This window comes from Mustelus asterias, chromosome 6, assembly GCF_964213995.1.
Source record: "Mustelus asterias chromosome 6, sMusAst1.hap1.1, whole genome shotgun sequence".
NCBI classification, from domain to species: Eukaryota; Metazoa; Chordata; class Chondrichthyes; order Carcharhiniformes; family Triakidae; genus Mustelus; species Mustelus asterias.
Genome location: NC_135806.1, coordinates 76,099,076 through 76,387,433, shown reverse-complemented (window position 1 = coordinate 76,387,433; position 288,358 = coordinate 76,099,076).

Genomic DNA, 288,358 nt, shown 5'->3' with positions numbered 1-288,358 from the left:
TATCAGAAGGACATATTTTACACAGAGGGTGGTGGGGGCCTGGAATGCGCTGCCAGGCAAGGTGGTGGAGGCGGACACACTGGGAACGTTTAAGACTTATCTAGATAGCCATATGAACGGAGTGGGAATGGAGGGATACAAAAGAATGGTCTAGTTTGGACCAGGGAGCGGCACGGGCTTGGAGGGCCGAAGGGCCTGTTCCTGTGCTGTATTGTTCTTTGTTCTTTAATATTTTCTCGAAAGAAGATAAGAACAGGGCTACCATAAGTTTGGTCAAAGAGGTGACGGAGGATTTTCCTAAATGTGGCGGTAGGCATGCAGAGGTTTAGGGAGAAACATCCATCAAGCAGCAATCAGCTGAAAACTGTTACCAATGATGGGACAGTTTTGGAAAATGGGGGATCAGGCCAATGCACAGAGAGCTAGCATCAAAGAAATAGTGTATTAAAGAAGGCATAAGGGATAGAGAGGAGTGCAGAGATAGGATGAGGTATGGCCATGGAGGTATTTTACTGTTGATCCATGGGAAATACGAAGCCAATTGCAAAAAGGAGGGTGGAGGACAAGTAAGACATAATGTACCGCAAGATAAATGCAACATATTTGACTATTGGAGTTTATGTACAGTGGTGGCCAGCAAAGACTACCACAGAGCATCCAATACTGGAGGTAAGAAAGGCAGACACAAAGCTTTTAGCCCTGTGGATCTGAGCATGACAGAGATGGGCAATGCTGTGAACATGGAGGAAAATATGTGAAGCTGGTATAGGATTTAAAGTTAAGCTCATAATCGAGCAGGATACTGAGGGATGAATAGAATCAGTGACAAGGGACCGATGTTTGTGAGAAGAGTTGAGGCCAATGGTACTGACCTTCCCAATGTTGAGCTTATGAAGTTATAAATCATCCCAGACTTGATGTAGAATGTGCACTCTGACAGCACCTAGGTAATTGAGGAGTCAAGAGGGGTAATGTTAGTTATCATCTGCATACCTGTAAAAGCTGCCAATCATGTTGCAACTGGCAGAATGTAGGTAAGGAAGAGGAGGAATGTTTTGAAGTACTGATTTTTATTTTTTCATCTTCAATGTAGAAACATCTTATTCCTGGCGTCAACACCTCTTGGGTTGAAAGGCCTGTACTGTGCATTTACTTTGAATCAAGTCTACTGTTAATTTTGCCAAACTGAGGAACCGACATAGTTGTAATTCTGTGAACAATTACTACATTGTAGAGAAATGCTTTTCGTGGAAGTGACTTATGCACAAATATGCCTGGCAGGTGTTTCTGTCAAATACCTTTGTTTCCAAAGCCCACAAAAATTACACCCACATTCCAAGGTATCACCACCATGAAACCAGATAGGTTTCTGAAACTAAGCCCCCTCAGTGATTTTGGCATTTTTAATTTTAAAATGAGTCGGAATCAGAGAAAATAGATGGTGGACGTTTAGGGAATACCCCTCCCCCACTCCAGGAAAATAACCAGGGGATATCTAATGTTTTTGAGTTGAAACTCCACTGTTACTGATAGGATGTTGTAAAGTAAAACTAGTAACTTCAAGAAGAGAAAACAGTGTCATTATTATTTATTGGCCTGTGTTGCTATGATTGTTTTGAAATTTTCATCTTGTCAGTTGACCTTTAAGGATGACCCGTCATAAAGTAAAGATTTTACAGTCCTGCTGAAACTCTTTCTCAAACTCCCTGTTTCTGAAAGCATATTACCCTGCTAAAAGCAATCACAAGACAAGGAACCTTAATTTAACCTCAGCCAGCCACAGCAGTTCCCTTGAGACACATGGATGACTGATAACATAGCAGCAAGCAGAACCAATCCAAAAATCATTGAGTCAAAGACAGAGGAATAGAACACATCATATTATATTTCTGACTGACTCTTCTTCATAAAAGGACTTGTGCACGTGCATTTGCGACAGCTGATCAAAATGTTTATGGGTTTAAAAGATCAGATGCATTTTTGACACTCCATTGCTGTAAAGCTTTAGAGACCAAGTCATTTGTTTCAAATGCACTGTGTGCGTGTGTTATAGTAGATAATTTTCACCTAATACATTTACTTGCTAATCAATCTAATATCTGCTTATAGAGAAAGTTATTGATTTGAATATCTCATTTTGAACTGCATGGTTTAATTCTAAGGACACTGCATTAGCAATTGCGAGAGCTACTGATTTATAAGCAAACATTCCAATAAATCATGCTATGTTAAACTCTCATTGTATTGCCTTATAATTCTCATACAATTAGCTTTCCTGTAATTTATTTTGGTAAACAAAGTTCTCCTGATCAATGGTGCAGTGTTAAGTGCAGCGGGGTTTCCATGCTAGACCAAATTTGCAAAATTATTCCATCTCTAATTTATCAAATAGATCCTCAGACACTGCCAGCATTCATAACAGCGCTACTCCAGCAAGGCTTTTGACAAGCTGGTGAAAGTTGGATACAATGTGCAAGGCTGCGGGTTATCTTAGAAGTGTTATCAGTAACCCACACAGATTAGAAGCAGAGATGGAAGCACATGCTCACAGTCAGGCCAGAAAGCTATAATTAAAGCCATTTGGGTTTCAGTCGGATTCCACTTCAATGTCCTGGTCTTGTGGTTAGCAATCTAAACTCTCAGTGGCTAAAACCTTTAAGTACCATCTAAGTAAATAATAACCCTTTTGAGAGTGTGTGTTAGAACTATCCAAGATGCAATCTACTAGTTCGCTTTACTACGGTTTCAGCTTTAAATCCATTAAGAAGGCTTCTTTGTGAGCACTGTACTATTCTGTGATTGTACGCCTACTCATATCCCACACAGGTTTCCATCCCAAGTCAGGAGTTCAAGATTGAGTAGCTGTAGCAAACAAATGGAATACAGAACCCATTTGCAGAAAATCGGCACCCAATTTTTCGTAGTCAAGTGTGCGAAACACCTGACTCGGGATAATTTGCATAAAATTTTAAACAGGGAAAATGAATCTGTTTCAAAAGTCAAGCTACCAACTGGAAAATAGTTTAAAAGCAAAATCCTGTGGATGCTGGAAATCTGAAATAAAAACAGAAAATGCTGGATAAACTCAGCAGCATCTGCGGGGGGACAGGGTTAACAGGAGGAATTTTCCCATTTCTTTGGCAGTGTGTCGTTGTGGGCTGGAGTGTAGCTTGCCAGCAGTGTTGGTGGGTCTCCTGTTATATGTTTAGGCACTTTGAAAAAACATAATTCACAGCTTTCTCGCTGCCTCTGTGGCGGGCGGTCTCTGGTTCGCCCACCCTGCCATCAGCTGAGTGCTTCAATTAGAGAGGTACTCCATTTAAACATTGCCCCAGAGCTCCCCAGCACTTGTTCCAAGTCCACCAAAGAGAATGGCTGCTAAGAAATTCACCCTAAGATTCTCGGAGGGTCCCCTCACCAAAATGCTGGATGCCGTAGAGGAGAGGCACCACATCTGCAGGTGGTGAGGAAACCTTCCAGCAAGGTCACCAACCTCACATGGCAAGCAGTGACAATGGCAGTGCTGGTAAACGCCAGCTCCCTTCAGAGGAGGACGGCCATCCAATGCTGGAAGAAGACGAATGACCTCCGTTCAGCCTGGGTAACACTTAACACTCTCTGCTCATACATTCACACATACATCCACTAGGAGCTCGCTAACTGCCCCCTCAAGGGGCACCACCACTCGCTCTCCCAGATGCATCTTCATCTCTCCTGTGGTTTGTCTCCTCATCGCCTCCTTCCTCCCACTCACCGACCACGCATGCCAGGTTTCCTTATCATTTGCCTTGGCAATGGCCTGCTTCCACTCTTTCCCCCCGCACCCCCTCTGGTTTCTTACAGGACTAGCTGGCTCACAATAGGTGGGAGAGATCCCAGACAGGTGAAAGGATGCCTGAGTTAAAAATCCTTTCGTCCTTTGAGGAGAGGGCCCTCCAGCTGGGCAGGGAGGAAGAGGACCGCTCCTGCATCGAGGGCATGGCAGTGCCCACAAACCAAGTGAGGACCCATGACACTATCATCCATTACACCAATCTAACATCAGCTTTGTCTCGTCTGTCCTTGTACCCCTGCCATGCACAATAATGTCTTCCTTCTCTTGCAAGTACATCAGGCGAGCAGCACAATGTGGACACCAGAGTCCATACCAGACACCAATAAAGATGAATTCTCCAACATTGGGATAGAAGAAGCATCACAGCTTTGACCCACACCCTCCACCACCACAGAGGCACAGTCTTGGTGAGACTTAGTAGTAGAGAGGTCTTCGGGGTCATAATCTTGTGAACACCTTACTCTGTCTGATCCAGACAGGCGGAGGCAAGGAACCAATAATCGGAGGACAGCTGGAGACCACGACTTGCTGAGCCCTGTCAAGTGACGTACCTCTGGACTCGGTCATGCCTTAGTTACAGGAGATCCAAAGGCAAAGTCAGGGACATCAGGAAGGAATGAGAGCTACACTCCTCAGATTGAAAGGCCAAATGGAGGACTCCCAGTGCCTTGTTTCTGAGGAGATTGGGACCTTCCGAGAATCTTGGGGTGAATTTCTTAGCTGCCATTCTCTTTGGTGGACTTGGAACAAGTGCTGGAGAGCCCTGGGATAATGTTTAAATGGAGCGCCCCTCTAATGAAGCACTCGGGTGCAGGGCTTTAACTCCATAGATCAGAAACTTGTAGCTATGAGTGCTTCTCGACCTCACTCCAGCTGCCCCTCTACCACAAGGAGGAAGCCAGGGGCACTCGGGCATCCATAGGGAGGAGAACCTGGTGTACCCAGGAGACACTGGGAGTGTCCAGCCCATCTGACTCCCCTCTTCCTGTGACTGAAAAAGCTCCAGCCCCACAGACCAAGGAAGGTGGCACCACCACAGCAGCACCCAGAAGCAGGCCGAGGCCCTCCAGGTCTCAGCTCTCCAGAGGACACCCGCCACTGTCCTCAAAGACAACAGGGCATGGCAGAGAATAGGCTGCCTCCTCCTCTGCTGTAAATCCTGGGGAAACATAAAAATGTAGCGCAGGATTAGAAAGGTTAAGAAACTCATGTTGCACAGCGTGGGAATGGGTGTTAGGTGCTTGTAGATAGCGAACAGCTATGTAAGTCATCAGCTACCTCAGTCAATGAATTAAATCTCACTTTTTCCAACCTCTCTGTGGCTCCCAGATCTCATAATATTTCTTCATGTTGTGTTGCTGAGACAACTGCATCCATGTTCCACTGTGAGGCTGAGTGCTCACTCCAGAGCCGCCTCCATCTGCTCTCTGCAAGGCTGCCAGTTCATTGGTTGGTGTTCCCTCACATAGACAAGCAAGTGTCTCCTTGGTAATGAGGAACTTTCCTACAATGGTCAGGGTCACCACTCAACCCAATCATTGTGAATGTCTGATCTCAGCACGTGGAACCCAGTGGCTCGATCTTTGTGAAACCTATGATGCTGGTCATTGTGAAGTCAGTAGCACATGAGCCATATCAGTGAGGGGGTCCAATGCCAGCAGACAAACCAGAAGGGACATCAGCACGATGGGACTTTATTAGTCGCCCTAATCCTGATCATGAAGTGGAAGGATATTAGGGCGTCCAGAGTTCTCCTGGCACTCTGGCCATCACCACTGCCAGCTGGCCTTTCTGTGCTTCCTACAGGACTTCTTCCTTGTCACCCACCTCAACGTCATCTTCATCAGAGGGGATGTGCCGCTCATTCAGCGCCTCACCCTGTTGAAGCGTCAGATTGTGGAGGGCGCAGCACACAACCACAGTGAATGACACCCTCTGCTGACTATATTGCAGAGCTCCACCTGATCGATCCAGCACTAGAGCTGCATTTTCAGCATTCCGATGGTCTACTCCACCAAAGCGGTGGATGTGGTCTATATGGACTTCAGCAAGGCGTTCGATAAGGTCCCCCATGCAAGACTTCTTGAGAAAGTGAGAGGGCATGGGATCCAAGGGGCTGTTGCCTTGTGGATCCAGAACTGGCTTGCCTGCAGAAGGCAGAGAGTGGCTGTGGAGGGGTCTTTCTCTGCATGGAGGTCAGTGACCAGTGGAGTGCCCCAGGGATCTGTTCTGGGACCCTTGCTGTTTGTCATTTTCATAAATGACCTGGATGAGGAAGTGGAGGGATGGGTTGGTAAGTTTGCTGACGACACCAAGGTAGGTGGTGTTGTGGATAGTTTGGAGGGATGTCAGAAGTTGCAGCGAGACATAGATAGAATGCAAGACTGGGCGGAGAAGTGGCAGATGGACTTCAACCCGGATAAGTGTGTAGTGATCCATTTTGGCAGATCCAATGGGATGAAGCAGCAGTATAATATGAAGGGTACCATTCTTAGCAGTGTAGAGGATCAGAAGGACCTTGGGGTCCGGGTCCATAGGACTCTTAAATCGGCCTCGCAGGTGGAGGATGCGGTCAAGAAGGCGTACGGCGTACTAGCCTTCATTAATCGAGGGATTGAGTTTAGGAGTCGGGAGATAATGCTGCAGCTTTATAGGACCCTGGTTAGACCCCACTTGGAGTACTGCGCGCAGTTCTGGTCACCTCATTACAGGAAAGTTGTTGAAGCCATTGAAAGGGTGCAGAGGAGATTTACAAGGATGCTGCCTGGATTGGGGGGGCATGCCTTATGAGGATAGGTTGAGGGAGCTTGGTCTCTTCTCCCTGGAGAGACGAAGGATGAGAGGTGACCTGATAGAGGTTTACAAGATGTTGAGAGGTCTGGATAGGGTAGACTCTCAGAGGCTATTTCCAAGGGCTGAAATGGTTGCTACGAGAGGACACAGGTTTAAGGTGCTGGGGGGTAGGTACAGAGGAGATGTCAGGGGTAAGTTTTTCACTCAGAGGGTGGTGGGTGAGTGGAATCGGCTGACGTCGGTGGTGGTGGAGGCAAACTCGTTGGGGTCTTTTAAGAGACTTCTGGATGAGTACATGGGATTTAATGGGATTGAGGGCTATAGATAGGCCTAGAGGTAGGGATATGATCGGCGCAACTTGTGGGCCGAAGGGCCTGTTTGTGCTGTGGCTTTCTATGTTCTATGTTCTAAAGCGTGAGTAGCACTATTAGCCTTGAAATACTGAGTCTCTGCTGCTCTCTGTGGCCTCTTCATGGGTGTCATCAGCCCCTTGTCCCTGAAGACCACCCCTGTAACCATTGTGCTCCCTCAAAGGCATCTGGTTTCTGAGAATGACAAAGGATGAAGTTGTTGTGGATGTTCCCTGGGAACCTAGCACACCCCTGGAGGATGAGATGTGTGGTTGCAGATGAGCTGAACGTTAAGGGAGTGGAAGCCCTTGCGGTTGATGAACTGCAATCTTCGATGCCATGGGGACCAGAGAGTCAATGGCTCCCTGCACTTGTGGGAAGCCTGCAATCTGGATGGCTCTGGTGTCCTGGCTAGCCTGGTCCCAGTTAAAATTGATGCAATTGTGAGCCCTTTTGAAGAGTGCATCTGTCATCTCCCTGATACACTTACGAATGGAGGCCTGCAAGATGCCAGAAAGGTCACCAGTGAAACCTTGAAAGGAGCCAGACTCCTAAAAGCTGAGGGCAGACGTAACCTTCAAAGCTCCAGGCAGTGGATGTCCCCCAAGTCCATGCAACAGCAACTCCTGGAGAAGGTGGCACAGATGAACAACCATATCCTTAGATGGCAAAGTCTTTTCTGACACTGGTTTTTGCTCATTTCGACAAAGGTCACGCACCATCTGTAGACTCTGGGCTGCAGAAGGCGCCTCCATGTGGCCACTCTCTGGGGTCTCTCCTGTGGCAGCAGAGCAGGTCCTACCATCCCTCCACATCAGGGTTCCGTTCTGACCTCTGGAGACCATACACCAATGCATATGTCTTCTCTCTTGTCGCAGTGCTGGAAGGATGACGGCCAGTTCTATCCATTCCATCTCTCGCTCTACTCAGTGAATGGGAAGAAAGAGAAAGAGTGAACATTGAGGAGCCGCTCTCATGGCCTGACCCTTTGCCCATTCATCCCTGGGAGCATCATCCCAATGGTCCCTGGCTGCTGTGCTAGCCATCACATTGAGGACCATTCCCTTACAATCTCCTTCCTTTAATCTCGCACTCGACACATACAAAGTTGACCTCTTGACATGCATTGCACTTTCTTATGTCATGGTCCTGTTTTCATATCACTCCATTACCAACATCTGCAGCGTCTCCAGTAAATGACTTTTTTCTGTTGAATGATGGTCAGTTTCTTGCTCCAGCAATATTGCATTAATCTGATCCTCTTTTGGCAGCAATGACATAATCAATGCCACTTTAACTGGCATGGAAGGTTTTGTATCTCACTGTGTTCCTTCCTTTCAGATCTAGTACAACACCTTGGTTTAATCTTGTCTTTTTTATAGTTTCTTGTAATAATTCTGCCTCTGCTTATATCAGACCCAGTACATTGATTCATAGGCATCCTGATCCATATGATCTCCTGGACTGGTACTAATATCCTGATAGGAACAGTGGGAAATTTTCCAGGGTATTTTCCCATATTAGCCCTTTGTTTTTTTTCTGATGTATTTTCCCCTCTCAGGACATCTATGAGGGGGAAGAAGCAGGCTTGATAGATTTTCCTCTAACACACTTCTAACAATGGGGAATAGAGAGGTTGCCCTTTATCTTATGTAGTATTTAACATCAGCTGTGCTTTTAACAGTCTGTTGCATTGTTATTGGTACTATGGCAGTATGTTCAGGGCTATGGCATTGTAATTAGGTATATGGCATTGTGGTGAGGACTATGGCATTGTGATTGGGTATATGATATTGTGATTGGGTATATGATATTGTGATTGGGTATATGGCATTGTGAATTGGTCTCTGAATGTCCATTGATACTAACAACATTACATCCTTGCACATTGCACATGTGAAAGCCAATTGTCCCAATTTGATAGTGTTTTGTTACCATTGGTTAAAAACATTGGGGGGGGAGGGGGGAGCGACTGCATTTGTTGGAGCATAAATAGCAATGCGGGCACAAAATCTCACAAGAGTCAGGAAACAAGATTCTCATTGGCGAGATCTCGTTTCCTGATTTTCTCTGCCTCTCGCTGGTGACAAGGATGGGAACCTCATTTAATAAATTTTAATATTAACAGGCCTCCCCCACCATATGACCCCCCCCCCCCCCCCCCCCGCCTCACCACCACCCCCACCCCCCCACCCCTCCCCGCAACTCACTGAATGTTCACACCTTGCTGACGAAGTTTCTAACAGCTTCAGAACAATGGGATTGAGTCAAGGGAAACCTGCTAGGGGCACCAAGGTAAGTAGAGCCCTCGGGGGAGGGGGTCATGCCCCCTGGCATTGTCCCCGGCACAGATTGGGACATCCGTGGCTAGAAGAGTTTGGGAAACCCTGTACTAATGAATTGGTTATTGCATTGCCAACAGTGATAACAGGATCCACGGAACTGAGTGTCATTCAGATTTATCACATACCTTCATCTCACATATGAAAAGCACAATATTTAAAAGATTTTTAAAATCAAGTTAAGCATAATGCATTTCATTTGGAGTAGATTTATCCTTTAAGCTGTTGACTTTGACTTTCCCAATTTTGCATGGGCGGCTGACCTGTGATTTTATGTTCCTTGATATGAATCAAGTAATGAAGGCCCTCATCCCAGTTCATGAACCGCAGACCAGAAACTGAATGTTATTGGGATCAAACTTGTACCAACTCTTGTGCTTGCCTCACCACGTTGCAACTGTTATGATGGATTGTTCTATCACATCGTATCTCCCTGAGGAATGCATACTGGACAAAACAGCATTTAACTCATTTATTTTCTAGTGGATAAAGAGAAAACATACACTTATATAGTGTCTATCACGACCTCTGGGCCTCCCAAAATGCTTCACTACAAAGTAAGCACTTTCAAAATTTGGTCATTATTGCGCTGTTAGCTGCAAGAAGCACAAGCTAACTTCACACGTAGCAAGATTCCATTAACAGCAGTGAGACAAATGAACAGATAATCTGTTCTGGTGATAATGGTTGAGAGATAAGTGTTGGCGAAGTGAACTCGCCTGAAAATAGCCCCAGGGGATCTTTTATCTCAAACTGAAAGCCAAATCAAACTAATGTCTAATTCAAAGATGGCTCCTCTCTCCTCTGGTAGTGCAGCATTGACAGATTTTTAATCAGTAAAGAAATCAAGGATTATGGGGATGAGGTGGGAAAGTGAAATTGAGGATTATCATATCAGATCAGTCATGATCTCATTGAATGACGGAGCAGACTCAATGGGCCAAATGGCCTACTCCTGCTCCTATGTCTTAGGGTCTTTTCACACAGTACAGAATATTATATACAAGTGTGCATATTACCATTAACACTTGAGTAACACAGTATCTCACATTTAAAAGGATTTTCTTTTACTAAATGGCCCCTTAATTGCACTCCATCCGATGTGATTGAATCTGCTTCCATTTCCAGCTTCAAATCATTAGTGTTCGTCTGACATTTCCCAGATGTAGACCTATCCTGGGCAGGGACCTGTATTGGGATGTAAAGGGCCAGGAATTCAATTGCTGAGAGGCTGGCAGATGTAATTATGGCAGTGCATGACTGAGAGTCTTTCTGGCTGCTGTTCAAACAACAGCCAGCCTCAAAGATCTGTTTAGGACCTGGGGGCGAAAAAAAAAAAAAGCATACTTTTCAGGCTTTCCCTGGTCTTGCTACCTTGTCCTCTCAGATGCTGAGATCTGAGGGTTGAGAGACAAGGGCTAAGACAAGTTTTTTGGGTGACCATGAGTTTTAGCACCAGCTGGAGAACCGGTGAAGTGATGAGATGCAAGTCCCTGTCAGGGCCATCTCGCTTCACGGACACAACTGTGCAACATCTGCACCTGCTGCAGGGCAAAGCACTCCACCCTGCCATCAAGAAATTCCCAGGAAAATGTGGGAATCGGCATCATGCATCTCTGCCTCTCATTCCACTCTTTTGTGCTCAGGAACTGAGCATCCTCCAAGCATACTGCACTGGGAGATGGACAGGTGGATTGCTAGATGTCCAATAAAACCCATTTGGCATATCACTAGAAATATAAAGTGCCACTCGCCAGCACATTGCCTTCTGATGTTCCCACCCCTGCAGTGAGTTACCACAGGCTGTGCCCATTGCTTCCTCATTTTGGGGGGCTCAGATTTGCCACTGAACCCAGTCAAATGTCAAACCGGTATGCATATGGTCTTAGTTTATCAATTAATAATCCAGAGGCATATGACTAATACCTTTGTTGTTCAATTGGTCTACAGTGGCAGCATTGTACTTTTACAGACTGCAGGCATGTAATCTTGACATTGCATAAAATTTCCTGCAGATTATAACAAACAAAGCAAAATAAGTACAGCTTCAGATATCATTTATCAAACAGAATACCAGTTTTCATTTCTGAGCCTCAAAGAAATGTGAGCTGCCCAGGAGCCAAAGTTCACAGTCACTAAAATCAAGCCTTTATTCCTTTGAAGATTCACATCCTCAGCCGCGTGAAGGGAATTTTTTTTTATCATCTTGCCAATATCTATCAGCAGCTGATGCTTTGTGCCAAAGAGAATAGACCAAGAAGAAGATGACAATCCATTTGACACAGAGATCTGAAGATAAGCAGTTAGGCTGAATGCATTAAAATTGGCTGAGGATTCAGAGTATCCCATCAGGAAATTAATGTTACACTTCAATGCAAGTCAGCTTGATCACTTGGGATTTTGAACAAATAGCACAAAGGTTTTCAAATGAAGAAAAATGCAGCTAGTCTCCCTGTGTTTATAGCACCTTAATTACCCGTATCTGCTAATTATCATATCAGATCTGTTATGTATGCAGGGTGTAGTGTGAATTGGAAAAGACTCTTCAAAATCACACAATGTCAACTGAACCCGTAATGCTAATGCTTTTGGACTGTGCTGATTCAAGGCAAGCTCATCTATTTTACTGACTGATTCATGTTTTTTCTATACAGCCGTAGCACTCTGCTCCATCAGCCAGCCATTCAATTTTCTAGCTGACAAATATTCAGGATGAATTTATTCCTGCTTACCAAGCAGTAGTGAATAAACATTTCATGCATACAGAAGTGTGCACGATGCTTCAGTGCTGAAAAGTGCTGCTTTATGTAGCCTTTTATGAGAATGACCTTTGGATGACAGATGTGCACAGTACGTTGATTGCTGAAAATCAATCCCCCCCCATCCCGCCCCCACCAGTTGCCAAACACAGCGATGAGCAGGGATGTGTTGCTTTCTCGTTACAGGCATTCTAGTTATACTGATTGGATACAGAGCCAGCCACTGTAACACTGAGTGTTTTTGGAGCTTAAAAAAATTAATGCAATTCACCACAGCTCCAACCTTTTTTTAGAGCACCTGGATGAGCTTAGTGCAATGAATCAAAGCATCACAATTTCCAAGGCATCACAATTTCCAAGGAATATCCCCCACCTAATAGCTCAGATGCATATAATGAAGCTTGCTCCATGAAACAGCAAAATGTCTTACTCCCTAGTGCAGTCCCAGTGAAAACCCCAGGACTAATGGACTGGTGCAAAGCCGATACACGGAAAAGGCTCTGGTTTCGATTTTCTCTTTCACTTTGCTTGGCTGTGCTTCTAACTTGTTCCCCCACCTCCCCCCACAAACACACACATACACACCCTCCACCCATGCCCCCTTATTGTTTCTTATTTCCTCTCTTTGTTAGAATTTCATACCCTGCATTCTCAATCGCACAATAATTGTTCAATGTGGGTTAGAGAGAAGACTTAAGCACACCCATTTATATTAACGACGTTGATTATGTCTGGTGACATTCTCATAGGATTGTAGCAGCTATTTTGAAAGCAATCGTGACAAAGGCCAAAGTCTGCAGAGTAGTTTGAGAATACATAAGACTGATTCTTTTTGCCACAAAATTTCCATGGCAGGTCCAATTTTACCCCACAAGTTTACCACAAATAATTTAATGGATTTTTTTCATTTTATTTTTACATGGGTTAGCATAAGTATGATGTGGAGATGCCGGCGTTGGACTGGGGTAAACACAGTAAGAAGTTTAACAACACCAGGTTAAAGTCCAACAGGTTTATTTGGTAGCAAAAGCCACACAAGCTTTCGAGGCTCTGAGCCCCTTCTTCAGGTGAGTGGGAATTCTGTTCACAAACAGAACTTATAAAGACACAGACTCAATTTACATGAATAATGGTTGGAATGCGAATACTTACAACTAATCACCCCATTGTTTTGTTTCTTAAAGACTGGATTAGTTGTAAGTATTCGCATTCCAACCATTATTCATGTAAATTGAGTCTGTGTCTTTATAAGTTCTGTTTGTGAACAGAATTCCCACTCACCTGAAGAAGGGGCTCAGAGCCTCGAAAGCTTGTGTGGCTTTTGCTACCAAATAAACCTGTTGGACTTTAACCTGGTGTTGTTAAACTTCTTACTTAGCATAAGTAAGCAGCGAATAAAATGAATAGCTTCATCATAGAAATCATAGAAACCCTACAGTGCAGAAGGAGGCCATTCGGCCCATCGAGTCTGCACCGACCACAATCCCACCCAGGCCCTACCCCCACATATTCATCCGCTAATCCCTCTAACCTACACATCCCAGGACTCTAAGGGGCAATTTTGTTTAACCTGGCCAATCAACCTAACCCGCACATCTTTGGCCTGTGGGAGGAAACCGGAGCACCCGGAGGAAACCCACGCAGACACGAGGAGAATGTGCAAACTCCACACAGACAGTGACCCAAGCCGGGAATCGAACCCGGGACCCTGGAGCTGTGAAGCAGCAGTGCTAACCACTGTGCTACCGTGCCGTACCTTATTTATGCAATGCTTCTCACGACCTCAGGTTGTCCCAAAGTGCTTCACAGCCAATTAAGTATTTGTGTAGTCACTGTTGTAATGTTGGATGGAGTATGCCATGAAAAATAATGATGTGGAGATGCCGGCATTGGACTGGGGTAAACACATTAAGAAGTCTCACAACACCAGGTTAAAGTTCAACAGGTTTATTTGGTAGCAAAATCCACTAGCTTTCGGAGCGCTGCCCCTTCGTCAGGTAAGTGGGAGTTCTGTTCACAAACAGGGCATATAAAGACACACACTCAATTTACAAAATAATGGTTGGAATGCAAATCTTTACAGGTAATCAAGTCTTAAAGGTACAGACAATGTGAGTGGAGAGAGGGTTAAGCACAGGTTAAAGAGATGTGTATTGTCTCCAGCCAGGCCAGTTAGTGAGATTTTGCAAGCCCAGGCAAGTTGTGGGGGTTACAGATAATGTGACATGAACCCAATATCCCGGTTGAGGCCGTCCTCATGTGTGCGGAACTTGACTATCAGTCTCTGTTCAGCGACTCTGCGTTGTCGTGTGTCGTGAAGGCCGCCTTGGAGAACGCTTACCTGAAGATCAGAGGCCAAATGCCCGTGACCGCTGAAGTGTTCCCCAACAGGAAGGGAACACTCTTGCCTAGTGATTGTCGAGTGGTGTTCATTCATCCGTTGTCATAGCGTCTGCAAGGTCTCCCCAATGTACCATGCCTCGGTACATCCTTTCCTGCAGCGTATCAGGTAGACAACGTTGGCCGAGTTGCAAGAGTATGTACCGTGTACCTGGTGGATGGTGTTCTCGCGTGAGATGATGGCATCTGTGTCGATGATCCGGCACGTCTTGCAGAGGTTGCTGTGGCAGGGTTGTGTGGTGTTGTGGTCACTGTTCTCCTGAAGGCTGGGTAGTTTGCTGCAGACAATGGTCTGTTTGAGGTTGTGCAGTTGTTTGAAGGCAAAAAGTGGGGGTGTGGGGATGGCCTTGGCGAGATGTTCGTCTTCATCAATGACATGTTGAAGGTTCCGGAGAAGATGTCGTAGCTTCTCCGCTCCGGGGAAGTACTGGACGACGAAGGGTACTCTGTCCACCGTGTCCCGTGTTTGTCTTCTGAGGAGGTCGGTGCGGTTTTTCGCTGTGGCGCGTTGGAACTGTCGATCGATGAGTCGAACGCCATATCCTGTTGTTATGAGGGCATCTTTCAGCGTCTGGAGGTGTCTGTTGCGATCCTCCTCATCTGAGCAGATCCTGTGTATACGGAGGGCTTGTCCGTAGGGGATGGCTTCTTTAACGTGTTTAGGGTGGAAGCTGGAGAAGTGGAGCATCGTGAGGTTATCTGTGGGTTTGGGGTACAGTGAAGCTGTATGCTATGAAATTACTGTATTACTATGAAAAATAATGTCAGGAGGTTTTCACCTCGGAAGTCAAAAATGTATGATTCTTTTACAGCCCTGGACATGATATATATTTATAGTGGAAGAGATCCAACATTTTGAAATTCTTCTTTAAAATGAATAGTATTACAAACTCCTAGTATTGTGGACACTGGTATTAAAACTAAAGGAAAATGAATAATCCTAATCCCCCTTCTGGTTCAAAATACAGAATGTGTATTGAACTGTGTTTTCAGAATATTGGAGCCACTAAATTACAAAACCTTAGTTTGACAATGAATTTTTTTAAAAAGGCACTAGTTTTGATTACGTTTTTTTTTAACTTAAATCCTTATTTCAGGGATTTTTAATACAGTGGCCAAATAGGTTGATGGGGTTGGGTAATGATGTTTCAGAATTAAAATATTTTATAGTTTGATGCATATGGCTTATTCTGTGAGATCTGCCACATACCCAAGAGGTATAGATTTAAATAATTTCAAGCTATTTAGAAACAAATATTTGGAGTGGAAATTGTGTTTGATGTGCCCTCGCTTAAAGTTTCAAAATGTCTAGTTAGAACAGAACGAGTGAATTCCTTCCTGTATGACCATAGAGCTGTAAAGAGGCCATTTCTAACAATAAGCTGCTAAGCTGTATCCTTGAAGCATTTTTCATTAGGAAAATAGGAAGGAAGCTGAACTTTGTTGTGAGGGGATGCTGAACAGTCTAAGTCTTGCAGAAATGTGCCTTGTCCTCCCAGTGGATTACTCTTTGCGTTGCTGTGTGAATAATAGCATTTGGCACTTAAACATGGGGCTTTGACAATCTTGCCTCCTCTTGTATATGATTGGCTGATCTCTGAAAAATGACACTTCAAGTTCCTTTCCTTTACAATCTCGATCATCGATTGGTACTCTTTTATTTTCCTGTCTAGACTTTGCAAAACTGATCATTGCAAATGGAAGTGATGAACCCTGAGAAGCAGTCTGTTTATATAACAGAATCAGTAGGTATAATAGAGAGTTGAACGCTGTGCACAAAAAAGCAATTGTGAGTCTGGAACCTAAGCAATTTATTCCAACTGGCGGTAAAACTGACTTATGCAAATCCACTCCTCTGAGTCTATCTGCCTGATCTGCGCAGCTGCACTCCCAGGTCCTTATCATCAGATCAAAACATTTCACAGATACGTAGAATATTTTGCCATAAAGTTTTCCACCATTCTTTGTCAATCTAAATGAACATTAGGTGCTATGAATTATTTTGTTGCTTCAGATTGTCCTTGAGTTTGTAGAATGTGACTGTGGGTTCATGTTTTCTGTCTTTGCGCACAGTTGTGTGTTAAAAGAACAGAGCTCTTCTTTGGAAGGTGCATTCCAGTTAATTTGTACCAGAGGTTGTTCAAGTTCAGTCAATCTGACTGAAGTCCAAGTAATTGTGGAATGTATTAGACGTTTGGAGGAAGAGCTACTTCAGTTGGCAGGAGAGATCATCTGGCCCCTGCCATGCTCATCCTTCCACACACACTCATAGACCAAGTTAGAGGCATTGAGCCTGCGATGACTCAATCGTCACACCCTTAGTTACAAGGTTCAAGCTCCACTCCAGAGACCTGAGCACAAAATCTATAAGTTGACTTTCTTTTGGTGGACATCTTAAAGCAAGGCCCTTTCTGCTCCCTCAAGAGGAGACGATGGCCTAGTGGTATTATCGCCGGGCTATTAATCCAGAAACTCAGCTAATGTTCTGGGACCCGGGTTCGAATCCCGTCACGGCAGTTGGTAGAATTTGAATTCAGTAAAAAATATCTGAAATTAAGAATCTACTGATGACCGCAAAACCATTGTCGATTGTCGTTAAAACCCATCTGGTTCACTAATGTCCTTTAAGGAAGGAAATCTGCCATCCTTACCTGTCTGGCCTACATGTGACTCCAGAGCCACAGCAATGCAGTTGACTCTCAACTGCCCCCCCCCAGGGCAACTAGGGATGGGCAATAAATGCTGGCCAACCAGCGATGCCCATGTCCCATGAATGAATAAAAAAACCTTCCATCTCACACTTTCAAAGAGCAATGGAATTCTTCCCAGTGTCCTGGCCAATGTTTGTCCCTGAAACAACGTTATTAAAACAAAATACCTGGTCGTTATCATGTAACTGTGGGAACTTGCTGTGACCATGTTCCCTACCCAATGGTGACTACATTTCAAAAGGCTGTAAAATGTTGTGGGACATCCTGAGACTGTGAAAGGCAATCTACAAATCCAAGTTTTTTTTTCTGTTTCTGTAGCATCAAATAATCATAGAACATGCAAAATTGTGGTCAGAAAACAGCATAAAATAAGTATGGTAAAACAAAGGAAAACTGAGTTCCAGTTGTCAATACCAGTACTCAGTGTATTGCGTAGATTTGACTTGTCGTAGCTGAATACAAAAATTTCTCTCTTATTCTCACAAAACACACTTGCAGCATTCATGAGGAAGAACAAAATGCATTACTGTGCAGTTGGGGTTCTTGAGAAGATAGGCCATCTGTATCAAAATGTTGCTGAAATTCAGATTTTCACAAGTAAATCTAAACGAACTCAGGTTTTGCTCACATCCTTTTGTTCACAGTTTGCAGAACGTATCCGGAACGGGGCCATTAAATCAAATCAGCAGCAGCCTCTAACTGCAGCACCATGTTGTAAAGCTGCAGTTTATCTTTCTAATGACCTACTAGTCAATTTTAGAGCAATTTTACTCAGCTCTTGGCTTGTTCCTGTTCCTATTGGCTGATTCCAGAGAACCAATCAGCCTGGCCATTGGAAACACTAAGTTCCAGTCTGTCCCAGTAGAGAGATTGTGTGAAGAAGAAAAATCCTTTTAACCTGTCAAGTAACAGGTGAATGAAGAAGACGGGGAAAGAATATTGAGGCAAAATTGTTTTGTTGCAAATTATATTATTAACTTGCAAGTGCTCAGTGTAACATGAGAATTTTATTAAACCGTGAAAATCTAAATTAGTTACAACTTTCCGGATTATGTATGCATTTATTATCTTTTCAGGCTGGCCTTTTTTGAAAGTGGAAAATAAAAACATCGGAGATTATTTGATACTTAGAGAATTATTGGATTTCATATAGATTGTATTTTAAGGTTTCATTACTAATGCTGAGTAATGTAGTGTGATCCAGGGGGAAATTAGAATTACATCTGAGATCACAGCACATATGGCTCCTTTGGTTTTATTTCAAAATTTTCAATCATGATAAAAGGAGATTTCAAAACAGATGCAGCAATGAACAACAATACTTAACATTTCTTAATCTGAAGACTTAACAGACACAGATAAAAGGCAGCAGTTTTGCATCATGTGTTAGATGCCAGACGGAACATTTTTACTTTCAAACAAGCCTGTCTTGAAGAGTGTGGAAGCTTCAAATGCATTCATGATTCCATTTTATCATGTACCAGCATCTTTGTGGGGTTCCTGCCAGCTAGTAAACAGGAAGCTGTGCTTTAATAGCCTGGCAGCCACTTTATCTGTTTTTACCCTCATTTGTTTTTTGAAAAATAATTGCAAAGTAAGTGACTGCCTGAAACTATAATAATATATTAGTAGTCATTTTCTACCAAATTAAAATCCTGCCATTCAAACACCTTTAGGCTCAGCATGAGCTACAGAACTGTGATTTGATTAGAATGGGTCAGTGAGAGCTGAATTAGTGCGCAATTTAACCAAATGAGTTTCATTTTCAGATCCTACAGGAACTGGCATAAAGCAGATGCAATGCTTTTTAGTTGCTTCCATTATTTGTTAATTAACACAAAGACTACACATCCGTTATTGTCTCACATCACTGATGAATTAAAGCTGCTGAGAACTTGTTATTGGATTCAATTCCATCTTCCAGGATGAAAGTGTTTGTTGTTCAGACGGGGCAGGGTTATAACTTGCCTCAATGCCACTCACCTGTGGCGCAGTGGGACATTTTGAGGTGTAGTAGGAGTTCTTAAGAAAATGTGGTGCCTATATCATTTCTAAATCTACATTGTTTTCTTATGTATTAATCATTTGAGGCCCCAAGCATCAGTAAAACTCTGGTTTTTAAGTGAAAAACATTAGTGCCAGTAGGCATTTTATTTTTAACCATGTGGTATTTTGAAACATTAGTCTTTAGCCAAGCTGGAATTTAATTCTGCAATCCATTTAATTATTTAATTAAATCATATTAAAAACATGAATTTCATACTTTACTTACTTCTGATAGGGGTCTGGTATATAGAAGGGGTCAGTGCCTTTTTTAATTTAAATTTTGTAACCTAAACCTGCCTGTATTGGGCACAATTTCGACATCAGATGATGCAAGACTTGGAAGTATTGTGAACTGTGAGGAGACTAGTGATAGACTAAAAAAAGGATGTAGATAGGTTGGTGGAATGGGCAGAGACATGAAAGAATTTAATGTAGACGAGTGTGTAGTCATACATTTTGGTCATAAGAATGAGGAGAGATGACAAAATAAAGCGTACAATCCTAAAGGAATTGCAGGAACAGAGGGATCTGGGTGTATATGTGCATAAATCATTGCAGGTGGCAGGACAAGTTGAGAAAGCATTTAATACATTACCTGGCACAGGGTAAAAAGCAAGTAAGTTATGAACTTTCATGAAGCACTGGTTCAGCCTCTACAGGACAGGATATGAAAGCTTTAGAGAGGGTGCAGAACAGATTCACAAGAATGGTCCCATTGATGAGAAATATCAGCGATGTGGATAGATTGGCAAAGATGGTGCTGTTCTCCTTGGAGAAGAGAAGATTGAGAGGAGATTTGTTGGACGTGTTCAAGCTCCTGAGTGATCTGGGGAGCATAAATGGGGTGAAAGTGTTCCCATCGGCAGAAGGTCGAGAACCCCAAGGTGACTAACAATAGAACCAGGGGTGACATGAGGATAAACCTCTTTGTGCAGCAAGTGGTTTGGATTTGGAATGCATTGCCTAAATGTGTGGTGAAGACAGACTCGATTGCGATTTTCAAAAGGGAACTGGATAATTAGCTGAAGAGAAAAGATTTAACTGGGCTACAGGGAAAAGGTTGAGGAGTGGGACTAGCTGAGTTGCTGTTGCAGAGAACTGACACAAGAACAATGTGCTGAATGGCCACCTTCTGTGCTGTACCCATTCTATGATTCAAGGAAGTTGATAATTCAGGAGGAAGAGGTTGAAAGTTACCCTGTTGTGTGATCAAGAAGGTTGGGAGGAAGATTGTGTGGAACACAAACAGCAACATGGAAGAGGTGGCCAAATGGCCTGTTTCTATGCTATAACTTCCATGTAAAGCTGCCAGAGGGGAATACAGACAATATAGTGACATGCACGCACACGCACTCTCTTCCCCTACACACACTTCCTCTCTTCCACCCCATGCACAATCTTCCCCCTCAAATTCTATTCCTCTCTATCTCTTCACTCCATCACCCATTCACTTTCTCTCTCTCTCTCTCTCTCCAACCCCTCACACTCTCTCTACGTCTCTCTACCCCCACAGAAAATCTCTCTCTCTCCACCCTCTTGCACACACACTCTTTCCATCCTCACCCTTTCTCTTTCTCTCTCTCTCTCTCTCTCTCCAGCTCATCACACTCTCCTGCTCTCTCCATCCCTCTCTCCCTCTCCACCCCTCTCTCCCTCTCCACCCCTCTCTCCCTCTCCACCCCTCTCTCCCTCTCCACCCCTCTCTCCCTCTCCACCCCTCTCTCCCTCTCCACCCCTCTCTCCCTCTCCACCCCTCTCTCCCTCTCCACCCCTCTCTCCCTCTCCACCCCTCTCTCCCTCTCCACCCCTCTCTCCCTCTCCACCCCTCTCTCCCTCTCCACACCTCTCTCCCTCTCCACACCTCTCTCCCTCTCCACACCTCTATTCTCTTTCTCCCTCTATCTCTCTACTCTTTCACAAACTCTCTTTCTATATCTTCTCTCTCGCTCTCTCTTGCTCACGCAGTCTCCGATCACTCAGTGAGACTCAGTGGGATTTGCCATTCTGGCAGCTTGATGCTCTGGGTCTCACATCATTGCTCCAGCTACCTCACACTCTGGCACTGAATCTTACCTGAAATACTTACCTTCGTTGTGCTGCTTGTCTTATCACTGGCTGGTTTCTCTCTGATTTACTGCTGATAGACTCATTAGATTACTAGATTTGTGATCCTATCAGCAGCAAACACAGGGAAGAACCAGGCCGTGATTGGATCTGAGCAGCTTAACAGCATTTTTCAAATCTCAGTCTCTTGAATATCCAGGTTTGGTAATGAGTCTGTGCGAAATCCAAGGTGCTGGAATCACGCTCATGATCACTCGGCACTAACTCCTTTTGGAAGTATATGTGCCTAGATGCTGATGAGGATAGAATCAGACTCCACCAAGACAACACATTCAGATGCTCTGCCTATGTATTGTACCTAGACTCTCAGATGAAGTATAAACCCCTTGAGTGATGTACGAGAGGTGATGGTGCTTGCACATCAATACTTCAACAAGGAATTTGTGTTTTTGTAAGAGAAAAATATAGAAATCATAAAACTTATCACCATAAGTTGCATGATTAGTCCTCATAAACTACTCTGTAAGAAATCCCCACTAAATGAACTGTGGGGAATAAGTCTGCAATTAACATAATAGCCCTTTAGAAAATTTGTTACTGGATATGGACAAAAACAAATAGACTGCACTGAGAGTCTGCTAAGGAACCTGATTAAATTTTCATTAAAATAATATTGTCAAACTGCCTGTATTGAATGAGAGCTGAGAGACGATGGTTGAGGGTTGATGAGAAATTGGAAATCCAGCAGTTCCTCCATGGAGCTGAACTGGAATCGGGACCTTAAGTGAGGCTCGGGAAAGGCAATTCCCGGGGTGAGGATTAGAGGGATGGAGAGCATATACCAGTGCTAAAGAAATTAATGCGGCCACATTTTTCATTTATTGCAAAGATCCCTTTTGAGGATCTATACCAAGTTGGCAGTCTCTGGGCTCATTACTTAACTGGAGGACGGAATAAGTTAAAGTTTATTTATTAGTCACAAGTAGGCTTACATTAACACTGCAATGAAGTTACTGTGAAAACCTTCTAGTCACCGCACTCTGGCACCTGTTCGGGTACATTGAGGGAGGATTTAGCATTGCCAAACCAGCACATATTATTTGGGGAATCACTTGCTGGTGAATACAGATGTATGATGTTTAGAGTGAGGGAAGGATTAGCTCAGCTTTGATACTACTGTATTATAGTCGTAGAGTCAGAGACGTTTACATCATGGAAACAGGCCCTTCGGCCCAATTTGTCCATGCTGCCCAGTTTGTACCACTAAGCTAGTCCCAGTTGCCCGCATTTGGCCCATATCCCTCTGTGCCCATTAAGAAGTCTCACAACACCAGGTTAAAGTCCAACAGGTTTATTTGGAATCCCGAGCTTTTGGAGCGCTGCTCCTTCCTCAGGTGAGTGTGCACTGTTGGACTTTAACCTGGTGTTGTGAGACTTCTTACTGTGCCCACCCCAGTCCAACACTGGCATTTCCACATCATCTTACCCATGTAACTGTCTAAATGCTTTTTAAAAGACAAAATTGTGCCCACCTCTACTAATACCTCTGGCAGCTTGTTCCAGACACTCACCACCCTCTGTATGAAAAAATTGCCCCAATGGACCTTTCTATATCTCTCACCTCTCACCTTAATTGAACCTATGCCCTCTAGCTTTAGACTCTCATACCTTGAGAAAATATGTTGACTATCTACCTGATCTATGCCCCTCATTATTTTATAGATCCCTATAAGATCACATCTAAGCCTCCTACGCTCCAAGGAAAAAAGTCCCAGTCTATCCAGCCTCTCCTTATAACTCAAGCCATCAAGTCCCGGTAGCATCCTGGTAAATCTATTCTGCACTTTTTCCAGTTTAATAATATCCTTTCTATAATAGGGTGACCAGAACTATAGACAGTATTCCAAGTGTGGCCTTACTAATGTCTTGTACAACTTCAACAAGATGTCTCAATGTTCTGACCAATGAAACCAGGCATGCCGAATGCCTTCTTCACCACTCTGTTCACCTGTGACTCCATTTTCAAGGAGCGATGAATCTGTACTCCAAGATCTCCTTGTTCTATAACTCTCCCCAATGCCCGACCATTAACTAAGTAGGTCCTGCCCTGATTTAATCTACCAAAATGCATCATCTCTCATTTATTCTAAATTAAACTCCATCTGCCATTCATCGGCCCACTGGTCTAATTGATCAAGATCCCGTTGCAATCCGAGATAACCTTCACTGTCCACTATGCCACCAATCTTGGTGTCGTCTGCAAAGTAGTATTAAGGAGAAAATAAGAAAAAAGGGACTGATCCTCTGCAGACATACAATCTCACCATTGCCAGAAGACACCATAACCTCAATGTATTGTTATATTCAGAACAAGCATGACGATATTGGAAATTACGAACTCATACTTTAGGTGGAATTTTCCAGCCCCACCTGCTCCCGAAATTGTCCTGTCCTGCCGAAAGTCAATGGACTCGTGGCTGAATCTCCCACAACGGGTCCTGCCATGATGGAGTTGGAAAATCCTGACCTTTGTGAAATTGGCCACAAACCCCATTAAGACGGCTGCAAATGAACATATAACTATGAGCATTTAAATTGTGGCAGCATTCAATTCTGTGACCAATCCTTAGTTAAATGTGTACCTGAATAAAGGTAATTTATAGCCACTTGTGAAATTTAAACATCATCTTATTTAAGGATAAACCAGGGTTTGAGAAATACAAGATCCTTGTCTCCAAGTGCCATATTGAACAAAGGAGAATATTTGAGCTCAAGTTGTGGCAGAGTTAAGAGTGAATGGCTGTTGTCAACTGCCATTGTATAGTGGTGTCTAGACCCCAAAAGTGTTAGCCTGAAGTCTTGTCGCTGAAACTAGTTCTTTGATCTTTGTCTCAGCTTTCTCTCTCAGACCAAAAGGTGTTCTGCTTTGACATTCTTGTCAACGGTTAATCTCATTTAGCAGTTGTGTAACTTCTCAAATCCTTGAAACACTGGTCCACACTCCTCCCTAAGCAGAGGATTCACACAATTCACTTTCAATCCAATGGATCCCCGAGCCTTGGGCAGTTTCTCTGCTTAGAAGAGGCTCACTATCCTCCTTAATCATCACAAATTCTGCCTCGCGTTCTGATCTCCATCTCTCACATCCACAGTGAAGCATCCAGCAGTTTGAAGTGGAGCTTTAGATTTTGCTTTTTGACACATTTTCAAGATGTGCATTTGATTCTTGTTGACTTCAGTTCCACTCTCAGTGCTCTGTTGATGTTATTGTCACTGCTTGAATCTCCAGTAATGCTCACTTTAACACCACCGACAAACACTGGAATCTTCTTGGGGTTGCTGCCATTGACAGGAAACATATATCCATGATTTCTATTAGTATTCTCAATGCCTGAATCCTCTTCAACCTGACTCACAGTTATGTTACTTTCATCTCTCTCCTTTATGTGGTTTTGCTGTTTAAATTTGTGAATACCTGGATTCCATTGTGTCACCTGTTACCCTCAACTTTTGTCATGCTAATGGAAGAGATGCGACCAAGTTTCATGCTGTGACATTGCCCATCCACTGCTTCCAAAGCAGCTGTTAATTCCAAAATGTCATCCAACATTAAGTCTGACTTGCAATATTGGACCACCTGATCCATTATCTGTCGCAACGTAATTGCAACCACCCCACACCTGTCTCAAACAGGTCACAAAGTGGGATAACCAATTCTCTTTCTTTCCATCTCATCTAACGGAAAACATGCCGTTGAAATGTGCCATTTGGCATCACCACATAATGACCCTTCAAAGCTTTCACTGCACGTTCGTAATCCGCCTTCTCTCCAAAGCGTGGCAACATCCCTCATTGAACACCCACATTGAACAACAGTAGACCCCAACTTGCAGCACACAGTCTGAACTCCTCCAGCCATGTTTTCCATTTCACACTGATAATACTGACATCACTCATTGGAACAAATGGCTCAATCTTCTGGATCACGGACATATCAGCACCAGCCAATGCCATGACGCAATCCCAAATATCTCTGCATTTAACCTTGTCACCAATGTCACATCTCAGGCTGAAGGAACCACACTTAAAGTCACAGATTTAGTTGTAAGAGCAACATCATTTAACCTGCCATGCTGGTTACCTCCCTAACGTGTGCTATGTTACCTTCACCCTCTCCAGGTCAGGTGACCCCATATGTAGTATAGAATGCATCTTACAGTATCTTGTCCAGGCGCCATATATTATCGAGTGCTATTCACACTCTCATCATGACAGCAGCAGGCACTGGGGATGGTAACAGTGACATGGCACCCAAATATACTGCCACCCCCATCTACCATCCTTTCCCTGGGGCTCCGTAGAAATCCAGCTCATGTTTTGGCAAAAAGCACCCCCTCTTTGAGTTACTACATACCAAACAGTGGGCAGACTGCCGAGTACATTTTATACGAGCGGTTTGTCACAACCGTCCAAGAATGTAACTAGGAACTGGGTACCCCGTCCACATGTGCAGATTGGGTTAGGGCAAAGTGAACCAATTTCTAGCCAATATTCTTGCTTAGTTCAATTATTTAACTTGCTCCTTGTTGTAGTTCACCTGATTATAAAGCAGAACGATGTGACTGCAAGTCATTTTCTGTAACTGGAAATTCAGGGCTTTGGGATAGAATGTGTCAGTTTTATAGCAGATGATCAATTCATAAAGTGTCACAGCTCCTGTGTAACTCTGTGTGCTGTGGCATCTTCAACATTGCATTATTGATATTGAGTGGTGTTATCAATTTTCTAAAATAGAAATGATTGTTTGCAAGAATTAATAACATTCCTGGCTTACAGAGATCAGTCAGAAATCTTCAATATGTTTTGCTGGTTCTCTGCAGAACTACGTCCTCCTCATTTTGCAGTGAGGCCTTTGGACAGTTGCCATCTGACATTGTTGTTGAAGTGTCTTTGATGTTGGGCTGTCTCATGGTCCGTGTGAAATGAATTAATCTGCTACAATAAGGAAATTTAACCATGGGAAAACAGATGGGTGGACCTGTAAATTAGTGTGCTGTGCCATCCACTCGCCTCCGCCCCCTCCACGGCTTCATGGGCAGTCAGGAAGGGGTTGGTGGGTCAATTGCCAATGGGCCATTGAGGCCTTTAGGTGGAAATTTAATGCTAAATTCAGGGCCTCATCCCACCGCCACTCCGATATAACAGGCGACGAGAGAGGCCTGCTTCCATAGCCTGGTGGGTTTAACTCTACAGATTGTTGGTCAGTGAGGAGGGGGGTACCTCCTCCCCTGTATCAATTGGAGTCCTCCATTCCCCACAGTTTTTCCCCTTCACATTCCCTCCCTTCCCCGCCCTGTCTAACATGTACCCCACCCTCCTTGCTGGGGTTCTCAGCCTGGACCCAGTGATATCCCTGACTTACCTGAATGTCTGGATCCATTGCTGGATGCCACTTCTTCAGCCCACCTGCAGTACCAACAGTGGCCACCCCACATGCTTGGCAGTGCTGTTTGGCAACTCCATGAGGCGAGTCACCCTCCTGGAGATGGACAGGTTTCCTGCCTCATCCTAATTAATGAGACGCTGTCCAAAAAAAATCAGAGCACTGCAAACTGTCTGAGCAGAGCTGGGCTCATTACTGAAATTTACACTGGGGAGCCCACACTCAGCTTAAATTCTGCAGCTATAGTCTAAATCTATGTAACCTGACCATCTGGTATCATTACTTTGAACCTGTTCCTCTGGTGGAAGTGCAGTGGAGTGCATACGGATAACCTCCACTTATCACCCTGCTCTGCAGAACAGTGGGCAACACTGGAGGAGGGCAGGGGGCAAAAGTGACATTGGTCAACTGTTCACCAGCCATATTGTCCCTTCTATTCTTACGCCCTGCCTTTAAAAAAACACAAAAAAGTTTATTTATTAGTCACAAGTAGGCTTACATTAACACTGCAATGAAGTTACTGTGAAATTCCCCTAGTCACCACAGTCCGGTGCCTGTTCGGGTCAATGCACCTAACCAGCACGTCTTTCAGAATGTGGAAGGAAACTGGAGCACCAGGGGGAAACCCATGCAGACACAGGGAGAATGTGCAAACTCCACACAGACAGTGACCCAAGCTGGGAATCGAACCCAGGTCTCTGGAGCTGAGAAGCAGCAGTGCTAACCACTGTGCTACCATGCCGCCCGTAATGTATTTTGGCTAGAAATTGGCCTGCGTGGTTTTTTTTGGGTGCCAAGATCACAATATGTGATTTGTTCATGTCAAGTAAAGTGGAGGTAGGCAGCAGACAAGTTTGCTGCTGTCTTCTCAGTTACCTGATTGAAGCAAAGAACAGAGTAACTTCCATGCTGCTGACAGAATGACTGCTGTCACAATGACAGAGAAAAAGCCCAAATTACATCTGGATATATTGAAATTTTAAATAAGATGTGTTTTTAAAAGTGGACATGCAAGCCAAAGATGGCTGAAGATGTAAATTCTGAGAATGTAACTTATAATTAACTAATTATTCAAAATTATTCCTGCATTGGTGATGCTAGGGGAGAGAGATAATGAAATGTTGCACCCTGTCTGAGACAGACCTTTGAAAAGAAGAAGTCATGCAAACGTGAGCTGCCATCTCCTGTGGAGATAATGGAAGCTGATTATCATCTCAGCAGGAATTATATCCTGTAAATTATGTCCTAAACTGGTTTGTGGGAATACACAAGAGACCGGGATAAAGAGCCAGCTGCAAAACTTAGTTAGTGTGGGCTAGTGCTGGGGGTATCAGAGTGTGTGACACAGTAACAAAGAAGTTCCCCTGCTCTGGCATGTAAAAATACAAGTCTCTCTATCTCTCTGTTTGCTGAAGCAAGCCAGATCAGCAAAACTACACCTGAAAAGGAAATGGGACAATTTCTCAGCTAAGCTGCAGGACTCTGAAATCTGGAAACCAGCTGCTCAACGGCTGAAGTCAGTGTGACTGGAATCTCAAATGTCAAATAGCTGTAACGTTTCAACTATCTGCTCCTCACAGGCAAGTCAAAGACTGATTCATATATACTTTTTATAAACATATTTTTGGATTCACTTCTCATTTCTAATCTGTGTGAATGTATGCGCATGTGCTTTATCATGTTCTTCCCGTTTAATAGCGAATGAACTCATTCTTTTTTCACTCAAGATAGCCTGGTTAAATTGGCTCTTTTTAAAACTTAAATATAATGGGACTGGGAAAAGGTTTTCTTTTGGAAGTAATCCTATTGCGACCAACCAAGGAGGTTGAATAAAGAAAGGGCACCAATTCATCTCCCTTCACGCGGGGCTATATCAGTTTGGGGTTATCCCATCCAAATTTAACAAACTGGGGCTTGTGCCAAGATAGTTCCTACAAAGATTACACTGGGTGAAAACAATTGGGGACCCCTGACGCAGCCACTCTTCTGTTTCTTAAGGCAGCCTTCCCTTCTTAAATGGAAGCTGCAGAAGTCTGTTGCTAAATACTATTGTCACAATTCTAAACAAGGAAAATTAATCACTGCAAGGGAGGATGAGGGCCTTGGAGGTGGAAGTAGACAGGTGGAGAGACAACATGATTCCATGGGAAGCCAGGAGACTGGCAAGGGCAATTCTCAGCAGGGACTAGGAGCAGGTGGCCAAGGAAATCAATTCCTGGTGTCTGTACAAGAAGTCTAATAATCTTAACCAAGGAGATGAAGGTAAATTTACCTCCGCATGACATTTCCTATCCACCACACCACTAATGCCTCACACTACTCAACACTCCATGCCCCTATCACTCATTCATCAGCTACCCCTGGACTCAAACATAACATCCCGGTACTGTGCCCACAAACACATCCCAATGCTGCTAATCTCACACACAGCAATTCCAACGATTCAGTTATGTTAGACACGTCACTCAAAAATAGTGCAACGCAATCACTGGTATTCTTCCCGCTCTCTTAAAGGACAAGGTAACACACCACAGGAGGGAGCAGAGGAGAACCTGAGGAAGACCAGGATGCCTGTCTCTCCCAAGCCTCACAATGGAAATGGTTTTTCACATCATAGGGTTGGTTGTAACATAGCCCATGGCAATCACCCTTGCTGAGACTGGCCTTGTGCTCCATCTCAATCCTAGCTCATCCTTATTTTGCTGTCTGGCAGGATGAGCTAACTGCTGATGGTGTGACCATGGACCTTTATGAGTTATACCCACCCGCTTTCTCTCATCCCAAACTTTCCCCACTGAGTTTCTATTTTCTGGCACCCTAAAACTGCCATCTGACCATCCACAGCAGCCCCTGGAGAAGAGAAAGTGACAGCACAGTACTGGTGAATTGACCTAATCACAGCCACCAGCTCAGATATTTGCACTGAATGTACCATAGATTCTGGTATTGATTTGGAACCTGCCCGTGGGGGCAAGCGGGCTACAACCACTCTAGGAGAAAAGGATGGTTTATGTGCCAGCTTTAGGAAGGTGAGGTTTCAGGTAAACTCTGCTGCAGAGGATTTAGATGTGGACCTTGGTGGGGAAGCTGATAGAAAAACACTGATGGCTTACCACTTGTTCTTATGCCCACTGTCAAGGAACATGGAGAAGTCCAACTCCTACTTGGCAGAGGGTATTGGGCAGAGCAACCTTTTTGGTGGCCTCTGCTCTATCTCCCTGTTGTCCAACAGACCTAAAGAGACTGCAACTGCTGCCCCATAAATGTTACAGCTTTTGCGACCACCAAATCCTCTGTCCTGCCTGGCAGGATGCAGTAACACTCTGGTAAATCCAGGAAATGGTCGTAACATCTCCCTAGCATGCCACAATACTTCCCGTCATTTTACAATAGCAGACGTTTTGGCCGGCACAGTCACGATGGGTTGAAGGGTCTCTTTCTGTCTGATGCGCATTATCACACATGAGGCTTGAGAAGCTCAGGAAATAAAGGCTTTTATTTGCTGTAACAATGCAGCTACTAATTATATACACGATCCCAGACTGAGGGGTCCCAGACAGAGCAGAGACCTTTATACCTCTCCCAGGAGGCGGAGCCCGACTGGGATGTACCACAATAACTATAATACAAGGTGTAACAGCCCAACCCTAACCCCAACAGCAACAAGTAGAACAACCCATCCCTAACCCCAACAGCAACATATATACATACTTGTAGTACTGGCCAGACCCTGGCTCAGTACTATCTAGTGGGAACCAACGATGGTTCACCACACTGTCCCATAAATCTCTATGGCCCTACATAAGTTACTCAAAATTACCTTCCCTACAATTTTAAAAACAACACCAGTACTGGGCCCCTCTTGCAGCTGAACACCTGCTCTTTGGTGAGTGACAAGTAGATTCATTGAATGGATCTACTTGGCCTAGGTTTGAAAGCTGTCCATCACATTAGCCAGGAGGCTGAGTGACATCATGGTAGCGCCACATCTGTTGTTCCTGGTCCATGCAAGGTATGCCCATCTGATTGCCAGCTTAATGTGTGGCACGAGCTCAACATGAGGCACCACATGGGCCACACCAGAAGCCGCTCCACCAGCAGGGCCTAAGCTTCTTTAACATCATCTGTAGTCACCCTACATTTCCGAACTTCTGTGCCTATTGTGTTGCAGGAAAGTACCTGTGGCGTGAAGTGTGGGAATGACAGCGCATGCTCAAAATCTGGAGAGTGTGACTCATGACAATTAGTTTCCGGTTCCGATCTTCCCAGCCCCTCGCCGGTGGAGTGGTGTGGGGCCACAGAAAGTCATATTAAGACAATAGCATGTCATTAGCGAGCACTGTCTCCAGGACTTCTCCACTCACTGGATATTCAGTGGGCGCCAGCGTGACATCACATCGGCGTGGTTTACAACAGGTTCACCTAGATGTGAACCTGTTGTGGGGTCTCCCCGGGGATGTAAAGGTGAGCATACCCCTTGGGGGAGAAGGACATGGCCAGGGAGTGGCCTGGAAATGCCGCTTGATACTGCCCCTTGGTGCAGATTAGCAGTGCCAACCTGTGCCAAGGGGTGGGTCCAAGTGGAGCTTTATGGGGAGGGGGGATTTATTTAGATGTGGCGATAGCTGGAAACGGACGGAAGAGCTGGGGATGCTGGCGATGGCTGGTTTGGGGGCGGGGGGTGGGGTGTGCCTGCTCAGAATGTGGGGTGGGTGTGGGGCGGATTATCAGAGGCTGGGCAGGTGGAGCCGATGATTGGTTGGGGTCTGGCGGTGGTGCCAATGAACGGGTGGGGTGGGGAGAAAGTGCTGATGATCGGGAAGGAGGGTATAGAAGTGCCAGGTGATTGGGAGCAGGGGGTAGAGAAGTGCCAACTCTGATCAGGAGTGTGGAGGGGGAGGGGGGGGGAGGTGGTGGAAGGTTTACTCAGTTTCTGATCAGGGAACCTTTTAATGATGGCGTTCCAATCTAGGTTTTGCTGGCATGTTGACACCTCCCCTCCCTCCTATATGACAGCGAGCAGCACACATCTTGATTTTGTTTGGAGAGAAAACTGTCCCGTTTCTCTGGAGAGAAACAGGTCGGTTTTCTTGCTGGAAACAACACCCTGCCATTTATTGGTCAGATTTTGCCCACTATATTTTTTGATCTTCATCCCAGAAGATGTTAGGTGCTCTCCATTAGTAGGTCAGGTGATGCTGGTGCCATCTTACAGACATGAACTGCCTACGTCACCCATGCAAATAACCTCATACCCACAATCTACCCTGCTTCACCAGGTTCCACAGGTTTATTTGGTAGCAAATGCCATTAGCTTTCGCTAATGGCATTTGCTACCAAATAAGCCTGTTGGACTTTAACCTGGTGTTGTTAAAACTCTTACTGTGTTTACCCCAGTCCAACACCGGCATCTCCACATCATCACCAGGTTCCGCCAGCAGAGTGGGCCAATCGGTGAGTATTTCTGGGCTGAGACAGTGGAACAAGTTGCTTGTTATGGCTATCTGATGCCTATTCATTACAAGAGCAATGACCTTATGTAAGCTTGCTAGAAATTGTGAGAATGTTGCAGGATGCCATGCAGATTTAAATAGAACCTGTTCTGTATAATGTTGAGGGGTTTCATTTACACTTTACATTGAAGATAACTGTGTCGATAACTGCGTGAAATCAGTCAGAGCAATGCGTCCTTATTATTTTGTTCAGGATAAATCAAGATTTTTTCCAAGGTTTTGTTGACAGCTTGTTAAAGCTGGATTAATGTGTTTTTTTGACATTTATATGAGCGATAAGCAGCTACTTTGAAAAGTGTTAAAGAAGTGTTACTATAGATGGGTTGTTATCGGCTGTTGTTTTGTTTCTGCCAACAAATCACATTCTCAGCAAATCAGATATATATTAGAAGCACTTGTTCAAGCATTTTCATTTAACACATCAAAAGGTGATGAGCAAGCATCTCTCTCTTATTTTCTGAATAGAGGCCTTAAGTGGCCACATGGCGTTTTACTTTCAAAATTTCTGTTGAATGTGAATATGTGAGCAATAACAAAATGGAATTGGCTCGTTAGCACCTGTGGGAATAGTGCTTCTGTACCAGGCATGTAATCAGCAGACAGACAGACAGCTGCTTTTTTTTATTCAGCTGTGAAATGCACACAATTTTGTCAAATGGCTCGCAAAGATTTCACAAAGTTCTATCTTTTATAGATCAGAACGTAGAAGTCATGTTGGATGGCATTATATGTGGTATTGGAAAACTTCATACCTAGATATATGTGGTGAACATTTTGGGCTTGGAAAGGCAGGAAAATCCAGTCATGACAGGAAATAACCTGGCTTCAAGAAACATGTGTTTGTATCTCTCACTGGCAACCTTACAATTCCTGCTGGCACCCCTGAGTCATCCCAGTCTCCCAGCAACTCTTATATCCAAAATGAATGAAAAACAGTTGACTAGTCTACCACTCTTTAAATGGAGGCAATTACGTTACAAGTGCTAGTCTGCAAAGATGTATTGAAAATGCATGAAATGTTTGCACACTTGGGGAGACAGTGGCATATTGGTAATGTCAGTGGACTAGCAATTCAGAGGCCCAGCTAATGCTCTGAGAATGTGGGTTCAAATCCCACCATGGTAGCTGGTGGAAATTCAATTCAATTAATGATTTTGGAACTAAAAGCTGGTCTCGGTAATAGTGACCTTGAAAGCATTGCTGATTGTCAGTAAAACCCACCTGGTTCACTAATGTCCTTTCGGGGAGGAAATCTGCTGTTCTAACCTGGCCTGGCCTACACACATCTCCAGATCCAGATAAATGTGGTTGACCTGATGCCATGAGACTTCATGGGATCCAGGGTCAATGTTGAGGACTCCCAGGGCAACTCCCTCCTAACTGGGTCACTGTCAGTGCCCTTTGAAATGCTCTAGCAAACCACTCAATCATATCAAACTGCTACAAAGTCCTAAAGGAATGAAACCAGATCGGCCACTTGATATCACCCTCGGCATCAGAAATGACAATGGCATACCCAGCCCAGTGTGCAACATCTGGGAGCTTGTGCCACAGACTAATCAAGCGACAGCCTGACATAGCCATACTTACAGGATCGTATCTTACAGTTCTGGACACCACTATCACCGTCTCTGAGCATGTCCTGTCCCACCGACAGGACAGACCCAGCAGAGGTGGCGGCACAGTGGATCACATTTGGGATGGAGTTACTCTTGGAGTCTTCAACATTGACTTTGCACCTCATGATGTCTCATGGCACCTGGTCAAGCCAGGAAACCTCCTGCTGATTACCACGTACTCCACAGCTGACGAATTAGTGCTCCTCCATGTTGAACACTGCTTGGAAGAAATACTGAGATGGAAAGGGCACAGAATGTACTCTTGGTAGGAGTTTTCAATGTTCATCACAAAATGGGGCTCAGTAGCGCTACTACTGACCAAGCTAGCCGAATCTTAGAGTATAGCTGCGAGACTGAGTCTGCAGAAGATGGTGAGGGAACCAACAAGAAGGAAAACCTCCTTGACATCTACCTGTCCATGACAGTATTGGTAGAACTGGTCACTAAGTAGTCCCTGCAGTTACAAAGTCCTGTCTTCACATTGAGAATACCAGCAATCATATTGTGCGGAATTACCACCACGTTCAATCGTACAGATTTGAACCGATCTAGCAATTCCAAACTAGGCATCCATGAGACACTGTGGGCCATCATCAGGATAAATCCAACCCAACCAATTACTGCCCAATTAGTCTACTTTTAATCATTAATAAAGTGATAGAAGGTGTCACTGACAGTGCTATTAAATGACCCTTACACTGCATTAACCTGCCCACTGACAGTTTGCGTTCTGCCCGGATCACTTAGCTCCTGACCTCATTGCAGCCAAAGAGCTGACTCCCAGAGATGAGGTGAGGGTGACTATCCTTGACAACGAGGCAGCATTTGATCGAGTGTGGCATCAAGGAGCCCTAGTCAAACTGGAGTCAATGGGAATCGGGGGGAAAACTCTCAATTTGTTGAAGTCATACCTAGCACCAAGGAAGATGGTTGTGGCTGTTGCAGATTAATCATCTTCATCCCAGGACATCATTGCGGGAGTCCCTCAGGGTAGTGTCCTCGGCCCAAGTATCTTCAGCTGCTTTATCAAATACCTTCCTTCGATCATGAGGTCAAAAATGGAGATGTTCGCTCCTGATGGTTGCACAATGTTCAGCACCATTCGCAATGTGTCAGGTCCTGAAGCATTCTGTGCCCAAATGCAGTAAGACCTGACATCATTCGGACTTGGGCTGATGTGTGGCGTGAATGTTGTTTGCTACACAAGTGCCAGGTAATGACCACTTTCACGAGTGAATCCAACCGTTTCCCTTTGACATTCTAATCTGGTGTTACAGCACTTCAGGTGCAGATCCAGGTACCTTTTAAATGAGTTGAGGGTTTCTGCCTCCAGCACCAAACCAGGCAGTGAATTCCAGACACCCACCACTGTTCCTATATTCCTGACACGAGAGTATTCATATTCCCAGTTCATATGTTTGCAGGTGGTGTGAAGATTCCTGTTAGTCTTAGGATTGTGGTTGAGAATAAATTACTACAGCAGATCTTAATGCGATGGGGGAATAGACCCACATTTGACAAATGGTATTTAACATAGATAAATGTGTTATGCACATGTGCAGAAACAACAAGTATGCTTACAATTTGCACGATACTGAATCAGAATCTGTTGGAAGAAAAATGTTATCAGTGTTGTTGTACATTATCTTTTTGAGGTTCAAAACAAATATAATAAAGGGATAGCCAAAACAAGTAAGATATTCAGTTGCATCTTTAAACTGATTCGATCTAAAACATAACATTCCATTTTGTCCCTGTAACAACTTGTTCAGGCCTCTCTTAGAATGTTGTGACCAGTTTGGATTCTCAGTTGGTGGGTGATATAGAGGCTTTGGAAAAGGTTTAGAGAAGGTTTACATCAGCCATGATTGAATGGTGGAGCAGATTCGATGGGCCGAATGGCCTAATTCTGCTCCTATGTTCTTTAGTCTTACAAGGGCCTGAAAAATGATGCTCTATTTAAATCAACCTTTGTTACCCAGTTAGACTTAAAAAGCTGGATCCATTTACATTTAGAGCGTTTAAAGTAAAAGTTAAAGTTTATCTATTAGTCACAAGTAAGGCTTACATTAACACTGCAATGAAGTTACTGTGCAATTCCCCTAGTCGTCACAGTCTGGCACCTGTTCGGGTCAATGCAGCTAACCAGCACGTCTTTCAGACTGTGGGAGGAAACCGGAGCACCCGGATGAAACCCACGCAGACACGGGCAGAATGTACATACTCCACACAGACATGACCCAAGCTAGGGATCGAACCTGGGTCACTGGCGCTGTGAAGCAGCAGTGCTTCACTGTGCTACCGTGCTGCTGTAAGAGAGAAATTTTCCCAAACTTGTCTTTGGATTTTTAAACTTCATTTTTTGACCTGGCTTCTGGTGGGTAGAGTTTTGAAGTGCAGAAATCCCAAGGTAAAGAAGTGTTTGTATTGGCAAACGATTTCACTTTGGGTGGGGAGAACTAGGGTTTAAGTGCAAAGGTTACACAGAATTTGCTTAGATGCAATGTGATTCTTTTAGAGGATATAATGATTCATCATAACAATGCAACCCTATTATTTTTGGCTGTCACTTCGTGGCACTGGCCTGCAGCCGAAGAAATATATTAACCAGCTTGTCTGACGGGGGGGTGTAGCGATCATGAACACTAAAGGTTGGCGACATACTAAGTAATATAGTGTTGTTCCCTGGATTAGATGTGGTCATCTAAATGGGTCATAGAATCCCTACCATGCAGAAGGTGGCCATTCAGCCTATCAAGTCTGCATCAACTTGCCAACAGAGCATCTTACCTAGGCCCAACACGCACCCCCCCCCCCCCACCCCCCAGCCTATTCCTGCAAACCCACACATTTACATCACTAATCCCCCTAACCTACACATCTAAGGGAGAATTTAGCTTGGCCACTCCACCTAACCAGCATACCTTTTCAGCCTGAGGGAGGAAACCGGAGCACCCGAAGGAAACCCATGTGGACAAGGAGGAATGTGGCAAATTCCGCACAATTGAACCCGGGTCCCTGGTACTGTGAGGCAGCAGTGCTAACCACTCTGCCACCGTGCCGCTGTGGGAGAGAAATTTTCCTAAACTTGCCTTTGGATTTTTAAAATTCATTTTTTGGCCTGGCTTCTGGTGGGTAGAGTTTTGTTAATCATGTCAGAACCTTCATTGTCTACAAACAATTGGTCACATGCATCAGGGAAGTGTATGGCTGGAGAAGGCCATCACCGGCCTAATTGAATAGCAGCTATCGTTTCGCCCAGTGAAAGGAAGTGGTGTCCACGTGATGGTCTTGAACTGTATGTCTACATCAGTCGCTTTTTCTCTGATTAACTTGCCCCCCTCTATAAAGGGTAATCTTGTTGAATGCTTTTGCCAGTTTTTCTACCCTTTACTATCGAGTAACAAAACAGAAATAGATGCTTAAAATTGGATTCAAAGCACTCTTCAATTTTACAGAAGTAGCGATCCTTTTGTAAAGAACGCGAACTGTCTTGCCACTATAAGATCCCTTGATTTGGATCATATGAACGTACGAATCTGAAGGAGGAGTAGACCTGGAGCAGGGGAAGGAGCTCTCCCTGCCAGGACGCAGCTATGAGAACATCAATTAAACACATCATTCCTATAAACAGTTCAATCAGCTAATTTCACATTTGGGCAAATTTGAGAGCTGTTCAACTGTGGGAAACCGATCTATACTGGGCTGAACGATTTCCTAGCCAGGATGATGGTTTCCCGAAGATTCGTAGAACATTTTTTGAAGCTAGTTTGACACGTTGCCGTGTGGAACATTGCCCTCAACAAGAGGGAGACTCGACCAGAGGATTGTCCTGATAAAAATGAAATTAGCAATGTTTTGCACATTCAAACAAATTTCTTCCATGAATGAATAAGGTGAATGCTTTGGACAAAGAAAAAAACACTCTGCTGGATTTCCCTTCCCTTTTAGCACTTAACAAGGGGATAAATGATATTGACATTAAAGAATGACTTCTTCAGCGGGAGCAGGTGTCCCTGGATGAAATACACATGTGACTATTGTTATCAGCCTAATGGACTGTTTTGACAGTTTATCATTTACAACCTGCCCTCTCATTACAGAGTAAAAGAGACTCCTGTGACTACACTACCCTGATATCTATACAGGCTGCTCAAAAGATGACTTGTTTTCATGCCATAATGCTGGTTATTCCAAGCGGGTTTGATTTATTTTATTGACTGACAAAGGGCCAGTTATGAATCTATTAAATAGCTGAGTGAATGCTTTAAGTTTAAGTCTGAGTAGATCGCCGTACTTGGCAACCTGCTGTTCGTCACCGATCGTTGTTGAAAACATTCTTTTCTACCCAAAATAATGGATTCGGATCCCTGTTTTGATAAGCTATTTCTCAGCTCCACCCATGGAGTAGCACCAGTGACAGAGCTTTGGAGATTCTGCCGAGTGGAACATAATAAAGCAGTTATACAAAACCATTCCCCATAGCGGGAGATCATGGATGTTCAGGATGCTGGCAATGGGTTCATTTAAAGTTTAGAAGGGTGGGATTGTGACAGCTAAGAATTCTTAACATAAGAAAATACGGGCACAATTTTCCAGTCTTGCCAGCAGCAGGTATCATGGGGGAGGGGAGGGGGGTGGGGGGGGGGGGAACTGGCGGGAGGCCAAAAATCAGATTCCTGAGATCGGGAAAGCAGGTAGGAATCTTCCTCATCTGACGTTCATGGTGTCGCTTTTCCAACTAGTGAACATCGGGAATGTATTTTGCATCTTGTGAATACTTATAAAGAGGGCAACAGAACAGAATTTTGTGCCACTGTGAAATCTTATGCCCCATCAACCGGAACTTACTTTGTTCAGTTACCCGACTTGAAAAATGTGGTGTGCACCTGGTGAAGGAGACCTCTCACACTTACGGGCCACAGGGTACTGCCTTCCCCACTCCCACTGCTCTTCGCCAGGGTGCTGGCAATCTCTGGCAAGGTGGGTGGCATTCACTTGAAAGAAGGTGGGGGAAGGGGGTGCAGTTGGAAGACACAAAGGAACTGGGGGTGGGGGGGTGAGGGGGGGGGTGTGGTTTGCTGGGCTGTTGGCAGACAAAGTCCAAGGTGGGAGGGGATGATGTGGAAGACAAAGTCAAAGGTGGGGGTGGGGAGTGGTTTCTGCGGAAGGGAAAATGTCCTGAGCGGCAAAAAGTAAATTTAGTGAAAAGCAAAATTAGCACTGGTATCAGGAAGTTATTTTTCACACAGATAGTAATTGCAATAACAACTTGCATTTATACGCATCTTCAAAATATCGCAAAATATTCCAAGACACTTCACAAGACTAACTGTCAAACAAATTTGGACATTGAACCACATAACGAGCACTGATGACCAAAATCTTACTGAAAGTGGTTATTTTTAAAGAACAACTCAAATGAGGAGAGAGGGATAAAGCGGTTTTGATCGGGAATCCCAGAGCTTGGGGCCTAAGCAGTTGAAAGCCCCCAGTGGTGGAGTGATGAAAATTGAGGACATGCGAGTGGTCAGATTTGGAGCCCAGAGGCTTGGAGGGCATGACAGAGCTGAGAAAGGGCAGGGCCATAGAGAGATTTCAAAACAAGGGTACCCATTTTACAACTGAAGCATTGCTAGACTGGGTCCAATTTAGGGTCAGTGAGCACAGAGATGATGCATGAACAGGACTTGCTATGAGTTAGGACACAGGCAGCAGACTTCTTGATGAGCTCAAGTTTACGGAAGGTGTGATGTGGAAGGCCGGTAGGAAGAGCAATTGGGACAAGTCAAGAGGCAACAAATGGTCAGATGAGGGTTTCAGCAACAAGTGACTGAGGCAGGGGCAGAGAAGATGATGATACAGAGGTTGAGGTCGGTGACCTTGGTGGTGAAGAAGGCCAGGGCTCCACCTCAGATTGTTGACAGGGAGAGGTTATGGAGTCAGTGGCCAGGGAGCAGATTTTGTGACAGACATAGAGATAATAGTCTGAATTTTGCTGTTGAAGCAGGGGTTCCACCAGCAAGCCTGAAAGCGGGTCAGGGAATCAGTGATGGGGTTTGTGACGAACCTGCTTCAGCAATCTGCAGGATTCAGGACTGCATCTTGTTAGCAGCAGTCAACTAATTGGTTGTTGTCAGGGTGACCATCCCAATTAATGACTGGGGCTGCCCCTGGAAGAAGAGAATGCTATGGAACAATGGCAGCCAGCACCGTTGCCATGGGGACAAATGGTGCGAGTTGGAGCCCTATCTACGGGTCAAGAGTACCTGAATAGGAAGGTACTCCAGCGAGTACCCACTGGGAGGACACCAGGGTTCACCATGCAGCAGAGGGCCCACCTGCTGCTAATCATGGCGGAAAGAGGCTCTAATTTGGAACTTCGGTGAATCTATTGGCCTCTAGGAAGGAGGGCCATTCCCGCCTCTGGGAACATGATTGACACTCCACCTCCTGCCTTCCCTCACCATTTTATAGCTCGACCTTCCTTCCAGCCCATCCCCAGAGGGCTGGTAATAGTCAATCCTTTTCCCATTGTTGAACGATTGAAAATTACTGCTTGTCCAATATGGAATGTCAAATTAGCAGCATGAGAAATCACAGCAGTGGAGCAAACGGGAGTTGGATGCTGGTTTGAGCTGGGTAATATCAGCGCTCGTGTGGTATCTGACGTAGTGTTTGAAAGGAGAAGCATGCACACAGTGATAGGAAGTACATGGACAGGATTGTCCATGGCAAAAGCTGAAATTAGTTTCAAAGCAGATTGTAAAATGGAAGCAACTGTGTGTTTGTTCCGCATGGTTCAATTGTTTCCTTCCTTTATTTTGGAGTTCTGATTTCAGTCTGTACAGCACCTACACCTTAGAAAATAAGAAGCTGAATCGGGTAGAAGAGCAAAAGAGTTTAGGAATGCAGGAAAGAAAATCATTAAAAGCTGGGAGTTAGTTTTAGGTGTGTGGAATTCAGAGGCTAGCTGTGCTGAGCGCAGTCCTAGTCTCCATTTTATGCTAGCCATGGCACAGTTGATAGCAATCTCGCCGCTGAATTAGAAGGTTTTAGGTTCGGGTCCCAATCCAGTACCTGACCATAAATATCTGGGCTGACAATCCAGTGCAGTGCTGAGGGAGTTCATACTGTCAGAGGTGCCTTCTTTTGAATGAGATGTCAGACTGAAGCCCAGTCTACTCTCTCATATAGACACAAAAGATCCCCTAGCAAAATGTCAAGGATGTGCAATCCCTGGTGTCCTTGCCAAGATTTATCCCTCGATCAACATGACAAAAAGAGATTATCTACCCATTATCACATTGCTATTTGTGGGAGCTTGTTGTGTGCAAATTGACTGTCAGGTTTCCTACATTACAACAGTGACTATATTTCAAATATACTTCATTGGCTGCAAAGTACTTCAGGATATCCTGTGGTCATGAAAGGTGTTATAGAAATGGAAGTTTATTTTTATCTCTAAAAAGAACATTGCATTTTCTATAGTGCTTTGAAAAAAGATTTGCAAGGATCAACCAGAACTGAGAAGATTACAACTGTTGCCATGCTACATTCCTCAATCTTCTACCCCTCTGTCTTGCTGCAACTGGATCTGTTCTGCCAGGCCTCATATCCTCATCCTTCCTCCTCCCCCATCACTGCCATTCCTCACCGAGACCAAGGGACACCCAAGATACCCATGGCCAAATATTCCCTTTCGCCTGATGACTTCTATGTAGACCATAATAAGACCATAAGACATAGAAGCAGAAGTAGGTCATTCAGCCCATTGAGTCTGCTTCGACAATCAATGACTGATCTAATATAATCCTCAACTCCACTTCCCTGCCTTATCCCCATAACCCTTGATTCTATTACTCATTAAAAACCTGTCTGTGAGAGAGTGAGTGATAATGTCCACTGCCAACTCAATGGACATGTGTACGTGGATTGAGACTTTCTGAACCACCTCGGCTCTCTTGACCCCAGTCTTGTCCATCTGGACATCAATTACCTTGCGGTGCGTTGTCAGACTGAAGGCCTATGAGGACACTTAGGATAAGGATCAGCGACTGCATCATGTAGGCTGCCATTGCAAATGTTTGAGGAGTCGGCACCTTTGAACCTTTGCTGGCAACACCCCATCCTCCAGACCACACCTCAGCTCAGTAATGAAGCATGCTCCCAATCCTTCAACATTGCTCAGAGGATTATGGCAAGGGGAACTACAGACTCTCATTTTGAACTGTAGAGTTGAAACAATAGGAATCACAATGCTTCATTTCACGTTGGCCACTCACGCAGGTCATTTTTGCAACAGAATGCTCAATTCTTCTCGTCATCCTCCTCGTAGAATCTTGAGACCCTCCCGTGAATGCCTCCCTCGTCTGGCCTGTGCTATGGTCTCTTCACTTGTAGTATCGGTTTCCTCAAGCTCATTGCTGCCAGGTATCGTAGCACAGCAAGCCACAATGATCCATGATACTCTCTAGTGAGTGTACGAGAGTGCTCCTTCAGATCTGTCCAAGAGTCGCATCTTCAGCATCCCTATGGTGTGCCCGATTAATGTCCACATAGCTGCATTAGCCTTGTTGTACCATCTCTCTGTAGGAGTCTGAGGACACCGCATGGATGTCATCAACCACACCCTTTGGAGGTACCTTTGTCCCTGGAGGAGCCAGCTCTGGATCCTGTGTGGTCCTTCAAACATCTCTGGGATTTGCGATCTACTCAAGATATATGAGTGATGGATGCTTCCTGGCTATCTACCACAAACCTGCAGGATTTGCTTGTTATGGTCACACACCAGCTGTACGTTGAGGGAGTGGAAGCCTTTGTGGTTTATGTACTAGTCCTGATGCCAGAGAGCTTTCTTAGCCACATGAGTATAGTTGATGGCAGCCAGCGCCTGGAGATCTCCGCGAAGGCCAGTACTCTGACATCCTGGTAAGCTTGAACTCAGTCAAAGTTGATGTAATTGTATGGGACATGGGAAAAAGGATGTCTGTGAATGCATCCGTATGTACATACTTGAACGATCTCTCAGAGGTCCCCATTTGAGCTCTGGAAGGAGCCAGTGAAGTAGAAGTTGAGTGCAGCTGTTACTTTCACAGCCGCATTCAAATATGCCCTGTGTCCACCTCAGCCCTCAACATCTTGAGGCCACCTGCACTGTTGAATACGGCTTCCCCCACACATCCTGTCTTTCGCTAAGCCTGTCCAGGACCGGAACCTCCAAATTTGCCTCGAGACAGTTCCCCCACTTTGCCAAGCCACGCCCCCACCCTGGAGACTCCCAACTTGCCTCAAGACTGTTCCCCACCCCCCCCCACTCCCTTTCCCTTCGCCAAGCCAACGCTTACCTTGGTGCATTGAGAAGACCCACCAACCTTAATGCTGGTTGATTGGGTCACACCTCACCACCAAAGACTGCAGCTGAATTGTGTGATCGCTGGTCAGTCACATAATTGTATGGGACATGAGAGAAAGGATGTCTGTGAATGCATTTGGTGGGCAAACTGTCCTTGAGTGGAGGATTGGAGTGCAGGTCACCAGGTACACGTCACTTATGTAGCATCCTGAAACACATCAATGTGATTGTACGCTGATGTGGCCTCATGATCCAGCCTGGGGGGGGGATGGTTTCGGTGAGTAGGTATCATAATTCGATGCAAATGAACGGAAATGATGAATCTGATATTCTAAAGCGGGAAACGGGGCACGCCATCGGCAGGAGGAGCAGACAATCACAACCTGGTTTTATGACGACATAATCCAGATTTTCACTCCCACCCACCATGACACCTGCCTCAACCAAGAATGGAAAATCCCGGCCATTGTCTTGTGCCAAAGGTGGGCTAATCTGGCACTTCAGTTAAAGACCTCACCTTGGCCACTTTGGAGGCCTTTTTGTACTTGAATTCACTTCCAAAAATCACCCCGCCAGTGTTTTGAGTTGGCTCTATTACCAGAACAAGTATTAGAACACCATGATTTATTTGTCCAGAGTGGTTGAATACACAGAATTTGAGCTGTATTATCTATAAGAAGGCAATTTGAACAAGCCTGATCAGTTTCTGCTGATGAGGCAGGCTGTTGCCATGGAGATGTCCTTAATTGTAAACACTGCAATCTGACAAAATTGATTGTGAGATGAAAGTGAATCACAAAATTATCAGAATCTTCACTATTCTTGAGATCTTGACAAAATTCTGTTAGAATTATGTCCCTCTATTCCAATTTTGTATAGATTTTAACTGTAAAAATGATTTAATAGATGCATGTGATATGATCTCAGTATACCAGTATTCGACCATGGGCAATGATTGAGTTAAGAGCAAGTGTAATCTAACTCATATTTTTATCAGAAGAACAGTTTTTTTCCAATATGACAATAAAGGGAGTTTGATTTTGAAAGTTATGCATTTGGGAAACAGAAATCCTGTCTGTTGATTTAGCAAGAAAAATGGAATCATATTTAATGTTGCTTTATGGATTCTTAACCGCACAAAAGTGGAATTAAAAACAACATAAGTTATAATCAATCCATCTTTTATCCATGAAAACCTTGTTAAAGGTCATTAATAAGAAACCCGTGCATTATTTTACAGCAACACAGACAAATCAAAAGGGAGTTTTACTTCAAGTCAGATCAATGGTTAATGCAGGGGAAAATGTCAAATTGTTATGGCAGATGAAAATAAATTAGATAGTTTGCCCAATTGGTTGGTATATCAAGTTAGAGGAGTAAGGCTGGACAAAGTGTCGAGTATTTTAAAGGCAGTCCTTTGTGGGTACCTTTATGGGAACTCTCCACCACAGTTGAAGTTGCCTCTCATTGTACCTTGAAGTCTGGACATCAAAGAATCCAGAGCAGCCGTGACAGAATTCATGAGAGACGCTTGTGCTTATAACTTGTATAAGTGTGGTGTCCACAGAAAGTGCCACTAATTGTCGAGTGTCCTTCAAAGTTCTATGCTTGGCCATCTCTTTTCCACTACATGCTGCCTCTCTGTGACAACTACAGACACGTGGTCAACTATATGTGTAAGTCTCGCAGCTCTAACCATACACCATTTCCTTCCACTGGTTCTGTACTTCCAGACTGCTGGTTCAACATCAAGCCTTTGATATGCCATAACTTCTCACAATGTACCATTAGGAAGAGTGATCAGAAGCTAATTTTTGACACTGACTCCACATCCATCCCCAGCCAAGTTCTCAAATTAAAGCAGACTATTCACAACTTGCCATTCTGTTTGATTTTGAGTTAATTTGATATACTCCATCCCTGTGATCACCTCTGCATTATTTCCATCTCTGCTCCTGCACAGGCCCTCTGCCATAAAAATTCTAGTATATCCCCTTGTTACCTCCACGCTGAACTCATATAACACTTTCTTTGTTTGGCTTCCATTTTCCATTAAATCCAACATATCCAAAATACTCCATGTTTCCTACCTTGTAATATGTTCTGCTTACCCATTCTTTCTGACACACCTTGGTTCTCCCTCCTCCAATAACTTAAATTTAGAAACCTCATCCTCTCTTTAAATTTGCACTGGGCTTTCTTTCACTTCTTCACCAGAAATTCCTTTTGCCCTACATCTCTGATGCCTGAACGCTGCAATCCTCTGTCTCTCGCCTCTTGCGCATCCTCCTCTCTACGCTTCACCATTAGTGGCAGGGCTTTTAGCCACTTTATTTAACTGTAGTTCCCTGAATAAAGATCTCCACCTCTCTTTCTTCCATTATCAACCTGCTTAAACCAATTTCTGGCCAAGCCGATTTGTCACATGAAGTAAAATAGGAACAGGACTAAGCAGTCAGTCTCTTGACTCTGTTTCACTATTTGACTAGATCTTTACATTAACTTCATCTACTTGCCTTGGATTCATAAATTTGGATACCTTTGCCAAACCTGCCTGTTGAAATTTCAATTGACCCATCCTCTTGAGGGAGGTAGTTCCATATTTCTACCACTCTCTGTGTGAAGAAGTATCCCTGACCTCACCCCAATTGCTGAGCTCAAATTTTTAGTCTATGCTCCACATTCTCAATTCCCCAACAGAAAGAAATGCGTTCTTTCTATCGACCTAATCAACACCTTAGATCATTTTAAACACCTCCATTCAATCGTCCCTTACTCTTCAACTACTGAAGTCTAATTTAAGCAACCTAGCCTTATAATTTAATCCTTGAAGCCCTACTGAATTTGTGCTATACCCACTGCAAGGCCAACATCCCGTCCTGAGCTGTGGTGTCCAGAACTGAACACAGTGTTCCAAATGAGATCTAACCAGAGCTTTGGAGTGATGTAGAATCATAAAATCCCTACAGTACAAGGAGGCCATTCAGCCCACTTTGGCTGCACCATCTCTCCGATGGAGCATCTTACCCAAGCCTATGCCTTATCCCCATAACCCCACACATTTACTTGACTAATCCCCCTAACCTACGCACCTTGGGACACTTAGAGGCAATTTAGCATGGTGAATCCACCTAACCTGCACATTTTTGGACTGCGGGAGGAAACCAGAGCACCCAGAGGAAACCCACGCAGACACAGGAAGAATGTGCAAACTCCAGACAAACAGTCGCCCAAGGCTGAAATTGAACCCAGCCCCTGGCACTGTGAGGCAGCAGTGCTAACCACGGTGCTGCCCTCTTACTCACCATTCTTATTATTTCCTGTCCTAGCTGCTGGCCCAATTTTCTATTTTTGAAAAGTCACATTTTATTTCATATTAAAGGCTCCATTAAATGGATGTTGTTGTTGTGACATACTGAGAATAGATAAAGGAAAGAAAGGAATGTGTCAATAATCCGAGACATATAAAAAGTGACTTAGTGCCATTTAATTGGTTGGGAAAAAAGCAGATCAAACAGTGGACCAGCAATAGAAATATTTAAATACAAAGCAGTTAAAGGTACAGGGTAAATACATTCAAAATTTAAGTGGAGAGGAACAAAAATGAATCTGAAGAAGAGATCAGTAAAATATCGGAGGGTCCATACAAAAGGAAACGAAAGTGGTAAATTTTCTTAGAGTCACTCTTGCTCTGTTGTCACAATTTTGCTGACAGTTTTTTCCCAGGTGGTGCTGTTGTCCACCCGATCCTACCCTCCACTGAGAGCCATAATCAACATCCTATGTGTGCCATTCTAACCCCTGTAGGTTTAAGAAAATGTATGTGGGAAGGACAATCATCAATGGAGGAAGCTTCCCAGGCTCTGCAGGGAGGAAAATGGGCCCTAATTTCTATGTGTGCTGCGTGCAGCATGGAGGAAGATTGTGGTGGAAGTAGTCAGATCACAGAGAGGTGGCTAGTTCAGATAGTGGTCGTGGTTAAGCCCTGATCATGGAGATCTTCAGGTGTTGGGTATTTACTGGTAAGCTTGTTGAGCTTGGAGAAAACCCACTTGCTCTTCCTGACCCACAAGCAGTTCTTTAGAGGCACTCACCTCATGATTTAATTCCACTTCGTCTTCTTTTACCTGCTGGGATTCCTGGGGCCTGGGAAAACCAGGCTTAAAAATAGAATTGTTGTTAACATAGAATCATAGAATCCCTACAGTGAAGAAGGAGGCCATTCAGCCCATCAGATCTGCACCAACTCTCCAAAAGAACATCTTACCCAGGCCCTATCTGATAACCCCACATATTTATCCCTCTAATCCCCCTAACCTACACACCTTCGGACACTAAGGAACAATTTAGCATAGCCAATCCACCTAACCTGCACATCTTTGGACTGTGGGAGGAAACCAGAGCACCCGGAGGAAACCCACGCTGACACGGGGAGAATGTCCAAACTCCACACAGACCGTGACCCGAAGCCGGAATTGAACCCAGGTCCCTGGCGCTGTGAGGTAGCAGTGCTAACCACTGTGCCGCCATGCTACCCATTACCTGCCTATTGCCTGACATTGGAGAGAAGGTGGATTATGAACGTGCTGTGGAAGCTTTGAAGGACAATTATACTCTCCTGCCCTTACATGACGTCACACAACCTCATTCGAATATTTAAGTAAGCAACCCGCCTCCTGCAAGCAGGTTAATCCCCTGCCTCTTCTCCCATCTTTATTAAAAAGGATCCTCGGTGGACCGGTTTTTGTTTCAAAATTTAACCTTTTAATCTCCACTGAACCAAACCCACATTATGTTATTTCATGGACAGCAGTTTGTTGATGAAATAATTCCAGACTGACTGATGATTAAATAATTGCAGCAGCTTTAAATTTAATGGCATTGTCATTCCTAACTCTATGACACATTAAATTAAACACTTTGACTTCCATTTTCATCGCACCTGATCCAGTTGTTATTGCTTCTTAAGCTGGACTACGAGAGCTGAAACCCTCTGTCGTAATACATAGGTCCTGATGCCATTGTCAATTTTTATTTCTAAATCCATTTGCAACATTTAAAAACTATACTATATACAAGAGGCCCTAGAAATCATCCTAGGTTAGCCCTAGTTAGACTTGTATATACATCATCCATGTGACATGTCATCTGTAGGCTGGAAGATCACGCTGGAGAAGACTCTGATGCTGCAGAGAATAACTGGGCCTTTAAATCTTCCATCTAATGTGCAAAAGTAATGATTGGCAGTGGACAATTTGAAGGTGAGTCCTTTAAATCAATTTTTTTTCACAATTGAACATTTTCAGATACTTATTGTTGCTGCTGTGTGTAAATGTTACATAGCATTTTCTTTTACATTAGAAACTCCTTGGTGAAATATTTAAACAGTTCAGCATTAGCATGTGAGTGAAGCAGCAAGCACAAGGATGGTATCACGTCTGGTTGGCTATATAGATTTTGTTAAGAAATGTCAACTTTCATTTGATATTTGTAACATATTCTGTACCACATGCATATAACATAAAAGCAAAGCTTATACATGGAATTTTATTTTATTTCCTGTTCTACAAGCTATCTCCGCATATAGTGGCCTGGAAATTGGGCTGTACCTGGGGAGTTCAGGATTCAGGAGTAAAGGGGAGATGATGCTTTAGGTTTGGGGTCCAACCAGGAGTGGAGAGGAGATCAATATTTGAAATCTGGCTCATGGAGCAGAGAGGAAATTAAGGCCAGGAATCAGGGACTAGAGGGGAGAATAAGCTCAGAGGTTGGGGTTTGGATGAGAGGAGAGGTGAGTTCAGGAATAGAGATTGGGGCTAAGAGCAAAGGGGAAATTGGGCCGGGGGGTGGGCAAGGAGTAGAGGGTGATTGGGGCTGAGAATTAAGAGGTGGGCCAGGAGCCGGGCAGTATTGAGCAGAGGGGAGATTGTGGCTGGGGATTACAGGCATTGGGAACATAAAAGGGACCAATGGTTGGGCCAGAACAGAGAGCTTTTGGGGCTGGAGATTGGGCTGTGAGTGGTGACGATTGGGGTGCTTGGTGCAGCGTTTATTGTCTTTAATGTAGGAGCAAGAGGAGGCTCACAGCTCTACACTTGGGTAAATTACGTATTGCAGGCACATCTTAGTGCTGGTGCCAGGTGTTTCCAGGAATACCATACTAAAAACTAAAAAAATGGACCTTGAAAAGGCAAAAGGGCCTTATTTGCATATGCCAAGAACCTACCTCCTGTTTCAGGTATGGGTGTAAGTTGCCTCTTTATTCTTATCCAGTATTCCAGGGGGTGCATTGCAGAATGAAAATGTGCATGTTTCCTGCAAACCATGTTGGGGCCTGAGTAACTTGAGCAGTACTTGAAAAACAGATGCTTTGTAACCCAATTTCTAGTGGCCAGTGTATCTATTCCTCACCATGCATGATAATGAACATAGATCTCAATAGATTCCCAGGAAAATTTGATACAGTAAAATATTTTTACAAGAGCTCAGGTCTATTCAAAACTGACATTTTCTGATTTTCTTCCAAGTAACCTTCCCACACAATCATACTCACGAAATTCAGAGCTGCAAAGTAGAGCAAGTTGCTAAGACCAATGCCAGTAATAATCTTACTATCAGGAAGGTTGGATCTGATTTTATTGATACTATTTTTCTGTAAAACTTAATTTCCTGAAATTTGAATCATTTTAATCCTCCAGTGTATGGTCGGGGGAGCAGTTCCAGCAATTGAAGCATCGTGTCTTTTCTCTGGTTGAGAGAGAAGGCGGGCAGCCGAGGAGTCAAGGGGAGTCAAAGGTTGCTTATCCTACCGTTTTCCTACTTCTCTGAACTGTGTGGAAACTTTGGGCAGGAAATTCCAGTCCGAGGTCAACGATCCTTTTGTTTGTCCATCAAATTCTCCGTCCCGCCCGCGGCAATTCTGATGATGGGCGGGATTGGAAAATTTAGGCCTTTGGTGTTTATGGAATCTGTGCTTCCCTTGGCACTCTGTGATGCAGTACCAACATGCTAAACCACAATCTAATCCTCCTATTTTTCAACTGTCAATGTGACAAAGACTAGTTGTGTAAGCTGCAAAAAGATTCAAGAAATACTAGTAGAATGCCATGATGAGTTTGATGTCTCCAGTAGTTCCCCTTATCCCTGTCATTTTTCACACCAATTTTTGTCACTCTTCCGGATCAGGTTAGTAGGTCTCTATCATGTGTGTTTGGGAGAGAGAGAGAGAGAAAGAGAATGAATGAATAAGAAGAAAGATCAGGAACCTGCTTGTGATCATCTTGTGCATTCACTGAATAGCAGTAAGATCTGCATTTTACCCCGTTACAACGAGCAGTCCAATCCGCTACGAGGTTTCCTCTCTCAGGGTCACAGATGTATCTGTGTTCAGATGCTGAATTTAATTACAGTTTATGATGTTACGCAAGGTGAATTTCATTATGTCGCTGCAGACAAAGTATCTGCCTGCAATCACTGCGCATCGAAAGCCTCTGTGCAGCATTTTTGCAGCATAAGCACAGGAACAAGAATGTTTCACAGACTTGTCAAGTGTCATTTCATTTGGACGGAATCACTCATTTTGATTTAAAAATGCCACCCACTTGAATAAAATTTACTCACGTATAAAAGGACTTTAAATTAATATCGCTCCTAATATTTCCAGAATATTTGAAGATTCGCCAGTGCCACATGTATAAAACATTTTCTTACAATAGTCCGAAGAAATTAAGTTTCTTTTTATATACAGGAGTACACTCTTTGTAAATAAAATGTATATCATCCGTTAATGATAAAAGCGGCACCCAGTTTACTTCAGAAGCAGAACGATGAGGAAGTTCCCAGGTTTGATCTCTGACCCATGCTGAGTTAGCTGATCTGGGGGATTAGAACGTTGTTAGAGTTACTGTGCATGTACGTGAATGCAAGGAGTGCAGTAAATAAGGTTGATGAGCTGCAGGCACAGATAGCCAAGTGGAAATATGATGTTGCGATGATAACAGAGGTCTGACACAAAGACGGGCAGGGCTGGCTATTAAATATTCCTGGATACAAGGTGTTCAGGAAAGATAGAGAAGGAAAGAAAGGAGGAGGAGTGGCAGTATTGATTAAGGAAAACATTGCGGTGCCTGAGAGAGAGGATGTTCCAGAGGGTCAAGGACAGAATCAATATGGCTAGAACTAAGGAACAAAAAAAGTGGTGCAATTGCATTGCTTGGTGTAGTCTATAGGCCATCAACTAGTGGGAACAATGTAGAGGAACTTTGCAAGGAAATTACAGGAAAGTGCAAGAAATATAGGGTAGTTATAATAGAGGAATTTAATTATCAAAATATAGTTTGGCATAGTAATAGGGTAAAGGGCAGAGAGGGGTAAGAATTCCTAGAATGTGTTCAGAACTTTCTCCATCAGTACATTTTCAGTCCAATGAGGAAGGAGGCATTTCTGGTGCTTGTTCTTAGGAATGCGGTGGGCCAACCGGATTAAGTGTTAGGAGAGAAACATTCAAACCACAGTGGTAATTGTATTATGAGGTTTAGACTGGCTGTAGAAAAGGAATAATCCAAAGTAAGAATAATTAATTAGAGGACAGCCACCTTCAATTGGGTAAGAATGGGTATGACATAGATAAATTGGAAGCAAAGATTATCAGGGGAACTGTAACTGAACTATAGGGTGCCTTTAAAGAAGAGAGTTTCAGTACAGTCAAGGTAAATTCACCCGAGGGAGAGAGGTAAGGCAAATAAATCCAGAGCTCTCTGGATGACAAAAGAGATGGAGAGTAAGATGAGGTAGAAAAAGGGCATATAAGAGTTGTCATGTGAATAATACAATTGAGAATCAGGCTCAACATCGAAGGTTTTGAGGGGAATTGAGAAAACAAGAGAAAGAGAGAGTGTGAGAAGAGCCTTGCTGCTAAAAGGGAATCCAAAAATCTGTTATCTTCCAAAAATGGTGCCATAGGATGAGAGATATCATATACCCTTGTGCAAAAAACCGATGTGAAGATAAACCCAGCAACTATTGGCTGATTAGTTTAACTCAATGGTGTAGAAGTTTTTAGAAACAATGATTCAGGAGAAAATTAACAGTCACTTGGGCAATTGTGGGTAAATTTAAAAAAGCAAACATGGATTTGTTAAGTTGGTTAACTAACATTTCTGAGTTTTTTGATAAGGAAACAGAGTTGATTGACGAGGGCGATGCCATTGATGTGGGTGTACGTGGACTTCCAAAAGGCACTTGATAAAGTGCCACACAACAGACTTGTTAGAAAAGTTAGAGCTGATAGAATGAAAGGTGGAGCAACAACATGAATAAACAAGCAACATGGAGCTCTGACAAAGGGTCATCCTGACTCTAAACGTCGGCTCTATTCTCTCTCCACAGATGCTGTCAGATCTTTTGAGAATTTCCAGCATTTTCGGTTTTTGTTTCAGATTCCAGCATCCGCAGTATTTTACTTTTATATTGGATAAAAAGTTATCTGATTGATAGGAAACAGAGTAGTGGCAAATGGTTGCTTTTCAGAAAATAGGATGGTTTATAGTGACGTTCCCTACGAAAGGGTGAAGGCATTAGAGAGGAAGAGCAAGGGGTCCTAACCAGTGGCGTGCCGCAGGGATCGGTGCTGGGGCCTCAATTGTTTACCGTTTACATAGATGATCTGGAGGAGGGGACTGAATCTAGGGTATTCAAGTTTGCTGATGACACGAAGGTGAGTGGGAAAGCGAATTGCGTGGAGGACGCAGAAAGTCTGCAGAGAGATTTGGATAGGCTGAGCGAGTGGGCGAGGATCTGGCAGATGGAATATAACGTTATCCACTTTGGAAGAAATAATAGTAAATTGGAATATTATTTAAATGGAGAAAAATTACATTGTGCGACTGTGCAGAGGGACCTGGGGGTCCTTGTGTACGAATCGCAAAAACTCAGTCTGCAGGTGCAGCAGGTGATCAAGAAGGCGAATGGACTGTTGGCCTTTATCGCGAGGGGGATAGAATATAAAAGCAGGGAGGTCTTGCTGCAACTGTATAAGGCACTGGTGAGGCCGCAACTGGAGTACTGTGTGCAGTTTTGGTCCCCTTATTTGCGAAAGGATATATTGGCCTTGGAGGGAGTGCAGAGAAGGTTCACCAGGTTGATACCGGAGATGAGGGGTGTAGCTTATGAAGAGAGATTAAACAGATTGGGTCTGTACTCGTTGGAGTTTAGAAGGATGAGGGGTGATCTTATAGAGACATATAAGATAATGAAGGGGCTGGATAGGGTAGAGGTGGAGAGATTCTTTCCACTTAGAAGGGAAACCAGAACTAGAGGGCACAGCCTCAAAATAAGGGGGGGGCGGTTCAGAACAGAGTCGAGGGGGAACTTCTTCTCTCAGAGGGTAGTGAATCTCTGGAATTCTCTGCCCATTGAAGTGGTGGAGGCTTCCTTGTTGAATATGTTTAAATCACGGGTAGATAGTTTTCTGATCGATAAGGGAATTAGGGGATATGGGGAGCAGGCGGGTAAGTGGAACTGATTCTCTTCAGATCAGCCATGATCTTATTGAATGGCGGGGCAGGCTCGAAGGGCCAGATGGCCTACTCCTGCTCCTATTTCTTATGTTCTTATGTTCTTAACGCTGACCCCTGGGGAACTCCACTATAAATCTTCTCTTGCTCTTCCATATATATAGTAACGACCTAGTCTTTGATGTACCGTGCACAATTTGAACATTTGCAGATGACACTGAAGAGAATAGTGTTAAATCTCCAAAGGACATAGACAGCTTAGTGGAATGGGCTGACAGTGGCTGATAAAATTTAATGCAGAGAAGTGTTAAATGATTGATTTGGTAGAAAGAATGTGGAGAGACAATATAAAAGTAACAGGAGCGTGCAGGAGCAGAGGGACTTGGAATATTTGGGTGCAAATTATTGAAGATGACAGCACAGGTTGAGAGAGCGGTTAATAAAATGTAAATGAGATCCTGGACTTTACAACTGGGGGCATAAAGTCCAAAAGCAACAAAGTTATGATAAACCTGTATAAAACACAAGTTCGGCCTCAACTGGAGTATTTCACCCAGTTCTATGCAGCACACTTTAGGAAGGATGTGGAGATAATGGAGGGGGTTCAGAAAAGATTCATGACAATAGTTCCAGAATTGAGGCACTTGAGTTATGTAGATAGATTGGAGAAGCAGGGACTGAAGGTTGAGAGGAGATTTGATGGAGGTATTCAAAATCATGAGGAGACTCAACAGAATAGATAGAGAGAAACTATTCCCAACGGTAGAAGTTTGGCAAACCAGAGGGCACAGATTTAAGGTCATTGGCAAAAGAAGCAATGGCAACATGAGGGAAAACCTCATGTTACACAGCAAATGGTTAGCACTACCTGAGAGAGTGGTGGAGGCAGATTCAACTGAGGCATTTGAGAGGAAATTGGATTGTTATCTAAAAAGGAAATGAATTGCAAGGCTACATGGAAAGGGCGATGGAGTGGCACTGGAATGAATTGCTCTTGCAGAAAAGCAGCAGAAACATGATGAGCTGAATGGCCTCATTCTGTGTTGTAACCATTGTGATTCTATAGACGCACTACAATGGACCTCAGCACCATTAAAATTGTCCACTGTGTGTCTGCTTGCACCCTAACTGAGTTGGTCTAGTGACACCTGCTGAGGATGTGAATGATCAGCTACATTAACTTACATGGGATGGAAAATAGTTTAGTGAACTGCACCAATATTGAAATCACAAAATTACAGATAGAAACTAGAAAATGTATGGATGACCAAACACAGAGTGATTAACACTGATGTCCTGATCCTAATCCTGCCTGAGCACAGATTTTGTGTATTCTGGTTTATAAAATATATTTACAGAAATGCCCTTTTGCATCTTTGAAAAAAGATGCAGCATAATTTGACTAGAAAGTATGAACCATTGGAGGTGGTGTAAAATTATAAACCAGCTTGCATCTATCCCATTTTATTGGATTTTGGCTCTCTTTCAGGATTTGTTTCCTCTGCTGTGGTGCGTTGATTCAAATATGTTAGCCAGTCTTTTCTGCACAGCTCCTGAATCCTAGGAAACTAAATAAAGTTCTGCACCAAACGGCAAGAAAAGGAGCAGCTGAACTAAGGAGTGAACAGCAGATTGTTGGGAGCTGGAGAGCAAGATACTTTCACTTTCATGAAAGTGTTATATTGAACGGCTGAAGTGGGACTCATGAGACACAACTGTGGAACTGCTCCAGGGAGAAACGCAACAAGTTTATGAAAAGAGTCGTCTCGGGGTACCATATTCACTGGCATGAGAAGACGTGGAACATGCAGCTTGTATGATTCAACTTCATGTTAGTTAACATCAGAGCTGAACCAGCCTGTGATTCCGAGAGATCAGGATAATTTAGACTTTGGATAATAGTGGAAACTGGGGACTTTTTGGATGAGATGTATAACGGGGCAGTTGAATTCCAATTGCTTGTATTTATATTATAAAAGTTTAAAGTACCCTTACTGTGCCTAAATGAATATAACAAGTAATGAACAATCTTTCAAAAAAGAACTGATACGAAAACGATTATAGAATCACTGGAGTATGGCACCGCTGAGGAAGTCAGATAGTTGGGGAGGATTCCTGTTTCACGGTGGGATACTGTGTTTCCAGCTACTCGGGGTGTACCCATCATGCCACAAAATCACAGAATTGTGACGTTGTGGAAGGAGGACATTTGGACAATCGTGTCTGCAGCAGCTCTCTAAATGAGCAGCATGACTTAGAATTCATAGAATCATAAAATCCCTACAGTGCAAATGGAGGCCATTCAGCCCATTGAGTCTGCACTGACTCTCCGACAGAGCATCCCACCCAGGCCCTTTTCCCATATCCCCACGTATTTACCCTGCAAACCCCTAACCTACACATCTTGGGACACTAAGGGACAATTTATCATGGCCAATCCACCTAACCTGCACATTTTTGGATTCCCCTACCATTTCCCCCGAACCCTGCACATTGTTTCTATTCAAGTAATCATCTTACGCCCTCTTAAATGCCTCAATTGAACTTGCCTCCACCACACTTCAGGCAGTGCATTCCAGACCTGAAACACTCACTGCGTGAAAAAGCTTTTTCGCATGTCACATTTGCTTCTTTTGCAAATCACTATAGTCTGTGCTCGCTCGGTCATGATCCTTTTACAGGGATGAACAGTTTCTCACAATCTACTATGTCCAGCCCTCTTATGATTTTAAACATCTCCATCCAATCTCCTCATAGCCTTCTCTCCAATCTCTAATCTATCCTCATAACTGAAGTTTCTCATTCCCTAGAAGCATTCTTATAAACTTCTTCTCCGCTCTCTCCAATGCATTCACATCCTTCCTAAGGTGTGGTGCCCTGAACTGTACACAATATTCCAGCTGAAGTCTAACTAGTGTCTTGTACAATTTCAGCATAATCTCCTTGCTCTTGTACTCTATGCCCCTGTGAATAAAGCTCAGAATACTATATGCTTTATTAACTGCTCTCTGCACTTGTCCTGCCACCTTCAATGATTTATGTACATATACACCCAGGTCCCTCTGCTCCAACACCTCTTTAAGAATCTTAATCCTTATTTTCTATTGTCCCTCCATGTTCTCCCAATCAAAATACATTATCTCACACTTCTCCACATTGAACTTCATCTGCCTGTTCCACCAACTTGTCTACGTCCTTTTGAAGTTCTACATTGTCCTCTTCACAGTTTATAATACTTGCAAGTTTTGTGTCATCCGCGAACTTTGAAATTGTGCCCTCCACGTCAAGATCTCGATCATCAATATATAGAAAGAAAAGCAAGGGCCAACTCTTGGGGAACACCGCTACAAATATTCCTCCAACCCGCAAAATATCTATTGACCGTCACTCTCTGCTTCTTATCATTCAGCCAATTTTGTATCCACATTACTACTCTCCTATTTATTCCATGAGCTATAACTTTTCTCACAAGTCTGTTATGTGGCACTGTATCAAGTGCCTTCTGAAAGTCCATGTACACTACATCAACAACATTACCCTCATCAACTCTTTCTGTTTCCTCCTCAAAAACTCCAGCAAATTAGTTAAAGATGATCTTTTCTAAAAAAAAATCCATGCTGGCTCTTCCTAATAAACCCACATTTTCCCATGTGACTACTAATTCTATCCAGAATAATTGTTTCTAGTGCCTGACATTCCTCTGCATTCTCTTTACACAGTGGCTAAAGTTAATTATTTGTGATTTTTCTTCAGGGGAAGAGAATCTCTGCCAGCCTGAACCTAAAGTTGTCCCTGTTTAGGGAGGTATGTTTGGTGAGATTTGGTGTGTACCGCTGCTAACCATTGGCCTGGTCCCAGTGAAGGCCCAGAATGTGGGAACTCTGGTGTTCCAAGGCCCTGCTTCAACCTCACCATGTTTTTGACAGTGGAGGCTCTCTCTGAAAGGCTATTTAACAAATTTTGTTAAAAAGTCAGAAACCAAGTATCTAACTCTTGGCTATGTGCTCCATGAAAAAGCAAGCAACGTGCCTTAATTACTATCAGCTGGTGGCTCTGACATCCATCATTATGAAGTGCTTCAAAAGGTTAATCATGGCACAAATCAATTCCAGCCTCCCGGACTACTTGGGTCCACTACAGTTTGCCTACTGCCGCAACAGGTCCACAGCAGACGCCATTTCCCTGGCCCTGCACTCAATCCTGGAACACCTAGATAACAAGGACATCTATGTCAGACTCCTATTTATTGACTACAGCTCAGCCTTCAACACTATTATTCCCATGAAACTCATCTCCAAAGTCCGTGGCTTGGGCCTCGGTACTTCCCTCTGCGACTGGATCCTGAACTTCCTAACTCACAGACCACAATCAGTAAGGATAGGCAACAACAACTCCTCCATGATCATCCTCAACTTCGGTGCCGCACAAGGCTGTGTTCTCAGCCGTCTACTATACTCTTCATACACCTATGACTGTGTGGCCAAGTTCCCCTCCAATTTGATTTTCAAGTTTGCTGATGACACCACCGTAGTGGGTCGGATCTCAAACAGTGACGAGACAGTGTACAGGAATGAGATAGAGAATCTGGTGAACTGGTGCGGCAACAATAATCTCTCCCTCAATGTCAACAAAATGAAGGAGATTGTCATCGACTTCAGGAAGCGTAAAGGAGAACATGCTCCTGTCTACATGAATGGGGATGAAGTAGAAAGGATCGAGAGCTTCAAGTTTTGAAGTGTCCAGATCACCAACAACCTGTCCTGGTCCCCCCATGCTAACACTATAGTTAAGAAAGCCCAGCAATGCCTCTACTTTCTCAGAAGACTAAGGAAATTTGGCATGTCAGCTACAACTCTCACCAACTTTTACAGATGCACCATAGAAAGCATTCTTTCTGGTTGTATCACAGCTTGGTATGGCTCCTGCTCTGCCCAAGATGGCAAGGAACTACAAAAGGTCATGAATGTAGCCCAGTCCATCACGCAAAACAGCCTCCCATCCATTGACTCTGTCTACACTTCCCGCTGCCTCGGAAAAGCAGCCAGCATAATTAAGGATGCCACGCACTTCGGACATTCTCTCTTCCACCTTCTTCCTTCAGGAAAAAGATACAAAAGACTGAGGTCATATACCAACCGACTCAAGAACAGCTTCTTCCCTGCTGCTGTCAGACTTTTGAATGGACTTACCTTGATTTAAGTTGATCTTTCTCTACACCCTAGCTATGACTGTAACACTACATTCTGCACTCTCTCATTTCCTTCTCTATGAACGGTATGCTTTGTCTGTATAGTGCGCAAGAAACAATACTTCTCACTATATGTTAATACATGTGACAATAATAAATCAAATCAAATCAAGAAAGAACTCCATCTAGATTACAGAATTACACTCCCATTTTTTTAGGACCAGTGCTAACATGGCATTGGCCTAAGGGTGGAAGGGTAACATGCCATCTTCCCTGCCAGTGGCAGTGGTAAGGTGAAGGGCACAGCATTCGTCCTCTCACTTTGCAGCTCGTTCAAGTGGGAGGGGGGTTGTTGTGGAGGTGGGAGCATAAAAGCCTGACTAAAAAGTACAGTAAATAATTTGGAGGTCAAATGAAATATTGGCTTAATACAAGGGGGATTAAATATACAAGTAGGGAAGTCTTGTTAAAACTGTTGCTGAGGCTAGACCTAGAGTATCATGTACAGTTTTGGTCTTTTATTTAAGGAGGGATTTACTTGTTTTGAAAGCAGTTCAGAGAAGGTTCACCAAGTTGATTGTCTCATGAAGAAAAGTTGACCAGGTTGCAACTATACTCATTGGAATATGGAAGAATGAAAGGTGATCAAATTGAAACATATAAGATTCGGAGGACGCTTGACAGGGTAGATGCTAAGAGATTATTTCCCCATGTGGTGGAATCTATAACTAGGGGCATCGTTTCAGAATAAGGTGCATCCCATTTAAAACAGAGTTGTGGAGGAATTTCTTCTCTCGGAGCGTTCAGGTGAACCTTTGAAATTCTCTACCCCAGAGAGCAATGGAGGTTGATTCATGAATATTTTCAAGCCTGTGAGTTGGGCAGATTTTTGAATGACAAGTTGGTCAATGCTTAGGGAACATGCAGGCAAATGGAGTTGAGGCCAAGATCACAGCAGCCATGATCTTGCAAATGGCGAGTGGGCTTGAGGAACTGGGTCTACACCTGCTCATATTTATTATGTTCTTATATTGGAACATTGCTGATAAAGAAAAGGGCAAGGCAATAATCTGAAATATGAGGTGGTGTGGGAACAGGACCCAATGTAGATCAGTGAGGATTGAGCTTAGGGTTAAGTGAGACTTGGACTTGGATTTTTGCAATGGCGGGGAGCCCCTCCATTTTTGTGAAAATGGTGGATGAGGGCAAAAAGCACAAGTTCTTGCAAAGGTAAGTGGGCCCAGGACAGGATTCATGCATATGCATTTTACCGAGACAGCTACCCATATGAAACAGTCCATGTTCAAATGCAACAAAATCTGGACAATATCCAGGTTTGGGCTGACAAGCAGCAAATAACATTCGTGCCACACAAATGCCAGGCAATGATCATCACCAATAAGAGACACTCTAACCACCACCCCTAAACATTCAGTGGTGTAACCATCACTGAATCCCCCACTGTCCCCCTCTAGGAGAAGTGGCTAGATGGGTGGAGAACTGGCTTGGCCATAGGAGACAGAGGGTAGTGGTCGAAGGGTCTTATTCCGGCTGGAGGTCTGTGACCAGTGGTGTTCCGCAGGGCTCTGTACTGGGGCCTCTGCTATTTGTGATATATATAAATGATTTGGAAGAAGGTGTAACTGGTGTAATCAGCAAGTTTGCGGATGACACGAAGATGGCTGGACTTGCGGATAGCGAAGAGCATTGTCGGGCAATACAGCAGGATATAGATAGGCTGGAAAATTGGGCGGAGAGGTGGCAGATGGAGTTTAATCCGGATAAATGTGAAGTGATGCATTTTGGAAGAAATAATGTAGGGAGGAGTTATACAATAAATGGCAGAGTCATCAGGAGTATAGAAACACAGAGGGACCTAGGTGTGCAAGTCCACAAATCCTTGAAGGTGGCAACACAGGTGGAGAAGGTGGTGAAGAAGGCATATGGTATGCTTGCCTTTATAGGACAGGGTATAGAGTATAAAAGCTGGAGTCTGATGATGCAGCTGTATAGAACGCTGGTTAGGCCACATTTGGAGTACTGCGTCCAGTTCTGGTCGCCGCACTACCAGAAGGACGTGGAGGCGTTAGAGAGAGTGCAGAGAAGGTTTACCAGGATGTTGCCTGGTATGGAGGGTCTTAGCTATGAGGAGAGATTGGGCAAACTGGGGTTGTTCTCCCTGGAAAGACGGAGAATGAGGGGAGATCTAATAGAGGTGTACAAAATTATGAAGGGGATAGATAGGGTGAACAGTGGGAAGCTTTTTCCCAGGTCGGAGGTGACGATCATGAGGGGTCACGGGCTCAAGGTGAGAGGGGCGAAGTATAACTCAGATATCAGAGGGATGTTTTTTACACAGAGGGTGGTGGGGGCCTGGAATGCGCTGCCAAGTAGGGTGGTGGAGGCAGGCACGCTGACATCGTTTAAGACTTACCTGGATAGTCACATGAGCAGCCTGGGAATGGAGGGATACAAACGATTGGTCTAGCTGGACCAAGAAGCGGCACAAGCTTGCAGGGCCGAAGGGCCTGTTTCCTGTGTTGTACTGTTCTTTGTTCTTTGTCAACATCCTTGGGGTTACCATTGACCAGAAACCCAACTGGACTCACTACATAAACACAGTGGCTACAAGAACAGGTAAGAAGCTAGGAATATTGCAGTGAGTAACTCATCTCCTGACTCCCCAGAGCCTATCCACAATCTACAAGGCACAAGTCAGGAGTGTGACAGAATATGCCCTACTTGCCTGGATGGGTGCAGCTCCAGCAACACTCAAGAAGCTTGACACCACTGACGCTCAGTAGCAGTGTGTACTATCTAAAAGATGCACTGCAGCAATTCCTCAAAGATCCTTAGACAGCACCTTCCAAACCCACGACTACTTCCATCGAGAAGGACAAGAGCAGCAGATATAAGGGAACACCACCACCTGCAAGTTCCCCTCCAAGCAACCCATCATCCTGACTTGGAAATATATTGCCGTTCCTTCGCAGTCGCTTGGTCAAAATCCTGGAATTCCCTCCCTAATGTCATTGTGGATCAACCCACAGCACATGGACTACAGCGATTCAAGAAGGCAGCTCACCAACATCTTCTCAAGGGCAACTAGGGATGGGCAATAAAGGATGGCCAGCCAGCGATGCCAGTGTCCCATGAATGAATTTTAAAAAATCAAAGGCTGTCTCGACTCATGTCTAATTTTGGTGATCCAGGCTGTCGAACATGATGTGTGGAGGCAGGACCTGGTAAGAGCAGGACTGAACTTCATGGAATCCTTTGAAGAGGTGGGTATCCCTTTGGATTTGGACCTGGGACACCTCTGGGGGAGGGTAGATGTCCTTTGGGATTGTTAAAATTAGGCATGAATATATGTTAAAAGTGCATTAATGTAACAACTGTAAAGCTCATTGGAACTGTCAAAGGCAACTGTCAAGATTTCAAAGCATTTAAAACTTCCATCCTTTAAATCTATGAAATAAATGTTTGAAGTGCGAAAAAAATTAATTGCTTGCTATTTCATTCTAGCTGTTGACATAAGCCTGAGGTCTACCATAACTGAATTAGAGCTGCATGACTGATTTCACAACCTTCCTTTAACAGAGTAAAATGCTTTCCGTTTCACAGTTTGCTTGATAGTTCCAAGTGATTACAGACTCTTGGAAGTGGGACGATGAATTCTAATGTTTGTTTCTATAAGGGCATTGGAATGGAATGTTTGTTTTTATAAGGATGTAATCGAAGGAATGTAAATATAGTGAATTGGTCTTTATGAATGAAAATGTTCTTTTAAAAATAAACTCTGCAATAGATATTTCGAAGATTATTCTATTTAATTTCAGACTGGGTCCTGAGGTGTGCCCCTGATGGATACTGGGTGAGTTGGCATGGTAGATGTAAGTACAAAGGTTGTTTGGTGGAGGCATATATTTGCATGAGTTGGCACTAAGTTGCCATCACATCTATAAAGGGACATGGATGAATAGAGAGGCATAGTTTATCATGGAGTGTATGAAGGACTATGGGAATGGGTAGAAGGACATTGGTTGGCATGGAGGGTATAAAAGGCCATGGGGCATTGTTAGAGGGGCATAGGTTAGCCTCACTCCTATTTCTCATCTCCATACTGCCCCTCAGTGACATCATCTAAACGCACAGCGATACTTTTCATATGTACACTAATGAAACCCAACTCTTCCTCACCACAAACCTGCTTGACTCCTTCGCTGTTGTGAACTTATCAGGCAACTTATCCAACAACTACTACTGAATGAGCAGAAATTTTCTCCAATTAAATATTGGAGTATTATTGTTTTTGGCCCCCACTCCAAACTCTGCTTCCAAACTACTGACCCTATCCCACTCCCTGGCAACGGCTTGAGGTTAAGCTAGCCTATTTTACAAACTTTGTATCATATTTGACCCCAAAGTCAGATTCCAACTTCATTCGTGACCGCGTTATGAGCATCTATTTCCAGCTCTGTAACGTCACTTGACTTCACACTTAGTTCATCTACAGCTAAAATCCTCATCCATCCTCTTGTTACCTCTGGAATTCACTGTTCCATTGCATTCCTAATGGGGTTCCCACATTCTACTTCCATAAATTTAAGGTCATCCAAAATTCTGCTCCCGTGGCTTAACTCACGAGTCCGGTTCCCCTATCACTCCTGTGCTCGCCGACCTACACTAGGTTCTGGTTAAGCAACGCCCTGATTCTAATATTCTCATCCTTGTTTTCAAATCTTTCCAAAGCCTCATCCCTCCTTATCTCTGTAATCCAGCCCCGCAACCCTGCAGGATATCTGAGCTCCTTTAATCTTGGCCTTTTGTGCACTCCAGACTTTAATCACTCTAACCTTGGCGCTGTTGCCTTCAGTTGCCAAGTCCCAAAGTTCTGAATACCCTCCTTACTGCCTCTTTTACCTCACTTGCCTCCTCCAAGACACTCCACAAAACCTAATTCTTTGACTCAGCTTTGGAGCATCTGACTTAATTTCTCCTTTCTTGTGGCTTTCGACCAATTTTTGGTCTTTTAGGGAATCAGTGGATATGGGATACAGATGGGAATGCGGAGTTGAGGCCGGGGATGAGCCATGATCATGTTGAGCGGTGGAGCAAGCTCAGTGATGTAGTTTTCTCCTGCTCTTAGTTATTTTGTTCCTATGATGCCATATTTTGTTTTCTAACAGTCCTGTGAAGCACGTTGGGATGTTTCATTTTATTATAGGTGCAGAAGCAAAAAATAAAATAGAACAAGTTCAACAAAGCAGTTTGAAGCCTCTGGTGAATTTCCTAGTTCTGCAGAGCATCTAAATTGCACAACACTTTCAAACAATATTTAACTGAGGGAATGGTAATTTTTAAAAAAAATCAATACTGGACATTTTATTGGAAAAAAAACATTGCACCAAAAACGTTGCAAAGTTACATCTGATTATGATGTTTTCAGCAGTTTCAAGTTGAAGCAGTTGATTTTATTCATAGATTTCTCTTAGGATATCATCAGTATTCGGCAATTATTGACCAAAGCTGGTCAATTATTAACAGGTCAGTGCTTTTCAGCAGTGAAATGCTTTCTAAAACTTTACAAAACTATATACACCAGGTAGTTAATGGAGCCTGGGGACTTCCCTCTCTTCATCACTTTAGTGCTTATCAATGGCCTTTGTTGTCAGGAGTCCCTAATTTCAGACGCTCCTTTTAAGCCTTGATGATCTTGTAATCTTCTGAAGGACCTCCCCTGTGTTTTTCTTTTCAGCCCAGTGAACAATTTGACTTGTAGTAAACAGCATAAAGTAGACATAGAAAATAAGAGCTGAAGTATGTCCTTCGGCCCTTTGAGCCTGCTCCACCATTCAATATGATCATGGCTGATCCTCTATCTCAACACCATACTCCCATGCTCTCCCCATACCCCTTGACACCTTTAGAGTCTAGAAATTCATCTAATTCCTCCTTAAGTATATTCAGTGAATTGGCCTCCACAGCCTTCTGTTTTAGAGAATTCCACAGATTCAAACCCTCTCCTCAGCTCAGTCCAAAATGGCCTACTCTGCATCCTGAGACAGTGACCCCTTGTTCTAGATACCCCAGCCAAATGGAAACAACATCTTTCCTTCCAGTCTGTGCAGCCCTGTCAGAATCGTATACATTTCAATGAGATCCTCTCTCATTATTCTAAATTCCAGTGAATACAGGCCCAGTCAACCCAATCTCTCCACATACAACAATCCTGGCATCCCTGGAATCAGTCCGGTAAACCTTTGCTGCACTCCCTCAATGGTAAGTATATCCTTTCTTAGGAGACCAAAACTGCGCACAATGCTCCAGGTGTGGTCTCACCAAGGCCCTGTACAGAGCAGATTTCCACTCCATCTGACGAAGGAGCAGCGCTCCGAAAGCTAATGGTATTTGCTACCAAATAAACCTGTTGGACTTTAACCTGGTGTTGTTAAAACTGTTACAGCTGCAGTAAGACAGCCACAACGTTTTTTGAGCATGGTGGAACAGATTAAGATTATTGTTCACGGAAATCCTGCCCAACATCTATAAAGAAAAGATAGTTCTCAAGTGTGTTCCTTCTAGCCTGTCTCACATTTGTTTGTCTCTATATATGCATTGCACGTACAATCTTTAAAGCATTCAGGTCCTCTAATGGTACGCATGTGGAATGTTGTTGACTGTTCATCTGGTGTCTGCTGGTTCCGGAAGTAGTATTGCCATTCCAGGGAATGTTTTTGCCGTGACGAGTGTTGCTACTGATCTGTGGCATTTGTTGGGGTGCACTTTACCTCTGGGACTGATTGTCAATCTGTTTTTTGTTCAGTTGGCAAAATTAACTTTCCATTATTGACTGCTTGCTGTGAAGGAACCACTTCAGGGGATATTTCAGAATACTCAGAAAAGTTGCATTCCAGTGAGAAAGAAAGACTCTAAGAAAAGGACGCATCATCCGTGGCTAACTAAGGAATTTAAATCTATCAAACTGAAAGATAAACCGTATTATTTTGAAAAGATGAGTGACTGGTCAGAAGATTGGACAGAACAAAAAGAACAGCAAAGAATGACTAGCAGATGAATAAAGGAGAAATTTGAGTGCGAACAAAACTAGCTAGGAATATAAAAACAGTTTCTACAGATATTTTAAAGGGGAAAGAATAAGTAAAATGGCTGGTGGTCCTCTACAAAGTGAGTCTGGGGAAATAACAAAAAATAAGAAAATGGCAGCTGAACTCCAACAAGTAATTGTTTGCATTCACTGTAGAGGATACAAATAACATCCCAGAAATAAATGAAAATCAGGAGGTGAAAGAGAAGGAGGAACTTAAAGCAATTACCGTGGTAGGGAAGTTGTTGGAGAGGATTCTTAGAGACAGGATGTATGTGCATTTAGAACGGAACAATCTCATTAGTGACAGACAGCATGGTTTTGTAAGAGGGAGGTCGTGCCTTACAAATTTGGTGGAGTTTTTTGAGGAAGTGACAAAAACGGTTGATGAAGGAAGGGCCGTGGATGTTGTCTATATGGATTTCAGTAAGGCATTTGACAAAGTCCCACATGGCAGGTTGGTTAAGAAGGTTAAGGCTCATGGGATACAAGGAGAAGTGGCTAGATGGGTGGAGAACTGGCTTGGCCATAGGAGACAGAGGGTAGTGGTTGAAGGGTCTTTTTCCGGCTGGAGGTCTGTGACCAGTGGTGTTCCGCAGGGCTCTGTACTGGGGCCTCTGCTATTTGTGATATATATAAATGATTTGGAAGAAGGTGTAACTGGTGTAATCAGCAAGTTTGCGGATGACACGAAGATGGCTGGACTTGCGGATAGCGAAGAGCATTGTCAGGCAATACAGCAGGATATAGATAGGCTGGAAAATTGGGTGGAGAGGTGGCAGATGGAGTTTAATCCGGATAAATGCGAAGTGATGCATTTTGGAAGAAATAATGTAGGGAGGAGTTATACAATAAATGGCAGAGTCATCAGGAGTATAGAAACACAGAGGGACCTAGGTGTGCAAGTCCACAAATCCTTGAAGGTGGCAACACAGGTGGAGAAGGTGGTGAAGAAGGCATATGGTATGCTTGCCTTTATAGGACGGGGTATAGAGTATAAAAGCTGGAGTCTGATGATGCAGCTGTATAGAACGCTGGTTAGGCCACATTTGGAGCACTGCGTCCAGTTCTGGTCGCCGCACTACCAGAAGGACGTGGAGGCGTTAGAGAGAGTGCAGAGAAGGTTTACCAGGATGTTGCCTGGTATGGAAGGTCTTAGCTATGAGGAGAGATTGGGTAAGCTGGGGTTGTTCTCCTTGGAAAGACAGAGAATGAGGGGAGATCTAATAGAGGTGTACAAGATTATGAAGGGTATAGATAGGGTAAACAGTGGGAAGCTTTTTCCCAGGTCGGAGGTGACGATCACGAGGGGTCACGGGCTCAAGGTGAGAGGGGCAAAGTATAACTCAGATATCAGAGGGACATTTTTTACACAGAAGGTGGTGGGGGCCTGGAATGCGCTGCCAAGTAGGGAGGTGGAGGCAGGCACGCTGACATCGTTTAAGACTTACCTGGATAGTCACATGAGCAGCCTGGGAATGGAGGGATACAACCGATTGGTCTAGTTGGACCAAGGAGCGGCACAGGCTTGGAGGGCCAGGTGCTGTACTGTTCTTTGTTCTTTGTTCTTTATTACAATCACCAGAGAAAGGGTATTGCGAAAAATTTTCGAACCAAAATCTTCCAAGTTCCCAGGTTCTGATAGACTTCATCCTCGAGTCTTAAAAGGAGTACCTGCTGAAATAATAGATGCATTGGTTTTAATTTTCCAAAATTCCTTAAACTCTGGAAAGGTCCCATCAAATAAGAAAATAGTGAAAGCGATTCTTCTATTCAAGAAAGGGAGGAGAGAGAAAGCAGGAAACTACAGGCCAGTTAGCTTAATAGGGTAAATGTTGGAATTTATTATCTGGAAGGTTATAGTGAGGCTGTTAGAAAGTCTCAATACAATCAGGCAGAGTGAACATGGTTTTGTGAAAGGGAAATCATGTTTGACTAATTTATTGGAGTTCTTTGAAAAAGTAACATGCATCGATTGACAGGTAATGTGGTATAGCTTAGAAAAACAAGTTGGTAACCTGCTCAATAATCTTATCACCAGAAATGGAGACGGAGAGGTCAAGGAAGGGAAGAGAAGTGTCAGAGATGGACCATGTGAAGGTGATAGAGGGGTGGAAATTGGTACATTTTTCCAGTTCCCGGTGAGAGCATGAAGCAGCACCAAAATAGTTGTCAATGTGCCGATAAAGGAGTTGTGGAATGGGGCTGCATTTGGCACTTCCCACATCCAAGGCCACTTCCAAATTGCCTCTTGTGTATGCAGAGGTCATTTCTATGGAGAAGGATCTGCTGTGGTGATTTGGGTGTATTACATGGGTTGTACAGTGTGGACTATACCCCTCGTGACCCAGGAAGACAACTATATTCAAAAACAACATAGCAACAACAGGTAAGCACCAGAATAAGTAAAACATCAGTATATCCAATGGGAAACTAGGGCAGGATTACTCTTCCAATAATAATAAAAAGTCTTGTGTTTATATTATACTCTCCATGACCACCTGCTGTTTCAAAGCACTTTACGGCCATTGAAATAGTTTTTGAAAAGTAGTCACTGTAGCAATGTAGGAAATGTGACAATTTGAATTCAGCAATTTCTACAAACAGCAATGTGATAATGATGAGATAATCTGTTTGTTGTGATGTTGATATCATAATCAAAGAGTTGTGAAAGAAGTGAAATATTAAAAGATTAAAATGTAGATGAAGGTAAGTAAGAAAAGTGGAAAGAATTTGAGAGATGAATAATGGGTGGCTTATTCAATATTTCCTATTTTACTTCAACAACCCACTTTCTATCCATAAATTGGTTTATACTTTATTCAGCTTTTTCTTTATTTGGTTCATGAATGTTAACTAAGTGAAATGATGGTCAAGATTTTCTGGCTTCACTCCACTTAGCGCAGATTGTGCCAATCCAGGAAAATTGTGTATGGACTTAAAGACGGATTTTGCACCTGGCGCCAAATGATTTGCAATCATTCCAGTCTTTTACCGCTGGCGCAAACCAGATTTTGCCCAGAAAGGGTGTGAGGATGATTAGGATATTTAGTGTAGCATTGAGTAAGGGTGGTGCTAGAGTGGTGGTCACGAAGGGGTGGGGTATGATGGTGGGGCATGATGAAGGCATGAAGGGGAGGCTATAACAGGATGCTATGAAGGCAGGCTATGGGAGGAGACTATGAGGCTAGGCGATGATGGAAGGCTATGACAGGAGGCCACGAAGGCGTGGTATTTCGGGGATCATGAAGGGACACCCATTGAGAGAGCCCGATGTTGATGATCGGTGTCGGGGAGGAGAAGGGGAAACATGTCACCAATGGGGGTGGGTGTTGAGTCCCGATGTCTGTGGAGAGAGGAAGAGGGTCTTTCAGTACATTGAGAGATTGGGGTATCCTTTCAGAATGGCACCCAATCACTTTGCAGCCAGACTAACCGTCATGTTTAAGCCCCGCCCCTCCCAGAACCAGCGTGAAACTCGCCAATCTCCCAAAACAATACTAAGTGTGGGACTATTGCAATCTCGCCCAAAATGACACTTACTGCAGGAGTTTCCAGCCGCACGCACCCCAAGACCGGTAATTCCCACCTGAGGTCAATGGACCTTTAAATGGTCTGCCAAATTTTCTATCCCTCCCACTGCGATTCCTTTGTGCGCAGGACAGAAAAATTCCACCTTTAGTCACCTTTTGGCAAAATTCCAGCTGATGCCACTGAAGTTACCTTCTAGAAACTATTGCTATTTTGGATATTCTTTGCTAAATCTTTTACATCATTTAAAAAAGTTAATAAACCTATACCCAAAGTTATAGAGCATATCTTAATTTCTCCTGAGGATATTCATAAATAAATCTTAATTATAAAACCAACTTATTAGATATATAGGATAGCACACTCAACTGATCTTGCTTCTCTCCATGAAATCTCTGGATTTGATTATAGTGATTGGAAGTATATTTTCCTTCATTTGTTAAATTTGGTGCAAACTGATCTGAATGTAAAATGGTATTTCCGAACTTATACATTTGGGTCCAGAAGTTAGGTGCAGGAACGCAATATACTGATGTATGCGCTGAGATGCATCAGCTAGAAATCTTTGCTGCTGATCTCGGTTGACTTTCCAAGGTCAGATGAACATTCTCTACTTTGCATCGCAGTGGTAGATGCTGTGCTACCAAGGGCGCATCTTGGTCGCAATGTAAGAAGTCTCACAACACCTGGTTAAAGTTCGAGGTTTATTTGGAATCACGAGTTTTACAGGATCCCAATGCGTTTAAATCCACTGACAGAACATTGTAAAATTCTGACCTTCGTGTCATCCTCATAACTTGCTTTCCAACCTACCTTTGTATTTTCAGTAAATTATGAATAGTTAAGGCCCCAGCACCGGTCCCTTTGCCATGCCAGTTACAATTGTCAACCTGAAAAAAATCCCATTTATCCCGACTCTCTGTTCTCTATTAGTCAATCCCCTATCCATGCTGGTAAACTACCCCAACCAGATCCCCTATCAGTACTCCCAACATCAATAAAAATGTCCCCAGTGTAACTAGACCATCCAATACTCACCTCCAAGATTATGGCTCTTGCATTAGTGCATTGATAACTCAGGATATGTTAAAGGAATGACCTCTTTCATTCATTTTAAAGGTTCATATTTTGCTTCTAAATAATGTTCGGGTGAATGACACTGCTATAATTTATTCACAAATGGTGCAGCCATTCCAGGTATGGGACAGACTAATATCTAATATCTGAAAGTTGCTTTCTGAGTTGAGTTGTTAACTTTGTGAAAATGACATCTCGATGTCTGCCTCACCACTAAATGCATTGATTGCCATGTTGCTGCTGTATTTGCATGACTAAAATTGTCATAGAAAGTTGCGCCTTATCATTTCAAGTCAAAGTACCCTTTTAATGATGTGGCAATTGGGAGACTATCATTCTTTCAACTATTAATTGTTGTTTGTGATTTTAAAAATATAAAAATTAAAAATGTAATTTTTGTGTTTCTCAATTATCTTTTGTTCCCTTTCTTAATTTCTCTTTTTGTATGTTATTTGACATTGAATACAGCCATTGTAATTTATAATTCCTTCTCAGTTCAAATCTCTTTATTGCAATCTGATCGATTAAGGAGATAGCCAGTTGTTTTCCCCTTTCAGTCATGTCTCAGATGCCTGGTTTCCTTCACTGTTATCAGCTTGCACCTTTCGTATCTAAGCACGCAAAAAATTTAAAAACCTAAATGTGCAGAGGCAAACCAAACTAATTGCAGTTACCATTCGATGACCTGCTACAGCAAATAATGGCTCATTATGCACTCAGTGACAAAACAGAATTACCTCTGAGAGTGGTAGCTGCTTTTATATGATGAAAAGGTTAGAAGATTTTACAAAAAGTTTATGTACTTTTTGTATTGATGACCTAGATGTTTCAATAGTAATGATGGCAAAACTATCAACATCCACCACTTCACCACCATTATTCCTCTGAAACTGACAACAATGTCTAGGTCGGTACAACAATTAAACACCAGAAGTTGCCTTCAATGATTCGGTGCTTCTCCGTAAGTGCATTGTTGAAGTCCTCACAGAGTGCATTCAGTTGTAAATAACTCAGATGATACAAACATGCTCTTTCACGTTACTTGTGTCACTGCAAATAACCTTGACAATGTTAAACCTTGTTAAATGAGGTGTAACTGAGTTTTTAATAGCATACAAAGTTTATAATTACAACTGAAAAGCCTCAGTGACTCTGAAAAACTAATTTTACATTTGTGGGATGTCAATTTTCTCTATTATAGTTAAAAAATAATTCAATTTTAAAAATAGTTTGTTTTTAAAAGTTTGCGATATTTTGGGTGAAATCTTACCAAAAAATGTTTCCAGCGAGAAAACTGACATGTTTGTCTCCAGAGAAACACGGCAGGTTTCTCTCCAGATCTTATGACACTCTGCCTAAAAAAATCAAGGGGGTGTGTTACACACTGTCATGTGAGGGACAGGGCCTCAACATGACAGCAAAACCTGACTGCACTGAGATTGGGACGCCGTGTTTAAAGGGTGCCCTGATCACAACAGGAATTAACCTCACCTGGACGACTCAGCGACTCTCCTCCCCATCCCCGATTAATGTGATGTGAGGAAAAAAATTTTAACGCAGTGAGTATTCCTGGACTGGAATGCACTTCCTGCAAGTATGGTGGAGGCAAGTTCCACTAAGGCACTCAAGAAGGCATTAGATGATTATCTGAATAGAAACAACATGCAGAGTTATGGGGAAAAGGCAGGGAAATGTCACATTCTCCCCATGCCTGCGTGGGTTTCCTCCGGTGCTCCGGTTTCCTCCCACAGTCCAAAGGTGTGCAGGTTAGGTGGATAGGCCATGTTAAATTGCCCCTTAGTGCCCCAAGATGTGTAGGTTAGGGGGGATTAGCCATGGTTAAGTGTGTGGAGTTACGGGAATAGGATGGGGGGGAGAGGACCTAGGTAAGATGCTCTGTCAGAGAGTTGGTGCAGACACGGTGGGCCAAATGGCCTCTTCTGCACTGTAGGGATTCTATGAAAATGATCACAGACTCCGAAATGCTGGAAAATGTTCTTGCCTCCAGAACAGCCTGCAAAATCTATCCCATGTCATCATCGCTTGGGTCACTTTTCAGAAGTTTCTGAATCCACTGCAGCTTTAAAATGCATTTTATATTTCCGCCTTTCCCTTCCAATACAAATGTTTGGTCAACGGTTTGTTCATATTATAACTTGCCTGTTTCATTTTTACCCACCATTTCAGTGCAGTAATTTGTTTTGATACATAATAGGCCAGTATTTTTGCAACTGCCCTTTGCTTGTTTACGAGATTGGCATTGAGGTGAACACGTGTGACGGAACTTTTGGAAATCTGGCAGACAGCTGCAGTGTGAGAACTGTGTTACTTTGGGTCAAGAGTTGACCCCAGGAGAAGTGATTTAATAATAGCAGCACAATAACCCAGATGTAAATTGGATCCACTTGAGCTACATTGAAAGGCATGCCTTTACAGCATAATCATTGGCTTTAAATGGTGGATTGGGGTAAAGGACTGGTTGAAGAGAAAATATGTTGCATAGCAAGACGGCGATCCTCAAATGGTTTTGCAGCTATTGGGAGAATTTTGTGGGATTAATTAACTGGAAATTTTTGTAGCATCTTCTAATGATGCAGACTTTCTGAACTCAGAATAGATATTAAATTAGTTGTGCAATGGGGTGACAGGTGCACTAAAAATTTCATAGCTTATTTAACTTCCTTTTCTGGTGAGCAAAGTTTGTAATTCCTGTATGTAGAGGGAAAGAATCCTCAAAGGGGAAAAAATATCTACATTCCACGACAATATTTTAAACAAGGCAATAGCTCTGTAGAGCACAGATGTCTAGTGCCTCATTTAATGTAAAATCAAGAGGAGCCTGAAGTTACTTATCTGAATTGAAACCGATTTTTAAAAATGTATTTTAACCATTACTCCCTGAATTCTGTTACATCTGGTTTGTTGCCTCCTGCTTTCGTTATGCAAAGCAATGGAAGGGAAACTGAGCAGGGAGTCAAGATAAGAGCCTGATTTTAAACATTTTCTTTTGCACATGCCGATTCGAAACAGGCATAAGCAATGGAGTATCTTCACGGTGCGTAACAGGATAAACAAATTTGCACGAAAGGAACCCTTCTTAAGTGACAGTGACTGTTGGAATCATTATTTGCAGGGCCCCCTTTTTCATGGTGCCTAACATAAGTCGAAGTCATATTTTATTAGAAGGAATTTTCAATTTTGCCAGTGTTTCGAACAACACATCGTAGATTTTGCTTCTTATAACCAGGCACACCAGCTTATGAGAATTGAATGGGGTGGCACGGTGGCACTACTGCTTCACAGCTCCAGGGACCTGGGTTCGATTCCCGGCTTGGGTCACTGTCTGTGTGGAGTTTGCACATTCTCCTCGTGTCTGCGTGGGTTTCCTCCGGGTGCTCCGGTTTCCTCCCACAGTCCAAAAATGTGCAGGTTAGGTTGATTGGCCATGCTAAAAAAATTGCCCCTTAGTGTCCTGAGATGCGTAGGTTAGAGGGATTAGTGGGTAAATATGTAGGGATATGGGGGTAGGGCCTGGGTGGGATTGTGGTCGGTGTAGACTCGATGGGCCGAGTGGCCTCTTTCTGCACTGTAGGGTTTCTATGATTCTATGAATGAATCAACTCATATATTTGCTAATTGGCATTACAGGAATTAGGAAGATAGCATTTTCCAACTCCATCCATTTTTCAGTAGAAGCACAAATCTGTTTTCTGCTGGTATTTTTCTTTCGGAAACATGAGAATGAGGCTTCCCCTGAGGCTGTAACAGACAAGATGATTTTGCTTCCTCTTGCAAACACTAATGGAGCCTTAATCATTGGAGGTCTGAACATTTTTGTCCTCTCGACTTCCCCTGGCCTTAGAAAAGCTAATGGGCGAAGGAGCGCCACGAGAAAACTGAGTTGAAAATGCAAGAGGGCTAGAATCTGCTTTGCAGTAACTGATTAGATCACATTTTGTTTTTATCACATGGGGTGACAGAAGTATTCACAATCGTGTGAGGCTTACATTTCACAATTCCATCTCTTTTTTTTTAACTGGTCGGTGCAACATCGTGGGCCGAAGGGCCTGTTCTGCGCTGTAATGTTCTATGTTCTATGTTCTATGTTCTATGTTTACAATTAAAGCCATTAGTTTTTGCTGAAGAAAGTCATGTGTAGTTTTTAATTACAAGTGATTGAAGGTTTGTTCACTGTTTAGTGGATCCCATTGTACAATATCCCCCATGTTCTGTGAGAAACGTTAGCCTGAGACCTTTGAATTGCCCTAACCCTGCTCCCTCACTCCCAGCATCACCAGCTGTTTCTGCACAAAGCTCCATTTTTCATGTGTGAGCTTTAGATATTGATTGCTAACAGAATGAGACCATAACAATCCAGTCCTCAACACACACATCCCTTCTTTTCCAGCTGGGTTCATTAAATTACCATCACACACAGGGATCAAGGTTGATATTTATTCTTCTCCAGGCAAACAATATTCCCATACCAGTCCAGTTTCCAAAGTTTAGACAGGGTTCGAATCATGGCTGGGCGTTCAGAGCCCACTTGCCATGGCAGCCTATTTGTCTGTTGAGATGAGGGCTTGCTTTAGACCTACTTGTGAATTAAATGTTGGCTCAATACACCACAAGAGAAATCTCTAAACTAAATGACAGAGGTGAATGGCAACTTCATCAGAATACCTTTTGGCATAATTTTCCTCAAATGAAGTGGAACTGAGGCAGAACTTATGGCAGGATAGACAAGATTTTGCAGCAAACTTGGCTGATTAACTTGGGAGAGTTGATGGAAAATCTATTTCACTAGTGCGCTGCATCAGTTTATCAAGTGTATGAACTATTGCGAAAAAAAAACTCCTGACTAGAACTACAGCAAGATCTCCTGATAAAAGCAGTGATTTCTCTGGCAAAGTGCAGTGTGCATGTAAGTTCAGTCATTTACAGCAATCTCTGTGTGTTTGATTGGACAGTTAGCCAATCATCTCTATTCTGGCCAGGAATAGTAGTGTCACTCTATGCGACCTTACTTCATGAGGTGTTTCCCTCCCCCCGCCAGTGCTATTATGTTAGTTTTGGAGAAGCGACTGGTCATGTGCTGGGTTTGCCAAGGAATCCAATGTTTGAACTTCCCAACTCCTTGAAGATTATTTTCTCCAACGACCACTCCCTTCACCTTTCACAAGTGATCGGCCAACTCAGTATCTGAACGCACCCCCACCCCACCCCACTTGACCCCCACACAGCCACCTGCCCCACCTTCTGAACAGCATTCCTACCACAAGGCCCAATTTAAATAACAGACACAATCCAAGCGCTTGGAGGTATGGTCCGAGGCAAGAGAAGAACTGAAAATCAGAGGGGATGGGGGTGGGGCGGTGGTGGATGGCCATCAGTAGTTGGGTAAAGAGGAGTCAGTAAGTGGGGGGTGGAGGGGGGCAACAGCAGGCGGTCAAAGAGAAAGAGAATCGGTAGCTGGTGCATTGGAATCCCACATTCTTTGTTTGTAGGGTTGGGAAGGCCGATCTTACTTCCCCTGGCTCCGCACTTAGGTATCTACATTTAAAAAACTTACCTTCTTTGCAGCATAATAGACTGTCCCTTTAAAGATCATCCTAAATGCAAATTGCACTGTCACCAGATGCCTCTTGGCAAATCAATCTTACTGCCCACCATATTGAAGATATTTAGCACCCCACAAAATTGGCACTGTAATTTCTAGGCCATTCGTTTTTGCTAGTTTTCAACATATCTTTTTCTTTATGTAAAATTTAATTTTACAATTTATATGAAATATTCAGCAGCATCTGTGGAGAAAGAAGAGTTCCCCCCATTGTCGCTCCTGGATCAGGTGCAGAGAGTCAGGACATTTCCTCGCTTCATGAGCCCGACTCAGGGGAAAAGAGGCCGGAAGTTGTGACTTTTCATTCCGTGGGGCACACTGGATTAGAAGTCAGGACCCCTCAACCCCATAATGAGTGTGGAGGCTCCGAATACAGACATGGGGCCTGATTTTACCAAAACTTCGTGCCCGTTTTCGGGCGTGAAATCGAGGTAAAGTTGGGCGTCGGGCCTATACCACGATCTGCACCCGATTCCGAGCAGATCGCGGCTTTACCGACACCCGATTTGGACGCGGGTCCGGCCTGCGCCCGAATCGGGCGGCCCGATGATTTAAATGCATTTGAATGCATTTAAATCGACTTAATGAACCGCACGCCCAACTCTACCGCCAAATCCCACTTTACCGTCTTCTGGCCCGATCCGGATCTGCGCTTTTAACGACCTGGTAAATAAAAGTCTGAAGTCGTCGCTGCAGCTTCCGAAGAGCGGGGTCAGAGCCTCCAACGGCTCCCTGACCCAGATCATCCTCTGGTTGGGGGTTGGGGGGGGAGGGAGGGGGGTCCGCTGCCAGTCTGCGGCCGATCAGTGGGGAGGGAGGGGGCAGGGGGGTCCGCCGCCACTCTGCGGGCAATCCCTCCTCCCCACCGGAGGAACGAATCCCTCCTGCTGGAGTGGACTTGCGGCCATGCCATCCCACAAAACCTTCAGGATGAAGCGATTCCTCGCTAAGAAGATGAAGCAGAACCGGCCGATTCCACAGTGGATCCGCATGAAAACCGGCAACAAGATCAGTACAAGTCCAAGAGGAGACACTGGAGAAGGACCAAGCTGGGCCTGTAAAGGGATACACCATCTCTGGTACACTACCAGCCACAGCCATCTCTCCCGCTCTCTTGCCCCGGCAGGGAAGAGTCATCTGTGGCTGGTAGTGTACCAGTGATGGTGTATCCCTTTACAGGCCCAGCTTGGTCCTTCTCCAGTGTCTCCTCTTGGACTTGTACTGATCTTGTAGCCGGTTTTCATGCGGATCCACTGTGGAATCGGCCGGTTCTGCTTCATCTTCTTAGCGAGGAATCGCTTCATCCTGAAGGTTTTGTGGGATGGTATGGCCGCACGTCCACTCCGGCAGGAGGGATCGCCCGCAGAGTGGCGGCGGACCCCCCTGCCCCCTCCCTCCCCACCGATCGGTCGCAGACTGACAGCGGAACCCCCCCCCGACCAGAGGATGATCTTGGTCCCCACCACCAACCTCCCCCCCACCCACCCACCCACCCCCCACCCCCCCCCCCCCCCACCCCCCTACCCCCTGACCAGTGGATGATCGTCAGAGAGCCGCTCTCTCTGCTTTCTGCTTTTTTTTCTTTCGTGCCCGGGCGCGCTCTGTCAGGTTTATTTTGAATTGCGCATGCGCAGTTCAGAGCTCCGATTGGTCCGCCAGCACTAAGCCCCGCCCACAGTGCGAATCGGACTGGAGCCGGCAAAACGTGTATGGGCGCGCTGGAAAGAGGATTCCAGGCTCGGATCTATTCGGGCAGTGCCAAGGGGGCAGGGCCTATTGTGGGCGGGCCTAGGGGCAATTGGGGGGGCGAGGTGACCTGCTGCCACTCTGCATGGCGATCGGTCTGGGATGGAGGGAGGGCAGCGATTGGGGCGGGCTGGAGGGGGTGGTCTGCCGGGTGGGTGCCTGCCTCCAGAGGGGGGGTCTGACCCTGGGGGGGGTGGGGGGGGGGGGTGGGGGGGGGGGCGGAGGGATCACCTCTGCTGGGGGGGTGGGCTGTACATTGGGGCACTCTGGAGCGGGGGGGAGGGGTCAGGGCTGGCCTGGGAATTGTTGTTGGGGCAACAATTGGGCCATGGGGGGTTGGGACTGGAGGGGCAGCATTGTGGGGGTCCCGGACTGGCCAGTGATCGAGCTGGCCAGCAAATGGGGAGACTGACAGATCGGAGCCATTGCACATGCGCAGAGCTCCAGAACTGTCAGACTCCGGCGCGAATAGGCCCCGCCTCCCTACGATTTTAATAAGATTCACGACTGGGACCTCTGCAGCGCACAGAGTGCGGAGATTCGGGTGAGAAGTTGAACTGACAAAACAGTCAGGATCTAGAACAGTTTTCCCACCAATTCAGCGCTTTTGGGAGAATCGCGGCCAAGGTCTCAGCATCTATCCTGTCAAGCCCCTTCCGAACCTGCCATGTTTCAATCAGACCACCTCTCAATGTTGTCAACTCAGCAGAATTTAGACCCAAGTTAACTCAGCCTCTCATCATTGGACAATTCTCTCATCCTAGGAACCAATCTAGTGACACATTGCTGTACAACCTCAAATGCAAGTATATCGTTCCTTAAAAATGGAGACCAAAACTGCACACACTACTCCAGATGAATGGTGTTCCACCATTACTGGCTGGGGAGTCGAGATCCAGGAGTCACAATCTCAAAATAAGGGGTTGTGAATTGGGGCGGGAGATGAGAATCGATTTCTTCACTCAAAGGCCTGTCAGTATTTAGAATTCTTGACCCAGGGAGCTGTGGTCTCTCAGTTGTTGAGAGATTTTTGGATACTGAGGGAACCAAGTGATGTAGGATAATGCAGGAAGTTGTAGCTAATGTAGAAGATTAACAAAGGCAGAGAAAGGTCACAGTGCCAAATGCCACATTCCTGCTCCTATTCCTTATCATCTTATGTTCTTTCCAAGACAAACCTCATTTGATGTGTCAAGGTAGGTGCTCCTTTATCTGTATACACATCCTTGGTTCAAGGTGGGTGCAGTATGACCATTTATAATGGAAGTTCACCTTCTCTCATGCCTATTCCAATCTGCCTCTTCTTTCGGAGCCAGCAGTATAGTGGCATGTCTAGCATCAGACCTATCATCAGGACTATGGCATTGCTGCATTATGTGGAGATGCCGGCATTGGACTGGGGTAAACACAGTAAGAAGTCTCACAACACCAGGTTAAAGTCCAACAGGTTTATTTGGTAGTACAAGCCACTAGCTTTCGGAGCACTGCTCCTTCATCAGGTAAGGAGCAGCGCTCCGAAAGCTAGTGGCTTGTGCTACCAAATAAACCTGTTGGACTTTAACCTGGTGTTGTGAGACTTCTTATTGCTGCATTAAACAGAATTATAGAATTTTACAGCACAGAAACACACTATTTGATCCAAAGGGTCTCTGCTGGTGGTTCAGTTCCGCATGACCCTCCTCCCATCCTCCTCCATCCTACTCTTACAATATATCCTCCTTTTCATTTCTCCCTTTATGCGTATACCTTGCTTTCCCTTAGACACATCAATGCCACTCACCTCAACTACTCCATTTAATACCAAGTTCCATAAATAATCCTGTGTTTTCAGATGGCAGATAGAGTCTCAGTAACAGATAGGAATTGTTAATACAGCAGCATAAAATGAAACAAATGCCAAGCCAAAGCAAAAGTACGTTAGTACTGCCAAGTTTCATTTGCTCCTTTTAAGGTTGAAAAAAAATGGCTGAATAAGCTTTTTTAAAATAGGTGCTGATATCCAGCTGTGCTTGCACTGCATTCAAACTGGATTGTGAGGAGAATGTGATTTAAATAAATTCAGCATGCGTAATGAAGGAAGTGCATCTGCTCTGCTCCCCTGACATTGGTTTACCATATTATTAGCATGCTGGTGAATATCATCTTTGAATCAGCTTCAATCTCCCTGTGTAGCTTCAAAGGTAAATTCAAGGCCCAGCCTGCACTTTCCACCCAACACTCTCACAGGGACTGCCACTGGTCACCACATCACCATCTGCTGCACGCATGGGTGGGGTTGGTTGTGGGCTGGCCTTGCTGTGGGCAAAGGTCCGGGTCCTTGGCAGATTTTCATGACAACCGCCTACTGTGATTGTTTTTTCAAGGCTGCCATGTGAAAATTTGCAGTAGCTCCAAAAAGCAGCCATCATATCCCTGAAGTGCCCACTTTCGATGTAAAATATTTTGTGAAGCCTCCTACCTTTCTATTTCACTCCCAGAACTTAGTTGCTGAAGAATCGGGCAAGACTTTCAGCGGGACACTTCTTCCCATCTTTGTTGTGATGCCAATCTTGTGCTTTAATGCTGTTCCCCCATGTTTCGGGGATTGCAGTGGAGATCCTATTGCAGCTCTAGCAGAATTCCTCCCTTCTACAGCTGTGGGCTGTCCCTCGGTTACCACAAAATCATCGCAGTGGACAGAAGCCCTGACATACTGAAGCACAGCTGCTTGGAGGAGAAGTCCATCACACTGTGCTTCCTTGCATTTATTGATGCAATACTGTCCATTTTTCATTGATTCTCACTTCAAAACATAGGGTTAAAGAATACTCTAGTTCTTGTGATATCTGACTTTTTAAACTTCTTGCTTAAGGGAAATGATTTAATACTATGCATTTGCTGGTAAAAAAACATACTGATATCTTTTGACGTCCATTCCAAATGAGTCAAAATGACTTTTAGTTAATACTTTTAAACACTGAAGTACATGCTTATTAATGTATATATAAAATGTTAAAGGATAACTTGTCAGAACCAGAACAACGGAATGAAAAAACTCTCATCTCATCTCCGCATAAAAGCCTGGACATCACTTTCTTCTTCAAAGAATAGCATATTTTCGGGAACTGCAACTCCTATCTTTGCTGTTATTTCACATAAGCCCATCTTCACTCTGGTGAGCTGGCAAAACGTGATCAATAATAATCAAGACTCCAATGTTAATGTGTGTTTCCCAGCTGGGAATGCAGCCCCAGCCACTGAGACATGTAGGGGGAAGAAAAACTGCTTTTACAGCTAATTCAAGGGCAAAAAAAACAACAGTGCATCTCAGACAAGGCTTCTTTTTATGCATGCATGGGTTCCTGTTATTCCAAAAGGATTAAACTGTGCAGTCAGTGTTCACTGACGACCAAACAAATTACTTTAGATTTTTAATTAACTAGTGGAATGTCGAGCCTGGTGCTCAACTAATATGTGAACTTCTAACGTAATTCCAAAAACCATCCAGCCTTTAGAGTCCTGATGATCCTTTGTTGATTTCACAATGGGCATGTCATTATTTCTTCATTAAATATTATAAAATAGAATTGAACAAATGTGTAAGTTCATAAACCATTGCTTTAGTTGCAGTATTGAGCTACTTCATAAATGGAGTTTAAAAAAATGTAATCTTACTTTGTATTCCTTTTATTTTGGTGCTTAAATTTAATTGCAGCCCTTAAAGGGCTAGATTAATACATTATGCAAACTTTTCTAATGATGCTTTCAATTCTTATTTAGGATAGTAATTCACTTCTGATCATGCACGCCCCTGCCACACACCCCCCTCCCCCCCACCCCCCAACACCATCTCCACAAAATGGCATGTAACAATTACAGCAATACTGTACTGCTGGGGAAGTAGAGTTGAACAGTAATGGTCCTTCAGCCTACTTTCATTATATTTCCTGAAATACATCATCCTTGCTGAAGTAGTACAGCAGTTGTCACTTCTGCTGTACAGTGTGGCCTCAAGAAGTATCATCTTAAATCTTTCAAAGAGCATACAGATAGGAATTACAGTAATAACATGCTATAGGAGTAATGTTCTCCTAATTTTATTATTTTCCTCTATTCACAATGCATCAGAAACTTCTAATTCAACCATCAATCGGAAATTGTCACTATCTCCTGCATCATTTGCATCTCCAGGCATGTTAGTGGCACAGGCTAGTGAGCAGCACCAGTATGGTAGGAGGAATTAAATAGACTTATTGGAAGGCCCAAAGATACAAAGAGAAGTAAACTGAATAGCTTCCTGAATACAAAAACATAGAATTAAATGCTGACATGAAAACCTTTGAGGCACATGGAATCAGAACCCTACAGTGCAGAAGGAGGCCATTTAGCCAATTGAGTCTGCACCGACCACAATCCTACCCAGGCCCTATCCCCATAACCCCATGCATTTACCCTAGCTAGTCCCCCTGACACTCAGGGTCAACGTAGCATAGCCAATCCACCTAAGCTGCAAATCTTTGGACTGTGGGAGGAAACCCATGCAGACACAGGGAGAATGTGCAAACTCCACACAGACAGTGACCCAAGCCAGGAATCGAACCTGGGTCCCTGGCGCTGTGAGGCAGCAGTTCTAACCACTGTGCCACCATGCCACCCTAATCACTGTGCCACCATGCTGTGTATGAATGTATCAACAATCTACAACAAGCAGTAATGCACTTGGACAAATCACTGCATCAAAGGGTGAAATGATTGTGTGGTAGAAGAAACACTGGGACAGCATCTTCACAGGGACCCAGCTTCTCCTGCAAGAAGTGTGTGCCCTAGTGAAAGATTGTGAAGATGTGTATGCTGGGAGAGAGCAGTTCATGTTGGCGCATGAAAAATGGGTACAACCCTTTGGCAGCTTTCTAATCTTAAATGTGCACCAGATTTTCACATCACCATAAGTCACACGTTTCAATCATGCTGGCCATTTCCCACCCATTTCTGTCATGAGTTTGATTTTGTACTATATGTCGCTCATACCTTGGACTGAAAGAATTGTGTAGCAACCACTCTGGTGTTGAATGATATATTATGCTACACTTCATTGTACCCATCCTAGATTCAAAACCACATGTTTATCACATAGAGAGCTGTATGGGTCGAATTTTGTAGTCAGTAGCAAATGAATGGCAGCGACCATTCATTACATTTGGCTTGGTCCATAGACTTTCTTTGCGATTTTGCACTGGAACTTGTTAGAAATCTGAGAGCCAAAATGGATGACATGCTCTACAGAGACATCTTGGACCTGTGTAAATACGGTAAAAAAAACTGCGTATCTCCTTAAATCATCAAATTGAAGAATCAATTAAAAGTCTAACTTCTGATCCAGGAATGGTCAATTAGAAAATTTAATTCAACATCAAATTGGGTGCATAAAATGAAATAAAGAGAGAGAAAGAAAGACTGGAGTAAAAGTGAGATATATGAGAGAAGACTTTTTAAAATCTTTATTCTTTTAAATTTTTCAACCTGCAGCAATAATTAAAATCTGATGGTTTGTATTTGTCATTACAAATTAATTTTCAGTCCCAATGAAGTTGTTAGGGGGTAATTAAGAATTATCATGCTATTAAAGAGGTACTTACAATGGAACAGGCAAACCTTAACTCTTATTCTTAGGTACATACAGCAACTTCGCATGCTCCTTTGATGAGTTAATCAGTGGGATACAATTATGACAAAGCATTTGGAGAAGTAGGGATCCAGTATTTTGATCGTTGTAGCATGGGATCAGTACCGGTGTAGATGGGTGAAGCAGAAGTGGGGCTTCTGTTAGTTTTGAAGTATGCAGTAATGTCAATAATCTGCATAAACACTCAAATCAATACCCATTAGACTTAAATCCACAAGGACACATTTGAAAAAAATACTACCAGTAGTAAATGTAAAATGTCACGTGTGCGATGGGAGTGCTAGTCTGAGATTGAGACTGAGACATGTAGTTGGAATGCCCGACTGCACTATACCTGACTTGGGAGTGCTTGATGTTGATGCTGGATGTCAAAAATGAAAGCAGTTATATTCCCCAGCACTGACATTGCTCATCTTAAAGGAGCACAAATTGTTTGAAAAACACTAATGGACCAAAACTGTGTATCAATTTCCCAATGTGCGGTTCTGATGTAGGAGCAGGATATATACACAAGAATGGACATCAGTGTTAATATTGTAAGCCCATCTCCATTTTGTCAGAAATTCCTACTTGTCAGGAATTCCTACCATTTGGAGCCAGTCTATCTGTTTTTTTGAACAAGTTGCTTCTCATCATAACTGTTCCTCTTGCTGTCGCTCACCTTTCAATAGTGACGGCATGAAGATTTTTAAAGGATTGTTTGGTTTCAGGGAAAGAAAGGCAAAGCGGGGGAAGTATGGACAATAAAAGACACTGGAATTAGTTACAGCCACACGCCTGGGCAATCAGAGAGAGAGTCTAATTACGAAAAGATCACAAGCAGCCCTCAGCCTTGGATCCTTGATAATTAGCTGAGAATTAAACTATTTAAAAAAATAATCAAAGGCAGTGGTTGACTCAGAATTCAGTCTTAACCCTAAAGATGTTTTCCATTATATTCCTCAGCAGTTTGCAGGTAAGCAAATAAATGATTTTCTAAAGTAACCTGGAGCATTTGATGAAGTGGAGATGCCGGTGTTGGACTGGGGTAAACACATTTGATGAAATCAGGACCGTGGAGAAACAAGTCTGTGAGTGAAAGTCTCATCTATTTCAATAGGAAAATGGTCAAAAATTACATCCGAATTAAAATCTGGCATCGTTTTTGGCAAAGAACCTGATTTTCTTCTGAGATGCTTAATTTAGCAAATTAAGCGCTCTATCGGCTCCACTCTCTGCAAGTCTCGGTTATGTCATAGATCCCTCGGAAGGAGGGTGGAGTTTAGGGTTAAACATCAGATCTGTGGAATTGTCAAGGTCAACCTCACTGAGCAGTGAGATACAATATGAAAAAGACAGCCGATGTCATGCAGTTAGGTTAAACATTGCACGAACACTTTCGTTTAAATAATTCATGCTGCTTCTTGTACGTGGCTGTATTAATTATTTCAGTCCTCCAATACCAGGGAGTATTGTTCTTGCTTGATTTGAATTGCGAGTAGTATCAACTGCATAATAACCGTTGAAAAAATAAAACAAATGTATTCATAGGATGCAGCATTCATTGCGCACAAGTACAGAACTGAATATGCCTGACAGATAAAGGAAAGGGGGGGGGAGAAAAGTCACCATGATGTTAAGAGACAGCCTAACATCTCTGCAGAATAAATTACATGATTGACTAAAAGCCTAGGCATTGCATCTCTCATACACAGAAATTGGAATGATAAAAGCTTGCATTGGCTGGAGATGATATTTACTGTGTGATAGATTTACTAGCACCCCTTGTACAGTCATACTGTATTGAATTATTGGCCTTTATTTAGCTGCATGTCCGCTGAAACTTGAGTGTCTATTTAAGCATAAGTGAGTTGGAGCGCTGCCAAAGCTTTCAAGCCTCTGGCAGATTTGTGGATAGAAGCAAATGGCATCAAGCTCAAATAACAAGGGGCTTAAGGACAGGTCAGTGCTGGAAAAACAATGCAGACAACAGTAGCCTATGAATATTGATGCATACATAAATATTAATGAAAAATGTTGCACACCATTTGTTTCATAACCCTTGTTCCCCACACTTCAAACGATACCTAAAATCCTTGTATTCTCTGGTAGAAACACTACAAAAATATTATTCAATCTTTTAGAAGGGAATAAAATTGTACAGTATTACAGGAAGAAAACAGACAATAAATCTCATCAAACATTTTTGTATCCTTTAAGTCCCGCCTAATGTATAGATTTGTATATCGGTTTTTATGCATTCACTATCATTGTTGCTTTCATTTTTAAAAAAACTAGTGTAATACAGCGCTTACAGTATTTGTTTAAAGAGCTACTCTACAATGATATGTAATGATTTAGCACCATCTAATGCAACGCACAGTTGAAATCTCATTGTGACGGACATAAAAAAGCATCAGTGCAACTGTATTTTTGCTGCTGCCTTTTCCTCACTGAGTATGTTTTGAATGCATTATTTTTCTTAATCTTTCATTGGATGTGGGGTTGTTGGCAAGGCCAACCTTTGTTGCCCATCCCCAATAGTCCTTGGACTGTGTGGCTTTTTAAAATTAATTTATGGGATGTGGGCGATGCTGGCTAGGCCAGCATTTATTGCCCATCCCAAGGCTCGTTAGGATACTTCAGAGGGCAGTTAAAAGTCAAACACATTGCTATGAGTCTGGAGTCACATGTAGGCCAGACCGGTTAAGAATTGCAGAATTCCTTCCCGAAAGCGCATTCGTGAGCCAGATGAGTTTTTATGATAATGGATGATAGTAGTCATGGTCACCATTATTGAGACTAGTTTATATTTCAGATTTATTAATTAATCGAATTCAAACTCCACCAGCTGCCATGATGGGATTTGAGCCAATGTCCTCAAAGCATTAGCCTAAGTCTCTTGTTTACTATTCCAGTGACAAAACTATTACACCACGATCTCCCCATAAACATGCCTTGATGTGTTTGTGTATGTGAGTGTTCATGTGTGTAAGTGTACATTTGTATATAGACAAGTCATCGTGATAATGCCCCTTTCATGGCTCAGTTGGTAAACCATTAACTGCTGTAGAACTTAGTCATTCATGTTCTCAACATCATGACTGGGGAGGAAGAAAAATTAATCAACCAGATTAATGACCTTTTCCTGCCCAGCCTCAATTTGTAGTCTGGATGATAGATTGGGGGGAATACCCAAAATTGAACAAAGTTCACTCTCGGGCAGGAAGCGGGGGGGCACCTCCATCAGAAGCCCTTTCTGACTGGGGATATAAAAATGCTTTTATACTTATATTATCAAATTGATAACCCACTCCCATCAAACTGGCCAAAATGTCAAGTTGACAATCTTTGTTCAAATGAAAGCAATGCTGCAAGATTAGCAGCCAACACCAAGGCCAATATTCAAGCTTGTGCCTACACTACTGAATGGATAAGGAGCTCAACACCATACCCACTAGACCACTGTGCCACTTAATTCACTGTCAAGACATGATTGACCTATGACTAGGAATAGAGTGGTGGGATGGGGAGGTGGTGGTTGAACACACATAGACATTTCCCATTGAATTCAAGTCCAGCACCTTAACTGCTCAACCATGCTGTTAAAGTGCCAAATTGGCAGACACTGCCCAGTAAAATACAATAGTGCCAGTTTAACAGCCCATTAGTTGCAGAGACTAGCACTGTAGAAACTTGCATTTTGCAGTCAGCTAAGGCTTAAGGGATTGTGCTTTACGTGAGAACTATTATTACGTTTCCAAGTAGGGTGTATTGAATAGGTTAAATTACCATATAAAGCAAAGGCTAATTAGCACTAATTTTAACATGTAAAACAGTTTCCATGTCCCTGTACAGCTGCAGAATCCAGTGCCACACTGCTTATCAGAGTACAAGGTGAAAATTATATCTTAGCACAGCTGAAAAATAGAGCACTAACAAAGACTTCCAGCCCATACAGAATGTGTGCTGCCAGTAGACTAGGGAATGTACTCAGCTGTGTAGAGCTGATTATGAAAGATGAAAGAACCTAACGTTTAATTCCCCAGCCTCCACAACCAGGCACACAGCTCAAAGAGAAGCCAGAAGGATTCATGCCTTCTGTTTTGGAAAGAAATCTTCAGCTAAATCCTCATATGATTCATTGTAGATATATAACTTACAAAGACATCCCAGTTTAATGGCTTGCAGCATATCTTTAGCAAGTTCAGCAATTCAAAATTGTACGTTAATCAATTTTTTGTGAGTCGTCAAATCAATTTTGGTGTGTACTATTTTTTTGCAATGTTAATATCAGTCTCGTGGGATGGGCCACGTTACTAGCAATCTAATAGAATTTCTGATTGTGCTCAATGCAAGGTTATTATTTTCAAACCATAATCATTCCATGGATACAAGTTTGAAAGCTGGACCCTCTGAAGGTATTGTATATTCACATTAAACTCCTTTCACATCCTCCAACACGATTCTCAACAATTCACTCTCTCCACCACATCCTGCAGCGTACAACCACAAGGGCACACTGCAATGCCTCTCTTTCACATTCCAAACACACCTTTCTCCCTTGAAATCACCACTCACCGCACTTTCTTCTTATATCTAAAGAAATCTTCCTCACTTATTTGGTTTTGCCTTCATTTCTTCCCCATTCTCATTCCCACCTTCCATGTTCTCCAGCTGTCAATACATGCACCGTATGCACAAACCCTTAAATTACCACTTGCCTTTTCAAAAACCACTCGTAAACTCTCAGCCTCTGTTTCTGCAGGGCAACACCATCCATAATGCAGGAAACAGGAGTAAGATCAGTGGGGAACTACCTAACATCATTGCTCTCACCCAAGCAAAGAAGGACACCCACAACTCTTCTTCACAGCAAAGATGCAGCAAGTTGGACAATGTCAAGATATTTTATCAAGGCTAGCAATGGCAAACGTGCACCATTGATCTTTCTTCCTAATTTGTTCTTTTTCTCCTTCATCTAGCCCCGTGGAACAGGCAGAAGATGGCATTTCGGAGGAGAGTACTCCTGATGGTGCATCATTACAGGCTCCATTTGTGTCACGAACCAGCACTGACATTTACACTCTGTGTGGATAATACTGAGTTAGTGTGGTCTGCACATGATGAAACACAATAAGAAGTCTAACAACACCAGCTTAAAGTCCAACAGGTTTATTTGGTAGCAAAAGTCACTAGCTTTTGAAACAGGCTGTCCCTTCGTTAGGTGGGTGGGAACTCCCACCTACCTGACGAAGGGACAGCTTGTTCCTTCTTACTTCTTAGACGACTTACTTCTTAGACTTCTTACTGTGTTTACCCCAGTCCAACGCCGGCATCTCCACATCATGATGAAACACCCAGCACTGGTGAGCAACAGCAGGTACTGACAGTGGAAACAGTCCAAGAGAAAACTTTCCTCGGAGGGAGAGATCATGCCCCAGTTCTGCTGAATAAGAAAAAGATGAGAATATTAAAGGCCATGAAAGAGCTGCCTTCCTCACACAATATTGAAGTCTGTAGATCTCACCCAGCACTGTGGCCTGAGCAAACATTGCAGGTGAAAATCCATGACTTATTTTCTTCACAATTTTTAATCACTTGACGCTTGCTCTCCAGTTTAATTAATTCCTCCATGACCAGAAATTAAAATTGAAACACTCTGCACCCAAACACAACGGACTTCAGACCAGGAATGACTTTTCCTGTGGCTATAGTGAAGAAGTTGCAGGCACAGCTTAACCAGGCACAGATCATTAAACATCAGGTTAGGGGGCTGCAGCTCACCAGGTACAGTGCTCTGCCAGCATTTGTGTAGGCCACACTGATCCCACAGGACCTCACCGAAAAAATAACTCTCCGAGAATGCTATTGGGCATCTAAGCCACCTTTTATCACTTGTGGCTGAATTCTCCTCCGTTGGTGGGTTGGTGCTGTACTGTTCTTTGTTCTTTATCGGCATCTAAGGGGCATCTAGACGAATACATGAATAGGATGGGAGTGGAAGGATATGGACTCCGGAAGGGCATACCGTTTTAGTTTAGGCAGACATCATGATCGACGCAGACTTGGAGGGCCAAAGGGCCTGTTCCTGTGCTGGACTGTTCTTTGTTCTTTGCTCTTTGAGAGAGGGAGACGATAGCGTTTACTCAGGAATCAGTTCCTGTGGATCTCATTTGTTCTCAAGGTGGGTTTGGAATATTAATTCCGCCTTTAAATAACTGCAGCCAGTAAAAGGGCGATATCATTTTGAGCAGCAAAGAGTGTAAGATATTAATGGGTTATTTTCTTCAGTGGATTTTCGTTCTTTTGGCAAAAGCTACTTTGCAAACTGTAAGATTAAATGATTAAAAATAGGAGATACAACATCAACCAACGCGTATCCATTGAGGGTTGGGGGTCAGAGGAGTAACCCATTTGAGGTGGGTCAGTACTCATAATATTTAAATGAGGTTGCATGACTCAGGTTTTGGCAATAATTTGGATTGAAGGCCTTCAGCGCAGGTTTTCTAGGGCTCAGAAAGATGAGGAGTAGCTGTGAGGTGCAACAGGGAAGTGCTTTTCCAGGACTGCTTCTGGGACAGAAGGAGCAGAAATGCTCTTCCCCAGCCCGAGTAAAACTGTCTGAAACCCCCAGACACCGTCAACATTCCCTTCACCCTATTATTACTCTCTATCTATCCTGCATTCTCTTCACCCATCCACACACCCCCCCCCCCCCCCCCCCCGCAAGAACATGATTTGGAATGGGTTGGGGAAAGAAAATTGGAAAGGATGGTCGAGATGAGGAATTCTGAGCAAAGAATTATAGGGCAATTGGGAGCTTCCATACCTTGGAGCCTCAAGTACTCTGAAATTTGCCTGTACCTTTAGACATGCTACCCTTATAATAGAACACAACAGAACCATACATATGTATAAATACTCCAAGATCACTATGCATATTTTAAGTCACTGAGTTAACTTCACCCATAATGTGACTTCTGCTCACTATCAGCGCTGATCTTCTGGTTTGTTGGAGACTGGACGTACAATTCAAGGTGTGTGTCAGGACCTTGTGGAATCCTGACCTGCATGGGCATTGTCTGGGAAGTTTGAATTTCTGACAGGTAACTTGCCTGCTCCCCGGGACCCTCTGCGAAAATCTTTGGCTCTGAACTAATGTTGGAAACTTCACACAGTTCTGTGGGACTTACCTCGATAGTTACCCATGAAAGGTTAGATACAAAAGTCCTAGTGTAATGCTTGGGTAACTATACAACTGACCCCCCTCCCCCCAAAATCACTCTCACTGATACCCTTGACCCCCCAGACCCCCTGACTACCTCCGCTGACTACCCCACGATCCAACCCGACCCAATTACACCCTAACCCAACCTAACTAGCTCCAGATCTGACAATCCCACACGACCTGACTTCACCATCCCCTGGCCCACCTATGACTTCATCCACCTGCCACCATATCCAATTACCACCCTACTCACCAACTGCCCTATCCATCTGCCACCTCAAAAGCCTGCCACCTCAGCCACATACCACCTCTTCCACCTACTACCATACTCTCCTGCCATCGTACCCACTTACTACCTCATGCGCCTGCCTCATCCGCCTACATCACTGCACATTCATTCATCCATCCATTTGCCTATTCACCAGAGACCTGTTCACTAACATTAACATTGCACCTTTAAGCTCACCATATGACAGCTTGCACTGTAAATGGGGGGGGGGGGGGGTCTGTCATTTTTTTCGCCACAATGCTACAGTGCTGAGCTGGAGTTCTCCAATGGACGCTGCGCTCCACATTTCTGGAGAAGCCAGGCTCACAAGACCTGTCAGGAATTGCAGAAGTAGCTTTTAGGCATGGGAAAATTCGAGCAGAATGACAATCTGACAATGATTTGTGAAAAACTAGGCTATCATGTTGTTCTGTTCATGCAGTTCAATGAATACTAAGAGCATTTCAGGTCAAGGGATGCATTATCTCACACTGGCAGCTTGTATAAGTTGCTGGTCACCTTAAAGCTGCACTACTAGACAGAGAGAAGTGGCTGCAGCAATAACTGGTAGGATGGTGCCACCTTTTCATGATGCAATTCTGGAGGTCGCATTCTAGGAAATGCTGGCTGGAAGGATCATATTTTATAAGAGTGGTGTGTTAGGAGATGGACAGGAAAGGTCAATATCATTTCAGCTGAGGCTAATGCGTGGGTGGTAATGCACAAGAACCTTATCCTGTGAGTTTCTCTTTGTAGCAAAGCAGTTCAATAGTTAAAGAATGAAGTAGTATTGAGTTTATGGAAACAAATCCAGCAAGTTCAAACAAATAAGCCTGCTTATGGAGGATGTTATGATGGCCATTGGGATCGTCAGTAGATCTTCCCATGGGCCTCATAGAGAACAAGCCCCCCCATTAAACAAGTGGAGGCTCGCCCAATCGGGACAGAGTAGCTGGGGGGTTTAAAACCAGTTGGCTTCACTCAGGCTGTCAGTTGAAGGACTCTGGGTACACAATGGCCACAGGTACCTTATGCACCTTGTAAATAAAGAGTGTTGGTGACAGAAGACTGGCCTTGGCAAGATTATTACAGCTAACAAGCTAAACCTAAGAGAGTTTTTGTATGCAATGCCCTGTTAATGTAATCAGTAAGTTCCTGGAGCACCTTTTAGTCAATCCAACTGCAATAGAGACTTCCAGCATTATTAATCTTGATTTTGATGTGTACTCTTGTACCGAATGGACATCAGGTGGGCCTCAGCATCCCATTTCTCTAAATTCCAAGGACCTCAACTCTGATCAACCCAATAGAAAAATGGCTGGATGTGCCATCCTTTAGGTTATGAGGGATTGGGTTAGCTGAACAGTGGTTGTTCAAGAGCATGCCATTCCCCCAGTTTTCCCACAGTAACATTGCTTGCTGTGCACTTAAGAGGGACAATGACTTTGACTGGACATGCATCTTTGTTCATTTCCAGTGGAATGAAGCTATTGTCTGATGCAAGTAACTGAAGATAATGTAATGGCGCACATATATCCCAAACTGAAATAATTGTTTTTCTATATGAGTCCACACAGGATATGTCAGAAAATTAGATTTCTTCTTGGATCAATCATACTGCCCTGAAATTATTTGTTACAATAATGCTCCAGTATCTATATTAGTATAGGTAATTGTTGGAGGGTAAATAGTCAGAAGAGCAATAATTCATTTTTAGGATGTGAGCAATACTGGCTAGACCTGTACTTATTTGCTCATCTCTAATTGCCCCTGACAAGGTGCTGGCAAATGCCAACCACATTATTGTGGGTCAGGAATCAAATATAGGTCAGACTGGTTAAAGACAGTAGATTTCCTGCCCTAAGACATATTAGTGAACCAGATATGTTTAATGACAATCCAGTAAGTCCATGGTCACTATTACCAGATTTAATTTAGTTTTATTTTAATTCATTGCGCTTAAATTCTCTAGCTACTGTGGTGGCATTTTAACCCATGTCTGCAGATTATTAGTCCATGCCTCTGGATTACTAGAGCAATGACATAACCAAAATGCTGCTGTAATCCTACATCCTTGTCAACTCTTTGCATTCAGCCATTGTGGATGATTGTCAGCGATACTATGCTGCATAACTAATACAACATTCTGGAATACCTAGTTCAATGTTTAATGGGTTTATTCTAAAGAAAGATAACTGCCCACTGAATGCACCCCCCCCCCTCCCCTCCATTCTCTTAGTGTGCAGACTAAAGCAGTTTCCACTACTTGCAAAATAAGATGTGCTGTCTCATAGCAAACTTTGGGTATCCACAGAACATATTGCAATTTGATGAGTGATGTTTAGCCTCTACCTGAAGCTGGAAGAAAAAACCAGGGCAATACCTGGGACTTTAAGCACAGGGTGGAAAAGAAGACTGAAACAGTGATACATCCAAAGATAGGCAAAGACAAGCACCTTAAGCAACAGCATTACCATACACATAGAACATTACAGCGCAGTACAGGCCCTTCCAGTAGGAAATGTATTGAGCCCAAAGGACCAAGAATAAGTAATATCAATGTCAAAACTGTGGGGAACCGTGGGGATCATTTTCTACTTTCTTTCCATTGAAATTGGGTAGGATATACAAGGGAGCAATTGATCTGATACTGCCTGTTTTCTGTTCCCACCAAAGTTGAAAAATAACACACACTCCCATATCTCAAAGCAACCAGGGCTACATGAAGAAACTTCAATGTCACAATGCACTTCTTGGAGTTCTACAGAATCAAAATACATATTAGCCTCATAAAACACACTTGAACATAAATTGAATGCATTTTTTGAAGGGAATGCTTTGATTATGGAAAGTGGAGTGAGGCAGATGTTTCCAGATACAAGGTTGCTTCTTAATTGAATACAATTTATGATGGTGTTCCATATTCTCAGGCTTGTTAACTTTGAAATCAATGACAGCATTTATGGACTCTTGATGCACGATGCATCCTGCGGAAACGTCTTTCACAGTCCGTCTTCATTACTCAACCACAATATCTGCCACACATGTATCCTGTTTGTGGAATTTAATAGAATTTGGCTTAATTTACTGTCAAATAAATGGGCCTAATTTATCTGGAATATTTGGCAATCCCCAAGCATATAGTTAAAAAAACCCAAAATGGACGCAAAAGCCATTTTCATAATGACTAGAAGCTAGTCCTGCAAAATAAAGAAGGACATCTGTCCAGGTATCCTGTGTTCATCAGAAGCAGCTGAATTGGTATTACCCTAATGTCACTCAGCCCTATAGTAGCTGACGTGATAACCATTGCTACAATTTGGGCCACAAAGGTCCATTGCGCAAATCTATATATAATTTTGCGATGGAAGATGAAGTTGCACTGCCTCTGGGTCTGCAGCATGACAGAGGCATGGAGCAGATGCTGGGGAAAGGGAACACTTTGCTCAATGTCCTGCACCAACTTGGAGCTGAGATCCACTGTACTCCTTGACAATGACAGGAAACTTCTGGCAAGCCACCTGGCTTCTTGGTGTTTTTACCCATCGGTATTCCTTCTGTATGCCAGGTCCTCATCTGAGCCCCCTGAAGCAGACTGGTCTATGACCTCACCCTTGGTCAGCTGGCAAACAAATCATCCTTTACCCGTGGCCCGTCCTGATGCTGATCCAAATTCAATGCTAGCATCCAAGGTACATGTAGTGCCAATATCTGAGCTGGGAGCTGTGAGTGCCAGATCAAACGAGAGGGCCTGTTCATCAGTGCTGTGTGGTTGCTCTTTCTCTTCCTCCTGGGACCGCTGTGGCTACACAAACAGCATCTCTTGGGTGTCTGAAAGCAGGAAATTTGAGGGGGAAGGTTGATGTGAGGGAAGGGGTTGGGTTGGGATCAAGAGTTCTCTGGCCACATCATCTGAAGCTTGTTCTTCATGCTAGATAACAAGATAATGGTGAGCTGGCAGTTGAGAAAGGAAGGTGCCACCATTCTCAATATTGTCAGTGATGCAAAATGATTCAGGCTCTGTCACAGCTAGCTCCATCATACTGAGAGCCATCTCCTCCATAGGGCTCAGGACACACAGGGCTTTGCTGTTAATAGTATGTTAATTATATTAAGATCCATTAAGAGCATTGTTTAATTATGTACTTAGAGTACTTCTAAAGAGAGAAGTGCTGGATTGGTAGGGGTAGGAAGCAGACATACTTAATGCTGCATTTATGTTCGTGTAATGTTCACATCACACCAGTGCCAGGCAATGATAATCTCCAATCAGAGAAAATCTAACCATCTCCCTTGACATATAGCTGACGTAATAACCAGGCGGCACGGTAGCACAGTGGTTAGCACTGCTGCCTCACAGCTCCAGGGACCTGGGTTCGATTCCCAGCTTGGATCACTGTCTGTGTAGAGTTTGCACATTCTCCCCGTGTCTGCATGGGTTTCCTCCGGATGCTCCGGTTTCCTCCCACAGTCCAAAGATGTGTGGGTTAGGTGGATTGGCCATGCTAAATTGCCCCTTAGTGTCCCAGGATGCGTAGGTTAGAGGGATTAGCAGGGTAAATATGTGGGATGACGGGAATAGGGCCTGGGTGGGATTGTTGTTGGTGCAGACTCGATGGGCCAAATGGCTTCCTCCTGCACTGTAGGGCTTCTATGAATTCTATAATTGCATTACTACTGCTGAATCCCCCACTATCGATATCCTGGGGTTTACCATTGACCAGAAACTGAACTGGATTGGCCATATGAATACTGTGGCTAAAAGAACAGGTCAGAGGTTAGGAATCCTGTGGTGGGTAACTCACCTCCTGATTCCCAAAGCCCATCCACCATCTACAAGGCACAAGTCAGGCAGGAGTGTAATGGAATACTCTCCATTGATGAGTGTATTTCCAACAACGCTCAAAGCCATCCAGGACAAAGCAGCTCGCTTAATTGCTATCCCTTCCACACAGTTACTCCCTCTGCCACCGGCAAACAGTGGCAACAGTGTTTACCATCTACAAGATACACTGCAAGAACTTATCAAGGTTCCTTAGGCAGCACCTTCCAAACACACAACTACTACCACCTAGAAGGACAAGAGCAGCAGATACCTGGAACCATCCTAATTCGTGATTTAAATTGCCTATTTGGATGGTCCCCAGCGCAGGAGCAATTGTCCATCAAAGCTTGCACTTCCCAAGAAATTACTGTACAAAACTTACCCAGGAACATCCGGTGGGGGTGGGTCCCCAGTGTACCTTTGGGATACCCAACCCCTCCAACCCACCCCACTGTTTCACTACCCTGGAGCTTGGTAATAGTTCTAATGAATCTGTTTAATCAATTGAGTCACTAGTTATGCTACCAAGTCTGCTATTGTGGTTTAGCTTTCTCTCATGGCGCAGTGGTTAATATATTTATGCAAAATTCCTTGCTTCACCATCCTCTCAGTTATTAATCCATTTGTTTGGGACAGACTAACACATTTTAAAACAATGCAGAAAGGAATTTTACATTAATGTAATAATTAATATGCTGCAATAAATTTAAACCCACAACATTTTATTTGATATTTTAACATTTGTAATCTATTTCTGCTCCTAGTTTAGTTTTGCTGTTTGATTGTCAATCCATTGTAGGATTCTGCTACCTATCAGGCACAGACAAGGCAAGAAGATGGCACTTTAATCATCTGTTGGATTTTAAGGTTTGATTCGAAAAAGAATGTTGGGAACAGAGAGGGACTTTGCAGAAAACTGACATTAGAAGAATTGACTATAAGGAGTAAGTGGCTTCATGACATGACAAATGTGTGTTCAATGGAAAATTAATAGCAGCGAGAACGATAAAACTGCATCATATCATACTGAAGTAGCAGCTAAATGGTTCAGAAAGACACAAATGTATTAACTTACCTGTGTGTGAAATGAAACCGACCTGATGAAATGTCATGAACTTCATATGTGACAATTCAATGTTGGGAATAAAAAGCGTAACACCAGTATCTCTCCATCACTTTTACATGAACTGATATTTAACATCGTGCACAGATCAGAATGTGCCCTGTTGCAATCAAACAACAATCTTTACAAGTTATTTTTTTACTGGATCACTTATTGTACTCTTACTGAGAGAAATAATTGAAAAGAGGATCCTTAAGTAAAAAGATGTCCCTGAAAAATCAGAAGGATGATCTTGCCACATTCTCCACGATGGTAGACCATAAGCAAATGTAGAATAAGAAGGGCCATTCAACCTATCAAGGCCACTTGTTCTCTTCTTTTGGAAGTTTTACTCCACCCATTTAACCTCCTTGAGGGGGGGGGGGGGGGGGGGGGGTGGCGGGATGCGGGGGGATGTTTTTCTTTACAAATACACCCTGAACTACAAAGATAATTAAACAATCTCCAGACTTCATCCCCCGAGCTCAAGTGTTGAGCCAACAGAGAGTTCTAAGTGATTAGATTACTTGTCAATGATAATGTGGATATTCAATTATTATAACTGTTCCCATACACATGTTCAAGACACAAGAATCATTCGTAAATCATGCTTATGCCCTTCTTAATATGAGAATCTTGTGTAGTCCATAAGTGGTTGTTTTTGAAGCAGTAACGACAGATGTTTTATTATTTAATTCTCAGCTCAATCAAGTACACTTAATTTTCAGCAGCAATGCTCAAACTCTCTGCAAGTGCAGAAATTCAATATACTTTCTCCTACTTGCTAATTTGAGGGCACCTTCATAAAGTCAACATACTATTGATCTTCAGAAACGCAATTATCGATGTGAAAATAATTTTGCTCCATTGTGAACGTCCAATCATGACCTTGTTATTCACAGTATCCTTCATCACCTGTTTTCTATTCAAAGTATGTGTTATTGTTTAGTCTGAATGCTTTGGGTAAAGCTGAACCTACGCATACTTCCTTTGTATTGTTAGTTAGTGATGTCGGCTTATATGATGGTGACATTGTGTTTCCTGACATATAGTGATGACTGGGGATTTTTCCTTTGTTTCCTTGCTTCAACTGGAGCCAAGACAATGTAAATCTACTGTAAAATGCTGCATTACTGCTGCCTCCACAGTGAAGTGTGGTACTCTGCTAATAGATCTATACTGGAATTTTCCTGGTATGTTTGCAATTAGAGAATTGTGAAGATAGCTCTAACATGCTGATACAACAGAAGGAATAATTACTAAAGGAAGACAAGAATTAAATTAAGGATTTCAAAACCTATGCTTATTCCTCCGAGCAGTAAACACAGGCGATAGGGAGAGAGATCCATGACACTTTTTTTCCCCGAGGTTGCCATTAGGATTTTGTAGGTTTTCCCCTAACATAGGCATACTACCTGCACCTGCAGGGCTATGGAACTCAATTCAAAGAGGGACAAGACTGCAGTCCCAACCCACTGCCTAATTTTGTAGTTCCTTCTTCCACTGCCACCATCCATATCCCCTGCAATCCCTACCACAGAGCCTGCAATCACACTAATAAGTTTGAAACCCCTGAAAAAGTTGATTGCACCTTGTTCAATCAAATATAACTGAACATGTTAACAAAAGTCATTTGGTTATACAGAATCTCAATATTGCTGAAAAAGAGACATGCTATCGAAGCTTTTCATCTTGCACTCATCAGAATAGCTACGCAAGATAAACCAACAGTAAATGGAGCAATAACTTGTGCTTCATGAGAAGAGACTGTTGGTTGTCTGGCAAGTGAACTCTGATGGGTCGAGGCATTGTCATGGTGAATGCAGCAGAGAACTGTTAACTGTGAACTGCTAAGTTTTTGTTTCAAATTCCAACCAGGCAGGTCAACTCTCATTGGCCAAGACATTGCCATGGGAAATGAATCAGGGAATGGCTGTCCCCCAAGCTTTTGTTTAGTTGGACAAAGTGTAATGCAACAGGCAAAATGCTGACTATACACAAGCAGCCTGTGTTTCCAAAACTCAAAACATAGGGAGCAACTTTGAGCCCATGTTAATCTCCGTGTGAATGTCGGCGGTGCTCAAGATCTGGCAGTTGGAGTTCTTGCTGGCAAGAACTTGATTTTGGATCTGCCGTAATCCTCACCGGGGACGTCTTCAGGTTCACATCCATAACGAGTGTGAACCTGCTTTACATGGATTTGAATAGATTTAAATAAATTAACCCTTCTCCTTTCCAGATTTTGACCCCTCCCCACCCACCGTGTATTAACACAGCACTAACGTGACATCACATCGGCACGGTTTACAACAGGTTCACCTAGACGTGAACCTGTCGTGGGGGTCTCCCCAAGGCTGTAAAAGTAAGTATAGCCCCTGGGGAAGAGGAACATATGATGCGGAGATGCCGGCGTTGGACTGGGGTGAACACAGTAAGAGTTTTAACAACACCAGGTTAAAGTCCAACAGGTTTATTTGGTAGCAAATACCATTAGCTTTCGGAGCGCTGCTCCTTCGTCAGATGGAGTGGAAATGTGCTCTCAAACAGGGCACAGAGACACAAAAATCAAGTTACAGAATACCGATTAGAATGTGAATCCCTAAAACCAGCCAGATCTTAAAGATACAGACAATGTGGGTGGAGGGAGCATTAAGCACAGGTTAAAGAGATGTGTATTGTCTCCAGACAGGACAGCCTGCAAGTCCAGGAGGCAAGCTGTGGGGGATACTGATAATGTGACATAAATCCAACATCCCGGTTTAGGCCATCCTCATGTGCGCGGAACTTGGCTATCAGTTTCTGCTCAGCGACTCCGCGCTGTCGTGTGTCGTGAAGGCCGCCTTTGAGAACGCTTACCTGAAGATCAGAGGCTGAATGCCCGTGACTGCTGAAGTGTTCCCCCACAGGAAGAGAACAGTCTTGCCTGGTGATTGTCGAGTGGTGTTCATTCATCCGTTGTCGTAGCGTCTGCATGGTTTCCCCAATGTACCATGCCTCGGGACATCCTTTCCTGCAGCGTATCAGGTAGACAATGTTGGCTGAGTTGCAAGAGTAGGTACCGTGTACCTGGTAGATGGTGTTCTCACGTGAGATGATGGCATCCGTGTCGATGATCCGGCATGTCTTGCAGAGGTTGCTGTGGCAGGGTTGTGTGGTGTCGTGGTCACTGTTCTCCTGAAGGCTGGGTAGTTTGCTGTGGACAATTGTCTGAGGTTGCGCGGTTGTTTGAAGGCAAGAAGTGGGGGTGTGGGGATGGCCTTGGCGAGATGTTCGTCTTCATCAATGACATGTTGAAGGCTCCGGAGGAGATGCCGTAAAGCCAGGCACAGGTCAGCACTGCCAGGGTTACACCATGCCCATGCCAATCTGGCGGCACAGTGGTTAGCACTGCTGCCTCACAGTGCCAGGGACCCGAGTTCGATCCCTGGCTTGGGTCACTGTCTGTGCAGAGTCTGCACGTTCTCCCCGTGTCTGCGTCGGTTTCCTCCGGGTGCTCCAGTTTCCTCCCACAGTCTGAAAGGCGTGTTGGGTGGGTGCATTGAACTGAACAGGCGCCAGAGTGTGGCGACTAGGGGAATTTCACAGTAACTTCATTGCAGTCTTAAGGTGAGCCTTACTTGTGACGAATAAATAAACTTTAACTTTAATCTGGCAGTGCCAACATTATGGTGCCAACATGTTTCTTTCAAATTTTTAAAAAGGTTTTTTCAGAATATTTTATCTTCCACCTTCACTCTATGTGCTCATCCCAATTTGTAATTTGTTCTAAAGAAAAGTTTATAAGTGATTTTATTTTACTGTTCACACATTGATGATTGTAAAGAGGTGGGGGAAGCTGTGAAAATCCTTTAATATGATTGGCCACCCGGACATCACGATGGCATCACTCCAGTTCCGTGCTGTGTATGTCCAGTAAAGAACGCTGCAATTAGTTACAGTGCCATGCCACAGCAATAGAGAGGATGTTTCCTGCCAAAGCATCATTGAGTTATTGCTAACCACAAACTCCAGACCAATGTTAATATTTTCAGTTGTTTTCAGAAGATTAAATAGTTTGAGTCCATGCTAGAGTTGATGGAATATACTGGTCTAGAAATTGGTGATGGTCCATTATAACCAATGCCATGCAGACCAGGAGGACTGAGTTTGACCTGAAATGAAGCCTTTAACCTCATTTGCACTTTTGCACAAGCTGCCGATACCTATTGCACCTCTACAAACAGCTCGCCCATTCTATACCATTGTCTATCTGTCTGCTTGTCTGGATATGCCAAGTTCTGGCCTAATAACAGAGTTCCTGTGGGCCTCGCAAGAGGTAGAGCCTGTTAAATGGTGGTAAGTCATAAGGTGATTATTATGAGCTGCAAGGGGGAACTTCAAAGTACAAATACAAATACTGATGATACTTGAGGATTACAGCAGCAATTTACAAAAGGGGTTTTTTGCAATGATAAAGAATGTATCCTTATAAGACTAGTGGCACCAGAGTGGCAGGGACAAGGATGTGACCTCCAGATAAAGAGAATTCCTGTGACCTCTGCCCTGAAAAGGACCCTGATGTATCCTTGGCGGCCAGCGCCAGATGGGAGTTGATGCCATAAATTTATTACTTTGAAATGAAGATTTTTTTCAGCAAATGTTTAATACTCGCCTTATAAAATGGGAGCGGGGGAGGCAGGTGGACGGTGTGGATTATATTCTGTTGAGAGTGGACCTGGCGGCAATCTCCTGCATCTAGCAACAGTTGCCAGATTTTGTGGCCACTTGGAGATGGCAGACGCCTCTAATGTGTCTGGTATGCTAATGATGTAACCTTTCCCTGACCCCTCATAATCCAGTAGGGTCAGTGGCAGGGATCAATACTGGACAGATTACTGTAATAACTGCTGGGAGTTCATGGATTTTTTTGAACCAGTAAATCTAAAAATGAAAGGGGATGAAAATAAACTCTACTTTTTTTTTAGCTGATCTTAGCATTTAAAACAGTCAAATCTTTTCAAACTGAGCTGAGATGTGCCCAGGAAACACAACACCATTAATAAATTAGAATGCTGGATTATGATGTTAGAGTTAATCTAAGTTACCAAGGATCTGATATGTTTATAACTTAATTTCTGTGTCTTCTGTGAATGTCACCGAGAATGACCAAAAAGTATGATAAATTACTTCAAAAATATATCAATTCATTTCAAATGAAAATTTTTGTTCAATCTTTTTTCCAAGTCATTAGGGCCAAAAGCAGTTCAGTGTCGGCAATGCACCTTTTTTTTCTGATTTCTTGAATGCTTGCTGTCTCGTTCATTTTTCTTTCCGTGTTTATTTATTCTCATTCGGATTGTGAATTTTTAAAATAGCAGACACTGAGCTGCTAATACCTTTCTAGTACAAATACTTTTTAAAGTCGTAAACCGAAGCTACATGAGAGGACACAGCATTAGTGTTTTGCTTGACAAATATGCTTGTTGTGCTGACAAGTCCAGATTATACAGAGTATGGTATCACAGCGTATTTGATTACCAGGGACATTGGCTCAGCAAGACACGAGTCTGTCACTGCTGCAGCCAAAACATGTTCCTGACAAATTGCCACTTCATTTCATCTTTTGTGGTGAGAGCAAAAAAAGATTGTTTTCTCTCTACCGAAAGAAAGGAAGGCAGTTTTGGGATTTACAGATACTGAGTAATTTATGGAAAACGTATTTTGTTATGTTTCAGCTCAAATCCTTTTCACATATTTCAAAGAGCATACAAGTAGAAAATAGTTTTGACATCTAACGCTTCAGTTTCTTCAACGACTAACTGCTGAAGACTTATTAAATGTAAGTATGTTAGCAGGTATCTGGCAGGAGCAGACAGAAGACTTTATTTTCACATTGACCCTTCACATTGTTTTCAGTATATTTTTAATGGTAACTTCATTTTAATACTGCGTAAGCTTATCCCTGTTGTAAATGCATCTTCCCATATAATTGCCAATGTTAACTTAATACTGTACATTGAATTGTAGAAACCCTACAGTGCAGAAGGAGGCCATTCGGCCCATCAAGCCTGCACCGACAACAATTCCACCCAGGCCCTATCCCCATAATCCCACATATTTACCCTCTTAATCCCCCTGACACTAAGGGACAATTTCGCACGGCTAATCAACTTAATCTGCACATCTTTGGACTGTGGGAGAAAATCGGAGCACCTGGATGAAACCTACGCAGACACGGGGAGAATGTGCAAACTCCACACATACAGTGACCCGAGGCCGGATTTGAACCTGGGTCCCTGGTGCTGTGAGGCAGCAGTGCTAACCACTGTGCCACCCCATACATACTTGTGTAAAGTTGAATTTTTGAGACTCATTTTGTAGGCAAAAATTTAAGGGTCGACTTTTACACGGGTAATGTTTTCGAGGGTGTGGTGGACCTCAGTTGTGCCTTTGTCCTATATGGACCACCGTTGTGTGTGCTTGTCATACCTGGACACATCCCCTTCCAGTTTGGTTCCTCCCCTTGGCACCTAGTATAAAGGTGGCTGTCTCCTCCCCCCCTTGTTCAGTCCAGGTCGGTTACTTGTTGGGATCTGCTCCTGATTCTGTTGTGAATAAAAGCCTACACTTGTATTGGCACACCGGTAGTCTTTCGCCTTATTGATAGTGCATCAGAGGGTTTACTTTCAACTAAAACACATCTGCCCATCACACCTAACATGGCTCTCAGAAAAATCCACAAGGTAATGGGGGAACTGGATCCCACACCAGCCATTTACTCTCTCTCTCTCTTTCTCTCTTTTTGTGTATTTTTATTCAGGAACCTTTCCGATCCCCCACATCCTGGGAGAGGAAGCAGCAGCATCATCAGGACCTACGGTTTCAATGCTGCTTGGGGGTCAGAGAAAGGGAAAGGAAAGGACCGCGCCATTGGAAAATGTCATACTGACAGCTCCCAGTCCTTGACCTAAGCCTTGATGTAGGAGTTTGCACTGAGTCGGTGTTCACAAGGGCCCAAGGCCTGGGCCTCCCCTCCTCTTCACAGAAAGGTTGAGGATGATGTTTGAAGACATAGATCTTTGGAAGTTGGTACCTACATATTGTTTCCAAGTGCATTGTTTATTACTCTTCTCCAGTTTTCCCCCCCAGAATTCAAGATCAATTTACATTCTTCTTGCCTTTATTGACAAATTGAAACTGGAGGAATTATTGTTTGTGTAAATGTTTTAATGAATAATGAGTTGAGGGTTTTGATGTGAAATTGAGTGCAGAATGGAATCCATTAAGACAGGTAAGGAAATTATTACATGCTGCTGCAGATTTAAATATAACAGACGTATCATCCATATTATAGGAAATATGTGGGGTAGGAGGTTAGGTGACTTCAAATTCACCTTCCAAGTGGAGCACGCAAATTAACTCCCTTTCATTGATGTACTAGTTGAGAAATCTGCCAAGGGGTCTACTGCAAGCCTGGTAAACAAATACATTGGAATTTGTACAGTTAGACACACGCTATAAGATTGGCATTATTGCCAACGTTGTAAATAGGGCCCAAGCCATTTGCTCACCATGCTAGCTTGATGCTGAAATAGGGCCACATCAGAGCTATCCTGTGGGATAATAGAAACCCTGATCAGATCACTTGTGCTGTAAATCGCACAAACGCATGAACGGACCTAAGGCTGTCATTTTCAGCCCTGCAAAGTGCTCTGTTTACCTCAGATTACCCTGAAATGGGAAGGTGTCTCAAAAATCTGAGCAGGAGATGAAGCTAACTGTTTCATGCTGCTACTATGCAAGAACAACAGGGGTGGTATTCTCCACTAACAGAATGCTGCTGCCAAACCAAAAAGCAATCACACAAATGAGTAATGTATTATATAAATTTCAGTTCCAGTGTAATGCTTGGTATGTAGGCCATCCATTCCATGACTGGCAGATCCTATCAAACAGCATGATCCTTCCACCGTTTGCACCAGGCAAAGTACAGACTGTACACAACCAGCCTGTGTCCAACATTAAAAGCGATTCCACGATAATCCTCAGAGTGCTAAGAATTATGCTGACAAACAATTTAAGATTATCACTCAGGCTTGCAAAATGGAGCATTGCATGTACTGGAAGCAACATATATTAATCCTCAGAGCCCTGTTCTTTGTAATCAGAAAGAACATCTACACACATTGGGAGGAGTTTTTCCATCCCATCCACCACAGGAATTGTAACGGGCAGCGGGGCAGACCATGCAAAGGTCCATTGACCTCAGGTGGGATTTTCCGGTTTTGGGGTGAGCGTGGCCGGAAAATCCCGCCCATTGTGTCTATCAGAATTAACTTGTCAACCAATTAACACCCTCTTCTCCTATAATAGAAAGTTGTTGCTTCCCCTGACATTGGAATTCTTGTGATTATCCTGATGAGTGCAAGACAAAAAGCTTTGACAAAATGTTTTTTTTCAGCAATACTCAAGTTCTGTATTACTAAATGACTATTAGTTTATTCAGAAATAGCGCTGACATTCAAATTGTATTCTAGCGCATGTTGCTGCCTTAAAGAAAAGGGAAGTGACTTAGGACAAAAAATATCTGTAAATGAAATTAAGATATTGGATCAGAATTTGCAGATTTGTGGAGACTCCACGTGTATTTGAAATCACGGCAGGGGCCCAGATTCAGAAGTCCTGCCCCATTTCTTACAGATTCCATTTTTGCTGGTAGGGGAAAGGGGCAGGGCATGATTCACACACAAGCTCAGCAGGGCCACTGGAACTGAATTCAAGTATATCCAATTTTTGCTTCAGCAAAGACCTTAACCCACAGTTTGGGAGTCATAAATTTATGGAGGAAACCATAAATGCTTGCAAAGGTTGCACAAGGCATGTTGAACTATCAAGCTATGAAGTTATTTAAATCCCCAACCCTTTAAGGATAAGGACACAGCCTGTCTGTGTCAGTGAGAGTTGAAACATTTCAAGTTGTGAAGTTATTTAATCCCCTGAGAATAACTTGCTGCAGCTGTTTCTGTTACTTGAAGATAACATTGATGGACCTATACTATCCAGGCCAAGTTGAACAGCTTCTACAAACATTGGCCATTTTTGATGGAGACCGTGTCCATGGAAGTTGGGTTGTTTTTGTGCTACTATCAGCTAGGGATCAGACTGGCTTCTAGAAGGAGAGGAGTTGAAAATCTTTGTATGGAAGATGGAGTTTTGAAGGAATTTACGACTGAGTTTTATGATATATATTCTGTGTGAACTGTGGAGCCAATTCATAAGACCAGTCTTGATTGTGCCTGCCATTTAATGTGTAATTTGTACTTTATAATTTACTGCAATTTGTCAGTTAATTCATATTTAACTTATGTTGATTTGGGATGTTAAAATATAGGGATTACCTAAACTTATATTTAGGCCTTTTTCAGGATGGTGAGCGTTTGGCACCCATCATCCTGAGAGTCAGTAGGGAACACATCGCCACCAGTTCTGCCATTTCATGCTCAACGGGGCGCTGATTGGCAGCAGGCAGAACCTCCGTCTGCCCTTGGACTGAAGTTCCACCTTGGAGAACTGTTGGCTATTCAGATTGGCCAACAGCTCTTCAACACCACCAGGCACAGCGCTGTAGTGGCCAGGGGAGGTACTGCAGCAGCTGGCCTGAGAGTAAGTCCTGGGTCTGCACATAAGGTAAGTACCAGGGATCCAGGGAGGGCTGGTAGGGGATGTCCTAGTGTGTCGGATAGGTGGGGGGGGGGGGGGGGGGGGGGGGAGATCTCACTGTTGGAATGTAGATGGGGAGGGAGATGGGGGGGGTGCAGACCTCCCTGGTCCCTGAGGAGGGGGGTTCCCAAAATTACCAATCTCTTCCAGACAAGATTAAGATTATTAATTTTTTCCATTCGGCACCCTGATCCAATCAGTGCCCACTGGCCTGAAAATTGAGGCGGGGCAGGAAAATACCACTAAGTGGCCATTAAGTGGATGACTTGGAAGAAAACGTAGCTGGTCCGACTAGCAAGTTTGTGGATGATATTAAGATTGCTGGAGTTGCGGATAGTGATGAAGATTGTCAGGGAATACAGCAGGATATAGATAGATAAGCTGGAAAATTGGGCAGAGAAATGGAACTTAATCCGAACAAATGTGAGGTGATGCATTTTGGTAGATCAAATTCAGGTTGGAGCTATAAAATAAATGGCAGAACTATCAGGAGCATAGACACACAGAAATCTAGGCATGTAGGTCCACAGATCCTTATAAGTATCAGCACAGGTGGAAAATGTGGTAAAGAAAGCATATGGCATGCTTGCCTTCATCGGCCGAGTATAAAAGTTGGCAAATTATGTTACAGGTATGTAAAACATTGGTTAGGCCACATTTAGAATACTGTGTCCAATTCTGGTCACCACACTACCAGAAGGATGTGGAGGCTTTGGAGGGAGTACAGAAAATGTTTACCAGGATATTGCCTGGTATGGAGGGTATTAGCTATGAAGAGAGATTGAATAATCTGGGATTGTTCTCCCTAGAAAGACGGAGGCTGAGAGAGGCGATCTGATAGAAGTTTATAAAATTATGAGGGGCATAAAAAAGGTGAACAGTTGGAAGCTTTTTCCCAGGGCAGACGTGACAATTACAAGGGCACAAGTTCAAGGTGATGGGGGAAAGGTTCAGTAGCAATGTGCGGGGGAAATTTTTTACACAAAGGGTGATGGGGGCCTGGAATGTGCTGCCAAGTGAGGTTGTTCAGGCAGACATGTTAGCAACATTTAAGACTTATTTGGATAGACACATGAACAGGTGGGGAATAGAAGGATACAGGCAATTGGTCTAGATAGGACAACATGATTGGCGCAGACTTGGTGGGCTGAAGGGCCTGTTCCAGTGCTGTTCTTTGTTCTTTGTTAATAGAGGCCTAGGTTGGCTTCCCGTCTGAGGCCTTGTCCGCACTACCATGAAATTCTCTCTGGGTCAGGCAGGATGATGTGGAGATGCCGGCGTTGGACTGGGGTAAGCACAGTAAGAAGTCTCACAACACCAGGTTAAAGTCCAACAGGTTCATTTGGTAGCAAACGCCACTAGCTTTCGGAGCGCTGCTCCTTCGTCAGGTGAGTGGGAGATCTGTTCACAAACAGGGCACATAAAGACACAAACTCAATTTACAGAATAAGGCAGGATCCCAGAGAGAATCCTGTCCATGCAATGTTATGCTTGGAACCGGTCATGGGGGAAGGGTAAAAATCTGACCTTATTGTTTGATTTGTTTGAGTATTGTATAGTAAAAATAATTCTGTTTTAATCTGCAGCATTTTGTGGCTTCATACTTTTGGTAAATAACTGGGATTTGGAGTTCTATCTTTTAAAAAATTACCGGTCTCCACAGAGATTGTAAAAGTTCAGTTTGTTTGACAGCTCAAAAAGTTATTGAAAGATTAGCTGTCTTTCCTGTGGAGGTGTGAATACAAGTCTGTTTGTTTTGGTAATAGATTAAGTACTTCAGTGGCTTTCAAAGTTTTCAGTGCGCTCATGAATGGCAGTATATATATTTAGATCTTCAGTCTATTTCACCTCAACATAGGTCTTGAGATCTACCCCTGACAGATAATGAATGAGCTGGCATGGATGGTGTAAGGGCCAATGAAGGTTGGCTGGGGGCATGAGTTGTCATGAAGCGTATCACCAAGGCGGGTGGTTGGCATGGGAGCACCAAGAGTGGGTGGAGGGGTGATGGAATATGACTGCTGAGGACTAGGGGGCCCAATATTTAGCAAAACAACAGGGATGAAGCTCCAGAGAATGAAGGTGGGCCTTTTTGACAGCTCACCCAGAGCTTGGCAGCGCCTGTGACCACCTCCAATACAGGGCTGGATACTAACCTGCACCCACAGCCCTAAGAGTGAAAATTGAGCTGCTACATTTCCTGATTTCAAGCTATCCAGCTCGGGAGTGAAAATTACACCCATTGTCGAACAATATTTGAATAACACACAAACCTCTGTGCTTTGCTGTCTTGCCTGAGTTGAAGTATTAATCTCACTCCAGGTACTTGAGGTGACTCTCAGGAACCTGCCAAGAGGTGAAATCCACAAAATGCATCAGTGGATGTTTGGGAAAATGATGGAGATATGTCATTTAACTCCCTTAACTAGGGAGGTGATGCGCGACAATCAAGCACGAGGTACAAGGCTTCAGCAATTGAAGGCTTTTATTGACAAACAATGGAACTATCTAAACACGAGTACACCATTCCAGACTGGAGGGGTCCCGCCTGAGCAGAGGGTCTTATACCTCTCCCAGGAGGCGGGGCCCGACTGGGATGTGCCATAACAGCATCCACCACAGGTATATTAATCCCACAGTGTAAACACCCTAGCCCAACAACAACATTATAACAACCCCACAGTGTCAATACCCTAACCCAACAGCAACATTAGAATAACCCCACAGTGGTAACCAACGATGGTTCACCACATTCACCCCTCCTTTGAAAACAAAGGCCGGCGGGTTGCGAAAACAGACTACATATATACAAAAAAATCTACAAGTCCAGACGGTCTGGAGGACCGCACCGTCGCTGTGATCTCCTCAACACCGGTTGTGACACTGGAGCAGGTGCTTGCGGTGGCGTTCTCTCCAAAACAGCGTCCGGCTGTCCCCTCGAGGGCTCACGGGCCGGTTGACCCTGGTGAAGCGGTGGTGCAGGGGATCCCGGTACCTTCTGTGGTGGCGCCGATCTCCGAGTCTCAGGCAAGCTGTACATGGGAGTATAACTGTTATGCACTGGTCCCGGTGCTGACCGCGCCACGTCCAGGGAAGAAATAAGTGATAGGGGATTCGTGACAGGGGGTATGGGAGCGACAGGAGTTGCTACGTCCCCTGCGGGCGCCAGGTCTCGAATCGAGACTGTGTCCTCTCGCCCGTCAGGATATGCCACATAGGCATACTGAGGGTTGGCGTGGAGGAGTTGGACCGGTTCGACCAAGGGGTCGGACTTGCGGGCCCTTACATGTCGCCGCAGAAGGACGGGTCCTGGGTACGTCAACCAGGCTGGTAAAGATATCCCCGAGGACGACTTCCGAGGGAATGAGAACATCCTCTCGTGGGGAGTAGCATTGGTTGCTGTACACAGGAGGGAGCGAATGGAATGAAGCGCATTTGGAAGGACCTCCTGCCAACGGGAGACTGGAAGGCCCCTGGACTTCAGTGCCAATAGGACAGCCTTCCAGACTGTAGCATTCTCTCTCTCCACCTGTCCGTTGCCCCTAGGGTTGTAACTCGTGGTTCTACTAGAGGCAATCCCGTATGAGAGCAGGAATTGCCTCAAGTCGTTACTCATGAACGACGAGCCCCTGTCGCTATGTATGTAGCAGGGGTACCCGAACAGGGTAAAAAGATCACGGAATGCCTTGATCACCGTGGCAGTCGACGTGTCCGCACAGGGGACAACAAACGGGAACCGGGAGTACTCATCTATGATGTTGAGAAAGTACACGTTCCGGTCCGTTGAGGGAAGGGGGCCCTTAAAATCCACACTCAGCCTCTCGAAGGGGCGAGTGGCCTTGACCAATTGTGCCCGGTCAGGTCGGTAAAAGTGCGGTTTGCATTCCGCGCAAATCCGACAGCTTCTCGTTACTGACCTGACATCCTCCACCGAGTAGGGCAGGTTGCGGGCTTTGATGAAGTGGTAGAGCCGAGTGACCCCAGGATGGCACAGGTCATTATGGAGGACGTTCAAGCGGTCCTCCTGCATGGTAGCGCATGTTCCGCGCGAGAGGGCATCCGAGGGCTCATTGAGTTTCCCTGGACGATACATAATATCGTAATTATAGGTGGAGAGCTCAATTCTCCACCGCAAGATCTTGTCATTCTTGATCTTGCCCCTCTGCGTATTACTGAACATAAACGCCACGGATCGCTGATCCGTGATCAGGGTGAACCGCTTCCCTGCCAGGTAATGGCGCCAGTGTCTGATGGCCTCCACAATAGCCCGGGCCTCCTTCTCCACCGCTGAATGCCGAATTTCGGGACCTTGAAGGGTGCGGGAAAAAAACGCGACGGGCCTGCCTGCCTGGTTTAGTGTGGCGGCCAGGGCGAAATCCGATGCATCACTTTCCACCTGAAAAGGGATGGATTCATCCACCGCGTGCATCGTGGCTTTCGCAATGTCGCTTTTCAAAGCCTTGAAGGCCAATTGAGCCTCCGGCGTGAGTGGGAAAGTCGTGGACTTGATGAGCGGACGGGCTTTGGCCGCGTAGTTGGGGACCCACTGCGCATAATAAGAGAAGAAGCCGAGGCATCTCCTCAGTGCTTTTGCGCTAGCGGGCAAGGGAAGTTCAGTAAGGGGGCGCATACGGTCTGGATCAGGGCCGATGAACCCGTTTTCCACCACGTATCCCAGGATAGCTAACCTGCGCGTACGGAATACACACTTCTCCCTGTTATAGGTCAGATTCAGGCGAGACGCAGTGCGCAAAAAGTTCTGGAGGTTTGTGTCATGGTCCTGCTGGTCATGGCCGCAGATGGTGACATTATCCAGGTACGGGAAGGTAGCCCGCAACCCGTTCTGGTCCACCATTCGGTCCATAGCACGCTGGAAGACCGAGACCCCATTGGTGACACCAAATGGAACCCTAAGAAACTGATACAGACGACCATCCGCCTCAAAAGCCGTGTATTGTCGGTCCTCTGGGCGGATGGGGAGTTGGTGGTAGGCGGACTTAAGGTCTATGGTGGAGAACACCCGGTACTGCGCAATCTGATTGACCATATCAGATATGCGCGGGAGAGGATACGCATCCAGCTGCGTATAACGATTAATGGTCTGACTGTAGTCGATGACCATCCGGGGTTTGTTCCAGCTTTTAACCACCACGACCTGTGCTCTCCACGGACTAGCACTGGGCTGTATGATCCCTTCTTTGAGGAGCCGCTGAACCTCAGATCTGATGAAGATCCGGTCTTCAGCGCTGTAACGCCTACTTTTAGTAGCGATGGGCTTGCAGCCTGGTACCAGATTCTTAAATAAAGAGGGTGTGGTGATCTTTAGTGTGGAAAGATTGCATGCGGGGCGCTTTGGACGATTTGGAGGCTGCGGCTGATTCCCTACTGCCAGCGAAGGGAGTGGCCCACCGTACTGTAGGATCACACTCTTCATGTGGACCATAAAGTTTAGTCCGAGGAGAATTGGCGCGCAAAGATGCGGCAACACAAGGAGCCTGTATCGCTCGTAAATTGTGCCCTGCACCTCCAGAGTTACCACACAACGCCCTTGGATCGGTACAGACCGGGACCGTGATGCCATAGAAATTGTCTGTTTGGCAGGTAGAACCCGGAGTCCACACCTCTTTGCAGTGTCAGGGTGAATAAAACTCTCGGTGCTCCCACTGTCAAACAGACAATACACAGTACGACCATTTACCTTGATGTTCATCATTGAACAGTCAAGCCTGTGATGCTTAGCCTGGTCCAGGGTGATCGACGCCACCGTTGGCCCTTGGACGTCACTGCAGGCAGCCGAGGTTGATGCTGAGGACCCCTGCTGGTCGCTCCTGGTCGTCGTCGACCAAGATGGCCGCCCCCATGAATCGCACGTGGGTGAGGGCGCCGAGCGTAGCGACTCCTGGTGGTCATCCTCCTCCTCCGCCAGCCACAATGGCGTCGTCCTGGGCTCGCACGTGGTCGGACCTCGTGGGTACTGCGACGCCGATGGAGATTGTCTCCGTTCTGGAGGGTCGCAGGCTGCACTGCCGTTCTTGGGCTTTGATCTGCAGACTTTCGCGTAGTGCCCCTTTTTACCGCACTGGTTGCAGATCGCCGTTTTAACTGGACACTGTTGCCGTGGATGCTTGGCTCCTCCGCAAAAATAGCACCGCGGGCCGCCTGGAGCTGCCGCCGTCGTCGGGTCGATATGGGAGCGCGAGCCCGTGGGGCGAGGAGGGATTTGTGACTGCTCCTGCCACGTTGTCTCCACGTGGTCCTCTGGGTACAGGGCCAAGCTTTTCGACGCCGCCTCCAGCATTTCAGCCATCTCCATCGCTTGGGTCAGGTTGAGATTCCCTTTCTCCAATAGCTTGAGCCGGATGTACGAAGACCCTACCCCTGCCACAAACGCATCTCGGGCGAGGTCGTACATGTACTGCTCAGCCGACACAGCTTTGCAGTCGCAGCCCCTGGCAAGCTGCAAGAGCTCATTGGCGTAGTCCTCCATGGTTTCGCCCGACTGCCGACGTCGTGTAGCGAGGAGGTAACGAGCGTGGATCTCATTGGGTGGTCTCGTGTATCGCTTTTTCAAGAGCTCGAGGGCCCTCGGGTAAGTGGTGGCCGCACGAATCGCGAGGTAGACAGTGTCGCTTACCCTCGCATGGAGGACCTGGAGTCTGTCGTTATCCGTAGTAACTGCTGCAGAGGCTGCCAGGTAGTCCTCGAAACACTTCAGCCAGTGGTCGAAGGTGTTAGAGGCGCCGACCGCACGTGGGTCCAGCGTCAGACGCTCTGGTTTCAGCATTTGCTCCATACTCTCAGTTCTGTCGAGAGTTTCGTGTTTGTCAATAAAATTGATGCGCGACAATCAAGCACGAGGTACAAGGCTTCAGCAATTGAAGGCTTTTATTGACAAACAATGGAACTATCTAAACACGAGTACACCATTCCAGACTGGAGGGGTCCCGCCTGAGCAGAGGGTCTTATACCTCTCCCAGGAGGCGGGGCCCGACCGGGATGTGCCATAACAGCATCCACCACAGGTATATTAATCCCACAGTGTAAACACCCTAGCCCAACAACAACATTATAACAACCCCACAGTGTCAATACCCTAACCCAACAGCAACATTAGAATAACCCCACAGTGGTAACCAACGATGATTCACCACAGGAGGTGAAAAATACTCAACGTTTCTAGGTAGGTTCTCCTTTCATCTGAAAACTTGTGGGGCTGGAGGCAATCACAGAACTAGGGAGGGATGGGGCCAGGCAGGGTTTTGAAAGTAAGGATTAGAATTTTAAAATAAAGATCTTGCTTGTTTATCCAGGAGGTCAGCAAGCACAGATAGGGAAACAGGATTTGGTGTGAGTTAAGACCTGGGCAACAGTGTTTCGGATTACCTCAATCGTAGTAAGGGTAGAATGTGGGAGACCAAACCAGGATTGCATTAGAATAGTCGAGTCTTAATCTCTTTTATCCTTCTTATTACTCTTCCGGTCTCTATATTTACTTCAGTCTTTCACTGAGTTTCTCGTTCTAGTTTCTTGATTTCATTGATCAGGGAAATAATCCATTGGGTGTGATGTCCATTAAGTCCCAGAGACGGCATTGATATTGCTGCACCATTATTGCAATGGTAAGCATAATTTGCCAAAAGCTGCCATCACAGCAATTTTGGCCCAATTTCTTACCATATGGTCATGGCAATAAAGCATCCCGGGGTGACTCTAAATATTCTTTTTTTTAAATTTCATACAGATCAACATTATTCATAAACAGCATTTAATTTAGCTAAGCTTCATGCAGTTAAAAAAAATGTAGATAAAGAGCGTAGAACAAATTTCTACAGTCAGTGTGGCTGGCTGACCCAGAAACTATACTCACATGAAAGGAGAGGAGAACAGCATCAGCTTTTCTTTTTCAAATTGTTGTCAAGGTGGCTGTAATTATAGGCTCAGTGTTCAAAATTGCCAAGTATGGTGTTTTTACAGCACTAACGTTATTAGTGTTGCACTGTTTCTGCATCAGAAAGCAAATGTGAAACTTTGAAACAATTTATGCAACCACATCAATCAGTTGTGACATATATTTCCATTTAAATGATCCCATCAGTACAACTGGAGTAGTGTTTCCTGCCCGAAATAACTATATTTGGTCCAAAAGAATATATAATACATGTGTAAATTGATGAGATGGTGACTTAGTTATAAACAGTTACTTCATTGCAACTGAATTAAGGCTAAAAATAAAATGGTTTAAAGTACATTTCTCAAAATATTTTATTTCTGAACCAAATTGATATTTAACATTCAAATAATGATTCACCTTTTCTTCATGCACTTTGATTCCAACTGATATAACAGTGATTTAAAAAGTGAATTTAAATATCATAATGGGCCAAGATTTGCTGCCAAGGAAACAGAGGCTGATGGCACTTGGCTTGATTCATTTTAATGCATTTTTCATTATAACCTGCATTTGTAAATGCAGATGCTGCACCAAATTCAGATCAGGGGCACCGTGCATGGTTCAACGACAAAATGTGGAGATGCGGCAAATGGTATTTGCTACCAAATAAACCAAATTGGACTTTAACCTGGTGTTGTTAAAACTCTTACTGTCAACTACAAAATCCAGAGAAGGTGCGGTTTGATTTGTGCCGCTCTGCCATTAGCTTTGCAAAACATGGCAGCTGATTATGTGGCTCACTGTTGAGGTACACTGAATAGCCTGAAGTTGTGTTTGCATGATAAATATAACAGCAAGTTAAGTCTCAATAATTTTGATCTAAATACCATCTTCAGGACATGGGCAGTTGGGCAGCGTTAATCACTTTCAATCAATCTCTCTGACACTGAAAATTAACGTTTACAAGTCTCATTCCTTCAGGTTTTAATTGCTGTTGGAGATATTAAAAATGTTCCACTTTACAACAAAATGTACTTTTTCTTTCTATCTCTTTTTTCCCTCCTAATGCAGTCTCACTTTCTCTCTAGTTATTTCCCTTCAGTGCTTGATTAGACAGTTGCTTTCCCTGTTCACGCAGTTCCCCAGGTGTTCAGTTTCTTTCACTGCATTGTTATCTACTCTCACTTCCAGCAACTTGTCGCACCAGAAATTTAATAACCAAATTGTGTAAAGGCGATTCTGGCTGACTGCTGTTGCTTGGGGCTACTCTTACCCAGAGTTTGGTATGTCACACTTGCCTGTCTTGCACATTCCTTATACATCCGCTATAACTCATTTCCAACCACTTTGTGACATCCATTATCAAACTATCCTCAGGTTGACCCCTCTTTCTGTTGCCCTCCACTGTGCTCCCTAGAAGAGATCTCTGTAGCTTTTCAGCTCTGATCAAATGGCCAAAATACTGATATTCTCTTTCCTGTCACTTTTGAGAGTTCTTTCTGTTCCTGCAATTTGGAGCACCTCTTCATTTGACTTATGGTCCATAAATTGGATTTTATGCATATACCTTAGCATCCACATTTCAAAAGCCTTTTCTTCCACCGATCTTGACCTACTGTCCAGGTTTCTAAGGCGTTCAGAAAAGTGGACAGAATGTAGCATTATACGAGTCTTTTCCTTGTTCAAGCTTGGGTTTTCTTATTGTTAACACATTTTTCATCTTCACAAAATTACTTCTGGCTATCTCTATCCTTCTTCTGACTTTGGCATCGCATCTACCATCTTCTGTTATCATTTGACGGCAGGCGCTATTAGATGCCCCATCATAGAAGATTCTGGACTGTTATCTTACAAGAATATTCTCAGTTACGCACTTAGTTTTATGCCATACAATATTAAGAGAATCTCCCTTATGAACAGAGATTTGAAAAATAAGTTGCAGATAACAAAGATCAAAAGGCACTTTGATTAAAAGAAACAAAACCTATAGCTCACACATGTTTACTGATTTGCACAGAAAATGATTTGCAAGCAATTATTTTTCATCCAAAATGTATTTGTGCAGTCGCTAGAAATACCTTCCTGTTTGACAATAATTAGGAGTCAGAATGGCTTTTCAAGCATCACACAGAAGCACATTAATTTTTGACTAAGGATTTCTGAATGGAAAACATTTTGTACGACTGAGGATCTACAGAGCCCCTTGTACTGTTAGTTTGGGATGCTGAAAGGGTCCAGTGTTATTTGTGCAAATTTATTCCTTCATAGATGTTGACTGTTGTCTTGAGTGGAAATTTGGAACTTGCAGTTCCAAATGGGAACTGGGACTGCGGCAATGGATGTTGGAGGGGGGTGGGGGGGTGGTTCCTGCGATGGCTGTGTAGGTGGGATGTTGGGTGGAAGGGGTCCAATGTTGGGAGAAGGGGGAGGCGGCGGCACTGACTGCTGGGAGAGTGAATGCCGGCTCTGATTGGGGTGGGGTGGGGTGGGGGATGAATGCCGGTTCCAGCCAGGGAAGGGTGGGGGGGTGGGGGGCGGCGGGGAGTGTTGGCTCTGATTGGGGGGATAAATGCAGGCACTGACAAGGGGATGGGTGGTTTGGGGGAGCCCCTGAGACCTCTGTGTTGAGAGGGGGAGGTTACTTTTTGCTTTGATCGAGGCACCCATTAAACATGGCGCCCCAATCTCAGTGCAACCAGGCTCTGCAGCATGTTGATGGCCTCTATATGATGGCATGAAACACAACCAACTGTTTTTTTTGACAGAGCGTAGTAAGATCTGGAGAGAAAACGGACCTGTTTCTCTGGAGAGAATCACGCCCTTTTTCTCAATGGAACCAACACTCTGCCAAATTCAGGTAAGATCGCCCCGGATTTCATTTTTAAGCGGTGTGTTAATGTGGTGACCCATGGTCTGTTCTGATTTAGTGAAAAATGGCAGCAGACCAATGCAGTGGTAATATTCCCCAAATTTGTGAATGGGAATGATCTTTTATAAAACTCAGTATTTAGGGAGTGAATAAATAATGACCGTCACTTAACATTTCTCAGCATTATTGAATGAGTAGTAATGGTTTGTTCTGGGCTCCTCATTGTTTTGTTCTGTGATATAGATTTCTTTTATATAGGTTGCATATATCAACTACACTGCTGCAGTCCTCCTGTTACTTCTGTCATTTTATACAGGACACCTGACTTCAGTCAATCTTACATAACTGGTCGCCATTCATGAGTGGCAATTTTTCAATTAAAGTATGTTCTAGTAAGATACATTTTCATTTACTGATAACTTGTGACCTAATTAGTAGATTTGAATTCAATTAAGTTTGTAGATATTTCATCAGGATATATTGATGTAAAGTTGGTCTAAGTAAGTCTAACTGCCATGTCTAAACAAAGCAAAAACATAACCAACATGCAAAATCCTCAGAAGAAAGTTTGACTCACGTTCAAAGGAGAATGGCTGAATGAAATAGTAGAAACATGAAGCTGAATTTTTCGGATGGCAGAGCCTCACTTCCTGCTATCCGAAAGTCAGTAGGAAACACATCCCTAACGATTCCAAGTGTCCCATCGTCACTTCATGGTCGAATGAGCATTATGTGGCTGCAGGTGGGATTCTCCCCCCCCCCCCCCCCTCACTTGGGAGGAAGTCCCAGCTTAGAGACCTGCCAGCTGATCAGATTGGTCAGCAGTTCTCCAGCACCTGAGGCGACAGCGCCGCAGTGGATAGAAGAAGAAGCCAGGATGCCTGAGACTAAGCCCGGGCACCAGGGGCCCAACTAAGTTCAAGGGCTTTCAAGGCGGGATTGTAATGAAGGCCTTGGGAGGTGGAGAGGCAGGTTGGAGGCCTGGAAGCCACCAGATCTTACGGGGACGGTGTCTGACTTCAGAAGAGGACTTCTGATGGAGACATTCTGCCCCCACTGCTTCCCGCCCGACCTGTAATTGTGTTGATTTTTTGGCCTTGCCCACGCAAGTCCTCCCATTATACAAAACTTGGAATAATTGTGAACTGTGAGGAGAATAGTGTAGAATTTCAAAAGGACATAAGCAAGTTGGTGAAATGGTAGACAAGTGGCAGATGAAGTTAACAATTGAGGCAATTGACAAGTGGCAGATGGCCGGCAAGGTGGCACAGCAGTTAGCACTGCTGCCTCACAGCGCCAGGGTCCCGAGTTCGATTCCCGGCTTGGGTCACTGTCTGTGTGGAGTCTGCACATTCTCCCCATGTTTGCATGGGTTTCCTCCGGGTGCTCCGGTTTCCTCCCACAGTCCAAAGATGTGCGGGTTAGGTTGATGGCCAGGTTAAAAATTGCCCCTTAGAGTCCTGGGATACGTAGGTTAGAGGGATTAGCGGGTAAATATGTGGGGGTAGGGCCTGGGTGGGATTGTGGTCGGTGCAGACCCGATGGGCCGAATGGCCTCCTTCTGCACTGTAGGGTTTCTATGATGATTTCTATGATATGTTTAGAAGCATGAGTTCACATTCACTAGGGTTTGATGTGCGAAGTATGTGACCACAAACCAATAATGACAGACAGGGAAGACTGGTACTGATGGAAAGGCAACGTTCAAAGCCAGAATAAATAAATATTCTCAGAGACAATGTTCAACTTGCAGTACAAATGAAAGGCGGCATGAACTCTCTGCAAAATAAAAATAAGCACATGCAAAGTATCTGTATGTATCAGTGAGCTGGCCTAGCAAAAACTATGCGTTCAAGGTTTTGGAGATGGTTAACAATGTTCACTGTACAGAATTACAGATATTCACCTGTCTTCCTATCATACATCTATTGTTGATGGAAGTACAGATATTTCTGTAAATATGATGCTTGTAATTTACTTCAAGTTTGGGAGATGCAGCACCTACAGCGCATAAGACAGTGTTTGGTGGAATTATCAATTGTCTGCCTGTAATGTGCAAACCGTTACAGCTGCTGTTGAAGATTTTTACATCTGAATTTTTACATGGTGAAAATTGCGAAGTTCACTTCAGATGGTGCTTCTGTCATGCTCGTGAAAAACAATAGTGTTGTCACACAACTCAGGCAGTGCATTTCATATGTAGCAGAGAAACACTAGATCATTCACAAGAGCTGGGGTTATCCAATACTTGGAACAAAGTACCCATGATGAAGGAATAAAATCTTTTGAAGACCTTTTATACGACCTTCCGCAGATCAAGGAGGACAATTTGAGGAAATAGCACATGCCACAGAAAATGCGACTGTATCATTTAAACCTCTAAACGAAATGAGGTGTCTCTCCAGATATTTTGCTGTAAGTGCTTTGATGCACAGTCACGAGACAATTCTTAGATACTCTGAACATGAAATTTCAGAAAATAATGACCCCATAGCAAAGTACAGCCTGAAGAAGCTCTCTGACACTAATTACTGTATCACTCTAACAGCATTAAATCATGTAATACGTGAATTAGCTGAACTGTCCAAATGCTTTCAGAAGAGCTCTTTGACAACACTTGAAGCTGTACAGTTAGCAAGGGTCAAAATCCACAAGATGTGAGGACAGCATTACTGAGAAACACTCTCTTGGAGCCATGGTGTGAAAAATCTAATTGCATCACTTTGATCATACAAAATTAGTTATGAATTTGGCACTAAAAACATTAGCAAGCTAGCTGACAACTATAGTCAAAATTTCGATCTTAGTCAACTAAGACAAATGAAGTCATCTGCCCAAAACGCTGGTGGACACATCAGCAAAGTTAGTAACCATACATTTTTGTTTCCTTCATCCAAGTCATTGATGTTCATTGCCTCCAGTGCTGATTGTGAATGTGCTTTATAATAATATCAAAACTAAATCATGAAACAGATCAAAAGTAAATCAGCTGGATATGCTAATGAGGATCAAATTTCACACTTTATAGAATCCCAGAAGGAGGCCATCCAGTCCATCAATCCTGCATTGGAAATAATCCTTCCCAGACCCTATCCCCGTAATTCCATGTATTTACCCTGCTAATCCCCCTGACACGAAGGGACAATTTAACATGGCCAATCCACATAACCTGCACGTATTTGGACTGTGGGAGGAAACCGGAGCACCCAGAGCAAACCCACGTTGGCACAGGGAGAATGTGCAAACTCTACACAGTCACCCGAGGCCGGAATTGAATCTGGGTCCCTGGCGCTGTGAGGCAGCAGTACTAACCACCGTGCCGCCCAGGCTTCAAGTGGTAGAGAGGTAAACTTTGAGAAAGTATATAAACACTAGAAGAGTGATAAAGACAGAAAATTTCCTGACCCAGGACAAGTGTCTGCCCCATCATCTAACCTGCCAACTAATGGCCTGTGGTCCCATTCCAGTGACAGTGATTAGGTAGTCAAGTGATATGGGCCTGAATTTTCACCCTTGAGACAGGTGGGGGTTAGGAAAATTCCTGGTTCAGATCTCTCGCCTTGGCAGAAAGTGCACGTAAAGGCAGAATCTTCATTGTCGGAGGGCGGATGCAGACTGGAGTTGAGTCAATTGACTCAGGAAGAAGTTCAAAGGCAGCCACAGGGCCTGCCAGGAGCTGAGGTAGGCTGTTTAAAAGGTCAAATATACATAATGAGGCTTGTCTGAAATCCCAGAAATCCATTACGCTTGTTGAACCAGCTGCACCCCAGGGACACAATTGTTTTATTTATAGCTCAGGCTCTCTAATCTCTGGTGTAAATTTCACAATGCTTATTTACACAAGGTTACGTGGTTTCAAGGATTTGTGTTTTCTGTTCTTGATACTTTAAGGGTTTGGGTGATTGCCTTGCAGTGAAATTATATTTTTTAACAGAGTGGAAAGTAATGCATGAATTACTACAAAGTCTGATGTGGAAAGGTTGGACTAGGTGGGCCTGTATCCATTGAAGATAGAGATGAAAAGAGTTGTTTTCTCTCAGAGAGTCGTGAATCTTTGGAATCGTTTCCCCAGAGAGCAGTGGAGGTTGAGGTAAGACTGAGGTAGATAGATTCCTCCCTAACACACAAACATATGAAATAGGAGCAGAACTAGGCCATTCAGCCCCTCAAGACTGCTCTGCCATTCAGAAGATCATGGCTGATTTATTTGTGTTTCAAATTCCACATTTCTATCACCCCTGATAACCTTTGATTTCCTTGCCGAACAAGAATCTAATCTACCTCTGCCTTAAAATATTCGGTGACTCCATTTCCTTCTGAGACAGAGAGTTCCAAAGTCGCACAACCCTCAGAGAAAAATTTCTTCTCATCTCTGACCTTAAAGGGTGACCCTAATATTAAGGTATCTTTCCCTAGTCTGGACTCACCCAGAAAAGGAATCATCCTTTCCACATCCACCTTGTCAAGATTATTTAGGATCTTAAAGTTTCAATCAAATCACCGCTCAATCTTCTATAAAACCAGTGGATATTAATCCAGTCTGCCTAACCTTTCCTCATGAAACGACCCTCTCATTCCAGATATCAATCCAGTAAATCTCCTCTGAACCACCTCCAGGATTTACATCCTTCCTGCAATAAAGAAACCAAAACTGCACATAATATTTGAATTGTGCTCTCACCAATGCCCTGTAAAACTGAAGCCTAACATCTGGAAAACCTTCGCTCAGTCCACAAGCATGACCCCAACCTTCCTGTTGCTTGCCATTTTAACTCAACACCTTACTCTCATACCCGCATATCCTTCCATGGCTTGCTGCAATGCCAGGTTAAAGTCCCAAGGCATGGTTCATTGCCTAAAGTCCAACAGGTTTAACCTGTTGGACTTTAACCTGGTGTTGTGAAACTTCTTATTGTGTTTACCCCAGTCCAACGCCGGCATCTCCACATCATTGCTGCAATGCTCCAGTGAAGCCTGGTACAAGCTGGAGGAGCAGCACCTCATCTTTTGGTTGGGCACATTGGAGCTCAATGTTAACTCTGTTTCTCTCTCCACAGATGCTGCCAGACCTGCGGAGTTCTTCCAGCATTTTCTGTTTCCATTTCAGATTTTCAGCATCTGCAGTATTTTGCTTTTATGTAAGCGGTTTACCTCGTTAGTTATTTATTGTTTTAATACCCTTTCTTCTTCTTCCATACCTGTGGCACCCACCTGCACATTAGCTTGATATAAGTGCACATAACAATATAGATGAAAAAAAAGAGGAAATTTTCATGAGGAGCCAATGTAAGTGGGAGGGTTCATGAGTTAGTGCAGCACTTCCTCAGTATTGCATTGGCTATCAGACATTGGGCGTGATCTCATCGGCCATTTGTGCCACGGTCCTGCAGCAGTGAAGTCGGAGAATTTGATGCAAAGCCAAATCTCCGTTCACTGCAGCGAGATGGGAAAATTCCACCGGCAAGAACGGCCGTAACATTCCGGCCTTGGTCTTTTTGAGAGGCTCAGGTCCTGGGCTGAGATTTGAAGGTGGAGCCTTGTAACTCAGAGGCAAGAGGGTTACCAGCCGAGGCACGGTTGTTAGTGTGAGTGAAAAATAGGGGAGCTGCTCTCTCTTTGTTTTGAGAGATGTTCTTGAACATGAGCAGTTTTATTTAAAAGCAAGCTACAGTTGGGTATTTCTGTGCCTGGACTTGGCTCAGTGCCTTTCAGCTATCAAAAGCATGAGTAATTGGAACAATTAGAAATAATGGCACTTCAAAAGTAATGCATTCAGATGACACTGAACCACCCACAAGAAAACACAAGTATTTGAGCACAGTACTCCACTCAAGACAACAGTTCCCCATTATAAGGAATAAGTAACATCCAGATGAAAAGAAATATGAATAAACAAATCCTTGTTGCTGAAGTATGTTTGGCATGAGTTATAGTTAAATAAAATGGCTTTGATGTTAACTCTCCCACGACAGGGCGGGAGAGGGTCGTTAAAGGTTAATTGAAACAAGAAACACTAATGCAACCCACGGTATTTGCACCCATTGCTATTTTATGAATGGGATTTCTTGCCGTACCTGTCCCTGTATTGGTTCATTAATATAGTTAAAATCAGCTCACACAGTGCAATTGGGAGCCCAGTTTAGAATGTATGGCCGCTATGTAGGTTTTCCAGTTGTTGGAAACTGGCAATAAAAGAAAGGCAAAAACGGCTGGTGTCTTAAGGCAAGAACTTCTCAGCATTCCTCACTATCTTGGATCACTCACCATGCAAGAGGCAGAGTCTACCAAAGAAATTCAGGCTAGACTTAACAGGGATCATGGTGTTGTGAACTTACTTAACAAGCATCTCGATTATAATGAAAATTTGTCTTCCGAAAGCCCTTGTGTGGTTGATGACGATGTGTGGCTGTGAAAGCTGGACCATCAGGAAGAGTGATGAGGCTTGAATAAGAGCATTGGAAATGGAAGTACTCAGATGGATATTATTGCATTATGGACGACCAAGTGGACAAACAAGTGGGTGCTCAAGAAAGTCGGTAAAGAGGAATTTGTTTGAGGCGGTGATATCAAGGAAGGTCATATACTTTGGACATGTGATGAGAACAGGAGGGGAGTGTTTGCAAAAAAAAACGCAATATAAGGCAAAACACCTAGAAAACATGCACAAGAAGATCCTAAGATGCCATGGGTGTATAATATCAGAACGTGGACTTGGTTGTCTATGGTACAGGCAGCTAGAGCAATGGAGAATAAGAATCAGTGGAGAAAGATTGGTAATAGTACAACCAACCCGCAGAATGAAGAAAGAGAAGGCATCTCGTGGGCTATGAGGAGCTGGAGTTGTACTCCAGCTTGGGCCTCTCCTCTACCAACACCACCTAATGCTCCCAAGCCCTGATCACCAATCTCCTCCCGTGATGGCTTATCTTTTCTCCCCTTTCCTCCCTGCAAGCTCTGATTGGCGGTTGGGCCACTAATGGAGGTAAAATGTAATAATGAAACCCTGCTGTTAAATTCAGCACAACCTCTGTTTCCGTGGCCTTGCTTGGTTTTTGGCTATTTTAAGACGCTCTGCCTCCATGGAAACACTGGGGAGAATGAGGTGAATTTCCTCCTCCCATTATTTTGTCAGAATTGCAGCAGAAATGTTGTTCTCATGTGTAAATGGTATGCGCTCCCAGAAGAGGGACAGTGATGAAAAGGAGAAACTCCAGGGAAATTTGCCCTCAAATTCAGCTGTGGCTCCCTTGGTAGCAATCTTACCTCTGAGTCATAACATTTTGGGTTCAAGTCCCACTCCAGGATTGAGCACAAAAATCAAGGTTGACATTCCAGTGCAGTGCTGAGGAAATGCTGAGGATGAGGTATTAAACCGAGTGGATGTAAAGGATCTGATATCACTATTTCAAGAGAGCGCAAGGGGGTTATCCCTCAGTGGCCTGGCCAATATTTCTCTTTCAATCAATGTCAGAAACTGACTATCTGGTCATTATCACATTGCTGTTTGTGGACATTTGCTGTGTGCAAATTGGTTGCCACTTTTCTACATTACAACAATGACTACATTTCCAAGGATTTCATTGGCTAGAAGGTGCTTTGAGATGTTCATTGCTTCTGAAGAGTATTAGATACATGCAAGTGTCTCTTTCTGTTTTCCTTAAATGTTTGGATTAAAAATTAATTATCTTCTAAATATAGCATTCTTGACTAACTAATAAGGCTTTAATAAGACATATGCTGAAATCAATTACTTTAAAAGTCACAAGAAGTTTTTAAAAATTATTTCACGAGTTGTGGGTGTTGCTGTCAAAGCCAGTATTTGTTGTTCATTCCTAATTGCCTTTGAGAAGGTAGTGATGAGCTGCCTTCTTGAACCACTATTCTCCATTCTGAAGTCGTTCGGCATAACTGAATGGCTTGCTAAGCCATTTCAGAGGTCAGTTAAGAGTCAACCACATTGCTGTGGATCTCGTGTTACATGTAGGACAGACCAGGTAAGGATGCCAGATTTCCTTCTCTAAAGGACATTAGTGAACCAGGTGGGTTTTAACAATGACTGCTTTTGTTGCCAATATTGCACATGTGCAGTTCTAGCATTTCTCTGCCATGTCGAGAGGACGAGAATACAAGAGCAGGGATGTACCTCTGAGGCTGTATAAGGCTCTGATCACACCCCATTTGGAGTATTGTGAGCAGTTTTGGGCCCTATATCTAAGGAAGGATGTGCGGGCCTTGGAAAGGGTCCAGAGGAGGTTCACAAGAATGATCCCTGGAATGAAGAGCTTGTCGTATAAAGAACGGTTGAGGACGCTGGGTCTGTACTTGTTGGAGTTTAGAAGGATGAGGGGGGATCTTATTGAAACCTACAGGATACTGCGAGACCTGGATAGAGTGGATGTGGAGAAGATATTTCCACTAATAGGAAAAACTAGAACCAGAGGGCACAACCTCTAGCTAAAGGGACGATCCTTTAAAACAGAGATGAGGAGGAATTTCTTCAGCCAGAGAGTGGTGAATCTGTGGAACTCTTTGCTGCAGAAGGCTGCGGAGGCCAGATCATTGAGTGTCTTTAAGACAGAGATAGATAGGTTCTTGATTAATAAGGGGATCAGGAGTTATGGGGAAAAGGCACGAGAATGGGGATGAGAAAAACATCAGCTATGATTGAATGGTGGAGCAGACTCGATGGGTTGAGTGGCCTAATTCTGTTCCTATGTCTTATGGTCTTATTGTTTTACAGATTCTCACCATGAACCTGTGAAAAAGGAAACCAACAGAAACTTTGACTGCACCTCGATGCGTGTCCTCAGTTCCAAAGAGACAGGGATATTCCTCTGAATTTGGGGGAAAAACATCAAGACACAGAGTGCACAGAAATTAATGGAAAATTTTCCCATGTCAACCTCATCACAAGTGGAATGAAGTTTCTGAACGTGTAGTTAGTGAGGGGGAAGGGGGAGTTGGGTGGTACTGGATGCTACAACATTGATACAGGTAGATGTCCAATTCATAGTAAGATCCAAAGATGTGCGGGTTAGGTTGATTGGCCAGGTTAAAAATTGCCCCTTAGAGTCCTGAGATGCGTAGGTTAGAGGGATTAGCGGGTAAATATGTGGGGGTAGGGCCTGGGTGGGATTGTGGTCGGTGCAGACTCGATGGGCCGAATGGCCTCCTTCTGCACTGTAGGGTTTCTATGATTTCTATGATCTCTATGACTTTATATAACAAGTCGGTTGCCCTGAATGCTGTTCACAGATAAAAAGTGTGTGTCCAACTCTCCCTGTAACTTCCCTTTCTGTTTCCATCCTTCCAATACCTTTTGACTTACTCCCTCTGGCTTTGGTTTTTCCACTCTTTCTGGTCCCCTCGTATTACTGCCTGTATGGCTTTCCTGCACACTTTCATTCTCCTTTCCATTCTGATTTTCCCTCTTTATGTATGCTTCTCTTCTGTATATTGTTGTTTTCTTTTTCTATAATCTCTATTTTCCTTCCTCTCTGTTGTGCGGAGCAGGACTATAGGGGAAAGCTGGGTCTGGGGGTGGCATGGGCGGGCTAGTGCTACTCAGGTTCCTGTAAGTAGTTGGAGGAGTAAAACTGGAGGGAAACAAGCACTCTGGTGGTGGTCTGCACTGGGATCAGCAGATCAGGTCATGCAGCAAATGTATTTGATGACAATTGTAATTGTTGGATCTGCCTATATGACAAATGTGTTTTCTTAAACTCACTATTAAAAGCATACCATGAGGTGTAGAATAATAAAAAAGACCAGATTTTAAAACAAATGAAAAGGAAATTGGGTAAAGCATTTTTACAACTGGTTGAGCCTAATAACTTTATTTTGGCATGATTGGAAATGACTACATGACAATTGTAGTTGCTCTTACTATTGGAAACAAAGGACAGAAGTCTGAGGATCAAAGCTCCATACGAAAAAATAATTCCTATACTTAAAAAGTCATTCAGGCAGGCAATAAATCGGTCAAGGAGGATGGGTGGTTTGAAGTACAAAGCTTGAATTAAAATGGGTAAGGAAAATGAAACTGGAATGAATTAGAATAGGATGAACTTGTGTTCATTAGGCCCCAGTGTCAGAGATCAGGAGGCTAAACTTAAAATTCAAACTGCATAAATACATGTGATAGATAGTAAATGAAACTAAATTAGAAATATAAAGAAAATTAAATAATTTTAGAAAAACCCAGATCATTTTCAACTGTGGAGGAAGCCACAAATAGGTCAGCGGTCATTAATAGCTGCCGACCAGCTGACAGATTTAAGACGCGAGAAGGATTAATGCATTATGATTTAGAATCTCAAATTTGTGAGGATCAGATTAGACTGTAATGTCCCTCTTGGATCTGTGGAACAATGAGAATGATTACAGTTGTGTTGATTTATTCTTTCATAAAGATTTGTCTAGGAATGAATTGAAGAGATAGGCAAAACCTGAGATGATCACATACTCCATGGGACTCAGATTTATGTGTTGTTCAGCCTGTGGGTGTTGAAGTGAAGATGGATGCATATTCTGTCATTTCAAACATGATTGTCTTTGGAGATCAGGGAATATTTCTGTATAATTTTTCATTCAACAGGTTTTGTTTTGCAAAAATATATTTTATTCCTATAAAATCTGAAGATGCATTACAAAGCATTTCAAATTATTATAACAGTGAAGTACAATGATTTTCTCCAGAGATCAAGATGCATTCTGAGGTGCTTCATTTCGGTAATGAATTTATTACAAACATTTCAATATTTTCATTACAGGAAGTACAATTATTTTCAAACTACATGCATTGGTCACGTTGTACTCTGTGGTGCTTCAATACAGTTACAACCCAGATCATCCTCTGGTCGGTGGGGGGTCCGCTGCCAGTCTGCGGCCGATCCCTCCTCCCGGTGTGGACGTGTGGCCATGCCATCCCACAAAACCTTCAGGATGAAGCGATTCCTCGCGAAGAAGATGAAGCAGAACCGGCCGATTCCACAGTGGATCCGCATGAAAACCGGCTACAAGATCAGTACAAGTCCAAGAGGAGACACTGGAGAAGGACCAAGCTGAGCCTGTAAAGGGATGCACCATCTCTGGTACACTACCAGCCACAGATTACTCTTCCCTGCAGGGGCAAGAGAGCGCCCGAATCGGGTGTCGGTAAAGCCGCGATCTACTCTAAATCGGGTGCAGATCGCGGTATAGGCCCAACGCCCGACTTTACCGCGATTCCGCGCCCAAAAACGGGCGCGAAGTTTTGGTAAAATCGGGCCCATAGTCCTGGACCTTGGAATATGCCAGTCTGCAACATTCGATCGAGGACAATTCTTCACACTGGAAGACCAACAGGTTTCACAGAATCCGTAACAAACTAGAATTTGTGTTGTCAATGGAAGGCGCAGGTCTGATGGATCATATGGCTCTTTTTAATGGCAATAACCATGTACGTTAATAAAATAAAAAATGGCGACTTAAGGGGGAGGTTTTTGAAGCTAACTTAGAGGCCTTCACTTGGGAGGAACCTTTGAGTTTTCTTTAGTTTCCTTGTGAACCTGAGTGAGGAACTTACTCAAGTACAATTTGTGACTGTTAAATGCTATTGGCCAGGAGTTTCCAGTGAAAATAACAGTGCTCACTGCAATTTAATTGTAAATAGGGCAACAACTTCCTGCAACCACACATGCACAGTTAAATACAGAAATCAGGGTTGCTGTCTGAGGCCTCTTGCTCCTCCAAGGGCTTTATTATATTGGTGTCTCACTGAGGGATTCTCTATTAAAATGCATGATAGGGTGTGAAGCTGTATCACTTACATGATACTTACTAAAATTACCAGAGAAAGTTAGAGCCTGTCCATTCTCGTGTAAGCAAATTCTTAATAGCATTATAAGTCTTAATTATTGCCTAACATTTTTGGGGGCAAAAATGAAAGTTAACTTCTATTATTGTAAATTTAAATTTTAATTATGGTTGGAAATTTAAATTTTTTTTAAAAATTGTAATACTTTTTCTTTCTGTCTCCTCTCTTAATCCCACATTTCCTTCCTTCTGCTTTTGGTACTTGATTTGACATTCAAATATAAATTCTGATGCTTCCTATTTATTTATTTGTGTCACATGTAGGCTTACATTAACACTGCAATGAAGTTACTGTGAAAACCCCCTAGTCGCCACACTCCGGCACTGTTCGAGTACACTGAGGGAGAATTTAGCATGGCCAATCCACCTAATCAGCATGTCTTTCGGGTTGTGGGAGGAAACCGGAGCACCCGAAGGAAACCCACTCCGACAAGGGAAGAACGTGCAGACTCCGCACAGTGGCCGAACCAGGATCCCTGGTGCTGTGAGGCAGCAGTGCTAACCACTGTGCCCCATGTTGCCTATATTGGTTCATGCTCTTTATTCCCATTAATCTGATTTGTTATGGCGACATGCGGTTGCCTGAACTCATAGGTCCCAGATCCTCTATTGATGTCGCTCAGGGAAGTGGCTTTCCAATTTCTGCAAGTGCTGGTGCAAAAGCCCAATGAAAAACCTGTAGGCAAATGTAATTTTAATGTACAATTGGTGCCATTCATTCTCTACTGTTCCATAAAGTCAAGCCTATGAAATACATATGATTACATTAAGCCATACTCCAGTTCTTAATGCCTATTTGTATCAATATTGCACCCCCAACACTTCCCAAACCCCAACTCAAGCACCCCCACCTGCCCTGCTACCATTCTCCTCCTTCCCATCTCCAAGCTCTTATCTTATCCATTATAACAAGAGACCTATTTTTGGTCTTCTAAATGCCAAAACTAGAAACTATTCCTTGCGTTATTTACAATGCCACTGTCAGTCCTGAGCTCAGTGATTTTAACAAGAGTCGATGAGCCCTACTCCACTCGCAGCTGATAATTGTAGTAGATTTATGTTGAGCTTCATTCAGAGGGACTCTGAAAATGAGCAATTACTCTTACAATAGCTGACATGGATCTATCTTCCTTACTTGGATCCCAAATCTCAGCCCTGGAAAATGTGGAAGGGCTCTAACTGCCCAGTTAACAGGATGCTCACAGATCCGGCTGAAGCTTATTATTGGTATGTGTGGAGAGAACAGAAGATGATGAGTGCAATGCCAATAAAATATTGCTGGCATTCTGCATATTTTAACGTTGCTATCATAACCAGCTGTCTCTCTGTAAGTCATAGGTCTTCTGCAGAAAATCAGTCACCAATATTGAGACTGGCATTGTGCTTTTCTAAAGTACACAAACAATAAGGAGGGAGATTTGCCCTCCCCCATTTTATGGGGGATGAGAATGGCCCTCGAGTGGGAGAGCCAAAACGGCTTTTACTCCAGTGGGATTCCCCCACTCAATAATGCAACGGGGGTCCCAACTTTTAAAGTCAGGATCCCCATTTACAGTTAATTGACTATGTGTACCAGACATTTACACCTGATTGTCCCTGCACGTCAGACTGTCCATTTAAGTCAACACCCTGATGTGAATCACAACAGGTGCCTCTAAAAATGCAGTTTCACCAATTTATTAATGAACACAGAAAAGATTTATTAATAAGAATTGTTCAGCAGCCACATGGCTGCACCTCGCTCCCAAAGTGTCTCTTTGCCTAAGAAGGCTCCATCCTCTGGGGTGATTCCCTACTCAGAGTCCCAATTGGTCACCCAAGCCAGATGACCTTTTTCTGCTCTGCTGCCCTTAAGGGGACAATCACCACAGTCCTGGTGAACAGAATCTACCAGAAGTGCAGAGGTGAATACAGTCCCCCACGGGAGAAGATCATGTCCAAGCAATTGCCTCACACCACTGTGGCACTGTTCTCCTTGCACTGCCTGGGCAGGGGTGGGAGGTGGATGAGAAGTTGCATGGGAGCGGGGTGTTCTGTGTCTGTAAGGGAGTGGTTCAATGTCCAAGGGGTGTTCATGTTATAATTTTAATTTTTTAAAAACATTTAAAAACGGCATCCTGATCTTTCAAAAACCTACGTTGCTGGTGGGGTGGGCTCAATTAGATCGTGTCCCACCAGCATGGTATCATGGGACTCGCCCCTTCAATTTTCTTTCAAGGTGCTTGAAAATACAGTGGGGAAAGCTGGCAAGGCAGGCCCTGGGCAGCCATCCCGCCCGAGAGAATACTTTGAGAAAAAAAACGGAAAATTCCAAACCTAAGATTCTATTAGAAAAGAAACACATTATAATTACCGCCTACATTCTCTGGCATAAATTTATTGTGAGAATTTATTACAAGAATAAATTAGAATTGGTTATGGTGCAAGGAATTTTGGAACCAGCAAAGCTTGCTACTCTGATGTGTGTAATGTTTACATGTTTCTTTCAAAAATCACTTTAATGCATGTTCATCAAATGATGTTTTAAAAAAAAACACCACTGGGATTTAGCAGAGATTTTATCTGACGCCATTGTGCTTTTGGTTGTAAAATAACATGTATCACATGCAATAATTCATTTTGAATTCTACATAATGGTTATTTACCAGGGAGGAAAGAAAACCAATTTGCAGCAAATGGTTTCTCATCTTGCAATGAACTTTTGTGTTTCAGCCTATCATTTATTTTACTTTGGTGTTTGTTCTGACCACCTGCTTGTGTGTTTGGCTCTAGCAGTAAAGATTTTAAAGCAGTGAGCAAGTTGAATTCTCCTGTTGTTGCGGTGCAGCAATAGTGTGTCACTGTCCCCTTCCAGCACGCCACTATAACTATGCAGCATTCAAATAATGGCTATACCGGTGGCAATAATACTTGTGTAGAAATGGGGAGGCAGCAAAATCCAGCACATGTAATTCTGCTGTTCGTATTTAATATTTTGAGAGTTAATCCAGATAGCTCCCCCATCTCATCCCACAAGTACAACATTTCATACTTATCTAGCACCTTTGATTGTATTTAATATAATATCCCAAGACACTTCACGGGGCATTACAAAACAAAATTTGACACTAATCCACATAGGAAGGTAACAGATAAGAAAACCAAAAGCTTGGTTAAAGAGGTGGTTTTTGAGGAGCGTCTTAAATGAGGAAGGCGGGTGGAGAGATGTATGGAGGGAATTCCAGAGCTTGGGGCCTGGGTAGCTAAAGGCATCACCTCCAATGATGGAGCAATTAATGTTGGGGGGTGCACAAAAGGCCAGAATTAGGGGAATGCAGATATTGTGGAGGGTTGTGGGATTGGAGGAGATTACAGAGGCAGGAAGGGGTGAAACCATGGACAGATTTGAAAGCAAGGATAAGAATTTTCAAATCAAGATGTTGTTTGACTGGGAGCCAATGTGGGTCAGGTTGATAGGAAAATTGGACTTGGTGTGAATTAAAACATGGGCAGCAGAGTTTTGGATGAATGCAAGTTTATCGAGCGTAACTGTGGGGGACCAGCCAGAAGTGTGTTGGCAATGTCACATCCAGAGGTAATGAAGTCATGAATAAGGATTTCAGCAGCAGATAAGCTGAGACAGGAATGAAGTCAGACATTCTTAGTAATGGCATGAAAATGAACTTGGAAGTTCATCTTGGGCTCAATTGTGACACCACCATTTTTACAAGAAATTTTGAAAAAGGTGCCTCAGCCGCCTACACAAAAATCTCCTCTCTGGAACGAGACCTCTGACTGCCACTCTGGAGCAACACCAACCTCAGATATTTCCCTAAGTTGAGGGACATTTGCTCTGCAAAGTAGGCTCCAGGTGAGATTGCTACCACCAAGAGAGTTTTTGCAATCTATCTCTGTAATGGTGCAGTTGGGAAACCATTGCAGCACCAGAGAGGTGGTGAGCAGCTTTAGAATGGTAGGAATCCCTCAAGATTGATGTGTCTGTGAATGTTCCCCTGAAGGCTTCAGGTGAGTTGGAGTGGTACAGTGGCACAGTGGTGAGCACTGCTGCCTCACAGTGCCAGGGACCTGGGTTCAATTCTGGCTTCGGGTCACTGTCTGTGTAGAATTTGCACGTTCTCCCTGTGTTTGTGTGGGTTTCCTCCAGGTGATCTGGTTGCCTCCGACAGCCCAAAGTTGTGCAGGTGAGATGGATTGGCCATGCTAAATTAGTGTCAGGGGGTTAGCAGGGTAAATAAGTGGGGTTACGAAGATAGGGCCTGGATGAGATTGTTGTCGGTGCACACTCGATGGGCGCATGGCCTCTTTCTGCACTGTAGGGATTCTATGATTCTATTCTATGATTCTAGAGGTAAGTGTTTCAGGTCAACTGGAGTTAGGCACAACTCTAAATCTTTCTCTGTTGCGTTTCCTTTTTATTATGAAAGATCACAAATGGGATGGGTAAACTCAAATGTAGGTTCTTTATTCAAAAAGATTAAGTCGCACATCCACAATTTTGGAGAGCTCTTGATAGCATATTTTACTGTTTATAAACTGCAGACTCCTCGGATACTAAAGCAGTCCATGTTCAAATGCAGCACGATCTGGAAAACATGCAGACTTGGGCTGACAAGTGGCAAGTAACATTCGCGCCACACAAATGCCAGGCAATGACCATCACCAGTAAGAGACACTCTAACCACCGCCCCTTGACATTCAATGGTGTAACCATCACTGAATCCCCTACTGTCAACATCCTTGGGGTTACCATTGACCAGAAACTCAACTGGACTCACCACATAAACACAGTGGCTACAACAGCAGGTCAGAGGCTAGGAATACTGCAGCGAGTAATTCACCTCCCGACTCCCCAAAGCCTATCCACCATCTACAAGGCACAAGTCAGGAGTGTGATGGAATACTCCCAGCTTGCCTGGATGAGTGCAGCTCCAACAACACTCAAGAAGCTTGGCACCATTCAGGACAAAGCAGCCTGCTTGATTGGCACCGCATCTACAAACAGCCACTCACTCCAGCTCAGTAGCAGCATTGTGTACTATCTACAAGATGCACTGCAGCAGACCTTTTGGAAATCCTGAAATTGAGAAAGGCACTATATAAATGCAAGTCTCTCTTGTTTTCTTTTTGTTCTTCAGACCAAGAAAAGAAAGATATAGTGGCGCCAACTTCACTCAGCCGTTTCAGTCATCGCCAGCCATGACTCCATTGGAATCCAGCAGAATGGCCACAAATTCCACTCTCCAGTGGCTTCACTTGGGAGCAGGACCACTGCCAATCTTAACCAGGGTTTATCTAACCTGATGGTGAAGGGTACAAAGGGATAGGTCAGTCCAGTTCCCAAAGAGCTTGGCCTCTCTCTTAATTCATTGATCCATTATTGATTTTCTGCCTTTCGTGCCCAGGCCCTAAGTTCTGGACTCCCCTCTCTGAAATTCTGCCTCGCTGCCTTTCTCTCCTCCATTAAGATGTTCCTTAGCACCTACTTCTTCTATCAAGTTTTAATTGCCTCTCCTAATATCTCGGTGGTACCAGATTGTTTTTGTTATCAGCCCTGTGAAGAACTTTGGGGCATTTTGCTATGTTAAAGGCTATGTTGGACAGGTTTGTTTAACCTTTTGGCAAAGACTGACTGATACGCGATTAATTCACACGGGAGGCTAGAACGTACCCGGGAATAAAGGCTTTTATTCACAACAAGATTGGAGCACACTACTTAACAATACTATCCCAGACTAAGGGCTACTAGGAAGTAGCAGTGACCTTTATACTCCTGTAAGAAGGCGGAGCCTAACGGAGTGTACCACATAAACAATGATAACAGGTGGAACACCCCAACCCTAACCTCAACAGTAACAAGAGTAACATATGTACAAGTATCCATAGTGGTAACCATCTATGGTTCACCACACTGACCAACCAGCAGCTTCTTGTAAACAAAGTGCCTTCTCATTGATCCAGGATCAGCACCAGTAGATACAACTTCTACTGTAAGTTCTGGTTGGGATAATGAGCTCAAGAGCAGTGCACACTGTGCATTTTGTATAGTTCAAACTGTGGATCACTTTACATTCAGGAAAAACAATGAAATTATCATGAATATTGCATGTGCATGGAATCTCGTGGAAACAGTGCTTTAATAGAAAAACAGATTTCTAGCTTTCAGATGAATTAATATCCCTCCACTGAGACATATTTATGTTAGTTTGAAACAAAGCAAATCTTGCACTGTCTTTGGATCAAACCTGTCTTTACTTCTGAGTGTAACAGTTCCTTAGGACAGGCAGAAATGTTTCTACTCTCAGGTATTATTTTCAGTGGGATATCTTTTGTAAGTCTGGACAAGTTGCCAATGCACACAGCATTGTAACAGTAAAGAGGTAAACTGTCAGCAAAACAAGCGAGCATAGCTCACAACTGTACCAAATCAGACAACTCCAAACCAGACAATAGCGTAGGAGCACATAGTAAACAACAAATAATTGTCAGGTTTTCAGAACTGCTTCCCAAAAACCGCATGATTTGAGTCAAATCAGGTTTAATATACAAAAGGCAGTATCTCCTGTTCTGAAGTATAGGTTGGGTGGTGGGAGCTGAAATGAAGGTGCCATCTGCTTATGGGTGAGATGGCTGAATACGTGTAATCTCCTGCTGTTTGGCTCATTATATATGCATTTGTGAGGAACTTGGCAAATTCTGCGGTGGGGGCGCTTTCCCTGCCCTTACCTCAGGGAGTCAAAGGGGGATGCAATATTTAATGGGTACCTGGACACTCATTCACTCATTGCAAGCCAGGATCTCTAGATTATTTGTCCAGAATGTCACAAGAACGTAAGAAATAGGAGCAGGAGGAGACCATATGGCCTGTTGAGTCTGCACCACCATTCAACATGATCATGGCTGATCTTGGACTTCAATTCCATTTTCCTGCCTGCTCCCCATATCTCTTAATTCTTTGAGAGACCAAAAATCTGTCTATCTCAACTTTAAATATATTCAATGATGAAGCATCCAGAACCCTCTGAGGTAGAGGATTCCAAAGATTCGCAACTTGAGTGAAGAAATTTCTTCTCATCTCAGTCCTAAAGGGTTGACCCCTTATCCTGAGACTGTGCCCCTCTGTTTTAGATTTCCCAGTAAGAGTTTTAACAACAGCAGGTTAAAGTCCAACAGGTTTATTTGGTAGCAAATGGCATTAGCTTTCGGAGCGCTGCTCCTTCGTCAGATGGAGTGGATATCTGCTCTCAAACAGGGCATACAGAGACACAAAATCAAGGTACAGAATACTGATTAGAATGTGAATCTCTACAGCCAACCAGGTCTTAAAGATGCAGACAATGTGAGTGGAGGGAGCATTAAGCACAGGTTAAAGAGATGTGTATTGTCTCCAGACAGGACAGCCAGTGAGATTCTGCAAGTCCAGGAGGCAAGCTGTGGGGGTTACTGATAGTAATTTAGATTTCCCAACTAGCGGAAACAATCTCTCAGTGTACTCTATCAAGTCCCTTCAGAATTGTATAGTTTTCAATGAGATTGCCTCTCATTGTTCTAAACTACAGAGAATATAATTTTAATTTATTTACCCTCTCATTATAAAACAACCCCCTCATCTCAGGGACCAATTTAGTGAAATTTCCAATGCAAGTATATCCTTTCTTAACTGTAGAAACCAAAACTGCACACACTATTCCAGATATGGTCTCACCAAAAAACCTATACAATTGGAGCAAGACTTCCACCAACGCCTCTACTTTCTCAGAAGACTAAGGAAATTTGGCACGTTAGCTATGACTCTCACCAACTTTTACAGATGTACCATAGAAAGCATTCTTTCTGGTTGTATCACAGCTTGGTATGGCTCCTGCTCTGCCCAAGACTGCAAGGAACTACAAAAGGTCATGAATGTAGCCCAATCCATCACGCAAACCAGCCTCCCATCCATTGACTCTGTCTACACTTCCCGCTGCCTCGGCAAAGCAACCAGCATAATTAAGGACCCCACGCACCCCGGTCATTCTCTCTTCCACCTTCTTCCTTTGGGAAAAAGATATAAAAGTCTGGGGTCACGTACCAACCGACTCAAGAACAGCTTCTTCCCTGCTGCTGTCAGACTTTTGAATGGACCTACCTTGCATTAAGTTGATCTTTCTCTACACCCTAGCTATGACTGTAACACTACATTCTACACTCTCTCGTTTCCTTCTCTTTGAACGGTATGTTTTGTCTGTATAGTGCGCAAGAAACAATACTTTTCACTGTATGTTAATACATGTGACAATAATAAATCAAATCAAATCAAAATCAAACTGTAGAAAGCACTATAGTGTATCAGTGCAAAAATCAGGGGGCGGGGCCTATTCCCGCTGGAGAGACCGGCAGCATGGCGCTGACCTATCCTGATCGGCACATGTGCAGTAGCCCCGCACTGCTGGCCTCCCGATTGCTGGCCAGTTCAATCACTCGTCAGCTCGGCAACCCTAACTATGACTGTAACACTACATTCTGCACTCTCTCGTTTCCCTCTCTATGAATGGTATGCTTTGTCTGTATAGCGCGCAAGAAACAATACTTTTCACTGTATGTTAACACATGTGACAATAATAAATCAAATCAAATCAAATTCTTTATTCTTTCTCACACTCCAATCCTCTTGCAATAAAGGCCAAAATGCCATTTGCCTTAATTGCTTGCTGCAGCTGCATGCTATCTTTCTCCATTCCTTGTACAAGCACACCCAACGTTTTTGAACATCAACGCTCACAAGTCCAGGATCATCAAAGCCCAGTCCTTGCACTCTCAGACTCTGTTGAGCTTCCCTCGAAGCACTCGAGACACATTTGGTAGGCCTTCTACTTGCCATCATAGATGTAACACTCACCCCCCCTAATTCGTCATTATTAACTACCTGGAAAACCCATGGTTGCAACTGGGCACATTAGCATTCCACTTATCTCGCCCACTCTAGCCATTCTTGCCTCAGTCATGTGGAGATAAGTCTTCAGCTCCATCTTCACTTCTGCTCCGCACAGTGCTGAAGTGACGCTGCTTGAGATGCCCGAGTTATGGAGGAATACTGCTGTGTTGGCAGTTTGACCACAGAGATGAGAACACATGGTTCTCCATCCAGTTAACTAATTAGTTTTAGGATGCTGCTTTAGTTGGCCCCTAACCACATCAATAACTCCACCCACTATTGAAGACCCTCCCCCCACTTTGAGCTGGCCCTCCTTGTTGGACTGCATTGTGACTGTGAAAGTAAAGCAATGGTGTGCATCTCAGTTTAACGAAGATCCAGCACATTCGACCCTATCACGTCACCCACCAAGTGTCCCTAATCTTCATTTACCAACACCGCATAATCCTTCACCTTGCATCTACCCCCTTGACCCTTTAGATGTTTAATAGGTGATGGCCTAGTGGTATTATTGTTAGACTATTAATCCAGAAACTCAGCTAATGTTCTGGGGACCCAGGTTCGAATCCCACCACGCAGATGGTGGAATTTGAATTCAATAAAAAAAATCTGGAATTAAGAATCCACTGACGACCATGAAACCATTGTCGATTGTTCGAGAAACCCATCTGGTTCACTAGTGTCCTTTAGGGAAGGAAATCTGCTGTCCTTACTCGGTTTGGCCTACATGTGACTCCAGACCAAGGCAATGTGGTTGACTCTTAAATGCCCTCTGGAATGGCCTAGCAAGCCACTCAGTTCAAGGGCAATTAGGGATGGGCAATAACTGCTGGCCAGCCAGTGACGCACATGTCCCACGAATGAATAAAAAAAACTCTGCTCTCCTCCCTGAACCCTTAACCATCCAAGTGCACATGCCCATTCTAACCCTGACCCCTCCCTGAGACCACCCTTAACCTGAATTTTTACAGTCACTTTCATGAAACCATGCAGCACCCAACCATGACCCTGCCATTGCCACCCTACTTGATCCAACATCTCCATCACTGTACCATATCCTCTCCATCCTAGCACCCTAATCATAAGCCTTAGGACCCAAACCTCAACATCCATAACCCCATCCTTTGGACTCCTCTATCTGCTACCATCACCACACAGATAGCTGCTCTCCCAATCAGAAGCATGAACAATGCCCGATTCAGCAGGTTAATTTGCCTTGCATGACTGCGGACTTCGTGTGCCCACTCTCCCCAGGCATCCTGCACTAACCCTCTCCAGATAGCCTGCGTCACCTGACCAAAATATTCTGCACTAACCCTCCTCAGGCAGCCAGCACCAACTGACCCAGACAGCCTGCACCAAATCTCCCCGGATAGCTGTCACCAACTCTCCCCAGACATCCAGCGCTTGTCCTCCCCAGACAGTCAACACCATCCCTCCACAGATTGTGCCAACCTTCCACGTACATCTTGCACCAACCCTGCCCAGACATCCTGTGCTATCCCTGCCTCCCTTGCCCATCCACTGCTCCACTCTTCCCCGCTAAGCCTGCCCCCCTTGGACATCCAGCATGCAAGTTGCACTGTCACCGCCTAGTCTCATGCATAGGTTGGCATTTTCATACACTCACCAATAACCATGGAAGAAGTCTACCCAACCAGGTGCATTATCATATTATGTACAATTATAAATGTGAATGTTTCAGTTTCTTGCTGCTTGAGAACTTAATTTGGAGGAGCATTTAATTCTGGTGAACTGGCCTTTTATTGAGCATGCATGACAAGCAAATGCATGCAAATGGGCTTCCCGACACTGGTCTTTGGGAAGCTGAATCCGCCTTTAAGATCCCAAGAACCCAGTAGCAAAAGTTCATCCTACCGTCAGGAAACTGATTTTTGACGTCCTGCCAAATTAAGTTCCCCTGCCCGCCATGCTTCCTGTTGCAGACGGGACTGGAAGACTCCGTCCAGACTCTGAAGCACGATTTGCTGTGAAATTGTCCTGTCCAGTGGTGACATTTGGTGAGGTGATGTCTTCAAAGTGTTTACAACTTAGGGATCGAATGTACCAATCTTGTTCCAACATTTTAAACAATTTTAAAGATGTCAAAGATTATAACAGCATTGCAGAAGTTAGCTGTCACTTTTTTCAATGGATTGGCAAAACAATCTGTAATTATAGTGCAGCAAATTTTTTCATAAAAACTTTTTTTAAGGGAAGTTAGTGTTGGGAAATGGAAAATTCCATGATCAAACGCGCACACACTCAGACACACGCACAAATACTAAGACACACACAGTTATTATTTGAAGGAATGTTGAATGTATAGAAATGAGTGCTGTCGAACCTAATCTGCTTGGTGAAAAACTGAAGGGATCGGATCAACTACCTGTTTTACAAGACCAACCAACTTTACTTTCCATTGAAGTCAACAGGCAAACATGTATTCATCCTGCATTATCCCACATTCCACATACACTAATCTAGACTCAGATCCTGCTATACCTATTCATATATATAAGCCAATAGGTGTTTTTTTTTAAGTCATTTATTGATTTATTTCTTTTTAATTTATTATGACTTACTAAATTTTGAAAGTCTCTTGCAGTTCTGCTGCTGGAAGCTATTATAAAAGCTGTAAATCAGAGACCAGATGAATCATCGCATAAGTAAATACATCCAGAGGCAAGTCAGTGGGAAGAATGTCAGGGCTTTCACTATGAAAAAAGCAGGTGATCTACCTTCCAGTACTTCACATGGTAACAATACCATATACAAATTTACAACCTATAATTCAGTTCATTGGATTGGCCTGGATTAGAAGCCTAATTGCATTGGCTGGCCAATTAACATCCTGCAACCTGACAACCAATTATAAATCTAGTTGCATTAACTGGCCAATTAACATCATAGCGCCTGAAGGCATAATTTTAAATTAATAGATTGTTTGCCTGTCCGACTAGTAATTGATATTTTTTTAAAAGTTGAAGCATTCCATCCCGCACCTCAGTGCAATTCACCGCACACCAGTTAGCTGAGAATCCACGTTTTCTCCTCACTGGAATGACATAGTCTATCCTTCTGTTTTGTATTGACTGACAAGTACCATCTGACCAATTAACATCCAGTGACATGATACCCAATTAGAAGCCTGATTTCATTGGCTAACCAATTAACATCCTGCAGCATGACAACCAATTAGAAGCCTAATTGCATTGGCTGGCCAATTAACATCGTGCAACCTGACAACCAATTATAAATCTAGTTGCATGAACTGGCCAATTAACATCATAGTGCCTGAAGGCATAATTTTAAATTAATAGATTGTTTGCGCTGGTAGGCCTTTTGATCTGATTGTCTTGATTGAAATTTATATAAGATCGTGGTAAAAGCACTGTACGCGGGGATGTGGTATTTAGGAATCTCTTTTTCTCACCTTGTCTCTGCGATTTCTGTAAATCTCATATAATTGTGATATATTATGGCACTTTACATAATGGCATCCCATTAATGCTGTGGCCCCAGTAATGAATGAGTGGATGAGGTTGCCTGCCAACTCTATCCCATTCTTGAAAAAAAAGTTGAAAAATTATATTTAATAAATTGAACAAGATGAATTAGATGGTATACATGCTCGCGCATTCACTCAGAAAATCAGGTCTTTATTTTTGCATATCAGCCGATCTACTGCTCCCATGGGAAAACAAAACCACAGAATAGTTTATTGGTTCAGGAGAGCTGCGTACAGAAAAATGCTTGATGTTGTTCTTCTGAAATCCAATGCAATTATGATATCATATATTTGAGACCCAAGAAAGTTGCAATTGAAGTAACATAATCTGATTTTTGTCGTGTGTAATTATGATTATTATATGATTCTGCTGATTTATTGCATTCTACTTTTAATCATGTTAAAAATAAAATACAGCGAGCTCATTGGAAAGTTGAATCATTGGTTAAAGATGACCAAATAAAATGTCTGCCATAAAATTTGGACAGTGGATGGTCGAGTTTAAAAAGATATTCCCACTACCTGCGAAGATAAAATTCACTTTAGCAAAAGATTGTGTAATTCACACCTTGAGCAAAATGACACCTTTGTAACCCAAGCCAGGCAGACAGACACACATTATACAGTGCAGCCTTTTTCTTGTGAATAGGTACTGCTAACTTAATCATTTGTCAGCTTAGCTTTTTCTCAGGTTAGTCGATTGTGTTTCTCAGTTGTGAGAAAGCAATGAATGGCTATAGGCACAAGCTTCAATTTTTAAATCACTACACTGCTGATCCTTTCCTCCCAGAAAGACTCCAAATTTAAATCCAAATTTGTTCTTTAGCTAAGCATATTTATTCTGTCATCATTGTCCCATAAAAATGCCCCATTCATATTTGCTATATCACCATCAGCAAAATGATGAAATGCATTTAATTTAAAAACGTATCGAAGTTTTCGCACAATGCATTTTTCATCCTTTTCAGGTTTTGTTTTTTTGAGTCAATTGCCTTAAACAAATGTTGACTTTATCGTTGACTGAGATTTCACTCAGGAATCTAATGCCATAATGACCTGGAAATGTGAGCAATACAGACACAATAACTAATGTTGTTAAATGTCATAGAACAACTTGCAAAACGTGTATTGCTGTTGCTGTTGAAAACTGAGGAATGAAATTGTAGCCAGCTCCAGGAAGAGAATCTCCCCAGATAAACTTCCAGAACACAAAAGAACCATTATTCTTTGATTTTTTTTTTACATGAATCATCTCTACTTTTCTTGATAAGAACAAGGCTATGCATCTTTCAAAGCAAGTAACAGAAAGAGTATGACATGGCCACATTTTATTGCTAGCTGTCAGACACAGATGAATAGCGCAAACCACCTCCATTACACAAAGAAGAATGAATTTCATTTTTAATGCGCAGCAACACATTCATTTTACAATTCATAGCTACGTGTAATAGCTCATTTTAAGAAATAAATTATGTATGATATGAACTTCTGTATTCAAGAAGTGCATTTCTTAGTGTTCATTTAAAGCTGCCCTGTGAGTACTGTCTGCTTTATACCCTGAAGGTTGTGCTTTTGAAGATTATCACGGAACATGCGACTGTTAACTCATCTCAGACACTTAGAATGCATGGATTTTATGCACCCTACTTACTGTGAACCGCTTATCGTGGAATCAGCATATAGTTTCGGATGGTTTTCATCAGAAGTGTTGCCTGGAAACAGAATTGAAGCAAATCTTTTGAACGTTTTTGCTTTTATCTACATGCTGATTTTAAACTCCACAGAAACAAAGAGGATTCTTTTAATTTTAAACAGAAGCTAAATATATATTATGCTAATGCTGTTTTAGAGGGCAGCAATGAATCACAAGTAATGAGATTTTCATCGTGTAACAATGATCTTTTCAAATGAATGTCAAGAGATTGCCTCAGTGTGTTTTGTATCGACTGGTCGAAAGATCTGATTGCAAAAACTGTCTCAAATGACTCTTTTCTGATACCCTCCAAAATCAGGCAGCTTAATCTAAACCAAGACATCATCTCAAACTAGGGAGCATATTTATGGGTTGCAAATAATTGCAATTTGATGTAGTCTTTGATCATAATCCTTCTAGCGAAATATGGAAATGTTTGCGATTGGATAATCCTGTTTAAGTGAATAACAAGACCCATCGCATTTTCGCTTTCAACAATGGAGATAAGTGGTGGCTGTTTTTTTAAATCAATACTTCTGGAAGGAATTCACTTGTGGAACCATATTTTTGATTTTAGAACAATATTGTATTAAGACTAACACTGCATGTACCTATTCTCTAATTCTGTATAGAATTATTTCTGTATCATGTAATAACAAGATTGTTCTTGGAAGCAGATGTTTCTGTCTGATGTGTGTGCAGATATCCATGTGTTCTGGGTGTGTGTGTGTGTGTCTGTGTGTATATATACTGTGCATGCATGTGCATTGAGTGTCTGTGCATATTAGGTGTGAGTGTTGCAAGTGGGAATGCATGAATATGTGTGTACACTTTTATTTCATTGTTGAAAGCTAAGAATTAGTAGTTCTTGTCACTCATTTAAACAGGTTTATCCAATCACAGCTATTTCCATATTTTAATGTAATGAGTACGAATCAGAGAAAAGCTTACTGTAGTCTACCTCAACAATTCTCCTTGACTCTGATCTCAGAACAGCTTCTCTATCTCTTCGACAATTGTATCAGTTTTGATTGCTCCATTTCCTGTTATGAATTCTCTGAGTATAATTGACTGTTTGGTGTTAATTCGTTCTGCATTGTGTGTAGATTGTACATAGGGCAATACTCATTATGGAGATGGGATTGCACAAATAGTACTCTTAAAACTAGCACAAAAATGCCACTTTGATCCAATCACTTCAGGTTGGTTTCCTAACCAGCTGCCAGAGATCAAAAGATGACATATTAATAAACTGAACCATCTACTCCTATCTGTGCTTGTGTATATGTGCATGCATCTGTATGTGACACGACCACTTGATCAGCAAAATACGACCAAGTTACCTCTACAATGTCCAGAAGTCAATGTTGTATTCTGACAGTAGCTCTCACAGCTATGATAATAACAACAATAAATGTCATATCCTGCTGGAGAACAAACTCAGTGAGATTTAATTATATTACTATCATTGAGATAACTATTCTAGTCTTATTGGATTCTCTGCGCAATAGTTCCATCTTCCTGTAATCAGAGGCAGATTTACAGTTGATGGGGCCCTGTGCTCACTTTCCTTTCTGGGCTGCTAAACCTCCCCCTCCCCTCCCCCCCCCCCCCACCCCTCCCCTTGACCTCATACCCCTCCCGAACCCACTCACTCTTACCCTACAGAACACAAAGACGGAAGGCACAAAAATATACCAATTGATCACTGCTTTTTAACTTGTATAAACATGCCTGTATGAAAAATTGCTGAATTGAAATCCAAGCTTCCCTCTTGTCAGAATGATGGTAAAGATGGTTAATACTGCGTTGTGAGTCTTGAGGTGAGCAATCATGGAACTAGCTGATGAGCAACAAGATAGAGAAATTAGCCAATGGTATCACTGCAGCCCAGGCCAGTGCAGGAGCAAATACTCCAAACAGCAAGATACATAGAATCCCAACAGTGCAGAAGGAGGCCATTTGGCCCATCGAGTCTGTCCCAACAACAATTCCACCCAGGCCTTATCCCCTTAACCTCACGTATTACGCTGCTAGTCCCCCGACACTAAGGAACAATTTAGCATGGCCAATCAATCTGACCCGCATATCTTTGGACTGTGGGAGGAAACCGGAGCACTCGGAGGAAACCCACGCAGACACAGAGAATGTGCAAACTCCACACAGTGACCCAAAGCTGGAATTGAACCCAAGTCCCTGGCGCTGTGAGGCAGCAGTGCTAACCACTGTGCCACCGTGCTGCCCATACATACGTTGCCATTCAGTATATTTCAGAGTCTCATTCAGTTTCAAAAATAAAACAGAGAGACCAGGAGAGTCCAGGTGGAGAGACCAGGAGAGTCCAGGTGGAGAGACCAGGAGAGTCCAGGTGGAGAGACCAGGAGAGTCCAGGTGGAGAGACCAGGAGAGTCCAGGTGGAGAGACCAGGAGAGTCCAGGTGGAGAGACCAGGAGAGTCCAGGTGGAGAGACCAGGAGAGTCCAGGTGGAGAGACCAGGAGAGTCCAGGTGGAGAGACCAGGAGAGTCCAGGTCCAATGTCAGTATTTTTCCGGGCAGGATTCCATTATTTGTCCGAGAGAGTTTCTAAAGGTCAGTCTTGAGACCAATGGTGGTTAGAACTACCAGCATGTGACCATCTGCAGCTATTATATCAGACCAGCAATGGTCCATTTTAAAAAACAAATTTTAATCAAGCCAACATGGAAGAGAGATTTTTAAGATTTTCTTGCTTCATCACTTGTTGGCATGGCAATTTAGATAGCTTTTTTCCTACACATTTTCTTTACAAAATCATCAAGTACATCATTATAGGTAAAATCTTGAAAAGACAGATGCTAGAATTCTACCGCCCTGCCCGCCACGGGAATCGGAGGAGGCGAGGGACGGACAATGGGAAGGTCCATTGGCCTTGGGTGGGATTTTCCCGGCCCCTAGAGCGTGATCTTCCAGCTCATCACGTTGGTGGGATATTCTGGTCCCACCAATGGTGCATGTGTTTCCCAGTGGCATGGGGTGGAATCAATGGGGAATCAGTTGTCAGTGGCAGGACCAGACAATCCCTCCACCAACCAATGGCTTGCTGCTTCCTGTCGCATAGAAAAATGCCACAGGGAGACCAGTGAATCCCAGCAGCCCTTTCAATCAACAATGTTGCCAAACTTATCAAATGTTCCCTACTCATTGTGCTTCACAAATAATTTTGAACTATTTTCAATACGGAAAAAGAATGTTCACCAGAAGCATTTGTGACAGGTATTGTTAGAATATTTTCAGGATGGTTTTCACATTTGGATTGGTTGCCTACAAACCATCACATACAAGTCTGTACAAATCAGCTGGCAATCTCGGGGCACAGAGCTCATCATTATCAATGAAATGAATGAATTATTTCCCTTCATCTTCAAAAAAAATTGTATCTATGTCCTCCCAGTAGAAGTTACTTAATTTCTTATTGCGGTGGCTTTTAGCATTTTCATCCAAATGTCAGTCAAAAAGCATGCAAAATAAATCAACAGTTTACTTCTGCGATTCAGTTTTACTCTGCAACTGCACTATTATTGTATCGCAATGAACACTGACAGTCTCAATGATGATCTTCTCTCTCTCTTTTAAAGTGATTTTATTGTCTCCCGTTTCATTGAAAAATAACTCCCTGCATCTTATGCACTTCTCATTATCAGAGGGACCTTTATTTTTTGTTAACAGTAGTGCCTCTGCTTCCACCAAGCTATATCATTTCGAACTTCCATGACTAAACTTTTAACTGAGGCTAACAATTGTGCAGCATTCAGTAAAGCTCTATCAACATTTTGCAGTGATTTGCTGATGGCATTAATTGTTTGAAGTAAACAGTGTTTTTTTTAAATTTGATGCAGTTATGTCTAATAAGCTTTCCTTTATATCAGGAAAATTAATTTTCAAAGCCAAAACAGCATCTGTGCAAGTGGACCACCTGGTGCCACAAATTCTTTTGACCATCAAATGTTTTCCATTTGGCTGCTCCAAGTGTGATTGCAATATGTTCCACCGATGCATGGAAACCAAATAAAGGGCATACAGATTTGCCACAAAGTAAAAGAAATGCAGTTTTCTCACAAGATTCAGCTGTAGCATTATAGATTACATTCAAGGAGTGACTGGAACATGGGATGAATAATGCACAGGGGCGTACATTGTTTAGTCTTGCTTGTAGACCTGAATAGTTTCCTGCGATATTTGCGGCATTATCAAACTCTGCCCATGACATTTCTTTGTGTCCAAACCTAAATTTGCAATGATTTCCAAAACAGTTGTCTCCAGGCACTCAGAATTGTGGGATTGTTGTTGGAAATTGCTCTATAACTTCACCATTGCTGATCACATATCTTAAAATGAATGTTAATTGGTCCACGTAACTCACATCTGATGTTGAATCAACTATTATGGAATAGCATTTGGCATCTTTTACTTCATTAGTGAATTGGTTTCTGGGCTGCTCTGCCATTATAGTGATAAATTCATCATAGATTTGGTGCATTAAAAGTTGGTCTTCCCTGAGCCACAATATTGATAACTTTTCAAATGCTCTTTGAGAGACTCATCAAATTCACTAAGATATTCAAGGCAGGCTAAAAAATTACCTCTTCAATTTGACAATGAGGACTCACCATGCCCTCTTAGAAATATTCCCAAAGAAGATAGCAGTTTAACTGTGACAGCAATATGTCTCAGCATGTATTCCCAATAAGGACATTTGTTTTCAAACTGAGCCGATAACGCAGAATGGATTTTTCCAGATAATTTACATCTTTGAACAAACACGCACATCGCTTTAAACTGACCTTTGGAAATTTCATGATCAACAAAGAATAAAGAACAAAGAACAAAGAACAATACAGCACAGGAACAGGCCCTTCGGCCCTCCAAGCCCGTGCCGCTCCCTGGTCCAACTAGACCATTCTTTTGTATCCCTCCATTCCCACTCCGTTCATATGGCTATCTAGATAAGTCTTAAACGTTACCAGTGTGTCCGCCTCCACCACCTTGCCTGGCAGCGCATTCCAGGCCCCCACCATCCTCTGTGTAAAATATGTCCTTCTGATATCTGTGTTAAACCTCCCCCCCTTCACCTTGAACCTATGACCCCTCATGAACGTCACCACCGACCTGGGGAAAAGCTTCCCACCGTTCACCCTATCTATGCCTTTCATAATTTTATACACCTCTATTAAGTCTCCCCTCATCCTCCGTCTTTCCAGGGAGAACAACCCCAGTTTACCCAATCTCTCCTCATAATTAAGCCCCTCCATACCAGGCAACATCCTGGTAAACCTCCTCTGTACTCTCTCCAAAGCCTCCACGTCCTTCTGGTAGTGTGGCGACCAGAACTGGACGCAGTATTCCAAATGCGGCCGATCAGAGAATCAGCAATATCTCTTCCAACATTTTTCCAGTTAGAGTGTCGTCAACGAATCCTTGTTTCTCTTTACTAGAGTCAGAGAATAATTTGCAAACATAATAGTAGATTTCAAAGAACAAAGAACAATACAGCACAGGAACAGGCCCTTCGGCCCTCCAAGCCCGCGCCGCTCCCCGGTCCAGGATTGAATCCTGAATCCAGGATCCCCGCCCAATTTTCCAGCCTATCTACATACCAATATCCTATCCACCGAGCTGTCCCTCACAGCTACGGTGCTTTGTTCATTACAACCTATTAACTCACCCCCACCCCCCCCCATTCCAGACCATGTAATCTCCAGGGAGAGGCGAAAACCCAGAGTGAAAAACCCCAGGGCCAATATGGGGAAAAAAAATCTGGGAAATTCCTCTCCGACCCCCTGAGGCGATCGAAACGAGTCCAGGAGATCATAATGGCCCTGATCGGAAAATGCTTCCCAACCCTAGTCATTTCCACTTCCACGAACACCATCTGAATTCCCTGCCCCCGAGACAGGTTCCCAACTATCCGCAGTCTCGCTCTGTACTGGCACCAGCAAGATGATCATAGAATGAAGCCTTGAAACGAGAAACAAGGAACAATTAGCCTGCGCCGTTCCCTGGTCCAAACTAGACCACTCTTTTGTATCCCTCCATTCCCACTCCGTTCATATAGCTGTCTAGATAAGTCTTAAACGTTCCCAGTGTGTCCGCCTCCACCACCTTGCCCGGCAACACATTCCAGGCCCCCACGACCCTCTGTGTGAAATATGTCCTTCTGATATCTGTGTTAAACCTCCCTCCCTTCACCTTGAACCTATGACCCCTCGTGAACGTCACCACCGACCCGGGGAAAAGCTTCCCACCGTTCACCCTATCTATGCCTTTCATAATTTTATACACCTCTATTAAGTCTCCCCTCATCCTCCGTCTTTCCAAGGAGAACAACCCCAGTTTCCCCAATCTCTCCTCATAACTAAGCCCCTCCATACCAGGCAACATCCTGGTAAACCTCCTCTGTACTCTCTCCAAAGCCTCCACGTCCTTCTGGTAGTGTGGCGACCAGAACTGGACGCAGTATTCCAAATGTGGCCGAACCAACGTTCTATACATCTGCAACATCAGACCCCAACTCTTATACTCTATGCCCCGTCCTATAAAGGCAAGCATGCCATATGCCTTCTTCACCACCTTCTCCACCTGGGACGTCACCTTCAAAGATCTTTTCTTTGGTTTCTGAAAAAATCAACCAATTTCTATTTTGCGTTATCCCATTTCTCTTCACCCTCAGAAGGTGGGACTTATGAAGACTTTGAACCTGCTTTTGGCCTCCTACTTCAAACTCTTTTCTCAAGTTTTCCATATTGCCTATGTTTTCTGGTTTATTTAATACGAAGCATTCTATAATATCCAGTGGGACAAATTTTAGCCAGAAGGCAATGTCTTCAGTGTTGGTTTCTTCCCTCACTTCAACAGAAGAATCTGTAATATCCTGTTGTTCATTGTCATTTCAGAATCCACTTCTTGTTCAACCTTTTCAGGTAATGTGGTATCTCTAGAAGTCGGCAAGTCTAATTCGTCAGATAATTCACCTGTACTTTTGATGGATGGGGCTGAATGCGCAGTTTGTGCACTATTCAATACATCAAACTTTTTGAAGTAAAATGACAAAATGTCTTTTTGCCTCGCTTCATCCTCTTTCCCCGCCTTCAATTTTTTGCAATTTTGACTGCTAGATTGATAGTGTGGCTTCATTTTGCTAAAGAAACTGATCTTGATTTGAATTAAATTGAAAGAGCAGGTGTTGGCACAGTCAATTCCATGTTTTTATCAGCTTCAATTCAAGCTCTGCAAAAGTTGGATTCATCTTTTAACTATGAAGCTGTGATTTTGGATTTCAAACACTTTTCACTCTTCTCAATGCCCATTCCCCCAAACTCACAAACTTTCCCTCCCCATGGACCACCCAAGTCCATCACAAACTCTCTCCCTCCATAATGTACCTGGCCCTCACACGCTCCCTCCCTGCAAGTCTGCACCCCTGGCTAACCGCCCCTCATACTCTACTCCCCCAACACCCTCTCAATATTTCCCCCCCACTCCTCCATCATCTTGCAGTCTCCCCCCAGCCCTCACACTCTCCCATTCTCACAATCTCGCTCACCTTGCTTGCCTTGGGTCTTCAAAGCAGTTTCCTGCCTCACTTGTCGTCTTCTCGTGGCAAAGGCTTGATTTTGGGCATTGCACCTTGCCTGCCTGTTGTTGTTGTCCTGGGTCTGCTAGTGCCAGCACCTGGTGCCAACCTACTCACTTCAGTGGCTCATTTTGTGGCTTGATTCGGTGCCTCGCGCCTCGCCATTGTTAGACTGGATCTGCAAGTGTTGGTGCCCAGAACAAACCTACTCCCCTACTTGGCTCCTCTTGGCTTTTGCAAGCTCAGCAGCCTCCCCCTCTCCTCTCCTTATTGTCTCACGCATGCCTCAAGTTAACTGTTTGTACGATCCGTTTCCAATTTCCCCACTCTCTCAGACTTTCCAATCAGAGTCTGATTTCATTCCGCATTTGCAGGTAATGGGCTCATTTGTATTAATTGAGCCTATAAGCAAATGCAGAATAAACAGCCTCTTATTGGATGCTCTGTGCACTGACCTGGCATGCTCCCCCCCCACCCCCCCCCCCCCCCCCCCACCCCGCCCCCCCCTCTCCCTTTGGTTGGGACTCTGTACCTAGCTGTATTTTATTGTAAATCTGCCTCTGATTTTAATATGTACAATGCAGCAGTCAGTTTGGAGGCAACATGACATGACCTTGCAGCTAGAACTGATTCATATTACAAAAGGCACATTTCAAAGAAAAGAGGGTAAAATTGCTTTTTGTTATCCAATGTCTACAAGTTAATATCTTGCTGAATAAGGTGTCATGCAATCTGTCTACCCAGTGAGCATCATGGGTGCAAACAGTGCAGGTTTCTAGTTGTGACTGAAAGAATGGCTGTTTTTTCAGCTGACAATGTGTTGTACTCTGTTATTGATTGAAGCAGTTATGAAGATATCCAGTTCAATATGATTCTTTCTGGATGGAAACTACCATTGGTTAGCTCTCTGTGTTGTAAATTCCATTTTATCCCATGTCCTGCTTTCTGGTAACAGCTCTGCAAAAACAGATATAGTTGACGGAACAATGGATTGCAAACATGAACCACATTTCCCTCTTTATTCTTTCAAAATGGGCAATTATTTCTTGCAATGTAAAATAACCAAATATAATCAGTTGCTGTAAATCCAATTCAACATATCGTCAAAAGAAAATGGAGTATTTGTCAATAATTTGTGTTAATTCTATGGTTCATTCTGCTACTTTAAGTCCCATTTTGCTGTAGGCTGTCTGCATTGTTTAAATAATAGAACATGTTCTGAAATGCATTATTTCATTTCCTAGTCTGCCAAGGGACACGTCGTGTAGTGGTTGGCAAATCTAATCTAAAAGAGCTGGGGTTAGATCAGCATAAAGTCAATGCCTTGTGCAAGCAAGTGACATTGCATCATTTTAATGATCGCTTTATCTGTCTGAATGTTTGATTATTTGTAGCTTTGGTCTGATGGAGATAAAAATACTCCAATAACTGTCTCAGCTAAGTGGTCCATGACAAAGGCTCACAAATGGCAAACCATGCAAGCAGACCACCACTGGACTTGACGGGAGGACTTTCCGGCCTGGCTCTCCCCAAGACCTTTGCATGATCCGCCCCCCCATCTGCTACGATTCCCATGATGGACGGGATGGTAAAATTCCAGCCAATGTCTTTGGACTAATCCTAACATATTCAAATCTTTGATAGATTTTGTTCACATGTTCATTCACTTAAAGATTCCTTTCACTTCACACTTCAAATACTAGAAAATTGGAAATTATCCCAAAATTAATTTCTTCCTCTAGTTAAGTTGACACTCCTATCACATGGCCATATAGATATTCTTAGTCATTACCTAAAGTACTTTTACTTTCACACGTATTTCAAGGAAAGCAATATTTATTCAGAGCTGTGATCTCAGGCTGTTACATTGCCTTTTTACCATCAATGTGCTTTGAGTCCTCAGTGGAGATCTAATGGAAAGGTCAGTTACCACACAGCATTGCCAACATATAGTTCACTTAGTCAGTGGGATATCAAGTGTTTAAAACCATGGCACACTCATAGACCCTGAGTGCAGGAAGTGTGCTGTCAATGAATGGAGTATCAATTTTCTTCCAATTATGACATAGGGCTTGATGTTAATCTTATATGTGGGGAAATTTCCTGGCTTGGCACACCCACTTTGGGAAAAATTGTCCTGAATGCCATGATTTTCATTCTTGGGTGGGTGGTGTGGGATAGAGTTGGACCTTCCACCCCTGGACGAAAAGGTAGCCCTTGGGGCAGCTAAGTGCAAATTTCAGCTCTTTAACAGGCCTGCTTCAGTTCTCTGGGATTTTGCCCCAATTGTTTTGTTAAATAGTAGGCCGTCTAACCCTTACCGCTCAAACCCCCTCATGCCACCACCCATTCCCTATGCCAACTAATGCATGTCCAACCACCACCAATGGTCCCTCACACACCCCCATGCCAACCAATGCTCTCAGTAATCTCCATGGTTTTTTACACCCCATGTTCCAACTTAGTACCATGCCAATCCACCCATCATGAATTGCTCTTACAACTTCTATGCTAACTCATCCAGTCTCCACCATGGACAGACTTGAGGAACCATGCTGCGATTAAATAAAGTGCTAAATATCTATTACAGACTTCACTATATAAAGAAACACTCTCATTCATTAAAGTCCACTCAATATATTTAAATTCCCTCAAGTACTTAATCATTAATGAAAACAAACATTAACCCACAGAAAAGATAGCTAATCCTTTAATAGCCTCTTTCAGCTGTCAATCAAACTGCAAATTTATAGCACCCTTCTTCCCATTGTGATAATGACAGGTTGTGGAAGCAGTCAAGAAGCAATAATGTTACAATGATAACATTTGGGATTATATTAACAAATATCTATTGAAACTGCTAGAATCTATATTTTCTACACTCAGGGACCCAGGCAGGTAGATTTTCTTTTCAAATTTTGAAGGGCAGAGGATTTAAGTAACTTGATAACTTAAGAGTTCTACATAACTTATTCGTCCTTCAAGCGCATTTACATCTCCACCATAAAGTTGTGGAACAGACACTGTGGGTTTAGGCCAATCTTGGATTGAAATTTGGATTTGTTTGTCCTGTGCACTGAGTTTAAATGCCCATGCTGATTTGTAATTCACACCTTGTGCTTCATACTCCACCCCCTTTTCCCTCCTGGTGAAATGGGATCTTCCGGAAATGGGAGTGGAGCGTCCGGATGATGGTCCTGTCTGCCACTTAAAAGTCCATGAAATCACCAGGGCTCCATGAAAATATGTTACTTAGTATCAATGAAGGTACCTAATTGCCTTCGATTATTTGTCTTATGCTCTACAGCAATGTAACTCGAGAGGGGGTGAAATTTGGTTCAGGAGGTAGGATGGGCAATTGACTTTCATGGAAAAGCAAATCATGTGAGTGTAAAATGAGCTGCTGATTTGCTATTGTCAATTTTACAATACTATCTGTAACCAATTTCATCCTCTTCATGTTTAGAGTTGACACGATGTGGAGATGCCGGCGTTGGACTGGGGTAAACACAGTAAGAAGTTTAACAACACCAGGTTAAAGTCCAACAGGTTTATTTGGTAGCAAAAGCCACACAAGCTTTCGGAGCTCTAAGCCCCTTCTTCAGGTGAGTGGGAATTCTGTTCACAACCAGAGCATATAAAGACACAAACTCAATTTACATGAATAATGGTTGGAATGCGAATACTTACAACTAATCAAGTCTTTAAGAAACAAAACAATGTGAGTGGAGAGAGCATCTAGACAGGCTAAAAAGATGTGTATTGTCTCCAGACAAGACAGCTAGTGAAACTCTGCAGGTCTAGGCAACTGTGGGGGTTACAAATAGTGTGACATGAACCCAATATCCCGGTTGAGGCCGTCCTTGTGTGTGCGGAACTTGGACTTGGCTATCAGTTTCTGCTCAGCGACTCTGCGCTGTCGTGTGTCGCGAAGGCCGCCTTGGAGAATGCTTACCCGAATATCAGAGGCCGAATGCCCGTGACTGCTGAAGTGCTCCCCAACAGGAAGAGAACAGTCTTGCCTGGTGATTGTCGAGCGGTGTTCATTCATCCGTTGTCGCAGCGTCTGCATAGTTTTCCCAATGTACCATGCCTCGGGACATCCTTTCTTGCAGCGTATCAGGTAGACAACGTTGGCCGAATTGCAAGAGTATGTACCGTGTACCTGGTGGATGGTGTTCTCACGTGAGATGATCGCATCTGTGTCGATGATCCGGCACGTCTTGCAGAGGTTGCTGTGGCAGGGTTGTGTGGTGTCATGGTCACTGTTCTCCTGAAGGCTGGGTAGTTTGCTGCGGACAATGGTCTGTTTGAGGTTGTGCGGTTGTTTAAAGGCAAGAAGTGGGGGTGTGGGGATGGCCTTGGCGAGATGTTCGTCTTCATCAATGACATGTTGAAGGCTCCGGAGGAGATGCCGTAGCTTCTCCGCTCCGGGGAAGTACTGGACAACAAAAGGTACTCTGTCCACTGTGTCCCGTGTTTGTCTTCTGAGGAGGTCGGTGCGGTTTTTCGCTGTGGCGCGTTGGAACTGTTGATCAATGAGTCGAGCGCCATATCCTGTTCTTATGAGGGCATCTTTCAGCGTCTGGAGGTGTCTGTTGCGATCCTCCTCATCCGAGCAGATCCTGTGTATACGGAGGGCTTGTCCGTAGGGGATGGCTTCTTTAACGTGTTTAGGGTGGAAGCTGGAGAAGTGGAGCATCGTGAGGTTATCCGTGGGCTTGCTGTACAGTGAGGTGCTGAGGTGACCGTCCTTAATGGAGATGCGTGTGTCCAAGAATGCAACCGATTCCGGAGAGTAGTCTATGGTGAGTCTGATGGTGGGATGGAACTTGTTGATGTCATCATATAGTTGTTTCAGTGATTGTTCACCATGAGTCCAAAGGAAGAAAATGTCATCGATGTATCTAGTGTATAGCATCGGTTGAAGGTCCCGTGCGGTGAAGAAGTCTTGTTCGAACCTGTGCATGAAGATGTTGGCATATTGAGGTGCGAATTTGGTCCCCATGGCTGTTCCGTGTGTCTGGATGAAGAACTGGTTGTTGAAGGTGAAGATATTGTGGTCCAGGATGAAGCGGATGAGATGTAAAATTGCATCTGGAAACTGGCAGTTGTTGGCGCTGAGCACTGAGGCCGTTGCAGCAATGCCATCGTCATGGGGGATGCTGGTGTAGAGTGCCGAGACATCCATTGTGACGAGGAGCGCTCCTGGTTCAACTGCTCCATGTGTGCCGAGTTTCTGTAGGAAGTCCGTCGTGTCGCGACAAAAGCTGGGGGTTCTTTGCACAGTGGACAGAGTACCCTTCGTTGTCCAGTACTTCCCCGGAGCGGAGAAGCTACGGCATCTCCTCCGGAGCCTTCAACATGTCATTGATGAAGACGAACATCTCGTCAAGGCCATCCCCACACCCCCACTTCTTGCCTTCAAACAACCGCACAACCTCAAACAGACCATTGTCCGCAGCAAACTACCCAGCCTTCAGGAGAACAGTGACCATGACACCACACAACCCTGCCACAGCAACCTCTGCAAGACGTGCCGGATCATCGACACAGATGCCATCATCTCACATGAGAACACCATCCACCAGGTACACGGTACATACTCTTGCAATTCGGCCAACGTTGTCTACCTGATACGCTGCAAGAAAGGATGTCCCGAGGCATGGTACATTGGGAAAACTATGCAGACGCTGCGACAACGGATGAATGAACACCGCTCGACAATCACCAGGCAAGACTGTTCTCTTCCTGTTGGGGAGCACTTCAGCGGTCACGGGCATTTGGCCTCTGATATTCGGGTAAGCGTTCTCCAAGGCGGCCTTCGCGACACACGACAGCGCAGAGTCGCTGAGCAGAAACTGATAGCCAAGTTCCGCACATACGAGGACGGCCTCAACCGGGATATTGGGTTCATGTCACACTATTTGTAACCCCCACAGTTGCCTAGACCTGCAGAGTTTCACTGGCTGTCTTGTCTGGAGACAATACACATCTTTTTAACCTGTCTTGATGCTCTCTCCACTCACATTGTTTTGTTTCTTAAAGACTTGATTAGTTGTAAGTATTCACATTCCAACCATTATTCATGTAAATTGAGTCTGTGTCTTTATAAGCTCTGTTTGTGAACAGAATTCCCACTCACCTGAAGAAGGGGCTTAGAGCTCCGAAAGCTTGTGTGGCTTTTGCTACCAAATAAACCTGTTGGACTTTAACCTGGTGTTGTTAAACTTCTTATAGAGTTGGCACCACAGTCAATGGAGTGCAGTGAATGGAAGTGATCACACTTAATGATGCACAGGGGAGTACAATGTTAACATCACTTACCTAAATTGCAATAGGTTGAACACCAGCATTTTAGAAGTCTTAACTCAATACTCTTAATATCCATTCCTTTTAACTATTAACGTTAAAGTTAAAAATTTGTTTATTAGTGTCACAAGTAGGCATACATTATGAAGTTACTGTGAAAATCCCCTAGTCGCCACACTCCGGAGCCAATTCGAGAACACTGACGGAGAATTTAGCATGGCCAATGCACCTAACCAGCACGTCTTTCAGACTGTGGGAGGAAACAGAAGCACCCGGAGGAAACCCATGCAGACATGGGGAGAATGTGCAGGCTCCGCACAGACAATGTCCCAAGCTGGGAATCGAACGTGGCTTTTTTTTATACCTTGCCATGGTATTCAGTCACAGTGTGTCTCTTTTTTCAAAAGCAACTGAGAAATGTGCTGCAGCAATTGCCTGACATCTACTCATGGATCCAATAAATGACTTGCTTCATATCTATACGTATTTTTTTAAAAAGAAGCTAGATGATAATATTGGGAAATGGCTGCGTGAAATAGGATAAGGTGTCGAGTAGGTTTGAATTTCTTGACAGCTCTATCTTCCTGCCTAGACAGCCTGACAAGGAGGGAAGCGGTCTCTCTAAGATCCAGATTTTTTTTGTTGTTATGCCAGACTGCAGATGCTCTTCTCAGATTCAACAGTGTTGGGAATCCAAATGGTTCTACAGCAGCTCCTTGCACAGTACTTGGAATAAATGCAGTTCCACTCAGAGCTAGAAGCATCATTTCTCCTTAGCTGGGGTTGCAGCAGCTGCTGCTGCTGAAGATTAGGGCTCTAGACAACCCTCCGGGGGTTTGCCTTTGCCAGCTGAGTTGCTTTTTATACAGCAACAATTTATTAAATTGCCTTCCTTTTAAGTGCAGTAATAGGCCTTGTGCTTAGAATAGTTTAAGCAACATCCAGCACCTTAATATTTTGAGAAGGTGGGTGTAATTACATTGTGTTCACCTAACAAAATAGTTTTGATTACATTCTCACTGACTGAAATGAGGGAAGGCGATTTTTTTTTTTGGATTCTCGATGACAGCGATCAAGCTGGAGACTGCCTTCCTGACCTTTTTCTGAAATTTGTTTCTTGACGTACTGCAGATCACTGTACAATCACATTGACTGAAGCATATGGCCAAAAGCAATTAAAATGAAACTCTGGATTATTCCCAAAAAGTGTCGAGTGCTGTGCAGGAAACACAAAATGAAGTATCTTACTAACAAGTTATTTTATGGTTCATTACTAAAAGTGGAAAGCCTGCAATCAAAATCTTAAAAGTGGCTGTTCTGTGTCAGCTGCGTAAAAGATTAAGAGAAGGAACATTGGGGCTGGGGGTTTTAAATTGAGCCACTTTGTAAGGACGTGGTGGGCAACTGGTTTAATCATTTACTGCCAGGGCTGACTAGACCACATCGAGCACTATTGGGTTTGTCCCTTACTTGCTAAAAATGCCCACTATTTCAGGATCATCCTGGACAAAAAAGATAAACCCCAACTACTATTTTCTCTTGCAAATTAAACCCTTTCATGTCATCCTCCACCCTTCCAAAAATAACAGGTGGACTTTGTCTGACCATCGAAACCATCTGATCAGCTGGCCCCCATCTCCCTGCCTCCCACTAGTCCTGAAGTGGGGATGCCGGCGTTGGACTGGGGTAAACACAGTAAGAAGTCTCACAACACCCAGGTTAAAGTCCAACAGGTTTATTTGGTAGCAAAAGCCACTAACTTTCGGAGCGCTGCCCCTTCGTCAGGTGAGTGGGAGTTCTGTTCACAAACAGGGCATATAAAGACACAAACTCAATTTACAAAATAATGGTTGGAATGCGAGTCTTTACAGGTAATCAAGTCTTAAAGGTACAGACAATGTGAGTGGAGAGAGTGTTAAGCACAGGTTAAAGAGATGTGTATTGTCTCCAGACAGGACAGTTAGTGAGATTTTGCAAGCCCAGGCAAGTCGTTATGGGGGTTACAGATAGTGTGACATGAACCCAAGATCCCGGTTGAGGCTGTCCTCATGTGTGTGGAACTTGGCTATCAGTCTCTGCTCAGCGACTCTGCGCTGTCGTGTGTCGTGAAGGCCGCCTTGGAGAATGCTTACCCAAAAATCAGAGGCTGAATGCCCGTGACCACTGAAGTATTCCCCAACAGAAAGAGAACACTCTTGCCTGGTGATTGTCGAGCAGTGTTCATTCATCCGTTGTCGTAGCATCTGCATGGTCTCCCCAATGTACCATGCCTCGGGACATCCTTTCCTACAGCGTATCAGGTAGACAACGTTGGCCGAGTTGCAAGAGTATGTGCTGTGTACCTGGTGGATGATGGCATCCGTGTCGATGATCCGGCACGTCTTGCAGAGGTTGCTGTGGCAGGGTTGTGTGGTGTCGTGGTCACTGTTCTCCTGAAGACTGGGTAGTTTGCTGCGGACAATGGTCTGTTTGAGGTTTTGCGGTTGTTTGAAGGCGAGAAGTAGGGGTGTGGGCTTTTCGCTGTGGTGCGTCGGAACTGTCGATCAATGAGTCGAGTGCCATATCCTGTTCTTATGAGGGCATCTTTCAGCGTCTGGATAGGTAGCTGAAGGGGAAGGGGAGCTCTCAGACCGAAGGGTTGAGGTGTGTTTATTTTAATGCAAGGAGTATAGTGAACAAAATGGATGAGCTTAGAGCGTGGATCGCTGCTTGGAAGTGTGACGTGGCGGCCATTACAGAGACTTGGTTATCTCAGGGTCAGGACTGGGTACTCCAAGTGCCGGGTTTCAGATGTTTCAGGAGGGACAGGGAAGGAGGCAGAAGAGGTGGGGGAGTGGCACTGTTGATCAGGCATACTGTCACGGCTGTAGAAAAGATGGATGCCACGGAAGGATTGTCTGCGGAATCTCTGTGGGTGGAGGTTAGGCACAGGAAGGGGTCGGTAACTTTACTGGGTGTTTTCTATAGGCCGCCCAATAGTAGCAGAGATGTGGAGGAGCAGATTGGGAAGCAGATTCTGGAGAGATGTGATAATAACAGAGTGGTCGTGATGGGAGATTTTAATTTCCCAAGTATCGATTGGAATATCCCTAGGGTAAGGGGTTTAGATGGGGTGGAGTTTGTTAGGTGTGTTCAGGAGAGCTTCCTGACACAGTATGTGGATAAGCCTACAAGAGGAGAGGCTGTGCTTGATTTGATATTAGGGAATGAACCTGGGCAGGTGTCAGATCTCTCAGTGGGAGAGCATTTTGGGGATAGTGATCATAACTCTTTCTCCTTTACACTCGCATTGGAGAGAGATAGGATCAGCCAAGCTAGGAAAGTGTTTATCTGGAGTAAGGGCAACTATGATGCTATTCGGCAGGAAATTAGAGGCATAAATTGGAAGGAGGTTTTCTCAGGGAAATGTACGGAAGAATTGTGGCTAATTCTCAAGGAGAATTTGTCTGGAGCTCTGCACGGCAATGTTCCGGTGCGACAGGGGAGTTATGGTAGGTTACAGGAACCGTGATGCACGAAAGCTGTAACAGATTTAGTCAGCAAGAAAAGAAAAGCCTGCAAAAGGTTCAGGGAGCTAGGTAATGTTAGAAATCTAGAAGAGTATACAACTAGTAGGAAGGAACTAAAGAGGGAAATTAGAAGAGCCAGGAGGGGACATGAGAAGGCCTTGGCAGACAGGATAAAGGAAAACCCCCAAGGCATTCTACAAGTATGTGAAGAGCAAGAGGATAAGATGTGAAGGAGTAGGATCTATCAAATGTGACAGTGAGAAAGTCTGTATTGAACCGGTTGAAATAGCAGAGGCACTCAATGAATACTTTGCTTCAGTATTCACAGTGGAAAAGGTTCTTGGTAGTTGCAGTGCAGACTTGCAGTGGACTGAGAAGATTGAGCATGTGGGCATTAGGAAAGAGGATGTGTTGGAGTTGTTGAAAAGCATCAAGTTAGATAAATTGCCGGGACCGGATGGGATGTACCCCAGGTTACTGTGGGAGGCGAGGGAAGAGATTGCTGATCCTCTGGCAATGATCTTTGCGTCGTCAATGGAGACAGGAGAGGTTCCGGAGGGTTGGACGATGGCGGATGTGGTTCCGTTATTCAAGAAAGGGAGAAGAGATAGCCCAGGAAATTATAGACCGGTGAGTCTGACCTCAGTGGTAGGTAAGTTCATGGAGAAGATCCTGAGAGGCAGGATTTATGAATATTTGGAAAAGAATAGTATGATCAGAAGTAGCCAGCACGGCTTTGTCCGAGGCAGATCATGCCTTATGAGTCTGATTGAGTTTTTTGAAGATGTGACTCGACACTTAGACGGGGGAAGAGCAGTAGATGTGGTTTATATGGATTTCAGTAAGGCGTTTGATAAGGTGCCCCATGCAAGGCTTATGGAGAAAGTGAAGGGGCATGGGATACAAGGGGACGTTCCTTTGTGGATTCAGAACTGGCTTGCCCACAGAAGGCAAAGAGTGGTTGTAGATGGGTCTTTTTCAGAGTGGAGGTCGGTCACCAGTGGGGTGCCCCAGGGATCTGTTCTGGGACCCTTGCTCTTTGTGATTTTTATAAATGACCTGGATGAGGGAGTGGAAGGATGGGTTGCTGATGACACAAAAGTTGGAGGTGTTGTGGATAGTGTAGAGGGATGTCAGCAGTTGCAACGAGACATAGATAAGATGCAAGACTGGGCGGAGAAGTGGCAGATGGACTTCAACCCAGATAAGTGTGTGGTGGTTCATTTTGGCAGGTCGAATAGAATAGAAGAATATAATATTAGGGGTAAGACGCTTGGCAGTATGGACGAACAGAGAGATCTTGGAGTCCGGGTTCATAGGACGCTCAAAGCGGCGTCACAGGTAGAGGCTGTGGTTAAGAAAGCGATGGAATACTGGCCTTCATCAATAGAGGAATTGAGTTTAGAAATCGGGAGATAATGCTGCAGTTGTATAGGACCCTGGTCAGACCCCACCTGGAGTACTGTGCCCAGTTCTGGTTGCCTCATTACAGAAAGGATGTGGAAGCCATAGAACGGGTGCGGAGGAGATTTACGAGGATGTTGCCGGGATTAAGTGGTATGCCTTATGAGGATAGGTTGAGAGAGCTAGGTCTATTCTCCTTGGAGAGGCGAAGGATGAGAGGTGTATAAGATGTTGAGAGGTATTGATAGAGTGGATTCTCAGAGGCTTCCCAGGGCTGAAATGGTTGTCACGGGAGGCCACAGGTTTAGGGTGCTGGGGAGTAGGTATGGAGGCGATGTTAGGGATAAGTTTTTCACTCAGAGGGTGGTGGGTGTGTGGAATCGGCTGCCGGTAGTGGTGGTGGAAGCGGATTCGATTGAGTCTTTTAAGAGACTTTTGGATAGGTTCATGGAGGTTAGTAAGATAGAGGGTTATAGATGAGCCTAGAAGGTAAGCAAATTGTTCGGCACAACTTGGGGGCTGAAGGGCCTGTTTGTGCTGTAGCTTTTCTATGTTCTATGTTTGTGAATAGAACTCCCACTCACCTGACGAAGGGGCAGTGCTCCGAAAGCTAGTGGCTTTTGCTACCAAATAAACCTGTTGGACTTTAACTTGGTGTTGTGAAGAATGTTCTTACTGTGTTTCCCACTAGTCCACCAGGCCAAACTTTCTTTAAAGGTCTCCCCTATCCTAGCCCTGAACTTCAATCTTTCTCTGATTTCACTGCTATGGCCCCTCATGCTAAATGAGTTCATTCTCTTCAAGTGACCCATTTCCTGCATCTGCAACCTGCATCTGACCACCCAGCTTCCCCTCCTGATTCTGCCGATAGCCGACATTGTCAGCGGTTCCCGTTTCAGGTGCTCTCTCTCCTTTAAGTATGATATCATCGCTCCTCAACCAAACAACCATTGACCCTACTGACCTTGCAAACTGCTGTCCCATCTTCAACCCCCCTCCCCACCTTTCCTCTTCAAAGTTCTTATTATCCCCTCCCAAATCCTCAATGCCCATCTTTCCTAAAACTCCATGTTATTATCTTATTATCCTAAACTCCAGAGAAATAAGCCCAATATACTCAGTCTCTTATCATAGGACAGCCCTCTCATACCAAGGACCAATTTAGTGAACCTTCACTGCACTGCCTCCAATGCGAGTGTATCCTTTCTTAAATGTGAAGATCAAAACTGCAGACAGTATTCCAGCTGGGTGGGACTGCACTTGCCTGATTCCATTCTTGTCTATCTAATCACAGCCAAAGAATCACTTTCAATGGCTTCTATTCCCAAACCCTTATGTGTGGTGTCTCCCAAGGAGCTATCCTTGCCCACCTCCCCCACAACTCCCCCCTCCCCCCCACCCCTCACCCCCCATCCCCGCTCCCTTCTATTTCACAACTACATGCTATCCCTTGGAGACATGATCTGAAAGCATCGAGTTATTTTTCACATATACGCTAACTGCCTCACCGCCGCTTCTCCACTGATTCCTCCACTGCTGATTAATTATTGGACTGCTTATCTGACATCCAGTACTGGATGAAAAGGAATTTCCTACAATTAAATATTGAGAAGACTGAAGCCATTGTTTTTAGTCCCACTTCCAAACTCCATCCCTTAGATACCAAATCCATCCGGCTTTCTGGTAACTGAGATTTAGGCCAGAATTCTCCCGTCCTGCCCGCCATTGGAATTTTAGCGGGCAGGTTCCGTCAATGTGAAATCCCATTGACAGCTGGGCAGGAATTTCCAGCTGTCAGACCAGCGTGGCTGGAGAATTCTACCCTTAATGAATGGAATTTTCTGACCATTCACACCCTACCGCCACTGTAAGCAAGGATGGAGAATTTGGTGCTCAGTCAAATCTCCATTCACTACAGTGGGACCAGAGAATCCCACTGGTGTGAATGGCCAGAAAATTATGGCCCGTCAGTCTGTTCACAACCTATTTGATCCATGATGAGTTTTGAACATATATTCATGCCATCTCTAAAACTGCCTATTCCCACCTCTCCAACTTTGCCCCGTCTCAGCTTATTTGCTGCTGAAACTCTAATTCATGCCGTTATTGCCTCTATATAATGACTGCTCCAACGCATTCGTGGCTGGTCTCCCACATTCAACCCTGTGTATGCTTGAGGTCATCCAAAAGTTTGCTGTCCATGTCCTTAATCCACATCAACTCCCGTTCACCTAACACCCCCTATGCTTGCTGACTTAGCAAGGGTCAGGGTCAAGCAACATCTTGATTTAAAAATTCTCATCCTTGTTTTCAAATATCTCCCTGGCCCCACCTCTTCCTTTCTCTGTTATCTTCTCCAGCTCCAAAACCCACAGTGGTATGTATGCTCCTCCAATTCTGGTCTCTTGAGCCTGACCTAATATTTCCTTAGCTGTTTCAGTATCATATTTTGTTTTATAATGTTCCTGTGAACTACTTTGGGACGTGCATCATTGTTGTTCGGTGCTAGTAAAAGGAATGCTCTTTCTAAGCCATGCAGCTGGGCATTAGTATAAATAATTTAAAGAGGCCAAACACTTAAAGCAAATCAGCCCTGCACTTCAAAAAGAAATTTGAGGGTACATTGGTGTTAAGCCTCTGAAACCAATAATAATAAAATAATAACCAATAAAACCTAATAAGTATATATAAATTCAAATTAAGCATATTTAATTCTGTCTTTGCAACTTCCTAGGTGCTGGACTCAGACATTCTAAAACCCACCACAAATCTCAGACACAAACTGTCAGGGGGCTCACTCCATCAGTGTAAAGTCTGCATCTATTTACAACTCAGGTGGCTGAGACCAAATTTCTGATTGGTTCTCTCGAAAGACACACCCAACAGTTTGTGTGGGTTGTGTAATTTGATCTTGTCTATTGCGGAGTAATTCAATGTTCCCTAAATGTGTAATTTGACCCAGTTGCCAGGCAGCTGCAGCGTTCAGACAAGGCACAACGCTAACAGTTTTGCTTCCAGAGAACAGAAAGTGTTCACAGCCCCAGTTAAGAGCGTGCACCACACTCACATTACTGAATTCAGACATTGCATAAGCTCTTACACTGCTGAGTTCCCAGAACACGCAGCACTCTTACTGCTGAGTTCCGAGAACACACAGTGCTCACACTGCCCAGTATGGAGAAAACACAGAGTTCACACTACTGAGTTCAGAGAATATAGACAGTGCTCAGACTATTTCAGAGAGTGCACAGCACTAACTATATTGAGTTCAGAGAATGCACGGGTCCCATGGTAGCCAGTTTAGAGAACATACAGTGTTGACAAATTTGAATTCAATTTCGTGCTGTGTTTGCTGAAATTAGTTGCGTGAGCACTATGTGTTGTCTGAAGTTAATAACGTGTTGTCTGAACAGAGTATTGCTGCTCTTTGTCCTCTCGACTTAGCAATATGAGTACAATGTGTTCTCTGGACATAGTGTGAGCACAGACTGGAAGATTTCTCTCTCTTCAGGTACCATGCCTTAAGAGGGCATTGGCAACCAAGATTTCCATGTTTTCATCCATGGTTACCCTTGGCAAGGTGCTGCAGTTGTTAGCCATTGCCTACTGCAGGTCCTGGCTGATTAGGAAACTCTCCAACTCTTATTACTTTCCATAAGCATATTGGAGGATATGCAGGTTGATAATCAACCTGTTTGGCCACATTATGAAAGCACCTTTTGTGACCACCATATTCTAAAGTCGGACTCAAGCCGTGAGCCTTACACTCAGGGGAAGGACTGCTACGTATTGCACCACAAAACCTCCCACTAACATGAGATTAAGAGTTTTAAAATCATGATGTTGCTTGACCAAGAGCCAATGTACGTCAATAAACAGAGTGATGGGTGAATAGGATTTAATATGGGTTAGGAGATAACACTACCAGAAGGACATGGAAGCTTTGGAGAGAGTGCAAAGAAGGTTCACCAGGATGTTGCCTGGTCTCGAAGGTGTTGACTATGAGGAGGGATTTCAACCTGATAGAGGTCTACAAAATTATGAGAGACATAAACATAGAACCCCCACTTGCTTTTGACAAGTTGGTGATGAGCTGCCATCTTGAACCTTTGCAATCCATGTGGTGAAGGTGCACCCGCAATGCTTTTGGGCAGGAACATCCAAGATTTTGAATAAATGATAGTGAAGGAATGGTGGTGGTATGTGCCCAAGTGTAACCTGAAGGTGCATCTAGTGTTTCTATGTGCTTGCTGCCTTTGTGCTTCTCGGTGCTAGAGGTCTTGGATTTGGCAGGTGCTGTTGAGGAGGCCTTGGTGAGATGTTGTGGATGGTACACACTCCAGCCACTGTGCACTGGCTGTGGAAGGAGTGAATGTTTAAGTTGGTAATGTCAAGGGAAGGTGTTTAAACCCTCTCTTGTTGGGGAAGGTCATTTCTTGGCACTTGTGTTGCACAAATGTTACTTGTCACTTATCAGACCAAGCCTAAATGCTGTACAAGTCTTGTTGCATTTGGGCATGGACTGCTTCAGATTCTGAGAAATTGAAAATGGTGCTGAACACTGCAATCAGTAGATGTCCCCACTTATTTAAAGTTAACATTTAAAGTTTAATCATTAGTCACAAGTAGGCTTACATTAACACTGCAATGAAGTTCCTGTGAAAATCCCCTCGTGGAGGGAAGATTATTGATGAAGCAGCTGAAGATGGTTGGGTTTAGGACTCTACTTTCAGTAACTCCTGCAGCAGAATTGGCCTCTAACAACCATGGCCATCTTCCTTACTCTAGGCATTATTGTAGATTGTGCCTCATTGATCAAAAGTGCAGTCTCTCCCATGTTCCCTCTAGAATTCAGCTCTTTTGTCCATGTTCAGACCAAGGCTAAAAGTGGTCCAGAGCTAAACAGTCCTGGTGGAGGCCAAACTGAGCTTCGGTGAGCAGGTTAATGGTGATAAAGTGCTGTGTAATAGAACTGTCAAAAACACCTTTCATCACTTTGCTATGATTGAGAGTAGGCTGATAGAGCAGTAATTGGCCAGAATGGATTTGTCTTGCTTTGTATCGACAGGACATTTCTGGGCAATTTTCCACTTTAACAAAAACAGAAAATGCTCACAATACAAAGAAGGCCTGAACATTTGTGGAGCGAGAAATCAGAGTTAATAGACCCACTTTTAACTGTGCAGGTGGGGGAGTTTTGAGTGGGTTAAAAGCTAGACCAATATTTCAGGTCAATAATCTGTCATCAGAACTGAGAGTACTTAATGTAAGAGGGGCTAAGGGAGGCAAGAGACTGGCAGGGGGCGCCATTGCGTGTATACAGGTCTCTGTACAGGCCTGTCACTCAACTTCAGCCTGCCTCCAAGGCCTCAAACAAAGCAACCCCCTAGCCTCTATGGGGGCTTGCAGCCTATTGCGACCCCCCACCACCACCACCCAGAGCGATCTCACCTTCCCTTCAACCCCTCTCCACAATTGTCGGCCTGATCCACCCCACGGCCAGACCTTATCATCCGCCTCCCTCCCCCAATGATACCTGATGCAGAGTGGCAGCAGGGACCCCTTACACCCCCACTGATCTCTGGTGCAGAGTTGCAGCGGGTCCCCCCCCACCACTGACCAGCCACGTGCCTGGTCTGGCCTCATACCCCCAGTAGACACATTGCTGCTCTGACCCCGCCCACCCTTGGCATGATGCCTGGTGGGCAGTCCTAGGATGCCTGGTGGGCACTGCCGGGGTGCCAGGCTGGCAGTGCCAGGCTACCAGGCTGGTAGTGCAAGGGTGCCAGGCTGGAACTGCCCAAGGGGCACCACCATTGCCCCTGACCTCCCCAAGGGATCTCAATGGCCTCTAGTTCTACTGGCGAGACCATCACGACTGGTCACCATTGCTGGGGGTCAGCTGTGATTCTCGCCCGAGAGAAGATCCCCTGACGTGGTCACACAGGCAAGTGAGCCCGGATGATTGAGTCCTAGGCTCATTAAATCAGTTTAAATACAGTTTTAAATATATTTAAATAAAGTATGCAGCCTCGCGCTGGAAATTGGCATGAGGCTGATTGCACCAGATATCCATTGCCAGTAAGATCGCGAGAGGTGAGAAATCGGGCCCGAACCTCATTTTTCGGTTCTCTCGCAATTTTACCGACTTGCCCAGTCTATCAGCCGATGGGTGCAACAGTAAGATCACCCCTCAGTATCCACACATTGCTGGAGAGCTGTTACTAGTACATCATGCATGGTCAACTAACACAATCCAATCACTGTGTCATGCAACAGTTGATATCATATCCTGCCTGATGATGTATGCAGATTATGGACATACCCACATAAAGACATACTTCAACAGTTACAATCTGGAAGTGTTGAACTCAATGTTGAATCCAGAAGGCAGTAAAGTGCCCAGTCAAAAATTAAGGTGCTTTTTCTCGAGCTGATGCTGAGTTTGCCACTTTATTTTGTAGACACCAGATGCTTCAGCATACCTTAAAATGCTGTTAATTCTGGAGCACAAATCTTCAGCATCAATGTCACCATGCTGTTGGGGCCTGACTCTTTGCTGTATCCAGTGTTCTCAGTCATTTCTTGACAGCATGGGAAGTGAGTCAAATTGCCTGAAGACGGGCATTCTCAAAAGGAGGCTGAGAATGGTCATCCACTCAGCACTTCTAACTGATAATTATTGAGAATGTTTCAGCCTATTCTTCACACTCACGTGCTGGGTGGTGTCATTTTTTACAATGAGAATGTTCATGGAGCCTCCTCCCCCGATTAGTTGTTTTCCTGTCCACCACCATTCATGGATGTGGCCGGGCTACAGATCTTTGATCTGATGTGTTGGTTGTGGGATTGTTTAGCTCAGTCTACAGCATGCTGCTTCTATTGTTTAGTCACAAGTTTTCCGATCCAGGAAGGGTGCATTTTAGGTTGCTGAGGGAAGCAAGGAGGGAGATAGCGTAAGCTCTGAATCACACTCTTTGACTCTCCTTAATCTTGAAGCAATGCTGAAGGACTGGAGGATTGAAAATATTATTCAAAGAATGAAATAAGGATAAACCTCATAACTGCAGGTTAATAAATAGGGGCGGCACAGTGGTTAACACTCCTGCCTTACAGCACTAGGGACCTGAGTTTGATTCCTGGCTTGGGTCATTGTCTGTGTGGAGTTTGCACGTTCTCCCCGTGTCTGTGTGGGTTTCCTCCGAGTGCTCCAGTTTCCTCCCATAGTCCAAAAGGCATGCTGGTTAGGTGCATTGGCCATGCTAAATTCTCCTTCAGTGTACCCAAACAGAGGATTTTCACAGTAACTTCATTGCACTGTTAATGTAAGCCTACTTTTGACACTAATAAATAAACTAAGTGAGAGACCATTGTCAAGGTCAAAATTAATTCTCAATTGGAGAAGCAGCCCGCAACAATTTGTTAAAAGCAAATTATGCCTGATAATTAACTTGATTGAGTTTGATGAAGTAAGAGTGTTGATGAAGCTAGTGCAGTAGATGTTGTAAAAATTAACTTTCAAAAGGCATCTCATAATTGGAAAATAGAGACCTATGGGATTAAAAGGAAAGTAGTAACTTGGATATGAAATTGTCTAAGTGCTAAGAGGTAGGGAATATTTAGAAGGTGGGGCAGTGAATTTATGTTCTAAGTGAAGGGTGCAGGGGGGTCCACCGAGGGTCAGTACTAAGACCATTGTTTTTCTGAGTACACATAATTGACTTGGGCTTGGATATAGGGAGTACAATAGTGAAGTTTGCAGTAAAATGCCAACCTAATAAATAGCGAAGAAGATAGTAGTAGACTTCAGGAGGACATAGATTGATGAGATTGGCAGACACATGGCAAATACGTCTGAAATGATGCACTTTGGGAGGAACAATAAGAGGAGGCAGCAAGATTAGATGATACTATTCTGAGAAGGGTGTACAAACAGAGGAACCTGGGGGTGGACATTCACACAATCTTGAAGGTGGCAGGGCAAGTTGGTGAGGCAAATTGCAAAATCATATGGGATATTTGGCTTTGTAAGTAGGGAAATTGAATATAAAAGCAAGGAAGTCATGTTAAACCTTTACAAATCACTGGATAGGCCTCAGTCACAGGATAATGTACAGTACTGAGCATCATATTTTTAGGAAGGATTTGAATGGCTTGGAGAAGGTACAGAGGACGTTTACCAGGAGGATCAGATATCAGATTACCAGGTATAAGAGATTCCAGTTACGTGAAGAGGTTGGAGAAACTTGGAATGTTCTCCTTAAAGTCGGGATGGTTAAGGGGAGAGCTTAAGTTTTCAAAATTATGATGAGTTTTAATAGAAAAAATAGGGACCAGATGGATCAGTAACCAAGACCATAGATTTAAAGTAATTGTTGAAAAGTACTCGAGGGGCAATGAGAAGGGATTTCCTCACACAGCGGGTTGCCATAATCTGAAAAACACCAGTCACGGTGGCACAGTGGTTAGCACTGTAGCCTCACAGCACTAGGGACCTGGGTTCGATTCCCGGCTTGGATGACTGTCTGTGCAGAGTTTGCATATTCTCCCCGTGTCTGCATGGGTTTCCTCCAGGTGCCCTGGTTTCCTCACACAGTCCAAAGACCCGCTGGTTAGGTGGATCGGCCATGCTAAATTCCCCCTCAGTGTACCCAAACAGGTGCCGGAGTGTGGCGACTAGGGGATTTTCACAGTAACTTCATTGCAGTGTGAATGTAGGCATACTTGTGACTAATAAATAAACTTTACATTGCTTTACAGTCAAAAGGGTGGTAGAATCAGATTCTATAGGAATTTGCAGAATTAATTGGCGATGCGTACTTGATGAGAGCTAATTTGCAGGGTTATGGAAAGTTGGATAGCTTTTTCAAAGACTTTCCTTGTGTGCTGTAAGATTATCTGATTCTGTGAGTTAGCATCCTGTGTGTAGCTTCACTAGATTGACACTTTGGGCTTGACTTTCAAAATGGGGTTCTGTACCCAACCCCCAGATCATTCCTGGGTCCCAAAACCACGTCATGTCTGTCTCGCAGATATATAAAGGCCCTCATTTGGCCAGAGGCTAGTTTAGCTCTCAGTTAATAGTTTCAGCTGCTGCCTCAAAGCAGGAAAGCTGCGGGGTGTCAGAGAATGGATCGGGGTAGACATTCCAGGTGCAACAGACGGGACTGATGCCAGGATGGGATGGACACTCACCCTTGCTGCCCGAACGAGGTCATTCAATTTTTTCTACCCATTGGTTCTCCGTGTCAGTGCACGGGCACTGACTGCCCTTGCCACCGCTTTCCAGGCTGCAATGCTGGCCCGACCCCTGGGTTATCTACCGTATCAGGGGAAGAAGATGGTCCTCCTTTCCTCCAGCCATCCCAGTTCTTCCTCCGTGAAGTGTGGGGCTGCTTTGTGGGGTGCCATCTTCCTGGCGTGACTGACTGTGACTGCAGTGGGAGCATTTAAATGCAGCTCCCCCTGCTTAATGGCGCACAGCTGTAGCTACTTTGGATGAGTCATACACCTGAAGCCTCTATGATGGCACTATTCACATGGAGGCTCTTTCATTGCACTGAGTGTCGAAAGATTGTGCTGTGGATCGTGCCTGAGAGACTGGCATAATACACCCCATTTTTCTTACTGTCGTGGAACTTAGAAATGTATTGGGAAAATTCCGCCATTAACTTCCGGAGTCTAAGACTAGAGGGCATAGATTTAAAGTGAGAGGGGAGAGATACAAAAGTGTCCAGAGGGGCAATTTTTTCACACAGAGCGTGGTGAGTGTCTGGAACAAGCTGCCAGAGGTAGTAGCAGAGGCAGGTACAATCTTGTCTTTTAAAAAGCGATTAGACAGTTACATGGGTAAGATGGGTATAAAAGAACAAAGAACAATACAGCACAGGAACAGGCCCTTCGGCCCTCCAAGCCCGCGCCGCTCCCTGGCCCAAACTAGACCATTAATATAGAGAGATATGGGCCAAATGCGGGCAATTGGGACTAGCTTAGTGGTTTAAAAAAAAGGGCGGCATGGAAAGTTGGGCCGAAGAGCCTGTTTCCATGCTGTAACCCTCTATGACTCTATTTCTCTCCATAGATGCTGCCTGACCTGCTGAGTATTTCCAACTTTAAAACATTTTTAATGTCAGGTGCCCAACATCCACAGTATTCTGTTTTTCAAATGTTCCCAAACTTATATACCTATCTACCAAAGTTGAAGGACCGATCTCCTCCTGTAGCACCATCTTTAAAATGGAGATCCGAAGTTCAATATCCAGGGCTCCTCTGAATTATGTACAGAATAATGCTGCACTGGGAGGGGGGGGTGAGGCATAAATTTAACTCCCAATGTGGACTTAAATATAGTTATTGTAAGTGTATGGGAGTAAAAGCATTTTGTTTCTCCCTACAGTTCATGGTTAACCTTTCCAAAAAAATAGATTGTACAATTCTTTCCCTGATGGGAAACTATATTCAAGTGGTCAAGTCGTTCATTCAGAATTGTTAGTGTTTTTTTTTCTTTGTTCAGCGAGTTCTTGCTCCTCTTGTTTGTAATTCATTTTGGATAAATGTCACTGAGAACTCATTCATCTTGTGCAAGGTTCTTTCGCTATAACATTTACATTTAGATAAGTTCACATACATAAAATGATGTAATATATTTGAGATCGATCAGTAACTGCTTGTTGGATCTAATGGTCTTTTCCTATTGCTAAAAATATTTATGCTCGTATCATTACCTAACAATTATACTTTATAGCCTTATCCACAATGATTACTCGTTAAGAGATATATAAAGGAGATGCTATAAAGTAATAGATGACCTATGGTTTTATTATTTACGTGCATGCTGGGGATGATTCTAAGTATATGGCACCTCAAATATACTTAGCTATTGTGCGGCATGATTTTTTGGGGCTGGGTGTGAGGAAGGGTTTAATATATTTTCAAATATCTTTGCTGTAGGAATTTAGTGATGCCAGTGTCGAGCAATATATTAGTACTTGGTTTGAGGATTGGCCAGTCCCCAGGTGAGGTTCCACAATTTGTTAAATTCTGGATGGAATAACCCCAAATTGTTATGCCCTGGGTGAGGAGGGATGAACTGGTTCCCTTTCTTTGTTCAACCCCTTTGGTTGGTCACAAAATGATTAGTTTTAAGAAGATCCCTCCCCTTGCAGATACCTTTTCTCAGCCCAATAGTTATGTTTAAAAGGGACCCAACTTAACCAGGCTTTCTTGAGTTAAAGAAAGAGTGAGTTTATCAACTTCTAGATGTTGGGAAAATGCTAAAACACATGCACGTACATTCACATGGATTAGAAATGAGAATGGAGTCCGAAAATTAGTTTATAAAAAGTACACAAATCAGCCTTTGACTTGTCCAGGGGGAGTAAATAGTGGAACATTGTGGTCATTGAGGTTCGTGATTCCAGTGGTGCTGACTTCAGCAGGTAAATAGTCAGTTTTGAGATTCCAATGTTTTGCAATTTATAAAGTTTTTTTTCATTATTGCCACAAGTAGGCTTACATTAACACTGCAATGAAGTTACGGTGAAAATCCCCTCATCGCCACACTCTGACGCCTGTTTGGGTACACTGAGGGAGAAGTTAGCATGGCCAGTGCACCTAACCAGCACGTCTTTCGGACAATTTGGCTCAGAAGTTGCGCTGTTTCCTTTACAGCTGTGGCTTTGCTGACTTAGCTTGCATCATTAATCAGAGCGAGAGAGAGTTACTTGTACACATCTGCGGGTATCTCCTGTTGCTTTCTTTCCTCTTGTGTCACACCCCAACACATCCAGCACTAACTTTTATCCCAGTCTTTGTATATTCCTGGAAGCCGAAAATCCACAAACCGGTATGGGACATTACTCAAAGGATATAATTCTTGCTGAGATGATAACCAGCTCCCACTATCTCCACAGGAGATGACAGTTAGTTTCTGCGTGTATGCTTTTGAAGTATTCTTGTCTTGAAAAAAGGTCTGATTCCATTAACTCTCTCTTAGCATCATCCGCCAGCAATTCAGCTAGTGACTGAATTTACAGCCTCAGCCATCTTTGGCTTGTATGTCCATTTTAAAGCCACAGGTCTTATTAAAAGTTAAATGTTTCTGTACACCATTCACGGTTTTTCCTCCACCATCACAACAGTATGTATTGGGTGGCATGAGGAAAGAAGATGGATACCAACTTCAGTCATTCCAAGGAAATGTTTGTTGTGTCAATATAAAATGTAAAAATACTGCTTCCCTTTTTCTTCCTTCTTGAATTGTATTTACAAATATTGTTAGTAACTGGTTTACAGGTTTCCTGGCCTCCATAAAAGTTTTGGTGTCGTGTCAGTTTTTAACTGTCCGGTTTTGGTTACTCCTCACAGAAGGTACTGCTTGGTTCTAAAAAACTGATTATTCAGACACTGAAGTTTGAACTGATTCATAATCTGGCATAACCTTGTGATCAAATGAACCATAGTCATGTTTTGGTTCATCCCTTGACCAGGATATTACAGAAATGAAAGAAAGACTTGCATTTATTTAGCCCTTTTCATAAGCACTGGCCTCTCAATACATTTCACAGCCAATGAAGTACTTTCTTGCAGTGTAGCCAGTGTTGTAATGTAGCAAACACAGCAGCCAATGAGCACACATCATCCTCCCACAAACAGCAATGTGATAATCTGTTTTTGTGATATTGATTGAGAGACAAATATTGGCCAGGGGACCAAGTGCATCCTCCCTGCTGTTCTTCAGAGTAGTCATGGTGCCTCTGTGCGCTGTTTGAGAGCAGATTTCCACTCCATCTGACGAAGGAGCAGCGCTCCGAAAGCTAGTGGCGTTTGCCACCAAATAAACCTGTTGGACTTTAACCTGGTGTTGTTAGACTCCTTACTGTCTTCAGAATAGTGCCATGGGATATTTAACATCCACTCATGCAGGCAGAAGGGATCTCAGATTTAAATGTTTCATGCGAAAGGTAGTGCCTCAGACAGTGCGGTGCTCCCTCAGTACTCCACTGGAGTGTCAGCCTTAATTCGGTACTTCAGCAAGATCATGTGATCCAAAAGGAGATTTCCCACTTTCCCAACAGTTTAAAAAAATATTCCTGGTCCCATATATTTCTGTTATATTTCCCTTATCCCACTTACGTGGCTTGTGAGGGGGTCTCAAAATACGAATATGTTCATTTTGCCTTTGAAACGGCATTCTCCTTCATTTATGTCCCACTGACATTGACTGAATTATTTGTGTTCAACTACAACAGTCAAGTTTGGTGGAACCATACTCAAACATGTCCTTAACCATTTTTTCGCTGGCCCCCCTCTCTCCCCCACCAACCCTGACTGCAGAGTGGCAGCAGGATCCCCACCCTCTCTGTTTGCCCCATCAGGCCCCATCCCCTTGGCATTGCCCCATGCCCGGTGGGCAGTGCCAAGATGCCCCCTGGCAATTGGCACTTTGCCCTTTGGGCAGTGCCAGAGGACTCAGGTGAACACTGCCAAGGTGCCAATGCCCAGGGGGCACCCCCCAGGCCTCGACCCACTGGAAGGGCCCTGATTGCCACCCCTTCACTCCAACGGGGTTGGACCACCAACTCCCCACAAATGGTAGAACAAAAAGGGAAGTCAGGGATTGGTTGGAGGGCGGGCGAGATTAAATGATAAAAATGTCCTGGAACAAAAGGCAAAGGATTGTAGTTTGTGGTACAGCATGTGGGTTGCCATTGGCTGGTGAGTTGCCCAGTGGCATGGCTGGTGAACAACACCAAAGAACGTGGACGTTGGCGTGACCAGAAAATCCTGCCACCGGTCAATGGTGAGTCACCTCTGTCATCAGAAAACCTGCCACAGCGGACACACTTTGTTTGGCATCTCCCTTTAATATTGATACCAAGGCTGATCCTACCTGGAGCAAGGCTCGCCATTGACCGTTGGCAGGACCTTCCAGTCACGCCGATGTCCACATTCTTTGGTGTTACTCACCAGCTGTGCCACCGGGCAACTCACCAGCCAATGGCGACCCACATCCTCTGTCACAAAGCCCACCATGGAGAGACAGGGGGTGCTGGAAAATCCAGGCCATTGTGTTTAATTTTTCAGTGCTTGATTGTGTGCGTCCATTGATTGTTCAGTTTGACAGTGTGCTATGAGTCAAGCCTGGAGCAAGGAGATGTTGGCAGCATTGCGCAAGGGATTGTCAGAATGTGCAAGCCTTTCCACCACAACATGGTGGTGATCCACGGAGGGAACGATCATGGTATTGAACTAATGACATAAGGTAAAATCACATAATTGAATTCAATAAATTTGGCAATTTAATGGTTAACATTTTGAAAAGTGTTATTGGATTATTATAAATAACTAACTGGTTTACCAATCCAAATATACAAGATCTAACGTATGTTTAACTTCAGTCCCATAATACATTGTCGACTTTTAATGTTGTCTGGGTAACTAGGGATGCCATGATGTGGAGGTGCCGCATTGGACTGGGGGGGGCACAGTGAAAAGTCTCACAACACCAGGTTAAAGTCCAACACATCTTTGGACTCACCTGATGAAGAGCAGTGCTCCGAAAGCTCTTGATACCAAATAAACGAGTCGGATTTTGACCTGGCGTTGTGACACTTTTTACTGTAACTAGAGATGGTAATAAATGTTGTTTTGCCTGTGTTGCTCATACCACAAAAATCAAACTACCGTTTTTTTAAAAAGCCATTCGGAAAACAGTTTTCACGACTTTCAGACTGCTATACACAAACCTACATATGTTCGCTGCTGCAAATGCCACACGACAGCAGAGAACCTGTAGCAGGCTCCACAGCAGTGACAACCTTGAAATATATTACAGCACCACTTCTTTACGCTATTCTGCAATTGAAATGCAACATCAATCAACAGAATTTTTAAAGAATGTCGATCAATTTAAACCGAATTCTCCAAGGTGTGTCCGCAGATGTGGACATAGCCCAGGGTTCATTAAGAAGAGTGGGTGAAAGCTATCACACTTTCCCCAACCTTGCATGGATATTTGAATTAATCAGAACACAGATTGCGGTGATCTACCCAACTTATACCCTTACGTTGCATTGGAAATTTAGGGTCAGTGTGAATCTCACTGCTCCACAGGGTTGAAAAAGATTCTAGTTGTCAAATGGGTGGCACCATGGTACAGTGGTTAGCACTGCTGCCTCACAGGGCCAGGGACCCGGGTTCAATTCCGGCCTCGGGTGACTGTGTGGAGTTTGCACATTCTCCCCGTGTCTGCATGGGTTTCTTCTGGGTGCTCCGGTTTCCTCCCACACTCCAAAGATGTGTGGGTTAGGTTGATTGGCTCTGCTAAATTGCCTCATAATAAGGTAAATACATCGGTTTACGGGGTCAGGGCCTGGGTAGGATTGTTGTCGGTGCAGTCTCGATGGGCCAAATGGCCTTACCCTACACTTCAGGGAATCTATGAACTGTAAATTCTTCGTATAAGATTGTACTGAAATAGGAAACTACTCTTTAAAGAAAAGAAAATTGAATGGGGAATCCATGATGAGAGGTAGGTTGAATTCTATTGCCTTTTGAAAGAAATTGATGCCATTTGCAAAACCACTTTCTCATAAACACTGAGCAGATAATTTAAGCACAAAGCCCTCAGTTGCCCACTTCCAAATCAATACCTTGATTTTCTCTTTATCCACCTGTACTACATCATTAGTGCGCTCTTTGTATCCAATGGAGGGCAAAGTCATGGCAATAGAAAAAAAACTTTCCCCCAAGGTAAGTATGTTTGACATTTACAGATGCAGACTGAGTCATTACATTCACAACATAAAAAGGCAAAGGAAAGTGACTGCTTTTCACTGAATCACATTTGTCAGCAATGTTATGGCATCCCACAATGTGCGGTTATAGAAACACGCAACTAAGAATCAAAAGTATATTTTTCATTTTTTTGGATTGATATACTCTATACCTTTTTGATTTGATTTATTATTGTCATATATATTAGTATACAGTGAAAAGCATGTTTTCTTGTGTGCTAAACAAACAAAGCATACCATAGTGAGTCGGATCTCAAACAATGAGACGGAGTACAGGAGTGAGATAGAGAATCTGGTAAACTGGTGCAATGACAATAATCTCTCCCTCAATGTCAACAAAACGAAGGAGGTAGTTATCGACTTCAGGAAGCGTAAAGGAAAACATGCTCCTGTCTACAGAAACAGGGATGAAGTGGAAGTGGTCAAGAGCTTCACATTTCTAGGTGTCCAGATCACCAACAACCTGTCCTGGTCCCTCCATGCTGACACTATAATTAAAAAAGCCCATCAACTTTCTTAGGAGGCTAAGAAAATTTGGCATCTCCACTACGACACTCACCAACTTTTACAGCTGCACCATAGAAAGCATTCTTTCTGGTTGTGTCACAGCTTGGTATGGCTCCTGCTCTGCCCAAGACCGCAAGGAACTACAAAGGGTCATGAACGAAGCTCATAAGCACTTTATGTTGTCCAGCCAGATCTGCTGGTCAATGATTAAACTAGTTCACATATCCAATCAAGTCTATTTCCCATGGAGTTAAGACAGCAGAAGGAAGAGCTGAGTGGAAATCAGTGGAACAGCCAGGGTGAGAAAGAGAACAACGGTTTTAGTGTGGACGATGGCATCAACGATAGAAGTGAAGGTGCACTTCGGCAAATCAGTAGCTGAAGAAGTATTCTGACAAATGGAGGGCCAACAACTAGGCAGTTGTTATTTTTGAGAGTGCAGTTGTAAGTGAGATGGGGGAGAATCTTTCCCCAGAATTGGACTCAGAAGGAAGTAAGATTAGGAAGGAAAAGGGGATGTGGGTGAAGCATGATGCGAGGAAGTGATCAGAGACAGCCTCACCTCTAATTGCTATAATGGGAATGGCAAGGCCACATTAAATCGCAAGGTCAAGGGGATGGCCATGAATATGGGCAGGGAAACTGACATGGAGGAAAAGGTTTAGGGAGGATAAGATGGCTGTGGACTCAGGTGAGAGACAACATAATTAATAAGGTGGAGATTGAAATCACCAAGGATGAGAAGTCACCCAGTACAGACACAGTAAGAAGTCTCACAACACCAGGTTAAAATCCAACAGGTTTATTTGGTAGCATGAGCTTTCAGAGCATTGCTCCTTCGGAGAAGACAGGAGAGGTTCCGGAGGATTGGAGGATTGCGGATGTTGTTCCTTTATTCAAGAAAGGGAGTAGAGATAGACCTGGAAATTATACACCACCGAGTCTAACCTCAGTGGTTGGTAAGTTGATGGAGAAGATCCTGAGAGGCAGGATTTATGAACATTTGGAGAGGTATTGTATGATTAAGAATAGTCAGCATGGCTTTGTCAAAGGCAGATCATACCTTACGAGCCTGGTTGAATTTTTTGAGGATGTGACTAAACACATTGATGAAGGAAGAGCAGTAGATGTAGTATATATGGACTTCAGCAAGGCATTTGATAAGGTGCCCCATGCAAGGCTTATTGAGAAAGTGAGGGGGCATTGGATCCAAGGGGACACTGCTTTGTGGATCCAGAACTGGCTTGCCCACAGAAGGCAGAGTGGTTATAGATGGGTCATATTTTGAACAGAGGTCGGTCACCAGTGGAGTGCCCCAGGGATCTGTTCTGGGACCCTTACGCTTTGTGATTTTTATAAATGACCTGGATGAGGAAGTGGAGGGATGGGTTGGTAAGTTTGCTGATGACACAAAGGTTGGAGGTGTTGTGGATAGTGTGGAGGGATGTCAGAAGTTGCAGCGAGACATTGATAGGATGCAAGACTGGGCGGAGAAGTGGCAGATGGAGTTTAACCCAGATAAGTGTGAGGTGGTTCATTTTGGCAGGTCAAGTAGGATGGCGGAATATAATATTAATGGTAGGACTCTTGGCAGTGTGGAAGATCAGAAGGATCTTGGTGTCCGAGTTCATAGGACGCTCAAAGCAGCTGTGCAGGTTGAGGCTGTGGTTAAGAAGACGTATGGTGTACTGGCCTTCATCAATCAAGGAATTGAGTTTAGGGGTCGTGAGATAATGTTGCAGCTATATAGGACCCTGGTCAGACCCCACTTGGAGTACTGTGCTCAGTTCTGGTCACCTCATTACAGGAAGGATGTGGAAGCCATAGAAAGGATGCAGAGGAGATTTACAAGGATGTTGCCTGGGTTGGGGGGCATGCCTTATGAGGATAGGTTGAGTGAGTTCGGCCTTTTCTCCTTGGAGAGACGAAGGATGAGGGGGTGACCTGATAGAGGTGTATAAGATGTTGAGAGGTATTGATCGAGTGGACAGTCAGAGGCTTTTTCCTGGGGCTGAAATGGTTGCCACAAGAGGGCACAGGTTTAAGGTGCTGGGGAGTAGGTACAGAGGAGATGTCAGGGGTAAGTTTTTCACTCAGAGGGTGGTGGGTGCGTGGAATGGGCTGCCAGCAACGGTGGTGGAGGCGGATTCGATAGGGTCTTTTAAGAGACTTTTAGATAAGTACATGGAACTTAGTAAGATAGAGGGTTATAGGTAAGCCTAGTAATCGCTAAGGTAGGGACATGTTCGGCACAACTTTGTGGGCTGAAGGGCCTGTATTGTACAGTAGTTTTTCTATGTTTCTATGTTTCATCAGGTGAGTGCAGGATTTGTTTGACAAACGGGGCATGTATAGACACAACCTCAATTACAAGGTAATGGATGGAATGCGAGTCTTAACAGGTAATCAAGTCTTTACAGGTGCAGACAATGTGAGTTGAGAGAGGGTTAAGCACAGGTTAAAGAGGTGTGAATTGTCTCCAGCCAGGACAGATAGCGAGATTTTGCAAGCCCAGGCAAGTCGTGGGGGTTACAGATAGTGTGACATGAACCCAAGATCCCGGTTGAGGCCGTCCTCATGTGTGCGGAACTTGGCTATCAGTTTCTGCTCAGCGATTCTGCGTTGTCGTGTGTCATGTCGCCTTGGAGAACACTTAACTGAAGGTCAGAGGCTGAATGCCCTTAACTATTGAAGTGTTCCCCGACAGGAAGGGAACACTCCTGCCTGGTGATTGTCGAACGGTGTCCATTCATCCGTTGTCGTAGCGTCTGCATGGTCTCGCCAATGTACCATGCCTCGGGACATCCTTTCCTGCAGCGTATCACGTAGACAATGTTGGCCGAGTCACAAGAGTATGTACCGTGTACCTGGTGGATGGTGTTCTCATGTGAGATGGTGACATCCGTGTCGATGATCTGGCACGTCTTGCAGAGGTTGCTGTGGCAGGGTTGTGTAGTGTCGTGGTCACTGTTCTCCTGAAGGCTGGGTAGTTTGCTGCGTACAATGGTCTGTTTGAGGTTGTGCGGTTGTTTGAAGGCAAGTAATAGAACATAGAACAGTACAGCACAGTACATGCCCTTCGGCCCTCGATGTTGTGCCGAGCTTTGTCCGAAACCAAGATCAAGCTATCCCACTCCCTATCATTCTGGTGTGCTCCATGTGCCTATCCAATAACTGCTTGAAAATTCCGAAAGTGTCTGACTCCACTATCAAAGCAGGCAGTCTATTCCACGCCCCAACCACTCTCTGAGTAAAGAACCTTGCTCGGACATCCTTCCCACCATGAACCTTATAGTTATGCCCGATAGCAATAGCTACATCCACCCGAGGAAATAGTCTCTGAACGTCCACTCTATCTATCCCCCTCATCATCTTATAAACCTCTATTAAGTCGCCTCTCATCCTCCTCCACTCTAAAGAGAAAAGCCCTAGCTCCCTCAACCTTTCCTCATAAGACCTACCCTCCAAACCAGGCAGCATCCTGGTAAATCTCCTTTGCACTCTTTCCAATGCTTCCACATCCTTCTTATAGTGAGGTGACCAGAACTGCACACAATATTCCAAATGTGGTCTCACCAAAGTCCTGTACAGATGCAGCATAATCCCACGGCTCTTAAACTCAAACCCCCTGTTAATAAACGCTAACACACTATAGGCCTTCTTCACAGCTCTATCCACTTGAGTGGCAACCTTCAGAGATCTGTGGATATGAACCCCAAGATCTCTCTGTTCCTCCACATTCCTCAGAACCCTGCCGTTGACCCTGTAATCCGCATTCACATTTGTCCTACCAAAATGAATCACCTCGCACTTATCAGGGTTAAACAGGGTTAAAGTAATGGGGGTGTGGGGATGGCCTTGGCGAGATGTTCGTCTTCATCGATGACATGTTGAAAACTTCGGAGAGGATGTCGTAGCTTCTCCGCTCCGGGGAAGTACTGGACGACGAAGGGTACTCTGTCCGTCGTGTCCCGTATTTGTCTTCTGAGGGGGTCTGTGCGGTTTTTCACTGTGGCACATCGGAACTGTCGATCGATGAGTTGAGCGTCATATCCTGTTCTTACAAGGGCATCTTTCAGCATCTACATGGCTTTTCATCAGGTGCTCCAGTTTCCTCCCACAATCCAATGATGTGCAGGTTAGGTGGATTTGCCATGCTAAATTGCCCCTTAGTGTCAGGGGAAGTCGCAGGACAAATGCATGGAGTTGCAGAGATAGGGCCTCGGTGGGATTGTGGTCAGTGCAGACTCGATGGGCAAAATGGCCTCCTTCTGCACTGTAGGGATTCTATGATTCTACGAGGATGAACTGGGTCCCTTTTTGTAAACAACTCCTTTGGTTGGTCGCAATCAGATTAATTTAAAAAGGATCCCTCTTCTTGCGGATATCTTTTCCAGTCCACATTAATTTATGTATTAAAAGGAGTGAATTTAACCAGGGTTTCTTGAGTCAAAGAAAGAGTGAGTTTTTTAGTTACTGAAATCTGAGAAAATAATAAAATGTACAGAGTTTAGAAATGAGAAGTGAGTACAAAAATAAGACGAAAATCAGTTTTTGACTTGTCCCTGAGGAGTAGATGGTGAAATGTTGTGGCTGTTTGAGATTCATGATTCCAGCAGTGCTGACATCAGCAGTTGATTAGTTGATTTCAAAATTTCTGCTTTGCAGCTTAGCTGAGAGAAGTGAGCCTGCTTCCTTTTCAGCTGTCGCTTTGCTGACTTGACATGCTTCCAGCAAGCAGAGAGAGGGTAATGCTTTTTTTAATCCTGTCAGAGCAGCACGGGAGTGAGGGGTGGGATGGTGACTTGTCTGTCTTTCCTTGCTTCTGTGTCACCCACTCTGACACCCCAGCACTAGTCCACACTGATAATGTTTGCTGCTGCTGTTTTATCTCAGTCAACTCCATATTCCTGGAAGGGGAAACCCTGTAAAAAGGTCTGGGACATAACCTACATGACATGATTCCTGCTGAGATGATAAACAGCTGCCATTATCTCCACAAGCGATTGCAGTCAATTTCTGTATTGCTTCTTCCTTTGATATGTCCAATCTGAAAAAAAGGGTGAGACATTCTATTGTCTCTCTGGACTTAGGAGCTATTCAGGCAGTCACTGAATTTAGGAGCTATTCAGGCAGTCACTGAATTTATGCTCAACCATCTTTGGCTTGTCTCATTTAAAAGTTCAACATGTCTATTTGTAATCTGGGGATTTGATCCATCGTCATTACATAAGCTTCATGAAGATGAAGGAATCCTTCATGTTATAGAACATAGAACATAGAAAGCCACAGCACAAACAGGCCCTTCGGCCCACAAGTTGCGCTGATCATATCCCTACCTCTAGGCCTATCTATAGCCCTCAATCCCATTAAATCCCATGTACTCATCCAGAAGTCTCTTAAAAGACCCCAACGAGTTTGCCTCCACCACCACCGATGTCAGCCGATTCCACTCACCCACCACCCTCTGAGTGAAAAACTTACCCCTGACATCTCCTCTGTACCTACCCCCCAGCACCTTAAACCTGTGTCCTCTCGTAGCAACCATTTCAGCCCTTGGAAATAGCCTCTGAGAGTCTACCCTATCCAGACCTCTCAACATCTTGTAAACCTCTATCAGGTCACCTCTCATCCTTCGTCTCTCCAGGGAGAAGAGACCAAGCTCCCTCAACCTATCCTCATAAGGCATGCCCCCCAATCCAGGCAACATCCTTGTAAATCTCCTCTGCACCCTTTCAATGGCTTCAACATCTTTCCTGTAATGAGGTGACCAGAACTGCGCGCAGTACTCCAAGTGGGGTCTAACCAGGGTCCTATAAAGCTGCAGCATTATCTCCCGACTCCTAAACTCAATCCCTCGATTAATGAAGGCTAGTACGCCGTACGCCTTCTTGACCGCATCCTCCACCTGCGAGGCCGATTTAAGAGTCCTATGGACCCGGACCCCAAGGTCCTTCTGATCCTCTACACTGCTAAGAATGGTACCCTTCATATTATACTGCTGCTTCATCATATATGGAAAACTCACTCAGAACTGGTTGTCACAACGTACTCAACCCTTTGGATGTTTCATGTTATACATGTGGCATAGATAAGATAGGGTGAAACAGCACATCACTTTGAGTCTTTGGCAGCCTGTATATATGTGGACATAGTGAACCTTAAAGACGAATCTTAGCGATACACCACAAGATAGCTTGTTACTCTTACACAAGCCAAACAGATGGTTTTGTAACTTGCTTTCAAGCAGGGCTGTGCAGTCATGCTTGGTGACAGTTCCATTGGATATGAATTTGGACCTGTCATTAAGAACAGTATGTACTTTTAAAGATAACTAATCCAATCCTTTGCAGGCTTGCAAGCTTGTATGTCTGGGTTGGTCTTGAGGCCTTGCAACACAACCAGACATTCAAATTGCATGTGAAAAATTATGGACCAGTATTTGCAAAACTCAGACGATAAACTTTAACGTTAAATTTAAGTTTATTTATTAGTGTCACAAGTAGGCTTACATTAACACTGCAATGAAGTTACTGTGAAAATCCCTTAGTTGCCACACTCTGGTGCTGTTTAGGTACATTGAAGGAAAATATAGCATGGCCAATGTACCTAACCAGAATGTCTTTTGGACTGTGGGAGGAAACCGGAGCAACTGGAGGAAACCCATGCAGACACGAGGAGAACGTGCAAACTCCACACCGACAGTGACCCAAGCTGGGAATCAAACCCGGTCCTATGCCACCATGCCACCCATTAGATGCCCGTTAGACGTCATTCTGTGATTGGACAGCACTTGTTGAACAATAAGTATTCTCAGAATTATGCTAACAACCAATTCAAGATGAGCAGTCATTCTCACAATGTGGCTCACTTATGCTTGCTAGAAGCAATGTATATTCATGCACAGGGATCTGTTCTCTGCAAGCAAATGGAACATATCCAGGCATTGTTCCTTTTTTGAATTAAACAAAAGTGTGGAGGTCAGTAGTTCACTAGTACATTCTCCATGGTAATACCTCAACCAGAGTCGACTTGCCAAGCAATCAGCATGCTTTTCTCATGGAATATAAATTATTACTCCCTTCAAAATTTGGTATTCTTGCTTCTGCTCTGATAAGTGCAAGATGAAAAGCTTCAACAACATGTCTCCTTTTTCAGCAATATTCAAGATCCGTACTATCAATTGACTAATTGTTATCCATGTTTAGGGTCATATTCCACCATTTAGTTTATGATTATCTGTCAAATGTTGAGGGCGATATTGGTCTTTGTCAGTAGTGCAATAGAGGTTCATTGTCAGTTGACAGTCATTTTACATCAGACCCCATCTTTTTTTCCATTGAATTCACATAAAAGAAAACCAGGCACACTGTTAACAAGCTGCGACTTCGTTATGAGTCCATTTCATGTTACTGGGAAGATCAATTTCAATCCCAACTGCTTTTCATTCATCTCATTTTCATTCATCTCATTCTCCCCAACTTTATTCAATGTCAGCTAAATCCTACACGTGAATTTGGCTGGATAGCAATTTAAAATTCATACTTGTTAATCAATTGCATTTCATGCAAGCCTCAAGTTTCCCAGTCCCATGTGAACATTGGCTGGTGAAGTATCGTTAGCCATTATGCTGATTCTCATTTTGGTATGCAGTTCAGTGAAATTTAGGTTTCTAAGTTTGCCTTTTTGAAAATTAAAATTGCTGGCAGGACCTGTATTTATTGCCCATCTGGTCTTTTATAAAACCGTTCAGTTTTTAATCTGTCATAACAAGGATATATAATATTCTAATAAAATATGCAACACATCTCTGTTTATGTGAGTAAGAATGTGATATATTGCATCTTGAAACTATAAAACTATTAAATTACTTTAATATTCGATTGCCCAAAATTGATTCATTTTACAAGCTGCCAGCTATCTGACAGCCCTGGTATGGCTTTACATGATAGTCCCCGGTATGAAATTCCATGTACTGCAAAGATAAACTCAATAGCGTTCACACATTAACAGACAAATTATAAGCAACATATGCAAAACACATTAGCATCTATTTAGCACAACAAGCCATCAGATGTGTGAAAGAAAATGGTCTGAAAAAGCCTCTGAAGGTTCTTAAACAAGGCTGTTGACAACTGGAGAAGAGCTGTTCCAAGATGATAGCGTAGCTCGAATATATGACCAAGCTTTGTCAACAGTCCACCATTCCTGACATCACAGCGAGAACCATGCGTCACTTCTGCTTTCTCTCTTTTTGCTGTTTCCCACACGATTATAATTAAAATTTCACATGCCAGTGGCACGCATGTCAAAGACATGTGGGCAGGGGAAGCTATTCATAAGTTCTGTCAGCTAACAATGCTGCAGTGACAGATGGTTACTAAAGAGCCTCCTGGTCAAATAAGGAGACTCCTGCATCATGGCCACACTTCTCTGGGGGCTGGACTGAACAGCACCGCCACAATGGTCCTGGCAGTGGAACCGCATCTTGAGCAGGCCAAGATTGGTGGCAGCGTGGCCCTCATTATAGAGGATCTCAATCAAGGACTCAGGCCTCCGCACCGGTGTCATCAGCCATGACCTCAACGAGTCATCTCGGCAGCCTGGGTTGGTCCTCAAAGACCTTGGGGATATCCAAGTGCCCAAGAGTAAATCTATCATGCTATTATACTCAATGGCCCTGGGCACTCAAGGCATGAGCTGTGACTTGTAGCCCGACAGGGAGTCAGATGTTAGCCCCCTCCCCACACTTAGAATATCTGTCCCGTCTTCTCTCTCTGAGTGACATACACATTTCAGTTGTGGGAGTCCCTCCTGACCAAATACAGACCCCTGGCACCCCTGGCCATTGGCAGCAGCAATTGGCAGATTGGGTTGAGCTCTGTGGCGCTAATAAAGACAATCAGGGTGGCTGCAAGAATGCCCTCATTGAGGAACACTTGCAATATGATTTCTGGATGTACCTGGATGACTGGTGCAAACTAGCCTCCAGGAATGGCATGCAGTTCAGACAGAACAAAAACTCTCCTAACTTCCATGCAATTAGACATTATGGTGCTCATTGTAGGAAGCACTTCAGAGTTTATGCAGTGTGAAGAGCTGTGTTAATATCTGACAAGCTACCATGATTGGGGTAACAGCTGCCAGAACTGGTGTTTGTAACTGTTAGTGGGGCCTGAGAGAATATCAAATTTAGTGCAACATCAGTGGACTTTGCAGTTGCATTGGCAGTCCCTCAAGGGCCTCTCAACAGCCAATGAGAATAATCGCCACAGCAGCCCGAACCCAGCGGTGCAGCCCGACCTGCGGATCTTTTGCCCCACCGAGGCATTCCAAGCCCCTGCAGCAGCTGACTTGCCCTTTTGCACTCTGGAGGTAAGTATTCAGCTGTACTCATCTCAGTAGTAATTTGCGCCCGTTTGGCTTCCCACTGGGGTGGTGGGAACATTCCGGGTGGGGGGGATTGCCAAACTTGCTAATGAGATTGAAATCAAGTCAGTCTCATGCTGATCAGCCCCGCACCCTTTCTGGGCGAGATTCGGTTTGTGCCAGCAGAAAGGGCCCAGGAAGATTGTAAAGCAGCTGGCACCAGGCACAAAGCACGAGTTTGGGCCAGCACGCAATTTTCCTGGATTAGCACGATCTGTGTCACTGGAAAATCACAACCAGAGATACAGTGTAGTTCATTGTGTTTTTTTCCTTCCCAATTCTTTCAGAATTTTATTTCCTTAAACAGAAGACTCTTTCCAATTGTGAAACCAAAGACAACAGAAGTTCTATGAAGTTAAGTATTAACAATTTTGCCAATTTTCTATTCCTTTCCTTCTTGATTCCTTGCCAGGCTACAGCTCCAAGGGAAAATGTTGTCTCTCGTACTTTGATTAGTTGACCATTATTCATCTACATGCCTTCATAATACCTATGAGGGCAAACATTCTCTCAGCATCCACACTATCAACTTCCCTTAGAATCTTATATGTTCCAATAAGGTCACCTCTCATTCTTCTAAACTTCAAATGGTACAGGTCCAATCTGCTCAAGCTTTCATCATAAAGTAATCTCTTGAATCCAAGTGCCAAGCTAGGAAACCTTATCTGAACTTCCTCCAATGCAAGGATGTCTCTCCTTATGTAAAGAAATGAAATCTGTATGCAGTACTCTGGGTGGGATCTTACCAATGCGCTGTACAGTTGTAACAAATTTGCACTACTTTTATCCACCCCCACCCCGTGTTCAATAAAGGCCATGTAAGATTTTTGGGATTCAGGGGTCCAAGATAGCGATCAACTATTTTCCGATAGTTTATAAAGTTTACTAAGAAGTGACAGTTTACTTGATGATGTATTAATTAATTAGACAGAAAAGGTATACAACCCATGACAGTTGAAAGTAGTTTATGATCCCAGAGGGCAGACGGTTGGCACAGAGTGTGTTGGTCTCAGTAGCTTGTGACAGCAGCATTCTTTTATGGAGTCATAGAGTCATAGAGGTTTACAGCATGGAAACAGGCCCTTCGGCCCAACTTGTCCATGCTGCCTTTTTTTTAAACCCCGAAGCTAGTCCCAATTGCCCGCATTTGGCCCATATCCCTCTATACCCATCTTACCCATATAACTGTCTAAATGCTTTTTAAAAGACAGAATTGTACCTGCTTCTACTACTATTTCTGGCAGCTTGTTCCAGACACTCACCACCCTCTGTGTGAAAAAATTGCCCCTCTGGACAGTTTTGTATTTCTCCCCTCTCACCTTAAATCTATGCCCTCTAGTTTTAGACTCCCCTACCTTTGGGAAAAGATATTGACTATATAGCTGATCTATGTCTCTCATTTTATAGACCTCTATAAGATCACCCCTCAGCCTTCCATGTTCCAGAGGGTCATATCCTGCTTCTTCCCAAACACTTGCACAGATAAGGGGGATGCACAAGATGCCATCATACCAGCTGAGGAATGTCAATGTGGCAGTCTGAACTTCTCCATAACTATTGCAGTAGCTTTCTCAGAAGCCTCCAATATTCCTTGATGTATACTCTTTCCTACAATTTAGTTACTGATTGGGGCCCAATACGTTACTCCCACAATTCATTCTTTACTTTGCTGTTTCTTATTTCTGCCCAAACAGATTCTGCATCTGGATCTTCCAAACCAAGATCATTTCTCATTACTGCCCTTACTAGAGTTATTCCCCTTCCTTTTTCTTTCTTCTTATTGGCAAAAATGTCAAATACCATTGAATATTCAGTTTCCACCTTGGTCACTTTGCAACCACAGTTCAATAATGAAAGCTATTTATTTCAATTTATGGTGTCAGTTCACCCATCATGTTACGAATGCTGCATGCACTCAGATAAAGAGCCTTTCATTCTGTCTTTTGCCATTTTCCCTATTTTGATCATATTTGATGGTGCACACATTTGTTTGAATACGCTGTCCCTGTAACACTCTGTCCCTGTATCATTCCCAGTATTGCTGCTTTCCACTATTGCCTTGTTCTTTCTCATTAATTGGCTAAATCTTCCCTCGTGTGAATTCCCCTCCCCCCAACTATCTAGTCTAAAATCTTCTCTACAGCCCTGGTTATATGATTCACCAGGACACTGGTCCCAATGCAATTCAAGTGATAATCAAAGACTCCATGCACCCCGGACATTCTCTCTTCCACCTTCTGCAGTCAGGAAAAAGATACAAAAGTCTGAGATCACATACCAACCGACTGAAAAACAGCTTCTTCCCTGCTGCCATCAGACTTTTGAATGGACCTATCTCGCATTAAGATGATCTTTCTCTACACCCTAGGTATGATTGTAACACTCCATTCTGCACTCTCTCCTTCCTTCTCTATGAATGATGTGCTTTGTCTGTTTAGCGTGCAAGAAATAAAACTTTTCACTGCATACCTTATATTAAGTTGATCTTTCTCCACACCCTAGCTATGACTGTAACACTACATTCTGTACTCCCTCCTTTCTTTCTCCTCTATGTACTCTATGAACAGTATGCTATGTCCATATAGCACGCAAGAAACAATACTTTTCACCGTATCCCAATACATGTGACAATAATAAATCAAATCAAATCAAAAGAAATCTATTCCTACAGTACAGCTTCCTCTTTCCTCATTAGTAGTACCAGTGGCCCATGAATCAAAACCCATTGCTCCAACGCCAATCTTTAAACCATGCATTCAACTTTCTAATCTTATTTACCATATGCCATTAGTTTATATTTTCTGCAATTCGAACTTTGCCCTTTTTAAGCTAATTTGGGAAATATTTTATAAGAAACATATACTAGACTACTCAATTCATTGCAGTTGAGTACTTGAACTTACCTGATTCATGGACAAACACAAATCTGGATTTACATCCAGCAAATTTCCCCTCAGAAAGCATTAATTTATATTCCTTTGCTCTGCCATTTTTTTCAATTTTTGGTCGAGGGAGTTATTATCCAATGACATTTCAGACTTGCGTGAGATTTAACAAATGAAGTATGGAAATGCCTACTGAAATGCAACAGGAATTATAAATTAATTATCATTAATTAACAGGAAAAGGAAACAACATTCAGTCAACTGCACGACATCTGTAATTTAGTCCTGCACAGACCACTTCTGTATCGTTGCCACTAATAGGTGAAAAGGTTAATGAACTAAATCACATTCTGGAACAATTACTGAATTATTGAACACCATGCACTGCCTTGTCATTACAGTTCCACTATCGCTCATTAAAAAAGTAACTATGTCACATGGACAGAGCAGAATCAGAAAATCAAGGCCATTAATGCCATTCTCTTTCCATGACTTTAACTTAAATAGTCTGAAAAGATGCTGTGTGCTGGTGGCAAGGGCCCTCAGCCATGATTTTCTATCAATTACATTCATTCCAGGAAACTAATTTGCTGAACTAATCTACAATATTGTTTTACACAAGAGCATACTTGGTGTAGGTCCTGGGAGGTCATTGTACTGAAAATAATCCAGGTCTTTCACCTATTTTATTGTCTGTGGTATTTCATTGTTGCTGCTGCAAGATAGGAGAGGAATGTATTTTCAACAGAACTCTTGGTATTATCTCTTTCACTTCATTTACTCTCATTCTGCTCACATCAAACGTGAATAATGACATTCCCCACCGCCGTTTGGCTCTTCACATGTGTTCATGAAAATAGACTCAAACTCTTATTTCAGTATAAAGAAGTCCAACAATTATCATTGCAACCATGGACAAGGCCAGCCTTCGATTATACCAGGCACAGTGATCACGCTTACGTAAGTATAAGCATGGGAATTGTGCAAGGTTGCTGTGCTTGGGAAACAATTGGAGAGACAGGGGCTATGGAAAGGATTTATAGCATGCAGGTAGCCACCTTGTAGGTAGATGGAAATAAGCAAGCAAAGAAAGAGAAGTGAGTGGGCATCCACTGGGTGAAGGAGCACTTTGAGAGGGAGGCGATGGCCTAGTGGTAGTATTGCTAGACTATTCTGGGGATCTGGGTTTGAATCCCGCCGCGGCAGATGGTGGAATTTGAATTCAATAAAAAATATCTGGAATTAAGAGTCTATTGATGACAATGAAACCATTGCTATTGTCAGAGAAATCCATCTGGTTCACTAATGTCCTTTAGGGAAGGAAATCTGCCGTCCTTAATTGGTCTGGCCTACATGTGACTCCGGACACAAAGCAATGTGGTTGACTTGCAACTGTCCTCTGAAATGGCCGAGTGAGACACTCAGTTCAAAGGCAACTAGGGATGGGCAATAAATGCTGGCCAGCCAGCAACTCCCATGTCCCATGAATGAAATAATAAAGAAAAAAAGTGCAGAAAGCTTCTGGAAATCAGAAATTGTTGCATAGGTACACAATGCTGAATACCCATCACAGATAATACAACATCCTTAAGGGAAGGAAATCACAAGCAGTGGCATGGTACTGTGAAATAAGTGGTTACTAGAGAAAGACATGATGGGGTTGAAAAGAGTTTATAATTATAAGGGATTCTATGCCTTTGACGCATTTGACAACTGGGAGTCTTGAATGATCAATTTGGAGTGATCACAAAGGATTCTGGAAAGGAAGTACAGAGTGAAATTGTGGTTCACACTGGAACCAATGACATAAGGAAGTTGGATGAAGGTTTTGTAGGGAAATTTGAAGAGTTAGGTATTAAAGAAGCATCTCCAAGAGTACTCCCAATGCTTGCACTGGACAATTTAGAAATAAATAAATGACACTTCAGCATGCAGTTTAGTAAATGGTGTGGAGGATTTCAGAAACTTTAAATAAAAAAGGAGTTGCATTTGGTATCACACCTTTCATACTTTCAGAATCTCCCAAAGGGCTTCACAGTTGCTGAAGTATTTTGGAAGTGTAGTCATCCTTGTAGGAAAGACAGCAGTCAAATTACACACAGCAAACTCCCAAAAAAAGCGATGTGATCATGAACAGATAAATTGTTTTAGGTGTTGGTTCTAGGCATTGGCTTGAGCTCTGTGACAGGATTAAACTCTACAGATACATTTTATCAAAGTAAAATAGCAGCCAATGTAAAGAGGCAAATAGAGTGGTGGAGGAAAGGTTTAAACTAGTAACGCACGGCACAGGGATTAATCTTGGAAAATACGGTAGAGCAGCTAAGAATACATTTTATTATCAAATCAGTTTAACATAGTGAATTCAAGTGGGCATGGAGAGATGGCCGACTCCTGTTCCGATATATCGCTGGGAGCTAAAGAATTAAAGAAAAATAGTAGAAGCAAAAAGTGTCCCAAGGAATATGAAAATGTAACAGTTTCAAACTTGCAGGTCGAGGTGAAGTGTTCTCTCAGATTTAGTGTTGCAAGGCAGCCCCTTAAGAGAACCTTTCACCTCCTATTCTCTGGAGGGGACCTTTACTGCTCAGTTTCTAGTTAAGTGATTGCATTACCCAGGGAACATAATAATAAGCCCCTTGTTGTGTATAATGAATACTATGATCATGTCAATGTCACCATATATTTGCTTCTATCTTTTCAGGAGGTGGAATGAAAAACATTCCACAAGACCAATTCTCAAGTAATAAACTGATTTATTTTACATGGAACATTTTTATGCACACATATAGTTTTCAGCGAAATATATCTTTATTTTTTTATTGCTCCTCATATGAAACAATAAATATGTGGTCTTGTCCCCTTTATAAAAACAGAGAGAGGAATTTTGCAATCCCGTTGTGGTGGAGGTGAGGCCGGAAGATCCGGTGAGCCGTTCGCAAGTCCATTAACTCTGGCAGAACAAGACAATCTCGTCCGTGGGAGGAGCTGGAAAATTCCACCATAAATCCCACAGCATGGAAGGAGGCCATTCAACCCATCATGTATGCTCCGGTTATTGGCCCAGCTCAGCCACAGACGAGAACAAACCCATCTGATGCAAAGCTTTACTCTGAAATACTGCATGTGTCCATAACTCAACCTGGAACTGCATAACCTCTGCCCCGACTGTTCTAGTTTGAGAGCGATAGAAAAGACTGTCCTGCAGCTCTGTATTGTCTGACTGAGTTATCATATTCAATGAAAAGCCCTTGCCCCTGCTGTGGTGTCTCACAGCAGCTAAATTGTCTGTTTAGCTAAGTCAAGCTAAGCACTGAATAAAAAACATTCATGCTTTAAGGCTTTGCGCTGCCAAGGGATATGCTCAATTACTCCCTTGTCTCGAAACTCATGTGACATGTGAGAGAACACCATTTCGATGTCTGTTCCATCTGCTATCCCACCCAACCGTCCAATCAGCATGCTAAATGGCCCTGTGTCACTCCCAGAATTTTGTAAACTGAATCTAAACTTACAATAGTGATATAATATGAATAAGTAAAAAGCTGAATATGTTATAGGGGTAGAGTCTGAAGAGCCATGTCTTATGGTAAATACAGATATATAGAGGGGATAGTGAAGGAAAGATTAAAAAACAGTTCTTTAAGATGGCGCCGGAGCAAGGTGACTTCTTGCAAGCTGTGCCCAGCATACCCTCTAATTCTATCTTTTACTCTCGTTCTATGCTTTTCAAACTCTATTCTAACTCTTTTAAACTCTCTAACTATGATTTACACTATGACTGTAACACTACATTCTGTACCCTCTTCTTTCCTTCTCTAAGAAGGATGCTTTGTATAGGGTGCAAGAAACAATACTTTTCACTGTATTCTGATGCATGTGACAATAATAAATCAAATCAAATCAAAAAAAGGGAAATGTGATTGAATTAATACAAATGTATAAGTATTTTTCTATTTCCTCAACTTTATTTCTACTGCTTTTATTCACACATAGAAACACTAACTAAAATGAAGGTTATGATGATGTTACGGTGGCTTCATGCTGGCAATAGTTAGCTATAATATTTTCAAGGGGGACAAGGAAGGAATAAAAAACAGAGGAGGGTTAATTAAAAACATGACTATAGCCAATAAAATGACAGGTTTTACTGATGTTGCTAATTGCTTATACTCTGTCTGGATAAGAATATGTATTGGGGTGGCAGGGTAGCACAGTGGTTAGCACTGCAGCTTCACAGGACCAGGGACCTGGGTTCAATTTCCAGCTTGGGTCACTGTCTGGGTGGAGTTTGCACATTCTCCCCGTGTCTGCATGGGTTTTCTCCGGGTGCTCTGGTTTCCTCCCACATTCTGAAAGACGGGCTGGTTAGATGCATTGACCTGAACAGGCACCAGACTGTGGCGACTAGGGGAATTTCACAATAACTTCATTGCAGTGTTAATCCAAGCCTTTATTGTGACTAATAAATTAACTTTAAAGTTCAGAGCCCCAGTTTTGCTTTTAGGTTCCACACAAATTCAGGTGAGTCTGGAAGGGGTGCAGTGGAAAATTGACTGGACAGTTATTATACTGTCTCTCTGCCAGTTCATATCATTTCTAGCATATTTGACTGGATGTAGTAGCGATCATTGTATACAACAGCCATTGTATGGGTTTGCACCAGATACTTACAAAACTCCTTTAATTCTGCAACAGTTTGCCTTGTTAGCTTAATCATTTTTCTCTATCAACAACCAGTTTCTCAATGCTTACTTAGCTGCCCTATCCTACCTAACAAAAAGTCCAAAAAATTCAACCAGGAGCTGTGTACAGAGAACTAACTGTCTGCTAGAAAGAATGGCTTGTAAACAGAGTGACAATAGGAACATGATGAGAGTGGGAAAATGGAGCAGAGAGAGAGGAGGTGCTGACAAATTAAAGTTTAAAGTTTATTTATCAGTGTGACAAGTAGGCTTACATTAACACTGCAATGAAGCTACTGTGAAAATCCCCTAGTTGCCACATTCTGACGCCTGTTCGGGTACACTGAGGGAGAATTTAGCATGGCCAATGCACCTAACTAGCACGTCTTTCAGACTGAGGGCGGAAACCGGAGCACCGAGAGGCAACCCACGCAGACACGGGGAGGACATGCAGACTCTGTACTGACAGTGACCCAAGCCGAGAATCGAACCTGGGTCTCTGGAGCTGTGAGACAACAGTGTGAATCACTGTGCCACTGTGCCCACATGCCACAGTGCTGCCCAAGGGATAAGAATAAATGCCTAAATAATCAGAGCAATGAATTACATCTAAAGGTCTTTCTTTAAGTTCAATGATCAGGAATGAGATAGAGAATCTGGTGAACTGGTGCAACGACAATAATCTCTCCCTCAATGTCAACAAAAAGAAAGAGATAGTCATCAACTTCAGGAAGCATAGTGGGGGACATGCCCCTGTCTACATCAACGGGGACAAAGTAGAAAGGGTGGAGAGCTTCAAGTTTTTAGATGTCCAAATCACCAACAACCTGTCCTGGTCCCCCCATGCTGACACTATAGTTAAGAAAACCCACCAACGCCTCTACTTTCTCAGAAAACTAAGAAAATTTGGCATGTCAGCTACGACTCTCATCAACTTTTACAGATGCAGCATAGAACGTATTCTTTCTGGTTGTATCACAGCTTGGTATGGCTCCTGCTCTACCCAAGACCGCAAGAAATTACAAAGGGTCGTGAATGTAGTCCAATCCATCATGCAAACCAGCCTCCCATCCTTTGACTCTGGCTGCACTTCCCGCTGCCTCAGCAAAACAGCCAGCATAATCAAGGACCCCACACACCCCGGACATTCTCTCTTCCACCTTCTTCCATTGGGAAAAAGATACAAAAGTCTGAGGTCACGTACCAACTGACTCAAGAACAGCTTCTTCTCTGCTGCCATCAGACTTTTGAATGGACCTACCTCGCACTAAGTTGACCTTTCTCTACACCCTAGCTATGACTGTAACGCTACATTCTGCACCCTCTCCTTTCCTTCGCTATAAATGGTATGCTTTATCTGTATAGCGCGCAAGAAACAATACTTTTCACTGTATATTAAAACGTATGACAATAATAAAGCAAATCAAATCAAATCAAAAGATCAGAGAACAGAGGCCCTGGAATTCCTGTCCCGGCACGGTAGCACAGTGGTTAGCACTGCTGCTTCACAGCTCCAGGGTCCTGGGTTCGATTCCCGGCTCGGGTCACTGTCTGTGTGGAGTTTGCACATTCTCCTCGTGTCTGCGTGGGTTTCCTCCGGGTGCTCCGGTTTCCTCCCACAGTCCAAAGATGTGCGGGTTAGGTTGATTGGCCAGGTTAAAAAAAAAAGAAATTGCCCCTTAGAGTCCTGGGATGCGTAGGTTAGAGGGATTAGCGGGTAAAATATGTGGGGTAGGGCCTGGGTGGATTGTGGTCGGTGCAGACTCGATGGGCCGAATGGCCTCCTTCTGCACTGTAGGGTTTCTATGATATGTGAAGTCCAGGATATTTAGTTTGTCCTGGATAACCATGTCTGCAGGATGCCTCAAGTGATCAAACTTGAGCTCGGGGTTTCTGAGCTGGAATGGGCCTGGAACCACAACAAGGAATACAGGAGACTGATACTGTGTTGGAGTAGATTTTTCAGGAGGTAGTCGTCTGCAGCTACAGAGAGTCCATGTGAATTGTAAGTGATTAGTCATTCAGCGGGAGACAAAGAGGTAAGTAGTGCAGGAATCCTCCAGCAGTATAGCACTCTTAAACCAGTTTTCAGTGCTGCGCACCAGTGTGAGGGTGATGATGCTTTGGGGGGATGTAATCTAGAGTGATATCCACGGCAACGCGATGCAAACAACTTTTTTATTATTCATTCAAGGGATGTGGGCATCGCTGATTAGGTCTGCATTTATTGCCTATTCATAATTGCCCGTGAGAATGTGGTGATGAGCTGCCTTCTTGAACCACTGTAGTCCCTGAGGTGTAGGTGCATCCACAGTGCTGTTAGGAAGGGTGTTCCAGGATTTTGACCCAGTGACAGTGAAGAAAGGACAATATACTTCCAAGTCAGGGTGATGAATGGCATTCTGGGGAACTTCCAGTGGCGGTGTTCCCAGGTATCCGCTGTTCTTGTCTTTCTGGATGGCAGTGGTCGTGGGTTTGGAAGGTGCTGGTTAAGGAGCCATGGTGAGTTCCTGCAGTGCATCTTCTAGATGGTACATACTGATGTTACTGAGTGTGAGTGGTGGAGGGTGTGAATGTTTGTGATGGGGTGCCACTCAAGTGGCCTGCTTTATCCTGGATGGTGTCAAGCTTCTTGAGTGTTGCTGCACTCATCCAGACAAGTGGAGAGTATTCCATCTTACTCCTGTAGATCATGGGCGGGCTTTGGAGAGTCAGGAGGTGGGTTACTCACTGCAGGATTCCTCTGACCTGCTCTAGTAGCTGCAGTATTTATATGGCAAGTCCATGGTAACCTCAGGATTTTGGGGATGTTGGAAGTGAGTGATTCAGTGATGGTAATGTCATTGAATTTCAAGGGGCGACGGTTAAACTCTCTTTTGTTGGAGATGGCCATTGCTTGGCACTTGTGTGATGTGAATGTTACTTGCCACTTGTCAGCCCAAGCCTGGATATTATTCAGGTCTTGCTGCATTTGGTAATGAGGATTTGGGAATGGTGCTGAACATTGTGCAATTATCAGAGAACATCCCCACCTATGATGGAAGGAAGTTAATTGATGAAGCAGCTGAAGATGGTTGGGTTGAGGACACTACCCTGAGAAACTTCTGCAGTTGTCCGGGAATTGAGATTACTAAATTCCAACAACTACAACCATCTTCCTTTGTGCCAGGTATGATGCCAACCAGTGGAAGGTTTTCCCCAATACCTATTGATGCCAGTTTTGTTGGACTCTTTGATGTCACACTCGGTCAAATGCAGCCCTGATGTCAAGGGCAGTCATTCTCACTTCATGTCTGAAGTTCAGCCCTTTTGTCCATGTTTGAACCAAGACTGCAGAAGGGCACCGTGAAGTGTAAAAATTCAGCAGTCACAGGTGCGTAGTTAGGATTAGACATGCATTTGTGCAACTGCAGCCAGGAGTTAGAGGTAAACTACCAGAAATTGGGATTCATCTTGGAACCAATAACCCAGGAAGGAAAATAAAACAAGAGCCAGGATCTCAAAGGTCATCATCTCTGGATTACTCCCAGTGCCACACATTTGTGATGGCAGGAATTGTAGAATAAAATATATAGCTATAAAGAAATAGTACAGGAGGGAGGGCTTCAGATTCCTGGGGCATTGGGACCAGTTCTGGGACAGGCAGGATCTATTCATGGTCTTTAGTAGCTATTAAAAAGAGCAGTGGTTGTAATACAGACCACTGAAAAACATAGACTAACAGAAGCACTGAAGGGAGGCCATTCAGCCCATCATGTCTGCACTGGGTCTCTGAATGAGCAATTCACCTTGTGCCATTCCCCAGCCTTCTCCCTGTAACTAGTTAGCCTGGGTTTCACCCCAGGAGATCAGGGTCAATCGTTCTCACAGGTAGGTTAACTCCTACGGTGGGGAGGGTTTAATTGAACTTGACTGCAGGATGGGCAGCAGGATGAAACATTAGCCAGGACAGAAAGTAGACAGTGGTGAATGCATGGTTGATTTTTAACTTGAGGGAATTATGCAGTAATGTTCCTCAGAGGTCAGTATTAGAACTACTGTTCTTTTTGATAGCTGCTAATGACACGGGCATGGGTACATAGAGGGTGCAGTTTCAAAGCTTGCAAATGATACAAAGCTCAGAATTGTAGCATAATGAGGCTGTTAGAAAGAGACTTCAGGAAGATACAGCAGACTGATGAAATGGCCAGACACATGCCAGATTAAATTTAACACAGGAAGACAGAAGTAGTGAACTGAATGGTATGATTTTAATGAGACTGCAGGAACAGGGACACCTGGTAAGTATACAAACACTTGCAGGTGGCATATCAAGTTTAGAAAGGTGTTAAAAAAGCATATGGGATCCTTGTCTTTATTATAGAGGAATAGAGTACAAAGGGAAGTTATGCTTTCTGCCTAAGCTGATGTATCATGTTCAAATTCAATATGGAGAGACTGGAAAGGCTGGCATGTTTCCCTCAGAACAAAGAAAGTTAAGATGAGCATTAAGAGATGTGTTCAAAATACAGAACACCATTCCCTGTGGCAGAAAGGTAAGTGGAGGGTGCACATTTAATTTGATTGCCCTAACCTTTGGCCCTCAGTCACATTCTTGCTTGATTTACAGAAGTTTCCTTGGAAAGGCTGCAGAGTTTTGGTCCCATGGCATTTGACATAGTTTGAATAAAGTTCCTTTTTAGTTTGAACCCATTCTTACTTGTCCAACTCTTAACAATTTCATGAACAGTTGTTTTCCTGATTTACCTTTACTATCTTGTTAATTCCCCTATGTATCTTTATAAGATAACAGCCACAAAATTATTTGGTGCCATGGGTACTATTCTTGTTGCGAAGTGGCATCTGTGTCAAATGCACACTCTTTTGTTGCGGGTCATGTTGGATGCCATCTTGATAAGGCTTCAGCGTGGATACAATGAGCATCTACTGGAACAATGCAGTGTATCGCTGATCTAACACCTGTGCTCCAATTCTGGAGCTCTGCACTCCAGCCAATGCCTACTCGGAACCTTGTACAGATAAACATGCATTCAGCAGCAGGAAGGACCCACCCCTCTCTGTTATCATGGGCTTGTCTTGGAATTCATTAGCTTCTTATTCTAGAAGATATCTCACTGGAGGCAATGGTCTTTGTTCAAAAAAACATTTATTCAAGTGCTAAATCTTTAAAAAGGTTAAATAAGACTAACATATAGCTATAGCTGCCCTCTGGAATGCTGTTCAGACATCCTCTCTTGCTGAATGACATCACTGTAACATGGCTTCCTCTGCTCAGTGTGGTGAACCATTGTTGGTTACCACCAGGAGTGCTGAGCCATGGTCTGGCCAGTACGATGAGTCTGTAGATATGTTACTGTTGGGGTTAGGGTTGGGCTGTTCTACCTGTTAATAAAGTCCTATGGTACACCCCAGTTGGCTCCGCCTCCTGGGAGAGGTATAAAGGTCACTGCTCTGCCTGGTGACCCTTTAGTCTGGGATTGTATATAGTAGCTCCGATATTGTTGGCAATAAAAGCCTTTATTTCCCGAGTACATCCTGCCTCCCGTGTGATTTATCGCGCATCAATTTTATTGCCAACAATTAAATTCTTTTTTTAATAAAAAAAACACAAAAGAAAACATGGAGCAAATGCTTAAACCCGAACGGCTTACGTTGGACCCACGTGCGGCGGGAGCATCGAACACATTCGACCACTGGTTGAAGTGTTTCCAAGATTACCTCGACGCCTCCACAGCGGTCACCGACGACGCCGACAGACTCCGGGTCCTCCATGCGAGGGTAAGCGACGCTGTATACGTAGCGATCCGTGAGGCCCCCGACTACAAAGGGGCCCTCGAGCTTCTCAAAAAGCGATACAACAAACCGCCGAATGAGATCCATGCTCGACACCTTCTCGCCACTCGACGGCGGCAGCCCGGCGAAACGACAGAACAGTACGCGTGTGAACTTCAGCAGCTAGCCAGAGCCTGCAACTGGAAGTCAGTGTCGGCAGCTCAGTACATGAGCGACTTAGTTCGAGATGCGTTCGTGGTGGGAATCGGCTCGTCGTACATCCGCCTTTGGCTGTTGGAGCAAGGTAACCTCGATCTCACTAAAACCATAGAGTTAGCTGACGCTCTAGAAACGGCCTCCAAAAGTCTGGCGATGTACCCCGACGACCGCGTGGAGACAGTGTGGCAGGGGCAGCCGCAAACTCCACTTTATTCAGCGGGACCGAAAAACTGCGCGATTGCGTTTCCAGCCTCGGACCTGACGACGGCAGCAGCTCCAGGTGGCCCGCGGTGTTACTTCTGTGGGGGGGTGAAACACCCTCGGCAGCGATGTCCAGCTAAAGCGGTGTTGTGCTCCGCCTGCGGCAAGAAGGGGCATTATTCCAAAGTATGCCGGACCAAACCTCCATCCAAGAACAGCAGTGCGGCGTGTGACTCCCCGGAGCCGGCCTCCTTGTCTTCTGCGTCTTCAAGGTCTTCCACCACGTGCGATTCCAGGACGTCGCCATTCCGAACGACGGAGTCGCAAGACACGTGCGACCTGCAGGGGCCGCAGGTTTTGGCGCCATCGTCCACGTGCGACCTATGGGGGCAGCCATTTTGGTCGGCACCGACCGCGAATGACCAGCAGGGGCCGTCATCAACCATCTCAGCTGCCTGCAGTTGCACCCACGAGCCAAGCCTCACAGACTCGACAAGTCCATGATGGACATACAGGTAAACAGACACCAGATTTATTGTTTGTTTGACAGTGGGAGCACGGAGAGCTTCATTCACCCTGACACCGTGAAGCGGTGTGGTCTCCAGATTTGGACTGTCAAGCAGACAATTTCGATGGCGTCAAGGTCCCGGTCTGTCACCGTGCTAGGGAGCTGCGTGGTCAATCTGACGGTGCAGGGCACGGTTTACGAGAACTTCAGGCTCCTTGTGTTACCGCAACTTTGCGCGCCGATACTCCTAGGACTAGATTTTATGGTCCACTGGAAGAGTGTAACCCTGCAGTATGATGGGCCACTCCCTCCGCTTTCAGTGGGAGATCCGCAGCCTCTAAATTGCCCAACGCGCTCCACATGTAGTCTCGCAACGCTCAGGATTACCACACCCTCCCTATTCCAGAATCTCGTGGCAGGCTGCAAGCCCATCGCAACAAAGAGCAGGCGTTACAGCGCTGAGGATTGGATCTTCATTCGATCTGAAGTTCAGCGGCTCCTCAAGGAAGGGATCATCCAACCTAGCGCTAGTCCTTGGAGAGCGCAAGTCGTGGTGGTTAAGAATGGGAATAAACCCCGGATGGTCATAGACTATAGTCAGACCATTAACAGATACACGCAGCTGGATGCGTATCCTCTCCTGCGCATATCTGACATGGTCAACCAGATTGCGCAGTACCGGGTGTTCTCCACCATCGACTTAAAATCTGCTTACCACCAGCTCCCCATTCGCCCAGAGGACCGACAATACACGGCCTTTGAGGCAGATGGTCGCCTGTACCATTTTTTAAGGGTTCCTTTTGGTGTCACGAATGGGGTCTCGGTCTTACAGTGTGCTATGGAACGAATGGTGGAACAGAACGGGCTGCGGGCTACCTTCCCGTACCTGGATAACGTCACCATCTGCGGCCATGACCAGCAGGACCAGGATGCCAACCTTCTTAGATTCTTACGCACTGCATCTCGCCTGAATCTGACCTACACCAGGGAGAAGTGTGTATTTAGCAAGCGCCGCCTAGCTATCCTCGGATACGTGGTGGAAAACGGCGTCCTTGGCCCTGATCCAGACCGTATGTGTCCCCTCCTCGAACTCCCCCTGCCCACTAGCATCAAAGAACTGAGAAGATGTTTAGGCTTCTTCTCATACTATGCACAGTGGGTTCCCAATTACGCGGACAAAGCCCGTCTGCTCATCAAGTCTACCTCCTTTCCCCTAACAACAGAGGTTCGCTTAGCCTTTGCAGGAATAAAAGCCGACATCACGAAAGCCACGATGCACGCTATCGATGAGTCCATCCCCTTCCAGGTGGAGAGTGATGCATCTGATTTCCCCCTGGCCGCCACACTTAACCAGGCGGGCAGGCCCGTCGCCTTTTTCTCTCGCACCCTCCAAGGCCCTGAAATTCGACATTCGGCGGTGGAAAAGGAGGCCCAGGCCATTGTGGAGGCCGTTCGGCATTGGCGCCATTACTTGGCGGGAAAACGGTTCACTCTGCTCACGGACCAGCGGTCCGTGGCGTTCATGTTCAACAACACGTTACGGGGTAAGATCAAGAATGATAAAATTTTGAGGTGGAGAATCGAACTCTCCACCTACAATTATGATATCATGTACCGTCCAGGGAAGCTCAACGAGCCCTCGGACGCCCTGTCGCGTGGAACATGCACTAGTGTGCAGGAGAATCGATTGCAGGCTCTCCACAATGACCTCTGCCATCCGGGGGTCACTCGGCTCTTCCACTTCATAAAGGCCCGGAATCTACCCTACTCGGTGGAGGATGTCAGGTCCATAACCAGAAGCTGCCGGGTATGCGCGGAATGCAAACCGCACTTCTACCGACCTGACAGGGCACACCTCATTAAGGCCACTCGTCCTTTCGAAAGACTGAGTGTGGACTTTAAGGGCCCCCTTCCCTCGACAGATCGGAACGTGTACTTCCTCAATGTGATTGATGAGTACTCACGATTCCCTTTTGTCATTCCCTGTTCTGATATTACCCCTGCCACGGTTATCAAGGCATTTTGTGGTCTTTTCACCCTGTTCGATTACTCCTGTTATATCCACAGCGATAGGGGCTCGTCGTTCATGAGCGACGACTTGAGGCAATACCTGCTCTCATATGGGATTGCCTCTAGTAGAACCACGAGCTACAACCCAAGGGGTAACGGACAGGTTGAACGAGAGAATGCTACAGTCTGGAAGGCTGTCTTACTGGCGTTGAGGTCTAAAGGTCTTCCAGTCTCCCGTTGGCAAGAGGTGCTCCCTGATGCACTCCACTCCATATGGTCACTCCTGTGTACGGCAACCAACGCTACTCCTCATGAGAGAATGTTTTCATTCCCTCGGAAGTCTTCCTCTGGGACCTCATTACCGTCTTGGTTGGCGTACTCAGGACCTGTCCTCCTGCGGCGGCATGTTAGGACCTGCAAGTCCGACCCTTTGGTTGAACAGGTCCATCTCCTCCACGCCAACCCTCAGTATGCCTCCGTGGCATATCCTGACGGGTGAGAGGACACGGTCTCGATTCGAGATCTGGCGCCAGCAGGGGACTTGGAAACCCCTGTCACTCCCACACCCCCAGTTAGGGACCCCCCAACCATTATCTCCCCTCCTGACACGGCGCGGGCAGTATCGGGACCACCACTTAACCCTCTTACTCCCGTGTACAGCTTGCCTGAGTCCAGGAGATTGTCGCCACCTCGAGGCATGCCCGAGTCCAGTGGATTATCACCACCTCGTGGTCTACCGGCCCGTGAGGATCTGGAGGAGTCGCTGGACACCGCCTTGGAGAGAACGTCACCGCGATTGCCTGAACCGGTGTCATCGCCGGTGTTGAGGAGGTCACAGCGACGGAGCGGTCCCCCAGACCGTTTGAACTTATAGACAGATGAACAATTGTTCTGTGTTTTGTACCCCGCCGGCCTTTGTTTTCAAAGGAGGGGTGAATGTGGTGAACCATTGTTGGTTACCACCAGGAGTGCTGAGCCATGGTCTGGCCAGTACTATGAGTCTGTAGATATGTTACTGTTGGGGTTAGGGTTGGGCTGTTCTACCTGTTAATATAGTCCTATGGTACACCCCAGTCGGCTCCGCCTCCTGGGAGAGGTATAAAGGTCACTGCTCTGCCTGGTGACCCTTTAGTCTGGGATTGTATATTGTAAATAGTAGCTCCGTTATTGTTGGCAATAAAAGCCTTTATTTCCCGGGTACATCCTGCCTCCCGTGTGATTTATCGCGCATCACTCAGTATATTCTCTCATTAGAGTTAACCCTTGACTCTACATCTCCCTAAGTCCAGTATTCCCACAAATGTTAACCTCCTGTACTATCTAAAGTTGTACACTGGGAAAAGGTGAAAGCACTGGCTTGACAAAATGAAGCATTTTCAGCTCCTGTGCAGAGCTTTGCAGCTGTATCATTCACTGCTGCTGTGATGACAAGAGATGTCACGATGCCAGTATTGGACTGGAGTGGACAAGATGAGAGGTCACACAGGTTATAGTCCAGCAGGTTTATTTGAAATCACAAGCTCCTTCATCAGGTGAAGTCAGGAGCAGTACTCCGATTTCAATAAACCTGTTGGACCATAACCTGGTGTTGTGTGACCTCTCAGCTTGATGACAAGAGAAGCATTCAATACCTGAGCAAGGACTGAATCTGATAGATGAAAAGAAGAATGAAGCAGATCCTGAGGACACTGCTGGAGTTGAGGAAAGGAGGACTTCCCAACTACTATTAGGGTAGGAATTACTCTTTCTATAGATATTGGTATCATTACCAGGCCTACTTCAGTGTAAGGCTATTCCACTACAGACAGTGGGATCACAGAGTCAGCAGGATAATGTAGGATTACACACCATTATCAACAATGGAATAAACTTCAGGACTGGGATCTATAAATTAAAAAGTTTATTTATTAGTCACAAGTAAGGTTTACATTAACATTGCAATGAAGTTACTGTGAAATTCCCCTAGTCACCACAGTCTGGCATCTATTTGGGTCAATGCATCCTAACCAGCATGTCTCTCAGACTGTGGGAGGAAACCAGAGCACCCAGAGGAAACCCACGCAGACAATGTGCAAACTCCACACAGACAGTGACCCAAGCTGGGAATTGAACCCAGGTCCCTGGCATTGTGAAGCAGCAATGTTAGCCACTGTGCTATCATGCCGCCTATTTGTATAGGAATTGCTGCATTGTCTGGTCTGCAGAGTTGCTTTAGAGTTCAACATTAGTGTCAGGTGTTTGCACTACAAGAGTATCAGTACAACAGGAAAGACAGGTAGGATCAGTACATCTTCAGATAGTTGTTCTGTAACCAACTCTTTCGTCTGACGCTGTGGTAATTTCCGTAAATGCAGTATGGCATTTACACACATTCCTTTACTGCAATATGTTCCCTTTCAGTTGCTGCACCATTTCTAATGTGTAAATCCCTCTCTGTGCCTTGCTGGTGCAATGTGACTGTTAATAGCTGGATTTTTAGTTTGACCTTCTCTTTTAGGTAGTAAGACTTATCCAATTCTTGCTTAATGTTAATATCTTCAAGCTCCATTTGCTGCTCGAACTTTAGCTTTTTCTAAGGTACTCTTCAGCTGTAAAAGCTTTGCAGTTTGAGCCTTTGCTTCTGCATGGAAAGAAAGCTTGACTGCTTTCAAGGCTTGCTGATGAAACCCAAGTGTGGTCGGAATTACGCCTGGAAAACAGAGAAAATGTGAGGATGGCAACCTGATTGCAATATTTAAAGGAACAATGCACTTCCAGAAAAAGATTGGTTGTTCATACTTTGTCCTCTCTCTCTGCAGAGGCTGTCACCCCAATGTCATGGTCAATATTTGTCCCTCAATCAACAAGAAATATATTTACAAATTAGCTGCCATGTTTGCTACTTTACAAGAAAGACTATGCTTCAAAAATATTTCATTGGCTATAAACTGCTTTAAGACCTTTGGTGGTTGTGAAAAGCAATATATTAATGCATGCAGTTGGTTGGTAGTACAGAACTTGAATATTACCCAAAAGAGAGACAAGTTCTTGAAGCTTTTTGTCTTGCACTCATTAGGACAAATGGAAGAATGCCAAATTTCAAAAGATCACAATAACTTATACTACAGGACAAAATGGTGCTGATCGGTTGACACGTCAACGTGCAACATGGCTCATTTATACTTGTTGGAAACTGTATACATTCATACACAGGGACCCATTCTCTGCAAAAAAAGGAATATGTACCCCAATTTGACCATGGACCTTGAGGGCCCTATTGTCCCCCATTGCTTTCTCCATGGCAACGTCTTGGTCAGATCAATTTGTCAACCAATCAGCAACCTTCTCTCCTGTAGTATAAATTGTTGCGATTGTTTGATATTTGGTATTCTTGAGCTTGTCCTGATGAGTGCAAGACAAAAAGCTTCGGCAACGTGGCTCTCTTTTCAGCAATATAAATACATGTCTTTCCTTTTGTAAAAAAATGGAAGTGGGCAGGATAAGGCAGGTTAGGATTGGATTTGAGATTATGTTACATTCCTGTGACTACATGTTTGGGGGTGGGGGGGAGGGGGGTGAAAAATTCCTCTCAATGACCTGGCAAGCCTCCTTTCTTTCAGCATCTGTAAACTTCACCTCATGCAAAAGCATTTGCTTCTCATGTGTAATCCAACACCAAGTCCCACTTATGGTTCATTGTGGATCTGTATTAACCTACCTTGGCTCATTCCCCTTCAAATATAAAAGGAGCATCACCTTCATCAGTGACTGTGGTTGGTGGGCCCTTATTCATCTCTTTACAAACGCATGCACATCTGTATAATTTCCATTGAAATGTATCATTCTGTCACTTGTAGGTGACATGTTGTTGATAAAATGACCTCTCCACTCTTCTCCGTGCAAAAACCTTTCCTAAACAATTGTTTTCATCATAACTGTGTCCTTCAATCATTTTACAAATGTGCACTAATATTGAAATCCCATGTTGACTGTAATACTCACCTTCTCTAATCTCAGCAAGTTGGAACTGTTTGCTTTTGCTTCTGTGGTTCCTGACCTTATTTCAGCGTACTGTTAGGATGACGGTTATGAACAGTTATTGCCACATATGGAGGATTTTAAATTACCCAGGCCTGCAAGCTAAAGCAGTTTGATTGCATTTAATCAGACTCTGCTCTGCAGAAATCTTGTCTGGGTAAATGAGTTACTGTTAGGAAATGCAATGAAATGCATAAAGAGAATCAATTGCAAATGCTAGCATATTATCTCTCTGTCAGGTTTGTTCACTGTTTATCTGATTACATGCATAATACAATGGGACCTAATAAAAATATGAGAGTTTTACGCAACCAATGCAGATGACAGGGGCAAATTTTGCCGCATTTATCTATCCTCTTATGCTGTAACAATAAATTGCATCCATTCTTCAATGCTTTCAGAGTCCTCTGTCAGCACCAAGCATTGATTGGGACTATCAATATGTGAGGACTCACAGAGAAGCTATAAAATTGTATGAAATGACACAGAGCTCTGAACGCAACCATCATCACAAGTTTAATTGACAGTTTATTTGCTACTAGAGAAACCATTGGTTGCCATAGCAACAAAATTACGTTGTTTACTGGTTTCATGAATATTGACTTTTGCTCGTCAAATTATTGCGATTTTAATAACACCAAGGTCCTTCTTTCTTCACCTCCCTTGGTACATTTCTTTCACTGAAGAGCCTATTTGCCTCCAAATTTTTTAAATTATCAGCAATGCTCACTCTACCCCAAGTCAAATAAAGATTCTCGCTGTGCAATTGCTCAATTTAAACACACGATTGAATTATCCACACAACCTCTTCAAATGTCGAGAGGCCAGGGGCTCCTTCAATTCCCTGTGGGCCATTAAGAAATTGCACTGCTTGATGGGTAACTACAGGATTGCCACTTCATTTCTGTCAGATAGTGGCGGACGTGCTACAAGCTACCTCCCGAGTTAAGAAAGAACTGATCATATATCTGATATTTACCCAGTCATTCCTGCTGCAAGTTCATGAATGGTTGATAGGAACAGCATTTGACAGAGCAGCAATGGCTCACATGGAGAAAAGGCTGTTGATTACTAAAATCCTGTGTGGGATCTCGTCATAAGATTCCTGAAAATCAAAGTATACCACATCTAATGGTTTCCCCTCATCTATTTTGCTAGTTACATCCTCAAAAAACTCCAATAGGTTTATCAACCATGATTTCCCTTTCATAAGTCTATGCTGCATCTGCCCAATTTTCCTATTATTTTCTAAGTCTCCAGTTACCACATCCTTCATAATAGATTCTAGCATTTTTCTCCTACTGATATCTGGCTAACAGAGCTGCAGTTCCCCATTTTCTCTCACTCCCTTCTTTCTTAAATGGTGAGGTTACATTTGCTACCTTTCATTCTGCAGAAATCATTCCAAAATCTATAGAATTTTGGAAGATGACCACTAATGCATCCACTACCTCTCTAGCCACCTCTTTCAACACTCTGGGAGGTAGATCTTCAGTCCCAGAGATTTATCAACTTGCAGTCCCAATAATTTCTCCAGTACTACTATTCACTAATACTACTTTCTTTCTGTTCCTCATTCCTACCAGTCCCTTAGTTCTCGGTTTTATTTGTATCTTCCTCCACTAAGACAAACACAAACTATTTATTTAATTTCTCTGCCATTTCCTTATTCCCCATTATAAATTCTCCTGTCTCTGCCTGGAGCTGGGCTGGAAGCTGAGAGCCAAGACGAAACATGTGGTCATCTCTGGTACGTTGCCGGTGCCACGTGATAGCGAGTTGAGGAACAAGGAGAGAGTGCAGTTAAACATGTGGTTGCAGGGATGGTGTAGGAGGGAGGGTTTCAGATACGTGGATAATTGGAACACATTCTGGGGAAGGTGGGACCTGTACAAACAGGACGGGGTGCACCTGAACCAGAGGGGCACCAATATCCTAGGAGGGAAATTTGTTACGGCTCTTCAGGGGGGTTTAAACTAATAAGTCAGGAGAGTGGGAAAAGGAGTTGTAGTCCAGAAGTCAGTGAGGGTGGTGAGGTATTGGGGAAGGTATCAGGGTCAAGGGTGGGTACCGGTAGACAGGAAGGTGGGTTGAAGTGTGTCTACTTCAATGCAAGGAGCATCCGGAACAAGGTAGATGAACTTGGGGCATGGATTGGTACTTGGGACTACGATGTTGTGGCTATTACGGAGACGTGGGTAGAACAAGGACAGGAATGGTTGTTGGACGTTCCGGGGTATAGATGTTTCACGAAGTGTAGGGAAGCTGGTAAAAGAGGTGGAGGAGTGGCATTATTAGTCAAGGTTAGTTTAACGGCTGCGGAAAGGCACTTCGAGGGGGATCTGCACACTGAGGTAATATGGGCTGAGGTTAGAAATAGGAAAGGAGCGGTCACGTTGTTAGGAGTTTACTATAGGCCCCCAAATAGTAATAGAGATGTGGAGGAAGAAATTGCTAAGCAGATTATGGATATGTGTGGGGGTCACAGGGTAGTTGTCATGGGGGACTTTAACTTTCCAAATATTGATTGGAACCTTTGTAGGTCAAATAGTTCGGATGGGGCAGTTTTTGTGCAGTGTGTGCAGGAGGGTTTCCTGACACAATATGTGGATAGGCCGACAAGAGGTGAGGCCACATTGGATTTGGTACTGGGAAATGAACCGGGCCAAGTGCTAGATTTGGTTGTGGGAGAGCACTTTGGAGATAGTGACCACAATTCGGTGTCTTTTGTTATTGCAATGGAGAGGGATAGGGCCGTACGGCAGGGCAAGGTTTACAATTGGGGGAGAGGTAATTATGATGCGATTAGGCAAGAATTAGGGGGCATAAGTTGGGAACAGAAACTGTCAGAGAAAGGAACTAATGAAAAGTGGAACTTTTTCAAGGAACAAATACTGGATGTCCTTGATAGGTATGTCCCTGTCAGGCAGGGAGGAAATGGCCGAGTGAGGGAACCATGGTTCACGAAAGAGGTGGAATGTCTTGTGAAAAGGAAGAGGGAAGCTTATGTAGGGATGAGGAAACAAGGTTCAGATGGCTCGATTGAGTGTTACAAGTTAGCAAGGAATGAGCTGAAAAAGGGGCTTAGAAGAGCTAGGAGGGGACACGAGAAGTCCTTGGCGGGTCGGATCAAGGAAAACCCCAAGGCTTTTTACTCTTATGTGAGGAATAAAAGAATGACCAGGGTGAGGTTAGGGCCGGTCAAGGACAGTAGTGGGAACTTGTGTATGGAGTCAGTAGAGATAGGCGAGGTGATGAATGAATACTTTTCTTCAGTGTTCACCAAGGAGAGGGGCCATGTTTTTGAGGAAGAGAAGGTGTTACAGGCTAATAGGCTGGAGGAAATAGATGTTCGGAGGGAGGATGTCCTGGCAGTTTTGAATAAACTGAAGGTCGATAAGTCCCCTGGGCCTGATGAAATGTATCCTAGGATTCTTTGGGAGGCAAGGGATGAGATTGCAGAGCCTTTGGCTTTGATCTTTGGGTCCTCGCTGTCCACGGGGATGGTGCCAGAAGACTGGAGAATGGCGAATGTTGTTCCTCTGTTTAAGAAAGGGAATAGAAATGACCCTGGTAATTATAGACCGGTTAGTCTTACTTCGGTGGTTGGTAAATTGATGGAAAAGGTCCTTAGAGATGGGATTTACGACCATTTAGAAAGATGCGGATTAATCCGGGATAGTCAGCACGGATTCGTGAAGGGCAAGTCGTGCCTCACAAATTTGATAGAATGTTTTGAGGAGGTAACTAAGTGTGTTGATGAAGGTAGGGCAGTTGATGTCATATACATGGATTTTAGTAAGGCGTTTGATAAGGTCCCCCATGGTTGGCTTATGATGAAAGTGAGGAGGTGTGGGATAGAGGGAAAGTTGGCCGATTGGATAGGTAACTGGCTGTCTGATCGAAGACAGAGGGTGGTGGTCGATGGAAAATTTTCGGATTGGAGGCAGGTTGCTAGTGGAGTGCCGCAGGGATCAGTGCTTGGTCCTCTGCTCTTTGTGATTTTTATTAATGACTTAGAGGAGGGGGCTGAAGGGTGGATCAGTAAATTTGCTGATGACACCAAGATTGGTGGAGTAGTGGATGAGGTGGAGGGCTGTTGTAGGCTGCAAAGAGACATAGATAGGATGCAAAGCTGGGCTGAAAAATGGCAGATGGAGTTTAACCCTGATAAATGTGAGGTGATTCATTTTGGTAGGACTAATTTAAATGTGGATTACAGGGTCAAAGGTAGGGTTCTGAAGACTGTGGAGGAACAGAGAGATCTTGGGGTTCATATCCACAGATCTCTAAAGGTTGCCACTCAAGTGGATAGAGCTGTGAAGAAGGCCTATAGTGTGTTAGCTTTTATTAACAGGGGGTTGAAGTTTAAGAGCTGTGGGGTTATGCTTCAACTGTACAGGACCTTGGTGAGACCACATTTGGAATATTGTGTACAGTTCTGGTCACCTCACTATAAGAAGGATGTGGAAGCGCTGGGAAGAGTGCAGAGGAGATTTACCAGGATGCTGCCTGGTTTGGGGGGTAGGTCTTATGAGGAAAGGTTGAGGGAGCTAGGGCTGTTCTCTCTGGAGCGGAGGAGGCTGAGGGGAGACTTAATAGAGGTTTATAAAATGATGAAGGGGATAGATAGAGTGAACATTCAAAGACTATTTCCTCGGGTGGATGGAGCTATTACAAGGGGGCATAACTATAGGGTTCGTGGTGGGAGATACAGGAAGGATATCAGAGGTATTTTCTTTACGCAGAGAGTGGTTGGGGTGTGGAATGGACTGCCTGCAGTGATAGTGGAGTCAGACACTTTAGGAACATTTAAGCGGTTATTGGATAGGCACATGGAGCACACCAGGATGATAGGGAGTGGGATAGCTTGATCTTGGTTTCAGATAAAGCTCGGCACAATATCGTGGGCCGAAGGGCCTGTTCTGTGCTGTACTGTTCTATGTTCTATGTAATGGGCCCATGTTTGTCTTTGCTAATCTTTTGCTTTTCACATACCTACAGAAGCTTTTACTGTCCGTTTTTACGTTTCTCACTAGTTTACATTCTAGTTTCTCTTGCTTGATCAGTTTCATGGTCCTCCTTTGCTGAACTCGAAACTGCTCCCAAACCTCAGGCTTACAACTTTGGCAGATTCCCAACACCCTCTAGGTGAAAAAGGTTTTCCTCAAATCCCCTCTAAATATCCAGCCCCTTACTTTAAATCTATGTCCCCTGGTTATTGACCCATCTACTAAGGGGAAAAGTTTCTTCTTATCTACCCTATCTATGTCCCTCGTAATTTTGTACACCTTGATCATGTCTCTCCCTCAGCCTTCTCTGCTGTTAAGAAAAACAGCGGCAGCCTAACCAGCCTTTCTTTAAAGCTGAAAAGTTGCAGCAGCATCCTGGTGAATCACCTCTGCACCCTCTCTAGTGCAATCATATCCTCCCTATGGTATGCTGACTAGAACTGCACACAGTACTCTAGCTGTGAGCTAATGAGCATTTTATACAGCTCCATCATAACCTCCCGACTCTTATCTACTATGCTTCAGCCATTAAAGACCAGGAATAAGCCTCTTCCTTTGATCTAATACAATCATTAACTTTTCTTGTCGACCATGGTTGGATCACCTTTCTTCCTGGGTTTTCATGCCTTTAAAGGAAAGTAAATATGTTATCAACCATGTATTTGTTTTTTAAATATTAGCTAATGCCTGTCCACCATTGTACCTTTTAATGTACTTTTCTGCTCTCATTCATGGCAGGCGTGTTTGGTGACGCAATGGGAGAATATTGGCAAGGCTAATGATGTCAAAGGTGAGCACTCTTAGCTGAGACCATTTAGTTTTAGCCTAATTGCCATGCTTGGAGTCAGATTAGTCAGGTAATTGTGCACACTCAAGCTAATGTCTGAGAGTGTCAATGATTGCTGCTCTAAATTTAACCCCTCACACATGCAGACTTCCAAATCCAATGAATGCGATGGTCTGGCAGAATCATTGGGCAATTGGGAAAGCTGGATTATGCCCTTAGAAAAGAGGCCATGAAACACTGCCCCAGGAGTATGTTCCTAATCCCTTGCTCTATGTTAAAGTATCGATTGACAAGTGCCCCTCATGGACCAAGTAGAGTGCAAGGACTTGGAGTGCCTGTGTCTGAGATGAGAGCTCAAGGTGCAGTCGAATGGCAGGAGCTATCACCACTCAGCCACATGGTGCAGTGGTTTGCACAACTATCATGTACACTAAACATTAGGCATCTATACTGTGGCTAGAATTCTCCGACATGCATAAAGGGGCCTTGAGAGATAGCTGCAGGCCATGAATGATCAAAGAGTGGTCCTTAGCAGACTGATGCTAACCATCAATCTCTCACTTTGCCTCTGCAATAAGGAGACCATCAAGAAGATGGAGCTTGGTGATATTGCTGTCATCCTTCTCGCTCATAGGCAGGAGAGAAAAAAAAGACATCAATGGCGACACCTGGTTCGCCAAAGACAGAAGCAGAACCATCAAGAGGAAGCATTGTTCGGGCCTGCTCCTCACGCAGAGGATGAACTCCAGATAGCCATCATTCGTGGATGCCTAACCAGATCCAGGTGCCTGTTATTCCTGGAGATGTCGGAGAACTAGTGTCACCACATGTCCAGGAACTAGTTGGTCACATTTGCCAACTGCTGCATGATTTGGCGCTGGGGGACTTAGAGGCAAGCATTGCTAGTATCCGTAAAAGTGATTGGCATTCAATTTTTATGCCAATGGCTCCTCCCAGGGCTCCACATGTGACCTCTGCAAACATATGCATCCAGGAGGTCATCCGAAGATGTAGTCTTCGCAAGGGCACACCGCTTTGTGAATTTCAACTGAGATCAGGCAAGACAGGATGCAAGAGTCATGGGATTTGTGCAGATCTCTGGTTTTCCATAGGTTCAGAGTTCCATCTACTGCACTCTCGTGGCACTCAGATCTCCATGGCAACAAGCAATCAACTTTGTCAAGTACAAAGGTCCCCACTTGCTGAATGTTCAGCTGGCGTGTGACCATACCAAAGGCATCCTGGCATCTGTGTATGAGTCCCAGGGATTATCCATGGCTCCTACATTCTTAGCTCCCTGACATCTTTCAGGGTCCAAAGGAGTTGCAGGTTTGGCTCCTCTGGGACAAGGGCTACCCACTGATGGCATGGCTGATGACACCTATGTAGAGGTCACAGACTACAGCAGAGACAAGATACCACAGAGCTCATCTGTGACCCCCGAGGCTGCTCTATAATGAGGTACACTGAGATATGTGTCTCTGCACTGGCAGAGGGTGTGGGTGAGCATTGTAACAGGTCTTCAGTGTCTGTGCCTGCAGAATCCTCTTCCGAAGTGTTCTCAGAGCTGGAGTCAAAGACCAGGCTCATGGATCCCATCGGCTGCTTCCCAGATGTGCTTATGAAAGAAAGGGGAGTTCATTAGTTCATGTCAGGAGCCTGAGAAACAGGAGACATCACTGACAGTCTGGTTGTCTGAAGAATGTTGCAATGTTGGATTCGCACATTAACACTGGTTGAACACCGCTGACCTCACCATCAGCACATGAACAGTGTATAGCCTCGCCGGCAAGCTGAATAACTCTCGCCTCAGAGTCCGTGGTATCCTTCCACCAGCCTGGGTTCTCTCCCTCTTGGTGTGAGCCAGCTTGTTCTGCATGAGGGCAGCACAGTGGCACAGTGGGTAGCACTGTAGCCTCACAGCTCCAGGGACGCAGGTTCAGTTTCAGCCTCGGGTGACTGTGTGGAGTTTGCACATTCTCTCCGAGTCTGCGTGGGTTTCCGCTGGGTGCTCCGGCTTCCTCCCACCATCCTAAAATATGCAGGTTAGGTGGATTGGCTAAATACTAAATTGCCCTTCGTGTCTCAAGATGTGTCGCTTAGATGGGATTAGCCATGTGTGGAGTTATGGGGATAGAGCGGGGGAGAGGACCTGGGTAAAACACTTTGTCAGAGAATTGGTGCAGACTCGATGGGCCAAATGGCCGCCTTTTGCATTGTAGGGATTCTATGGATTCTATGAAGATAGATGGAGAGAGTTTAAGCAGGACACCTGCCAGGCCAGGTGATAAGGGTGCCTGGCATGTGAGGGGTCATGGACTTGATGGAGACACAACCCGCAGGGGAGATGAAAGTGCACGTGGGAGATCAAGTGGTGTTGTCCCTTCAGCTGGCTTTGAGTGAGAAGCTTGCAGATGTGTGATGGGTCTGTCACCATGTGAGTTGAGAGTGAAGAGAAGAGTGGCTTGACCTGGCAGAACAGAGGAGATTGTTAATCCTCTTTTGGTACTGGATGGCTGTCCTCATTTGGAGGGTGTTGGTGCTCAGCACCGCTGCCATTGCCTCCCATGCTGGATTGGTGTTCTTGCCTGATGGTCTTTGTCTAGAGAGTGGTTAGAGAACATGGCAGCGAGCCTCCACTCCTTCCAGCAAGTGCTTAAGGGAGGTGTCATTGAATTTTGGGGCAGCATGCTTATTGGCTTGGGCAGCCACCAGTTCAGAGTGGCTTCCTATTCCTTGAAGATTCCTCGCTGTGTGCAGGGGCAGACTTTAAATATGGCGGATTGAATTACTGAAGCTCTGAGGTCATGATGGAGCCGCCCACCAGCAATACAACGTGAAACCCATACCTGCTCAATTTCCTCACTAAGTGCCGTACAATAGGGTGAAAAACTTACCATTGGCATCAATAGGTCCAAAGCTGCTTCCCCTGCCCGACATCCGACATTGCTGATTTCTGGGATGATTCCACCACAATTTCTCAATCTGTCAAAGCCAATTTGTCCCTCATACCTCTGACATTCCCTTTGTTTAGATTTAAGACCCTAGTTTCGGATTGAACTACATCACTTTCAAACTGAATGTAAAATTCTGCCATCTAATGGTCATTCGTCCCTCGAGGCTCCTTTACAATGAGCTTATTAATTAGCTTCTTCTCATTGCACAATGCTAGATCATAAATAACCTGTTCTCTAGTTGGTTCCTCAACATTCTGGGAAATTGTCCTTAACAGGATTCATGCTAATTAGGTTATTTCCCCAGTCTATATGTAGATTGGAGCCCCACATGATTATTGCATTACTCTTGTTACATGCACCTCTCATTTTCTGGTTTATAACATGCCCTCCATTACCACTACTGTTTGGTGGCCTATAAACAACTCCAACCGATGTTTTCTGCCCCTTGCTTTTTATTAGCTCCACCTAGACTGACTCTCTACCTTGATCTTCTAATCTAAGATCCTCTCTCACTAATTTACTGGTCTCATCCTTTATTAAGGATGGTGGGTAAGGTGATGGCCTTGTAGTATTATCACTAGACTATTAATCCAGAAACTTATCTAATGTGCTGGGGAGGTGGGTTCAAGTCACATCACAGCAGATGGTGGAATTTGAATTCAATCAAAAAAAGTCTGGGATAAATACTCTCCTTATGACCATAAAACCATTGACCAGTGTCGGAAAAACCCATTTGGTTCACTCATGTCCTTTAGGGAAGGAAATCTGCCGTCCTTACCTGGTCTGGCCTACATGTGGCTCCAGAGCCACAGCAATGTGGTTGACTCTCAACTGCCCTCTCAACAAGGGCAACTAGAGATGGGCAATAAATTCTGGCCAGCCAGCGACCACCCATGTCCCATGCATGAATAAAAACAAAGTTAGCCCACCTCCTAATTTTTTGCCTATCCTTCGTGGATGCCAAATATCTTTGAATATTCAGTCCCCGAGTGTTAGGTTAGCAGCACTTCTTTTTAAAATTTTACATTTACAATAAATTTTGCCTGGGTTAAAATCAGGCCTGCAGGTTAGGTGGGATGTTGGGGATGCTGATATTTCTGGAAATATATAAATCACCATCTATCGGAGCACAATTGTTCTTAGTTTATTTCAAATTCCTAAATGAAACTTACATCAGTCAGAAAATTGTGTCTGTTAAGCCAACTGTACTGCAATAAAAGCTCTGTAGTAGCTGATTTCTAACTGACCAAAACTATAATGCAAGGTTAATATAATACTTAATGGATGGCTGCTCTGCAAAAGTGCTTTCATTTAAGATTTGCATATTTTGTAAAGTCAAATATTGTAAAAAATCTATGATCATTGACCTATTAGCAGTTTAGAATATTATGTGTGTTATGTGTAGCATAAATTATGGAAACATTTATAAAACATTCATTGACAATTTCATTGCATAGAATGTACAAAAGAAACTTTCCTGCTGATATTGTTCCATCGGTCTTGTTTTATCCAAATATTATATTCAGTACAGCAGGTGTTACAAAGCAATACAGGAGTAATTTAAAACTAGTATTCATGATTAAAGTTCAAGAAAGCCTCCACAAAAATAAATAGATTTGTTTTGGTACAGCAATAGATGAGGAAGTCAGTGAATCAATCCAATTCTGCAGTGTGGAGAATTCGGGATAGAATTTCATCTTGGGCAGCAATACAGGGTAACAGGGTCACAGAGTGGTCACTGCACCTTTTCCAGGTAAAGTTCTCATGCTCTGGGTTATGAGGCATGATCAACAGTGGAACCAGTGATTTTTTTTTTGGTGACAGCAAAATAGCATCATGTTTGCTTACAGGTGAAGCATCCTTTGGGAAGATGCACTGTAGAAAGCATCCTTTCCGGATTTATCACAGCTTGGAATGGCTCCTGCTCTGTCGAAGACCGCAAGAAACTACAAAGCTTCATGAACGAAGCTCAGTCCATCACTCAAACCAGCCTCCCATCCATTGACACTGTCTACACTTCCCACTGCCTCGAAAAAGCAGCCAGCATAATCAAGGACCCCACGCACCCCGGACATTCTCTCTTCCACCTTCTTCCGTCGGGAAAAAGATACAAAAGTCTGAGATTACATAACAACTGACTCAAGAACAACTTCTTCCCTGCAGCTATCAGACTTTTCAGTGGACCTACCTTATACTAAATTGATCTATCTCTACACCCTAGCTATGACTGTAACACTATATTCTGCACCCTCTCCTTTCCTTTTCTATGTGTGATATGCTTTATCTGTATAGCGTGCAAGAAACAATGCTTTTCACTGTATACTAATACATGTGACAATAATAAATCAAATCAAATCAAATCAGTACTTCCTTTACGTGCAAAAAGACACGGGAAACCACCTCATGCATTCTTTCCCCAGTTATGTTGCCCACTGAAATTGTAAATGGGAAGTTGCTACGAGCAACTGAAGAGAAAAGCGCAAAACCACATAATGGGGAGAAAATCTGCCCTTCGGCAGGTCACAGTTACAAGTCAGGCAAAATGGATAGTATCACATGTGCTATGTGTTGAAGTCAGTGGAATTAAATATTGGGGGCAGTATAATGAATGTCAATAATTAGAATGCTTCCAACATTTGGAGTGTTGATATGAAATGACTCATCTCACTAATGAGACCTTTTGATTATTGTGGAAGGTGTGACTAACTACCCTCATTCACAGAAAATGCTGAAGGAGGCAGGAATTCCATTGTTGATGGAGGCAGGAATTCTGGGTGGAATTTGTAAACTATGTTACCTCCAGTCCTCCAGTAACTTGGTTTACAAATTCCACCCAGAATTCCTGCCTCCATCGACAATTGGAAATCCAGTCCTATGTTCAGTAATGGGTCATAAAAACTGCTTTGAATCCGAAGAATGTGAAACTAATTATCAAATTAAATGTATACAACTGCAATTGAACAAGGAGCATTCAACATACCCAGACTCTTCTCATAGCATCACTTTGATATCAACCTTATCTTTCTCATAGCAAGCAAAGAGTTTTATCTGTTGGAAACCATCTTTTCTGTAAAAGAGAAAGAACTATATGCATATTTGAGATGCAATTTTGCAGCGAGAAGCTCAAGCTGCACATTTATCACTGGCTTCAGTAGAATGAAATATACAATAGCTTGATCTCCGAAAACAAAGAAACAAAATAAATCCTTCAGCATTTTTTGTGAATGAGGGTAGTTAGTGAACAACCTTAATTTATTCACACCTTCCACAATAATCAAAAGGTCTCATTAGTAAGATGAGTCATTTCATATCAACACTCCAAATATGGAAATGACTGTCTGATTTGTTCTGCTCCTCCATAAGCTTCACGACACTGGTACCTCATCAATAACCTCAGCATTAACATAGTCGAAGGATCTGATGTTGCTCAAATGTGCATACTAATTACCCAATAGACACATCATAAAAAGTCAGGACTCGTCCATTCAGCTATAAGAGAATCTTTATTGATGTGAAATTTTTCATACTGTCAACCAACCACTCTGGCCTTGAAAATTCAATTTTAAAAATTTCCTTCAAAATTTGAAGATTAAAAAAAAAGTTCACTTTTACTTTGGGGCCGATTTTACCAAATCGGCTCAAAGTGCCGGGTGCGGTCGTAAATCAAACCCGCGCTCGGCAGCCGCGCTCCAGCGCCCCCATACGCCTTTTTTCGGCGTGGGTCCAGTGGGCGGGGCCTAGCGCATTTGCATCTGTCGGAGCACCAAACTGCGCATGCACAGTTCGAAGCCGTCAGCACTCAGCGCGCCCGAGCGCGAAAGTCAAAGGCAGCACTGACAGCACTGCTATCTGCGCTGCCTTTGACTTTCCCTGGTGGGGTGGGGGGGTGGGGTGGGTGGGATGTGATGTCTCTTCCCTGGGGGGGGGGGGGGGGTAGGGGGGGGATGTGATGTCTCTTCCCTGGGGGGGAGGGGGCAGGGGTGGGAAATGTGACGTCTCTTCCCTGAGGGGGGGGGGGGGATGTGACGTCTCTGCCCCCCCGGGGAGAGGGGGCAGAGACGTCACAGTTGCTGAGTTGAAGCCCTATCGGACTTGAATTCAGCAACACAGTAAATGCGTGGGCGCCGATCAGACCGGAGCCTCGTAAAGTGGGAATCCTTGGGTAAGTTGGGTGCGGGCATCATTATGCCGATTTAAATGCATGCAAATGCAAATGCAAAGAAAGGGAAAGAGAGATGGGATAAAGAGAGACAGAGATAAAAGAGACAGAAATGACGGTGGGCCCGAAACGGGCGCGAAATCGTGGTAAAGTTGGGCGTCGGGCCTAAAACGCGGTCCAGATCCGACCCAAGGCCAATCGCGCCTTTACCAACGGCCGATCCGGGTCGGCCTTGGGTCGGATCTGGACCGCATTTTAGGCCCGACGCCCAACTTTACCATGATTTCGCGCCCGTTTCGGGCCCACCGTCATTTCTGTCTCTTTTATCTCTGTCTCTCTTTATCCCATCTCTCTTTCCCTTTCTTTGTTCCACTTTCTGTATACAATTTTACATTGAATTAAGTCTTCTAATTGATACTTCCTGGTTTAGACTCTACAGTTTCAATATTGACCAGGTGGAGTTTTTGAGTGGGGGAGGGGGGGAAGTGGTGAGTGATGTTCCAGGGGAATATAGGTGCTGTAGGCAGCTTGATTGATTTACTTGGCTCCCACTTGAGTACAATTGTGTCAGAGGAGGATGGAGCCACATGAGCCCCGAAATTGAGGCAGCATGGTGGCATAGTGGTTAACACTGCTGCCTCACAGTGCCAGGGACCCAGGTTCAATTCCGACCTTAGGTGACTGTGTGGCATTTGCACATTCTCCCTGTGTCTGCGTGGGTTTCCTCCAGGCGGTCCCATTTCCTCCCACAGTCCAAAGATGTGCGGGTTAGGTGGATTGCACATGGTCAATTGCGCCTTAGTGTCAGGGGGACTAGCAGGGTAAATACATGGGGTTACAGGGATAGGACCTGGGTGGGATTGTTGTTGGTGCAGACTCGATGGGCTAAATGGTCTCCTTCTGCACAGCCGGAATTCTATTCTATTCTGTGATTAGCCTCAACAACTTGCTATTGCTTTTGTGGGAGTGTGGAGGGGTTCTGATCTTGATACCAGTAACACAAATTATTCGTTAGGTGTCTGATGTTGAGGTGGGATCTGATCCAGACCCTGACACAAAGTAGGTTCCATCCTCAACCCTAAGGGGGAGTCCAATTCTCAAACAGTAGTGGGTGAGTGGGCTGATTGCCAAGGAAGCAGGCAAGCTTGGGGTGGGTGGAAGGTATCCTGCTCCCTCTGGCACACATGCTATGCTGTATTGGAACTTACCTTCCCCTGAAGCTGCCCTCACACCCCTTGAACTGCCAGGTTTCCTGAAGCCTCCTGGCAGAAAGGTTAAAGTGCTGCTTCCAATCTCATTATAATATTTGTGGTCAACCTGCCTCTTAGGAGCAGATTGGCTGTCTGTCCCACAATGCCCCTGCTTAACCAGGAAGTCAGTGGGTTGGAGTCAGGTTTGAGGTTTTTAAAAACCCACCATCATTAGGATTGAAATGACACCTTGGATGCCACAGTGAGCATTCTTCAATTTGATATGTGAAGAGGCACAATTCCACTGCCACACCCACTAAGGTAACTCAGATGCCACATGGAAAAGGATCTCTATTTAATGGCTCCCCCCAAGGTGGGTTCTGTGCTGGGGAAGGTGGGGGGGCGGTAGGGGACGGAGCTTAAAACTGAATGGATGGGGTTCCCTCAGGATCCCGCCTGCCCAAACCCAGATGCAATTTGATGCTTGGGCAAGCAAAGCCTTCCCCACCCTAATGTAGCCACTTAATCACCACTTAAGGGCCTTTTCTCATCCAGCCTCAATTTTTCGACTGGTGAGAATGGGTTTTGATAGGGTGGGGAAGTTACATTAAACCTTTTCCCTACCTCAGGTGGGAAGGGGGAGGGCTGGCTCACTGATGCCCCCCTCAGAGTTGTGTGCCCTTCCCCTTGGGACGTTGGAATTCTGTGACCACCTTCCCACCAACCAACCACCCAATGCCGAACTTTTCCTCTCCTGAACCCCCCTCGGACGTCCCCTAACCTCCTGCCCTTGACACTTGGGACTTCCTTTTCTAAAGTCTCAGGATGTAGTCCCAGGCAGACTGTTGCAGTACTGCTTCTGGCCACAGTGGCACTCTGGTGGTTCTGCCCTCTGTCAATCAACACTTAAGTGAGCATTAAATGGCAATGGGAGTCCGAGAATCATAGAGTCATAAAGGTTTACAGCATGGAAACAGGCCCTTTGGCCCAACTTGTCCATGCCACCCTTTTTTTTTTAGTGACTAAGCTAGTCCTAATTGCCTGTGTTTGGCCCATATTCCTCAATAGCTATCTTACTCATGTAAATATCTAAACGCTTTTTCAAAGACAAAATTGTACCCGCCTCTACTACTACCTCTGGCAGCTTGTTCCAGACACTCACCACCCTCTGTGTGAAAAAATTGCTCCTCTGGACCCTTTTGTATCTCTCCCCTCTCACCTTAAATCTATGCTCTCTAGTTTTAGATTCCCCTAGCTTTGGGAAAAGATATTGACTATCTAGCTGATCTATGCCCCTCATTATTTTATAGACCTCTATAAAATCACCCCGAAGCCTCCTTCGCTCCAGAGAAAAAAGTCCCAATCTATCCAGCCTCTCCTTATAACTCAAACCATCAAGGCCTGGTAGCATCCTCGTAAATCTTTTCTGCACTCTTTCTAGTTTAATAATGTCCTTTCTATAATAGGATAACCAGAACTGTACACGGTATTTCAAGTGTGGCCTTACTAATGTCTTGTACAACTTCAACAAGACATTTCAATGTTCTGACCAATGAAACCAAGCATGCCAAATGCCTTCTTCACCACCCTGTCCACCTGTGACTCCACTTTCAATGAGCTATGAACCCGTACCCCTCGATCTCTTTGTTCTGTAACTCTCCCCAACGCCCTACCATTAACTGAGTAAGTCCTGCCCTGGTTCGATTGACCAAAATGCATCACCTCACATTTATCTAAATTAAACTCCACCTGCCATTCGTCAGCCCACTGGCCCAATTGATCAAGATCCCACTGCAATCCTAGATAACCTTCCTCACTGTCCACTATGCTACCAATCTTGGTGTCATCTGCAAACTTACTAACCATGCCTCCTAAATTCTCATCCAAATCATTAATATAAATGACAAATAACAGTGGACCCAACATCGATCCATGAGGCGCACCGCTGGTTACAGGCCTCAAGTTGGAAAAACAACCCTCTACAGCCACTCTCTGTCTTCTGTCGAACAATTAAAATTGTAAGGAAGGGTGGAAGATGCATTGGGTTTGCGCTTATGATTGACTTCTAAGGATCACTTGCATTCCTTAAAATTCTATCCCATAACTTGTCACTCTAAAGTCCACTTATAGCCCATGTTATAATCTCGATGAATGGCAAAAGCCATTCCTTCACTGTTGACTCCAAAGCCCAAGCCAATGCACCTACCGCTCAAAAAACCACCGATACAAGAAGCACACCTTCAGAAAAGAAACGCTAAATGGTCAACCAAGCTAATCTCAGCAATGCTTGCTGTGCAGCGAGGAGTGAAAAAAAATGGTGTCTTCAGCATGGGCAGAGTTTACATAAAATTTAATTAAATTAAGTGGTTTAATGAGGCCCTCACAAATCAATTGGAAGCCTCGGAAAGGTGGAATATTTTTCTAGTGCTGATTACAACACCTTGCAAATCTGGCACTCAAGCCTAATAATGGTCAGTTTCAGTGAATGGCATTGTTTACATGTGTGGGTGTACTTAGGCTGCCTGGGTTTGGGTCAAGCAGGAAGTCAATGTAGAAACCAATCATAGGCACAAACTCAACCCACCTTCAACCTCCTACTTGCAATTTTAATTGTGATGGGACTGGGGGAAGGTAACCACCTCGCATTCAGAACTGGATGCAGTACTCCAGATGAGGTCTAACTAGTGTCTTATACAAGTTCAACATGACTTCCCTACTCTTGTACTCAATGCCCCTGTAATAAAACCTAGGATACCATATGCTAAGATTTGCAGGGGGGTGGTTGGAAGGATGGGGCCGGGGGGTGGGGGTGGGGGGGGGGGGTGGCGGTGGGGAGGGGTGGCGGTGGGGAGGGGGAGGTGGTGAGAGGGGGGTGGAAGGGAATAGGAGGTGGTGCAGGGTTCAGGGAAGCGTAAAATTTCATGGAGGTGTTTCCTTCTGGGTTCCTGCCCACCTCAACCTGGTAGCAATTTCACGCCGGGACGGGCAGGGCCTTGGGCGAGAAGCCTGTCCTTGCCACAAATAAGGCCCTTAAGTGACCACTTAATGGCCACTTTCGGGGCCATTTCACACCCAGCCTCGATATTTCGAGTGGCTGATGGATGGCAGCTCAAAGGGGGAAACATGTAAATAAGGATAGTTGGAGCTTAGGTGGGAAGGGGGGATGTCTCCATTAGATGCCCCCCTTCTGTCTGGGGGGAGTCTTTCCTTAAGGCTCGGTGATCTTTGGAGTGCTGCCTCTGCACAAAAGGAAGGAACTGAACAAAATTGGATATTTCTCACTTCTTGTCTTCCAGGAGCAATCTCCATGTGGGTCCTCCAGGCTTGAAAATGAGCAGGGCAGTGGCAGTGAATATTTCTGCAGTTCCTCTACCAATACTTGCCTATGATGTGCATATCGCCAGGGTGCCTGATGGGCATCTTGCCAAAGCAGCACCATTGAACTGTGGGTGCTTGTCATATGGTGCCAAGAGTGGATTACATTGATGCCACCATCGCTGTTGCCGTAGGTGATAGACCAGGATTCTAGCAAGGAGGAGCCTCAGCAGTATCAGGGTATCTCCTTAAACACTAATTTATTGATGCTATTTATATTATGTATATGGCAAGTTATTGGAAAGGCACATTGCCCCTCAGGGCTGCCCACTCCCTATACCTTGCACAAAACTGTCTGATGTCAATGCCGCACTATCGTGTGCCCCATGGACTAGCAAATCCATTCTATTCACCTTTTATGCTACAGCATCTACTATTTACATCAGCTCTGATTTGAATTGGTGTATTTAAAAGCCCAGTCACGCAAACCAGCCCCCCATCCATTGACTCTGTCTACACTTCCTGCTGCCTTGGAAAAGCAGCCAGCATAATCAAGGACCCCACAGACCCTGGACATCCTCTCTTCCACCTTCTTCCATCAGGAAACAGATACAAAAGTCTGAGATCACTTACCAAGTGGCTCAAGAACAGCTTCTTCCCTGCTGCTGTCAGACGTTTGAATGGACCTAACTTATATTAAGCTGATCTTTCTCTAGCTGTGACACCCTCTCCTTTCCCTCTCCCCTATGTACTCTATAAATGGTTTGCTTTGTCTATATAGCGCGCAAGAAACAATACTTTTCACTGGCTACCAATACATGTGACAATAATAAATCAAATCTAATCAAATCAAATCAAATTGTGCCATGTTTATCATGGTTAACTTGAGGAAAATTCATAGAATAGATGTGGAATCCAGATGCCATGAAGCTAAGACTCCATCTGAATTGGCATGCCAAAGCAAAAATATGATTAGACTCACCAAGAGGGTAGGGACTGAGGGGAGGGGGAAAGGAGCAATCGACGAGACACATCTCCAAAATCAACAGTGTCTGCTGCACATTGCACAATTGTACAAACCAGAGAATAAAAGGACCAGAAGCTACACCCTCAACCCTTGTCAGACATGGAGGAAGAATAATTGATGACAACCTACAGGCAGGAAGGGCTTGTGCATCGAATAATGATTGACAGGACCTTCACCATGTCCTCAATTTGGAACTTGCACAATCGCAGTAGCATATGAAAACGAAGGAGAATAATCAAACCTTTCCCATACAGCCATCATGCAACCTATATATATTCTGACTCCCTTGCCCCTGTCAATCATTTACAGAGTGCTCTGGAAGACCAAAAGTTAGCAAGAAAATCTTATCTGGCCAACCTAAGGAAAATAAACTCTAAAATCTCCCTCCAGTTTCCAAAGGCAATTTCAGAATCCACAGCGATGAGGATATTTGTCAAACTTACATATATAATAATGCTAGCCACACACTAGAATGGATCCTGCCACATTTTGAATGTTTAACTAAAACCTTGAAGTTGCAGCAGCTCTTTAAGACTTTCTGCTCCTAAATACCCTGATCCTCACAATCTTAATATCATCATCAAGTGCATTGGAAGGAAAGAACATGCAGTTTTATATAGCTACGTTTATGGTCTCAAAACATGTCAAAGTGCTTTACAGCCAGTTAAGTACTTTTGAAGTGTAGTCTGTTGCACTGTAGGAACTGCAGCAAGCTCTTACAAACAGCAATGTGATCATGACCATATTAATCTATTTTAGTGATGTTGGTTAACAGGCAAATATTACCCACAACACAAGAGAGAGCTCCCCTGCCTTTCTTCAAAGAAATGCCTTGGAATATTTTACATGCATTTAAGAGGGCAGACAGTCTTGACTCAACATCTCATCTGAAAGACGGCACCTCTGACAGTGCCACACTCCCTCAGTACTACGCTGGAGTGTCAACCTAATTATTGTGCTCAGGCCTCTGGGGTGTATGTGAACCAAAGAACAACAAAGAACAAAGAACAGTACAGCACAGGAAACAGGCCCTTTGGCCCTCCAAGCCTGTGCCGCTCCTTGGTCCAACTAGACCAATCGTTTGTATCCCTCCATTCCCAGGCTGCTCATGTGACTATCCAGGTAAGTCTTAAACGATGTCAGCGTGTCTGCCTCCACCACCCTACTTGGCAGTGCATTCCAGGCCCCCCCCACCCTCTGTGTAAAAAAAATCCCTCTAATATCTGAGTTATACTTCGCCCCTCTCACCTTGAGCCCGTGACCCCTCGTGATCGTCACTTCTGATCTGGGAAAAAGCTTCCCACCGTTCACCCTATCTATCCCCTTCATAATCTTGTACACCTCTATTAGATCTCCCCTCATTCTCCGTCTTTCCAGGGAGAACAACCCCAGTTTACCCAATCTCTCCTCATAGCTAAGACCCTCCATACCAGGCAACATCCTGGTAAACCTTCTCTGCACTCTCTCTAACGCCACCACGTCCTTCTGGTAGTGCGGCGACCAGAACTGGAGGCAGTACTCCAAATGTGGCCTAACCAGCGTTCTATACAGCTGCATCATCAGACTCCAGCTTTTATACTCTATACCCCATCCTATAAAGGCAAGCATACCATATGCCTTCTTCACCACCTTCTCCACCTGTGTTGCCACCTTCAAGGATTTGTGGACTTGCACACCTCGGTCCCTCTGTGTTTCTATACTCTTGATGGCTCTGCCATTTATTGTATAACTCCTCCCTACATTATTTCTTCCAAAATGCATCACTTCGCATTTATCCGGATTAAATTCCATCTGCCACCTCTCCGCCCAATTTTCCAGCCTATCTATATCCTGCTGTATTGCCCGACAATGCTCATCGCTATCCGCAAGTCCAGCCATCTTCGTGTCATCCACAAACTTGCGGATAACACCAGTTACACCTTCTTCCAAATCATTTATATATATCACAAATAGCAGAGATCCCTGCGGAACACCACTGGTCACAGACCTCCAGCCGGAAAAAGACCCTTCGATCGCTACCCTCTGTCTCCTATGGCCATGATTTTCTGACCCCAAGGTGTAAATTTTACCACCTAGGCCATGTCAGGAACATTATACAAGAGTCATGCAGAAAAGTAATGATCATGTACCATCTTGGCCATGATTAATTTGTCAACCTAAAAGCAAAGTCCTATAGATGTTGCAAATCTGTAATAAGAGCAGAAAATGCTAGAATTACTCAGCAGGTTGGCAGTATCTGCAGAGAGAGAAACATAATTAACATTTCAGGTTGATGGCCTCTCATCAGGATTGATAGAAGAGGTAAATAATTCAATATTTGTGAAGTGAGTGCAGCTCAGGAAACTGTAGACACACTTCCTGTGACAGTTCTTGCTTACAGGTTCAGATCAAAGAATTGCCCCTAGCATTCAACTTCTATGACCAGACATCTCACTGTTCACTATAAAATTGTTTTGTTTCAGATCTTAGCTGTACTAATTACCACATCACGCTCTGCCTAAGTGTCAGAACCTATTGTTTTTGGAACTATAGTTTTATTGGTTAGCTATGGAGTATTTTTCAAAAGGTTGGAATTTAACGTGCTTGCTGCCTGAATCATTAAATCTGATGGGCAGAATCTCAGTTAACAGCCATTAGTCAAGCTCTCTAAAGTGATAGAGGAAAGATCATTGCAGACATAACAGTGCTGATGGTGCAAAGCAATTATATATTTGTCTAGAGGGATAATTATGTCTAAACTTTACTTGACCGTATAAGGTTCAGATATCAGTTACTTGGCATTTTTCAAGTAACCGATTACAGTCGTTCAATTTTCAGTAAAGTCTTTATGAGGGGAAAGAAAAGAACCTGCATTTCAACTGGATTAAATCACAAATGGCTCAAGAAGTACTGCAGCATTACAATAATGTGGTCTTGTGGCTCGCTGAATCGACAGACATCTAAAGAGTTGTCTAATTGCTGGAAATTGACAGAGGTGATCCATTCAGCACCCACCGGTCATTAAAAGTTAGCATCAGTAATTCACTGGGAGTGCAGGCTGACAAGCTGAATGCTAATCCTTTTTTGAGCACGCCATCAATTTCTAAGGGAGAAAATAGATCAGATGAGCTAGTTAAAGTGGAGGCACTTCACTTCAGTGCAGATGTGAACCCTGAGGTCAAACATGGATCTGAAACTTTACAATGAAGCATATACAGAAATGACCAAGACCTGGATTTTACTGCCCTCGCTGCCAGGCACATTTTTGGCAGGAGGGGCATGTAAAATATGACATGAAGGTAACACACTATCTTCCTGCCCACCCCCACCTGGTCCCTATAATCCGGGAGGAGGGGTAGGGAGCTCACTAACTGCCCACCTGTAGGCCAATTGAGGCCCTTAAGTGGCCAATTATTGACCATTCTAGGACTTCATTCCACCCCACTGCAATAATGTGCTGAGAAAGGTGGGCAAAAGGGATAAGGCAGATTTTTTTCCATCAAAGTTGTGAAATACTGGGAAGGAAATGGGAGGTGGGTACATCTTGGTGGAGGGGGTGGGGAGGGTGCTTTCTCTGTATTGGAAGTAGCTCCCCTAAGATTGTACTATTTTGTGCCTCCCCACTTGGCCTCCACAACAAAGCAACTCGCTTTATCGGCACCCAACCATCACCGCAAACATTCACTCTGAATACCATTGACTTGCCATGGCTACAGTGTGTACCATCTACTGTGGTAACTTGCCAAGCCACGTAGAAAACCAAGGACAGCAGAAACATGGGAACAGCATCACTTGCCAATTCACATCCGAGTTACACACCATCCTGGCTTGGAACTATATCACCATAACCATCATCATTGTTGGGTCAAAATCCTGGAACCAGAGTCGGATTCACAATGGAACACACCGTCCCTTGGCACAGGGCCCGATCAATGTGGGGGCCCCGCGCCGGCTGGTGCACTGGGCATCCAATCGGAGCCTGATTACTCTGCAATTGCTGATAGGCTCATTAGGTTAAAATGTGGCCACTGAAGTGATAGGATGCAGATACATGATCCTGCTTCTTCCCACATTGATCTCCTGAATGGAGAGGTGTTAATGGAGGATGATCACAATCAATCTTCAGCAACGAAGAGCTAAACAAATATCTGTCCTTTAGTATGTATCAGTGGGGAATTTGCTGGTGTCCTGAAATGATGCATTGCATGAGGAGATCCGAGGCAGAACACGGGAACAAAACATCTGAGAAAGAAGGAAGTCTCATTCTCAAAATAATTCTCTCCATTTTCAAGATTAGAAACATAGAAAAACTACAGCACAAACAGGCCCTTTGGCCCACAAGTTGTGCCGAACACATCCCTACCTTCTAGACCTACCTATAACCCTCCATCCTATTAAGCTCCATGTACTCATCCAGGAGTCTCTTAAAAGACCCTATTGAGTTCATCTCCACCACCACTGACGGCAGCCGATTCCACTCGCCCACCACCCTCTGTGTGAAAAACGTACCCCTAACATCTCCCCTGTACCTACCCCCCACATTACCCCCATACATTAGTATGTAAGGAACTACAAGGGCAATAACCTAGATGTATATTGCAATTGTGGCTGATGATATTATTGCGTAACTTATAGGTAAAAACCTGAAATGGGATACCACGCAAAACCGCTTCCCCCAAGGTTTTATTCAGTCATGCTACTGACACCCTCAAGCAAAGGCCCGATGCCTAAATTGAACAGTGTGAAGCAGCGGTGTAGCTGGTCAAGAAGTTATCACATCTTGCATCTTACACAACTTTGCCCCACAAAGGAACACAAAGATGGAGCAGGCGCAGGAAGAGAGACAGCAGCCACCAGAGGCTGTAGATGAGGCTGAGCCAGTAGATTTGTCCACACCACCAACAGCTCACTCAGTAAGAGTCTTCAAGCAGGCTGCAATAGATCAAGAATTTATTTAAATTGCTGTAGCCTCCAGTGCACACCTGCCATCTCCACACCTACTCTTGCTTTATGAAACCTTACCTCTGTTAGTGCCAGTCACACTTCAAGCCCCATGAATGCTACATAATTTCTCTCCAGGCACTATGGTTTGCATCATACCTAAATAATTATCAGAACACATTTCAGATTATTTGTCGTTAAATAATACCGGGGCTAAAAGGATGAAATTATGAGGAGAAGTTTCTGGACCTAGGCTCGTATTCCCTTGGGTTTTGAAGAATAAGCAGAGATTTAACTTAATTGTTTAAGATGATTAAATATGTTGACAGGGGAGATAGAGAAAATTATTTTCTTTGGTGGAGGATTTCAGAACAAGCAGGGTTGAATTATTCAGGATGTACTTCTTCAGCCAAGGGGCAGTGGAAATCTGTAACTCTCCAAAAAGCTAGATGATTGAGAATTTCAAAAGTGAGAGGGATCTGGGTGTCCTAGTGCATGAATCGCAAAGTTTAGCATTCAGGTGCAGCAAGTAATTAGCAAAGCTAATAGAATGTTATCATTTATATTGAATATAAAAGTAAGGAGGTTATGCTTCAGTTGTACAGGGTATTGGTCTCCTTTTGTGAGGAAAGAGGTAAATGCATTGGAAGCAGTTCAGAGAAGGTTTGCTAAATTAATACCCGGAATGGAAGAGTTGTCTTATGAGAAAAGGCTGAACAGGCTAGGCTTGTACCTGCTGCTATTTAGAAGAGTAAGGGGCGACTTATTTGAATCATATAAGGTCCTGAGAGATCTTGATAGGGTGGATATGGAAAGAATGTTTCCTTTTGTAGGCAAATCTAGAACTGGAAATCACTGTTTAACAACAAAAAAGAGATGAGGAAGAAGAATTTCTCTCTGAGGGTTATGAAACTTTGGAATTCTCTTCCTCCAAAGGTGGTTGAGGCAGAGTCCTTGAATATCTTTAAGCCAGAAGTAGATAGATTCTTGATAATCTTGGGGGGAAAAGGTTATCGGGGTAGGCAGGAATGTGAATTTGAGGTTAAAAATTAGATCAGCCATGTTCTCACTGAATGGTGGAGCAGGCTCAAAGGGTAAGTGGCCTACCCCTGCTTCTAATTTGTATTTTTGCATGATTTATAGATTTTTGTTAAACAAGAATAATGGTTATGGATGGATAAAAGTAAAATATGGATCAGCAATGTTCTAACTGGCTGGCAGAACAGGGTTAAGGAGCTGAAAGGCACACTTCCTGTTTGTTCAGCATCAATCCTTAAATCTTTGTATTTCTATCATAGTGATGTTAAATGACAGGGAAATGATAGGATATGCCAGCACTTTTCTCAGCTTTGTTCCCAGTGGGCGAGATTCACTGCTGCGAGTTCAAGTTCATAAATTAACTTTTAGAGTCAAACCCTGACCTCAGTCTGTCCTCTGTGCAGTTTTCACCTGAACCCTCTTGCTGCACTTCATAATTATATTAAAAAATCCAATCATTGAAGTGAGTACTGGTGAAGAGTTTGGGTATGACAGGAATATTAAACAAACATTTATTAAATGACAATTCTATTAGACTTAGCATAACATCCATGTCAGGTGTGAAGATTTTAAACATTGCAGCTGAATGATGATATGTCCACATGTAGACCAGAATGTTCCCCTCCCAGGATACATGGGGAGGGCAGGGGGGGAGCCAGGAAGTTTGAAGGTGGGGAAGGGGGGATGTCCAGAGGGAGGGGTCAGTGCTGTCAATGATGGGATATCTTGGGGGTGAACCAAGAGTTCTGATGGTGGGAGGGCGCTGTGATTGTGAGAGGGGTCAGTGGGATGCAGTAGGGTGGGCGGGTAAGGGTCTGGATGTGGTAGGAGTAGGTCTCATTTGGGCGAGTCACTGAAAGGGACAATACATTTATTGTGGATCTTGGGAATGAGCGGGACCAGAGGTGGACATGGGAATTGTGACAGGTGTGGGCGGGGGAGGGGACTTTTGAAGGAGAATGATGATGGACTCTAGGGTGATGGGAAGATGAAGGTAACATTGGGGGGCATGTCGATGGTGATGTGGGAGAGGGGTGAGTTACAGGAGGAGAGTAGAAGATGTTGGAGATAGTCTGGAAGAGGCTGCGCACCATCCTGAGGCAAAGGCAGATCAGGTTATCGTCACCCTTGATATCCAATGGAAAAATGCCATTTGGAAGAAGGGCCATTGGGTGGTTGGAGCTGAAGGTCAGCTCAGCTGGACAACCGAAAGAAAATCCTGATAATCTATCCTGACAAGGCAAATGTCTCTCTGTGGTGTCCATAGGAAAGTGGAGGAAGGAGAATAGCGTGAGTGGGAGGCTTCTTGCATTTGGCTCAAATCAGCCTTGGTAAAGAGTGGTGCCTCCTTTTGCAGGTATGATTATTTTAGTTTTAGTTTTTTGAAAAACTTTATTTGTTAGTGTCACAAGTAGGCTTACATTAACACTGTAGTGAAGTTACTGTGAAAAGCCCCTAGTCGCCACTCTCCGATGCCTGTTCGAGGGAGAATTTAGCATGGTCAATCCACCTAACCAGCGCGTCTTTCGGACTGTGGGAGGAAACTGGAGCACCCAGAGGAAACCCACGCAGACACGGGGAGAACGTGCAATGTGCAGACAGTGACCCAAGCCCGGAATCAATCCCGGGTCCCTGGTGCTGTGAGGCAGCAGTGCTAACCACTGTGCCACTGTGCCACCCACACATGGAGAATACTTGTTGTTCTGCACCTTCCTCTTTATACAGCAGACCATAACCATTCTGAATAGCTTTAATGGGACATGCTGAAGGGTTCATAGAAATCATAGAAATCATAGAAACCCTACAGCACAGAAAGAGGCCATTCGGCCCATCGAGTCTGCACCGACCGCAATCCCACCCAGGCCCTCCCCCCTTATCCCTACATATTTACCCACTAATCCCTCTAACCTACGCATCTCAGGACACTAAGGGCAATTTAAGCATGGCCAATCAACCTAACCCGCACATCTTTGGACTGTGGGAGGAAACCGGAGCACCCGGAGGAAACCCACGCAGACACGAGGAGAATGTGCAAACTCCACACAGACAGTGACCCAAGCCAGGAATCGAACCCAGGTCCCTGGAGCTGTGAAGCAGCAGTGCTAACCACTGTGCTACCGTGCCGCCCGGTACGTTCCTTCAGATCAGTCAAGGTCCTGAAGCAACACAACACTTGTTCTCTCATAGCTCTTATGTTTATGTGGTTCTTGTATCTCTTTTTTGGTTCACTCATAGGGTTCCTTATAGGAGTCATCAGTTAGATCTTCAAAGGATAGCCTTGTTACCCAGGATGAATGCTGGTTTTATATGGAGGAGCAAAAACCTGCAGGAAATCATCTAGCGCAGACATGCATGATAACCTTCTGGTGGGTGACAAACTAACAGGACATTGAATGAGATCAAGTCCTTTGTGATTGATGAAGACTTCTGGCTGATCTGTGGGCACCTTGATTATCAGAAATCAATGATTTCCTCCACTTGTGAAAATCCAGACACTACAGAAAGCCGACAGCCCTCTGTGTTCGACAAGGGACAGAAGTGGCAGCCTTGAAAACAAGGTATCGGTGATCTGGGAGACACACTCATGGGCAGCAGATTGTGAGATCCTGGAGATTATACCAGTGGATCTCTGAGAGGAACACAGTAAGAAGTCTCACAACACCAGGTTAAAGACCAACAGGTTTATTTGGTAGCACAAGCCACTAGCTTTCGGAGCGCTGCCCCTTCATCAGGTGAGTGGGAGTTCTGTTCACAAACAGGGCATATAAAGACACAATCTCAAGTTGTGTTTGTGTCTTTATATGCCCTGTTTGTGAATGGAACTCCCACTCACTTGACGAAGGGACAGCGCTCCGAAAGCTAGTGGCTTGTGCTACCAAATAAACCTGTTGAACTTTAACCTGGTGTTGTGAGACTTCTTACTGTGTTTACCCCAGTCCAATGCCGGCATCTCCATAACACGGCTACCACCTCTGAGAGGAGCCAGAGATAAAATTCCGAGCTATGGTGACCATGACAGGAACTGGCAATGCTTTCCCCAGTGCTCCTCTTGGAAGGAGATCTTCCTCCAGGAGGCTGGAAACATCAGCAGCCACCTGCCATGAAAGTCTGAGTTCCCAGAGATACTATTTGTTCATGTTATGTTGAGGAATCTGACTGTAAGCCCCTTGCTGAAGGTTTCACCTCCTTTGAGCTGCAGCTCTGTGACTTTTCCCTCTGTCCTATGAGGCAGCAAGTGGCTGTATAGAAAGCCACTGCAGTTGGTGCTGCAGCTGTTGGTGCAGGACCTGTTGGCGTGGCTGTTTCTTCTACACCTCGCCAGAGGTCCAGGCTCCTGATGCCTATGTTGCTTCAGATTACAGTGAAGATGCTCCAGGTCAGTTAAAAGTAGTTCAGGTTCTCAGAACTAATCCTGCAAACACAAGCCTTTCTCTGAGGTTGGCCACAAGATTTCTCAGCATGCTAGTTTTTAATTGTTCAATGACTCCCCGCTGTGCTCTTGCCTGGTTACCCCTAACAAATCCACATAGTCCAGGAAACCTATGCATCGATTCCTAAAGCCAGAATGCTGGGTTAGATTCATAATTAAATGCGTCTTCACCGATCTTGATTTGATTTGATTTGAATTGATTTGATTTATTATTGTTACGTACTGGGATACAGTGAAAAGTATTTTTTCTTGCATGCTATACAGGCAAAACATACCATTCATAAAGTACAGAGGGGAGAAGGAAAGGAGAGAGTGCAGATCGTAAGTACTTACCCGACAGTTCCACACGCGTTCCCTCCTTGCCTCCAAACAACCCGGACAGGATCATGTCAGATTTCCATTGCCATGGCACGAGGCTTTAAACCCTCTCACCTGCCCACTCCCGAACCCCCTCCCCAAGAGAGTTAAAATTGGGCACTCTTGAATCATGGATAAAGAATATTCCCATAGGCACTGGAGGGATGCTGATATTCATCTGATTCTACCGCAGTGGAGAGACGGAACAAATAATTAACATTTAAATCAATCTGGCTACACTAGCATTACGAAAGATATCTTCATCCAATGCTCTTCAAGGTCATGACTTAATTCCTCATTTATTCTGAAGTTTCACCATGCTGTCTTTAACCCATGATACTCGTTACTGTTGCCACCAACTTCATCACAATCTTCAGCCACATTTTCAGATTGAAACCAACTGCTTGCAATGTCAGTATCTTAACTGGTGCTGAGCTTCCGACTCCACATGCTCTCCAGCACACAGTTTGCCTACTTTCACCTCCGTAACATTGCCCTCAGCCCATTTGTGCCACATCACCCCATCTATGCCTTTGTCGCACCAAACTCAACTATTCCAACTCCTCCTGACTGGCCTTATCCATAATCTCAGTTCATCCTAAACCCAGTTGCTGCTATTCTATCCTGCAACAAGTCTGCTCACTCACTGCTCACTGACCTACATTGCCTCCTGGTCCCCTGACACCTCAAATTTAAAACGATCATCCTTGTTGATAAATTCCTTCATGACACCTTTTCTTACTCTCCCTGTAACATCCTCTGGCCTTAAAATCATGTGTTTTTCTAACACTGGCTTCTGTCACCTCCACCATTCCTTTCACCCCACATGTGGCAGTGCCTTCAGCCAGTTAGGCCCTATTCATTTTAGTTCCCTTTCTAAATCTCTCTACCTTCCTCTCCTACAACGTTCCTTAAAACACATCTCTTTGATCAAGCTTTTAGCCACCCTCCTTCTTTGGTTTGATGTTGATTATTTAAAATCTGATTATGCTTTTGTGAAGCACCTTGGAAAGCTTTCCTACGTTAAAGTTGCCATGTAAGTATCGATTGTTGTTATTCTTCTTTACATTGTGGGAGTAAACTTGGCAACACCGATACTCCAAGGGGATAGATGTACACTTATTGCTGTCCCAGAACAAATCTGGTTTATCAATCGTTGCAAGTACCAGTCTGAAATGTTAAATTAATGACACAGGCAAGGACTGCAGTGCCACACATCATAATTAGTGTCAGTCATTATCAGCGGGCGAGCCAAGTTGACAAAGAGGCATTTACTAAATCAGAATGGAAGAACAGTGCAAAACGAAAAGCAGAACGAGATGGAATCAGTTTTTATTCCTTCTTTATTTTCCAGGAGAAATGGATGGCCGCTGTTAGCTTTAATAATACAGCGCGGGGTTAGCTTTCTTAAATAATCACCAATAAAATTGATCTAATATTCAAGAAATGAGCATTAGATTTCTTGAGTGCTCAAGAAATTAGGCTGCCAGGAAGTCCAACAGAGTTTAACAGTCTAGACTGAGAAATTAAAGTGCCCTTCAAACAAGCAATGGCTTTAAAATGGGGTAAAACGAGATGTGAGGGACTATACATGTGATCAATACTCCCCTGTGCTTCTGGACCTTGCAGCATTTGCTCTTATTCCCTCGCCAACAATCCCTGAATTTATGTAAAGATTTAATTGAGTATCAAAACATCAAACAATTCACACCCTAAGTAAAAATCATTCTGTGTAGCTTTCCAATTTTTAGCATCCACTTTCAAACAGGCATTCTTATTATTGTCAACAACTGACCCTCAGATAGACGGAGACTTTTCCTCATTTTGGCTGAATTCTGAAAAGACTGCTTTATTAATGGCTGATGTGGAGATGCCGGCGTTAATAAACCTGTTGGACTTTAACCTGGTGTTGTTAAACTTCTTACTGTTATTAATGGCTCACATTCAACAGCAAAGCAATCTCCTTAAGCTCACCTGTAAATTGACAATATTCCTTTGTTTTTGTTTGCTGAATAATAAGTTATCTTAAACATCATTAAAAGTCACTGACGAATAGTATTGTTGAAAAGTAAGCACATGATGGGGGTTGGGTATGGGTGAAGGTAAACTGTTCTTGTGTGGGCTAATCCTCTGAATTAAAAGTGTTACATTTCCCACAGAGTGCACCATTCCTTAGGGACCCTCTACAACCACCACTAAAAAATCATTGTCATTTAAATGTGCACGTTTAAGTACCATTAAAAACTTTTCCTATTGGTTCTATAAGCATGAAACATCATTAACTGAAAATAACAAGATAAAATACATTCTCAAGATTATTTTGAGCGTAACCTTTCATAATTAGATTGTTTGCCTTATCCCATTATAATGGCAATATAAAAATGTCCCATCAGACCTTGACATAGTGGTAAAATGCATGTGTGCTTTTTGGTGTGATAAATATTCATGGAGCATTTCATGGTATCAGGTATTTTGTGATTTAACTGTGCCTGTTACTGTAGTGTAAACATTATTGAACAGTTATATTGACATCTATTTTATCTATGAGTGAAGTAATAAAGAATATTGGAATTGCAAAATGTGTCCAATGGTTGCAGGCTACTCCTGGAATACACAGGCTAGACAGGCGAAAGAGAGTGTGCACACCCATTAATATGTACATTTTAATTACCATTAACCAAGGGTGGGAGATAGGTCTTGTGGTGCAGTGGTAGTGTCCCTACCTCTGGGCCAAACGTTCGGGTTTAAGTCCCATTCAGGACTTGATAGCAATGGAAGATGTATTCATAATATGGCCAAACAGGTTGATAAGCAGCCTATAGATCCTTCTAATACACCCGATGGCAATGGTAAGAGTGGTCAACCACATAGCAAAAGGCAATAGCAAACCATTGCAGTACTTTAACCAAGCGTAATCATGGGCTGACCCAATGGAAGTCAAGAGTTGTCAACATGCCCTTAGGGCAAAGTACCTAAAGGAAGAGGAGGAGGGGGGGTGGGGGGGGTGGGGGGGGGGGGGGGGGGTGGGGGGTGGGGGGGGGGGATGTCGGTGGTGGTTGATCTTACCATTGCACCCTGTGAGCCGATGGGTGGGATGAGCCAGTAAGATCACATTAGAGCCAAGAAATCAGGTTCACGCCCGATTTCTCTCCTCTCATGATCTTACCGGCACCAGATATCCGGCGCGATCAGCCTAGCGCCCATTTCTGGCACATGGTTGAATAATTTATTCAAATGAAATGTAAATCTTATTTTGTATTGATTTAATAAGCCAAGGACAGAATCATCCAGGCTCACTAGACTCTGTGGCTTTGCCAGGAGAGGTTCTCTCTGGTGAGTATCACAGCTGGTACCAGCAACAGGGACTAGTCTTGATGGCATCGCCGGTAGAAGCAGAGGCCATTGAGACTCCCCCAGAGAGTTCTGGGGCAAGGGGGTGCCTTTTGGGTAGTGCCAGACTGCACTGCCAGCCTGGCATCCTGGCACTGCCCACTGGGTACCTTGCTGGGGGCAAGAGGAGGCAGGGCCTACTGGGAGGGTGGGGGCAAACCAAGGGTGGCTGCTCAGTGGTGAGGGGGGACCCACTGTGCACTCTGCATTAGGGATTAGTAGGGGACAGTCAGGACGGCGATCGCAGGGGAAGAGGGTGAGGATCAGTCCAGTTTGGGGAGGGTCATGGGGTTAGAGCGGCCTGGGGAGTTGGGGGGGGGTGCAATAGGCCTCAGGCCCCCATGGTAGCTGAGGCTTGCTTTGTTTAGGCAGGCTGAGAGCAGCAGAGGCTGAGTGACAATCATTGATAACTTGAATTCTGCTGGCATCAATTTTCACATTTTGTGAGGCACTTCGAACTCTAAAGTAGTGAAAAGTGAGTAAATGTTATTGTTGAAAGCAAAAGAAGCTACATCAAGAGGGAATGAAGCCCAGAAGAACATGACAGAGTGGGGGGGGGGGGGCGGGGGAGAGAAGGGGGGGGGATGAGAAAGGGGGGGAGAAGGGGAGGATGAGAAGGGGGGGATGAGAAGGGGGGGATGAGAAGGGGGGATGAGAAGGGGGGGATGAGAAGGGGGGAAAGGGGGAGAAGTGGGGGAGAGAAGGGGGGAGAAGGGGGGGTGAAGGGGGGGGGGAGACCTGCACATGCATAATTGCACCCTCTGCTGCTCTCAGCCAACATTCGGGCGATTTAAGCCTTGCCTCTTCCCTCTACTGGTGAGAAACCGTGTTTGAGGATGTTTTTGTCTGAGGGCAGAAGATAGCAGATTTGAATTCGCCCTGCAGAAACTCTGCAGTTATCATGCCCTTCCTGGATGTAGAATTCTTTTGGTAAGATCGCGCCCGCCCCCCCCCCCCCAGGACTTTGTAATGTTAATAACAACAAAAACCATTTCTTTAAAATGTCGTCAAAATGCTATGAGCTACAAGACAGACACAAGTTAATAGATTTTTATGCAACACTGTTTTGCTGACCCTCATAAATCCACATGTACTAATATCAATGAAAGAGGGTATTTGATTATCAACTAAATGGAAAAGATTTTAACTAGCCTGAATGATGTTTTCCAATTGCAAGTACAATGTTAATAGAAGTTTACAACAACAAAGCGAACCATTCGCTTAATTTACACTCCTTCCATCAATGAAATACCCTTACTTTAATGTAATTTTGCTGCTGAATTTCTTTGAATCATAGAATCATGCAGTCGTAGAATCGCTACAGTGCAGAAGGAGGCCATTCAGCCCATCGAGTCTGCACCAGCCACAATCCTACAACAGGCCCTATCCCCATAACTCCACATATTTACCCCACAAATCCCCTGACACTAGGGTCAATTAAACATGGCCAATTAACCTAACCCGCACATCTTTGGAGTGTGGGAGGAAACCGGAGCACCCCGAGGAAACCCACGCAAACACGGGGAGAACATGCAAACTCCAGGCTGGAGTGACCCAAGGCCGGAATTGAACCCGGGTCACTGGCGCTATGAGGCAGCAGTGCTAACCACTGTGCCGCCCCACAAGAGTTGCTCGATAGCTGGGCAGTATACTGTCATTTTCATTTTCAAGCAGGACTAGAAACTTTGATGGTTCTCAATTTGCTTTTTATGAAATTCATATTCGAGAACACTTACTCATACTGGAGGTGAATGCATATCCTCAAGGTGCTGGCTGCTGGCATTTTCACCAGCTGCTGTGTTCCTCACAATCTTCACAGATAAAGGCATGACTTCAATGTTTTGAATAATTCCATTTTTGTTTTTAGAATCTATGCTACTCTGTGACGAACGTGTTATTTTACATATTTGCCAAATGGTTTTCCTCATGTCACAATCACTTGAGCTGCCACAAAACTAGCAATAATTGTGCTACCTGTTGATTTCACCCATTTAACAAACGTGTTCCTGGATTTCTCTGCTTATTCTTCAGCTCTTCTATGTTCACTTGGTCTTCTCCAAATGGATAACTATAAGTTAAGGTACCGTCCAAAGCCTCTCGAGATGTAATTTCTTGTTCTTAGTGAATTTCTCATCACAAATGAACATACGAATTAGGAACAGGAGTAGGCCACTCGGCCCCTCAACCTTTCTGCACTGAAATGAAGAACATGAAGAAAGATGGCTGCCGAATGGGAAAGTCATTTTCCAACCTTCTACTTCTGGTATGGAACCTTACCCAGATCAGAAATCTGATCATCTTTGGCACATGATTTTCCAACTGTTCAGTTAAATGGTCAGAAAATCACAATGAGCAGACATTCAAACAATTGATCTGTGGGAATATGTTTGGAAGATTCATCCTGGAACCCCACTACCATACAGTCAGTATTGACTTTTGCTTTGGTTGTGCAACCCTCTCAAACCACTTGAGGGAAAGTTTGGTAGTACTTGATTCTGCGTCGTGGAATCCAAAATCTATTGCTCTTCAGGTGCGCTCCCACTGTAACTCCAATGTGAATCTGGTGGAACAGTTTAGCAACATGGCTGACATGCCATCTCCCTCAAACAATGCCAGTGACTTAGTAAGAATTGTGGCAAGCATGGTGGCACAGTAGTTGCCTCACAGCGCCAAGGTCCCAGGTTCAATTCCGGCCTTGGGTCACTGTCTGTGTGGAGTCTGCACATTCTTCTGGTTTCTGCATGGATTTCCTTCGGGTGCTATGGTTTCCTCCCACAGTCCAAAGATGTGCGGGTTAGGTTGATTGGCCGTGCTAAATTGATCCTAGTGTCAGAGGGATTGGCAGGGTAAATGCATGGGGTTGCAGGAATAGGGCCTGGGTGGGATTGTGGTTGGTACAGACTTGATGGGCCGAATGGCCTCCTTCTGTACTGTAGGGATCTTATGATTCTATGAAGTGCTGCATATTACAGGAATTCCCATAATCCTGACCTGCTGGAACATTGTTAGCCATACAACCTGAAAACACTGGTGCATCATCCCAGTGATTGGCAAAAGTGGGGCATTCCTTACACACCCAGCATGTCCCACTAGGATCTTTTTTAAAAAATCAGTATTCCTCAAGCTCCTTATAATTGAGGATGATGGGCTTTGAAAGGACAATTTCAGGGAGACTGTGCCCCCAGTACCCTTCGTCCCCATATCCCAGCAGAACCAACACATCTGTGACTACCAAGCAGGTGCCTAAAACATGAAGTATAATTCAAAGATCTCACCTCCTCCTGACTCTTAACTATGTAAGAAGTCTCACAACACCAGGTTAAAGTCCAACAGGTTTATTTGGTAGCAAAAGCCACTAGCTTTCGGAGCGCTGCCCCTTCGTCAGGTGAGTGGGAGTTCTGTTCACAAACAGGGCATATAAAGACACAAACTCAATTTACAAAATAATGGTTGGAATGCGAGTCTTTACAGGTAATCAAGTCTTAAAGGTACAGACAATGTGAGTGGAGAGAGCGTTAAGCACAGGTTAAAGAGATGTGTATTGTCTCCAGACAGGACAGTTAGTGGGATTTTGCAAGTCCAGGCAAGTCGTGGGGGTCACAGATAGTGTGACATGAACCCAAGATCCCGGTTGAGGCTGTCCTCATGTGTGCGGAACTTGGCTATCAGTCTCTGCTCAGCGACTCTGCGCTGTCGTGTGTCGTGAAGGCCGCCTTGGAGAACGCTTACCTGAAGATCAGAGGTCGAATGCCCGTGACCGCTGAAGTGTTCCCCAACAGGAAGAGAACACTCTTGCCTGGTGATTATCGAGCGGTGTTCATTCATCCATTGTCGTAGGATCTGCGTGGTTTCCCCAATGTACCATGCCTCGGGACATCCTTTCCTGCAGCGTATCAGGTAGACAACGTTGGTCGAGTTGCAAGAGTATGAACCATGTACCTGGTGGATGGTGTTCTCATGTGAGATGATGGCATCCGTGTCGATGATCCGGCACGTCTTGCAGAGGTTGCTGTGGCAGGGTTGTGTGGTGTCATGGTCACTGTTCTCCTGAAGGCTGGGTAGTTTGCTGCGGACAATGGTCTGTTTGAGGTTGTGCAGTTGTTTGAAGGCAAGAAGTGGGGGTGTGGGGATGGCCTTGGCGAGATGTTCGTCTTCATCAATGACATGTTGAAGGCTCGGAGAAGATGTCGTAGCCTCTCCGCTCCAGGGAAGTACTGGACGACGAAGGGTACTCTGTCCACTGTGTCCCTTGTTTGTCTTCTGAGGAGGTCGGTGCGGTTTTACGCTGTGGCGCATTGGAACTGTCAATCGATGAGTCGAGCGCCATATCCTGTTCTTATGAGGGCATCTTTCAGCGTCTGGAGGTGTCTGTTGCGATCCTCCTCATCTGAGCAGATCCTGTGTATACGGAGGACTTGTCCGTAGGGGATGGCTTCTTTAACGTGTTTAGGGTGGAAGCTGGAGAAGTGGAGCATCATGAGGTTATCTGTGGGCTTGCGGTAAAGTGAAGTGCTGAGGTGACTGTCCTTAATGGAGATGCATGTGTCCAAGAATGCAACCGATTCCAGAGAGTAGTCCATGGTGAGTCTGATGGTGGGATGGAACTTGCTGATGTCATCATACAGTTGTTTCAGTGATTGTTCACCATGAGTCCAAAGGAAGAAAATGTCATCGATGTATCTAGTGTATAGCATCGGTTGAAAGTCCTGTGCGGTGAAGAGGTCTTGTTCGAACCTGTGCATGAAGATGTTGGCATATTGAGGTGCGAATCTGGTTCCCATGGCTGTTCCGTGTGTCTGGATGAAGAACTGGTTTTTGAAGGTGAAGACATTGTGGTCCAGGATGAAGCGGATGAGTTGTAAAATTGCATCTGGAAACTGGCAGTTGTCGGCGTTGAGTACTGAGGCAGTTGCAGCAATGCCATCGTCATGGGGGATGCTGGTGTAGAGTGCCAAGACATCCATTGTGACGAGGAGTGCTCCTGGTTCAACTGCTCCATGTGTGCTGGTTTCTGTAGGAAGTCCGTCGTGTCGCGACAAAAGCTGGGCGTTCTTTGTACAATGGGTTTCAGGATGCCCTCGACATAGCCGGAGAGGTTCTCGCACAGGTTCCCATTGCCCGATACGATGGGATGGCCGGGTGTGTTTGCCTTGTGTATCATTGGGAGGCAGTAGAGATCTCCAATGCGGGGAGTACGTGGGATGAGAGCACGGAGGGTGCTCTGAAGATCCGGATCAAAGGTCTTGATCAGTCTGTTGAGTTGACAGGTGTGTTCTTTGGTCGGATCTGCGGGTAACTGTCTGTAGTGTTCCCTGCTGTTCAGTTGTCAGTACACTTCTTTGCAGTAATCCGTTCTGTTCAGTATGACGATGGCCCCTCCTTTGTCTGCTGGTTTGATGACAATGTTGCGGTTGGTCTTGAGAGCACGGATGGCGTTGCGTTGTGCTTGGGTCTTAACTATTGCAGGGTCATAACCTGAGGTCACGAATGGGTGCATCCTTTTTTTACGTTGGGATGTTTGGGCCATAGATCTTCAATTCCCATATTTAGGTGTCATATATTCTTCCAACGCAAGCACAATCTGCTTTGATTATGATCAAGACCAGAAAACCTGCCTGCTTTAGCTACAAGAGAAATTTCATGAATTACAAATGACAACAACATTTGCAGTGATACACCTCATAAGGTCTGACAAGATCGCATCTTTCCAGCAAGATTCATGTGAAGTCGAGGCTGAGAAATTGAGGCCTGCGGACCATGATTTCCCATTCATTGAAATGCCTTCCTATTATCTTTTGGTGTGCATTATTAATCATTAGTCATTATATATTATTAAGTGAGTGCATTATAAAACACATTATGAATAAGCTTCTGTTAAGTCACTTTGTTGTGGCTGAAGGAGCTGTGTGCAATCAATCTAATATAATGTAACACTGAGATCAAGTAATGAAACTGTTAAGATAATATTCCCACTGCTAGTTGGAACAGAAATGTAATTGCATTTTGCTCAGTATTGGTAGTTTTCTCATTTCTCTGAGATGAACAATTCAAAAATAAAATCTAGCTGGATATTTCGAAGAACTAACTGGCAAGAGTGTAAAACAAAGTATGGTATTAAAACAGAATAATGGATCCCTTTGATTAGTTGTGTCTGTAGAATTTCACTGAGCCTAAACAACATTCAGTGCCAGACGCACTTTGCTTTTCAAAATGGGGTTTATTTATGTAACAGAAGTAAGAGTACATAAAGTTCAGCGTGAAGCACAGAATCTGATTGCTTGCTGTCGTCTCTAATGTAGAGCAATAATTAGCCACAGTATGAGTGAGACTGCTTGCAGGCAAACATTAGCATTAGAACGGTCCTTTTGTGTTCTTTCATTAAGGTCAATAGGTACATGAACATAAATTAGAATACTGGACTGCAATTGTATTTAAGTAGATCACGTGTAGTCATTCAGTTGGATCTATATTACATCTGTGCACTAATCCAGCACTAATGCAGGAAGTGTAGCTTTCAGAGTAATCCACACAATCCTTCTGTAAAACATATGAATGCACAAAAACAAATCAATGATTGGCATGATTTTCTGAAATGATGTCGTCTACAAACTGGGGCAACTTGAGTCGATGCTGAATGTAATGTGAAATAATTGGTGCTAATTGGCATTGTTTTCCTGGGTTGCTCATGTTCCAGTGACATTTAGTTTATGCACAATGCATGATCGTATATATCCCTCGATTTAAAATGCCAATAATTAGAAAGCAGTGGGCAGATATCATTTGATATGTAAGGTTATATCGCATGTTCAGTGAAAGTATTCAGTGCACAAAAGAGGTTTGAAAGCAAGATCTTATTTCTCTACTATTACATTTCAAAAGATCGGGATGGCTTAAAGTTGTTCTGTGAACCTCTCCTTCAGTTTTACCAGAAAATTTCACCTTCAATACATTATATGTTTTTTTACACCCAACCGGCATTTACCAATACTGCTGTGCTGACAGCTGTTTTTCTTTGTTATTGGTACTATTTTTTCTCTTCAACTCCATTCATTTTTGAAAAAGCCTGCCTGTGTGTGACAAAGCTGGCACACGTTAACAATAGTTACTCCTGGTCAGATGTTTGATAAATCTACTGCATTAAGACACTTTTTTTCAGATGATCGTGCAATTTTCTTTTTAACTGTGACCACAAAACACAAGCAGTGCTGCAGGAGTTATGGCCCATAACCAGTATTAGTGCGCATAACACTTGTTTTATTTCTTTATCTGTTGATCTGTAGAAGGCCCTTAGGAGGATCTTTCTGTGTTGTGTGCTGCTTCATTCTGCAGAGCACTCAGGCAATAACCTATCATCATTATTACAGGGATCTTCACAAGCTCCTGCAGAAAGATGTTCTGACTCTTACAGCTCCATCAACTCAGTAATCTATTCCAATCAACTGGTGATGGATTTGACATGCCAATCGTATCCAAGTCCGTGCGTGTGTGATTGTCAACTGGGTCAGAGCTGCAAGTGGCCTTTAGGATCATTTGGAAGGAAATCTCGAGGTACAAGCTTCTCCTTTCCTGAAAGAAAGGGCCATTTTTCTAATGGAGATTACATCATTATTTATTTATTATTTTCTAAGTCCCTGTCTCATTCCATAAGGTGAGAGGTGTGATACTTGCAGAGGGTGCTTTCTGTCCTTCCATGGCCAAGAATTTAATTTGATCCCGCTTGCCCCAACATGGTGCCTAAATAGGAACATTACAGTGATATAAATATTTACACTTCACAACAGAAATGCAGTATAATCTCTGACAGCACTTGTTGTTAACAGGTTTATATACTTTTCTGGTCTCGCCAAACAATGAAAACGTAGGCAGTGGAATGGAGTGGGTCATGCTGGAGTAGGAATTGTTACTGCTTGACAGGGAAACGAGTGTTTTCAGAACAATCTTAACTAGAAAGGCATTATCTTAACCTTGCATAATGCTTAACCACTGCTATCTTTCAAATCTGTTATCTACCATCTCCTTTCAAGAAAACATCCTGACACTTCCTCTGGAAAAAACACGCTAATTCGCTAAACAGCAGACTGACCCAGGATTATCTCATTATTTTGTCGCGTGATGTTCCAGAATTTACCAGACAATCAAAAGCTTATGTTAAAAAAAAGGTCTCCATTTGGCTAATAGTACACCAGTAGATTTCCAAGGGCTCTCTCAGAATTCACAGCAAAAGACATTTCTTTGTTTCTTTTGCAGAAAATCCTATTATTTTTTCCGATCCTTGAGAAACATAGGGAACTTTTGCTGGAACATTGTTTAATGTCACCGTCTGCAAAAAAAAAACTGGAAAGTGATGAAAGCCTGTGCTATGTGAAAACAGATGCTGCCTAGGGAATATGTTTTAATTGTTTCCAAATGCTGTTCATGTCTGCGAAAATCATCATCTTTTGTTAGCCAGGAAAACTAATCTTTATGGAACAGTAATGTTAGCCTTGAATATAGTAGCCTCTGCCATTGCCATGGCTTTCCTGTTATGTATTTAACATAGTACATGGCTTTTCATTAAAGTATTTCAGGGTTTTTTTACCTGAATAATAGCTGGTTCATTAAATCCTTTAACTTCCTTTGACCTTCTCTCCCACTCTAAATGTGGCAATACTAAGACTTAATTAGAAGGGCCTAGATCAGAGACTGGTAATCTCTGACGATTCTGAAAATTCATTTTATTGCAACAGGAAAACTGAAAATGTTTCTACTTTGCCACGGTTCCCTAATGCCTTCTACAATCGGTGTGTTCCTTATCTTTCAACAACTCAGCTGTCTACTACGCCTCAGTGGTAAGATTTAAATGAGAAAACAACAGAATCTAATCCTCGCTCCCTACTTTGCCTTAGGCTGATATAGGCAGCTTGTAAGAATGGTATTTGTTAAGAGGCTGAAAGGCATCTATCATTTTCCTCTGGTCCCTTTTCCACAATATCTCCTCCCTTTGCTATTTAAAAAAGGCAGAAAGAGCGAAAAATAACACATGGAAACACCGCTGTTTCCTGCAGCGAGACTTTACATTTCACAGGAAGAAAATGACTGGAATTGTACGGTATCATTTAAATAGCTCCTCTCTGTTGGAATCATGCCATCTTGTTAATGAGTTTCAGAGCCGTGTGTCTTATCCCCCCCACCCCCATCTCTAATGGCACCATTTACCAGGAAGATAATTTGTGCTGTTTTGATTAGCTTTTCCTCACCATTACACTGGAAAGTAGGCAAAAAAAAAGCACAATCTCCAGTCCAAGTATACGAAGTCCCGCCACTTCACAGGGATTCGCAGGAAGCTAATGGTCAAATGCTTTTAATCCTCTACCAGGTAATGCCTTCTATGTCCACAAGTGTCACTATCACATAACTGTTAAAGAAAATAGCGAAAAACAACTCCATCCTGAATAAGTGCATGAAACCCATTCTATTCAGCACTGAAGGCTGCAGTAGCTAGCTATTGATGTCCATATTCATTTAAAAAAGGCACTCATTGTGACACGACTACAATACAGATTCCAAGCAGTCCAACACCTGCTATTAAAGTGACACCGTGGGCTGCCACCTGTGTTTCATATGTTAAATTAGTTTCCTTTATATCATTTATCTTTTCATTTGCTTCAGCTATAAAAATGACAAATTAAATATTAATTGTGGGTGTTTGACAAGCTTTTTTTAAAAAAGACTCCTTAAACCAATTTATAAAATACGCAAATTGTGAGAAGAAAAGCAATAATTACGTTACACAGATTACATTATTTCTCCCAAATAAAATAGAAGTTATTCCCCAGACTGCGAGAAGGACTCTGGCTTCAGCATTTCATTTAATCTTATTTCCCTGCAAAATCAATAAACAATAACAGAAGCGAGAGGACAATTTGACATGCACTGCAGTGTTTTTGTAAAGTGTCATTCTGAGCACACAAAGAAGGCAAGAAAATGAAATTGGTGCTTTTCATTGCTTTGTTCATATAATGTGTATTCTTGAAATGTAATTGTGATAGATGCAGAAAGCAAATGGCTGTATCATTAAATTTGCATGACCTCCATTTTGGACTGATTTATCTGTGGCCTTTGGAGCTCCTCCTTTTAATGAAAAAGGATTGAAGGATATTGATATTGCCTGTGACTGCTTGTAGCACTACGTGGCTCTGTGTGCTGCGGAGGCTCTTGATTGGTTAGCACGCAGCAAACACCAAAGTGGTAAGAGTCAATTGTATTTGCTGAGCAGGATTTATCTCCTCACCAGCTTGTAACCCAATGCTCTCTGCCACTAAAGGTCAATGCTACAGTGTGACAGACAAAAGGAGTAAGGCATGGCAGAGGTTGGCCTGCTGGGGGTCAGCTGTGACCGACTTGCCCCCGAAACCTGAGCAGCCCCTTGTCACTCCAGCAGCCCCTTGTGAAAATGGTTGGCCTTTTGAGAATTCCAGAGCTTCATTCCTTGTTGTCAAATCATAATGAAAATTCCTTCCTGTGGCCTCTGACCTGTCACCTGCACAGTTTCTGCTTCATAAACTCATAAAGCATAAGCTAGGGGGGAGGAAAACAGGTTTCAGAGCTATTTACAGGGTGACGTTTCACTGAAGGTGGGAGTCATTTGTTTAATGTGTAAAACAGACAGTGGGTGATTCTGCACGTTCTGTAGCTACCACTCATTTTCAGGTGAGTTGCATAGGGCATTCAAGCTTCTAAGAGGCAGGAAAGCTGGCAAAACAGTATGGGAAGAATGACACTTTACAAAAACACTGCAGTGCATGCCAAATTGTCCTCTCACTTCCCACAGTGGGTGGCATGTGGGAAGCCTTCCAACTGCCATGCCATTTTGCGTGGTTCGAAAATCAGCGCAACGGGATAGGAGAATCACCCCCAAAGTTTTTGTGCCTATTAATTAACTGGAGCAAGGGTCTCAATTAACACCACATAAGGGCTGCATACTGCCCAGCCTCAATTTAAAGGCAATTTAAATGTGACAGCAGGCTATCCCTTTGGCTGAAGCATTCACGACAATCTTCAGCCGAAGTGCCGAGTGGATGAACCATCTCAACCTCCTCCAGAGGTCCCCAAAATCACAGATGTCAATCTTCAGCCAGTTTGATTCACTCCACATGGTATCAAGAGATGGCTGAAGGCACTGGATGCTGCAAAGTCTATGGGCCCTGACAACATTCCAGCAATAGTTTTGAAAATTTATGCTCCAGAACTAGCTGCACCACTAGCCAAGCTATTCCAGTATAGCTGCAACACCAGCATCTACCCAGCAATGTGGAAATCTGCCTAGGTATGTCCTGTCCACAAAAAGCAGGACAAATCCAACCCGACCAGTTACTGCCCCAACAGTAACACTCGATCATCAGCAAAGTGATGGAAAGGGTCATCAACAGTGTTATCAAACAGTACTTACTCTGCAATAACCTGCACACGGACGCTCATTTTGGGTTCGACCAGAGTTACTCAGCTCCTGACCTTATAACTGCCTTGGTTCAAACATGGACTTCAGAGCCAAACTCAAGAAATGGGGAAAGAGTGGCTATCCTTTATGTCAAGGCAGCATGTGACTGAGTGTGGCATCAAAGAACACTAACAATGGGAATCGGGGGAAAACTAAAATTTATTTATTCATATCACATGTAGGCTTACAGCAACACTGCAATGAAGTTACTGTGAAAATCCCCTAGTCGCCACACTCCGGCACCCGTTCAGGTACCCTGAGGGAGACTTCCGGACTGTGGGAGGAAACCAGAGCACCCGGAGGAAACCCACGCAGACACGAGGAGAACGTGCAAACTCCACACAGACAGTGACCCAAGCCGGGAATTGAACCCAGGTCCCTGGTGCTGTGAGGCAGCAGTGCTAACCACTGTGCCACTCTCACTCTCCATTTGTTAAGGTCATAACTAGCACAAAGGAAGATGTTTCTGGTTGTTGGAGGTCAATCATCTCAGTTCCAGAACCTTGATGCAAGATTTCCTCAGGGTGGTGTCCTTGACCCATCCTTCTTCAGCTGCTTCATCAATGACCTTCCCTCTATCATAAGGTCAGAAGTAGGTGTTCACTGATGATTGTACAATGTTCAGCACCATTTGTGACACCTCAGATACTGTAGCAGTCTGTCCTCACATGCAGCAATGCTTGGACAATATTCAAGCTTGGACTAATAAGTGGCAAGTAACATTTGTGTCACATACGTGCCAGGCAATGACCATCTCCAACAAGAGAGAGTCTAACCATCTCTCCTTGAGATTTAATGGCTTTACCATCGCTGAATCTCTCAATAGCACATCCTTGGTGTCACCATTGACCAGAAGTTGAATTGGACCAGCCATATAAATACTGCGACTACAAGAGCAAGTCAGGGGCTAAGAATTCTGTGGGGAGTAATTCACTTGTGAGTCCCCAAAGCCTGTTCACCATCTACAAGCACAAGTCAGGAGTGTGATAGAATAACCCCAATACCTGGATGTGTGCAGCACCAACAATACTCAAAAAGCTCGACACCATCCAGGACAAAGCAGCCCACTTGACAAACACTCGCTTCACCAATGACACAATGGCAGCAGTGTGAGCAACCTACAAGATGCACTGAAGCAACTCACCAAGGTTCATTCAACAGCCCCTTCCAAATGCTTGACCTCTACCACCTAAAAACAAAGAAACATATAAAATAGAAGCAGAAGTAGGCCATTCGGCCCTTCAGCCTGCTCTGCCATTCATTTTGATCATGGATGATCATCAAAATCAATATTTTGATCCCACCCTTCCCCCATATCCCTTGATCCCTTTAGCACAAGATTTATATCTAATTTCTTCTTGAAATCACACAGAGTTTTGGCCTCAGCTACTTTCTGTGGTAGTGAATTCCACACATTCAACACTCTCTGGGTGAAGAAATTTCTCCTCACCTCAGTCCTAAAAGGCCTTATCCTCAAACTCTGACCCCAGGTTCTGGACTCCACCACCATCAGGAACATTCTTTCTCAATCTACCCTGTCTAATCCTGTCAGAATTTTACAAGTTTCTATGAGATTCCGTCCCACTCTTCAAAGCTCCAATGAATATAATCCTAACCGACAGAGCTGCCATCCCAAGAATCACCTGGTAAACCTTTGCTGCACTCCCTCACTGGCAAGGACTTCCTTCCTCAGAAAAGGACATCAAAACTGCACACAATACTCCAGGTGTGGCCTCACCAACACCCTGTGCAAGTTGCAGTAAAACATCCCTATTCCTATACTCAAATCCTCTCACTATGAAGGCTAACATACCACTTGCCTTCTTTACTGCCAACTGTGCCTGTGCACTTACTTTCAGTGGCTGATGTACAAGGACACCAAGGTTTTGCTGAGCATCCAGCTCTTTCAATGTACACCCATTCAAATAATAATCTGTCTTCCTATTATTGCTACCAAAGTGGAAAGCCTCACATTTATCCACATTATACTGCATCTGCTGTGCATACGCCCACTCAATCACCCTGTCCAAATCACGCTGAAGCATCTCTGCATCCTCTTCACAGTTCACCCTCCCACCCAAGATTGTATCATCTACAAATTAGGGGATAATGCATTTAGTTCCCTCTTCCAAATCATTAATATAGAATGTGAACAGTTGGGATCCTAACATAGATCCCTGAGATACCCCACTAATCACTGACTGCCAATCAGAAAAAGGCCCATTTATGCCAACTCTTTGCTCCCTGTCTGCTAACCAGCTTTCTATCCATCTCAGGATACGACCTGCAATCCCATGCACTTCAACTTTACACAGTAAAGCCTTCTGAAAGTCTAAATAAACCACATCCACTGGTTCTTCTTGATCAACTCTCCTTGTTACATCCTCAAAGAATTCCAATAGATTCATGAAGCATGATTTTGCCTTTGTAAATCCATGGTGACTTTGTCTGATTATGCCACTGCTTTCCAAATGCTGAGTTATAAAATCCTTGATAATAGATTCTAGCAACTTCCCCAGTACTGACATTAGGCTCACTGGTCTATAGTCCCCTGTTTTCTCTGTACCCCCTTTTAATTTGATTTGATTCGATTTATTATTGTCACATGTATTAACATACAGTGAAAAGTATTGCTTCTTGCGCGCTATACAGACAAAGCATAACGTTCATAGAGAAGGAAACGAGAGAGTGCAGAATGTAGTGTTACAGTCATAGCTAGGGTGTAGAGAAAGATCAACTTAATGCGAGGTAGGTCCATTCAAAAGTCAGATGGCAGCAGGGAAGAAGCTGTTCTTGAGTTAGTTGGTATGTGTCCTCAGACTTTGACATCTTTTTCCTGAAGTAAGAAGGTGGAAGAGAGTATGTTTGGGGTGCGTGGTGTCCTTAATTATGCTGCATGCTTTTCCGAGGCAGCGGGAAGTGTAGACAGTGTCAATGGATGGGAGGCTGATTTAAGTGATGGACTGGGCATCGTTCAGCACCCTTTGTAGTTTCTTGCGGTCTTGGGCAGAGCAGGAGCCATATCAAGCTGTGATACAACCAGAAAGAATGCTTTCTATGGTGCATCTGTAAAAGTTGGAGAGAGTTGTCGTGGACATGCCAAATTTCCTTATCTTCTGAGAAAGTACAAGCATTGTTGGGCTTTCTTAACTATAGCGTCGTCATGGGGGGGGAACCACGACAGGTTGTTGGTGATCTGGGCACCTAAAAACTTGAAGCTCTCGACCCTTTCTACTTCGTCCCCATTGATGTAGACGGGGGCATGTCCCCCACGATGCTTCCTGAAGTCAATGACTATCTCCTTTGTTTTGTTGACATTGCGGGATAGATTATTGTCATCGCACCAGTTCACCAGATTCTCTATCTCATTCCTGTTCTCTATATCATCATTGTTTGAGATCCAACCCACTATGGTGGTGTCATCAGCAAACTTGAAAATTGAGTTGGAGGGGAATTTGGCCGCACAGTCATAGGCGTATAAGGAGTATAGTAGGGGGCTGAGGACACAGCCTAGAGGGGTACCGGTGTTGAGGATGATCGAGGAGGAGATGTTGTTGCCTATCTTTACTGATTGTGGTCTGTGGCTTAGGGAGCTCAGGATTCCGTCACAGAGAGAGGAGCCGAGCCCCAGGCCACGGAGCTTGGAGATGAGTTTCGTCTCCTGATTTCGATTCTGGTTGGATCTGTCCTCCACAAGTTTTCTACATTAGGACACAGCGATGTGCAGACATTTCACAATTCAGCACTGAGGTTTCCATCTGTCAGTTTCATTGCGTTTCTTGCATTTGATGTGTGCCATAGCACAAAAAGTCTGCTCGCATGTCTATGTTGATCCAAACATTGGCATCAACTTTGCAATGCAATGCTGGACAACTGGACCAGAGCTATTTAAGCAAAATTCTAATGTATCTTTCCTCTTTAGCAGGTTCATTTTATCTTCAGGGCAGCACAGTGGCACAGTGGTTCGTGTTGCTGCCTCAAAGCACCAGGGACATGGGTTCAATTCCAGCCTTGGGTGACTGTCTGTGTGGAGTTTGCACATTCTCCCTGCATCTGCCTGGGTTTCCTCTGGGTGCTCCAGTTTCCTCCCATGTCCAAAGATGTGCGGGTTAGGGGGATTAGCAATGGTAAATGCGCAGGGTTACAAGGATAGGGTGGAGGGGAGGGCACAGGTGGGATGCTCTTTCAGAGAGTTGGTGCAGACTCAATGGGCTGAATGGCCTCTTTCTGACAGGAAGGTTTCTATGGTAATCTTCATCCAGGGTACGAATATGAAGTCATTCCCCCTCAAACCTCCTTTTATCGACCCCAATCCTTTGACATATTTATGCCACATTTGCTCAGATCAAATTCAAATGGATTTGAGAGCAATGAGAGGCTGCAGTTCACTGAGAGAAGATAAGCAATTTGCAAAATCGTTCCAGCAGTGTAGACAGCGTTTGTTTGTGTATTGATGGATCATATTTATTTCCTTGATCAGAGTGCTTTCCCAGCACTTTTTTTAAATTTGGGAAGTGAGTGCAGTCACATGACTGAGTGTACATTAACTGCAGGCGCAATATTTATATTTCTTACACTAGCAGCTGGTGTGATTTCTCCCCTGCAATAACTTATTCAACAAGTTCAGGTGACCAGTGGTGTCCCTGAGGAAAGCCATATCCAAAACCCAGCTCACATCTTCTAATTCTGGGAATAGATGAGAGTCCAGTGCAAGAAACTGCTGGATTTCTGGTAGAAGTGCAAGAAGTGGTCCAGTACGTTACCACGGCTTAACCAGAGCACTTCACTGTACATGACAAAGGGGGGATTTCACTGGCCCTGTTCGCTGATGGCAGGAATCCTGACTTCCCGTTGAAATGGGTATTGGGGCTAAAAACAGAATTCCCACCGGGTGTGAAAGCATTTTTTTATTCATTCATGGGACGTGGGACGTGGGCGGCGCTGGCTGGCCAGCATTTGTTGCCATCCCTAGTTACCAGAGGGGGTTTGAGAGCAAACCACATTGCTGTGGCTCTGGAGTCACATTTAGGCCAGACCAGGTAGCGATGGCAGATTTCCTTCCTAAAGGACATCAGTGAACCAGATTGGTTTTTTCTCCAATCGACAGTGGTTTCATGGTCATCAGTAGATCCTTAATTCCGCATTTTAAAAATTTAATTCAAATTCCACTACCTGCAATGGTGAGATTCGAATCCGGGTCCCCAGAACGCCTATTTGGGATTCACCCAGTCCGCCAGAGTGGGCAGGAACTCAATAATTATGTAAAACTCCTCATTCAATTACTAGAGGGCACAGGTTTAAGGTGCGAGGGGCAAGGTTTAAAGGAGATGTATGAAGCAGATATTTTACACGGAGAGTAGTGGGTGCCTGGAACTCGTTGCCGGGGGAGGTAGTGGAAGCGGATACGGTAGTGACTTTTAAGGGGCATCTTGACAAATGTATGAATAGGATGGGAATAGAGGGATACGGTCCCCGGAAGGGTAGGGGGTTTTAGTTCAGTCGGGCAGCATGGTCAATGCAGGCTTGGAAGGCCGAAGTGCCTGTTCCTGTGCTGTAATTTTCTTTGTTCTTTGTAATATATCATTGACAGGCTGGATGGCTCATTCACTGGCCACCCGCTTTTCGCCCACCTCCCCAGCAGGAACTGCACCTAACGGGCTTTGATGTTGGCCATGACCAACATGGACCTGGTGTGTTATACCCCGAGGATAGTCAAGGAGGTAGGTCCAGTGCCCAAGTGCCCTTCTGCTGCTGCCAGGCTGCAGAGGTAGAGTCACCCCAGGGTCTTGGAGGTTGGATGGGCTCAGGCTGGGACAAGGGGTTGACCTCAGCACTATCTCCCGCAATGGGGGGTGTCGTGGCTGGTCTGCTCCTTCTAGCTTGTTCATTTTCAGGATGGTGCATTCAGACACCATCCAGGAGTAAAATACTCATTGTCTCTGTCCTCCAAAACCTTTGAAGTTCTCTGGTCACTTTATTCTCCATGCCCCCTAGACAGCTGGAAGGTTTCCAAATAACTGCAGCATTCCATTCAGCAGAAGCAATCCCCCTTTCTTTCTCTAGGAAGCTGCAGATGTGAGAAGACTCCTTTCAAGTCCTCTGACTGTCAGAAGACAGTCCCTTTCACCAGCGGGAGAATTTCCTGCTCCACAGCTGTTCACTCAGCCTCTTTGTTTAAACACAGCATTTATTTCAAGTCTCTGAGCCTTCATAGAAAGCTGAGCATCTTTGAAATATCTCCAAACCTTCTCAAAACCTTTGTTGCCATTCAATTTCAGTCCAGTCCTTTGAGCTCTCATTTGATTGACAGCTCAATGGTTTTTACTTAGTATGCAGTCAGCTGTGTTTATTTACCTTTCCTCTCATACTTGAATGCATTTCAAGTACCCCCATTATTCCTAACTGCAATATTTACACAAGAGAGGAAATGAAAAGGCAGCTGCTTTGAAGTTGTCTGCAGCTGCAAGAGGAAAAGGGGTTGAGGGTGGGGAGGGGTTCGGGTCGGGTCATCTCACGCCTTTACATGGTCCGTGGCCCGCACACTACGATTCCTGTGCTGGGTGGGATGGGAAAATTCTGCCCATTATTTCAATGGTGGGGGGGGCGGTGGATGTGCCTCTTGGTTGAGAGCTGGTGGTACTCTCCTTATCAATGGTTATCATTTTGGATTTTGGGGAGAGGAAGATCTATCCACGAGCACAGAGATGGGGCACCCTTTAAAAACAGCACCCAATGTGACTCCTGAGATGCATTCATTTTCAGATGGATGAATCCCATGTGACAGATGCTGCCAGCGAACAATGCTGCTGTTTCCTGCTGGCTCAGGCACTTAGAGTCATAGAGGTTTACATGGAAACAGGCCCTTCGGTCCAACTTGTCCATGCCACCCCTTTTTTTAAACTCCTAAGCTAGTCGCAATTGCCCGTGTTTGGCCCATATCCCTCTATACCCATCTTACCCATGTAACGATCTAAATGCTTTTTAAAAGACAAAAGTGTACCCGCCTCTACTACTACCTCTGGCAGCTTGTTCCAGACACTCACCACCCTCTGTGTGAAAGAATTGCACCGCTGGACACTTATGTATCTTTCCCCTCTGACCTTAAACCGATGCCCTCTAGTTTTAGACTCCCCTACCTTTGGGAAAAGATATTGACTATCTCACTGATCTATGCCCCTCATTATTTTATAGACCTCTATAAGATCACCCCTAAGCCTCCTATGCTCCAGAGAAAAAAGTCCCAGTCTATCCGGCCTCTCAAGTCCCGGTAGCATCCTACTAAATCTCTTCTGCACTCTTTCTAGTTTAATAATATCCTTTCTATTATAGGGTGACCAGAATTGTACACAGTATTCCAAGTGTGGCCTTACCAATGTCTTGTACAATTTCAACAAGACGTCCCAACTCCTGTATTCAATGTTCTGACCAATGAAACCGAGCATGCTGAACGCCTTCTTCACAACTCTGTCCACCTCTGACTCCACTTTCAATGAGATATGAACCTGTACCCCTCGATCTCTTCATTCTGTAACTCTCCCCAATGCCCTACCATTAACTGAGTAAGTCCTGCCCTGGTTTGATCGATCAAAATGCATCACCTCACATTTATCTAAATTAAAATCCATCTGCCATTCGTCAGCCCACTGGCCCAATTGACAAGATCCCGTTGCAATCCTAGATAAGCTTCTTCACTGTCCACTATGCCACCAATCTTGGTGTCATCTGCAAACTTACTAACCATGCCTACTAAATTTGCATCCGAATCATTAATATAACTGACAAGTAACAGTGGGCCCAGCACCGATCCCTGAGGCATACCACTGATCACAGGCCTCCAGTTTGAAAAACAACCCTCTTCAACCGCCCTCTGTCTTCTGTCATCAAGCCAATTTTGTATCCATTTAGCTACCTCACCCTGGATCCCATGAGATTTAACCTTATGCAACAACCTACCATGTGGTACCTTGTCAAAGGCCTTACTAAAGTCCATGTAGACAACATCAACTGCATTGCCCTCATCTACCTTCTTGGTTACCCCTTCAAAAAGCTCAATCAAATTTGTGAGACATGATTTTCCACTCACAAAGCCATGCTGACTGTCCCTAATCAGTCCTTGGTGCCGATTTGGGTGAATCACAGCCAAGGTCTCCATATTCTGTTTCAATTTGGTCCACAAGTTCCACGAACCGAGGGTGATGCAGGGAACGGGCACATTTGAAGTCAATCTGTACCATTTTGTCCATTTCAGCTTTCAATCTGTCTCCCTTGTCAAGTTTAGTACAGAGCACTTCTTGGTGTGTAATGCAATGCACAGCAAAAATGTTGGGTATACAAGTTTTCAATAAAGCTACAAATACATGGCATATCCCTGTCATGGAGGGGCACCCATCTGTTGTAACTGATACAAGTTTTTCCTAACGTAACTCGTCCTCTTTAAAATAATCAATAAATGCCTCAAAAAATAGAGCCCCGTGCTCGCTCGTGTATTCCCAAGGGATCTCAAAATTCTTCTGTCACCTTCAGATCGTTGTCAACACAACGAACCCATCTGCAGAGCTGAGCAATGTGGTTACTATCTTTGCATTCATCCCGTGCTGCACTGATAGCCTCACTCGACCTGAAAAGCTGCTCTGCCAGATCAGCAGCAATTCTTGCACTCTGCGATTCACAGTACACCTGCTGAGTTGCAGACATTTAACACATTTGGTAATTTCCTCTTGGTTTTTATACCCAGCAAATAAAACATCTGCAGACTTGATGATGCATTCTTTCACTAATTTGCCATCTGAGAATGGCTTTCCATTTTTTTTGCAAGTAACCAAGCAATAAGAAAGCTAGCCAAAGTCACCGCGTCACTCTTATTTAATGGTTGCCTAAATACCTGACTCCACGTTTTCATGGCGTCCTTCAGATTGGAAAGCAGTCAAGCACGTTGGACAGAACCTAACGGAAACATTGCCCTGTGAGAGTGACGACATGTTTCACAATGTCTGTTAATATTGTATTTTGTTGGAACTGCCATCACCTCATTGCAAGTTAAGCACAATGGTCTCCCTTTCTGGTGAGTAACAAAATAATCCAGCTCCCAACTCTCTTCTCCTTCCTCACCACATCACTTCAACACAAAATGATCTATTAGGCAGGAACAAAGCAGATAACTGCCAGCATATCAACAACAAGAAGCGCGATCTCCCGCATGTGCACTGGCACTCTCCCTGTGCTTGCATAACCAGGATGCGCTGGATGTGCTGGTTGAATCGTTGGAACTGCAGCATCGCGATTCTGGGATCAACTGTAAGAGGGCAATCTTGGCGGGAATTGTAGCAGCACGTTCTGGTGGGAACTGCAGCAGAACATCCTGCCATCACCTCATAGCAGTGCGATCCCAGACCCAGAATGAACTCAGTCGTGGCGTGATTTATCTTCCTGTCCGTACAATGGACAAGACTAAATGGGCTGCACTCAGAGCCCTGATCAGCCACATGCAGCCCGTGGGCCACAGGATGCCCACCACTGGTGTAGACCATGCAGTCCAGTGAGCCTGCTCTGTCATTCAACGTGATCATGATTGATCTTCAGCCTTAACCCCACTTTCCTGCCTGCTCCCCATATCCCTTGATTCCCTGGGAAATCATAAATCTGTCTCACCTGTAAATATAGTCAATGATGGATCATCCACAACCTCCGGGGTAGAGAATTTCAAAGATTCACAATTCTTCAAATGAATACATTTCTCCTCATTTCAGTCCTAAACCATTGGCCCCCTTACCGTGAGATTGTGCCCCCTTGTCAAAATGTCAGAGCATCCCTGAAACATGTAAGCATGAAATAAAAAAGGCAAATGGGATGTTGGCATTTATTGCAAAAGGACTGGAATATAAAAGTAGAGAAGTGTTGGTGCGATTGTATTGGGTGTTGGTGAGACCACACTTGGAATATTGTGGAATATTGTTTTGATCTCCTTGTTTGAGAAAGGATATGGTGGCACTGGAGGCAGTTCAGAGGAGGTTTACCAGAGGAGAGATTAAACAGTTTGGGCTTATACTCGCTCGAATTTAGAAAGATGAGAGGGGATCTGGTTGAGGTATATAAAATTTTAAAAGGGATTCACAAAGTAAATGTAGACCAAATGTTTCCCCCTATGATGCAATCTCGAACAAGAGGTCACAGATATAGGTTGAGAGGTGGCAGGTTTAAAACTGAGATGAGGAGGAACTACTTCTTGCAGAGGGTGGTGAATTTGTGGAACTCGCTGCCCCATGGCGCGGTGGAGTCTGAATCATTGAATGGTTTCAAGAAGGAGATAGAAATATTCCAAATAAAAAAGGAATAAGGGGCTATGGAAAATAGGTGGGGGAGGTGGATTTGAGGCCAGGGAGAATCATCAAGGATCTGATTGAATGGCGGAGCAGGCTCGAAGAGTTGAATTTGACTACATCTGTTCTTAATTCCAGAGTACTGGGCTAATGGTAAGATACTTGGTAATGTGGATGAACAGAGGGACCTCGGTGTCCATGTGCATAGATCCCTGAAAGTTGGCACCCAGGTTGTTAGGGTTGTTAAGAAGGCGTATAGAGTGTTAGCTTTTATTGGTAGAGGGATTGAGTTTCGGAGCCAGGAGGTCATGTTGCAGCTGTACAAAACTCTGGTGCGGCCGCACTTGGAGTATTGTGTACAGCTCTGGTCACCACATTATAGGAGCAGAGGAAATTTACTAGGATGTTGCCTGGTATGGTGGGAAGGTCTTATGAGGAAAGGCTGAGGGACTTGAGGTTGTTTTCGTTAGAGAGAAGAAAGTTAAGAGGTGACTTAATAGAGGCATACAAGATGATCAGAGGATTAGATAGGGTGGATAGTGAGAGCCTTTTTCCTCGGATGGTGATAGCTAGCACGAGGGGACATAGCTTTAAATTGAGGGGTGATAGATATAGGACAGATATCAGAGGTAGGTTCTTCACTCAGAGAGTAGTAAGGTCGTGGAATGCCCTGCCTGCAGCAGTAGTGGACTTGCCAACATTAAGGGCATTTAAATGGTCATTGCATAAACATATGGATGATATTGGAATAGTGTAGGTTAGATGGGCTTTAGATTGGTTTCACTGGTCGGCGCAACATCGAGGGCCGAAGGGTCTGTACTGCGCTGTAATGTTCTATGTTCTATAATTCCTATGTCCCTATGATGTAGGAGAACTTGGAAGGAGCTCAGAGTTTCCATGATATTGCCACTTCAACCTTCTTGGCAATAGGGGCTGTGGGGGTAGGAACTGTTGTGAAAGTAAACTTGAATTGTTATATTGCACCCTGTCGATAACATAAATTGCAGCCACATCGCATTAGTGATGAAGGAAGTGTATATTGATTCCAATTGCAGGTTACCAATCCAGAAAATGTCCCAGGTCGAGACGGTGTTGAGCTTGTTGTTGCAACTGTACCTGTGCAGGTGAGTGGTTGGTAGTCAATCATACTCCAACATTATCCTGACACCAACACGTGTTTTTCACTTGTCCATTGACACTGAGAGGGATTTTCCAGCCTTTCCATAGAACCATAGAATCCCTACAATGCAGAAGGAGGCCATTTAGCCCATCAAGTCTGCACCAATTCTCCAAAAGGGTATGTTACCCAAGCCCCTCCCCCCACCCAATTCCCATAACCCCCACACTTATCATGGCCAATCCACCATACCCGCCAATCTTCGGACTGTGGGAGGAAGCTGGAGCACTCGGAGGAAACATGCACATATATGGGGAGTATGTGCAAACTACTGAGGCCGGAATCGAACCTGGGTCCCTGGCGCTGTGAGGCAGCAGTGCTACCACTGTGCCACTGTGCTGCCTCCGCTGGTGGGATCTTCCGGTCCCACTGAAGACAACCCCCACGGTGGGTTCCTCGGTGGCAGAATGGCCGAGCCACACAAAACATTGTATATGTAGACATTGACGGGATTGGAAAATCTCGCTGGCGGCCAATGGTGAGCTGCCTCTGTCACTGGAAAACCTGCCACGGCGGGGCAAGAAAATCCTGATGCACTCAATCTTAGTACAGACCAGAGATTGGGAATACGATTGGCCCCAAGGGAATCAGATAAAGGATACTTGATTTGTTGACTGTATGGCTGAGCATCACATTACAGTACCGATTGCATTTACCTCGTGAGCCACAGTGGACCTCTCAGAGTAAAGTACAGGCAAATGAATCTGACTTGACAAGAAACACTGTGGTTTTATTTTTCTTATTTTCTCTCAGGAATCATGTTATAATAAAGCAACATTTTCCATGGGATAGCAAAACAAACATGTTTGTAAACCTTAGGCACCAAGCTATCCTGCAAATAATAACCGCAAACAAATGAATTGCACTTGTTATAACACAGTTTAGCTTCTTATCCTTCTACCAAGCGATAAAAAACGAGTGCAGAGGCCGACAGCAGGTCAGAAATCAGTATACACGTCCTCTTCCAGAAAGACACAGAATGAAACACAATTCTCAAAGAAAAATCTTGAAATTGCATTTTGCATGGGGGACAAAGGTGCGAAAAAGTTGTAAGAATGGCCACTTTGTGAGCAAACGCTTAAAGCACTGCGCTGCCTATAAGCCCATAATGCAGCAGGCACCATTATCTCGAAAGGAGGTTGACTTGGGTATTTCATTACCACAAGGAAATGCAGATCATCTCTGCCTGACATTTACTTTACACCAGCCAGTATATATCTCCCTGTGTATGCATCCTTAAATCTGTCATCAAAACATATTTGTGACAAGGCCACAGGCAAGAATGGAGCTGACTAATCACTGTGGAGCTGCTGTTTGATTATCAGCACGTACCAGCACATTCCACATCTTTTTACGGTTTAACCTTTTTGCCACAAAGTGTTTGGAAGTGTTCCAGTTTGCTTCAACATGCGATGTTAGCAGTCCCTCTATTAAAGTGCAGCCCTACCCACTGCAAGCAGCAGCAAACGTGAAAGGACTGACTATGCTGCTGAGGAATTTCGTTTTAAAAATAGTGCATGTTGGTAAGAAAAAAAGCGATGCAAATTAAAGTAACTGCAGGCCTTAGTGTGGAACAGTGGGGCTGTGTGAGTGCTCTTGGCCGCTTAAGTGTATCCTCTGGGCTAAAAACAATAGATTAAACTGTGATGAAATGCAAATAAAAATGGGTGCTCAGCAGAAAAAAAACGGATCTGTACGAGGGAGTGGAATGATATCAGTTTAACCGTTTCTTGTCAAACTCCGATAATGAGCAACATTTTTCTTGCTTTCCTATTCCTGATTCATTGCTGCTGCCGGTGTGTAATTTTAGGGATGTTGTGAGTAATTCTCACCCAACAAATCATTCTTTTATGAAAATGTATTGAAAAATGTCTGCGACCGGTTAGCACCAATAAAACCCATTTGCTGCATAATTGGTATAAATCACACTGCTTGTTTACTGGAGTTAGTTTCTGCCCACTGAACGGTGTTGTTTTTCACTGAGTTCGCCCTGGCTATTTATCTTTATTCCCTCTGGCAGTAACGTTGATGGTGTCGGCTTGGCAAGCCCAGAAGAATATGCGGCATTGTTTGGGAAAGGCAGCTTGCCAACCCTGACAAAGGGAAAATTCTGTTGGACAAAGAATCTCATGTTTCCTGTGTTTGCATGTTTTCAGTTAAAAATGAATTATTCCTATCACACCTCAAAAAAAATAATGGGGGCAATTTTGCACCCACATCCACTATCAGCATGAACGCCAGCGTGGGCGCAAAGTCTCGTGCGATTCGGGAAATGAGATTCTGGCCGGCGAGATCTCATTTTCTGATTTTTCACACCCCTGGCCGGTGACGTTAATGGGGTTCATGCCCACAAAAGGGCAGGAACCTCATTTAATATATTTGAATATATTTACATATAATTAGCAAGCCAGCCTCCACCACATGAATCCCCCCTCACTGAATATTCAAACATTGCCGGTAACGTCAGCAAGGTTAACAACAGGTTGTGAACAATGAGATTCAGTCAAGGAAATTTCCCCCCTGCAGGGGCGTAAAGGCTAAGTGTACCCCCGGGGGAGAGGGACATGACTTGGCAGTGCCAACCTGTGCCAGGGGGCAGTGTTAAGGGTGGACCCTCTGGAGAGCCCTATTGGGGACAGGGTTCCTGTTCTGTTTGTTGGGGAGGGGAGTGGGGAAGGAGGCCCTGACGTTGTTGATTGTGGTGGAGGGGGGGGTAACCTGTATCCATGAGGTGGGGCTGGGGGCGGTGGGGGGGGTGGATTTCTCTCTGTGCTGATCGGGGTGCCCTTTAAAGATGGTACCCCTATCTCAGTGGAGCCAGCCTTGCCAGTTCTATCAGGCCCCGCCCTGTCACAGCGATGGTGTAAACTATGCCCCCTGATCTTCTTTTCGGGGGGGGGGGCTCAGAATCTGGGCTGTGCAGCTGGGTTTCAGTCAGAGCCTGACACTCTTGACAAAATATCAGAAAATAGGTTTGTGATAAGAATAACTTGGAAGGAACTCTCACCAAATAATAAAGAGGACTCAGTATCATAGTAAAACCTATCCTCTTATGGACTTACCGAGTAACAGGTATGGCATGCTTACAAGCAGTACTTTTACAGTAACTGTGCACAGGAGCTGTAGGAATTTTCAAATTCATCTCCTGATGTACAGAAAGCAATCCATCTCCCCCTTCAACACATGTTCAGACTTTTTAGGTCACTCAAAGTATACACTGATTAGCAAGCAACCAAAGGCAAAATCACAAATGTCCAACATCTATGGGCTTTTCAGTGTCAAAGGTATTCCAACTGTCAGCATTTCATGCTTCTACTCAGCGTTTGTTGCCTTCTGTCAACTTGGATGTAAACTCCCTGTGCAACCCAGATGTCTCCCAAGCAGCCTGCTGGTCTTCTGCAGCTCCAACACTCTTGGGAAATTTGAGACACTTGGGGGTCAATCTTCCCAAAGAAATTCTAAGCTGGACGGGAAAATGGGAGAGTTTCTGACCCGATTTTTGGGCAGGTTCAAATCCAGTTTCTTATCCACTGAGTGCAGGAAAAAATGGGCTAAATCATTCCTCGCCTGTAGGAGAAGGGAGCAGGGCTCATATCACCTGCAAGCCTGCTGTCACAGCAGATGGCGTCATCGCGTATGTGCAGACCGCTGTGGCTGTACGTGCGCAATGGCAATCAGCAGATGCCTGACAGGTCTGAGAGACCTGTCTGAGAGACCCGTCAGGCTTCTGCTGCTGCAGCCGGCCTCGACTCAGCCCCCACCCCTCCCAGCCATCGTGGGGGCCCATGGCCAATCACAGGCCCAACTCTGCCCAGAGATATCACCCCTGCCCTCACCCACCACCCAGATTGATCACTCCTCCCCACCCTTCCCCCCCACCGATTGCCTGCAGAGGAGCACCCCCCTCCCCCCCCCCCCGCACTGATCGTCTGCAGAGTGGCAGCGGGGACCCCTTTTCCACCCCCACCAATCACCAGCAGAGTGGCAGTGGGCCCATCTCCCAACCCGATCGCCCACTCTTAGTCTGGCCCTGCTACCATAGGCCCCTCCCCCTGGCACTACCCAGTGGACACTGCCAAGATGCCAGTCTGGCAGTGCCTAAGGGGCACCCGCCCTTGCCCTTGACCCCCCCCCCCCCCCGGGGAGGGCCTCAATGGCCTCCAGTTCCATCAGTGAGGCCATCATGACTGGTCCCCATTGCTGAGGCCGAGTTGCGATTCATGCGGGAGAGAAACTCTCCCGGCGAGGCCACACAGGCAAGTCAGCCTCGGCGATAATGTCCTGGGCTCACTAATTCTATGTAAATGAGATTTAAATGCAATTTAAATAATTTATTCAGCCTCGTGCTGGAAATGGGTGCAAGGCTAACCTCGCCAGATATCCGGTGCCGGTAAGATTGCGAGAGGTGCGAAATCGGGCACGAAGCGGCTCGCCCCGCCCATCGGCCGATGGGGCAACAAGGTAAGATCACCCCCCTGGATCTATCACATGCGTCAGAGGATTGTGATTGCAGAGCAACATGTGCAATTGCTCATTATTTGAACAATTACTAAAATTTACCTCCTTATTCTGAATTGATATTTTTGACCTTGTTATTCAATCTGGTTGTGTAGTTCCAGCACTGTCTCTAATTCCCATTATGTTGGACTGAATTTTGCAAATGAACAACGCCAGTGTTTAATTTCATTTGCATTTCTCCATTGTCATTTTATGGGATTTTGCACTGGATGTCCCTGTCAGTCAACCATCAGAAAAGGGCAGCACCCTTTGGAAAACAGCTTTGAGAACTGGAAAAACAACTGTATGGCTGGGATTCTCCGGTCTCGCCCGTGACTGGGATTTTCCGTTCCCGCTGTCATGAATGGAGATTTGGCTGAGCACCAAATTTTCCGGACTCGCTGGCAGTGGTGGTGGGGCGAACGAGATCGGAGAATCCCGGCCTATATCTCCTTAATCAACCAGATTTTAAAAGTGGGGAGTGCAGCAGCTGAAATAGGAATTGTCTGTTAGAATATTTAAATCAATGTCAAAAATCATAAAAGTAAAATAAAGAGAGTGAAAAAATACTAATATATGAGAGAGAGAGGTAGACAGAGAGAAAAAGTAAGAAAATGTTTCTCACTTAAATTCTTTATTGAAAGTCCCTAACAATATTTAAAGTCTGAAGGAGTGAAATTCCACAACTGTTAAAGGTAATTTTTAATGTCAAAGAAATGGTGTGGCAAACATTAAGGCTCTCAGAGTTAAAAGCGTACTTCAACTAGAATGGGCAAACTCTAACTTGTTCTGCCAAGTTTAGCGAATGTTTAAGCTAAGTACAACTTCACAGTTGAATAAGTGAGTGGTCTCAGTGAGCTGCCCTTATTAGGCAGCACCTGGAGGAGTTGGGAAGTTAGACAACAACTTCCAGATTTTCACATTTAACAGCACGTGTGGTCACTGGATTTTGCTATCTGATTTACACTTTAATAATGGGGAGTCTCACCATAATTTCAACGCCAATATCTGGCCCAATGGGCAGGATTTTCTGGCGTGCTCATCCCAAAACCAAAAAACCCCACCCAAAGTCACTGGACCTTTGCATGGAGGAGCGAGGAGCGTAATGGGTAAGACAGACGAACTTAGGGCCTTAATGCTTATGCGGAATTTGGATGTGGTTGCGGTGATGGAGACACGGTTAAAAGAAGGACAGGACTGGCAGCTGAATATTCCGGGGTATAAGTGTTTTAGGCGAGACAGAGGAGGGGCTAAAAATGGTGGGAGAGTAGCGGTATTAGTTAGGGAGCATATTACAGCGGTGCAGAGGGTGGACAATTTAGAGGGGTCATGTAATGAGTCGCTGTGGGTGGAGCTCAGAAACAGGAAAGGTGCAATCACTATGCTGGGGATATACTACAGGCCACCCAATAGCCCACTGGAAGTGGAGGAACGGATATGTCAGGAGATTCTGGATATGTGCAGAAAAAATAGGGTTGTTGTAGTGGGAGACTTCAATTTCCCTGGTATAGACTGGAAAGTGCTTAGGGCTGGGGGTCTGGATGGGGAGGAATTTGTGAAATGCGTACTGGAAGGTTCTTTGGAACAGTATATAGATAGCCCAACTAGAGAGGGGGCTATACTGGATCTAGTTCTGGGAAATGAGCCTGGTCAGGTCGTCAAAGTTTCGGTAGGGGAATATGTGGCAAATAGTGACCACAACTCTGTGAACTTTAGGATAGTAAGGGACAAGGACGAGTGTTGTCCTAAAGGTAGAGTGCTAAATTGGGGCAAGGCTAACTATAGCCGGATTAGGCAGGAATTGGTGGCCGTTGATTGGGAGAGGCTGTTCGGGGGTAAGTCCACGTCTGGCATGTGGGAGTCTTTTAAGGAACAGTTGATAAGGCTGCAGGACAGGCATGTGCCTGTAAAAACGAAGGATAGGAAAGGTAGGATTCGAGAGCCGTGGATAACCAGGGAAATTGAGGTTCTGATCAAAAAGAAAAGAGAGGCGTACGTTAGGTCCAGGCAACTGAAAACAGATGGAGCTCTGGAGGAATACAGAGAGAGTAGGAAAGAACTCAAACAGGGAGTTAGAAGGGCAAAAAGAGGTCACGAAATGTTCTTGGCAGACAGGATTAAGGAGAATCCTAAGGCATTTTATTCATATGTTAGGAACAAAAGAGTTGTCAGGGAAAAAGTCGGACTTCTCGGGGACAAAGGAGGGGAATTATGCTCAGAACCCAAGGGAAGAGGGGAGATCCTAAATGAATACTTTGCATCGGTATTCGCAAAGGAGAGGAACTTGTTGACTGAGAGTGTCTCAGAGGGAGGTGTTGACCCGTTAGAGAGAATCTCCATTACAAGGGAGGAAGTGTTAGGTTTTTTAGGTAACATTAAAACTGACAAATCCCCAGGGCCTGATGGCATCTATCCTAGACTGCTCAGGGAGACAAGAGATGTAATTGCTGGGCCTCTGACGGATATCTTTGACTCTTTCATTGGACACAGGTGAGGTCCCTGAGGATTGGAGGATAGCGAATGTGGTACCGTTATTTAAGAAGGGTAGCAGGGATAACCCAGGTAATTATAGGTCAGTGAGCTTGATGTCCGTGGTAGGGAAGTTGTTGGAGAGGATTCTTAGAGACAGGATGTATGCGCATTTAGAACGGAACAATCTCATTAGTGACAGACAGCATGGTTTTGTAAGAGGGAGGTCGTGCCTTACAAATTTGGTGGAGTTTTTTGAGGAAGTGACAAAAACGGTTGACGAAGGAAGGGCCGTGGATGTCGTCTATATGGATTTCAGTAAGGCATTTGACAAAGTCCCTCATGGCAGGTTGGTTAAGAAGGTTAAGGCTCATGGGATACAAGGAGAGGTGGCTAGATGGGTGGAGAACTGGCTTGGCCCTGGAGCTGTGAAGCAGCAGTGCTAACCAGTGTGCTACCGTGCCGCCCCCATGTATGTTGGATCACCAGCTGACTACCAGTTGTCTGTTGGTTGAAATCACAGTATAACAATATTCATTCAGCATAGCCACAGTCCTATATATCCCAGACTGCAGATGAGGAAACTTGTAGCCTAGGAGCTCCTTCCATCACCATCACCAATTCCCCTTTTGATGTTTATGACCTTGTTAGGGAGTTTTGGTCGAAATCAGCCCCCATTGAAACTGCTGGAGGAAGTTAAGATCTGACATATCTGAATCCGAACCGTATCCCAGAACCTTCCACCATTCATAATTTTCGATCACTATTATTAAAACAAAACTCTTATTTCACCCTTCCTGTTATTCCTGTTGTTTTCTTTTCTACTTATCCCCAACAATGTATTATTCTGCTCACCCCACCATCATTTCATTCTGTCCTTTGTTTAATCTCCCGTTTCCACTCCCCTCACCCCACAATCAGAACCAGCCACCTCCTCCTCACCTCACCAAAGACATCCATTTAAATTGTTTGCTGATTAGTAGTTGCCTATTTTGATATAAACCATGACAAAAACCCTTGTTCAGAAAATGCAATTGAAGAATAAATGTTAAAATGAACAGAGGAAAGAACCATTCTATTGATTAAATCTTATTAAAACTTAATGGGTGGAATTTTTTCTTTTTTTCCTAAGTGTTGTCTCTGGCAGGAAAAGCGGAGGACAACCCGCCAGCTGCCTTGCCAGGTTTCCTTGCCGTATTTTCAAACACTTAGGGAAGAAAGTAAATGGGCATGTCCCATGACATCATGCTGGCCTTATTCAGAGTCCGCCAGGGGCAGTGCCGGGGCACCATAGTGGGCACTGCCAGAGTATCTCATGGGCATGACCCTTTTGCCCCTTGGAGCTGTACTTACCTGTGCACCCTCGGCGGAGACCATTCACCAGGTCACCGTTGGTCCAGACCTGTGCAAAATCCCACTGATGTGATGTCACGTTGCTGGGGGAGGAATTCTGAATGTAGAATAATGAATAATACAGCGGGGAAGTTCGTTAATGTCATTTAAATGTATGGTAATGGGGTTCCTGGCCTTTCCTGGCAGGAACCACATTCTGACCCAGATCATCTGAGGCAGGGGGGGAGGTGGGAGGAGGAGAAGGGGCGGGACCCAGATCACCCTCTGGGTGGGCGGGGGGGGGGGGGGGGGGGCGGCGGCGGTGGGAGGAGGAGAGGGGGTTGGACCCAGATCACCCTCTGGAGGGGGGGGGGGGGGAGGGGGGGGGGGGGAGGGGAGGGGGCGGGACCCAGATCACCCTCTGGGAGGGGGGGGAGGAGGTGGGAGGAGGAGAGAGGGTGTGACGGGTCCATCTGGCTCACCAAGTCAGTTACAATACTGCGTTCAGCATCTACTGAACCATCTTGGAGACAAAGGATAATGGCATTAGGGTTCTGCATGTAAGCCTTGCTTATGCTAAAAATTATATCCTTGATGTCGGCAGCCATTCCTGATGTTACAGTACTGATAACACCAGGAAAATTGACCAGTACCATTCATTATCCTTTGTATCCAAGATGGTTCAGTAGATGCTGAACGCAGTATTGTAACTGACTTGGTGAGCCAGATGGACCCACAAGACAGAAGGACCATCTTTGTGTTGAGCGAAGTGGACCTAGCTGAGGAACATACAGCTTATCTTGCTAACGGAAGGATGGTGGAGGGAGACCAGTGATTGAGGTAGGCTGGGGGTGTGCTCTGCCGAGGGGGGACTGCCTCCCAGGGGGGTCCAATCCTGGGGGAGGGGGGGGGGTGGAGGGGGGGTCTGCCTGGGGGGATCCTGCTTCCCAGGGGGGTCCAATACCGGGCAGCGGGGGGGTGGTCTGCCGGGGGAGCCTGCCTCCCAGGGGGGTCTGATCCGGGGGGATGGTCTGCCGGGGTGGTTAGAGGGGGGTTCTGCGAAGGATGGTCAAGGAGAATGGTGACTTCATTAGGGCAGAGAGGGCTTTGGAGGTTCCCCTGCAGAATAGAAATCCGCTTCAGACTTTTATTCTGCAGGTCGCTAAAAGCGCGGATCTGGAACGGGCCAGAAGACGGTAAAGTGGGATTTGGAGGTAGGGTTGGGCGCGCGGTTCATTAAGTCGATTTAAATGCATGCCGGAACGCACCCGAATGGGGTATCGGTAAAGCCGGGATCTGCTCGGAATCGGGTACAGATCACGGTATAGGCCTGATGCCCAACCTTACTGCGGGCGTGAAGTTTTGGTAAACTCGGGCCCTATGTCATTGGCTGGGTGTACGGACAATCTGAACAGGAAATCCCGTCGGCGTAAAGTCTTTTGGGGCTCCTGTCGGATTCACTGCCCCGCTGGGTTTCTCGCATACCGACACTGTGGGTGGAGAATCCCAGCCAGTATGTATTTAAATAGACATCTCAATAATTAAATGCAACTGTTAATGAACTTCTGAAATAAAACATTAAAGAAAGAAAAAATAACAGTGAGAATATTTCCTAACCTGCAGCAATGATATTTTTCTCTCTTGCCTGACAGAACACATTCAGATGCAGCACGGTGGAGGAATTTTGTTGGATGTGAAGTTGTTTTCAGCTCCACGCACTGCAGCTGTGGTTTTGGGGGAATGGTGGTTAAAAAAAGATAAATGCTTAACTATAAGGGAGCAGGATTCTTCCAGGATGGATCACCCTGGGTCAGTCTTATGAATTACCAGGCAGCTGATTCAACGATGTGGAGATGCCGGCGTTGGACTGGGGTAAGCACAGTAAGAAGTCTCACAACACCAGGTTAAAGTCCAACAGGTTTATTTGGTAGCAAAACCTTTCAGAGTGTCGCTCCTTCTTCAGGTGAGTGAAGAGTTGTGTTAAGGAGCATGCTAAAGGAGATCCCTGCTAAAAATCCGCGAGTGGGGCCTATTCCCACTGGAGAGGCCGGCAGCATAATACTGAGCAGGCCACGGTGCATGTATCGATCTGTCGGAGCGGAGATTGGCGCATGCGCAGTGGTGCACCCCCCCCCCCATTGCCGGTCTCCCGATTGCTGACCAGCCCTGCAACCTCCCCATCACTGGCCTTCCGATACCCGCCCACCCCCACCACCCCCCCATCGGTTGCCAGCCATGGATCTCACTGGGCCAGCACCAATGTCCTTCCCTCCCCCTCACCAGTCAGCCCCGATCTCCCTCACCCCATGGACAGTCCTGACCCCCCTCCCCACCACCTCCCTCCCCCACCAAAGGCAATCCTGACCTCCCCCCCCTTTCTCCACTGGCCCAGACCCCCTGGTAGGGAGGTTGGGAGGTGGGGAGCAAGATGCGAGTGGACCTGGAGACTTCAGTTCCGGGCCTGCTGATCAGATGAAAATCTGGATTAGAATATTGAAATCAGCTCGATGGCGATTTCGGCATGGAGCTGGTTACTCAGAAAAACTTGGTCCCGCAGATGCATGGAGGCTCTGGCACCCAGCGGAAAGCCTGCAAAACAGCCTCTGCTGATGTCTCCCAGTCCATAGCACTGCTAGAGCAGCCCAGCGGGCTGGGGGAATCACCCCCGTGACAAACGAAGCCCTTTAAAATTACCAACCAAATTCATTTTTATTTTATTAAGACACGGGGGAAATTTTCTGCCTCCATTTCCAGCAGACAGGAATGGTGAAGGGGAATCGAGTAGGTGTCCCAAACCAGCTTTTACACCAGTGGGATTTCCTGCTCGATCGTCCCTCCCTCCCGCCAGTGATGTAACAGGATTCCTGCAATGCAATGACAGGAAGCCTATTTGAATACATTCTAATATAATTAGTGGGCCTCCCTGGTATAACATTCCCCATGTAGGCAAGTACACCATCCAGCAGCATGATCTTATGTTGGCAGGGTTTCCAAAAGGTTTTTAAAAACGGGGAGCCAGCAAACAGAAACCACAGGTAAGTACAGCTCTCACAAGAGAATGTCATGCCTGGCAGTACCCTGACACTGTCACCTGACACCGCCCTGCCAAGCCCAGGAACATCAACTGCAATACAGCCCTGCACACGAAGCTATGGTTTTCTGCCTTCTCTCAATAAGCTGCAAACCACACAGGAGCCAGACTGAAATTAGAAAACTTTCCCAGCAAATGCCTCAATAAAGCAAAACCAGAGAGCTTCCCTGAGCTCTATCCATCTCCACGATGGTGTAACCTGCTCTGGCTATCCTCAAGACTGACCTTTAAGCTAATTATCCCTCATTTCTAATTTCTCCAGATACATAAGCCCACCTGCTGTTTTATAGTTACATCTCTTTAATTCTGACTGTATTAAAAAAAATGGGAAACTTCTGAACTGCCATTTCTTTATGTGTCCTGGCAAACACTAAAGCCCAGCATTTTAATTAACTTACCTTTGCAACGTAATCATCCCAAAGAGAAATATTAACACTAAAATATTAACATGTAAAATAGATCTTAACAGCAATTGTAAGAAGTCCTCAAACAACATATAGATATGTTGTAACTTGCTGTAAAATGCTTTTTATAACATAGTTCGACTTATGGAGGCAGTGGCCTAGTGGTATTATCGCTGGACTATTAATCCAGAAACTTGGCTAATGTTCTGGGGACCCAGGTTCAAATCTCATCACGGCAGATGGTGGAAAGTGAATTGAGTAAAAATATCTGGAATTAAGAATCTACTGATGACCATGAAACCATTATCGATTGTCAGAAAAACCCATCTGGTTCATTAATGTCCTTTGGGGAAGGAGATCTGCCGTCCTTACCTAGTCTGGCCTACATGTGACTCCAGATCCCATAGCATTGTTGTTGACTCTGAAATGCCCTCAGGGTTGGATAATAAATGCTGGCCCGGCCAGTGATGCCAACATCCCACAAACAAATAAAAAGAATTGTAGTTCTTGAATATGCTTAAAAGATAGTTCACAAGTGATCAGAATGCATTTTTTTAAAGGCATGTGTTTAAGGTATATTTTTAAAAATAAATTCGTAACCAAGAAACTTTGAGGAGGTGCTTGAAAAAGAGGTGACATTAATTTTGAACAGTACTGTATGGAGGAAAGAATGCGAGTTTACATGGTGCCGTGCATTCAGCATTTAACTCCTGATGCAGTTAAACATTATAATTTGCATTATTGCAAAATCGCTTCCAACTGTCTCTGTGGGAAAATTGGTGTCTGTTCAGGAACTGCTATCAATATCACTTCATACTGTTTTGGTTTCCTACTAATTCTAGTCATATTGAAGCAAATGGTTTAAGTAATAAAAATATACTTTGAAAATCACATTTGGTCAGCTAGACTGTCACGGAGCTTCTGGTATTTGAAAAGAGTGGCTGGTAAGACAGGCCTTCTCTTTTTAAAACTTGCTTACTCTTCCTTCCAAATTTCTCTTTGCAGCAGCAATCCAAACTTGAAGTAACCTTTGCTTCTGGCCTATTTGATCAAACCATCTTAGAACACAGGTAAGATGGACACAGGTGGCACGGTGGCACAGTGGTTAGCACTGCTACCTCACAGAGCCAGGGACCCGGATTCGATTCCCGGCTAGGTCACTGTCTGTGTGGAGTTTGCATGTTCTCCCCGTGTCTGCGTGGGTTTTCTCCAGGTGCTCCAGTTTCCTCCCACATTCTGAAAGACGTGCTGGTTAGGTACATTGACCCAAACAGGCATTGGAGAGTGGCGACTAGGGGAATTTCATTGCAATGTTAATGTAAGCCTACTTGTGACACTAACAAATAAACTTTAACTTTATGGGTGTGAAAAAGGTATGTGGTCTCAAAGCCAGTGAACATTACCACTGTGGTGTTGGCTCTTAGGATTTCCACCCCCAATTGTTAACCCAGAGGCCACAAGAGAAAATAGTGAACCGTCCCTTTTCTACACTTCCAAATGTCATGCGCTGGTGTGTAGAGTTCTGTGAATGTGCTGAACATGCAGGGTTCTGCTTTATCTCAACCAAAAAACAGGACAACATAACAAGCTTTCCATTCACACTGCACCAAAGGGAGGTATAGACACCTCCAATACAATAGGGGTATTCATTAGATTTCACAATTGGAACCCAAGTAGAGGCCACTAAAAACTCACTACAGAAAAAATCTGAAATGTAATAAGCTGAGGTTTGTTGTAACTGGAAGAATTTGTGCTGAGAAAGCTGGTTAAAGGAGAGGAAGAACAGTGGAACATCTCTGCTGCATCGTATGATTTTCAAGGCTGCCTACGAGCAGATTTAGCATCTAGGCTTATTTGAATGACTCGTATGGTTAGCTATGTGGTGCTAACACAACTTTGTAGGTAACATATGCACCATGTTATTTTAATCACATGCTGTTACTCAATCATCCTCTTACACATTCTCAAAAATCCTGGGACAGGAAGTGGGCCGGCAATAAAATCTCAAGACTTTGTGATATTTACACTGATGGGGAGAAACTTTAAAGGGAATATTAAATTGAATTAATTTGCTACAGGGCAAAAGCGCTCCAGCAGCTATAAGGGTTTGGCATTGAACGCTAATTCAATTAGCACAATCAGTCCTTCTATCAAAGTGTCTAATAAACATTTCCAATTCGGCGTATCATGTTGCTGACATTTGACAGCATTATTTCTACAGCTTTATTTATGGAATTTTATTTTTACAATTGCATGTTCAGCCATCATATATACTGTTCATCTTCTCTGTAACCTCAGCTCAGCAACAACCTGTATTGCATAAAAGTGCCTCAATGTGCTTTACAGAATAAAGAAATAGAAAATAAATGCCAGCAAAGGAGAGATCATGAGATTTATTTTTCTTTTATTCTTTCATGAGGTACGGGCATCACTGATCCTCATTGATTGCCCATCCCTAATTGTCCTTGAATTGAATGGCTTGCTAGGCTGTCGACAACATTTGAATTTTGATTGGATTTGATTTATTATTGTCACATATAATCGTATACAGTGAAAAGTATTGTTTCTTGCATGCTATACAGATAAAGCATACTGTACATAAAGAAGGAAACGAGAGAGTACAGAATGTAGTGTTACAGTTATAGCTAGGGTGTAGAGAAACATCAACTTAATACAAGGTAGGTCCATTCAAAAGTCTGATGGCAGCAGGGAAGAAGCTGTTCTTGAGTCGGTTGTTATATGATCTCAGACTTTTGCATCTTTTTCCCGACAGAAGAAGGTGGAAGAGAGAATGTCTGGAGGGCTTGAGGACCTTGATAATGCTGGCTGCTTTTCCAAGGCAGCAGGAAGAGTATTCAGGGTCAATGGATGGGAGGCTGATTTACGTGGCTGGGCTTTGTTCACAACCCTTTGTAGTTCTTTGCGGTCTTGGACAGAGCAGGAGACATAACAAGCTGTGATACAACCAGAAAGGATGCTTTCTATGGTGCATCTGTAAATGTTGGTGAGAGCCGTAGTGGACATGCCAAATTTCCTTAGCCTTAACATTACTGTGTATCTGGAATCACATGTAGGCCAGACCAGCAGATTCCATTAGTGAACCAAAGGGTGGCACAGTGGCACAATGGTTAGTACTGCCACCAAGCTAGGGGGAACTACTGTGTTTACCCAGTGCCTTATCCCTATGGAGTGTGAGAATGGCAGAACTATGCCCCTCCCACCCTTTTCCCAGCCCCCACTAAGGAAGGGGCAGTTGCAATATGAACAGAAACCTAGGATGGAGGACATGGGAAGCGCTGCATGCAAACCACCCTTCACAACACTTTTAAAGCAAGGGGTGCCCTGACATGGAGGGTAGAGAAGGTGTACAAGTACCCCTTCCAACCTCACTTCCCAAAATGGTGATTCAAAGACCCCCACCCCCAAGTTGAATCTATCATTTCCCCCCGAGTTCCTCTCCAGTGTCCCTGAGCAGTGCACACCACAGAGGGCACTGGCTGCCTGAGCGTTCACCTCCGAAATCCCCCTCAGATGTGAAGGTGCCAGGTTCATGCTTCTGTAGACCTGTTGTGATTGGTGCCTGTGTGCCCACTGAAAATCCGATGAGGGGGCAAGTCCCGGAGAGAGTGCTCGTCAATGACTCTTAAGATGAGCTTTCTGCAGTCCTGTTTCATGCCATTCCACTGGCAAGGGGCCAGCAAGATTGGAACCAGAAACTTGCCGTCACGAATTGAGCACACGTTGCTATTCCTCTACAGGGAGAGAGAGCGGGCTCAAAATCGCCCCCAATGTCCCAGGGGATGCACTGTTACCTGACCCTCCCAAACACCCCACCAGCACAGTTACATCCACCTGACTTGTGGAGAGGTTGCATTTCAAATTGGGTCCACATTCTTGTGAGAACAGCACAGGCACGTTCCGACAGCTGAGAGAGGTTGTAATAGTCGAGGTCCCAGACACCTGGAGGAACAAGCCCTTGCTGAATCCCACACTGATGACAGGCCTCTGGTCATGACTACAAGAAGCCTGCTGGAAACGCAGCAGAGGTTAGGGGAACATATGGCAAAGATGAAATGGGTTCATGTGCAACTTTGCAGGGACTACAGAGGAGTTCATGTATGCCATGAATTCTGCCATCTCCCAGGCATATGAGCAGATGACCTCCTTCAAAGAGAAGTTGGCAACCATCATGGAAGGTCAGGGAGAACAATCGACCCATAGGCACTCTGACACATACTTTGGACAGTACTGACTTTCCCCTTTTGGCCCCTCATTCCATTTATATTGACTGAATGCCCTCCCCCCCCCCCTCCACCCCCACCCCCACCCCCACCCACACTCCCCCACTTCGAGCACATCCAGGGCACCAGGCCCTTCACACTGCACACTTGCACACTCAATCTCACTCATGGACAGCCCACCATGTGTTGCTCTCCCAGAGCCTTCTTCCAGACCCACCACAACCCCACCAATTGTCCTTACTTGAAGCCCTCTTCCAGTCCTCCATGCCTCTACTCAAACACCCCCCCCCCCCCCCCCGCCCCTCCACCCTGATTTGCTCTTGCCGGTCCCGTCCCTGTGTCCAAGCTGCCGTTCTCCTGCTCCCCTCCCTTGTGTTGCAGAGTTCAATAAAGACAATCGCTCACCACAGCCACAACTGCACAAAGCTGACTGGTGCACATCACCTTAAAGTGAACGTGAACCGGGTGTGATGAGATTCCTGTGTGCTGCTGACTTAAAGCAGGACTTAATTTCAAAACATTTGAAGATAACAATTATTCATGGCACGGAAATATGTTATAAATAGGAACCTAGTAGGGATGATATGAGGCCTGACTTGCTACCTCCATGCTATTTTGCAGCATGAATCTACTGCTGAAGTTTTGGCTCTGGTTCACCCGGTCACGGAGTTATCATTAAATTCAGTCCCCTGATTCCCACTGTGGACCTGCACAGGGCATATTTTAGGGCCTTGCTAATGACCTTGATCTGAGTCTTTATCGGGTTCAGGCCATTTGCAGGAGAGTTTGTGGTACCTCAAGAATGTTCAGTTGCAATCTGAACATTTAAAAAACTCAGTGTAGGGAATTGCTGGTGTTTCATGTTTTTTTTTGCAAGAATGGCAATTACATGGAATCAGAATATATCAAATTTGGTGACGTTTGTCCAATTGATTTGTTTAAAAGTAACGAGACAAGTATCGAGGAATTGACTGAGGTCTTTATTACTAAGTACTGTGGAGGCAGGATGAAGAAATACTTGCTGTTCAATGTAGACCTCGGAGGTCTTGTGACATGGTGGGAGGGAAATTACCTCTCTTGTACAGAAGCACTGAGTTTGAGTCCAACACCAGGCTTGTTGGACATGGAAGGAGCATTCATAACGAGGTTGAACAGGCCGCTAATCAGCTTGAGAACCCTTGCACCCCCCCCCCCCCCCCCCCACTATTTCCCAAAGGGAAAAAACTGTCTGTAGTACGAAGATATGTTTCATAGAAATGTGGGCCTAAATGATGTTGAGATCGTGGGATCGTCTTCTGCAGAATGCAGCAGGTCATGTTAAAATATCTTTTGGCATTCTGGGTGCTTCTGTTAATTTAGCTTTACAGTCAGGGAGAAATTTCATGACTGCTCAGAAATTACATTGCGTGACACGAGCTTACAAACCCATGAGGTATTTGACTGAAATTTCACTCTCCACTATTTAATTTGAGATTTTAACCTGCATAATGCCAGGGTCAGGAATTTTTAGATGTGATAATTCGCCTCCACAGGGAGGTTAAAAAATTAGGGTGAGTGCATGCAGTAAAAATAGTATAGGTTCAAGAGAGCACTTTCCCTGTTCCATTCTTCTCCTCTTAGAAAATTATTGAACAACGTAACACAATGTGATTTCAGAACTATCAAAAAATAAGATGACAAATTTATTGCAAAGTAATTATTGCAAAAATGAGAAAAGAATGTTGCAGATTACACTTATAAATCAAGCTATTTTTTATTAACTCACATTGCTGCCATGTTCTGAAAGGCAGACACATCACGTAACATCTTCAGTGTTTGAAACATTGCCGCCTCTAACATAAAGCTTCAAAGTCTGGCACCTACAAACAATCAGCAAGGCAAATAACTCCAGGAGTTCATAAGGATGATTGATGCATTTTTAATTATCTCGGGGCTCAATAAGAGCAAATAAAAAACACTGATGCATTTGTCTCTTTCTATCCCTATATTGATTTTTGTGAAGAAATTTGTATCAGTATTCTTTTAAATCTGAGTTTTACATGACACATTTTTGACTACACCTCCGAAAAGGGCTTTGAAATATTTTTCTATGTCAAAGGTGACACATGAATGTTGTTGTTGCCAGAAACCTTCAAAGATGTTTCCTCTGGTCCTTGTTGACGAATCCATTTGTCAGAAACATAAGATAAATCTGAGTAGATATCTAAAACAAAATAAAATCAGGAATGAGTTCAAAGGCAATTAGAACTTAAGCAATGTCTCGCTCTTTACTCCTAAAACCTTTCGTATCGAGCTCAGAAATTACAGATATATTGTAATGACAGTATGCTATGTATAATTTATTGCATATTGCAGTAAGGCAACATTTACTAGGTATGGCACCAGTTCAGGTAACCACATTTAAGGCAGAGAATCTGGCCTACAGCCTGACTTGCGGAACTGCAGCTGTTTCCATTCAACCAAACTAATCAGCACCAACAGTGAAATGCAACTGAAAACTATCAGAATTGATGGGTTTACCATCTGTGGCTTAATTCCTCAACATTCCCATTTAAACTTACATGACCACAGTTGTAAAGGAATAGTTTTACAGTACATTTGCTCCAAAAAAGGAAACTTGACTCAATTTAAAACTGAAGCATACTAAATCTATTTTTATATATTTGCAAACTTAACATGCTTGGAACATATTCCCCCCCCCCCCCCCCCCCACCCCCAGCCCCACTCTTTTTCAGGGAACAAAACTTCAGAGTTTTTGTTTACTGGTGGAACTGACTGAACTCTGCTCTTTGCTCCAAGTTCAAGCCCAGTTGTGGGGCCAGGAATTGGGAACACAAAGCAGAGATCAGGAAAATTAATAAACCACAAACCCACAGAATTTGATCTCTGTTAGAAAAGAAATAATTGTTTGGCAAAAGGAGTGGAAAATGTAATGAGGAACTGTGCTGCACGATTATGTATAGCCAATTGTAATAGTTGACTCACTAATACAGTCCTCTGCCACAGTATTCTCACCATATTTTATTTCCTCCCGCTGAGAATCAAACATTATAATTTGTTATCAGAAGGTGAGAAACATTCTCATTTCTTTGCGTAGTGCTTGCTAACATGGAAGTGATGCACCATTTGGAGTGATATCATTTGGAGATCTGATTTGTAGAATATTTTGTAACCAATCATATGTTTATTTTACAATTTAGTCCTTTATTCTCTGACCATTCACGCCAGTGGGATCTTCTGGTTCCACTGACAGCACACCACCGCCGTCCCATTGACATTGGCAAGATCAGGTGAATGGCGTGCTGCCTCCCATTGCGAGAAACATGCTGTGGGGGGGGGGGGCATTGAATCCCCCCACACCCCCACCCCCCAACTTTCTATCTCCAGACAATTTGATGGTACTATAAGGTATTTACTAAAAAAGTGGGGGCAATTTTGACATTATTCAATAGTGTAAATGGACAGAAGAGGATTGGCCATCCATTGGAGACTTCCCCAAATTATCTTGTCATTCAAATCATTTTTATGCCGAAGGTTAAAAAGGAAACAGACTCCAGGGTCAGAATTTTACATTGATCGGGTGGGTGCACGCCTAACCTGGAAGCATATGATGCTGCGTGAGAAGGTGTTGGGGACGTAACGCAATGTCATTACGCACTTGCGCAATATTTCACTCAGCAGATGCCACACAGGGGTCCGAAGCGTTCCTGCCAACAACTAAGTGGCCAATTAGGCTACTTAAAGAACAAATTAAAAGTGATTTCATGTGGCCTGTGTACTTCTGTGGTTGGCGGGGGTGGGCGGGGAACAATCTCCCTCATTGGCCCTCTTTCCACAATGGGCTTTATCCCCCAAGATATACCCCACTCCCCTCCAACCATTTGCTCCCTCCCTCTAGCCTCTCCATCGAGACCTCCCTACCCCCATCCCCCAACATGTTCACCTCCCCTCCCATCCCTGTCATGAAACCCCGCACTTATCCTGGCTCCAGGACTGAGAATCTGGGGACTGCTTGCAATCCCAGCAGTGTCCACTGCTTCCAGTGGTGTGGCTGGCATTAAATAGCTGCTGGCCATTCAGATTGGTCCACAGCTCTCTGAGGTGGAAATTCCTCCCGAGTAAGGGACAGAAGTTTCACTGCTGATCAATTTACACTCCTTAAAGGGTTCAGTGACTGCAGGGCAGCTGGCATCAGGTGGGATGCATTCCCAAATGATTCTTCAGGTAGTGGGGCAGGAAACCTCTCCACCTGCTAAATTCTGCTCAAGGAGCTATTCAATCAGATGACCAAAAACTTAGTGAAAGAGCTGGGTTTTAAAGAGCATTTTAAAGGGAGAAAGTGAGGTAGAGAGACGGAGTATTGTCGGGACAGTATTCCAGAGTTTAGGGCTGAGATAACTGAAGGCACAGCCACCAATGGTGGAGCAATTAAGGCCAGCATGTGTGGAGCACAGATAACTCGAAGAGTTCTGTGGTTGGAGGGGGTAACAGAGATAGGGAAGGTGAGGCCGAGAAGGAATTTGAAAACATGGATGAGAGCACAGGAGTGATAGAAGGACGGGACTTTCTACATACAGGAGCTGCGGAGTTTTGGATGACCTCAGGTTTACAGAGGGTAGAATGTGGAAGACCAGCCAGGAGCATGTTGGAATAGTGGAATGTAAAGCGATTAAGGACATGAACGGTGGTTTCAGCAGCAGACAAGCTGAGACAAGGGTGAAGTCGGCTGATAGTTGAAATTGGCGGTCTTGATGATGGCATGAATATGAGTTGGGAAACCCTTATCTGCATTTATGTTAACAGCAAATGCAGGTTTCATTAAATCTTGACTATAGAGCTGAATTTTACGGCAGGGTGGACGGCTCACGCCCACTCCTCCCCCCACCCACATCAGAAGATCAGTTGGTCAGCAGCTGACATGCCAGAGAGAAGCACATCCACGGACATAAAATGTATTGGAGGGCTAAATGAGGTGACAGTTGGATATCCGACCCTCCGTGGGATGAACTCCCATCTTTAACAGGTGCCGGCCAATGGCCAGAACCTTTCGGCCACTCACACCAACAGGGTCATCCGGTCCTGTCAATAGCGCATTCCTGACATGGGTTTCCAAGCATCGAGGGGTGCATTCAATGGAAAACCCCATTGATAATGATGGGACCAGAAGATCCCACCTCTGGCCTACGGTGGGCCACCTCCCACCACCGCGAAACACACAGTGGGCTGCATGGTAAATCCTGGCTAATTTGTCCAAATTTCGCATGTCCGCCTGTCCAGTGCCGAAGAAATGGAAGTTCTTCACATCTCTTAAGTACCAGAATTTGTAATTTCAGTTCTGAATATGTGAATTTCTTTAAAGCATCGGTATTTTTATTTGGTTTCTAGACCATTTAATAAATTGGACTTTGTTCATGGTTCACTTGGATTGATAGTGATGTGATACTTAGAGATGTTCAAACAGAGAACAAGGTACATAGATTTCAATAGGAGCTCGAAAACTTATCTCAATATAACATGGTGGACTTGGAGACTGAGAGGCCAGGAAAATAGAACAAAACTGAATTGGGACTGTTCCCTGACCCAGTCCCGCTGGCAAGGAGGTTACCCGGGGCAGCCTGGGAAATGGATCAGCTTCTCAATGAACATAGGCGGGCAGCCAATTTATGTAATTAAGGCCTCATATGGCTCATTTAGAGGGCTTACTGGCATTTTGCCGATGGCGGAGACATCCCCTGCCATGTGCAGAAGCTGCCAGCTCAATGGAGGCAGCCTTCCCTTGGCAGGCTGGGCAGTCAACAGAGCCCATGTCCCAAAGAGGGAACTGCCTTAATATAATGACAAAGGCAGAGGAGGCCTATTGGAAGGCTGTGTCTTTGAATATTGCCAAGTCAATCTCACTGCCGGGGACCCCCATTTTCTCCTGATGTCAGGACACTGAAGCTCGCAGTTAAAGCCTGCCCATGAACTTGGGTTGTGATGTCTGAATAACTATAGGGAATATTTTACAACTGCTATTCTCTATGATATTTGTTTCCACAGCAAAAGAAAGAGTGGTAAATTAAAGATTCCTTAATTTCCTGAAGGAATTTTACTCAAAATCAAGGGATGAGCAAGAACATGATAAATATAAACAACGTGGAAAAATGTTTGGTGATGTAGCAAGAATTATTCCATCCCTGGTTAGACAGTCAAGTGCTCAAAAAAAAAGAAAATGTTTTTCTTTGTTTAAGTAAATTGTGGGTTCAGTAACTTAATATCACAGTTAATATCACAGTTAATATCACAGTTAATATCACAGTTAATATCACAGTTAATATCACAGTTAATATCACAGTTAATATCACAGTTAATATCACAGTTAATATCACAGCTATAATAACCAGAAGCAGCACAGCCATGTTTATAGTGCAAATACCATGATGTTCAGATGGTGCAGTCAGTGAAACCTATTGGCTTCAACCCCATTATTATTTTTGGCCATGTAACTTCAATAAAGCTGGAATGAGTGAAGAATGAAGAATTAATGACGAGCTGTGGCCTCTGTAAGTATCACCATTGCTAATGTTTAGATACCTCCACTGACATCAGATCCTCACTGGATACTAGGATTTCTGGACAAAGACATCAATTTAGATTGCTCTCACACTCCATTATAGCATTCCCTTCAAGTTCTGGTGCTAACCTCTAGTCTCTTTTAAACTTATTCACACTGCAAATTACACAGGATGGAGTAGAATATGATAATGTAGTGGTAATGTGCTGGGCTAATAATACAAAGAACATGGCCTGAATCTTGCATTCGGAGCTCAGGCATGTGTTCATTCTGACTGAACATAAAATAGTGTCAAATGACATCAGGCTTCCTGACGTCAGCACGCGCACGTGCAATATTTTGGTTGGCATGCACATGCGTGAGTTGGGTCAGTGCCCGCTGGCAATTAGAGGGCCAATTAAGGCACTTGTGTGTGATTTATCGCTGCCCATATGACTGGTAGCTCAGATAAAATGGGTGAGCAGCAAACATGTTTTTATCAAATCCACATCCAAAGGCACGATAAACTCCCCCGGAGCCCCAGCACTTTCACTCTCATTGCGGGTTTGTCGCTGTTATGACAACAGAGTTGTTCCAGATTTTCTTTTGATTTCAGTAGCATCTCGAGCCTGCCTTTCTGCATTTCAGGACCTCATTGTCCCTGGAAGGTTTCCCTAAGGATTGCAGCACAGTGCTCTCCCCTTTGCAAGGAACTGGTGCTCTGCATCTCATCTAATGGAGATAGTGTTCTCAACTGGTGGGACTTCAAATGTCTAGTGCCGCAGGAGGATCCACCTCTCTAGGGACACAGTGACAGCAATATGCCACAATATTGGTCTGGAAATCATCTCCAACTGCATGCGCAGACACCCCATGCCAGTGGATCTGAAGGTCACAGTGACCCTCAACTTCTACTCCACTGGTTCTTTTCAGGGTGGCACGGTGGCACAGTGGGTGGCATGGTGGCACATTGGTTAGCACTGTTGCCTCACAGCGCCTGGAACCCGGGTTCGATTCCCAGCTTGAGTCACTGTCTGTGTGGAGTCTACACATTCTCACCGTGTCTGCGTGGGTTTCCTCTGGGTGCTCCAGTTTCCTCCCACAGGCTGAAAAGTGCATTGGCCATGCTAAATTCTCCCTCAGTGTACCCAAACAGATGCGGGAGTGTGGTGAGTAGGGGGATTTTCACAGTAACTTCATTGCAGTGTTAATGTAAGCCTACTTGTGACCTCCCCGAATGCTTTCTTCTTATTTTTTTCCCCACTTCCCTTGGTAAAATGGCCCTTTAAACTCACCGTCTAGGCTCACACTGTAATAACGACCATTTGGCCCATCATCAAAACACAAATCAGCTTTTGAGAAAGGTGGGACTATAAGTGAGACTTTGAGGAAACATGAGGAGACGACACATTTTACTTTTCAGTAGGTAGCACAGAGATCAAAGTTGCATGGGAAAACTCAAAAGCTGTAAATCAGGCAGCTAACAGGAGTGAGGAAAATTAGTGACAAAAAGCTCGAACAGAAAGCCCACCAATTGAAAAAAGAAGACTGCACAATCTATGAAGAGATCTCTAGCAGCATGTCCAAGGCTACATATAAGGTTTCAATGGGTGACATTCATAGACTGCTCAAGTTTCACTATTGCAGTTTATAATATAATCCAAACCCCTTGAATGTGCTGTGGCTTTATAGAACACTCCCAGCTATCCATTATTCTCTGGATAATGAAGGTAGAGATTTTAAGTTTCAAAGCTTCCAACATAAATTATACTGAAGTTTTAAAGATGGAAAGTTTTGACTGTTGATGCAGCTGCTAGAACATCAAAATACCTGTCAGTAGGGGTCAAGATTATGTTCGGGCAGGAATTGTACTCCCAGATGCTGGGGCAGAGATGCATTGAATGGAAACTCTGAAGCCATAACGTTAGCTTTGCACTGAACTGGAACAGTTGAAGCTTTGAGGTTTTTTGTTACAGCTTTGCAGCAACAATACCGCAGCAGTTTATTGTGAGGCAAATCGGACACTAAATATTGAACATTGCATTTTATAGGATTGTCAGAGAGGGTTTTTTTATTTAAAATAAATGGGGAGGTTGAAAACATATATATATATTATATGGAATAAAAAATAGTCTGCTGAATATGTTTTCTCAATAAAGTGAGCCTTTATGGAAATATTTCTTTCAAATGCAAAGAAGGATATGATAAGAAAAACGCTGGAAAATTCTATCAAGAATTTATGCATATTACCTCACTGATATGAGATGAGATTCTCAAAAAACATTCAGGGCTGAATGAATTACCACAGCAAGCTGCCATTGATTTTTACAGGTCCGGTCACAGAGGGCATATATGATTTAGTGGTGTTATTTAGCCTGCAGGGTCTTCCTGAACCTCTGCAGTTTCTACTGTTTTTCATTAGTCTTTATTTTGTTGAATATCATTGCATTTTAAAACACCTTAATATAAAAGTTTCTGATGTGTTCCCAAATACATCACCAAAATATAAACAATTTTTTAGAAGCCCATGGTGCTGCGTGACTATAATACTGAAGAGTGCTTTTGTGTCGCAGGCATTAAATAGCAATCGTACAGACATGTAATTAAACACTTCAAACAGTAACAGCATTAGCTGTGGCTTGCAAAACAAAACCGAGAACCTGCATTTCAAATCACCTTGACTGATCTGCTGCTGCAGATGCAGGTTTTGGAATATATTTTCTGCTCAATGCCTATCCTGAGAAATTCATTTTCTTTATTATTTATTTAACTAAAGATGAATTTATCACACTTGCAAGGTCTAAAATAAAATCCAATTGGATTACTGCTGAATTACAAGTAGCTGTTACTTGCTACACTGGCTAGC